The sequence below is a fragment of the Mastigoproctus giganteus genome, chromosome 5, assembly GCF_048544385.1.
Source record: "Mastigoproctus giganteus isolate SK-2022 chromosome 5, ASM4854438v1, whole genome shotgun sequence".
NCBI lineage: Eukaryota > Metazoa > Arthropoda > Arachnida > Uropygi > Thelyphonidae > Mastigoproctus > Mastigoproctus giganteus.
Window position 1 is genome coordinate 234,493,326 of NC_143579.1, and position 288,358 is coordinate 234,781,683.

Consider the following 288,358-nt stretch of genomic DNA (forward strand, 5'->3'; position numbering starts at 1 on the left):
CAAATGGGACATGAATATCAGTTTCATCAGCATTTTAGACTCCCAAATAGCAAACCCTAGCCAATCGTACCCGGAAGAATATCTGTGATAAGCCTAAGTGATCTGACAGCAATTGGTAGTAACCATGTCAGTCTAGGAAGTGCAGGAGAACACGCAGCTGGAAGAAAGTTGAGTGAGTGAGTGAGAGAGAGAGAGAGAGAGAGAGAGAGATAATCTTTATTACCCTTCACGGCCATAAAGCCAGGGGCTTACAGTTTCCCAAACTTCTGGGAAAATTGAACAATTATTTACAAAAAGGTAATTTTACAAAGAAAACATATTATAATACAAAGGAGAGAACTCCTTACGAGAGTTAAATCTGATTGAGCTGGCTTAACATCGAGATAAGAGCACCAGCTCAATCAGACAGGAACAGATGCAAGGTATACATCAGTCATTGCTGATTGCTGTACTAGAAGTAATTGGGAAGCCTGTAATGAATTTGATTAGCTATATTTCCAAACACTAAAGCTATACAGTTCACTGGGAATTTATCACAATGTTTAAATGATACTAACAATGTTTCAAGTCACACAACTTTTCTGTGGAAATCCTCAAATATCCATACAAGATAAAAATGCAACAGCTATTTTAGCCAAATGTGCAATAAACCACAAGCAAGTAAAAACAGAGTGGACTATGAATCAGACTGTCTTATCATGAGGGGATTTTAACTTTCCAGATATAGAGAAAAAAAAAAATTGTGGGTTACTCACTCACTCAGTAGTCAACACTTCTGGATTTACTAGGTGACTGTTTTCTATACTGCATGTTAGAAAGGCAACAAAAAAAATTACTCTTCATCTGATTACACTGTCTAACAAAAAAAAAGAATATACATATTTACATTTATATCATATCTAATTCGTGTGCTGAATCCAATGGTCTCAATACTTTGCCAGCAATTGAAGGTTTTATGTTTTTGTGACATCTATATGTCACAAAAATTATTACTTAAGTGGTTACCAATATTGATATATAGTCCTATTATTACAAACTTATTATCATCATCATCAGCCATTTTCAATCCACTTCAGGATGAAGGACTCTCCAGCAACTTTCCAGATCCTTCTGTTTTGTGCAATGGATACCCACGAACTCATGAATTTCATCTGTCCATCTCTGTCATTGTCTTCCAGGTTTTCTTTTAACTCCTCTTAGGTACCATTCTGTTATTTTCTTAGTCCATTTGTCATCATGTTTTTGAGCTATGTGTCCTGCCAAAGACCATTTTAGTTCTTTAGTTTTGATAAGAATGTCCTTTACTTGAGTTTGCTGCCTAATCTGTGTGTTTCTCTTCTTATACAGAAGCTGAGAACTAACAGTCTGATTTGTAATATAATTCGTTCCATTCTTTGCTGTATAGTTCTTAGCTTCTCTTCCATTCTTTTGGTGAGTGCTCAAGTTTCGTTTCCATAAGTCATGGTGGGAAGTATACATTGGTTCATTATTTTACTTTTCAGACAAATTGGGATATTGCTCCTTAGTATGTGACTTGTTCATTACTTTTGTATTAGCCATATTCACCTTTAATCCAAAATCATTACTAACTCCGCATAACTGATTAAGATTTTCTTCCAATTCTTTGGGATCATGGTTTATGATCACAATGTCACCTGCAAATTGTACTCTCCATTCATATTGACTCCTTTCTGCAACCAGTCCAATCTTCTGAAAGCTTCTTCAAGGGCAGCAGTAAACACTTCGGAGATATTGTGTCTCCTTGTCAAACTCCTTTCTCAATTGGAGGTAGCATTCTCATATATTTTCTTCAAAATCATAATATATGGGGTATCTATGCCTTGTCTTCCCAATGCCAGAAACATTGCCCTATGGAGTCAAATGCCTTTTCATACTCCACAAATGTCAGGCATAATGGTGTTTTATATTCATTTTCTTTCTTCATTAGCTGTGATATTATGGGAAGATGATCCATAGCTGAGAATCCTGTCCTAGTTTGCTCAGAGGTCTCTTTCATTACTTTTGTTTTAGCCATATTCACCTTTAATCCAAAATCCTTACTAACTCTGCATAACTGATTAAGATTTTCCTCCAATTCTTTGGGATCATAGTTTATGATCCCAAAGAATTGGAGGAAAGTTTGCCCTTTCGGTTAATTCTCATCAAATATTCTTTCTAGTCTGTTAGTAATGAATCTTGCGAACAACTTGTAGATGTGGGACAACAAGCTAATTGGTCTATAATTTCCAATTTCCGATTTATCTCCTTTGTTATGCAGCAAAACTTCATAGATTTGTTGCATAACAAAGAATTTTAACAACTATACTGTAACTTCATCTTCCCCTGGGACTTTCTGATTCTTCATTTTCTTCAACGTATGTTCTACCTCATCAGGAAGGATATCGGATATGTTGTATGCGTTACCAATTTTTGATCCATCTTCCACATTGCTGGCATCATTCCCTTGCTCCTTCTATAATTCTATATAGTACACCATCACTATTCTTCAGTTTCAGTATCATTTGTCTTTCTGTATTACTGCTCATGGCTGCTGATTTAAGTCCTTTGTTTTCCCTTAATGCTTGTTCTATTTTTCTTGTGTTAAATCTTTTTATGTCCTGTCTGAGTCTTTCTAATGGCTTTGCATAACTCAGTATACTCAATTTTATCCTTGTCAGAGTTTATTTTGCACTTCATTTGTCATTTTTGTACACCTATATACCTATATAGTTGTACACCTACAACTATATCACATGTTTGGTGATATAGTTGTACAGGTTGGCACTAATGATATTAAGAGTAGGAGACCGGCGGAATTACTTAACAAGTACAGGTCATTGTTGAAAAAAAGCCGTGAATTAGGGTTGAATTTGAAAGTGTCTGCAATTCTGCCCAGACATGATAGGAGGGAGTATATGATGAGAGCCCTGTCGATCAATTCGGCCCTGGAAAGATTGTGCAAGGCTCAAGGGGTAGAATTTTTTTCAGCTTGGTCTGTACTTGTTAACAGGAGAGACTGCTTCTACAGGGATGGGATACACTTAAATAGAAAGGGTATAAGAATGTTTGCTGATGCTATCGAGGCAGTGTTAGGTGGGTCGGAAAACTGCTAGCTTGGGGGGAGACAAAGACCAATAGATTGACAGTAGCCACTGGCAGAGGTGAAAGTGATTTTTGCACTGTTCTATTGGAATGAGCAGAAGCCTGAAAAATAAGATGCAGGATATTTCAGAGACTGCTGGGAGTCATTGCGGTTCAAGTAAACACATGAACACATGGGTTGTGTTAGGGTAGCTAAGAATAGGAACAGGTGCATGTATACTTGCGTGTACACCAATGCTAGGAGTTTGGTAAATAAATTTGAGATATTGCTCAAAACATCAAAGGCAGATATTGTTGGGATATCAGAGACGTGGTGTCACACAGATAAAATGAACGCAGAAATGGAATTTGGGGAGTACAATGTGTACAGAAAGGATAGAAACGGAGGAGGAGGGGTTATGCTATTAGTTAAGAAACTTAAAATCCAAGTAAGTGAAGCCAGTCGTCATCACTGGACAGTTCAGTGTCGAGTCAGTTTGGTGTGACATAAGCATTGGGAGATCAAAATTGAGGGTAGGAGTGTGCTATAGGCCTAATGACTCTGATGAGTATAATAAGAAACTGTACAGGGAAATAGAGTGGGCCAGTAAATCAGAGAGTCTTATAATGGGGGACTTTAATTTCCCAGATATTGACTGGAATTTGGGGGCTGGTCACTCACACACTAGCAAGGCTTTTGTGGATTTATTGGATGATTGTTTTCTACATCGGCATGTTCGGGAGGCAACTGGAGGGAGTAATACTCTTGATTTGATTATCAGTAGTGATTCTTCATGCATTAAGAATCTGCAGGTAAATGAACCACTAGGTGGCAGTGATCACAGTGTGCTGAAGTGGGATTTACTCAAAGAGGTAACTACCATTAGGGGTAAAGGGAAGGGTTATTGCTTTCTTAAAGGTGACTACGATGGACTGAGAAAGTATTTAAATTCTATACAGTGGGACCAACTGATGATGTTACCAACAGCAAATTCAAAATGGGAAGCATTCAAAGAACTTATCTTGGAAGCTACTAGGCTTTACATACCAACTAAGAAATATTGTTCAAGGTTTATGCCTAAATGGATGTCAGATGAACTAACGAGACATATGGCAGAAAAGAAAAATGCATGGGATACATACAAATTAACACATGACACAGAAGCCTATGATAGATAGAAGTTGATCTGTAACCAAGTTACAAAGGAGGTTAGGCAGGCGAAGGCAGATTACGAGAAATATTTGGCAAGGGACGCAAATAAAAATAGCAAAGAGTTGTTTACTTACGTAAACTCTAGAAGGAAGGGGATGAATCAGATTGGTCCACTTGATATCGATGGGTCAACTGTTGATGATCCTGCTCAGGTAGCTAACAAACTAAATGAATATTTTGCATCGACATTCACATATGAGGAGTTATTCAGTGAGGGGAATGCCAGAGGTGTATTCAAATCTGGCAGTAAGCTAGAGAATCTTGTAATAACTGAGAGTAAAGTGGAGGAGAAATTGTTGAAGATAAATACAAGAAAGGCACCTGGGGTGGATGGGATCTATCCAGTTATATTAACGGAGGCGGCAAAGGAAGTAAGCAAACCCTTAGCCATAATTATGAGAGCTTCCTTGGACTCAGGGGAAGTACCCATAGACTGGAGATGTGCAAATGCGACCCCAATTCACAAAGGAGGATCAAAGGGCAACACAAGTAATTATAGACCTGCTAGTTTAACTTCGGTTTCCGGAAAATTAATGGAGGCACTGGTTAATAAAGATACTGCAGGATCATCTAGACAAGACTTCAGTTATAGCTCAGACAGCATGGTTTTGTTAAGGGGAAATCTTGCCTGACCAATTTGATTGGATACTATGCTGCAGTCACAAAAGAACTGGGAATAACTTTGATATTATATACTTGGATCATAGAAAGGCTTTTGATACTGTTGCACATGGAAGACTGCTGCACAAATTGGAGCAGTGTGGCATTGCAGACAAATTTTTTTTTTTTTACTCTAATAACTGAGAGTAAAGTGGAGGAGAAATTGTTGAAGATAAATACAATAAAGGCACCTGGGGTGGATGGGATCTATCTAGTTATATCAAAGGAGGCAGCAAAGAAAATAAGCAAACCCTTAGCCATAATTATGAAAGCTTCCTTGGACTCTGGGGAGGTCCCCATGGACTGGAGATGTGCAAATGTGTCCTCAATTCACAAAGGGGGATCAAAGGATAATTACAGACAAAGAGTAATTTCAGACCTGTTAATTTGACTTCTGTTCCAGGGAAAATAATGCAATCACTGTTTAAGGAAATGATTGAGGGTCATCTAGACAAGACTGCAGTTATAGAGCACGGATTTGTTAAGGGAAAGTCTAGTCTGACAAATTTGATTGGACACTATGTTGTGGTCACAAAGGAATTGGATGCAAAGAATAATTTTGATATCATGTACTTGGATTTTAGGAAAGCTTTTGATACCATAGCACATGGAAGACTACTATACAAATTGGAGCAGCATGGCATTAAGGACACTGCTCTTCATGGACTAACGTTATTAGTGGAGTCCTCCAGGGTTCGGTGTTGGGCCCATTGTTGTTTTTGGTATTTATCAATGATATTGATGAAAGTATATCAGGGTTAATATCTACGTTTGCAGAAGACACGAAGGCTGGAAGGGTTGTTAATGACAGTACGCTACTGCAACAGGATCTGGAAAAGTTGAGCAGATGGGCTGAGAGGTGGCAACTTTAACATTGACAAATGCAAAGTACTGCATATGGGTAGCAGTAACCCCAGAGTACCATAACAAGTGGGTTGTTTGTTGTTGTTGTTGTTTTGGTTTTTAGGAGCATTAGCAACTAAGGCCATATTGCTCCGGGGATATGCAGTGGTCATTCCCTGACCTCTCCTCATCCTCGTAGTTGGTGGGAACGGGCTCGAACCCCGGTTTAATCAAGAAGCGTGTGCTACGCACTGCTGCTCCTACCCACCTCCGTGGGCAGGAGCAGCAGGAGCAGGAGCCATATCAAGTGGGTGGTACTACACTAAGGGTAGTGGAGAATGAAAAGGATCTGGGGGTAATTGTGTAGTCAGCTATGAATTTTTCTGAACAGTGCAAAAAGGCTACAAGAGTAGCTCATTGTGTTTTGTCAATGATATACAGGAATTTTGCTAGCAGGGATAAAGGGGTGATTGTCCCCTTGTATAAGGCAATGGTCAGGCCACACCTAGAGTACTGTATACAGGTCAGGAGGCCTCATTTCAAGAAGGATGTAGAGCTGCTGGAACGAGTACAGAGAAGGGCAACAAGATTAGTGAATGGAACAAAGGGGTGCTCTTACGAAGAAAGGCTTAAGTTTTGCAAATTACAGTGTCTGGAGACTAGGCACCAGCGAGGTGATCTGATAGAGGTGTATAAAGCCTTGAATGGTTTGAGCATGCTCAATGCTGATGGGATTCTTCCTCTAGCTCAGAATAATCACCTGAGAGGGCATAAATTCAAATTGAGGAAAGACAGATGTAGGATAGACGTGCGGAAATTTGCCTTTAGCCAGCGGGTGGTTGGTTGGTTGGTGGAACAGACTTCCATCCCTTGTAGTGGAGGTTGATAGCCTAAATAAGTTTAAGGCTCAGCTGGACAGGTATTTTGAACGAACAGAGGGGTGAAGTGGATGTGGTTTTTTTTTTTTTTTTGGCTGATACTGCATAAGCTTGCTTTCTTGCATCAAATGCCTCTGCTAATGCTAATGGTCGATGATGAAATCTGCACTGTGTGCTTTACAGTGATTTTGATTCGTTTCACCTATAAAAAAAATGTATATTGGCAAGTTGCCAATGGCAACCAACTACCAGATATTCACTGGAATGCAAAATGTATCACTGCCTGGTGTACAGTGAGGTCTACAGTTAATTAAACTTCAAAGTTGGAAACGATTTTGTGTTTTTATTAATTTATTATTGAAATGATTACTGGAAATAGAGGATCCATATACTATATGCAGGTCCTGTTAATAAATATATTCATTGCATTGTTCTTCACAAAATTTCATATAACTCCATTCACTATATATTTAGATTTAAATAACTGGTGGTGTCACAGTGCATATGGACGAGCTGCCCCTGGATGTAGAGCTGCTGGAACAAGTACAGAGAAGGACAACAAGATTGGTAAGTGGAACAAAAAGGTTGGTGTTACCAAGAAAGGTTTAAGTTCAGCAAATTGCAGCTTCTGGAGACTAGGCACCTGCGAGGTGATCTAATTGAGCTGAGGTGGCATAAATTCAAATTGAGGAAAGACAATTGTAGAATAGAAGTGTTTGTGCAGAAATTCGTCTTTAGCCAGCAGGTGGTTGATAGTTGGAACAAACTTCCATCTGTCGTAGTGGTGGCCAGCAACTTAAATAAGTTCAAGGCAGAAGTAGACAAACATTTGGAGTGGATGGATGGGTGAAATGGGAAGAGTGTTTTTTTTTTTTTTTTTTTTTGACTGATGAATTTTTTTGGCTATATAAGCTTGCTTTCTTGCATCATATGCCCTGCTAATGCTAATGGTTAGTGCTATTTTTGTATGGTGGATATATCAATTCTTAAAGTCTGTAGACAAAAAGCTCTAGCTTATCCCAACATTTCAATCTCTATAGATCCACACAGTGAAAACTTGCCAATTCCTATCCACTTATGGGGAAGAGTCTTCAGAATTGGATAAGTCTGTTCAAATGAAGTGCCACAATTCCCTAAGCAGCAAGAATTTAATGACTTAGTGAGAGATTAGGTTTACCAAGAAAGGCTCTGCAAACTGCAGCATATGATAACTAGGCACATGCAAATTAAATGTTTAGGCTTGAATGGATTAAGCAAGCTACACATAGGAGGGCATAAATGCAAACTGAAGAAGGAATGGTTGCAGAATAGATGTGCAGAAGTTTGCTTTCAGCCTTCTATTCAGAAAGGGACTAACTCCAATAGCCCACTGGATATAAATGGCATAACTACTGTTGATGCTATACAGTTTTCTGAAAAAAATCAAAAAAGATTTTGGATCTACATTCACACATGAAAACGTTTTTAGGAAGACATTCTAGAAGTATAGCTAATTTTAACTGGGAATTAAATGATTTTATGATAGCATTAGCATTAGTAGAGGCATTTGATGCAAGAAAGCAAGCTTATGCAGCATCAGCCAAAAAAAAAAAAAAAAAACCCACTTCCACTTCACCCCTCTGTTCGTTCAAAATACCTGTCCAGCTGAGCCTTAAACTTATTTAGGCTATCAACCTCCACCACAAGGGATGGGAGTCTGTTCCACCAACCAACCACCCGCTGGCTAAAGGCAAATTTCCACACGTCTATCCTACATCTGTCTTTCCTCAATTTGAATTTATGCCCTCTCAGGTGATTTTTCTGAGCTAGAGGAAGAATCCCATCAGCATTGAGCATGCTTAAACCATTCAAGGCTTTATACACCTCTATCAGATCACCTCGCTGGTGCCTAGTCTCCAGACACTGTAATTTGCAAAACTTAAGCCTTTCTTCGTAAGAGCAACCCTTTGTTCCATTCACTAATCTTGTTGCCCTTCTCTGTACCCGTTCCAGCAGCTCTACATCCTTCTTGAAATGAGGCCTCCAGACCTGTATACAGTACTCTAGGTGTGGCCTGACCATTGCCTTATACAATGGAATAATCACCTCCTTATCCCTGCTGGAAAAATTCCTGTATATCATTGACAATACTCCATGAGCTACTCTTGCAGCCCGTCTGCACTGCTCAGAGAACTTCATATCTGCCTGCACAACCACCCCCAAGTCCCTTTCATTCTCTACCACTGTCAGTGTAGTACCACAAAGTTGATACGTTGCTCTGGGGTTGCTGTTTCCCATGTGTAGTACTTTACATTTGTCAATGTTAAACTTCATTTGCCACCTCTCAGCCCATCTGCTCAACCTTTCCAGAACCTGTTGCAGCAGCATAGTGTCAGTAGTGTCCTTGACAACCCTGCCAACCTTTGTATCATCTGCAAACTTGGACATTAAGCTTCATATACCATCATCAATATCATTTATAAATACAGAAAACAATAATGGACCCAACACTGAGCCCTGAGGGACTCCACTAATAACATTAGTCCACGATGAGCAGTGTCCATTGATTACCACTCTCTGTCTTCTCCCCCTCAACCACCCCTTTATCCATAGCAGCAATTTGCCTCCAATGTCACACTGCTCCAATTTGTGTAGCAGTCTTCCATGTGGAACAGTATCAAAAGCCTTTCTAAGATCCAAGTATATAATATCAAAGTTATTCCCTGCATCCAGTTCTTTTGTGACTGCATCATAGTATCCAATCAAGTTGGTCAGGCAAGACTTCCCCTTAACAAAACCAGGCTGTGTCTGAGCTATAACTGAAGTCTTGTCTAAATGATCCTGCAGTGCTTCTTTAACCAGTGCCTCCATTAATTTTCCTGGAACAGAAGTTAAGCTCACAGGTCTATAATTACTTGTGTCAGCCTTTGATCCTCCTTTGTGAATTGGGGTCACATTTGCACATTTCCAGTCTATGGGTACCTCCCCTGAGTCCAAGGAAGCTCTCATAATTACGGCTAAGGGTTTGCTTACTTCCTTTGCTGCCTCCTTTAATATAACTGGATAGATCCCATCCACCCCGGGTGCCTTTCTTGTGTTTATCTTCAACAGTTTCTCCTCCACTTTACTCCCAGTTATTTCAAGATTCTGTAGCTTACTGCTAGAGTTCAATACACCTCTGACATTCCCCTTGCTGAATAACTCCTCATGTGTGAATGTCGATGCAAAATATTCATTTAGTTTGTTAGCTACCTGAGCAGGATCATCAACAGTTGACCCATCAATATCAAGTGGACCAATCTGATTCATCCCCTTCCTTCTAGAGTTTACATAAGTAAAGAACTCTTTGCTGTTTTCCTTTGCATCCCTTGCCAAAGATTTCTCGTAATCTGCCTTCGCTTGCCTAACCTACTTTGTAACTTGGTTGCATGTGAACTTGTATCTATCATAGGCTTCTGTGTGATGTGTTAATTTGTAAGTATCCCATGCATTTTTCTTCTCTGCCATATGCCTCATTAGTTCATCTGACATCCATTTTGGCCTAAACCTTGAACAATATTTCTTAGTTGGTATGTAAAGCCTAGTAGCTTCCAAGATAAGTTCTTTGAATGCTTCCCATTTTGAATTTGCTGTTGGTAACATCATCAGTTGGTCCCACTGTATAGAATTTAAATACTGTCTCAGTCCATCGTAGTCGCCTTTACTGAAGCAATAACCCTATCCTTTACCCCTAATGGTAGTTACCTCTTTGAGTAAATCCCACTTCAGCACACTGTTATCACTGCCACCTAGTGGTTCTTTTATCTGCAGATTCTTAATGCATGAAGAATCACTGCTAATAATCAAATCAAGAGTATTACTCCCTCTAGTTGCCTCCCGAACATGCTGATGTAGAAAACAAACAACCAATAAATCCACAAAAGCCCTGCTAGTGTGTGAGTAACCAGCCCCCAAATTCCAGTCAATATCTGGGAAATTAAAATCTCCCATTATAAGACTCTCTGATTTACTGGCCCACTCTATTTTCCTGTACAGTTCCTTATTATACTCATCAGAGTCATTAGGCCTATAGCACACTCCTACTCTCAATTTTGATCTCCCAATGCTTATGTCACACCAAACTGACTCAACACTGCACTGTCCAGCGATGTTGACTGGCTTCACTTCCTTGGTTTTTATTTGTTTCTTAACTAATAGCATAACCCCTCCCCCCTTCCTATCCTGTCTATCCTTTCTGTAGACGTTGTACTCCCCAAATTGCAGTTCTGCATCCCTTATATCTGTGTGACACCACGTCTCTGATATCCCAACAATATCTGCCTTTGATGTTTTGAGCAATACCTCAAATTCATCAAATTTATTTACTAAACTCCTAGCATTGGTGTACACGCAAGTATACCTGCACCTGTTTCTACTCTTAGCTACCCTAACACAACCCATGTGTTTACTTGTACCGCAATGGCTCCCAGCAGTCTCTGAAATACCATGCATCTTGTTTTTCAGGCTTCTGCTCATTCTAATAGAAGCAGTGCAAGAATCTCTTTCACCTCTGCCAGTGGCTACTGTCAATCTATTGGTCTTTGTCTCCCCCCAAGCTAGCAGTTTTCCGACCCACCTAACACTGCCTCGATAGCATCATCAAATTCTTGCACCCTTTCTATTTAATTGTATCCCATCCCTGTAGAAGCAATCTCTCCTGTTAACAAGTACAGTCCAGGCTGAAAAAAATTCTACCCCTTGAGCCTTGTACAATCTTTCCAGGGCCGAATTGATCGACAAGGCTCTCATCATATACTCCCTCCTATCGTGTCTGGGCAGAATTGCAGACACTTTCAAATTCAACCCTAATTCTCGGCTTTTGTTCAACGGTGACCTGTACTTGTTAAGTAATTCTGCCGGTCTCCTACTCTTAATATTATTAGTGCCAACGTGTACAACTATATCACCTTTTGTGCCCTTAAAAGATGATATTCGCTCTACAACATCATCAACCTTTGCCCCTGGCAGACAACTGAAAGGTTTGTTGAAGAGAACTTGTTGAAGCTAAAAGTAAACAGCACCAAGAGTTGACAGAATCTATCCAACGATATTAAAAGCAGCAGCAAAATAGTGAAGAAAACCTTTAGCTATAATTATGAAGGCATCCTAATATTCAGGGGATGTCCCCACAGACTGGAGATGTGCAAGTCTCTCTCACAAAACGGGATCTAAGGGCAAGGGAGTAATTACAATTTTGTAATTTTGACTTCTGTGCAGGGAAAATAATGGAGTCAGTGACTAAAGACATAATACAGGATCATTTTTACAGAACACAGTTAAATCACAACATGGATTTATGGGTAACCCATGTCTGGCTAATCTGAATAAGAATGGGTTTGGCACACCCAGGGTCTTGAGCTGGATATCATCATTCTTCCCTCTATTGCTGATTTCTTTCTACTGCTGACACTTGTTTTCTCTCTCTCTCTCTCTCTCAGGTTAAGTCAGAATTTTTTTTTTTTTTTTTTTTTTGGCTGGTGCGGTATAAGCCTCAGTCTTCCTTGCACCAAATTTAGCCTACGCACATTAAATTTATGGATATCCCATCTCCACCGTGAAAACAGGAACGCTGACTACAACAAGTCCAGACTGTTACAACATCTACAAGGTAAGGTCTCGCATATTGTATTTACAAACCTTATACATACCATCTGCCATCGGGCTAGCCAGACCTCGGATACCTACCGTTTACGCCAACAGCGCAAGTTCATAAACTTGAGCATAGAAACTAACTCCTTAAAGACGAACACTCGTTCAGACGACACGACTTCTTTCGTCTTGAATCTAAGTAACAAACAACTGTCCAACGAGCAGCTGAGTGTTTTATCAAATGGTATGAAATTCGCCGTTATACCATCGAAACCTCCCATCACACAGCTCGCTATGGGTATAGAAGCCAGTATTACCAACCTTCCCGAAGAAACTGTCAACGAGATCCGATTCAAGACTGCCGCAGTCCTCCGCAACACTCGAAAAACGTGCTCAAACCTCAACCACCGCCAACGTGCCGCCCTGTCATCTATAAGAAAAGACAACTCCATCGTTGTACTTCCTGCGGATAAAGGGCGCCGGACTGTTGTGCTGGACCGATCAGCCTACCGAGAGAAAGCCTTGGCCCTATTACTCGATCCTAACGTATATGAACCTCTACCTGATCCTCCCGTTAAAGTCTTGAAACGTCTGGAAGCAAATGTTAATAAACTTGTCCACGCATGGCTTAAAGATAAGAAGATCCCGACCGCGACTCACCATCTTCTGCGTGCTACTGGCTGCCAACTACCGCAATTCTACGGATTACCAAAGATCCATAAACCGGGTATTCCTCTCAGACCTATAGTGTCTTGCTGCAGTGCCCCAACGTATGAACTGTCCAAACACATCGCGAGCCTCCTCTCGCCTCTTATAGGTAATACATCTCACACCGTTAAAAACAGCAGTGAATTCATTAACACCATTAAGGACATTTCAATCCCTGATAACTCTATCATGGCATCATTTGACGTGGTTTCTTTATTCACCTCGATTCCCGTCCAACAGGCCGTGCACTGCGCCAGAAGGCTCCTTGAGAGCGACTTAAGCCTCCAATCCAGGACGTCACTATCCACTGATGACATCTGTACCGCCCTCAACCTATGCCTCTCTAGCAGCATCTTCACCTTTGAAGACTCACTCTACAAACAAGTACATGGCACTGCTATGGGTGCCCCTGTCAGTTCCGTAGTAGCTAACATCGCCATGGAAGATCTGGAGAAGCAGATACACCAGAACCCACCTACACCTATTACAACGTGGTGTAGATACGTCGACGATATTTTTACCATAATACCACGTGGTTCTGAAACGGTACTACTAGAATACCTCAACTCTCGATCCAATTTCATCAAGTTTACCGTAGAATCAGAGGTGGACGGTTCGCTCCCGTTTCTGGACGTGCTAGTGCATCGCGTAGGCCCACATCTAGAGACCTCAGTATACCGCAAACCCATGTGGTGCGGTCAATTCACCAACTACGGGTCCGGCCACGCTCCAAGCCATCTCAATAGCACTGCCCGCACCCTGTTCTCCAGGGCCTGGAGCCATTCCAGCACCGACACAATTAGACGTAACGAGATCTCCCGTGTGAAGGCGGACCTAACCAGATGCGGTTATCCATCCCATGTACTAAACAGATGCTTGTTACAGGCACAAGAACTTACTTCCAACCCAAGACCTCCGAAGCAAGTCGGCATATCATCCGCCTACATTCCGTACTATCCAGGAGTGTCAGGACGTATCTCGAAGATCCTGAGAAGTTACAACATCAAATGTGTACAATTACCAGGTAGGAACCTACGTTCACTTGTCTCCAGTGTGAAGACCCCTGTCACACCTGTCTTACGCAGCAATGTAGTGTACCGTATCACCTGTAGGGCCTGTAACAGTTGCTACGTAGGTGAGACATCGAGACGTCTCCAGGATCGCCTCACGGAACACGACAGAGCAATCCGGCTTGCCGAAACTGACCAGTCCGCGCTTGCAGAACACTTTTGGGCTACCAACCACGATCTTGACCCCAAGCGCGACTTTGAGATAGTGGACCACGCGCGACACTTTCGCCACCGCCTATGGCTAGAGTCACTAAACATAATAAACAACCCTAAGACATTAAATCGCCAGAAAGGCATGCGTATACATCCAATCCTGGAGACAACCGTTTTATTGATGGATGATCACTGGCGCAAGGCAGCACACGTCCGTGCTACAACAATGACGAATGAGTAACGTGCCACACTTTGCTTGTAATGTATTCAAAAATTCTGTCAGTTGAGAAAGGGACACGAGTTCCGAAAGCTACTGAAATTGTACTTATATTTCATTTTATGCTGGGTATACAATAAATATCTATTTGTTAAACCCTGCCAACCTTTGTATCATCTGCAAACTTCGACACTAAGCCTGATATACCTTCATCAATATCATTGATAAATATACAAAACAACAGAGGACCCAACACCAAACCCTGTGGGAATCCACTAATAACATTAGTCCACGAAGAGCAGCAACAATTTTTTTTTTTTTTTTTTTTTTTATGTGAACCCCAAACACGAGAAGTATTAGAACCTATAGTACTTAGTACCGTGCTTGGGTTGGAAGTTGAGAAGACGAAAGAAGATATTTGTTGACATTGGACTTGAACTTCTGTAGATTGTAATTTTCAGGAAATACGTATGACGGAAGGTTGTTCCAGAAAACGGCAGTTGAATGAATAAATGAGGAAGATGAAAAGTTGGTTCTGTGGGTTTGAAGTTGGACAGTAAATGGATGTTGGCTGGTGGCGGCACGTGTTCGGACTGTTTTGAAAGAGAGAGCGGGAATTATAGAAGCCAATTCAGAAGAACAGTGCCCATGGAAATATCTGTAGAAGAGGCATGCAGCAGAAACAGTACGTCTATGAGAAAGCGAGTGGAGAGACTCTGTTAGAGATGAATCATTCATTAACCTAACTGCCCTCTTCTGAATGGAATCAAGAAGCCTGAGAGAGGTTTTGGGGGCACCACCCCAAATGTGGGAACAATATTCCATGGCAGGGCGGATTTGCGATTTATACAGAGTGAGCAGCTGTTTGGAAGAAAAGTAACGCCGAGAGCGAAAGAGAAAACCAAGTTTTTTAGATGCAGAGGAAGCAATATTTGTAATGTGCTTGTGCCAAGAGAGATTAGAAGTCAGGGTAATCCCCAAAAGAGATATATCATTTTGCCTAGAAATTGGAGTGTCACTAAAGATAAGCATAGGAGCAGAAGAATCCTTTTTGCGAGATATAAGACAAGACTGAGTTTTAGAAGGGTTGAAATCAACTAAGTTGTCTTTGCCCCACTGGAGAATTACCTGAAGATCGGCATTTAAGGAATTGGTAGTAGATTTTTGAGAAGTTGAAGCTGATTGAGCAGGGCAAGGTTTCTCAAAATGGAAAGTTGAATGCAATGTGCTATCATCGGCAAAACTATGGATAGGATTTCCAGTCAATGGGAGATGTCATTGATATACAAAAGGAAAAGAGTGGGGGAAAGAACTGAACCTTGGAGGATACCGGCATTATTGGAGAAGTTAGAAGACAGAGAGCCATCTACCATCACCCTCAGTGAGCGATCAGAGAGAAAACTGGATAACCAATTACTAAAAACAGTTGGCAAACCATAAGATGGAAGCTTGTTTAGAAGACCTTTATGCCAAACACGATCGAAAGCCTTTGAGATGTCAAGAGCATCTACTTGTGTTTCACCAAACCTTTCCATTGAAGTAGTCCATAAATGTGTAACATAAGCCAGAATATCACCAGTGGATCGACACTGACGGAATCCATACTGGCGATCGTTGATCAGACGGAAGGTTTCCAGGTAGTTTAAGAGTTGGCGGTTAATTGATTTCTCCATTACTTTAGAAAGAATAGAAGTAATTGCAATGGGACGATAATTGGATGGGAGGGATTTGTCACCCTTTTTAGGAACTGGCTGGATATGAGCAAATTTCCAAGCAGAAGGAAAAACACCTTTGGAATAAGAAAGTGAAAAAAGGCAGCAAAGAATAGGAGTAAGTTCAGGAGCACAGATTTTGAGAACAAGTGGAGAAATACCATCAGGACCTGGAGCTTTCTTAGCATCAAGATTCATCAAAATCCTTCTGATATCCTTTTGACGGAAGACCACAGGAGGCATTGAATGGACCGTGTTGGGAATGGTGGGAGGTGTTTTACCAAGTTCATTAATACATGAGCTGGAAGAAAAATGGGATGCTAGCAGGTCAGCTTTATCCTTGGCTGAAGTGACAACAGAACCATCTGGTTTGGACAGAGGTGGAAGCAGAGATGGGCAAAAGTTGCGGCCAATAGTTTTGGCAAGAGACCAGAACGCTCGGCTACCATTAGGGCAAGAAGCAAGTTTTCTACTCTTAGCCTGTTCAAACTCTAGTTTGGACTGATTAATAACTGCTTTACAATTGTTGCGAGCTTTGGTGTAGGCAGAAAATGAAACTGAAGAATTAGAAACAAGCCAATTACGATATGCAACATTCTTCTCTTGAACAGCCTTAGCACATTTATTGGAAAACCAAGGTTTAGATAAAGGATGAGATTTTAAAGTGGAGTGTGGGATAAAGGATTCCATTCCTGCAAGAATAATTTCACTGACACGATCTGAGCAAACGTTGACATCAGGAGTTTTGAAACAGTAATCCGACCAAGGAAAAGAAGAAAAAAAGTCTCGCAGGTCATCCCATTTTGCATTCTTGTAATGCCAAACAACACGAGGTTGGGAATAGCCATGAGATAAAGGTTCCATTGGAGAAGAGACAATCACCAAGTTGTGATCTGAAGTGCCTAAAGGACCTCTCACTTCGACCGTGTACTTAGAAGAGTTGTTTGTGAGAAAAAGATCAAGCGTATTGGCTGTATGATTAGGATTGTCCGATATTCTTGTAGGTAAATGAACAATCTGTGCTAGGTCATTAGTAATTGCAAAAGCCTCAGCATCTCGACCTGCTGGGTCGGTGTGACCAGAAAAACGGAAGCCAGCTGGAGTTGTGAACATTAAAATCACCAAGGAAAATTACCTCACTGATAGGAAAGTTGGACTGGAGAAAGTCAAGTTGCAACGAGAGGAAGTCAAAGAGCTCCAAGTGATTAGTGGAGTTGGGAGAACGGTAGAGACAACAGATGAATTTAACACAATGTGGTAGAGAGATTTTAAGCCAGAGAAGATCAAAGAGAGGAGATTCCAAATTGCCAAGTCTCTGACAGGGAATATCAGAACGGACATATGCACAAGTACCACCTTTGAGGCGAAAGGAATCATAGCGAATAATTTGGGCATCTGAGATGAGCAGTAGCTGAATCAACCGATAACTGAGATTCTGTCAGAAAAAGTACATGGGGTTTGGCAGACTGCAAGTGGAAATGGACATCGTTGAGATTAGAAATGAGACCACGTATATTTGTGAAATGAATTAGGAAATCCTTGGGAGGTTTAGATCTTTTCGCAGATAAGCTTGTTCTATTAGTTTGACAATTCGTGGTGTATTCAATAGTAAGAAAAAGTGGGTGGGACATGCTGTATGAAGTAATGAAATTTTTGGATATGGCGTACATGTGGTAAGAATATACCCAGATCCTTGACATAACGTGGCCTCGACAATGCTCCCCGCATACACACTACTCGGACTCCCTCCAGTCACTATCTGGCAGAGTAGAGATAGCAAGATTATACACTAGCTGATCCGGAAGCCTCCTAGGGAGTTACCAATAGGTTCGGTCCGGTGTACTAACTAGCGGCCGGCCTGCGAAAACCGTTTTAGAGCTGTACCCTCGAAATGTAAGGAATATTGGATCTCGCCACGACGTTCATCATAACCTCAAAAGTCATCAATCATACTGCATGATGGAAGAGATAGGGAAGGGTTGACCGGAACTTAGATCTAGAGACTAAACATGGGTTCCACCACTTCAAGCCTCCAATAAGCAAAGTGGTGGTATTTCACCGGTTGATGAGAGTCATCTACCACCTAGTACTGCCTGGTAACATAGAGGGGCGGCATTTCTCCATGTGGTGTGGGCGCCACACCTCGACCCCTGCTTACGTTGGTTCACACCTGGGTGGTCACCCACATGTGCTTGTGCATGGAGGTTATACCCAGGATTACTAACAGTCCCACCATCGTGAAGGTGCAAGCAGAGGATTTGGCTGTCACAGACCGTCCGGACTTCGCCGAAATTGGGTCCACTTGACTTGAGTGTCACCCGAATATCAGTTCCATCAGCGTTTTAGACTCCCAGGTAGCAAGTACAGCTTGTCTGGCATATCTGAGAGAATGTCTGTGACAACCTCAAGGACCAATTACCACCCTCTGTCTTCTCCCACGGACTTCGCCGAAATTGGGTCCACTTGACTTGAGTGTCACCCGAATATCAGTTCCATCAGCGTTTTAGACTCCCAGGTAGCAAGTACAGCTTGTCTGGCATATCTGAGAGAATGTCTGTGACAACCTCAAGGACCAATTACCACCCTCTGTCTTCTCCCACTCAACTATCCTTTTATCCATTGTAGCAACTTACCCTTAATACAATTCTGCTCGAATTTGTACAGTAGTCTTCCATGCACAACAGTGTCAAAAGCTTTCCTGAAATCCAAATATATGATATCAAAATTATTTTTTGCATCCAGTTCCTTTGTAACCACATCATAATATCCTATCAAATTTGTCAGACAAGACTTTCCCTTAACAAGCCCATGCTATGTCTGAATTATTGCTGCAGTCTTGTCTAGATGATCCTACAATGCATCTTTAACCAGTGACTCCATTATTTTATCTGGAACAGAAGTTAAACTAACTGATCTGTAATTACTCGTGTCACCCTTCGATCCCCCTTTGTGAATTGGGGATACATTTGCACATCTCCAGTCCGTGGGGACTTCCCCTGAGTCCAAGGATGCTCTCATAATTATGGCTAAGGGTTTGCTTAGTTGCTTTGCCATCTCCTTTAATATAACTGGATATATCCCATCCACCCCAGGTGCCTTTTTTATGTTTAACTTCAACAATTTCTCCTCCATTTTGGTCTCAGTTATTACAAAATCATTAAGCACCCTGCTATAATTTGATAACCTTCTGCCATTTCCAAACCTTAATATCTCCTCATGTGTGAATGTAAATGCAAAATACTCATTCAGTTTGTTTGCTATCTAAGCAGGATCATCAACAGTCGAACCATCGATGTCAAGTGGACCAATCAGATTCATCCCCTTCCTTTTAGAGTTTATATAAGTAAAGAAATTCTTGCTGTTTTTGTTAGCATCTTTTGCCAAAGATTTCTCATAATTTCCCTTCGCCTGCCTAACCTCCTTTGTGACCTGATTACAGACAAGCTTATATCTGCCATAGGCTTCTGAGTCGCTTGATAATTTATATGCATCCCATGCATTTTTCTTCTCTGTCACGAGTCTCATTAGTTCATTTGATAACCATTTAGGCCTAAACCTTGACCAATATTTCTTAATAGGTATTAAACTTTTAGCAGCTTCCACGATTAATTCCCTGAATTCTTCCCACTTAGAATTTACTGTTGGTAACATCGTCAGTTGATCCCACTGTACTCACCTTTACGGAAGCAAAAAACCTTTCCTTTACCCCTGATGGTAATTATATCTTTAAGTAAATCACACATCAGTACACTGTGATCACTGCCACCTAGTGGTTCCTTTATCTGCAAATTCTTAATACATGAATGATCACTGCTGATAACCAGATCAAGAGTATTACCCTCTCTGGTTGCCTCTCGAACATGCTGCTGCAGAAAACAATCATCCAACAAATCCACAAAAGTCTGACTAGTGTGTGGATGACCAACCCACAAGTTGCAGTCAATATCTGGGAAGTTAAAATCCCCCATTATAAGATATTCTGATTTACTAGCCCACTCTATTTCTCTGTACAATTGTTCATTGTACTCATTCGAGTCATTAGGCCTATAACACACTCCTACTCTTATTTTTGCTTTCGCAGTGCTTATGTCACACCAAACTGACTCAACAGTGCACTGTTCATCTATATCCACTGGATGCACTTCTTTTGATTTTATGTTTTTCTTAATTAACAGCATAACACCTCCTCCCTTCCTTCCTATCCTTTCTGTACACATTGTACTCCCCAAATTCCAATTCTGCATTCCTAATATCAGTGTGACACCACGTCGCTGATATCCCAACAATATCCGCCTTTGATGTCTTGACCAACACCTCAAATTCCTCAAATTTATTTACTATACTTCTAGCATAGGTATACATGCAAGCATACATGCACCTATTCCTATTCCTAGTTACCCTAACACATCCCATATACCCACCTGTTTCACGATGACTGCCATCAGTCCCTGAAACTCCCAGCACTCCTCGCTCCTGGTTGCTACTTATTCTAATAGAAGTTGTGCAAGAATCACCTTCACCTCTGCCTGCAGCTACTTTTAACCTTTTAGTCTGTGAATCCCCCCAAGCTAGCAGTTTTCCGACCCACCTAACCCTGCCTCGATAGCATCAGCAAATATTCTTGCACCCTTTCTATTTAAGTGTATCCCTTCCTGTAGAAGCAGTCTCTCCTGTTAACAAGCACAGACCACGCTGAAAAAAATTTTACCCCTTGAGCCTTGCACATTTCCTCCAGGGCCGAATTGACTGACAAGGCTCTCATCATGTACTCCCTCCTATCGTGTCTGGGCAGAATTTCAGACACTTTCAAATTTAATAACTGCTATGAGGTAGTCATAAAGAAATTGTGATGCAAAAAATAATTTTAACATCATATAATCAGACTTCAGCAGATGTTCTGATTCTGTTCTACATGAATGACTGCCATACAGACTGGAGGAGTGTGACATCAGGAGAATGTCCCTACAATGGATAAAAGAATAGTTGAGTAGTAGACAGATAGTGGTTATTAATGTTACTTCTCTTCTTGAACTATAATTAGTGGGTTTTCAGTTGTGATGTTGAGCTCCTAACTGTTTTTAATATTTATTAATGATAATCATGAAGGCACACTGAGCTGAATATCAAAGTCTGTTGATGATACAAAGGTGGACAGGATGGTTAAAGGGCAGTAGTCAGGTTATGTTAATTCACCAAGACTCGGAAGATGGGCCAAACAATGGTAATTGAAGTTTAATATTGATAAATACAAGATATTGCATTTTGGTAGTAATAGTCCCAGAATCCATACCATTTAGGTGGTACCAAACTTAGGAGTAACTGTACAGTCCAAATGTTCTCAACAGTGCAGACAAGCTGCTAGGGCAGTTCATGGAGGTTCCATAAATGATACTCAGGAATTTTTCCAGCCAGTATAGGGGGGGGGGTGATTATCCTGTTCCTAAAGATGCAAGTTCATCTGCTTGAGCTGCTAGAACAGTGCAGAGAAGAAGAACAACAAGATTAACCAGAGGCACAAAAGGATGCTCTTAGCAAGAGTTCAGTAAGCCACAGTGTCCAGAACTAGCCATCTGTGAGTACATGTGATTGTGTTTAAATGTTGAGTAACCTAGATGATAATGGCATACTTATTCATTTATGGATGACATACACAAGGAGGTATAACTTAAACTAGAAAAGGATGGCTGCAGCATAGATAAGCAAAAAGAGTTTTTTTTTTTAATGGCTGATTCATTCCTTCAAAATGATGCAAGGAAACAATTTTGCATTTGATACAATATTCCCAAATATTTCTGGGGATTTCTCATCTTCAACCTCTTAGAGAGTTTAATAATGGACTCAGATTATACAAAGTAAGAATCAATATTGAAGAATTCAGGAAACTTACTTTAAATACGAATTTCAACAGTTGAGCAAGGCTCTGTACACACTATTTACATGCATTAGGCAGCTGAATGGAAGAGGCAGAGGTTATTCAAGACACTGCTGCCATGAGAGAAGATGGCAGTAATTGTAAACAGGTGAGCAGAGCCAGCCCCAAAATTTGTGGGGCCCTGTTCAATAATACCTTGTGGGGTCTTGTTTGTTATTTCCTTACCTCCAGAAGTTTTCAAGTAGACTTTCGCAAGCACTCTTGGAGTGACAATAATGTGAGTAACTAGACATTAAGACAGCAGTAGGCTCATTGATAGCAATGTGGAAAAGACACGGATGATATTATTTAGACCAGTGCTTCTCAAACTACCTGTTTGATTGGAAATAAAAGGAACTGGTGAAGAACCAGTTCCTTTTATTTCCACTTCGTCACAGACTGATACCTTTGTAAAATTCAATAAAAATGAATTACTAGAAAAATGAAAAATTACTCATTGCGGACCCGGAACAGTTCACGGAATGGCACCAGTCTGCAGACCATATTTTGAGTAGCACTGATTTAGACCATTTGAGTGCAGGGCCTTGTTCGACAGAACTGTTTGCACGTGCTTGTAGCCAGCCCTGAAGGTGAGTAGGTTACTAGCTTCACCATTTTTCTAACTAGAAGGAGCATCTAAAAACTGGGCTGAGGGATGAACTTGGAAGAAATATGTCAATTGATAGTTCATTTACAAAATAACCTAACTGGGTTAATTTGTGTTTAAAATATTTCTTTAACTAAATGAAACAGATGATGTTCTTGCTATTAATGAGCAAATTAAAAGAATTCCTTAGATTCTTGTCTTTCTGTGTATTTGTTGGCCAGCAGAATTTCAAGTGCAAATACATAAGGATTTAATACGTATCAGAATAAACTTCCCTAATTACAAGCCAACTTGGAAATTTTCGCACAAATAATCACAAAAAAGCTATTCTACTAAAGAAGGCACCACTACAACAGCCTATTTTAAGATCTAGTCTCTCATCAGGCAGCCTGCCTCAATTAGCAAATATTTGATGACGTGTGAATAATAAAGTATGTAATATAGAAATGTAAAGTGGTGGTGTTGCAATGGTTGATGAGCCATCTATCACCCAGTAATGCCTGGTGACACAGAGAGTCCCCTTTTAAACTTTGAATACTTAATAGAGCAATAGCTATATGGTCTATGAAATAAAATAATAGAACAGACTTTTGGTGATGTTATTTGTTTAAAAGTAGTTTCTCAAGGTAACTCATGCTTAAGAAGTTTGTTCTATAATGAACATTACAACCACAGCACTACTTATAGGCTGAAATTCCTTCCAAATACTTCTGGAGATATCATGGGTTAGATGGGAATGGCTATAAGAAATTCACATGAGTTCATCACTTTGTAGCCTATGACATGTATTCCAAAGTCAATCTAGTAGATATCATCATCATCATCATCAGCCATTTTCAATCCACTGCAGGATGAAGGCTTCTCCAACAACTTTCCAGTTCCTTCTGTTTTGAGCACTGGCCATCCATTTACTACCCACAAACTCATGAATTTCATCTATCCATCTCCGCCTTTGTCTTCCAGGTTTTCTTCTAGCTCCTCTTGGATACCATTCTGTTATTTTCCTAGTCCATCTGTCATCATGTCTTCGAGCTGTGTGTCCTGCCCAAGACCATTTTAGTTCTTTAGTTTTGATAAGAATGTCCTTTACTTGAGTTTGTTGCCTAATCCATGTGTTTCTCTTCTTATCTAACAGTCTGATTCCCAATATGATTCGTTCCATTCTTCGCTGTGTAGTTCTCAGCTTCTCTTCCATTCTTTTGATGAGTGCCCAAGTTTCACTTCCATAAGTCATGGTGGGGAGTATACATTGGTTCATTATTTTACGTTTCAGACAAACTGGGATATTGCTCTTCAGTATGTGATTATATTTCCTGAATGCTATCCATCCAAAATTTATTCTTCTCTTGACTTCCAGCCATTTATCATTATTACAGCTAATAACTTGTCCCAGATAAGTATATGACTCCACCTTTTCAATTACTGCTCCTTCAATCATTATTTCCCTTTCTGTGGCATACTTGTTCATCATTACTTTTGTTTTAGCTATATTCATCTTTAGTCCAAAATCCTTACTAGCTGTGCATAACTGATTAAGATTTTCCTCTAATTCTTTGGGATCATGGCTTATGACCACAATGTCATCTGCAAATCGTAAATGGTTTAGGTACTCTCCGTTAACATTGACTCCTTTCTGCGACCAGTCTAATCTTCTGAAAGCTTCCTCAAGGGCAGCAGTAAACAGCTTCGGAGATATTGTGTCTCCTTGTCGAACTCCTTTCTCAATTTTAAATTTCCTACTGTAGATAATCTAGTAGATAATCCTAGCTCAACTGACGATTCTTTTCTTTGTTCTCAATGTAAGGCAAGTACTGATCTCAAATTAAAATTTGGTGTAATTACTAGATTAAAGTGAGTCACTGACAGGAAACAGATGAATACCCTACAGAAAAATAAAACTGGGGACTTGTTAGAAACTAAATATCTGGTAACCTGCCAGATGATGAACCCCTGAACTACCTCAACATTACTGACTACTCACACAACAGCTTCTCTCTTTGCTTGTAGCTCTCCATATTTTTAAGGTGGGTCCCAGTATGAGCTGTAATGAAGAGACCCACATCCATCCTATTATAAAGTCTGCCATCTTACAATAACTGCAGGCACACTTGGTACTGCCAGATCCTGATTAGTACCTTTTAGTTATTTATTTATATATATATTTTTTGCATCATTATGCCTGATTTACTCTGTCACATGACAGCCTTGCTATTTATTCTATATTATGCCATTTACTAGCAAGTTGATAAACAGGCCCTCTACCTTCAAATCACAAAACACAGATACTTATTTATCTGTGTTTTGAGATTTTTAACTCATTTTATTCTGTATATTTTTATCACTTTTAGTATATTATTTTACATGTTCTTAATTGCTTTTAACTTATTTCTACTTATATTTTTCATATCTTGGTATATTTATTTTAGTAAAGTTCAGTAAGTTGTTGCAAGTAATTTTTACTGGTAGTATAAAACATTTTTAACCATTAAATTGCAATAAGGCATAATAATGAAGGCAACTACAATATAAATTAGCAGTAACACAATTTGGTATTTGTTTTTCTAACTGATTTTAGAACTTTTACAACTTCCTGTCTGCACTACAGCTAGATTTTGGCTATAGTGGCCAAAACAGTGTTTTAACCACTAAAACACTTTAAATTCCTGGTACTAATGAACTGAGCATTAAAAGCCAGCATGGGTTTAAGAATAAATAACCTCTTTTAAATTTCAATTAGGAATCAAGCCTCCTCCAGCCCAGTCCTCTGTATTAATGCTGTGCCACTACTGGTAAATAAACTATGGTTTCTCAAGATGACATGGTGCTCGTAATAATTATTTGAGACTATAATGATGTTCATTATAAACTCACCCATACTGCATGACGAAAGAAATGGTGGGTTATAGGAGCTTTGCTCTGCAGACTAAATATGGGTGTTACGTCAAGCCTCCAATAAGCAAAGTGATGGCATCATACTGGTTGATGAGAGTCATTTGCCACTTAGTACTGCTTGGTGACAGAGGGACAGTGTTTCCCTATGTGGTGTGGATGTCACATCTCAACCCCTGCTTATGTTGGTTCAAACCTGGACAGTCACCTCTAGTATACAAAATGCATCGTTTCTGACCCCACACATGGGGTATATCAAGGGTGCTGTTACTAACAGCCCTACCATTGTGAAGGTGCAAGCAGAGGAGTTGACTGTTGCAAAATGACTAGACTTTGCTGAAATTCAGTCCACTTGACTGTAAGTGCAACCTGAATATCAGATCCACCAGCATTTTAGACTAACAGGTAGCAAACCCTATTCTGTCATATGTGGAAGTGTGTGAATCTGTGACAAGTTTCAATGACCAAATAAGCAGCAAAGATTTCTCTCTTGTCTGCCTTTATTATCAAAGTGGTAATAATTTTCAGCTGCCCTCAAAGCCTATAAAAGAGAACACACTATGAAGAAAGGTAAAGGTTCTTACTCAATTTAATCCTGGAAGGCAATTATTACTGAAGTTTGAACAAACTGGGTGTATTACTGATAAAATATGAACAGGCTATTCCTCAATATAACTGAGACAAGCTGGAATGTCAATGAATTATTTTCAACTTCACTTTTAGGGGGGGGGGGAGAGAGAGAGAGAGAGAGAGAGAGAGAGAGAGAGAGACCATATATTTACAAATACCCAAGCCATTTGTACCCTAAACAATGGCCAAGATCTTTAAACTTCACTCTTATAATTTCAGAACAGTTCAAGAGTTGCTGTCCTCTGAACTCAGGATCCTGTCTAAATTTTGCACACCGAGTATCAATCAAATTGAATATGACCTGATCAATGATGATTAGATTGCATTTTATGGTCTGATGAAGCCTCTTTTATCTTCATGGTGCTGTTAATACATACAACTATGTTGCATTGTCCAAAGAAAACTGAAAACCAATAACTTGCTAATGATAAGATAATGAGACTGTAACAGAATGGAGCTGTTTCACAGCCATTTTCTTATTTGGACCACACTTTGCTATTGCATCAGTGAATGGTTTTATTAAAACTGAATTTAACAATTAACATTTATTAATTTTAAATATAGATTTAGAAATACCACAGGTTCTGATCCCTTTTTGTGATTCTTCCTTGGTGGACACAGAATTGAAAGAAAAACAACATAATTAACAAACAGTTCTTAATATTTCATCAGATTACAGGTTATTAAGGCTGATCACTATACAGTTTGCAATTCCATGGTATACAACCAAAGTTCTTTTAATTCTAAATCTGTTGCAGAGAACCCCAAAGAAAGGTTGAAATGAGTGGTATTTCTAAATCATTTATCTAAATCAACCAGTTTAATAAGTCATTTTAAACCAACACATCAAAATGTTTCCTTGCAAGTTATCGCCATCCCACATTAAACTATGCCTTTTAATGAACACATTATGATCAAAATATGTTGCACAACTACAGAGGGGGGGGGGACCCAAGTAGAGAAACTGGATGTCCCGAGATCAGCCCTCCTCTGCTATTAAAAATTTAATTATTTGAATCAGAGGAGCTTTACTGATTCATAGGGACAATATTCTGAGCAATATTTACAGCCATGTAAATTGAAGCCCCACAATAAAACTTGGCAATTATGTTTTTTGTATGTAAATTTACATCAAAATATTTTTACATTAATTAACTTTATGACTACCTGCACTGTCCAAGCTCTATTAAGGGAAAACTGCCTGCTGTGTCAATAGGCAGCTTTTTGTCACTTTTACCTTCAAAACATTCTCAGCTGCAGAAGCCGAGATTGTTTTGAAGGTAAAAGTGATGATTGTTTCTACATCTTTGACGTTTATTGTTCATGACAAACTTGTTAACCTTTTAAAATAGGTAATGTTATATTTGCATGGTAAATGTAACTTTTCCTACATAATGTACATGGGAAAAAACTTATAAAACATATAAAGGTAAACTGCATCCATTATCAACCCACTGCAGGATGGAAGCCTCTTCAACATTCATGTTGAGGGAATTGGACCATAATGTGCTGCGCTAGTCCAGTGGGGGTTGGCAGATTGACTGTACTTAGAAGTCAGGGACTTGAACCCCAATCTACTCAAAGAGCGTATGCAGGAAAAATTTTCCCTACAAGTTTTTATATCTTGAAAAATAATTTCAAAATAATTTTTTAAGAGGACTGCATATGATATACATAAGTAATATTCAACTATTTTTTTTTTTTTTTGGTTGTAACCCCCTTACAATTTTCGTGATGAACACTGTACCCCTGTTATATTTTTTTCTTTCTATGAAATTTATATCTCCTAAATATATTTTTGAGATAATATCTAAAATAATTTGACTGTTTATAATCAGATGCTAACTGCTGAACTAACACAAGCACATCATTAATACAAATAAATTTAACATACAGATACAGGAGTACAGTATTCTTTGTATTTTTGACAAAGCCAATTTCATATTTCAGTATACTCCCAGGGAAGTGTGGGGTACATATGTATACCAGCAGTTGGATACCACCAATTTATACTTAATATTAGATTTCTGAAACTTAATATTCCAACCTGTCAAAATGAGATGAGCTTGTTTCTGTCTTTCCTTTAATTTGACATATTGCTTCTTCAGAGCAGAAATATCCAGGGCCATCCGATCCATGTTAAAGTTAGTAGAAGAGCAGGGAGAGGGCAAGTTCTTAGCTCCATTGGTACCAAATGAGCTAAATATGGATCCAGGTGATATAGGAGAAACAGCAGCACTGCCAGCTAAACAAAAACCAAAAATAATTATTAGTAGTGAATGAAGGAGTTGAAGGGCAATCTGGCACATGCAGGTAATATTTTGGATGTAAAGTACAACACACTGCATGAAGATAATGATATGTTTATTGTAGCAGCTGCTGTTCCTGATAGGTTACGAAGTAAGTGCTGATAGCACAGCACAAAATACAATAAGCGGTAAATAACTTCTCTGATGCAGGGAACCTTAAAATGAAATTAATATAAAAAACACTACATAGAGTATTTAAAAAATAATGCTATATAATGAAAGGAGGGGGAAGGGCAAGGCAGAGGGACACTGTGTTACAGCTGAACTGTTATAGTCTTCAACAGTAGATTTACTGGTATGGAAATGAAGAAAACAAAGAGCTAGAGATGACATAATAATATGCCTCCCATCTTCAGACTCTTTGGTCTCCTCTCCAGTCATGAGAGAACCGTAGCCCTCTGATTGGGTGTAGGTAGCCTGTTGTGCAGCTCTGTATCAATGCATTGTGATTGTCTGAGTGAAGGGTTCTCAAAACAAGGAAAGCTGGAGTTGTCTGGTTAGTTGTGGCCTGACTTGTCAGACTATCTTGCATTCAGAGTAGCTCCTACATTATCTTGCATTCAGAGTAGCTCCCTAGAGTCAGTTGTTCTAAAGGGTCGAGAGGAGCTAGGGCAATGGGGTTGAGATGTGGATTTTCAAAATGGGTGCCATCAGAGGTTTAGTTTGGAAAGACGGTGAGCCAAAACTGAGGGGGGGGAGGCATATGCCTGCCTGTGTTTCGATTTATGTTAGCCTGGTATGTCTTGGATGGCCTACACCTACAGTATTTTTCTCCTAACACAACTGTTAAGTCCGAAAGTATAGCCCTCACTCACTGGCAGTTGACTTGACAGACTGAGTCCCACACCTCTTTGGGAGGGGGAAAGATATGACCCACAGCATCTGTTTCAGTTTGGTGCTGCCTGTGGGTTGGATTTTTGCATTACATTTGCATATTTTTGCACCAAATGAGATGATTAGCATTAGTAGAGGCACTTGATGCAAGAAAGCAAGCTTATGCAGCATCAGCCAAAAAAAAAAAAAAAAAAAAAACCACCACTTCCACTTCACCCCTCTGTTCGTTCAAAATACCTGTCCAGCTGAGACTTAAACTTATTTAGGCTATCAACTTCCACGACAAGGGATGGAAGTCTGTTCCACCAACCAACCACCCGCTGGCTAAAGGCAAATTTCCGCACGTCTATCCTACATCTGTTTTTCCTCAATTTGAATTTATGCCCTCTCAGGTGATTATTCTGAGTGAGAGGAGGAAAAATCCCATCAGCATTCAGCACGCACAAACCATTCAAGGCTTTATACACCTCTATCAGATCACCTCGCTGGTGCCTAGTCTCCAGACACTGTAATTTGCAAAACTTAAGCCTTTCTTCGTAAGAGCACCCCTTTGTTCCATTCACTAATCTTGTTGCCCTTCTCTGTACTCGTTCCAGCAGCTCTACATGCTTCTTGAAATGAGGCCTCCAGATCTGTATAAGGTGTGGCTTGACCATTGCCTTATACAAGGGAATAATCACCTCCTTATCCCTGCTAGAAAAATTCCTATATATCATTGACAATACACCATGAGCTACTCTTGCAGCCCATCTGCACTGCTCAGAGAACTTCATATCTGCCTGCACAACCACCCCCAGGTCCCTTTCATTCTCTACCACTGTCAGAGTAGTACAATAGAGTTGATACGTTGCTCTGGGGTTGCTGTTTCCCATGTGTAGTACTTTACATTTGTCAATATTAAACTTCATTTGCCACCTCTCAGCCTATCTGCTCAACCTTTCCAGATCCTGTTGCAGCAGCATAGTGTCAGTAGTGTCCTTGACAACCCTGCCTACCTTTGTGTCGTCTGCAAACTTCGAGATTAAGCTTGATATACTATCATCAATATCATTTATGAATACAGAAAACAATAATGGACCCAACACTGAGCCCTGAGGGACTCCACTAATAACATTAGTCCACGATGAGCAGTGTCCATTGATTACCACTCTGTCTTCTCCCCCTCAGCCACCCCTTTATCCACAGCAGCAATTTGCCTCCAATGCCACACTGCTCCAATTTGTGCAGCAGCCTTCCATGTGCAACAGTATCAAAAGCCTTTCTAAGATCCAAGTATATAATATCAAAGTTATTCCCTGCGTCCAGTTCCTTTGTGATCGCATCATAGTATCCAATCAAATTGGTCAGGCAATACTTCCCCTTAACAAAACCATGCTGTGTCCGAGCTATAACTGAAGTCTTGTCTAAATGATCCTGCAGTGCTTCTTTAACTGTGCCTCCATTAATTTTCCTGGAACAGAAGTTAAACTCACAGGTCTATAATTACTTGTGTCAGCCTTTGATCCTCCTTTGTGAATTGGGGTCACATTTGCACATCTCCAGTCTGTGGGTACCTCCCCTGAGTCCAAGGAAGCTCTCATAATTATGGCTAAGGGTTTGCTTACTTCCTCTGCTGCCTCCTTTAATATAACTGGATAGATCCCATCCACCCCGGGTGCCTTTCTTGTGTTTATCTTCAACAATTTCTCCTCCACTTTACTCTCAGTTATTACAAGATTCTCTAGCTTACTGCTAGAGTTCAATACACCTCTGGCTTTCCCCTCGCTAAATAACTCCTCATTCTCCTCATGTGTGAATGTTGATGCAAAATATTCATTTAGTTTGTTAGCTACCTGAGCAGGATCATCAACAGTTGACCCATCGATATCAAGTGGACCAATCTGATTCATCCCCCTACTTCTAGAGTTTACATAAGTAAAGAACTCTTTGCTGTTTTTCTTTGCATCCCTTGCCAAAGATTTCTCGTAATCTGCCTTCGCCTGCCTAACCTCCTTTGTAACTTGGTTACAGATCAACTTGTATCTATCATAGGCTTCTGTGTCGTGTGTTAATTTGTATGTATCACATGCATGTTTCTTCTCTGCCATATGCCTCATCAGTTCATCTGACATCCATTTAGACCTAAACCTTGAACAATATTTCTTAGTTGGTATGTAAAGCCTAGTAGCTTCCAAGATAAGTTCTTTGAATGCTTCCCATTTTGCATTTGCTGTTGGTAACGTCATCAGTTGGTCCCACTGTATAGAATTTAAATACTGTCTCAGTCCATCGTAGTCGCCTTTACGAAAGCAATAACCCTTCCCTTTACCCCTAATGGTAGTTACCTCTTTGAGTAAATCCCACTTCAGCACACTGTGATCACTGCCACCTAGTGGTTCATTTATCTGCAGATTCTTAATGAATGAAGAATCACTGCTGATAATCAAATCAAGAGTATTCCTCCCTCTAGTTTCCTCCTGAACATGATGTAGAAAACAATCATCCAATAAATCCACAAAAGCCTTGCTAGTGTGTGAGTGACCAGCCCCCAAATTCCAGTCAATATCTGGGAAATTAAAATCCCCCATTATAAGACTCTCTGATTTACTGGCCCACTATTTCCCTGTACAGTTTCTTATTATACTCATCAGAGTCATTAGGCCTATAGCACACTCCTACTCTCAATTTTGATCTCCCAATGCTTATGTCACACCAAACTGACTCGACACTGCACTGTCTAGCGATGTCCACTGGCCACTTCCTGAGATTTTATGTATTTCTTAACTAATAGCATAACCCCTCCTCCCTTCCTATCCAGTCTATCCTTTCTGTAGACGTTGTACTCCCCAAATTGCAGTTCTGCATTCCTTTTATCTGTGTGACACCACGTCTCTGATATGCCAACAATATCTGCCTTTGACGTTTTGAGCAATACCTCAAATTCATCAAATTTATTTACTAAACTCCTAGCATTGGTGTACATGCAAGTATACATGCACCTATTTCTATTCTTAGCTATCCTAACACAACCCATGTGTTTACTTGTACCGCAATGACTCCCAGCAGTCTCTGAAATATCCTGCATCTTGTTTTTCAGGCTTCTGCTCATTCCAATAGAAGCAGTGCAAGAATCTCTTTCATCTCTGCCAGTGGCTACTGTTAATCTATTCGTCTTTGTCTCCCCCCAAGCTAGCAGTTTTCCGACCCACCTAACACTGCCTCGATAGCATCAGCAAATGATATGATTTCCATCATATCATTTGGAAATCCTGAGGATGTATTTGCCTATTCCATCCCAGAGAGGCACAGAACTTATTTGACTTCTGTTAAGTATTTAGGAGTGATGTTGGATAAGAAAAGATAGTCTTAGCCATGTTAAGTTTCTAAACAAGCTGTTTTAGCTACACTGAGAAGAATTGCAAGAGCCGAATGGGGATTTTTTGGTGGACCTCTGAATTTGCTGTGTAATTGTGTTTTCATTGAAATAATAACCTGACAGCTGCTTGGGAGCACAGAGTTGGGAATGTCATTTTTAAAAGGCATGTCAGTCCAACATTTTGTCTGCTGGCAGTAACAAAGGCATACAGAACAGTATCTATTGTTGCTTTTATGTGTAATATCAGGTAAGCAACCAACAGAACATGTTGTTTAACTATGTTCTGTTGCACCATGAAGGCTTTAGAATATTATACTTAGAAGACTATTAGGAAGTAAATCATGGACGTAACATCTTATCCCAATTCAGAAGTGGAATATGGCCAACATGTGTTGAAGTTAGACTATCACCTGCAAGCTGAATTTCAGATAAAATGGCAGCAGTCATGGGACCTGTCAGAGAAGTGCAGAGTAACGTATGTTTATCATTCCTGACTAAAGAGTAGTTAAACCTTGGTTTGTTTTTAGTTTGGCAGTTTTATATTTTCTAACTGATCATGCACCTATTGCTGCAAAACTGAATCAATTTGGTTTTTCAGAAACACTTTTATGTGAATGTGGGTTAGAAGAGGATACTGATCATGTTTTATTGAATATCTATGAAGATCTTCAATTTCAATTTTTTGTTGAGCTTGAATGTGATAGAAAGGACTTTGGTGACAATTAAATGACTCAAGAAAGTATAAATTATCTACTGAATTTGCAAACAAAAAATTGTGATAAGGTAAAGGCTTGGAGGTGATAGTAGGGTCTTTCCTCCCTGAAGTTAGGGACAGGTAACTATTGGCTGAGTCAACAGGCTAAAAAACTAATCATGCCATGTTTTGTTTTAGTTTGATGTTCTTGTTTGTTATTAATATTTGTTACTTCGTAGCTTCCTATTTTGTAATTTAGTGTTGTAGAATTTGAAGTTGTGTAAGTAGATGCAGATATGATATCAGTCCTAGGAAGCATTTAATAGCAAGAAGGAGCACTGAAATGAGATGATCCCAGAATGGCAAACCCTCTGTGGCAGCCTAGTCAGCACAATACACTAGCATCACCCACTAGTTGTTAAGGAGGAGGATATTCTTCACCGAGGAGAGTTACAGGTCCAATTCCTGGGACACCACAAGTATTCAGGACTTTTGACAATCCTAGCCTTGAAACAAGGGAGTTGGGAATGACTGGATTGGAAATCCAAGAGAGTATGGGTATCAGTTGTTTTATGGAAGCCTTCTATGCAAAAGGAAGTGTCCCCCCCCCTCTACTGAACTGGGGTGAGCATTATTTTGCTTAATGGAAATAGGCCTACTCTGCAGAAAGGGCAATCAGACTTTTCTAAAAAGAAGTCTGATTTAAAAAGTGTGGGGAAGCTTGTGTTGGTTGAGAAGTCTAGGTGGGTGCCAATGTAGGTTAAGACCCAGATGGATGTTTGTAAACATCCTCTAGGTCTTAACACCTGCACTGGCTAGTGTGGATGTTGGACTCAACATTCACAATGGCTAGGAAATCATTAGGGTATGGATGGGGTCCTTAATTCTTTCAATAAGGTCAGGGAATTAAGTGATTAGAGTTGAGGGATGGCAGAAGAAAGGATGGGGGGGGGGAACTAGCTGTTTGTCAAGCACCTGGGGTGATAATGATGGGGTGGATGGGAAGGTTTAACTTATGGGCTTTAAACACTATACAGCATTATTTTAGCTAATCTTCAAGTTTGATTTTCATTCCTATAAAAATTCATAAATATTATTATAAATATTTATAAATAATATCTTATTGTATTTTGTACTGTGCTATCTATCAATTATGAATACTCACTTCATAACCTATCAGGAATAGCAGCCACTGTACAATGATAAATATACTGTCATCTTTATGCCCAGTTGTGTTGTAATTTACATATCCAATAAATCAAATCATTGCTAATTTAGATATTCCTCTACTAGAACAAAAGGAAAACCTATTCAGTCTGTTAAAAGCATTGTGTGCACGAGAGAGAGGCTTTACTACTAAATACCAATGAAACACATGGAAACAATATACAGGTGACCCCCACTTAACGCTGATAATTCGTTCTGTAAAAACAGAGCGCTAAGTGAATCAGCGCTAAACGAGCGCTGCATTCCCATAAGGTAACATATGTATTTGTGAGTTGCGGTCGTTGCCATATGATATTTCCTAATCAATAATTTCAATCAATCTGAAAAGATGCACAAATTTCGGCCAAAATATTTAATATTCAAATATTTGTACATATAAGATATTCTGCATTACATACGTATATAATTATGTGGTAACTACTTACGTATCAAAATTAAACTTACAATTCCAATTAAAATCATGAATTTAATTGATCTAAATTGATTTAATTTAATTGATGAATGTAATCATGAAAAATGTGTCGATTTTGGGTTGGACTTTGGTCCTCTTCCAAATAAACTAAAAGGGGTATTAATTTTAAATCCCCCCGCAGCGTTACCACCAACAATAAAGTCAACCGATCCTTCACCGCTTTGAAACCTGGCATGCTTTTTCTTCTTTCAATACGAAACTTCTTTTAGGCATTCGTTTCCACAAAAGTCCTGCTTCATCTATGTTAAAAACTTGTTGAGAAGTATAACACATAATACCCCTCTTCAATAATTTTAACAAGTTCTTTTTTGAAAGTTTCGGCTCCTTCTGCACTTGCAGCTTCTTCCTGGATTTTAAATCTATTCAACCAGCCCTTACTAGTTTTAAATGGTTCCACATTTTTTTTTTTTTTTAGGTGAGTTTTCTTCAGATTATTATATTGGCTAATCTCTCTCTCTCTCCTTTTTTTTAATAATATTTAACTTAACTGAATTCTGCATTGGATATTATCTTCAATAAAATTAGTTAAAGTCTTTCCATTTCAATCCTAATAGCCGGCCTAGCCTTAGTTGCTTGCAGTGGAACAACTATCTTTCCCGCTGCTAAAATTAATTCTTTATATATATATTTTTTATAATTGTTCTTATAGTTAAACTTGCAAGTCCTAAATTATGCCACACATCCGCTTGTCTTTGACCGGAATTGATTCGCTTCAAAACGTCTAGTTTAATTTTCAAATTCAGTCTTTTTCTTACAATTATAATCTTTGTACTGCGCTCAGACGTTATTGCTTTTTCATTCTTATCGGCCATTATTAACTCTTCGAAAATGTAACTGTGTTGGTTACATTAATTAGCATTAGCATTAGTAGAGGCATTTGATGCAAGAAAGCAAGCTTATGCAGCATCAGCCCAAAAAAAAAAAAAAAAAAAAAAACACACTTCCACTTCACCCCTCTATTCGTTCAAAATACCTGTCCAGCTGAGCCTTAAACTTATTTAGGCTATCAACCTCCACCACAAGGGATGGAAGTCTGTTCCACCAACCAACCACCCGCTGGCTAAAGGCAAATTTCCGCACGTCTATCCTACATCTGTCTTTCCTCAATTTGAATTTATGTCCTCTCAGGTGATTTTCCTGAGCTGATACAATGTTCAAGTAAACTGTCCGTTTTGCATGATGTCTAATACGGTACTGAGTGATGACTAGACTTCGGATAAATGCATATAACGCAAATATTACAAACTTGATCATTTTTCAAAATGTTGATCTCGGAACTACGTAACAAGTCACTGTACTGCAATTAAATTAGCGTGCGAGAAAATTTCTCAAGTCGGTGCGGGAAACGTTTTAACGCTGTTTTGCTATTAATTTTCAAGCCATTGACTCCATCAAATGAAACGATTTCATTAGATATGCCAAAAATGCAATCTGTAAAAGAGTGCTATAGTGATCTGTGACAGCGTTATAGTCAGATACGGGTTATAATATAAGAACGGCGTTATAGCGAATCAGCGTAAAGCGAACCGTGTTATAACGGGGGCCTGCTGTATACTATATATACTTTATAATATCGGTGTTTAGATACACCATAGACACTCTTAAAAAACTACAAAGTAGTTGTTGTGGGCATCATTTGCTCTTTCTCATATTGTGCTTTGCCTTCACGACGAGTTGCCATGATACTGCACTACCTCAAATAAGTAACGCTTCACTAATAGAGAAGACTACTGTTACTTATTCTCAGTGAGTACCACCACAACATGGGTGATGTGGTGGTACTCACTGAGAATAAGTAACAGTAGTCTTCTCTATTAGTGAAGCGTTACTTATTTGAGGTAGTGCAGTATCATGGCAACTCGTCGTGAAGGCAGAGCACAATATGAGAAAGAGCAAATGATGCCCACAACAACTACTTTGTAGTTTTTTAAGAGTGTCTATGGTGTATCTAAACACCGATATTATATAGATACTAAACTCTTAAAGTATTATGCCATGTGCATTTAATTATTTTAAACTATATATACTATATCAAAATAAACACTAGCTGATTACAATGAATGCATGATATTAAAGGGTTATATTAAATCATCCTTGGAGACACTGCAGAAGAGATAGCATCAAAAATACTGGTCTCTAAGATGCATGGCATCATCAGAAGTCTTATGATAGAGAAAGCAAAAAATTTAAACAAGGTGAGTACATGTTTCACATGGTGAAATGTGTAAGAGAAAAGGTTCCCAACAGCAACATTTCAGAATTCAGTTTTCTAAATTGTGATATCCATGACCTAGGACAAATGTCTAATGTGCAAATATAGAATATTTTCAAAGAACAAGAATACATATTATATTTATAATGATAAAAAAAAAAAAAAAAAAGAAATTTCTGTATAAGATCCTCAGCCCAAAAAACCATTTATAAGCTAAGTCACTGACATTGTTTTGAAATTTTTATTTCAAAACAGTGACAATTTATATCAGTGTATTAACAAATATTAATTAATACACTGATATATATATATATATATATATATCATAATTATAAACAAGATGAACTACCATTTGAATCTATGATTGGGACACACGAATGTTCAACTATAAGCTGTCCAAAGGGAAAGTGCAGAGATGCTCCATATGAACAGACACGATGTGCTATTAAATATTATTTCAAGAATAATGAAAAACAGCGCATTATATTAAATGGAAGCTGAGAATAACAAAAGTCACATTATACATGAACGTGTCTCTATATAAACGGATTAATGTGGATTTTGGCATTTTTATAGATTAAAATATGAGAAAAGTGCAATCCAATAATAAGCGGAAATTATTTTAAAATTACCATATACAGTACTCATTCCACATATAATATGTAAAGAATGGCTGTTTAATTAGACAATTTTGAAATAGTCAAGAGAGGGAGGGAGAGTGAGATAATAAAGACAACCAAGGAAAGTAACATGGTGCAATTGAAAGAGATCTTGGATAAATATTAGATTTAATCTTAATAAAAAATTTACTAAATGAACAAGCAGCAAAAGCCTGTGGCTTCCTTGCACTACATGACTAAGAGTAATGCTAAACCATAGGTTAAATAGTTACAAGCAAATTTTGTATTCAGTATTAGCATTACTATTAGTATTAGCTATATGGTGTAAGTAAGCACTGTGCTGTGGTTTTGTTTCCATCTAAGCTTTGAAATTCTCCAAGCTGTCAGAGCCTCAACCACCCACGGAAGCAACTTATTCAAATAATTAATGACTTGCTGCCTAAAATGAAACTTCCAAGTACTGATCAGCACCAAGCATTGATCAGTGCCAAGCACTGATCATTATTTACTCTACTGACATTGATATCACTGCAAATTTTGAACTTATGCCCTCTACCCCTTCCTCGTTGTGATTTAAGAAAATCAAAAACCAAAAGTACCAATCCCTGGGGAACTCCAATTTGTACATTACCCTAATCTCAAGAATAACCATTAATCACAGCCTTCTGCCCTGCAGCCATCCTGCAATCTAACTAAGGATTTCCCTTGTGATTATAACAAGTTACCTTATACAGTAAACTTTATGTGGGACTGAGTTAAATGCTTTGCTGAAATTTAAGTAAACAAAAAATTATTCCTATATCCGGCTCATGAGTGACTCTGTCTAAACAGCTAACAAGGTACTGCATATGGGTAGCAGTAATCCAAGAGAAACATACCAACTATGTGGTACTACACTCAGGGAGGTGGAGAATGAAAAAGATCTGGTGGTAATTGTGCAATCGGATATGAAGTTCTCTGATCAGTGCAGACGGACTGCCAGAGCAGGTCATGGAGTTTTGTCAATGATATATAGGAATTTTGCTAGTAGAGACAAGGAGGTGATTATACCTTTGTATAAGGCAATGGTCAGGCCACACCTTGAGTACTGTGTACAGGTCTGGAGGCCTCATTTTAGGAAGGATGTAGAGTTGCTAGAAAGAGTACAGAGAAGAGCAACAAGATTGGTAAAAGGAACAAAGGGGTTCTCTTACCAGGAGAGGCTTAAATTCTGTCAACTGCAGCATCTGGAGACTAGGCACCTGCAAGGTGATCTGATTAAGGTGTATAAGGCATTGAATGGGGTTTGAGTAAGCTGAATGCTGATGGGATACTTCCACTTGCTGAGATCAAGAAACTGAGCAGGCATAGATTCAAATTGAGGAAAGAAAGTTGTAGATAGAATAGATGTGCAGAAGTTTGCCTTTAGCTAGCAGGTAGTTGATTGTTGGAACAGACTTACATCTGTTGTTGTGGAAGTTGATAGCTTAAATTTAAGGCTGAACTAGACAAACATTTGGAGTGACTGGATGGGTGAAATGGGAAGGGGTTTTTTTTGGCTGATGCTATATAAGCTTGCTTTCTTGCATCATATGCCTCAACTAATGCTAAGGTTGGTTCATTCAACATTGTTACAAAACCACTGAACTCTTATTACCTCCATGATTTTTCCTAACCTGAAGTCAGACTGACCAGTCGGCAATTACCCACTTCACTCTTAGAGTCTACCTTTATGTATTGGCAACATATTGGCAATTCTCAAATCAAAGGGAATAACTCCTCAATCTAGTGATAACCTCATTATTAATCTCAACTCTTCAATGCTCTATCTTGTCATCTCCCTTAAAAGTTATTGGGCATATGCCATCAACTCCAGGAGCTTTACTCGCCTTTAGGCTCAAATGTTTTTCTAATAAATACAGTAAGCACTGGTTATTAGAATCAGCCGCTTTATAGAATCAAATTTCAAAGAACTGATTCAAATCAATAAAATGCATTCACTTTCACCATTTATTAGTATCACATCTTCAGTTATAAGAATCAATTTTGAATGCCTCTGTGATATTTTTCTAAAGCACATTTCTGGAGATCAAAACCATAAAACAATAAAAACAATTTGCAGTTTTTGGTTTATTGGATTTTTTTGTTTGCACAATCTGTTATAAATGGGTAGTAAACTCTTATTGCATTTGCAACAATATCAATAGCTGGAATTCTGTGTGTTTTTACTTTATTATGGTGAAATGTGTTTCCCCTTCACTGAAATCTTCAATCATATAAAAAATAAATAAATTTTCAAAATCTGCTCTTCATTTCCATATCTAAATTTCATAAACTACTCTGTAAAAAGTTGCATATGTCGTATTAGTTCCAATTTGTGTGTGCCATGTGCTTTCTTATTGATTGACGCTTATCTTTTTTTTTTTTTACTTGTTTAAATTTTACTACCGCAAAAAAAAAAAAAAAAAAAAAAAGAGTCAGCGAACGGAAAGAGCAAATTTGAATGTCTGGAATGAAGTTTCCGAAACCTGCATTAGCTACTGTTTCAAAAAATATGGATTAATTATTCATGATGGTCAACTAAGTCACGATACTGATCATACTGAAAAGCCTGAAGACATGGGTGAATAGGAGTTTAATGACTGGGTGGACATAGATGGTTTTGCCGATGATAGCACATTGCATTCCACTTTCCATTTTGAGAAATCTTGGCCCGCTCAATCAGCTTCAACTTCTCAAAAATCTGCTACCAATTCCTTAAATGCTGATCTTCAGGTAATCTCCAGAGGGGCAAAGACAACTTAGTTGATTTTAACCCTTCTAAAACTCAGTCTTGTCTTATATCTCGCAAAAAGGATTCTTCTACTCCTCTTCTTATCTTTAGTGACATTCGATTTCTAGGCAAAATGATATATCTCTTTTGGGGATTACCCCAACTTCTAATCTCTCTTGGCACAAACACATTAAAAATATTGCTTCCTCTGCATCGAAAAAACTTGGTTTTCCTCTTTCGCTCTCGGCGTTACTTTTCTTCCAAACAGCTGCTCACTCTGTATAAATCGCAAGTCCACCCTGCCATGGAATATTGTTCCCACATCTGGGGTGGTGCCCCCAAAACCTCTCTCAGGCTTCTTGATTCCATTCAGAAGAGGGCAGTTAGGTTAATTAATGATTCATCTCTAACAGAGTCTCTCCACTCACTGTCTCATAGATGTACTGTTTCTGCTGCATGCCTCTTCTACAGATACTTCCATGGGCACTGTTCTTCTTAATTGGCTTCTATAATTCCCACTCTCTCTTTCAAAATAGTCCGAAAACGTGCCGCCACCAGCCAACATCCATTTACTGTCCAACTTCAAACTCACAGAACCAACTTTTCATCTTCCTCGTTTATTCATTCAACTGACGTTTTCTGGGACAACCTTCCTTCATATGTATTTCCTGAAAATTACAGTCCACAGAAGTTCAAGTCCAATGTCAACAAATATCTTCTTTCATCTTCTCAACCTCCAACCCAAGCATGGTACTAAGTACTATAGGTTCTAATACCTCTCGTGTTTGGGGTTTGCATAAAAAAAAAAAAAAAAAAAATGGTGATCTACAAGTTACTATAGCTTTATAGTAAATAGTATAATTATAGTATAATTTTGCCAAGGAGTAAAAAAATGAGGATGAACTCACAAATTTCAGTTGTAAAACAGTAAAATCGTGACACTATAGCCATCCTGAGGAGAACGTTGGTTGGAAGAAACTGGTGAAAGTGATCGTGAATACAGACTGTTATACAATATTGAAAAATCTATAAATAGACTTTGTAGTGATAATTTAAAGTAATCTAAAATAAGTGACTACTGTATTTTAAATTATAATCATATTACAGCGTTATTAAATTAATATGTATATTAATTAAGCTGTGTAAACAAGTATAAATTTAGTTTTAATTTGCTAACCTGTAGATAACATTTATCCGATTTTCATGTATCATTTAATTGGTAATAAAGCATAATTTCACACTTTATATCTTTATTTTTATAGCCTGTGGATAATATTCGACGATTTTTGCTTATTAGAATTGCCATTTATTAGAATCAAAATTCAATTTGCAAATGTGATCACTATAATCAGTGCTTACTGTAATCTGAAATTTCAATATCACTAATTTCATGCTTTCCATGCTTCACTCACAAGTTTCTTCTTACCAGGAAGGATCTTTCTTTTATATATATCAATGCAAAGTACTTGTTCCAATTCATCTACAACATTAGCAGGGTAATCTGTAATTTTCGTGCATCCATTATACAAGAGTCTGGTCAGATTCCCTCTTTTGTTCTTAGTTTTCATGTGCGAGACAAACTCCTTGTCTCCATTCTTTGCTCTCTTAGCCAGTGATTTCTCATAACACAGTGATCACCTTTGCTGGCCTAACCTTTTTTTTGTATTGTTACAGATAAATTTGTAGTTGTTACAGGCTTCAGTACTTTTTATCACTCCATCACTTTTCCATGCCACCTTTTTCTGCTCTATGTAACTGGCTGGTTCTTTATTCATCCATCTTGGAATTCTATTTGTGCTATATTTTCTTAATGGTATATATATGCTTTCAAGCCTTATGTAGTTTAGTTTTAAAGTTATACGATAAGTGTAATGTATTTGCACTATGTGAGCTATCTCCCACAATGATAGAGGCTATGTAGCACTTTAAGTTGTCATAATCCCCTTTCCTGAAACTGAAACCCATTTCTTTGCCTTTAACAACTGCTACCTTTCTCCTCATCATCCAACTTAAACTCTGTGATCACTCCTGGCTAATGGTTCCTACACTGTGAGCTTTATGATGTCACCTGGTTCACAGGAGATAATCAGGTCTAGAATATTTTTTCCCACAGTACTTTCCCCTGGTACAAATAGTAATCATCTAGTTGATTTAAAAATCTTGTTCCTCATGGTGCCTCCCTCCTATTTGCTCCAATAAATTATGGGCAGATTGAAGTCACCCATAATAAGACATTCACACTTGCTTGTACATTCCATTTGATGTAGAGACTCACATCTATATAATCTTGAAAATATTCTGATCTGTAGATTATTCCTAATCTCATTATACCTTTTATTCCAGCTAACTCATACCACACAGGTTCCGTACTAGAATGCTTAACTTTTCAATCTGAGACATCTTTTGCCATGTTCAGGCTGCTTCTGTGTGCTTCATATCATGACCCTGCCACCCTTCCATTTTCCATATCCTTCCTACATACATTGTACATACCACAGGGAAGCTCATCATCCCCTATTTCTGGGTGGATTAACTCATTTTATTCATAACATTACTGTATACACAGTTAAGACTAAGTGTCTTGTATAGTTTACTACCTGAAACACCCCTTGAAGTTTATTTAAGCCTTTTTCTAGCATCAGCTTCCCACTCATTTGAAATGTCACTATCCTCGAAACATCTTACCAATATCAGCTGCTCTGGCAACAAACAAGATTTCTTGAGATGTGTGGAGGTGTTACCTTGACTGATTTCATCAGATAAATGCATATCTATATAACCCTCATGTCCCCAACTAGAAGTTTCCCTGAGCCCTTCAGGTATCCTCAATGAAAACTTTTGCCAGTAATTGAGTTTTCAAATGTATCCTGTCTCTACAAAATGGATCCTTCTACCTACAAATCAAGACCATGCTGATAAAAATTTCTCCCCAAAATCATTGCAGAATCCCTCACGTCATGAGTTAATCCACAAGGCTTTCAATGTACAGTCCCTCCCATCATGCCTGGACAAAACTGCAGACCCATGTACACATTCTGACATAACTTGTGGCATTTTTCATCATTGTTTTATATTTTTTTCAACAAATCATCAGTTTTTTGGTCCATAAATGAATAAAAATGGTTTATTTACATCCTTTAAAACCAATCTGTTAATGATATCATTAATTGCTGCTCCTGACTGACAACACCATAATTGTAGCCCACCTATCCTTATTACAAAAAAATTTATCCATTTCCCTGACAGGAAATCTCCCATTAGAACTAAATCCTTTTGAACCAGAGCAGTTTGCACTTAATTATTCTGTTCTGGGGTTCACTACATATTTACTAAGTAAACTTATAAATATGCAGTGAACCAACAGGATGAAACCTACCAGTGTTCCACAAAGCTAATTAGATTTCGGGTCTAATGTATGGCTTCACATGGGGTCTCCACATCAGTAGAAACCACATAGAACCCAGCAGCACGAAGGTTATGCTTATGTGGCATTGGTTACCCCCATATGGCAATACATTATAATATGGGACTGAGACAAATGCATCCAAATTTTTGCACAGATCCACTGACTTTCTTGTATGATAAAACATGCCACCATATGGCAGGTCAGGTGATGTTAAGGCCCTTTTGGCAGTGACATTGGGAAATACTATAGCAACCACCAAACTCTCTGGACATGAGTCTATATGATTTTGATTTCAACAAAAAATTGGTCCCTCTCAGACAGATAGTTATGCTGAGTAGAGGATAACCCACATGTCATCAAGCAAGCCCTTTTTGCCATTAACAATCAATGGTCTGCTGACAAGATCTGTCATTTGTAAGTGTAGAAACATACTGAAGGAATGTCAGGGGACTATACTAAGTGTATGTAATACTCTTTTATATGGTTAAGCCTCTGACCGGTAAACTGCTGTATTCTGCTACAGACCAGAAGACTGAGAAGAATATGATGAGAGTCTTTACATGCAGATGGAATGGGCAAGCAAGCATGAATGTCTTATTATGGATGACTTTAATCTGCCCCAGACTGATTGGAATAGGTGAGAGGGAAACTCATGATGGAGGGGAAACTATTTAAATAAACTAGATGATTATTACTTGTACCAACATGTTAGTATGGGTGAGAATATTCTTAACCTCATCATTACTAATGAATCAGATGACATCACAAGGCTTAAAGTACAGGAACCATTGTCAGGAAGTGATCATGCATTCAACAGCTGGAAGATGAAAAATGCCTTCTGTGCTGAGGGATGACAAATACATTTGAATTATGGAATACTTTAAAAGCAAAAATCACAGAAGCCATGAACACATACATACCTTTAAGAAAATATTGCAGGAAGAGATGCTGAAATGGATGACTGCAGATCTTGCTGGCAAATAGAGCAGAAAAAGACAACATGGGACAGTTACAGAGTGATGAAAAGTGCTGATACCTAACAACAGGTACAAGTTGATCCATAATAGTACCACAAATAAGGTCAAGGAAGCCAAGGCTGTGTATGAGAAAGCACTGGCTTAGAGAGCAAAGAATGGGGACAAAGAATTTTTCATGTATATGAATACAAGGAAGAAAAAGGCAAACCAGATTGGACCCTTGTGCACTTGGAATGGGAAAGTAGTAGTAGTGGCATGTGATGCAAGAAAGCAAGTGTATGAGCTTATGCAGCATCAGCCAAAAAAAAAAAAAAATCACACCATTCCCTTCAAATGCCTGTCCAGTTCCACCTTAAATTTATTCAACCTATCAACTTCCACAACGACAGATGGAAGTTTGTTCCAGCAATTAGCCACCCGCTGGCTAAAGGCAATTTTCCGCACATCTATTCTACATCTGTCTTTTCTTAATTTGAATTTATGCCCCCCTTAGGTTCGTAATCTGAACAAGTGGAAGGATCCCATCAGAATTCAGCGTGCTCAACCCATTGAAGCCCTTATACACCTCAATCAGATCACCGCGCAGGTGCCTAGTCTCCAGCCACTGCAATTTGCAGAACTTAAGACTCTCTTGGTAAGAGGATCCCTTCATTCCCCTCACCAATCTTGTTGCCCTTCTCTGTACACGCTCAAGCAAATCGACATCCTTCCTAAAATGAGGCCTCCAGACCTGTACGCAGTACTCAAGGCGTGGCCTGACCATTGCTTTATACAGAGGGACAATCACCTCCTTTTCCCTACTAACAAAATTCCTCTATATCATTGACAAAACCCCATGACCTGCCCTGCCAGCCGGTATGCATTGCTCAGAAAACTTCATATCTGACTGCACAATTACTCCAATGTCTTTTTCATTTTCTACCACCTTAAGTGTAGTACCACACAGTTGTTACTTTTCTCTCGGGTTACTTCCAATTTTTACAATAGTCTTCCATGCGCAACAGTGTCAAAAGTTTTCCTGAAATCCAAATGTATGATATCAAAATTATTTTTTGCATCCAGTTCCTTTGTAACCACATCATAATAACCAATCAAATTTGTCAGAAAAGACTTTCCCTTAACATGCTGTGTCTGAATTATTGCTGCAGTGTTGTCTAGATGATCCTGCAATGCATCTTTAACCAGTGATTCCATTATTTTACACGGAACAGAAGTTAAACTAACTGGTCTGTAATTACTCATGTGACCCTTCGATCCCCCTTTGTGAATTGGGGATACATTTGCACATCTCCAGTCCGTGGGAACCTCCCCTGAGTCCAAGGATGCTCTCATAATTATGGCTAAGGGTTTGCTTAGGTGCTTTGCCGTCTCCTTTAATATAACTGGATAGATCCCATCCACCCCAGGTGCTTTTCTTATGTTTAACTTCAACAATTTCTTAGTCTTAGACAAACCCAGTTGATGTTGCAAATGAATTGAACAAGTACTTTGCTAATGTTTTTGCTGACAAAAGACCCTTCATGATGAGAAGACACTGTGTGAGTGAGGCTGACCCATATGAAATTAGTGATGTTGTAATTACAGCGATTGTTTATTAGAAAAACGTAATAGCAAAATGGAGAAGAAATTATTGAAATTAAAAAAAAAAAAAAAAGGCAAAGGCACCTGGGGCAGATGAAATCTATCCAGTTATAATGAAGGAGGCAGCAAGCAAACCCTTAGGCATAATTATAAGAGCATCCTTAGAGTCAGGGGAGGTTCCCATTGACTCGAGATGTGCAAATTGTATCCCCAACTCACAAAGGGGGTTCCTCAAAGGGGAGGGGGGGAACAAATAATTATAGATCTGCTAGTTTAAATTTTGCTCCAGGAAAAATAATGGAGCCACTGGTTAAAGAGGTGATATAGGATCACCTAGACAAGATAGCAGTAATAGTTCAGACACAGCATGGGTTTGTTAAGGGGAAGTCATGTCTGACCAATTTGTTTGAATACTACAATGTGGTCACAAAGGAACTGGATGCAAAAAATAATTTTGGTATTACATACTTGGATTTCAGGAAAGCTTTTGTTACTGTTGCACATGGAAGACTGCTGTACAAATTGGAGCGGTATGGCATTAAGGGCAAGTTACTGCAATGGATAAAGGAATGGTTGAGTGTGAGATGGCAGAGATTGGTAATAAATGAACACTGCTCTATGTGGACTAATGTAATTAGCAGAGTCCCCCAGGGTTCGGTGCGGGGTCCATTGTTGTTTTGTGTATTTATCAATGAAATCAATGAAGTTATATCAAGGCTTAATGTCCAAGTTTGCAGATGATACAAAGGTTGGCAGGTTGTTAATGACAGTGATAGTATGCTACTGCAACAGGATCTAGAAAAGTCAGGCAGATTAGCTGAGAAGTTGCGACTGAAGTTTAACTTTGACAAATGCAAAGTACTCCATATGGGTAGCAGTAATCCAAGAGAAATGTACCAACTGTGTGATACTACACTCAGGGAGGTGGAGAATGAAAAAGACCTGGAGTAATTGTGTAGTCAGATATGAAGTTCTCTGAGCAGTGCAGATGGAGTGCCAGAGCAGGTCATTGAGTTTTGTCAATGATATATAGGAATTTTGCTAGCACAGACAAGGAGGTGATTATCCCTTTGTATAAGACAATGGCCAGGCCACACCTTAAGTACTGTATACAGGTCTGGAGGCCTCATTTTAAGAAGGATGTAGAGTTGCTAGAACAACTACAGAGAAGGGCAACAAAATTTGTGAGAGGAACAAAGGGCTGTTCTTATGAAGAAAGGCTTAAGTTCTGCAAGTTGCAGCGCCTGGAAACCAGGCACCTGTGGTGTGATCTGATTGAGTTGTATAAGGCCTTGAATGGTTTGAGCAGGCTCAATGCTGACAGGACACTTCCGCTTGCTCAGATTAAAAACCTGAGGGGACAGAGATTCAAATTGAGGAAAGACAGTTGTAAAACAGATGTGCGGAAGTTTGCCTTTAGACTTCCATCTGTTGTTGTGGAAGTTGATAGTTTAAATAAATTTAAGGCTGAACTGGACAAACATTTGAAGTGAGCAGATGGGTGAAATGGGAAGTTTTTTTTTTTTTTTTTTTGGCTGATGCTGTATAAGCTTGCTTTCTTGCATCATATGTCTCAAATAATGCTAATGTAATAGAGGCATGTAATGCAAGAAAGCAAGTATATGAGCATATGTAGCGGCCAAAAAAAAAAAAAAAAAAAAAAAAAAAAAGAAAAGAAAAGAATTTCACACAAGCATTCCCTCTGAATGTTTGTCCAGTTTCTCCTTGAATTTATTTAAGTTATCAACTTACACAACAACAGATGTACGTATGTTCCAACAATTAACTACTAGCTAAAGGCAAATTTTCGCACATCTATTCTACAACTGTCTTTGTCTTTCCTCGGATTACAAACCTTAGATCTGTAAACCGAGCAAATGGAAGAATCCCATCAGAATCCAGTGTGCTCAACCCATTCAAGGCCTTATACACCTCAATCAGATCTCCTCGCAGGTGCCTAGTCTCCAGCTGCTGCAATTTGCAGAACTTACGCCTCTCTTAAGATGGTACCAAGATCGTAAGAGGATCCCTTCATTCCCCTTACCAATCTTAATAAAAGAGGCCTACGTGCTCCGGATTCATAATGCGAAAAAATTTTTTATTTTGTTGCACAGAGCATTAAACTACAATACATAAATAAGCTTTCGGCTGGGTGGCAGCCTTCATCGGATTAAAATACTTGAATGGCAGTTGGAATAGATATGCACTGCCAGGATGGTGCGTGAGGCGCGTGGTTAATTGTTTGTTGATGTTTGTGGCTGTGACGTATGGTGGTGACGTGGCCAGCGTTTGTCTATAGATAGAATTACTGACTCTGTGATGGGATTAACTTGACAACCACTGTTCCTGTTTAAAGAGGTATCCGAGCATTTTATATTTAACGATTCCAACCAGGTACGCCTTAGGTAATGGTGGGACCTGTCCACAACCACGACATCGCGGTGTGGGTCGATGTCGTGGTGGGTTGTCCAGACATGCACATCTGCCAAACGGATCGCCCTTTTATGTTCTGAGAGGCGTTTCTCGAGTCAACGTCCAGTCTCTCCAAAGTAGCAGCTCGTGCAGTCACGGCAAGAGATGCGATAGACCAAACCGCTCTGTAGAAGGATGGGGACAGGTGCTTTTATGTTGGAAATGAGAGAACGCAGTTTCTTGCCTGGGAGTTGGATGCACTTTATCCCATGTGATTTTAGGATTCTACCGATCTGTTGTGACAGGTTGGGGTAGTATGGGATGAATGCCCTCGTGGATGACTCGTCACTGTTGGCGTTGCTGTTGGTCGTCACGTTGTCGCGTGCTTGTAGATCACACCTGTCAAGGACGTCGATAGGGTAGCCACACCTCGTAAGGTCTGCTTTGGCTCTGGTGACCTCTTTGCGTCTTTCATCTGCGGAGCTGGAGTGTGTCCAGGCGCGAGTTAGCAAGGTTCGGGCAGTGGAGAGGAGGTGGCCCCGTGCGTGTGCTGACCGGAAGTTGGTAAATTGGCCAGCACACATAGGCTTACGATAAACATCGTAAGGCTACCCTATCGACGTCCTTGACAGGTGTGATCTACAAGCACGCGACAACGTGACGACCAACAGCAACGCCAACAGTGACGAGTCATCCACGAGGGCATTCATCCCATACTACCCCAACCTGTCACAACAGATCGGTAGAATCCTAAAATCACATGGGATAAAGTGCATCCAACTCCCAGGCAAGAAACTGCGTTCTCTCATTTCCAACATAAAAGCACCTGTCCCCATCCTTCTACAGAGCGGTTTGGTCTATCGCATCTCTTGCCGTGACTGCACGAGCTGCTACTTTGGAGAGACTGGACGTCGACTCGAGAAACGCCTCTCAGAACATAAAAGGGCGATCCGTTTGGCAGATGTGCATGTCTGGACAACCCACCACGACATCGACCCACACCGCGATGTCGTGGTTGTGGACAGGTCCCACCATTACCTAAGGCGTACCTGGTTGGAATCGTTAAATATAAAATGCTCGGATACCTCTTTAAACAGGAACAGTGGTTGTCAAGTTAATCCCATCACAGAGTCAGTAATTCTATCCATAGACAAACGCTGGCCATGTCACCACCATACGTCACAGCCACAAACATCAGCAAACAATTAACCACACGCCTCACGCACCATCCTGGCAGTGCATCTCTATTCCAACTGCCATTCAAGTATTTTAATCCAATGAAGGCTGCCACCCAGCCGAAAGCTTATTTATGTATTGTAGTTTAATGCTCTGTGCAACAAAATAAAAAAAATTTTTCGTCTTACCAATCTTGTTACCCTTCTCTGTACATGCTAAAGCAAATCTACATCCTTCCTAAAATGAGGCCTCCGGACCTGTATGCAGTATTCAAGGCATGGCCTGACTATTGCCTTATACACAGGGATAATCATCTTTTCCCTGCTAGCAAAATTCCAGTACGGTATATCATTGACAAAATCCCATGACCTGCTCTTGCAGCCTGTCTGCATTGCTCAGAAAACTTCCTATCTGACTGCACAATTACTTCCAGGTCTTTTTCTTTTTTACCACCTTAAGTTGGTATGTTCGTTTGAGGTTACTTCTCCTCGCATGCAGTACTTGCATTTTTAAATGTTAAATTTCAAATGCCACTTCTCAGCCCATCTACCCAAATTTTCTAGATCCTATTGAAGTATCACATGCCATTACTGTTATTAACAACCCTGCCAACTTTTGTATCATCTGCAAACTTCAACACTAAGCCTGATATACCTTCATCAATATCATTGATAAATATACAAAACAGTGGGCCCAACACTGAATCCTGTCGGATTCCACTAATAACATTTAGCATTTTTAGCATTTTCGAAATACCTGTCCAGCTGAGCCTTAAATTTATTTAGGCTATCAACTTCCGCAACAAGGGATGGAAGTCTGTTCCACCAACTAGGGCTTGCAAACTGGTTTTATAAACCGGTTAAATCTGGTTTTCATATTGAGTTGTTAAAACCGAAACCGAGCTTCTAAAACCGGATTCAAATATTTTTTTAGTTAGCCCTCGAATATAGTTTTTTGTTACGCACATTTTCTTTTGTTTGTTCGTTTGTCTGGATCGTTCAACTGCTTTATGTTTTAAATATGTTTTTTTTTAAATTTTATTTTATTTTAAGGTACGAATCTCATGGGCAAGTGGTCCAAATCTAGGAGTGGTACCTTTTATCTTCCCACCTGTATCATGGCACAATGCAGGTGTACTCATTTACGAGTGAGTCGGAGCGATAGTGTAAAAGAAAATGCTCAACATTTCTTCGTTTCATCTATCTTGTTCGCCAGGCAAGTTATGGAATGCGCCTTATTGATGGTTACCCACTAGAAACAGATTCACTGAATATTGCATAAAATTTCAATTGTGGAAAGTGTTTTGCTTCTTTATTCCTATTAAATTTGCGGACAAATGTTCTCCAAAAAGCAGCTTCACCAAATTTAGCTTTTATGTAATTTTGAAAATACAATAGATTTAATTGGGGAAAAAAAATTGCAAGTAAATAAATAAAAAATTTCTTTCGTGAAAATTTTGAAACTTGCCTCATTTAGCCTCTTCATTCAGTGCTTGCGGGAGTGACGCATAGTATTGTACCTTTGTTATCTTCAATATTTTTATTTAAAATTGTCGTTGATATAAATTCCTACTAATTAATATTTATTACTCTTAATATGTCTAAGATGAAATCAAATGTATGGAATTATTTTGCTCAAAAAAGCAAAGATGAAGCACAATGTTCGAAATGTCAGAAGATAATGAAGTCGTCTGGTGGATCTACATCATCTTTGATGTTGCATTTAAAGAAAATTCATCAGATTGACATTAAACAAGATAACAGTGAACCTCCCATAAAAATGGTAAGAACATTAGAAAACTATCGTTAAAAAATCTATGGAAGAAGAGATTTCAAAATTAGCTGCTTTAGATGGATTTTTTTTTAATTCAATTGCCAAGAGTGAGTTTATACAATCAAGCCTTCACCTTCAGAGAAATAAATATGATAAATTACCACCAGTTTCAGTGAATGGAATTAAAAATATGGTTCTGAATTATTATAAAACTAAGAAAGAAGAACTCATTCAGCATTTCAAAAATTCATTGGTTTTGGGTGCACGGTATTCACTGACTCTAGACGAATATGTCTATACAAAATAGAAGGTATATGAATATAAATGCGCATTCAAAAGACAATCATTGGTCGTTAGATCTTATTGAGATTAATGGTTCACTTGATAGCAGAAGAACTGAGCAAATTGTGAATGGCCATTTGAAGGAATTTGGTTTGAACTTGGATGAGGATATTGTTGCCTGCACCACCGATGGAGCAGCAACGATGATTAAGTTTGGCAAGCAAATTATGCCTAACCATCAAACAATGTATAGCCCATTGTATACATCTGTCAGTTATACTTTATGAAAAAGCAATCAATTATGGTGCCACAGTCTCTGAGTCTCCCAAAGACAATGAAGAAAATGAAAATAATGAAGAAAGTAGTGATGATGAAGAAGTTGAAGTTGTTGTTATTTAGCTTAACGACACAAGGGCTACTGAGGCCAAATTGTGTCTGCTCATAGTTTATTTAGTCGAAATATACCGCTGTAGATGTTAAATTAAATACTCCTATATAGGCCAATACATTTTAAATAGATTACAAGTTCTTTTATGTTTGCTTAATTTCCCAGGATATGAGTTAAATCATGGGAAAGAAGTCGAAGAAAGACAGCAAGGCATGCTTTATCAAACCGACTTTACCGATGAGCTCAATTATTTCTTCAATCCAATGGTCAATATTGCACAAACTATTAACAAAGTCAGAAAAATTTGCAAGCTTTTTCGAAAATCGCCTACCAAAAATGACATACATATTGCACAATTTAATGGGAAAGAATATAAACTTATATTAGATTGCAAGACTAGATGGGATAGCACATTCTATATGATTGAGAGATTTTTGAAATTGAAAAATTGCATTCCAAATGCTCTATGTGCAGTACTGTCAACTGAAGCTGTGTCTGACGATGACTGGAAAAACTTGAATTGCTACATGAAACTTTGCGACCAGTTGAAATGATTCTGAAGACTATAACTTCAGAAGATACAGACTTACTTAAAGCAGAGTCTTCAACAGAATTTCTGCTTGCTAAGCTTGATACAGCAGAAAACCCATTTACTTTAAAGTTTCACCAAAGCCTTTTGCAGCGTTACAATGCAAGACGAAACTGCCAAACTGTGGCTTTGCTGAACTATCTACACAACCCCAAAAAGTTTAGGAAAGAAGATTCAGGTTCAAGAACTTTTGATTTTCCAAGTAAGCAAGTTTTGAAAAAGCATGCTGAAGAGATTTATCAGAGATTATTTGCAAAACATTCCGAAGGAGTCTTAGCGTTGAATGAAGAAACTGAAAATAAACGAACTGTTCTTTTAGAAGAAAACAAAGACTCGTCAAGTTCCGATGTTGGAGATACACTCATGCGAGAGTATGATAGTGAGATTAAGTAATAAAGAGATTAACTGAAGAGCCTTCAAAATATCTGAGTGAATTGGAAATCAGCAAAGAATTTAAAATTTTGGAGGCAACTAGCAGTAGAAGTGAAAAGCTGGAGAAAGTTTATAGAGTACTGCTGACCATTAAACCAACAAGTGTCCAATCTGAGAGAGTGTTTTCGATCACTGGTCTCTTTAACACAAAAATAAGGTGAAGTCTATCATGAAAAATGCTTAATATACTGTGTTTTTTAAAGGATCATTTTCAGAAAAAAGCTGAGCAATAAATAGTAATTTCCCCAAGCTGTTTTTTTTTTTTCACATTATTTTTATTTATTTATTATTTTTTTGTTTACTATACAAGAAGATAGTTTTTATTCAAAGGATTTGATTACAATTTGTGATTTTGTATAATCTCAAGCTGGTTACTTTTTTGGAGCATTTTAATTTTTTTACTATAAGAGGTGATGATTTTTGTTTAAAAGATTTGATTACAATTTGTACAATCTACCAAAGATAAAATAAATACCAGTGTTATAAGCTTTTAATTATTTTCCCTAAGTCTGAGAAAATCAGTTTTAAAACCGGTTTTAAGAGTAAACTTCGGTTAAACTCGGTTTTGAAATTTCTCGATTTTATGCAAGCCCTACCACCAACCAACTACTCGCTAGCTAAAGGCAAATTTCCACATATCTATCCTACATCTGTCTTTCCTCAATTTGAATTTATGCCCTCTCAGGTGATTATTCTGAGCAAGAGGAACAATCCCATCAGCATTGAGCATGCTCAAATCATTCAAGGCTTTATACACCTCTATCAGATCACCTCGCTGGTGCCTAGTCTCCAGACACTGTAATTTGCAAAACTTAAGACTTTCTTCATAAGAGCAACCCTTTCTTCCATTCACTAATTTTGCGGCTCTTCTCTGTACTCGTACCAGCAGCTCTACATCCTTCTTGAAATGAAGCCTCCAGACCTGTATAGAGTACTGAAGGTGTGGCCTGACCATTGCCTTATACAAGGGAATAATCATCTCCTTATCCCTGCTAGAAAAATTGCTGTATATCATTGACAAAACACCATGAGCTACTCTTGCAGCCCATCTGCACTGCTCAGAAAACTTCATATCTGCCTGCACAATTACCCCCAGGTCCTTTTCATTCTCTACCACTGTCAGTGTAGTACCACAGAGTTCATACATTGCTCTGGGATTGCTGTTTCCCATATGTATTACTTTACATATGTCAATGTTAAACTTCATTTGCCACCTCTCAGCCCATCTGCTCAACCTTTCCAGATTCTGTTGCAGCAGCATAGCATCAGTAGTGTCCTTAACAACCCTGCCAACCTTTGTATCGTCTGCAAACTTGTGCATTAAGCTTGATATGCCATCATCAATATTATTTATAAATACAGAAAACAATAATGGATCCAACACTGAACCCTTATAAGACTCCACTAATAACAATAGCCCACAATGAGCAGTGTCCATTGATTACTACTCTCTGTCTTCTCCCCCTCAAAAAGTAAAAAAAGTAAAGTGCAGCCATTATCAACCCACTGCAGGATGGAAGCCACCTCAACAATTCATGTTGAGGGAAACGGACCATAATCTGCCACGCTGGTCCAGTGCAGGTTGGCAGATCGACCGTATTCAGCAGTCAAGGGCTTGAACCCCGGTCTACTCAAAGAGCGTGTGCTACTGCACTCCCGCTCCTGACCACTTGGCTACGGAGGCCTCTGCCCTCCCCCTCAACCACCCCTTTATCCATAGCAGCAATTTGCCTCCAATGCCACGCTCCAATTTGTGTAGCAGTCTTCCATGTGCAACACTATCAAAAGCCTTTGTAAGATCCAAGTATATAATATCAAAGTTATTCCCTGCATCCAGTTCTTTTGTGACTGCATCATAGTATCCAATCAAATTGGTCAGGCAAGACTTCCCCTTAACAAAACCATGCTGTGTCCGAGCTATAAATGAAGTCTTGTCTAGATGATCCTGCAGTGCTTCTTTAACCAGTGTCTCCATTAATTTTCCTCGAACAGAAGTTAACCTCACAGGTCTATAATTACTTGTGTCAGCCTTTGATCCTCCTTTGTGAATTGGGGTCACATTTGCACATCTCCAGTCTATGGGTACCGCCCCTGAGTCCAAGGAAGCTCTCATGATTATGGCTAAGGGTTTGCTTACTTCCTTTGCTGCCTCCTTTAATATAACTGGATAGATCCCATCCACCCCAGGAGCCTTTCTTGTGTTTATCTTCAACAATTTCTCCTCCACTTTACTCTCAGTTATTACAAAATCATTAAGCACCCTGTTACAATTTGATAAACTTCTGGCTTTTCAATTCCTTAATAACTCCTCATATGTGAATGTAGATGCAAAATACTCACTCAGTTTGTTTGCTATCTGAGTAGGATCATCAACAGTCAAACCATCTATATCAAGTGGACTAATCTGATTCATCCCCTTCCTTTTAGAGTTTATATAAGTAAAGAAATCCTTGCTGTTTTTCTTAGCATCCTTTGACAAATATTTTGTGTAATTTGCCTTCGCTTGACTAATCTCCTTTGTGACTTGAATACAGACTAGAATATACATCTGCATAAAGGCAAGTAAGGCATCCAGAGTTGATGGCATACTCTGTAGTTTTGATAAAAAGTGTTAGGTATGTATTGAATCATTGAGGTTAAATATGAGGGCATCTTTTGACTCAGGGGAGATTTGTTTGGATTGCAGAAGTGCCAACGTATCACCAATACAAAAAGCAGTTCTAGGAGCAAAGTTTGTAACTACAGACCGGTTAGTCTGACTTAAGTTGTGGGAAAAATCTTAGAGGCAATGATTAAAAATGCAATCCAAGGACATTTAGATAGATATGGCATTCTGAAGGACACACAACATGACTTTAAGGGTAAATCTTGCTTGACTAACAGGCTATTTTGACACAGTTACTCATGAGCTGGATTTAGGGAACAATTTCGACACATCATTTATTTGGATTTTAGCAAAGCATTTCACTCTGTCCATCATGAGAGGTTACTGTATAATCTTCAACTGGTTGGGATTACGTAAGATTCTAAGATGGAATTCTGGGTGGCTGGAGGGCAGAGGGTTGTGATTATTGGATCTTCTTCAGATTGGTGTAACGTCAGAAGTGAGGTCCCTCCAGGTTGGTTCTTGGACCACTTTTTTCTCATTTTCAAAAATGACATTTACAAAGGAGTAGAAGGCATGATTTTAAAATTTTCGGATGTAGTAAAGATTGGCAGAGTCATTAATGATCAGTGCCAAACAGCAATCCTTCAGGGTGACTTGAACAGACTTCAAAGATGATCAGAGAAGTGGCAGCTATGTTTTAATGCTGCTAAGTGCAAGGTCTTACACTTGTTGGGGTATAGCAACGCACAAATAAATTAAACACTTGGTGGGGTTGAATTAAAAACAGTGAAAGAGGAAAGTGATCTGGGAGTTACAATACATGTAAATAAACAGGCAACCAGGAAAGTCCATGGTGTCTATCGATGATTTACTGAATAATATCATGTAGAGATAGGGAGATCATAATCTCACCATATAAGGCAATTGTAAGACCACATTTGGAATACTATGTTCAAGTGTGGAGACCTCATCTGAAAAAAGACATTGAGCTCTTTGAAAAGGTTCAAAGACAGGCAACTCTTGTTGTTTTCTGTATTTATAAATGATAGTGATGATGGTATATCAGACTTAATGTCCAAGTTTGCAGACGATATGAAGGTTGGCAGGGTTGTAAATAACACTAATGACAGTGCTCTGCTCAACAGGATCTAGAAAAGTTGAGCAGATGGGCTGAGAGGTGGCAGATGAAGTTTAACATTGACAAATGAAAAGTACTACATATGGGAAGCAGTAATCCCAGAGTAACATATCAACTCTGTGGTACCACACTGACAGTGGTAGAGAGTGAAAAGGACCTGGGGGTAATTGTGCAGGCGGATATGAAGTTTTCTGAGCAGTGCAGACGGTCTGCAAGAGTGGCTCATGGTGTCTTGTCAATGATATACAGGAATTTTTCTAGCAGAGATAAGGAGGTGATTATCCCCTTGTATAAGACAATGGTCATGCCACACTTTGAGTACTGTATACAGGTCTGGAGGTCTCATTTTATGAAGGATGTAGAGCTATTGGAATGAGTACGGAGAAGGGCAACAAGATTAGTGAATGGAACAAAGAGTTGCTCTTACGAAGAAAGGCTTAAGTTTGCAAATTACAGTGTCTGGAGACTAGGCACCTGTGAGGGCATAAATTCAAATTGAGGAAAGACAGTTGTAGGATAGATGTGCGGAAGTTTGCCTTTAGTCAGCAGGTGGTTGATTGCTGGAACAAACTTTCATCTGTCATTGTAGAAGTTGATAGCTTAAATAGATTCAAGGCAGAACTTGACAAACATTTGGAGCGAGTGGATGGGTGAAATAAGGGGTTTTTTTTGGCTGATGCTATATAAGTTTGCTTTCTTGCATCATGTGCCTTTGCTAATGCTAACTCGTTGAATGGTGATATTGGGAGGAGGACGACGACTGTATGAGGAATGACTACGATTATTTTGGCAATCAGACACCGCAGAGGTGACCTGATTGAGGTGTATAAGGTTCTGAGAGGGATTAATAAAATGAATGAAGGTGGAGTTCTGACTGTTCTAAAGAATTCCTGTACTAGGAGTCATAAATTCAAATTACAGGGCTTGTAGTTTAGATTAGATTGTAGAAAATCTTCTTTTAGCCAACAAGTCATTGACAGCTGGAACAAGTTACCCTCACAGGTAGTTGAGACTGACAGTTTGAATAAATTCAAAGGTCAACTGGATACCTACCTGTGTGAGGAGGGAAGCATATAATTTGTGTTTTCTTAGCTACTTTATTGGTTTTTTTTTTTGTCAGTGCAGCAAAAGCCTGTGGCTTCTTTACACTATATGGTGAATACTATTACTACTATTACTATTCTAATTAAAAACAAAACAAACAAACATATATTAAAAATAAAAACAAAACCTACAAACATATATTAAAAATAAAAACAAGACAAAACATTAATTAAAATATCAATTAAAAAATTATTTGGGTGAATTTTGCAATTCCTTTGGTAGAGTTTCCATCTAAAACATTGATTATTTTTTAAATTGGAAAGGCACAGCCATAAAACTTTTTTTTTTATAGCCTCATGCTGATGTAAAAATGCAATATGTACTTATATTCATTTTTTACACAGCTTTAGTTTCGTCTCTTTTAGTTCTCTGAGTAGTACTGACAGACTGCAAGGACTGCTCGTGGGGGATAAGGAGGTGATAACCAGCAGGGATAAGGAGGTGATTACCCATTTGTACAAAGCATTGGTTAGACTGCATCTTGAATACTGTGTACAGGTCTAGAGGCCTTATTTTAGGAGGGATGTAGATCTGCTGGAATGGGTGTATGTAGAGAATGGCAATGAGATTGGTGAAGGGTGGTCTTACCAAAAAGGCTTCAATTCTGTATACTGCAGCATCTGGAGACTAGGAGCCTACAAGGCAATCTGCTTGAGGTGTTTAAGGCTTTGAATGGATTTTACAAGCTCAATGCTTATGGCATTCTTCCTCTTTCCTAGACTATGATCGCAGGATAGATGTATGAAAGTTTGCTTTTAGGCAGCATGTGGTTGATTGTTGGAACAAACTTCCATCTGTTGTTGTTGTAAAAGTCTGAATAAATTCAAGGAAGGACTGCACAAATTGTTGGAGGGAAAGGACAGTTTACAAGAATAAAATATGATTTTTATTTGAGAAGTTTGTGATGTAGGAAGTTGTTACTACTAATACTAATACTTTTATGTTCCAAAATATGTGGCCATAAAGTAATCAGAAAAAATATTAAATAAAATATAAAAAAAAATATTTTTTTTTTGAATTACAACACTGCTGTTAGTAAAGATAATACTTGTTCTTCTTATCCAATACTGTGTCTGAATAAAGAATAAAATAAATTAAAGAGTGAGCCATTTTAAATAATTTTTTGTCATGTTTTGAAAAAATACCAACTGGTAGTCAGAATACAATGTGCTGATTAAAGCAATTTCTCTCTCTCATATTGTGGAGTTATAATTCATAACTGGGTTGTTACTATTGCAACACCAGGGTACCTACCCACCCACCAAAGAGAGGCCAATGAGTCTTGAAACAGTGCCATCTGGGTGGTGGGATCTGCTGAGAAAGTAACAGTAGTCTTCTCCATTGGTGAACTGTTACTTATTTGAGGTAGTGCAATATCATGGAAACTCTTGAAGGTTTTCACAATATGAGGTATAATTAAAATGATGCCAATTTATCTACTTCAGCAATTCACTAAATACAAACGTGATGCAATGGCACTAACCTAATACAATGTGTTTGTTGATGTAACAACTTTTATCTGAAAAGCATTCTAAAGGGTTAAATAAAACTGCATGATTTTCTACCATGATGCCATTTTTTTCTCAGCCATTTTATAGTGATGTGATAACTTATGGGCAACTAAGATTATGCAAGTCATAAAATATGATGAATAGAAAATGCTATTATATTTTATTCTTGTAAACTGGCCTTCATATTATACGAGCAAATTACAACAGGGTTTTAACTCGCTTGATAGGTGGAATAGGACCAGGGTATGTCTGCCAGGGGCAAAGGTTAATGACGTTGTAGAGCAGATATCATCTTTTAAGGGCACAAAAGGTGATATAGTTGTACACGTTGGCACTAATGATATTAAGAGTAAGAGACCGGCAGAATTACTTAGCAAGTACAGGTCACTGTTTTAAAAAAGCTGTGAATTAGGGTTGAATTTGAAAGTGTCTGCAATTCTGCCCAGACACGATAGGAAGGAGTATATGATGAGAGCCTTGTCGATCAATTCGGCCCTGGAGGGATTGTGCAAGGCTCAAGGGGTAGAATTTTTTTCAGCCTGGACTGTACTTGTTAACAGGAGAGATTGCTTCTACAGGGATGGGATACACTTAAATAGAAAGGGTGCAAGAATTTTTGCTGATGCTGTCGAGGCAGAGTTAGGTGGGTCGGGAAACTGCTAGTTGGGGGGGATACAAGGACTAATAGATTAACAGTAGCCACTGGCAGAGGTGGAAGTGATTCTTGCACTGCTTCTATTGAAATGAGCAGAAGCCTGAAAAACAAGATGCAGAATATTTCAGAGACTGCTGGGAGTCATTGCGGTACAAGTAAACACATGGGTTGTGTTAGGGTAGCCAAGAATAGAAACAGGTGCATGTATACCTGCGTGTACACCAATGCTAGGAGTTTGGTAAATAAATTTGATGAATTTGAGGTATTGCTCAAAACATCAAAGGCAGATATTGTTGGGATATCAGAGACGTGGTGTCACACAGATATAAGGAATGTGGAACTGGAATTTGGGGAATACAATGTATATACAAAGGATAGACAGGACAGGAGGGGAGGAGGGGTTATACTATTAGTTAAGAAACACATAAAGTCCAAGGAAGTGAAGCCAGTCGACATCGATGGACAGGGCAGTGTCGAGTCAGTTTGGTGTGACATAAGCATAGGGAAATCAAAATTGAGAGTAGGAGTGTGCTATAGGCCTAATGACTCTGATGAGTATAATAAGATACTGTACAGGGAAATAGAGTGGGCCAGTAAATCAGAGAGTCTTATAATGGGGGATTTTAATTTCCCAGATATTGACTGGAATTTGTGGGTTGGTCACTCGCACACTAGCAAGGCTTTTGTGGATTTATTGGATGATTGTTTTCTACATCAGCATGTTCGTGAGGCAACAAGAGGGAGCAATACTCTTGATCTGATTATCAGTAGTGATTCTTCATGCATTAAGAATCTGCAGATAAATGAACCACTAGGTGGCAGTGATCACAGTGTGTTGAAGTGGGATTTACTCAAGGAGGTAACTACCATCAGAGGTAAAGGGAAGGGTTTTTGTTTTCGTAAAGGCGACTATGATGGTCTGAGACAGTATTTAAATTCTATACAGTGGGACCAACTGATGATGTTACCAACAGCAAACTCAAAATGGGAAGCATTCAAGGAACTAATCTTGGAGGCTACCAGGCTTTACATAATAACTAAGAATTATTGTTCAAGGTTTAGGCCTAAATGGTTGTCAGATGAACTAATGAGACATGTGGCAGAGAAGAAAAATGCATGGGATACATACAAATTAATGGGTGACATGGAAGCCTATGATAGATATAAGTTGGTCTGTAACCAAGTCACAAAGGAGATTAGGCAGGCAAAGGCAGACTACGAAAAATCCTTGGCAAAGGATGCAAAGAAAAACAGAAAAGAGTTCTTTACCTATTTAAACTCAAGAAGGAAAGGGATGAATCAGATTGGCCCACTGGATATTGATGGTTCGACAGTTGAGGATCCTGCTCAGGTGGCTAACAATCTAAACAAGTATTTTGCATCTACATTCACGCATGAGGAGTTATTCAGGAAGGAGAATGATGTAGGTAAAGTAAACATTGGCAGTGAGCTGATTGATTTTGTAATATCTGAGAGGCAAGTGGAGGAGAGATTGTTGAGGATAAACATAAAAAAGGCACCTGGGGTGGATGGGATCTATCCAGTTATATTAAAGGAGGCAGCAAAGGAAGTGAGCAAACCCCTAGCCATAATTATGAAGGCTTCTTTGGACTCAGGGGAGGTACCCATAGACTGGAGATGTGCAAATGTAACCCCAATTCACAAAGAAGGGTCAAAGGCAGTAATTATAGACCTGTTAGTTTAACTTCTGTTCCAGGTAAATTAATGGAGGCACTGGTTAAAGAAGCACTGCAGGATCATCTAGACAAGAATTCAGTTATAGCTCAGACGCAGCATGGTTTTGTTAAGGGCAGGTCTTGCCTGACCAATTTGATTGGATACTATGATGTAGTCACAAAAGAACTGGATGCAGGGAATAACTTTGATATTATATATTTGGAGCTTAGAAAGGCTTTTGATACTGTTGCACATGGAAGACTGCTGCACAAATTGGAGCAGTGTGGCATTGGAGGCAAACTGCTGCTATGGATAAGGGGATGGTTGAGTGGCAGAAGACAGAGAGTGGTAATCAATGGACACTGCTCAACGTGGACTAATGTTATTAGTGGAGTTCCTCAGGGTTCAGTGTTGGGTCCGTTGTTGTTTTCGGTTTTTATGAATGATACTGATGATGGGATCTCAAGTTTAATGTCCAAGTTTGCAGATGATACAAAGGTTGGCAGGGTTGTTAAGGACACCACTGACCCTATGCTGCTGCAACAGGATCTGGAAAGGTTGAACAGATGGGCTGAGAGGTGGCAAATGAAGTTTAACATTGACAAATGTAAAGTACTACATATGGGAAACAGTAACCCCAGAGCAGTGGTGGAGAATGAAAAGGACCTGGGGTAATTGTGCAGGCAGATATGAAGTTCTTTGAGCAGTGCAGACGAGCTGCAAGAGTAGCTCATGGTGTCTTGTCAATGATATACAGGAATTTTTCTAGGAGGGATAAGGAGGTGATTATTCCCTTGTATAAGGCAATGGTTAGGCCACATCTTGAGTACTGTATACAGGTCTGGAGGCCTCATCTCAAGAAGGATGTAGAGCTGCTAGAACGGGTACAGAGAAGGGCAACAAGATTAGTGAATGGAACAAAGGGTTGCTCTTATGAAGAAAGGCTTAAGTTTTGCAAATTACAGAGTCTGGAGACTAGCCACCGGCGAGGTGATCTGATAGAGGTGTATAAGGCTTTGAATGGTTTGAGCATGCTCAATGCCAATGGGATTCTTCATCTTGCTCAGAATAATCAGCTCAGAGGGCATAAATTCAAATTGAGGAAGGACGGATGTCGGATAGATGTGCGGAAATTTGCCTTTGGCCAGCAGGTGGTTAGTTGGTGGAACCGACTTCCATCACTTGTTGTTGAAGTTGATAGCCTAAACAAATTTAAGGCTCAACTGGACAGGTATTTTGAGCAAACGGAGGGGTGAAATGGGAGTGGTGTGTTTTTTTTTTGGCTGATGCTGAATAAGCTTGCTTTCTTGCATCATATGCCTCTACTAATGCTAATGCTAGATTGAATAACAACTGATTTTCTAAATTTCTATACCCTAAAGACAAATGAGAATTCTACTGAATCATATTACTATTTGAATTAACTATTATTTTGCTTTATTTGATATTCGCTTAACCAGACTTTATTGCATATGGTAAATTATCCACTGAATCATACCAAACTTTAATATGTTATTAATAATTTTTTATTTATATTCAGTATAAGTAAAAAAAAATTATTTTACCTTTAGAATGGGGATGAGGTCTTGCATTTGAAATGCACCAAGCTGCAACAACCAAGTCATCTGTTTCATCTTCATTTCCTCCTGAAAATATACTGAAACCAGTTTTCTTGGATGTGAGGGATGATCTGAAAGGTTGTATGTTATAGGTATATCGATCACGGAGTTCAGTCAGCTGAGGGAAGGGAAAAGGTGCTAAAGTGTAAATTTTCTGGTAAAAAGAAAAACAGATAGATATATATTAAAAAATACTCAAGTTTTCAGTTTCCAAGTTTTGCTATCATATAAATACAAATACTATCATAATGGAATAGACAACTAACATCTTTTTATCTTTATAAAAAATATATTGAAGGAGTAAAACTGCTGCTCTAGAATTTGCTTAAATGAGTCTTTTATGGAATGAAAATTTTTTATTCTACACAGATAACCCATTTTATTTCTCTAAGGATTATCCTGTAGAAAACTATCACTATCCCTCTCGGAGATGTTTGTTTGTTTGTTGTTTGGTTTTTAGGAGCATTAGCAACTAAGGCCATATTGCTCCGGGAATATGCGGTGGTCATTCCCTGACCTTTCCGCATGGTTACGGGCTCGAACCCCGGTCTAATCAAGAAGCGTGTGCTATGCACTGTTGCTCCTTCCCACCTGGCTACGGAGGCGCCTCCCTCTTGGAGAAACCAATAAGATGATGAAAAAGGTAATAAGGCAAATTTTTAAAAATATTCTATAATACATTAACTTAACTGAACATTATACATTATTAGCATCTATGTAGCCTTCTTTGTTAATGCTAATTTTTTTTTGTTTTCTAGGCTGAATACTAATACACTAAAAAAAACAAACAAAATTCAGTGAAGATGTTAATACCAATAAGCCAGTGTTTGGGTTTGGTTTGGTTTGGTAAGATAGCCACACAAGCCAATGAATCTTTATAACAGTTTTATACTGCTCACCAAAGATCAAATGAGCTGGTGGGTCCCATGACCTTCAGATAGTTTTGATATGATGACTCTACTCTTTGATTGTAATGGGACTATTTTGAGATGCAAGGAGAACTAGGGTATTTTTTAATGTGATATTCTGCATGCATATTAAAGATGGATATGTACTTTTTTTTAAAAATATTCTGATGACTGATATCGCCTTTCCTTAAGCTTTTTTCTGAATGCCAGCAGGGCATTTGGAAAAGATTGAATTCTTCCATTTTTAAAAATCTCATGACTATTAGAAAAGCTACAGTTATTTGAATGGCTTTTCTATCAAATTTACCACATGCAATTGCACAAATGAACAATGATAATGTTGAACTGTCTTACATTTCTCATTTGTGTGATTTCCCACAAACAGAATATCTATGAGGGCTGTTCAGTTCAATAAAGAATGGTCATAATTTTTCATGAACAATTTTCCGCTTGCTATTTCTAGCTGAGCTGCAGAATTTAAGAACAAACCAAGTTGCATCACACAGCAACTATGCAGTTGTCTTGTGTATGGTGTGACCTTGGTGATCGGTCAAGTTTATGCCCATTCAGTTTTACCTACATAACACACAAGGAACAGTATGCTGCTCTCAAATTTTGTTTCAGCCATAAGAAAACATCAGCTGAAGTGTATGAAATGTTAAAAGAGGCTTATGGTGAAATCTACACTTCCATATAACACAGCTATACGGAAGTGTACATTTCACCAATAAGCTTGCACCATAAGGAGGGACGCAAATAATTTGTATTTTCTTATCTACTCATTTTTTTTTCTCGGCCAGTGCAGCAAAATCCTGTGGCTTTCTTGCACTACATGGCTATCACTATTACTAGCTCACAGGTGGTTTAGAATGTTTAAAGATGGACATGATTCAATTGCAAAAATCAGTAGTCCTGCAGCTTTAACAACAGCTGTCACCACAGAAACTGGAAACACTGCTTCTGCAATTGTGAGAGATGATTGTTGTATAACAGGCAGAGATGTTGAGAATATCAGTAGGAAGTAGGCAGCGTATTTTCCATGACCATTTGCATATGACATGCATTTCTGCAAGCTGGGTTCCAAAACTACTAACACCTGAGCAACAGCAAGTTTGCACAGAGGTCTGTCAGGTGATACAATGGATGGTTACTGAAGATGGCAAGGCTCTGCACAAGGTAATATTGATAGGTGAGACATGGCTTCATGTCAAACCAAACAGTAAGCGACAAAGTTCTGTCTGGACGTCTATGTCATCGTCATCAACAACAACAATAAAAAAAAAAAAAAAAAATTATGGCTTCTGTGGGAGAGGTGATGGTTATCTCTTTTTTGACATTCATGGAATGATTTACTAGCATGTTGTGCCCATCATGTGACTGTAATGGTACCTTACTACAGAACTGTACCACACACTTTGCAGGACCACATTTATCACAAATGACAAGAACTGCACATAGATGGGTGGATGTTGCATCATGACAATGTGAGACCTCACATTGCTTATACTGTCATCAAGTACTTAGCCAGCATTAATGTCAAATGTATTCCTCATCTGTTCTACAGCCCTGACCTTGCACCCTGTGATTTTTTTTTTATTTCCAAAGTTAAAGAAGGAGGTGCAAGGAAGCTGTTTCTGGTCCTTAGAAGTTGTAAAGCCATAGGAAGTGATTCTCGAACGTGTCAAAAATGGACTAAATGCATTTGATCAAATGGGGACTACTTTGAAAAGGACCATCAAAATATGGATGATTAATAAAGGTACGTAGTAAGCTGTGATACAGCCGAGTAGTCGTGAGCAAAAGCGCAGTGGCTTTTGCTCACAAGAGCATCAGGCGTGGCCAGCCTGCTTGTAAAAATTTGGCTGGGCGTATCATCATGGAGGATCGACAATCATTTCATCCACGTCGCTGACTCCTAACTGGGATAATTTTACTAAACAGTCCTTGTAAACAAAGTAGATGTATTGGGACAAAAGCATCTACAGCCACTCCCTGACTTACATATGGGTTGCGTTCTGCGGAACTCAACATAAGTCGAATTTTACACAAGTTGGAATTTCCCTAAATGCTTATGCAGCAATCGCAACTATGCGTGCTGAATTTGATTGAAGCAAAAAAGAAATGTTCGATGAACATGTAAATAGAATTAATTATTAAATTTTTTTATCTCATGTGCAGGAACAAATTACAAAAATTTCAAAATTATAAAATTACAAAACAAGAGAGGAGACAGGCATACCATCAGCAAGTTTTACCTTTCGAGCATCATTGCCAGGATTAACTCTCCAGCTGATAAGCACACCACTGTGGAAGTTAAGGGCTGTGGAGATTTAGAAGGGGTTTTTACCAACACATCACAAAATATCTCTGCAGCTGCAGAATTGGCACTGGCGACTTCACCGCATACTTTAATGTTTTGGAAACTAGCGCGATGCTTTTTTTTTTTTTTTTTTTTTATGAGAACCCCAAACACGAGAGGTATTATAACCTATAGTACTTAGTACCGTGCTTGGGTTGGAGGTTGAGAAGACGAAAGAAGATATTTATTGATATTGGACTTGAACTTCTCTAGATTGTAATTTTCAGGAAATACGTATGAAGGAAGGTTGTTCCAGAAAACGGCAGTTGAATGAATAAACGAGGAAGATGAAAAGTTGGTTCTGTGGGTTTGAAGTTGGACAGTAAATGGATTTTGGCTGGTGGCAGCACGTGTTCGGACTGTTTTGAAAGAGAGAGTGGGAATTATAGAAGCCAATTCAGAAGAACAGTGCCCATGGAAGTATCTGTAGAAGAGGCATGCAGCAGAAACAGTGTGTCTATGAGAAAGCGAGTGGAGAGACTCTGTTAGAGATGAATCATTAATTAACCTAACTGCCCTCTTCTGAATGGAATCAAGAAGCCTGAGAGAGGTTTTGGGGGCACCACCCCAGATGTGGGAACAATATTCCATGGCAGGGCGGATTTGCGATTTATACAGAGTGAGCAGCTGTTTGGGAGAAAAGTAACGCCGAGAGCGAAAGAGAAAACCAAGTTTTTTAGATGCAGAGGAAGCAATATTTGTAATGTGCTTGTGCCAAGAGAGATTAGAAGTCAGGGTAATCCCCAAAAGAGATATATCATTTTGCCTAGAAATCGGAGTGTCACTAAAGATAAGCATAGGAGCAGAAGAATCCTTTTTGCAAGATATAAGACAAGATTGAGTTTTAGAAGGGTTGAAATCAACTAAGTTGTCTTTGCCCCACTGGAGAATTACCTGAAGATCGGCATTTAAGGAATTGGCAGCAGAATTTCGAGAACTTGAAGCTGATTGAGCTGGACAAGGTTTCTCAAAATGGAAAGTTGAATGCAATGTGCTATCATCGGCAAAACTATGGATAGGATTTCCAGTAAATGGAAGAAGGTCATTGATATACAAGAGGAAAAGAGTGGGGGAAAGAACTGAACCTTGGGGGACACCGGCATTAGTGGAGAAGTTAGAAGACAGAGAGCCATCCACCATCACCCTCAGTGAGCGATCAGAGAGAAAACGATAACCAATTACTAAAAACAGTTGGCAAACCATAAGATGGAAGCTTGTTTAGAAGACCTTTATGCCAAACACGATCAAAAGCCTTTGAGATGTCAAGAGCAACTACTTGTGTTTCACCGAACCTTTCCATTGAATTAGTCCATAAATGGGTAACATAAGCCAGAATATCACCAGTGGATCGACACTGACGGAATCCATACTGGCGATCGTTGATCAGACGGAAGGTTTCTAGGTAGTTTAAGAGTTGGCGGTTAATTGATTAACCGCTTGAACCTATTAAACCACCCGTGCCACAAATTTGGCTTGGGGTTCACTGTACTTATCCTAAATATCTTCATAAATACTTCTTGCTTTTTCTTGGATGGTCATTGGACTCAGAGGCACTTGATTCTGAATCTGATTTTCCATCCATATTATTAATAGCTTTTCCATCTTTTGATATAGCACCTGAACACTGTTAATCTTAAATGCATTGATCCTTTAACATGTTCTTTTATATGCGCACTGTCCCTTAAAATAGTACTCACTGCCAAAGCAGCGAGACCTAATTTCCTTGCAATAGATGACAAACTTTGTCCTGCTTCATACTTCTTAATTAATAATCTTTATTTCTAAATCAATTTTGTTTTGTTTCTTAGCACTGCCAGCACTTGCATTTTCCATTGGTCCCTTTCCTAACACCATTGTAATAAGTAAATAGGAACGAACAGAAGATTCTGAAAATTTGTTTTTTATATGACTAAAGATTTCAGTGAAGGGGAACCCATTTCACCATAATACCGTAACGTAAAAACCCACACAATTCCAGTTATCGGTATTATTGCAAATGCAATAAGATCGAGTTTACTACCCATTTGCGTTAACAGAAAAGCCAAATAAACCGGAAAATGCAAACTGTTTTTATTGTTTTATGGTAGTGACCTCCAGAAATGTGTTTTAGAAAAATATCACAAAGGCATTCAAAATTGACTCCTATAACAGAACGTATGGTAACGATAAAAGTGTAGTGGAATTTACATTATAAAAATGACCTTTTAGAGAGATAAATAGCTTAGTTGCATACTGAAAATTTCAACTTCCAAGGTCTTGGAACGAATTAGTAAAAAAAAAAAAAAAAAAGAAAAAAAGCAATGTATTATCGGGTTCAGATTATGATATTTTCATGATAACTCCATTTATTCCTACAGGATGCAAAATACCTTTCCATGATTTTTTTAAGTTTGCACTGGCTGGCAAAAACTTGTGTAAAGTCGAATTTCCATAAGCCGAGTATTACATATAAGCTGGGGTTGTAATCAATAATGTTTTTAGCATGTCCTCTGTGATGGCATATAGTGAATTCATCAGGTGTCACTCATCTGAAGACGTCTGAGATTGAATCCAACAAAATGATTTTGTAAAAGGTTTCTTCAATTGGGGTTTTACAGTTAGTCAATCTCTGATGGTGAAAGAAAGAAAGAGATCTCAGTCAGTTTATTTCAGATTTTTCCGACCTCAACACAATATGCAAATTTTCTCATGAAGACACATTTGTAACAGCAGGCTGGCTGACCGACCAATTTACATTCTCAGAGAAAAAAAGTGTTTTTCAGCATCTAAGTACAGAAAAATAAATAGTAAATTCTGTATTACAACTGTAATACAGAATTTACTTTTTTTTTTACAAGGCTGCTTACAAAGAATATGGTTGATTGGTAGAACAGACTTCAATATTTTGTTGTGGAAGTTGATAGCTTAAAAATATTTAAGGTTGAGTTGGACAGGCATTTGGAACAAATGGAGGGGTGAAATGGAAGGGTTCTTCTTTTTTTTATTTGGCTGATGCTGCATAAAGCTTGCTTTCTTGTATTGTATGCCTCTACTAATGCTAAAACACACACAGAATTTCACAATGGTTTTGTGTACTTTAGAGGGGGGAGAGATTCATGATGGAATACTGAGGAAAATGTTAATATAATATATATGTCTTATTTTCACCTGTTGAGTTATTGCTATCATGAGAATACTAATCATCTAAATTTACCTTTTATGATGTAAACCTTAAAATAACTATTCAGAAGGTTAGTAAACTATGGGTATCAATGCACAACCTTGCTAATTTAAAATATGCTCACTACCCTTTATCTCAGTGATTACAAAATGATTTTGTAATAACTGAGAGCAAAGTGGAGGAGAAATTAGTAGTAGTAGAGGCACGTGATGCAAGAAAGCAAACTTATGTAGCATCAGCCAAATAAAAAAAATAAAAAAACCATTTCACACACCATTCCCTCTAAAAGTTTGTCCAGTTCCTCCTTGAATTTCTTTAAGCTATCGACTTCCACAATGACAGATGGACGTTTATTCCAGAAATCAACTACCAACTGTTTAAGGCAAATTTCCGCACATCTATTCTGCAACTGTCTTTCCTCAATTTGAATTTATGCCCTCTCAGGTTCATAATTTGAGCAAGAGGAAGAATCCCATCAGCATTGAGCCTGATCAACCCATTAAAAGCCTTATACACCTCAATCAGATCACCTCATAGGTGTCTAGTCTGCAAATGCAGCAATTTGCAAACTTAAGCCTTTCTTCATAAGAGGACCCCTTAATTTAGCATTAGCATTAGCATTAGTAGAGGCATCCGATGCAAGAAAGCAAGCTTATGAAGCATCAGCAAAAAAAAAAAAAAAAAAAAAAAAAACACTTCCACTTCACCCCTCTGTTCGTTCAAAATACCTGTCCAGCTGAGCCTTAAACTTATTTAGGCTATCAACCTCCACCACAAGGGATGGAAGTCTGTTCCACCAACCAACCACCCGCTGGCTAAAGGCAAATTTCCGCACGTCTATCCTACATCTGTCTTTCCTCAATTTGAATTTATGCCCTCTCAGGTGATTTTTCTGAGCTAGAGGAAGAATCCCATCAGCATTGAGCATGCTTAAACCATTCAAGGCGTTATACACCTCTATCAGATCACCTCGCTGGTGCCTAGTCTCCAGACACTGTAATTTGCAAAACTTAAGCCTTTCTTCGTAAGAGCACCCCTTTGTTCCATTCACTAATCTTGTTACCCTTCTCTGTACTCGTTCCAGCAGCTCTACATCCTTCTTGAAATGAGGTCTCCAGACCTGTATACAGTACTCAAGGTGTGGCCTGACCATTGCCTTATACAATGGAATAATTACCTCCTTATCCGTGCTGGAAAAATTCCTGTATATCATTGACAATATTCCATGAGCTACTCTTGCAGCCCGTCTGCACTGCTCAGAGAACTTCATATCTGCCTGCACAACCACCCCCAAGTCCCTTTCATTCTCTACCACTGTCAGTGTAGTACCACAGAGTTGATACGTTGCTCTGGGGTTGCTGTTTCCCATGTGTAGTACTTTACATTTATCAATGTTAAACTTCATTTGCCACCTCTCAGCCCATCTGCTCAACCTTTCTAGATCCTGTTGCAGCAGCATAGTGTCAGTAGTGTCCTTGACAACCCTGCCAACCTTTGTATCGTCTGCAAACTTGGACATTAAGCCCGATATACCATCATCAATATCATTTATAAATACAGAAAACAATAATGGACCCAACACTGAGCCCTGAGGGACTCCACTAATAACATCAGTCCATGATGAGCAGTGTCCATTGATTACCACTCTCTGTCTTCTCCCCCTCAACCACCCCTTTATCCATAGCAGCAATTTGCCTCCAATGTCACACTGCTCCAATTTGTGTAGCAGTCTTCCATGTGCAACAGTATCAAAAGCCTTTCTAAGATCTTGTAAGTCTTGTAAGATGCACTATTTGCTTGATGTTTGCGGAGCAGTCAAGTATGGGACATGATACTGCCATGGGGGATGTCTTTGTGTGTGTGCGATGCAAGGAGTGTAAGGAGATAAGGCGACAACTCAGCGTTGTTATGGGCCTATATGAGAGCTTGAAGGATAGGGTGGATGCCCTCGAAGGATTACAAGTGAGGGGCCCATCAAGCTCTCAGCTGCCCACACCAATGCCAGAGCTTGCACTTGGTCATCGCGGAACACAGCGGCAACCCCCAAGGCAGAATGCGCTGGTCCCAAAGGAACTAGTAGTTGTTGGTGACTCTATTGTCAGGGAAACGGGAAACATGCTTTGTAAAAAGGATAGGTGGAATAGGACCAGGGTATGTCTGCCAGGGGCAAAGGTTGATGATGTTGTAGAGCGGATATCATCTTTTAAGGGCACAAAAGGTGATATAGTTGTACACGTTGGCACTAATGACATTAAGAGTAGGAGACCGGCGGAATTACTTGACAAGTACAGGTCACTGATGAAAAAAAGCCGTGAATTAGGGTTGAAATTGAAAGTGTCTGCAATTCTGCCCAGACACGATAGGAGGGAGTATATGATGAGAGCCCTGTCAATCAATTCGGCCCTGGAAAGATTGTGCAGGGCTCAAGGGGTAGAATTTTTTTCAGCCTGGTCTGTACTTGTTAACAGGAGAGACTGCTTCTACAGGGATGGGATACACTTAAATAGAAAGGGTGCAAGAATGTTTGCTGATGCTATCGAGGCAATGTTAGGCGGGTCGGAAAACTGCTAGATTGGGGGGATACAAGGACTAATAGATTAACAGTAGCCACTGGCAGAGGTGAAAGTGATTCTTGCACTGCTTCTATTGGAATGAGCCGCAGCCTGGAAAATAAGATGCAGGATATTTCAGAGACTGCTGGGAATCATTGGGGTACAAGTAAACACATGGGTTGTGTTAGGGTAGCTAAGAAAAAGAACAGGTGCATGTATACTTGTGTGTACACCAATGCTAGGAGTTTAGTAAATAAATTTGATGAATTTGAGGTATTGCTCAAAACATCAAAGGCAGATATTGTGGGGATTTCAGAGACGTGGTGTCACACAGATATAAGAAATGCAGAACTGGAATTTGGGGAGTACAATGTCTACAGAAAGGATAGACAGGATAGGAAGGGAGGAGGGGTTATGCTATTAGTTAAAAAACACATAAAATCCAAGGAAGTGAAGCCAGTCGACATCGCTGGACAGTGCAGTGTCGAGTCAGTTTGGTGTGACATAAGCATTGGGAGATCAAAATTGAGAGTAGGAGTGTGCTATAGGCCTAATGACTCTGATGAGTATAATAAGAAACTGTTCGGAGAAATAGAGTGGGCCAGTAAATCAGAGAGTCTTATAATGGGGGATTTTAATTTCCCAGATATTGACTGGAATTTGGGGGCTGGTCACTCACACAGTAGCAAGGCTTTTGTGGATTTCTTGGATGATTGTTTTCTACATCAGCATGTTCGGGAGGCAACTAGAGGGAGTAATACTCTTGATTTGATTATCAGTAGTGATTCTTCATGCATTAAGAATCTGCAGATAAATGAACCACTTGGTGGCAGTGATCACAGTGTGCTGAAGTGGGAGTTACTGAAAGAGGTAACTACCATTAGGGGTAAAGGGAAGGGGTATTGCTTTCGTAAAGGCGACTGCAATGGACTGAGACAGTATTTAAATTCTATACAGTGGGATCAACTGATGATATTGCCAACAGCAAATTCAAAATGGGAAGCATTCAAAGAACTTATCGTGGAAGCTACTAGGCTTTACATACCAACTAAGAAATATTGTTCAAGGTTTAGGCCTAAATGGTTGTCAGATGAACTAATGAGGCATATGGCAGAGAAGAAAAATGCATGGGATACATACAAATTAACACGTGACACGGACGCCTATGATAGATACAAGTTGATCTGTAACCAAGTTACAAAGGAGGTTAGGCAGGCGAAGGCAGATTACGAGAGATCCTTGGCAAGGGATGCGAAGAAAAACAGCAAAGAGTTCTTTACTTATGTAAACTCTAGAAGGAAGGGGTTGAATCAGATTGGTCCACTTGAGATCGATGGGTCAACTGTTGATGACCCTGCTCGGGTAGCTAACAAACTAAATGAATATTTTGCATCGACATTCACACATGAGGAGTTATTCAGCGAGGGGAATGCCAGAGGTGTATTCAACTCTAGCAGTAAGCTAGAGAATCTTGTAATAACTGAGAGCAAAGTGGAGGAGAAATTGTTGAAGATAAACACAAGAAAGGCACCTGGGGTGGATGGGATCTATCCAGTTATATTAAAGGAGGCAGCAAAGGAGGTAAGCAAACCCTTAGCCATAATTATGAGAGCTTCCTTGGACTCAGGGGAGGTACCCATTGACTGGAGATGTGCAAATGTGACCCCAATTCACAAAGGGGGATCAAAGGCTGACACAAGTAATTATAGACCTGTGAGTTTAACTTCTGTTCCCGGAAAATTAATGGAGGCACTGGTGAAAGAAGCACTGCAGGATCATCTAGACAAGACTTCAGTTATAGCTAGGACACAGCATGGTTTTGTTAAGGGGAAGTCTTGCCTGACCAATTTGATTGGATACTATGATGCAGTCACAAAAGAACTGGATGCAGGGAATAACTTTGATATTATATACTTGGATCTTAGAAAGGCTTTTGATACTGTTGCACATGGAAGACTGCTGCACAAATTGGAGCAGTGTGGCATTGGAGGCAAGTTGCTGCTATGGATAAAGGGGTGGTTGAGGGGGAGAAGACAGAGAGTGGTAATCAATGGACACTGCTCATCGTGGACTAATGTTATTAGTGGAGTCCCTCAGGGTTCAGTATTGGGGCCTTTATTGTTTTCTGTATTTATAAATGATATTGATGATGGTATATCAGGCTTAATGTCCAGGTTTGCAGACGATACGAAGGTTGGCAGGGTTGTCAAGGACACTACTGACACTATGCTGCTGCAACAGGATTTGGAAAGGTTGAGCAGATGGGCTTCGAGGTGGCAAATGAAGTTTAACATTGACAAATGTAAAGTACTACATATGGGAAACAGCAACCCCAGAGCAACGTATCAACTCTGTGGTACTACACTGACAGTGGTAGAGAATGAAAGGGACCTGGGGGTGGTGGTGCAGGCAGATATGAAGTTCTCTGAGCAGTGCAGACGAGCTGCAAGAGTAGCTCATGGTGTATTGTCAATGATATATAGGAATTTTTCTAGCAGGGATAAGGAGGTGATTATTCCCTTGTATAAGGCAATGGTCAGGCCACACCTAGAGTACTGTATACAGGCCTGGAGGCCTCATTTCAGGAAGGATGTAGAGCTGCTGGAACGAGTACAGAGAAGGGCAACTAGATTGGTGAATGGGACAAAGGGGTTCTCTTACGAAGAAAGGCTTAAGTTTTGCAAATTACAGTGTCTGGAAACTAGGCACCAGCGGGGTGATCTGATAGAGGTGTACAAAGCCTTGAATTGTTTGAGCATGCTCAATGCTGATGGGATTCTTCCTCTAGCTCAGAAAAATCACCTGAGAGGGCATAAATTCAAATTGAGGAAAGACAGATGTAGGATAGATGTGCGGAAATTTGCCTTTAGCCAGCGGGTGGTTGGTGGGTGGAACAGACTTCCATCCCTTGTCGTGGAAGTTGATAGCCTAAATAAGTTTAAGGCTCAGCTGGACAGGTATTTCGAACGAACAGAGGGGTGAAGTGGAAGTGGTTATTTTTATTTATTTATGTTACTTTTTTTTTTTTTTTTTTTTTTTTGGCTGATGCTGCATAAGCTTGCTTTCTTGCATCAAATGCCTCTACTAATGCTAATGCTAAGATCCAAGTATATAATATCAAAGTTATTCCCTGCATCCAGTTCTTTTGTGACTGCATCATAGTATCCAATCAAGTTGGTCAGGCAAGACTTCCCCTTAACAAAACCATGCTGTGTCTGAGCTATAACTGAAGTCTTGTCTAAATGATCCTGCAGTGCTTCTTTAACCAGTGCCTCCATTAATTTTCCTGGAACAGAAGTTACGCTCACAGGTCTATAATTACTTGTGTCAGCCTTTGATCCTCCTTTGTGAATTGGGGTCACATTTGCACATTTCCAGTCTATGGGTACCTCCCCTGAGTCCAAGGAAGCTCTCATAATTATGGCTAAGGGTTTGCTTACTTCCTTTGCTGCCTCCTTTAATATAACTGGATAGATCCTATCCACCCCGGGTGCCTTTCTTGTGTTTATCTTCAACAGTTTCTCCTCCACTTTACTCCCAGTTATTTCAAGATTCTGTAGCTTACTGCTAGAGTTGAATACACCTCTGGCATTCCCCTCGCTGAATAACTCCTCATGTGTGAATGTCGATGCAAAATATTCATTTAGTTTGTTAGCTACCTGAGCAGGAGTATTTAGCTCAACAATCTTCTAGCCCTTCTTTGTACTTGCTCAAGGACTCTAAATCCTTTGTAAATTGAGGCCTCCAGACCTGTGCACAATACTCAAGGCATGGCCTGACCATTGCCTTATACAAAGGGATAATCACCTCTTTTTCCCTACTAGCAAAATTTCTGTATATCATTGACAACACCTCATGAACTGCTCTGGTAGCCTGTTTACACAGTTCAGAAAACTTCAAATCTGACTGCACAACTACTCTCAGGTCTTTTTCATTTTCTACTACCCTAAGCGTAATAGCACAAAGTTTGGTATGTTTCTCTGGGGTTACTTCTACCCATATGCAGTACTTTGCATTTGTCAAAGTTTTTATAGATCCTGTTGTAGTAGCACACTGCCATTAGTGTCATTAACAATCCTGCCAACCTTAGTATCATCTGCAAACTTGGACATTAATCCTGATATACCTTCATCAATATCATTGATAGATATACAAAACAACAGTGAGTCAAACACCGAACACTGGAAGACTCCAGTAATAACATTAGTCTACAAAGAGCAGCATCCATTGATTACCACTCTATCTTCTCAAACTGAACCACTTGCCCTTAATACTATACTACTCCAATTTGTAAAGTAGTCTTCCATGTGTGCAACAGTATCAAAAGCTTTCCTGAAATCCAAGTATATGATATCAGAAGTATTTTTTGCATCCAGTTTCTTTGTAACCACATCGTAGTATCCAATCATTTTTGTTAGACAAGACTTTCCCCTCACAAACTCATGCAGTGTCTGAATTATTACTGCAGCCTTGTCTAGATGATTCTGCAATGTGTGTGCCCATGGAGCAATCCCTGTGTCCATGGATGCTCTTATAATTATGGCTAAGGGTTTGCTTACTTTCTTTGTCGGCTCCTTTAATATAACTGGATAGATCCTCAACTAAAAGGTGCTTTTCTTATATTTCAAATCAACAATTTCTTTTGCAATTTGCTCTCTGTTATTACAAAATAATTTAGCTCCATTTTAGTTTAATAAGCTTCCATCCTCCACTTCCCAAAAAACAGAATCTCTGATGTGGAATGTAGTTGCAAAATACTCATTCAGTTTGTCAGCTATCTGAGCAGGATCATCAATAGTTGAATCACCAGTATCAAGTGGACCAATCTGATTCAAACCTCTTCTTTCTAGAGTATACATAAGCAAAGAGTCTGTCTGAGCAGGATCATCAATAGTTGAACCACCAGTATCAAGTGGACCAATCTGATTCAAACCTCTTCTTTCTAGAGTATACATAAGCAAAGAGTCTGTTGTTTTTCCTTGCATCCTTTGCAAAGGATTTCTCATAATCAGCATTCACTTGCCTAAACTCCTTTGTGACTTGATTACAGACTAACTTATATCTACCATAGGCTTCTCTATCGTCTGATAATTTATATGCATCTACGCATTTTTCTTCTCTGCCACAAGTCTCATTAGTTCATTTGACATCCATTTAGGCCTATAACTATGAACAGTATTTTTTGGTCGGTATGAAAAAAGCCTAGTAACTTCCACGATTCATTTCTTGAATGCTACGCATTTAGAATTTGCTGTTGGCAGCATCATCAGTTGGTCCCACTGTACAGAATTTAAAAACTGTCTGAGACCGCTGTTGTCACCTTTATGAGAGCAAAAACCCTTCCCTTTACCCTTAATGGTATTAATATCTTTAAGTAAATCCCACATCAGTACATTGTGATCACTGCCACCCAGTGGTTCCTTTATCTGCAAAATCTTATTGCATGAATAATCACTGCTGATAACCAGATCAAGAGTATTACTCCCTCTAGTTGCCTCTCGAAGTTACTGCAGAAAACAATCATCCAATAAATCCACAAAATTCTTGCTAGTGTGCAAGTGACCAACCCACAAGTTCCAAACAATATCTGGGAAGTTACAATCCCCCTGTTATAAAACATTCTGATTTACTGGCTCAATCTATTTCTCTGTACAGTTGTTCATTTTACTCATCAAGTCATTAGTTTAATAAGCTTCTGTCCTATAACACACTTCTACTCTCAATTTTGCTTTCCCAGTGCTTATGTTATATCACACAGACTCAACATTGCATTGTTTACCAATTTCAACTGGATGCATTTCTTATTACAAATATCCTCTTACACTTATCCCCTTAAAAATCCCCTTACAAATATCCTCTACACTTAAAGGAGTCCTATTACTTAACGTGTTATCCTTTTCCAAAGCCATACGTACACATCATACCCCATGTTCAATGGGAATACATGTGAACAGGGACACCACATCAAAAGATATCATAGTCTCACCTTCCTCTATGTTTTGATCCCATACGAATCTCACAAATTCCCTACTGTCCCTAATGGTGAAATTGGAACGTCCAACTATGGGTGAGATCAACTTGGCTAAAAACCTGGAAAGAGCATGCACATTGTGTCTATTGTGTCTATCTATAAAAGACACAATAGACACAATCCTTTAAGTGTAGAGGATATTTGTAAGGGAGTTGAGCTTTGTCTTTCAAGCACCACTATGGTGTTCCAGGATACAATGTACAAGCAGGTTCATGGTGCGGCAATGGGGTCTCCCATCAGTGCTATCATTGCAAATTTAGCTATGGAGGAGCTGGAAACCAGGGTTTTTGATAGATTAAATTCTCCCATGTGCACGTGGAAAAGATATGCTGATGATACGTTCACAATTATTCGGAGGGGGAGTGAAGACGAGGTTCTTAGTTTTCTAAATAGCTTCTCCCCGTTCATTCAATTCACCTCGGAGGTGGAAGCAGGGGGTACCCTCCCTTTCCTTGATGTGTTGGTTTATAGGGAAGGCCTCAGGCTAAAAACTAGAGTATATGGGAAGTCTATGTGCCGAGGCCAATATACACACTATAACATGGCCAAAACCAACCATCATAAGAACAGTGTTGTTAAGGCATTGTTGGATAGGGTTGGGTCCCATTGCAGCACCACCGAGGATAGAAATGAAGAAATCATACGTATTACAGTGGACCTCAAGAAATGTGGTTACTCCCAGATTATCTTGGACAAATTTATTAGAGGAGTGGAGTTTGAGCAAAGAGAGCCGTTCACACCTGTTGCCACTCATACATTCCTTACTATCCGGGCCTAACGGAACGTATATCACGTGTATTACGTGACTGTCAGACACGCTGTGTGCAGCTTCCGGGACGGAGGTTGCACACAGTTGTGTCTCAGGTTAAGGACCCCATACCAAGGGATGTTAGTAGTGGGGTTGTTTATGAAATTAGATGCCCAGATTGTAGGGAATGTTATGTTGGTGAAACGAGGTGGCGGTTCAAAGACAGTCTGGGGGAACACAGGAATGCTATAAAATCTGCGGATTATGGGAAGTCCGCTGTAGCGGAACATTTTTGGGAGAAGCATCATCAGATCTCCCCAGATGAAGCTGTTATCGTCGACCATGCACATAGGTTTTGGGACCGCAAGTGGCTTGAGAGCTTGCAGATTTGTTCTTCTGAGAACAATACCATTAACAGATACAGGGGAATTCGTATTCATCCTCTCTTTGAGGCAGTGATTCTCGGACGGGATGATCGGTTCTGCCTGACACGCTCCAGAGCCATTTCTGGTTCCAGTGCGCATGAAGAGAATACTGCCCATGCTCCTGTGGAACCACGTGCTGAGAGCCGTGAGCCAGCTGTTATTTAAAGATGTGTTGTACCATAAAAATCTTACTGTTGAGAAAGGGGGTGGATGCCTCTGAAAGCTTTGGGATTTTAGTGGTTTTAGTCTCATTGTTTTATCGGTATTTTATTCATTATTTTATCACTTTTATTTTTTCATAAATTCTTATATATATTCTATATTTATTGTAAATAGATTGTATATTTTTATTCTACATTAATTTAAAGAAAAGTTTTGTTATTTCATTAGTTCTATGTATATATTTTACAGTATTACAGTAAATTAAAAGTAATTTTCTCAGCAACGGTTGGTGTACATGTGTAATTTTTGTGAATATGAATTTTCCCAAACCCAGAGGCCTATTTGAAGAAGCTAGCAGTTTTCTGACCCACCTAACACTGCCTCGAGAGCATCAGCAAATATTCTTGTACCCTTTCTATTTAAGTGTATCCTAATTGTAGAAACCATTTCTCCTGTTAACAAGCATAGAGCACGAAGAAAAATTCTACTCGATGAGCATTGCACAATCTCTCAAGGGCTGAATTGATTGATAAGGCTCTCATTGTATACTCCCTCCTATCTTGTCTGGGCAAAATTTCAGATGCTTTAAAATTTAACCCTAACTCGCGACTTTTTTTTCAAAAATGACCTGTACTTGCTAAGTAAATCTGCAGATCTCTTACTCTTAATGTCATTAGTGCCAATGTGTACAACAATATCACCCTTTGTGCCATTAAAAGATGATATCTGATCTACAACATCAACTTTTGTCCCTGGCAGACATACCCTGGTCCTATTCTACCAATCCTTTTTGCACAATATATTTCTTGTCTCCCTGACAATAGTCACCAACAATACTAGCTTTTGTGAGACCAGTGCATTCTGCCCTGAAGATTGCCACATGGTTGGACAGTGCAGTGTTTGGTGTGACATAAGCACTGGGAAAGCAAAATTGAGAGAAGTGTGGTATAGGCATAATGACTTTGATGAGCACAAGAGTGAGCTTCATCATTGAGTTGTGCAGCCAAGAGCTTGATGGACTTCCCATTTTAATTCCTTCGAGGGCATCTACCCTTCTTTTCAAACTCTCATACACGTCCACCAGAATGCTGAGTTGGCAACTAAATTATTGACATTCTCTGCATCTAGCAACATACAAAGACATTCTCCTTGGCTAGATCATGTTCTGTTCCAGAAAGGTCCACAAACATTCCACAAGATGCTCATTTTTTTAGGCTGTAATTCATTGAAGAATCACCCTCTTCAGTTCTCGCCCAAGTCACAGCACACCCTCCACTTTGTTCACGTTGCTTTTCGGCTCTTAGTCTTGGTCATGATGTTTGTTTAAATACAATTGCAATTAATTAAGAATAAAAATTAATAAGGTTAATAAATTTAATTGATTAATGAGTGTACTACATTATACTTGACTATTCAATACTATACAGCTAACGTAGAGATACTGTATCATCGCTATACCACAATGATCACAATGTTAATTAGTTATATCCTTAGCTAAATACAAAAGATATGCAGATGTGCAAATGTATCACCAATTCACAAAGGGGGATCAAAAGGTGACATGAGTAATTATAGACCTGTTAGTTTAATTTCTGTTCTGGGGAAAATAGTGAAATCAATGATTCAAGAAGCATTGCAGAATCATCTAGACAAGACTGCAGTTCTGGTTCAGACACAGAAGGAGTTTGTTTGGAAGTCTTACCTGACCAATTTTATTGGATACTACAATGTGGTCATAAAGGAATTTAATGCAAAAAATAATTTTGATATCATATCCTTGGATTTCAAGAAAGCTTTTGATACTAGCATTAGTAGAGGCATACGATGCAAGAAAGCAAACTTATGCAGCATCAGCCAAAAAAAAAACCCTCCCACTTCACCCGTCCATTCGTTCCAAATTGCCTGTCCAGCTCAGCCTTAAATTTATTTAGGCTATCAACTTCCACAACAAAAGATGGAAGTCTGTTCCACCAATCAACTACCCGCTGACTGAAGCCAAATTTCTGCACATCTATTCTACAAATGTCTTTCCTCAATTTGAATCTGTGCCCCATCAGGTTCTTAATCTGAGCAAGAGGAAGAATCCCATCAGCATTCAGGTTGCTCAAGCCATTCAAGGCCTTGTCCACCTCAATCAGATCACAGGTGCTGCAATTTGCAGAATTTAAGCCTTTTTTGGTAAGAGCACCCCTTTGTTCCCCTCACCAATCTTGTTGCCCTTCTTTGTACTCGTTCTAGCAACTATACATCCTTCCTAAAATGAGGCCTCCAGACTTGTACACAGTACTCAAGGTGTGGCCTGACCACTGCCTTGTATAACGGGATAATCACCTCCCTGTCACCGCTAGCAAAATTCCTATATATCATTGACAAGACTCCATGACCTACCCTGGCAGCTCGTCTGCACTGCTCAGCGAACTTCATATTCGACTGCACAATTACTCTCAGGTCTTTTTCACTTTCCACTTCCCTGAGTGTAGTACCACATAGTTGGTACGTTTCTCTTCAGTTATTGCTACCCATATGCAGTACTTTTCATTTGTCAATGCTAAAATTCAGTTGCCACTTCTCAGCCCAACTTATCTAGATCCAGTTGGAGTAGCATAATGTCTTTACTGTCGTTAACAACCCTGCCAACCTTTGTATCATCTGCAAACTTGGACATTAAACCTGATATACCTTTATCAATATCATTAATTAATACGCAAAACAACAATGGGCCCAACACCGAACCCTGGGGAACTCCACTAATAACATTTGTCCACAAAGAGCAGCGTCCATTGATTACCATTCTCTGTCATCTCCCACTCAACCATCCCTTTATCCATTGTAGCAACTTACCCTTAATGCCATACCTCTCCAATTTGTACAGCAGTCTTCCATGTGCAACAGTATGAAAAGCTTTCTTGAAATCCAAGTATATGATATCAACATTATTTTTTGCATTCAGTTCCTTTGTGATCACATCATAGTATCCAATGAAATTGGTCAGACAAGACCTCCATTTAACAAACCCATGCTGTGTCTTAACTATTATTGTAGTCTTGTCTAGATGATCCTGCAATGCTCCTTTAACCAGTGATTCCATTATTTTCCCAGGAACACAAGTTAAACTAACAGGTCTATAGTTACTTCTTTGAGCTTTTGAACCCCCCCCCCCCCCTCTGGAATTGGTGACACATTTGCACACCTCCAGTCCATGGAGACCTCCCCTGAGTCTGGGGGGGGTCCCAATGGGAAGCTCTCATAATTATGGCTAAGGGTTTGCTTACTTCCTTTGCTGCCTCCTTTAATATAAATGAATATATCCCATCCACCCCAGGTGCCTTTTTTATGTTTAACTTCAAGAATTTCTCCTCCACTTTGCTCTCAGTTATTACAAAATAATGTAGCTCCCTGTTAGAGTTTGATAAACTTCTGGCACTCCTCTCATTGAATAACACCTCATGTGTTTACTGGTTCAATTTATCAGCTACCTGATCATGATCGTTCAGTTTATCAGCTACCTGATCATGATCATCAATAGTCAACCCATCTATGTTAAGTTGTCCAATCTGATTCATCCGTTTCCTTCTAGAGTTTACAAAGTAAAGAACTGTTTGCTGTATTTCTTTGCATCCTTTGCCAAGGATTTCTTGTAATCTGCCTTCGCCTGCCTAACCTCCTTTGTGACATGATAACAGACTAGTTTATATCTGTCATAGGCTTCTGTGTCACCTAATACTTTATATGCATCCCATATATTTTTCTTCTCTGCCACGAGCCTCATTAGTTCATCTGACATCCATTTAGGCCTAAACCTGGAACAGTATTTCTTAGTTGGAATGAAAAGCCTAGTAGCCTCCAAAATGAAGTCCCTGAAGGCTTCCCATTTAGAATTAAACTTTGGTAAGATCATCTGTTGATCCCACTGTACAGAATTTAAAAACTGTCTGAGACCCCTGTAGTCACCTTTATGAAAGCAATAGCCCCTCCCTTTAGCCTTGATGGTAGTTGCATCGTTAGGTAATTCCCACATCAGTACATTGTGATCACTGTCACCCAGTGGTTCCTTTATCTGCAAATTCCAAATGTATGAATAATCACTGCTAATAATCAGATCAAGAGTATTACTCCCTCTGGTTGCCTCTTGAACATGTTGCTGTAGAAAACAGTCATCCAATAAATCCACAAAAGTCTTGCTAGTGTGCCAGTGACTAACCCACAAGTTCCAGTCGATATCTGGAAAGTTAAAATCCCCCATTATAAGACATTCTGATTTACTGGCCCACTCTATTTCTCTGTACAATTGCTCATTATACTCGTCATATTCATTAGGCCTATAAAACACACCTATTCTCATTTTTCTTCTCCCAGTGCTTATGTCACACCAGATACTGTTGCACATGGAAGACTGCTATACAAATTGGAGCACTAGGGCATTAAATGCAAGTTGCTGCTATGGATAAAGAGATGGTTGAGTAGGAGAAGACAGAATCATAATCAACAGACACTGCTCTTCGTTGACAAATGTTATTAGTGGAGTCCCCAAGGTTTGGTGCTGAGCCCATTGTTGTTTTACATATTTATCAATGATATTGATGAAGTTATATCATGCGTAATGTCCAAGTTTGCATACAACACAAAGATTGGCAGAATTGTTAATGATAGTAGTGGCAGTGTGCTACTGCAACAGGATCTAGAAAAGTTGGGTAGGGCAAGAAGTGGCGACTGAAGCTTAACATTGACAAATGCAAAGTACTGCATATGGGTAGCAGAATCACACTGTAACGTACCATTTGTACAGTACTATACTCAGGGTAGGGAAGAATGAAAAAGACCTAGGAGTAATTGTGCAGTGAGAAGAATTTTTCTGAGCAGTGGAGGCAGGCTGCCAGAGCAGACTATGAGGTCTTGTCAATGATATACAGGAATTTTGCAAGCAAGGATTAGGAGGTGATTATCCCTTTGTATAAGGCAATGGTCAGGTCACACCCTGAGTACTTCATTCAGTTCTGGAGGCCTCATTTTAGGAAAGATGTAGAGCTGCTGGTACAAGTACAGAGAAGGGCAATGAGACTGGTGAGGGGAACAAAGGGTTACTCTTACCAAGAAAAGTTTAAGTTCTGCAAATTGCAGCATCTGGAGCCTATGCACCTGTGAGGCGATTCATTGAGGTGTATAGAGTCTTGAATGGTTTGACAAGCTCAATGCTGATGGGATTTTTCTGCTTGCTGAGATTACGCATCTAAGGAGGCATATTTTCAAATTGAGAAATGACAGCTGTAGAATGGATGTGCGGAAATTTTCCTTTTTTAGCCAGCGGGTGGTTGATTGCTGGAACAAATAAATTCAAGGAAAAACTTGACAAACATTTGGAGCAAATGAATGGGTGAAATGTTAAGTTCTTTTTTTTTTTTTGGCTGACGCTTTATTGCATCATATGTCTATGCTAATGCTAACATACATACAAACAACCCTCAATTTTAAGTGCATTAGCACCTGAAAAAAATGATGGTGTCCGATGAAATTTCAATTTATTTCATCAAATCAGTGATTTATACAACTTGGAAAATCAAATCTCACACACACACACCTGAAATTAGGATAGAAACCAAATTTCATCATTTTCTTCTTTTTAATAATTAGTGAGTTACAGAAATTTTTTTTCATAAGTTTCTTTTTATAAAAGAAAATTAATGTAACACTTGGTGCTATTCAAATACGTACAATAAGTAGAAAACACATTCAATGTATGAGAGAGAGAGAGTGTCATAATAATAAAAAGAGTGCATGTTACTTACATAGATTGCTTTTCATAAATAATACTGCTGCAGCACCTTTCCACTAGATGTATATTAGATCTTGTAACAAAATTCAAGAAAATGGTTCCAATAATAGCTGTGTCAAAAAATTCCATAAACTGGTGCCAAACTGACACTTTTGTTGTGAAGGTTTCAGTTTTGTTTTGCATGCAAAACAAAAAATTGGGTGTGCTTCGCAATGCATTGTTTTTAAAAAATAAATTATTATATATTATTTTTTCAATAGATATTACATTTACTAACAAAAGGTTCAAGGAAATTTATACATTGGCAGTTGTATTATGAATTTTTGAAAACTGATGTAAAATTAAGAGAAAACTTTCTTTGCAGCATGAATGGCAAGTGCATTATATCGACTTTAAAGGGGAATATGCTGAAAAGTAACACGTTACCAGACTCCTCAAATAAACCTTTCATACTCGGGTCATGAACTTTTCAAATGCCCCTCGTACGATAGTGATATTGTATATCAATAAATTACAGACACACATGAAAACCATTTATTCATGACTCATTAAATTATTTAATTAGAATAGAAATATACAGTAGTAGTAAATTACAAATGCACGTGTAATCAATACAATTTACCTTCAAAAGTTCATTAGCATCCATAAGCCCAAATTCAAGCATTTCTCTTGTTAGTACACCCATAATGCTGTAAAATTCATCTGCACTTTCCACTGTCATAACGCGGCTAAAATGAACCAATATAAAAGTTATTCAGTACAACAGCTCTACATTTACAATTTTTTTTATCTAGTTGTAAACATAATTCAGGCTATAATATCTGAGTTTATTTTATAAAGGTAGACTAAGAAATGAAATTTACTAGAATATTTATAATAGAGAAGTCCCATTTATATGGTTTACAAATTAATTAATATCCATCAATATCTGAATTTTAAGAACCATCAAATTTTTGTCCCCTTGTTAGGACACCTGCTAATCAGCTCAGCAGTTATGGCACATGAGGGTTACCCCTTCAGACAGTGAATTTTTTCTCTTTTTCCAGGTTCTATTTCTTTCTTCTTTTAGCTTGCTGGTATTCAGTGTTCCACCATGGTTTTGGATATCATCAAATGCTAAATGTTTCTGACATTGCCCTTTTAGCTGTTTTACAAATACTATCTGCAACACCCCTTGCTACTTTTACAGATTCTTGTTTAATTAAGGTGATCTAGTGTTGCCAGTCTACATCATGTTTTTTCAAGGTGAGGCTTGGCATGGGGCTTTTGTTGCAAGCTTCATAATTTTAGGATTGTAATCACTGTCCAATTGATTCTCATGAATAGTCCATTAAACCACTGGGTAAAGCATAGAAGAAGAGATTGCTGCTCTTTGACAAAAGGTGAAAATGTGTGTATGTCCTATCATTTAAGTTTGTTTATTGCAATGATCTATTCTGGGGTCTCCCCATAGTGAGCTGATGTCCATTTATGCCACCAAAAAAATATAGAAAGGACAATCAATTTTTCTAAATATTTCAGCAGGACTTCTTGGGAGACAGATATAATAAATAAACAGAATCTTTAATTGCAGCATGACATACATACAATTAGTCCCATCACAGCATGGTGGTGCCAGGGGTTGGTGATGGCAAAATTGAAGCCTAATGCTAGAAAAATTGCAACCATTTCCAAGGTGGTGTTTAGATGTACTACTTGGGATGGCATATATCTAATAACCAAGATTCTTGTTTAATAACAGGGTTATCTAGTGTTGCCAGTCTACATCATCTATTTTTCAAGGTAAGGCTTGGCATGGGGCTTTTGTTGCAAGCTTCAAAAAAAAGAATTCCTTCTGTTTCCATTTTTCTTGTTGTAATATTTCCTATATATGGTATAATTTTTAACCATACCTATATCTGGTGATTTTAGATATGTGTTCTGTAGGCAGAGATTCAGCATATGATATTGATCAATAGGTTTACATCTGTTGAGAAAGTATTCAGATTTGCTCATTGTTGAAGGCTGAGATTATACAGTGCACTGTGACAACCATAATGTGTTTAAACATATCTCATCCTTACTTTCACACAGTAAGTTGTTCACATGCTTGTGGCAGTTTGTTATTGTCAACTGATAATGAAAATGTTTCACATTTTACTATTTTTAAAAATGTTGGAGTGCATCAAGTAGCATATGCACTAAATTTTACTTTCAAATTTGAAAAACTGAAAGTGAAACATTTGAACTTCTTAACCCAGTGTAATGGTGGGTCAACTGATAGGTAACCCTCAAAAATAACGTTCCTGTAACCGTTGATCAATGATTAAAAATCTCAAATTTTTTCTGCCTTCCTAAATATAATCAAACTTTTACTGCAATAGTTTCTAAAGTGATTTTTTTTAAGGTTTTCATATAAAAATTGCACTTAAGAACTTCTCAGGTGAACCACCACCATCTTTGTAACTGTTTTTTTTTTTTTTTTGAAGAGTAGTGTGGCACTGACAAACACTAGCACTGTGTTTTTTTTTTTATAGTTTCAGGTTACTTGTTTTTCTTCTACTAGTTCAATAAACATTTACAGTCCTGTGCTTTTGAAAGATTTATTATTGTTTTCATATAGTAAAGATGGGAAAATGAAACCCAATATTCTCTCAAGATGATTAATACACTGTAGGAGGCAAGAGGCATAGTTTCAAATTTTGAGTGCTGTGAAACATACCAAAATTTGAGTTTTTTTCTTTTAATTTACTAATAATATTTATTGTACACAATAATAAATATATGCATGAGAACATTTGAAATTTCGCACACTTAATTTAAACTGGATGGAAAATGGATGATAGAGTGATTCTCTTATGTCTAAAATGTTTTTTTGTTTTTTGTTTTTTTTTTTTTAAATAAAAGGTGTAAAAAACCACATGTTTTAAAATTTTTAATATTTTATTAAAACTTAAAGTACATATTAAGTACTGGAGTACTTAATATGTACTTTAAGTACTGGAGTACTTAATGTGAACCTATTAGCTTGGCAGTTAGGTACACCAAACTGGCAATTTTCTAAATGGACTGGCAATCCATTAAAATATGAAATATAGGCATTGTTTAAGCAGAGAGTTAAAAAAAAAAAAAAAAACCCAAAACATTTTCCAGAAATTAAAGAGAAAGTCTGTCTGGAGACCTATCACTGCTTCTGCTACATTTTGGGTGCCACCACTGCTAGGTTAAAACAGCATGTGAGGACTCCACAATGATCCATAAGTTAATGACTGGCACTATTGTTTCAAAAACAGTATAGAGTTGGCTAAACAGTCAATTGCGTCTTAAGTGCAAACTTTGAAACAAATTAAACAGATTAAATATTCATGTGATTGCATCTCCATCAGATCATATCATTTCGTTTTAATGAAAACTATGAACATGAAGCAAGCTTCTGCAAGGTTTTTGCTGGAGGTAAAGTTTTGCAGGGGTCCGTCCCTCTTCGACAAAAAATTCGAGGATTGATTCCCCAGTTGGATTATTTTCCTCTATTTCCTTGTTTAATTTGGAGATAATTTGTTATCTTTGTCTCTGAATTAGTTTTCCTTCCTTTATGCTTTGTGTATATAAAGGGAAGGATCGAGTTTTCAAAATGTATGTAGGCCTTGTTGTGTGTATTTTCCACTAGCAGCCAACTCTGTGGAGTGAGTTTCCTTATGGAATTTTGAAAATCTATAGAAATCAAAGCTTTATAAGTACATTATTTTAAATATATAGAGTTAAATTATTATCAAAATCAAATCAGAAGTAAAAAAAAAAAAGTCTATTTCTTTTCTTTATACAGTTAATATAATCTAAGAGCTATTTACATATCACTTGGTTCTACTTCATCAACTTCTGGTATGAATTCAAATTGGACTTTTGTAAGCAGCCCAGAATGGGCAACAGAGGTTGCCCAGGTGATAGGTGTGATCTCGTTTTTCAGTTTAAAGTTTCATATTATCACATATTATAAACTATTATTGAGATAATTTATACATTAACAGGCACATTATTTGAAAATGTACTTGAAACGAACTTGAATTTAAAAAAAATAAAAAAATAAATAAAAAAAAAATATATATATATATATATATATACACACACACATATGTACTCCAGGAAGGGTTAAATATTTTTTCAGCTGCTGTTGTGGTAGAGAGGCTATGAATAATTTTCACACCTATTCTGAAATTCTCATGTAGAAATTGTAACACTTATTTGTGTTATGGTAAGTTCTGAGCCAATATATCCTGTGTCATGAGCCTTTTTACACTGATAAAATGTCTTACTTTTAATAATGATGTAGAAGATATGATTAAAGTCTGGGGACTGAACTAATATTTTGGAAATGATGAAGCTTACTGGCCATTCAAATGGATCTATTTTAAAGCAATTTTGTGCTTAGCATCATCACTGATGATGCTAAGCACAAAATTGGCAGAACATGCAGAATTTAAAAATTGTTTGTTAAAATTGATCAACATATCTCATAAGAAATAGAGGGAACAGTAATAATAGGCTGTTAGGACAGTTCAATGATAAACAGGAATTTTGCTGGAAGGGATAAGGTGATTGTTGTATAAGGAAAAGGTAAGGCCACATCTTGAGTATCACATAAAAGTCTGGAAGTCTTATTTTAGGTAGGATAGATTGGATTGCAACAAAGGGAAATGAGATTAATGAGAGGAACAAAAGGGGTACTCTTACCAAGAAAAAGACCATTTTTACAAATTGCAGAATTTGGAAATTAGGGCACCTACAAAGAGATCTGATTGAGGTGTTTAAGATTTTGAATGGACTGAGGAAGCAAAATGCTGATGGCAGCCTCATTTTCACTTAAACAACACAAACAAGGGCTCATAATTTTAAATTAAGTAAGCACAGATGCAAAATAGATGTGCAAAAATTTGCTTTCAGAGACAGAGAGTAGTTGATTGTTAGAACAAATTTCTGTCTGCTGTGTGGAAATAGGTACTTTGAATAATTTTACGGAAGAGCTTGACTAATTCATAAAGAGGATGGACAAGGGACATGTGGGTTTTTTTTTTTTTTTTTTTTTTCTGATGCTATATAAACTTCCTTTCTTGCATCATTTGCCAATACTAATAACTTAAACAAAATTGAAAAAAGCACAAGATGCTAAATCGCTGAGTCACTCCTGCATTATAATATGTTACTTTAATTTTCCATGCTATCTGTTATTGTTATTGTCTATTATTTGGTTTTTTTTTGGGAGCATCAGCAACTAAGGCCATATTGCTCCGGTATACGCGATGGTCATTCCCTGACCTATCCACTTCCTCCATATTTGGTGGTGACGAGCTCGAACCAGGGTCTATTCAAGAAGCGTGTGCTACACACTGCTACTCCTTCCCACCTGGCTACAGAGGCGTCCTATGCTATCTTAAACAATAGATTGATATAAGTGACTGACTGGACTGTAATTTTTTTTCATACCTTTAAACGATAAACCTCATTCTGTAAAATAATCCTGTTTATTAGCATTAGTAGAGGCATATCATGCAAGAAAGCAAGCTTAGCAGCATCAGCAAAAAAAAAAAAAAAAAAAACCACTCCCATTTCACCCCTCCGTTCGTTTGAAATACCTGTCTAGCTGAGACTTAAATTTATTTAGGCTATCAACTTCCACAACATGGGATGGAAGTCTGTTGCACCAACCAACTACCCGCTGGCTAAAGGCAAATTTCCACACATTTGTCCTACATCTGTCTTTCTTCAATTTGAATTTATGCCCTCTCAGGTGATTATTCTGAGCAAGAGGAAGAATCTCATTGGCAGTGAGCATGCTCAAACCATTCAAGGCGTTATACGTCTCTATCAGATCACCTCGCCGGTGCCTAGTCTCCAGACACTGTAATTTGCAAAACTTAAGCCTTTCATCGTAAAAGCAACCCTTTGTTCCATTCACTAAACTTGTTGTCGTTCAATGTGCTCGTTCCAGCAGCTCTATATCCTTCTTGAAATGAGGCCCCCAGACCTGTATACAGTGCTCAAGGTGTTGCCTGACCATTGCCTTATACAAGGGAATAATCACCTCGTTTTCCCTGCTAGAAAAATTCCTGTATATCATTGACAAAACACCATGAGCTACTCTTGCAGCATGTCTGCACTGCTCAGAGAACTTCATATCTGCCTGCACAATTACCACCAGGTCCTTTTCATTCTCTACCACTGTCAGTGTAGTACCACAGAGTTGATATGTTGCTCTGGAGATACTGTTTCCCATATGTAGTACTTTACATTTGTCAAAGTTAAACTTCATTTGTCACCTCTCAGCCCATCTGCTCAACAGCATAGCGTCAGTAGAGTCCTTAACACCCTGCCAACCTTTGTATCGTCTGCAAACTTGGACATTAATAACTTTGATATATAATATCAAAGTTATTCCCTGCATCCAGTTCTTTTGTGACCTCATCATAGTATCCAATAAAATTGGTAAGACAAGACTGTCCCTTAACAAAACCATGCTGTGTCCAAGCTATAACTGAAGTCTTGTCTCGATGATACCGCAATGCTTCTTTAACCTGGCTCCAGTAATTTTCCTGGAACAGAAGTCAACCTCACAGGTCTATAATTACTTGTGTCAACCTTTGATCCTCCTTTGTGAATTGGGGTCACATTTGCACATCTCCAGTCTATGGGTACCTCACCTGAGTCCAAAGAAGCTCTCATAATTATGGCTAAGGGTTTGCTTACTTCCTTTGCTGCCTCCTTTAATATAACTGGATAGATCCCATCCACCCCGGGTGCCTTTTTTATGTATATCCTCAACAATTTCTCCTCAACTTTCCTCTCAGTTATTACAAAATCATCTAGCTCACTGCCAGAGTTTACTTCACCTCTGGCATTCCCCTTCTTGAATAACTCCTCATGTGTGAGTGTAGATGCAAAATCCTCGTTTAGTTTGTTAGCCACCTGAGCAGGATCCTCAACCGTTGAACCATCAATATCCAGTGGACCAATCTGATTCATCCCTTTCCTTCTAGAGTTGACATATATGAAATATATGAAAAGAACTCTTTTGTTGTTTTTCTTTGCATCCTTCGCCAAGGATTTCTCATAATCTGCCTTTGCCTGCCTAATCTCCATTGTGACTTGGTTACAGATCAGCTTATATCTATCATAGGCTTCCATGTCACCCATTGATTTTTATGTATCCCATGCATTTTTCTTCTCTGCCATGTCTCATTAGCCGCCCGGGCTAGCCGGGTGGGTAACGTGCCTGCCTAGCAACCCAAAGGTCGTGTGTTTGATTCTCACATTGGGCTTGGATTAAAGTACTGCAAGAACTTTGGGAGGTGCATTATGGCCACAGAAGCCTATGCGCCAACAACTACCAAAAAAAAAAAAAAAAAATATGTCTCATTAGTTCATTTGACATCCATTTAGGCCTAAACCTTGAACAATATTTCTTAGTTGGTGTGTAAAGCCTAGTAGCTTCCAAGATAAGTTCTTTGAATGCTTCCCATTTTGAATTTGCTGTTGGTAACATCATCAGTTGGTCCCATTGTATAGAATTTAAATACTGTCTCAGACCATCGTAGTCACCTTTACAAAAGCAAAAATCCTTCCCTTTACCCCTGATGGTAGTTACTTCTTTGAGTAAATTCCACTTCAGCACACTGTGATCCCTGCCACCTAGTGGTTCCTTTATCTGCAGATTCTTAATGCATGAAGAATCACTACTGATAATCAGATCAAGAGTATTACTCCCTCTAGTTGCCTCACGAACATGCTGATGTAGAAAACAATCATCCAATAAATCCACAAAAGCCTTGCTAGTGTATGAGCGACCAACCCACAAATTCCAGTCAATATCTGGAAAATTAAAATCCTCTATTATAAGACTCTCTGATTTACAGTTTCTTATTATACTCATCAGTCATTAGGCCTATAGCACACTCCTACTCTCAATTTTGATCTCCCAGTGATTTTGATCTCGCACCAAACTGACTCGACACTGCACTGTCCAGCGATGTCGACCGGCTTCACTTCCTTGGATGTTATGTGTTTCTTAACTAATAGCATAACCCCTCCTTCTTTCCTATCCTGTCTATCCTTTCTGTACACATTGTACTCCCCAAATTCCAGTTCTGCATCCCTATATATCTAGGTGACACCACGTCTCTGATATCTCAACAATATCTGCCTTTGATGTTTTGAGCAATCCCTCAAATTCATTTACCAAACTCCTAGAATTGGTGTACACGTAAGTACACATGCACCTGTTCCTATTCTAAGCTACCCTAACGCAACCCATGTGTTTATTTGTACCACAATGACTCCCAGCAGTCTCTGAAATATCCTGTATCTTGTTTTCCAGGCTGCTGCTCATTCCAATAGAAGCAGTGCAAGAATCACTTTCACTACCAGTGGCTACTGTTAATCTATTAGTCCTTGTATCCCTCCAAGCTAGCAGTTTTCCGACCCACCTAACACTGCCTCAATAGCATCAGCAAATATTCTTGCACCATTTCTATTTAAGTGTATCCCATCCCTGTAGAAGCAGTCTCTCCTGTTAACATGTACAGCCAGGCTGGAAAAAATTCCACCACTTGAGCCTTGCACAATCTTTCCAGGGCCAAATTGATCTACAAGGCTCTCATCATATACTCCCTCCTATCGTGTATGGGCAGAATTGCAGACACTTTCAAACTCAACCCTAATTCATGGCTTTTTTTCCAACATTGAGCTGTACTTGTTAAGTAATTCTGCCAGTCTCCTACTCTTAATATCATTAGTGCCAACATGTACAACTATATTATCACCTTCTGTGCCCTTAAAAGATGATATCCGCTCTACAACGTCATCAACTTTTGCCCCTGGCAGACATACCCTGGTCCTGTTCCACCTATCCTCTTTACAAAGCATGTTCCCCGTTTCCCTAACAATAGGTCACCAACAACTACTAGTTCCTGTGGGACCAGCACATTCTGCCTTGGGGATTGCCGGTGTGTTGCGTGATGACCAAGTGCAAGCTCTGGTGTTGAAGTGGGCAGTTGAGAGCTTGATGGGGCCCCTCAATTTAGATCCTTTGAGGGCATCCATCCTGTCCTTCAAGCTCTCATATAAGCCCATAACAATGCTGAGTTGTCGCCTGATTTCCTTACACTCCTTACATCGCGCGCGCACACACGCACACAAAGACATCCCCCATGGCAATATCATGTCCCATACCCAATGAGGTTGTCACAGACATTCTCTCAGATATGCCAGACAAGCTGTTCTTGCTACCTGGGAGTCTAAACCGCTGATGGAACTGATATTCAGGTGACACTCAAGTCAAAGTGGACCCAAGTTCGGCGAAGTCCGGACGGTCTATGACAGCCAAATCCTCTGCTTGCATCTTCACGATGGTGGGACTGTTAGTAATCCTGGGTATAACCTTCATGCACGAGTACATGGAGGGTGACCACCCAGGTGTGAACCAACGTAAGCAGGGGTCGAGGTGTGGCGCCCACACCACATGGAGGAACGCCGCCCCTCTATGTTACCAGGCAGTACTAAGTGGTAGATGACTCTCATCAACCGGTGAAATACCACCACTTTGCTTATTGGAGGCTTGAAGTGGTGGAACCCATGTTTAGTCTCTAGAGCTAAGTTCCGGCCAACCCTTCCCTATCTCTTCCATCATGCAGTATGATTGATGATTTTTGAGGTTATGATGAATGTCGTGGCGAGATCCAATATTCCTTACATTTCGAGGGTACAGCTCTAAAACGGTGTTCGCAGGCCGGCCGCTAGTTAGTACACCGGACTGAACCTATTGGTAACTCTCTAGGAAGCTTCCGGATCAGCTAGTGTATAATCTTGCTACCTCTACTCTGCCAGATAGTGACTGGAGGGAGTCCGAGTAGTGTGTGTGCGGGGAGCATTGTCGAGGCCACGTTATGTCAAGGATCTGGGTATATTCTTACCACATGTACGCCATATCCAAAAATTTCATTACTTCATACAGCATGTCCCACCCACTTTTTCTTACTATTGAATACACCATGAATTGTCAAAACAATAGAGCAAGCTTATCTGCGAAAAGATCTAAACCTCCCAAGGACTTCCTAATTCATTTCACAAATATACGTGGTCTCAATTATAATCTCAACGATGTCCATTTCCACTTGCAGTCTGCCAAACTCCATGTACTTTTTCTGACTGAATCTCAGTTATCAGTTGATTCAACTACTGCTCATCTCAGATGTCCAAATTATTTGCTGTATGATTCCTTTCGCTTCAAAGGTGGTACTTGTGCATATGTCCGTTCTGATATTCCCTGTCAGAGACTTGGCAATTTGGAATCTCCTCTCTTTGATCTTCTCTGGCTTAAAATCTCTCTACCTCATTGTGTAAAATTCATCTGTTGTCTCTACCGTTCTCCCAACTTCACTAATCACTTGGAGCTCTTTGACTTCCTCTCTTTGCAACTTGACTTTCTCCAGTCCAACTTTCCTAACAGTGAGGTAATTTTCCTTGGTGATTTTAACGTTCACAACTCCAGCTGGCTTCCGTTTTCTAGTCACACCGACCCAGCAGTTCGAGATGCTGAGGCTTTTGCAATTACTAATGACCTACCACAGATTGTTCATTTACCTACAAGAATATTGGACAATCCTAATCATACAGCCAATACGTTTGATCTTTTTCTCACAAACAACCCTTCTAAGTACAAGGTTGAAGTGAGAGGTCCTTTAGGCACTTCAGATCACAACTTGGTGATTGTCTCTTCTCCAATGGAACTTTTATCTCATGCCTATTCCCAACCTCGTATTGTTTGGCATTACAAGAATGCAAAATGGGATGACCTGCAAGACTTCTTTTCTTCTTTTCCTTGGTCTGATTACTGTTTCAAAACTTCTGATGTCAACGTTTGCTCAGATCGTGTCAGTGAAATTATTCTTGCAGGAATGGAATCCTTTATCCCACACTCCACTTTAAAATCTCGTCCTTTATCTAAACCTTGGTTTTCCAATAAATGTGCTAAGGCTGTTCAAGAGAAGAACGTTGCATATCGTAATTGGCTTGTTTCTAATTCTTCAGTTTCATTTTCTGCCTACACCAAAGCTCGCAACAATTGTAAAGCAGTTATTAATCAGTCCAAAGTAGAGTTTGAACAGGCTAAGAGTAGAAAAGTTTCTTTTTGCCCTAATGGTAGCCGAGCATTCTGGTCTCTTGCCAAAGCTATTGGCCGCAACTTTTGCCCATCTCTGCTCCCAACTCTGTCCAAACCAGATGGTTCTGTTGTCACTTCAGCCAAGGATAAAGCTGACCTGCTAGCATCCCATTTTTCTTCGAGCTCATGTATTAATGATCTTGGTAAAACACCTCCCACCATTCCTAACACGCTCCATTCAATGCCTCCTGTGGTCTTACGTCAAAAAGATATCAGAAGGATTTTGATGAATCTTGATGCTAAGAAAGCTCCAGGTCCTGATGGTATTTCTCCACTTGTTCTCAAAAACCTGTGCTCCTGAACTTACTCCTATTCTTTGCCGCCTTTTTTCACTTTCTTATTCCAAAGGTGTTTTTCCTTCTGCTTGGAAATTTGCTCATATCCAGCCAGTTCCTAAAAAGGGTGACAAATCCCTCCCATCCAATTATCGTCCCATTGCAATTACTTCTACTCTTTCTAAAGTAATGGAGAAATCAATTAACTGCCAACTCTAAAACTACCTAGAAACCTTCCGTCTGATCAACGATCGCCAGTATGGATTCCGTCAGTGTCGATCCACTGGTGATATTCTGGCTTATGTTACCCATTTATGGACTAATTCAATGGAAAGGTTCGGTGAAACACAAGTAGTTGCTCTTGACATCTCAAAGGCTTTTGATCGTGTTTGGCATAAAGGTCTTCTAAACAAGCTTCCACCTTATGGTTTGCCAACTGTTTTTAGTAATTGGTTATCCAGTTTTCTCTCTGATCGCTCACTGAGGGTGATGGTAGATGGCTCTCTGTCTTCTAACTTCTCCACTAATGCCGGTGTCCCCCAAGGTTCAGTTCTTTCCCCCACTCTTTTCCTCTTCTATATCAATGACCTTCTTCCATTGACTGGAAATCCTTTCCATAGTTTTGCCGATGATAGCACATTGCATTCCACTTTCCATTTTGAGAAACCTTGTCCAGCTCAATCAGCTTGAAGTTCTCGAAAATCTGCTGCCAATTCCTTAAATGCCGATCTTCAGGTAATTCTCCAGTGGGGCAAAGACAACGTAGTTGATTTCAACCTTTCTAAAACTCAATCTTGTCTTATATCTCGCAAAAAGGATTCTTCTGCTCCTATGCTTATCTTTAGTGACACTCCGATTTCTAGGCAAAATGATATATCTCTTTTGGGGATTACCCTGACTTCTAATCTCTCTTGGCACAAGCACATTACAAATATTGCTTCCTCTGCATCTAAAAAACTTGGTTTTCTCTTTCGCTCTCGGCGTTACTTTTCTCCCAAACAGCTGCTCACTCTGTATAAATCGCAAATCCGCCCTGCCATGGAATATTGTTCCCACATCTGGGGTGGTGCCCCCAAAACCTCTCTCAGGCTTCTTGATTCCATTCAGAAGAGGGCAGTTAGGTTAATTAATGATTCATCTCTAACAGAGTCTCTCCACTCGCTTTCTCATAGACGCACTGTTTCTGCTGCATGCCTCTTCTACAGATACTTCCATGGGCACTGTTCTTCTGAATTGGCTTCTATAATTCCCGCTCTCTCTTTCAAAACAGTCCGAACACGTGCCGCCACCAGCCAACATCCATTTACTGTCCAACTTCAAACCCACAGAACCAACTTTTCATCTTCCTCATTTATTCATTCAACTGCCGTTTTCTGGAACAACCTTCCTTCATACATATTTCCTGAAAATTACAATCTACAGAAGTTCAAGTCCAATATCACCAAATATCTTCTTTCGTCTTCTCAACCTCCAACCCAAGCACGGTACTAAGTACTATAGGTTATAATACCTCTCGTGTTTGGGGTTCTCATAAAAAAAAAAAAAAAAAAAAAAAAAAAAAATTGCTCCACAAACATCAAGCAAGCAGTGCATTTTAAAAGGTTGCAATTCAGAGGGCAACTGCCCCCCCTCAGTTCTCCCCTGAGCCACAGCACTCCCATTAGCTTGAGCCTTTTGCTTTGCTACTCTGGTCTGAATCATGATTTTGATTTAATTTCAATAAAAATTCAATTTCAGTACAAAATTATAACCCTAAACTTGTATCCCAATGCAGTTATAATGCTATATATATTTTTCAGTATCGAGTATTATCTACGAGTTCCGTTTATATAACTTCCGTATCAAGTTATGTATTAATTAATTATGGTACATTTGTAATCTAAGTCGTTATATGTATTATAGTTTAGCATCCATGCTAAGAGTCCGTTATGCTGTACCTTTGTTGAAACCAATTCTTGCAAGATGCAAGGCTCAGCAACAGTAAAACAAAGAAATAGTAGTTTGACCTTATAGCTTTAACCTTTACTCACTTGCAAAATATTAATAGCCATGATGACCATGTTTGCTCTAATATATTGTGATAGATGGTAAGATGGTCGGTTTATTAGCTCTGCCCATCTGATACCTATAGCCTTGTTTCTTATTTTTGAGTTGTTAATTAAGGATCATCATTGCTCAAACCTTTTGCATTTATTTACTGATCAGTTTATCAGAAAGTTTGGTGATGCAATGATCTGGGTAACATTTGAAATGCAATGATTCCATGCCTGCTATTCCTTGTGGACTTTCAACAAAATGAGGCTCACGTGCTAGTCTGTTGTTGTTTTCTTTGGCATCATTCTAGTGTTATGTTACTGTGGTGGGATTTTCTTTCCTTTTATAGTGATATTTTACATAATTCAGCCCTTATAGTGATATTTCACATAATTCAGCCCTTATAGTGATATTTAACATAATTTAATATTACACCCTTGACATCAATGAGCTAGTGTTTGTAAACTGTACCAAGAGGCTTCTGGAGAATGACTCAAATCTGCCAAGCAGAACATCACTAACCACAGAGGACATCTGTACTGCCCTCACCCTATGCTTATCAGGCAGCGTCATCACCTCCGGGGATTCCTTATACAAGCAGGTGTACGGTACTGCCATGGGCGCTCCCGTTAGCTCCGTCATGGCCAGCATCGCCATGGAGGAATTGGAAAAACAGATATTCCTGACCCCACCAGTACCTATTACATCATGGTGCAGATATGTTGATGACATCTTCACTGTCATCCCACGTGGTTCTGAAGCAACATTACTGGAGTACCTCAATTCGTTGTCAGTGTTCATCCAGTTCACTTTAGAGTTGGAAGTTGACGGGTCCCTTCCATGTTTAGATGTCCTTGTAAAAAGTGTGGGCCCACACCTGGAAACCTCGGTATACCATACGCCAACGTGGTGCAGACAGTTTACCAAGTACAGATCGGGCCACGTCCCTAGCCATCTCAATAGCACAGGCCACATCCTATTCTCCCATGCTTGGAGCCATTCCAGCTCAGATGAGGCTAGGCGTACAGAGATTTCCAGAGTGAGAACGGACCTGGTCAATTGTGACTATCCAACTCACATATTGGACAAGTGCTTATTGCAAGTGCAGTAGCTCTCGATCCACCCGAGACTGTCATCAATGCATGACAATATACCTACTGCCTACATTCCCTACTATCCGGGCATGTTGGGCCAGATTTCAAAAATCCTCTGGAAATACCATATAAAATGTGTGCAACTACCCGGTAGAAGCTTGCGTTCTCTGGTTTCTAATGTGAAGACTCCAATCGCCCCTCTTTTGCGCAGCGGTGTAGTATACCATATACTTGCAAAGATTGTGGCAGCTGCCATATATATGGGAGAGCTCGAGACACCTTCAAGACCACCTTGCAGAGCACGACAGATAATTTGCCTTTGTGAGACTCACAAATCCGCAATCGTGGAACACTTATGGTCAACCCACCATGACCTTAATCCCAAGCATGACTACGAAGTGATTGACCAATCCCGACACTTTTGCCACCGCCTGTGGCTAGAGTCACTTAACATTAGCATTAGTAGAGGTATATGATGCAAGAAAGCAAGCTTATGCAGCATCAGCCAAAAAAGTGCTCCCATTTCACCCCTCCATTCGATCCAAATACCTGTCCAGCTCAGCCTTAAATTTTATTATTCTATCAACTTCCACAACAAAGGATGGAAGTCTGTTCCATCAACCAACTACTCGCTGGCTAAAGGCAAACTTCCACACATCTATTCTACATCTGTCTTTCCTCAATTTGAATTTATGCCCTCTCAGGTGATTATTCTGAGCAAGAGGAAAAATCTCATCAGCAGTGAGCATGTTCAAACTATTCAAGGCTTTATACACCTCAATCAGATCACCTTGCAGGTGCCTAGTCTCCAGACACTGTAATTTGTAAAACTTAAGAGCAACCCTTTGTTCCATTCACTAATCGTGTTGCCTTTCTCTGTACTCGTTCCAACAGCTCTACATGCATCTTAAAATGTGGCCTCCAGTCCTGTACATAGTACTCAAAGCATGGCCTGACCATTGCCTTATACAAGGGGATAATCACCTCCTTATCCCTACTAGAAAAATTCCCGTATATCATTGACAAGACACCATGAGCTACTCTTGCAGACCGTCTGCACTGCTCAGAAAACTTCATATCTGCCTGCACAATTACCACCAGGTCCTTTTCATTCTCTACTACTGTCAGTGTAGTACCAGTTTTGATACTTTACTCTGGGGTTACTGCTTCCCATATGTAGTACTTTGCATTTGTCAACTCTCAGCCCATCACAATTGCAATTCAAGAACTATCGCTACAAGGGCACAAGGCTACATCCTATCTCAGAGGCAATTATCTTGAAACTGGATAAATACTGGCAGCAATTCCCCACGCACCCATGCAGCAACAACAATGAGCAGCATCCTAGTAGTTGAATATTTAATCTCATGCATGCATCACTGCATGCCCAACTCTGTATCTGTTAAATGTCTTTAATGTCTTTATCACATTAGAATTTTTCTGAAGAAGGGGTCCATTTAACCCTGAAACGTACATGTCATTTATTGTTTATTATTAAAACTTTACTGGATCATACAGAATTTGTCTATTTACCATTGAAGTTTCTCTCTCCAAAACAAATTGTGAATATTAAACCTCAACTTTGACCTCTGGCATAATAAACAGAAATTTAATAGACTCCTTCCAAAAATTACATTATTGAACCTTAAGTTTAAAGAAATAAAACTGTAAAGAAAAATAAAATCATGTAATTAGTTTTCATCCAATTAATCTCCATTTCTAAAGTGCATTATTTGTGAATAAATCAGTTGTCTTTGAAAACTGTACTGACTTTAGCTGCTGTGGGGAATATATTATGCAAAAAGGATAGGTCGAACCTGAAAAAGGTTAGGGTAACTAAGAGGGTATGTCTGCCGGGAGCAAAAGTCGATGACGATGTAGGGCAGATATCATCTTTTAAGGGCACAAAAGGTGATATTGTTGGCATTAATGACCTTAAGAGTAAGAGATCTGCAGATTTACTTAACAAGTACAGGCCAATGCTGGAAAAAAGTCGCAAGTTAGGGTTAAATTTGAAAGTGTCTGCAATTCGGCCAAGGCATGATAGGAGGAAGTACATGATGAGAGAATTGTCAATCAATTCGGCCCTGGAGAGACTGTGCAAGGCTCATGGGGTAGAAGTTTTTTCAGAGTGGTCTGTGCTTGCTAACAGGCAAGACTGCTTCTACAGAGATGAGTACACTTAAACAAGAAGTGTGCAAGAATATTCACACTGCTTCTATTGTAATGAGCAACAGCCTAGAGAGCAGTTTCTGGGGACTTCAAGGGCTGCTGGGAGTCATCATGGAACAAGTAAATACATGGGTTGTGTTAGGGTAACTAAGAGTAAGAACAAGTGCATGTATACTTGCATGTACACTAATGCCAGAAGTATAGTAAATAAAATTGATGAATTTGAAGTGCTGATCAAGACATCAAAGGCAGATATTGTTGGGATATCAGAGACATGTCACACAGATATAAGCAGTACAGAATTGGAATTTGGAGAGTACAATGTGTACAGAAAGGACAGACAGGGTAGGAGGGATTATGCTGTTAGGTAAGAAACAGAAAATCTAAGGAAGTGCATCCAGTTGACACGGGTGGACAGTGCAATGTTTAGTCTGTTTGGCATGACATAAACACTGGAAAAGGGAAAATGAGAGTAGGAGTATGTTATAGGCCTAATGACTCTGATGAGTACAATGAACAGTTGTGGAGAGAAATAGAATGGGCCAGTAAATCAGAATGTCTTATAATGGGGGATTTTAACTTTCCAGATATTGACTGCAACTTGTGTGTTGGTCACTCACACGACAGCAAGAATTTTGTGAATTTACTGGAGGATTCTTTTCTTCAGCAACATGTTCAAGGGGCAACCAGTGGGAGTAATGCCCTTAATCTGATTATCAGCAGTGATTATCTAGGCATTAAGAATTTGCAGATAAAGTAACCACTAGGTGACAGTGATCATAGTGTACTGATGTGGGATTTATCTAAAGATGTAACTACCATCAAGGGTAAAGGGAAGTTTTTGTTTTCATAAAGGTGACAACAGTGGTCTCAGATAGTTTTTAAATTCTATACAGTGGGAACAACTGATGATGTTACCAATGGTGAATTCTAAATGGGAAGCCTTCAGGAACTTGATCTCGGAGGCTACTAGGCTTTTCATACCAACTAAGAAATACCGTTCAAGATTGAGGCCTAAATGGATGTCGGATAAATTAATGAGGTCATGGGAGGGAAGAAAAATGCATGGGATGCATATAAATTATCTATATAGTATCGGTGTAAATACACCATAGTTAACCCATAAACTTGAACTACCTATGTAGCGTAAAGGGCATTGTTTTAATTGTAACTCATATTGTGGTTTCCTTCACAACGAGATAGCTGCTATTGCATTACTTCAAATAAATAATGCTTCAATGGTAGAGAAGACTACTGTTATTTAAATAAATAACAGTAGTCTTCTCCACCAGAGAAGCGTTATTCATTTCAAGTAATGCAATAGCAGCTATCTCGTTGTGAAGGAAACCACAATATGAGATACAATTAAAATGATGCCCGTTACGCTACATACATAGTTCAAGTTTATGGGTTAACTATGGTGTATTTACACCGATACTATATAGTTAATTATCAAAACCCATAAGGATTATGCCCTGCGAAATTCATTTTCAAAATATAAATTATCCCACGACACAGACAGAAGCTTATGTATCTGTAATCAATTCACAAAGGAGGTTGGGCAGGTGATGGCAGATTAAGAAATTTTTGGCAAAGGATGCAAAGAAAAACAGTAAAGAGTTCTTTACTTATATAAACTCTAAGAAGGAAAGGGATGATTCAGTTTGGTACACTTAACATAGATGGGTTGACTATAGATGATCATTCTCAAATAGTTGTCAAACTAAATGAGTATTTTGCATCTACATTCAAAAGAGGAGTTATTCAAGGAGGGGAATGCCAGACGTTTATCAAATTCTAACAGCGAGTTAAACGATTTTGTAATAACTGAGAGGAAAGTGGAAGAGAAATTAAAGTTAAACATAAGAAAGGCATCTGGAGTAGATGGAATCTATCCAGTTATAATGAAGGAGGCATCAAGGGAAGTAAGCAAACCCTTAGCCGTAATTATGAGAGCATCCTTAGAGTCAGGGGAGGTCCCCATGGCCTGGAGATGTGCAAAAAAATATATCCCCAATTCACAAAAGGAGTTCAAAGAGTGACAAGAGTAATTAGAGACATGTTAGTTTAACTTCTGTTCCAGGCAAAATAATGGAGTCACTGGTTAAAGAAGCATTGCAGGATCATCCAGACAAGACTGCAGTAATAATTCAGACACAGCACGGGGTTTGTCAAGTGGAAGTCTTGTCTGACCAATTTGATTGGATACTACGATTTGGTCAGAAAGGAACTGGATGCAAAATATAATTTTGATATCATATACTTGGAACGCTTTTGATACTGTTGCACATGGAAGACTACTGTACAAATTGGAGCGGTATGGAATTAAGGGCAAGTTACTGCAATGGATGAAGGGATGGTTGAGTGGGAGATGGCAGAGAGTGGTAATAAATGGACACTGCTCTATGTGGACTAATGTTATTAGTGGAGTTCCCCAGGGTTCAGTGCTCGGCCCATTGTTGTTTTGCGTATTTATCAATGATATCGATGAAGGTATATCAGGCTTAATATCCAAGTTTCCAGATGATACAAAGGTTGGCAGGGTTGTTAATGACAGTAAAGACAGTATGGCTAAGGCAACAGGATCTAGAAAAGTTAGGCAGATGGGCTGAGAAGTGGCAACTGAAGTTTAACATTAACAAATGTAAAAAGTACTCTATATGAGTAGCAGTAACCCAAGAGAAACTTCTAACTGTATGGTGGGTGGAGAATGAAAATTCCTGGGGGTAATTGTGCAGTCAGATATGAAGTTCTCTGAGCATTTGGAGACTAGACACTTGTGAGGTGATCTGATCAAGGTGTATAAGGCCTTGAATGGTTTGAACAGGCTCAATGCTGACAGGATATTTCCACTTGCTGAGATTAAGATCCTGAGGGGGCATAGATTCAAACTGATTAAAGACAGTTGTAAAACAGATGTGTGGAAGTTTGCCTTTAGCCAGCAGGTAGTTGATTGCTGGAACAGACTTCCATCTGTTGTTGTGGAAGTTGATAGCTTAAATAAATTTAAGGCTGAACTAGACAAAAATTTGAAGCGACCAGATGGGATGAAATTGGAAGGGTTTTTTTTTTTTTTTTTTTGGCTTACGCTGTATAAGCTTGCTTTCTTGCATCATATGCCTAAAGAATATTAATATCCTAGAGGTTATAATGAATTAAGAAAATTATGGGTTGAATTGTCAAGCCAAAATAAAGTGGGGGAACTGTAAAGTAAAATTAGTATATCAAAATACTAATAAAATGCAAATAAAAATAAAATGAAAATGGTTTTTTGCCACCATATAATTCTTTATGTATTAACGGTAATGTTTAATTTTAGGCATTAGCATTAGTAGAGGCATATGATGCAAGAAAGCAAGCTTATGCAGCACCATCAAGCGGAAAAGAAAAAAAAAAAAAAAAAAACCCTCCCATTTCACCCCTCCGTTTGTTCCAAATACCTGTTCAGCTCAGCCTTAAATTTATTTAGGCTATTAACTTCCACAACAAAAGATGGAAATCTGTTCCACCAACCAACTACCCGCTGGCTAAAGGCAAACCTCCACACATCTATCCTACAACTGTTTTTCTCAATTTGAATTTATGCCCTCTCAGGTGATTATTTTGAGAAAGAGGAAGAATCCCATCAGCATTGAGCATGCTCAAACCATTCAAGGCTTTATACACCTCAATCAGATGACCTCGCAACTGCCTAGTCTTGAGACACTGTAATTTTCAAAACTTAAGCCTTTCTTTGTAAGAGCAACCCTTTGTTCCATTCACTAATCTTGTTGCCCTTCTCTGTACTCGTTCCAACAGCTCTACACCTTCTTAAAATGAGACCTCCAGAACTGTATACAGTACTCAAGGTGTGGCCTGATCATTGCCTTATACAAGGCAATGGTCAGGCCACACCTTGAGTACTGTATACAGGCCACTCCTTATCCCTGCTAGAAAAATTCCTGCATATCATTGACAAGACACCATGAGTTACTCTTGAAGACCGTCGGCACTGCTCAGAAAACTTCATATTTGCCTGCACAGTTACCCCCAGGTCTTTCTTATTCTCTACCACTGTCAATGTAGTACCATAGAGTTGTGATACATTACTCTGGGGTTAACTGCTTCCCATATATAGTACTTTACATTTGTCAATGTTAAACTTTTGTATGGCTTTATCACAGTAAAGCCATATTATTCCAACCACATTTCTTTTTCTTTCTCCAATGCTAATTATAAATTATCTCCATGCACTTGTATTCTAAATATGACTATAGAGGTCACTATTTTCCTGCTATTTTGAATTTCTTTGCAGCTTTCCATTAAGTCCACTTTGCTGCTTTAAATTGCTTTATCATGTAGACATATTGCTCATTTGATTGAAGCCTGCATACAGTCATCTACTGTACTGAATTTGTGCACTTCCTCTTCCCACCAGCTCATTTTCGCTTCACATTTCATGAAATACTCCAGGTATCGTACACTTTCACTGTTTTATCATACTTTCAGTTTCATTTTAGATTCATTTCTCGGCATGTTTCGAGACATATTTTTCCTTTCAATACAAGCATTTAGTATTAGCTCCCTTTTATACCAATGCTTACAAATGCCAGAGCTCTTACTATAAGGTTGGGCGTCACAAATCCAGCAAGCTCAGTGTTATTTAATAACTTTTTCTATGCTTTTTATCTTTCTGCTGTCTAATTCTAAAGTTCTTCCCGTTTGTTAAGCTATTAGTGTAAAAAGAGGGTGAAATGAATGTTCCTACTATCCTACTTTTATTGCTATTTTTCATCTTTATTTATTTAAAATACTCCTTTTTCCCTTCCCCATCCTTAATTTTATACCTCACCCTTATACCATTTGCTTGTTCTAAATCAATTTTTAAAATACATTGATTTCCTATCTATACAAAATTAAATCCTACACTAAATTCTACATATTTATATTAAACATATTGATATTAACCATTTTTATCCCAACTCAATACTTATTTTTACTTAAATAAATTACACTGCATTGGCACTACCTTGTTCATACTGTATCAGAAAGTGCTAATATCATTTTTGTTGCTTTTTTGGCCTTTCACTTTTCTTCTAATACTATGGACAAGTATAGAAACGCAGTTCCTGATACATGACCAGGTGTAGTCCCCTGATGAAATACCTGATCATGTATCAATATTTATTTCAGCTGACATCAGATAAAGCATTTTTACATTACCTATATTAGACCATTTACTAAAAATGTTTCCCCCCCATATTTAATGACAGCTATACCATTTTAATTTTATTTTAATTTTATATGCATTTCATTAATATTTTGATGTACTAATTTTATTTTACAGTTCCCCCACTTTATATTGGCTTGGAAATTCAGCCGTAATTTTCTTAATTCATCATAACCTCTAGGATATTAACATTCTTTGACCTTTCACAAATCTACTACACTTCTTTTTCTACTTTTAGTTACTAGCACTTTGTGTAACTTTCAGATCCATTTATGCATACTTAATTCAATATATCAATACAACTTATACAGGGTGTCTCAAAAATACACGGCATAACTTCAGGAATGAGTTCCTCATATGTAGACAATAAAAATATTTTATATCAACATAGTTCCGGAAATGCTTGGTTTCCGAGTTTTGAAGGTTTGTCTATGACACTTAACTGTTCACATCACCTTATATCGTTCAAGTAATCGTTCAAAATGTCCACCTTCTGCCTGAATACAGGCCTCACATCGATGTCTCATGGACTCGCGAATACGATGCCAAATTCCTGACATGTTTCGTATTGTCTCACAACCTGCCACAATTCGATTGCGGAGAGTTTCCACATCAGCTACAGGAGTCGAATACACCAATGACTTGAAATGGTCCCACTAGATTTCACCTGATTTAAACCCAGGTGAGCGTGGAGGCCAGGCAGTTGGTCCAGCCCTCTACTTCAGGAGTCGTAGATCTTGGTCATCCTCTGTCGGCAGCACGAGGTGTAACGGTCCCATGTTTAACAAAGGCCGCGATGAATACCTTCAAACGTTTTCCAGTCTGGACATCTTTGTTCTGGGAACCTTTCATGGTACAAACGACGAGCCTCCAGAGCATTGCCGTCTGCCAAATCGTACATAAAGTGCATATCCACTTGCTCCTGATTTGAATACATGGTCGGAATGGAAAACCACCAGATTCTGTCAGTACCTTGTGATGAAGAAAATCACCTGCAGGAGATAAGACATTCCGGTTAATAACTCGGGAACCAAGCATTTCCGGAACTATGTTGATATAAAATATTTTTATTGTCTACATATGAGGAACTCATTCCTGAAGTTATGCTGTGTATTTTTGAGACATCCTGTATATATATATATATGGATGCAATTTTTTTTTTTTTTTTGTTTTTTATGAAAACCCCAAACACGAAAGGTATCAAAACCTATAGTACTTAGTACCGTGCATGGGTTGAAGGAGAAGTATGGGGGGAGGGGGATGCCGGAAACTTTGCTCTAGAGACTAAACATGGGTTTCACCACTTCAAGCCTCCAATAAGCAAAGTGGTGGTATTTCACCGGTTGATGAAAGTCATCTACCACCTACATAATTGTAGATAAACTTTATTGTTTGTATAATTACTAATTTAAGGGCAAAAGGGATCATGACTCTCTGGTTGCCGAATGATGTGTTATTTCAGTGATGCTTTTGAATGGATTAAAACAAGGTCTCTCCGTTTCCAACCAAGTGGTGGAAGCCAGCTGATTCGCTGCTGGAGAAGTAAATGAGCTTAACCTCTGGCAATCCTGTTTTTAACTGGTAAGAGCATATTGTCCGGGCAGCAGAGTGTAGTTTACCAGTTTATCTCTCTTATATTGGTAATGGGTTCTCACAGTTTAGAATAAAAACTCCTGTTGGGTTTACCCTACTACAATTTTGTAGCAACTTAGCAGGCCAGTGTTACATGCCCAACCAAGTAAGATTTTACCTATAAGAGAAATTGGTCTCTAGAGGCACATTTGCTCTACCTGTAACAGAGGATGAGAGTGGGGAATATAGTCACTGCAGCTGCCTCCACATGGCCCTGTTGGATAGGGTGGTTGTTTCAAGTTTATGTCTTTCTAAACTGAAGTTTTACTGAAGAATTACTTTTAACTAAAATTCCCCAGGAGACTGCCTCATGGAAAAGGAGAAATATTTGCCAGGATCTTCCCAGTCCTACTGCACAGGACATGAGAAGTGCAAATTAATCCTCTACAGCAGATGCAAGTGCCTCTGCAGTGGGTAATTGTCTTCAACTGTTTACCCTTTTAGATGGATTTAACTAAGAGTTACAGAGAGATGAATACACCTGCTCCAGCTTACATGGTTTGTAGCTTTTCCTTCTATTCTTAAAAAGAAGTTGTGTGCATTAATGTACAGTTTTCACCTAAATCCCATCCAGGTAGTGCAGCTCCCCAATGTCTGTGTAGTGTGGTGACAGCAGAGTTGCCAGTTCTCCAGGTTTAAGCATGCCATATTTGGGCCCCGAGTTTCATTACAATTTCTCTTAAGTTGTAGAATCATAGAGAAAAAAAAAAAATTATTTGATTTTGAGGCAAATTACTGTATATTAATGTATATTTTATGTTTTTTTAGAATGTATGTAACTTAAGAAACTACAATATTTAATATTTGCATCATTTATTACAATGTTTTAAACCAAGTTTGACAACCTTTCAACACTATATGAGGCTACTTTGAAAATAAAAAAGGTTGCAAAACTGATTTATCACAACTTTTTATTTAAAATTTTAAATAAAATACACTAGTTATAGAATTATCATCAATTTTTTTATTATTAAAAACATGTTACATAAGTAGGTACATAAAAGTTTTAAGTAAACTTTAAAACAAAATCAGGAAGCAATGAATGAGATTTTTGTCATTGGTGTTCTCCAGAATCCCAAAAAAAATGAAATTCATATTTTCTTTGACATCTATGATTGTGTACCTCCATTCTATCTATTTTTTCTGGTCACAAATAACACATCTTTCATCCCTTTTAATACAAATTCAAAAGATTTCTGAAAGCATCCAAATGTTATTCTTTCTGTTTGATGAATGAATTTCAAGTTTATTCAAAAACTTTGGCCTCAACAAGAACAGTTTCTTAAAGTCATGTTTATTATGAATGATAGAATGCATACTTCTACTGGTAATATTCGATGTATCAATTATTTTGTGCACAAGAAGTTTAATTTCCCTCACAATAAGGTCCTTTTACACTAGCAATGCAGTCATCCACAATGGGAATGCAAGTTTATGAGGAGGTAGTACATTTGTACTCAATTCAAAGTCTTCTTTTGGCAATATATACCTTGCCATATTGTTGCTTTATTCTTTTATAGATTTCTATAGGTTTCTATAGCTTTCATTAAAAATCAAATTATAGGGAGAAATCAAAATTATAAAGAAGACTGCTCACACCATGTATAGAAAATTTTAAAATTAACTGTGAATCAATAAATTAACCATGAATAAAATACTGTTATGAGATGCTAAAATACTGTACTGAAAGGAAATAAAATAAATGTTTTGGCCAAAAATTTAAATATCAATTTTTTGAATTGGGTTTGTATCTAAAATATAATTAGATAGTATGAATCAGAGCTGTAATACTCCTCTTATTAATTTACTAAAATATAATAAAAATAATTCAAATTTTAAATTTAATAATGAATTACTTACTCTGCTAATCTGTCCCAAATAGCTAAAGCTGTTCTTAGGAGAATTTCATTCCCTTCAAGAAATATAAGATCCCAGACCCTTAAAACAGTAGGCTTAGGTAAACAATTAGAGAACAAGGTAAGAAACCATTGCATTGTGAACACATTAACAACTGGAGGCTCATAACTGGCACCTAAAATGAAAATAAACTTTGCTATTTATTAAAATTTCAAAAGGATTCCATAATTTTAAAGTTCCCAGAGTCTATTTTATTTATTTTAGGAGATTTGTCATTCAGACAATTTTTTATTATTTTTTTCAAATTCATGGAAAAATACTTTCGCAAGACATTGGCATAAGTATTAATTTTAATATTATTAACTTAAAAATTTTGTTTAATTGACTGCTTTTTTTTTTTTTTGGTCAATGGAAAAGTTGATCTTATCATCACTTCTATTTAAAAACATCACTCGTGTGCCTGTAAAACAAACAAACCGATTTTTCTAATGTTCATTAAAAACAAACAAAAGAACATTAAAATAAAAGCCTGTCTAGTAAGTAGAAGGTAGGAATCTATTTTGTACAGGTGGAATATATTTGAAAGGTGAATCAAGAGTCTTTACTAATATCATTGAGGAGGCATAAGGGATCTGGAAAACTATTTTGGGGGTATTGGGGTAATACATAGGTATTTATCTGATAGAATATATCATAGGCCTGACGTAGCCGAGTGGTCAGGAGCGAAGTGCATAGCACGCGTTCTTTGAGTGGACCAGGGTTCAAGCCTGTGACTACTAAATATGATAAATATTTGTATTGACGATTTATTGTAAACTGTACTGACTTGGTTGTTGTGCCAGAGTATAAACAGAAACTTTATTTTATCATATAGTATTTATCTGATGGCATAAGTCAAAGTAATGATTGCACATATCTTAAGAGTTGTTTGTGGCCACAAAAACTGATATTATCAAGATATGCCATGGATAAAATGTGTCAAATGAACAGGATTCTAATGCTGGAAGCTTAAATAAATTTAAGGGGTGTTTCAGGGAATTAAACTATACAAGAACACTTTGTCTTAACTGTGTTTGCAGTAATGTCAGTTTTTTCAACAAGCTTAATGGAAATTGTGGTTTCACTCAGAAATAGTGATGATGAATTTCATTATGGTATATATAAAAGTACTTTGCCGTAACAGCATTTGTATTGTTGTTCGCTTGGTAAACAGACGGTGGGTGTTATCAATCTGGAGTAGAAGTTGAATCCCATGGGAGCTTGAAACCCTCCCGAAGTGGAGGGGGGAATACCTGACCTTTTTTCTTTAGAATCACTAATTGAATTAACTAATTGAATCACGAACAGAGTATATTGGAAGTTCTGGTGTTGTAAAAAATGTTAATAACGTAGTTTCACCGGTAAACTTTTTCGAAGTTTTCCGTGCTTCCTGTGTGGGTTTCCTTTGCCTTTTTTTTTTTTTCTTAATAAACAATTTATCCACTAGTCCACCAGTGATTCTAAAGAAAAAAGGTCAGGTTACCCCTTCCACTTCGGGAGGGTTTCAATCTCCCACGGGATTCAATTTCTACTCAATTCCAGACCGATAACACCCACCGTATGTTTACTGTGCGAGCAACAATACAAATGCCATTACAGCAAAGTACTTTTACCAGTAAATTTCATCAAACTTTTGCGTGCTTCTCGTGCAGGCTTTCTTTACCTTCACTGAATATTCTTATCCCTACTAAAATAGTAGGGATAAGTGCTAATATAATATGCCTCTAATGTGCTAATATAAGTAATCATTTAGATAATTTAAAAATTTTGAATTGCTCCAATCACAGTAAGGGTCAAATTTAAAATCATTCATTATAAAATATTCACACTTGTTTGCCCATTCTTCAAATCAGTCTGGAGGAATAGGAAAGTTATGAATCATACTAACTGCAGTTGAATAAACAACCATATATGAGCAAAACTTTATTAAAATAAAATAAAACAGGATAAAATACACTGGCAAGTTAAAAGTGATAAAAATTAAGATAAAAGTAAAATATACACAAAATATTACAAATTAAAAGTGAAAATAACACAATAGCTTTCAAAGCTATTTCTGCCTCCTTTATCAACAGCAGAACTTGACTGTCATGGCACATACTTAAATAACATCGGCAGGATCACGTCTCGTGGCATGTAGAAGCATGGGAATTATCCTCCACACGTGCACAGAGACTGGAAATGGCCTTGAAATCTACCAGGCAGACCCATTCATCCAATGCAAGGTCTCAAAGGGGGAGTAAATATGGACTCCCTCATCTCTATTGATGGTTGTGAAGAACAAATCTGCAAGCTCTCGAGTCATTTCCACTGCCAATACCTGCAAACAATCAATGATAGCACCATTGCCTGGAGAAATTTTATGTTCTCCTCCCAGAGGTCCTCCAAATTTTCCATAGTCTGCAGTCTCTATTTCTCTTGTATGTTCCCCCATACAATCTTTAAACCTATATGCCGTATCCCCAACACAACGGTCCCTGCAATCTGGACATTGATCTCATATACAATTCCACTTGTACCCTCAATAGGTACACGATATTTTACCTTTAACACAACTGTATGCTGTCTCTGCCCATAGGCAAAGACAGCATAGCGTTAGCCCACAGGTATCTGCAAATAGTGTCTGACAAGCCCATATTATTCTGGAGATCTCTTCTGTTAAGCATGGATAGTAGCAAATGTATGCGGTAGCAGAGGGTGAGAAAAGCTCTCGTTGCTATGTTCAACTTCTCGAATATGTTTATTTTACTAATAGAGATAAGGAAGTAATTATCCCTTTGTATAAGGCAATGGTCAGGCCACACCTCAAGTACTGCTTACAGGTCAGCTGGCCTCATTTTAGGAACAGCTGTTGGAACAAGTACAGAGAAGGGCAATGAGATTGGCGAGGGGAATAAAGGTGTGCTCTTACCAAGAAAGGCTTAAGTTAGACTACAAATTGCAGCATCAGGACACTAGGCACCTGCTAAGTGATCTGATTGAAGTGTATAAGGCTTTGAATGGTTTAAGCAAGCTCAATGCTGATGGGATTCTTCCTCTTGCTCAGATTACACACTTCAGGGAGCATAAATTGAAATTGAGGAAAGAAAGTTAGCATTAGCATTAGTAGAGGCATTTGATGCAAGAAAGCAAGCTTATGCAGCATCAGCCAAAAAAAAAAAAAAAAAACCACTCCCACTTCACCCCTCTGTTCGTTCAAAATACCTGTCCAGCTGAGCCTTAAACTTATTTAGGCTATCAACTTCCACGACAAGGGATGGAAGTCTGTTCCACCAACCAACCACTCGCTGGCTAAAGGCAAATTTCTGCACGTCTATTCTACATCTGTCTTTCCTCAATTTGAATTCATGCCCTCTCAGGTGATTATTCTTAGCGAGAGGAAGAATCCCATCAGCATTGAGCATGCTCAAACCATTCAATGCTTTATACACCTCTATCAGATCACCTCGCTGGTGCCTAGTCTCCAGACACTGTAATTTGCAAATCTTAAGCCTTTCTTCGTAAGAGCACCCCTTTGTTCCATTCACTAATCTTGTTGCCCTTCTCTGTACTCGTTCCAGCAGCTCTACATCCTTCTTGAAATGAGGCCTCCAGGCCTATAAACAGTACTCTAGGTGTGGCCTGACCATTGCCTTATACAAGGGAATAATCACCTCCTTATCCCTGCTAGAAAAATTCCTATATATCATTGACAATACACCATGAGCTACTCTTGCAGCCCATCTGCACTGCTCAGAGAACTTCATATCTGCCTGCACAACCACCCCCAGGTCCCTTTCATTCTCTACCACTGTCAGTGTAATACCACAGAGTTGATACGTTGCTCTGGGGTTGCTGTTTCCCATGTGTAGTACTTTACATTTGTCAATGTTAAACTTGACAACCCTGCCTACCTTTGTATCGTCTGCAAACTTCGCCATTAAGCTTGATATACCATCATCAATATCATTTATGAATACAGAAAACAATAATGGACCCAACACTGAACCCTGAGGGACTCCACTAATAACATTAGTCCACGACGAGCAGTGTCCATTGATTACCACTCTCTGTCTTCTCCCCCTCAGCCACCCCTTTACCCACAGCAGCAATTTGCCTCCAATGTTACACTGCTCCAATTTGTGCAGCAGTCTTCCATGTGCAACAGTATCAAAAGCCTTTCTAAGATCCAAGTATATAATATCAAAGTTATTCCCTGCATCCAGTTCATTTGTGACTGCATCATAGTATCCAATCAAATTGGTCAGGCAAGACTTCCCCTTAACAAAACCATGCTGTGTCCGAGCTATAACTGAAGTCTTGTCTAAATGATCCTGCAGTGCTTCTTTAACTAGTGCCTCCATTAATTTTCCTGGAACAGAAGTTAAACTCACAGGTCTATAATTGCTTGTGTCAGCTTTTGATCCTCCTTTGTGAATTGGGGTCACATTTGCACATCTCCAGTCTATGGGTACCTCCCCTGAGTCCAAGGAAGCTCTCATAATTATGGCTAAGGGTTTGCTTACTTCCTTTGCTGCCTCCTTTAATATAACTGGATAGATCCCATCCACCCCAGGTGCCTTTCTTGTGTTTATCTTCAACAATTTCTTCTCCACTTTACTCTCAGTTATTACAAGATTCTCTAGCTTACTGCTAGAGTTGAATACACCTCTGGCATTCCCCTCGATAAATAACTCCTCATGTGTGAATGTCGATGCAAAATATTCATTCAGTTTGTTAGCTACCTGAGCAGGATCATCAACAGTTGACCCATCGATATCAAGTGGACCAATCTGATTCATCCCCTTCCTTCTAGAGTTTACATAAGTAAAGAACTCTTTGCTGTTTTTCTTTGCATCCCTTGCCAAAGATTTCTCGTAATCTGCCTTCGCCTGCCTAACCTCCTTTGTAACTTGGTTACAGATCAACTTGTATCTATCATAGGCTTCTGTGTCATGTGTTAATTTGTATGTATCCCATGCATGTTTCTTCTCTGCGCAGAAATTTGTCTTTAGCCAACAAGTGGTTGATCGCTGGAACAAACTTTCATTGTCATTGTGGAAGTTGATAGCTTAAATAAATTCAAGGAAGAACTGGAAAAACTTTTGGAGAGAATAGATAGGTTAAATGGGAAGGTTTTTTTTTTTTCCCCCCCTTGCATTGTAACGCTAAACTACTAATGCTAAACTAACAGAGCTGTAATTACTAGTGTCATCTTTTGATGCCCCTTTATGAATTGGGGATATATTCTCATATCTCCTAACCTTATTATGTTAAACTTCAACAATTTCTCTTTGACTTTCCTCTCAGTTATTACAAAATCATTCAGCTCTCTTAGAGTTTGCTAAATTTCTGGCATCCCTTTCCCCAAAAAATTCCTCTCATGTGAATGCAGATGCAACATATTCATTAAGTTTGTCAGAAACCTGAGCAGGATCATCAACAGTCAAGCCACTGATATCAAGTGGACCAATCTGATTCATTGCTGAGAATCAGATTGCAATCTGATTCAAGGCTGAGCCATATGAAATTAGTGATGTTGTAATTACACATGATTGTTTATTAGAAAAATGTTTGAGTATAAAGGCAAGTAAGGCTCCCAGAGTTGATAGCATATACCCTTAGTTTTGAGGGAGAGCAGGAGAGAGTGTATTGAACTAATGAAGTTAATTATGAAGGCATCTATGAACTCAGGGGAGACTCCTTTGGATTCGAGAAGTGGCAATGTATCGCCAGTACATAAAAGCAGTTCTAAGAGTGAAGTTGGTAACTACAGACCAGTTAGTATGACTTCAGTGGAAGGAAAAACCTTAGAGACAATGATTAAGAGTGCAATCCAGGGACATTTAGATAGATATGGCATTCTGAAGGACACAACATGGCTTTGTTAAGGGTACATCATGCTTAACTAACTTAGTAGGCTATTTTGACATGGTGTCATATCAATGATTTATTGAATGCTATCCTGTAGAGATAGGTAGAGGTCCTAATCCCACTGTATAATGCAATTGTAAGGCCACATTTAGAATACTGGGTTCAAGTATGGAGACCTTATCTAAAAAAAAACATTCAGCTTCTTGAAAGAATCTACACACAGGTAACTAGAATGGTGAGATCAGCAGGTATGAGGAAAGACTACAATTATGTGGGCTACAGAGCATGGTAACCAGGCACCTCTGAGGTGACCTGACTGAGGGTTACAAGGTTCTGAGAAGGATTAGTAAAATGAATGTTTGTTTGTTATTTGGTTTTTAGGAGCATTAGCAACTAAGGCCATATTGCTCCGGGATATGCGGTGGTCATTCCCTGACCTTTCCGCATCCTCCGTATTTGGTGGTGACAGGCTCGAACCCTGGGCTAATCAAGAAGCGTGTGCTACGCACTGCTGCTCCAGTAAAATGAATGAAGGTGGAATTCTCAGTGTTCTAAACAAATGGATCTGGGCTCGGTGGAAAGCCTAGCTTTGCAGATGATTTGATTCTCCTTATAAAAGAAACGCAAGAGTGGCTGTAGAGCAAAGATCAAATGCTGCCCTCATGCAAATTCAGGAGTGGGCACAAATGCAAATGCTCAGGATATCACCTGAAAAAACTAAATCCATACTTTTAAAAGAAAACCTAAGGAGACTCCCGTCAAATTAAAATTAATGGAAAAACCATAAAAATAGTATCAGAAATAAAATACCTAGGGATTGTTTTTGACTCAAAATTAACTTTTTATCCCCATTTGGCATACTTGGTAAAAAAAGTGAGAAGCTCTGCAGGCATGATTGTAAGGATCAGTTGGGCTGACTGAGGGCTCAAAAGAAGGACCCTGTAATCATATACTGAGACGTGTTCTTGCGTGTCATCACTATGGAGCCGGTGTGTGGTTTACCCACACACCGGCTCCATAGCGATGCCATAGTCAGAAACAGGAACAAATTAGAGACAATTCAGAGAACAATACTTCTATCACCAGAGCATGTTGCATTGTGAGCACACCAGCCCTGCAGGTGCTCTCCCACTTTACTTGGAAATAGCCAAAAGAGGCTTATAGTACAGATTTGAGAAGGGCATACCTTGACACAGCCAACACCAAGGCTGAAAGAAAGAAAATAGCCACAAAGCTCCGTGAGCTATGGCAAACAAATTGGGAGCAGGAAACAAGGTCTTTTTCCCAAAAGGTTTCTGCCACGGGTGGCAATGGTTAGCCCAAAGCCACCAAAGTGGTTCACCCCCAGACTTTTCACAACATTTATACTAACAGGTCATGTCTTCCTAAAGGAGAAATTAACCTCCTCTTGGCTGACGGATGATCCAAACTGTACCTGTGGCAAAAGTTAAGACTGGCCACTCATTCACTATGAATATATAATTTATGATATGCAATTGTGCTATGCATATCACGTGTCTACGAGGGGTGAAAGACACACACAAAACATATTTTCTAAACAAAAATAACATCAGAATTTATATTACATAAGATATCTGGGAAATTTAAAAAGGAATTTCCAATTAAATTAAATTAATAAATTTAATTAGTTAGCAGAGACATATGAAGCAAAAAAGAAAGCTTATACAGCATCAGCCAAAAAAAAAAAAAAAAAAAACCTTCCCATTTCATTGATCCATCGTTACAAATATGTTTGTTTAGATCTGCCTTGAATTTATTTAAACTATCAACTTCCACAACAAAAGATGGAAGTTTGTTCCAGCAACCAACTACCCGATGGCAAAAGGCAAATTTCCACACATCTATCCTACATCTGCCTTTCCTCAATCAGAATTAATGCCGACTCAGGTGATTATTCTGAGCAAGAGGAGGAAAAATCCCATCAGCATTCAGCACGCACAAACCATTCAAGGCTTTATACACCTCTATCAGATCACCTCGCCGGTGCCTAGTCTCTAGACACTAATTTGCAAAACTTAAGCCTTTCTTCGTACGATCAACCATTTGTTCCATTCCCTAATCTTGTTGCCCTTCTCTGTACTCGTTCCAGCAGCTCAACATCCTTCTTGAAATAAGGCCTCCAGACCTGTATACAGTACTCAAGGTGTGGCCTGACCACTGCCTTATACAAGGGAATAATCACCTCCTTATCCCTGCTAGAAAAATTCCTATATATCATTGACAAGACACCATGAGCTACTCTTGCCGCCCATCTGCACTGCTCAGAGAACTTCATATCTGCCTGCACAATTACCCCCAGGTCCTTTTCATACTCTGCCACTGTCAGTGTAGTACCACAGAGTTGATATGGTGCTCTGGGGTTGCTGTTTCCCATATGTAGTACTTTACATTTGTCAATGTTAAACTTCATTTGCCACCTCTCAGCCCATCTGCTCAACCTTTCCAGATGCTGTTGCAGCAGCATAGCATCAGTAGTGTCCTTAACGACTCTGCCAACGTTTGTATCGTCTGCAAACTTGGACATTAAGCTTGATATACCATCATCAATATGATTTATAAATACAGAAAACAATAATGGACCCAACAATGAACCCTGAGGGACTCCACTAATAACATTAGTCCACGATGAGCAGTGTCCATTGATTACCACTCTGTCTTCTCCCCCTCAACCACCCCTTTATCCATAGCAGCAATTTGCCTCCAATTTCACACTTCTCTAATTTGTGCAACAGTCTTCCATGTGCAACAGTATCAAAAGCCTTTCTAAAATCCAAGTATATAATATCAAAGTTATTCCCTGCATCCAGTTCTTTTGTGACTGCATCATAGTATCCAATCAAATTGGTCAGGCAAGACTTCCCCTTAACAAAACCATGCTGTGTCTAAGCTGAAGTCTTGTCTAGATGATCCTGCAGTTCTTCTTTAACCAGTGCCTCCATTAATTTTCCTCGGACAGAAGTTAAACTCACAGGTCTATAATTACTTGTGTCAGCCTTTCATCCTCCTTTGTGAATTGGGGTCACATTTGCACATCTCCAGTCTATGGGTAACTCCATAAGCTCTCATAATTATGGCTAAGGGTTTGCTTACTTCCTTTGCTGCCTCCTATACTATAAGTGGATAGATCCCATCCACCCCAGGTGCCTTTCTTTTGTTTATCTTCAACAATTTCTCCTCCACTTTACTCTCAGTTATTACAAGATTATCTAGCTTACTGCCAGAGTTGAATACACCTCTGGCATTCCCCTCGCTGAATAACTCCTCATGTGTGAATGTCGATGCAAAATATTCATTTAGTTTGTTAGCTACCAGAGCAGGATCATCAACAGTTGAACCATCGATAGCAAGTGGACCAATCTCATTCATCCCCTTCCTTCTAGAGTTTACATAAGTAAAGAACTCTTTGCTGTTTTTCTTTGCATTCCTTGCCAAAGATTTCTCGTAATCTGCCTTCACCTGCCTAACCTCCTCTGTAACTTGGTTACAGATCAACTTGTATCTATCATAGGCATCTGTGTCACATGTTAATTTATAAGTATCCCATGCATTTTTCTTCTCTGCCATATGTCTCATTAGTTCATTTGACATCCATTTAGGCCTAAACCTTGAACAGTATTTCATAGTTGGTATGTAAAGCCTAGTAGGTTCCAAGATAAGTTCTTTGAATGCTTCCCATTTTGAATTTGCTGTTGGTAACATCATCAGTTGGTCCCACTGTATAGAATTTAAATACTGTCTCAGACCATCATAGTCGCCTTTACGAAAGCAAAAACCCTTCCCTTTACCCCTGATGGTAGTTACCTCTTTGAGTAAATCCCATTTCAGCAAACTGTGATCACTGCCACCTAGTGGTTCCTTTATCTGCAGATTCTTATTGCATGAAGAATCACTACTGATAATCAAATCAAGAGTATTACTCCCTCTAGTTACCTCCCGAACATGCTGATGTAGAAAACAATCATCCAATAAATCCGCAAAAGCTTTGCTAGTGTGTGAGTGACCAACTCAAAAATTCCTGTCAATATCTGGGAAATTAAATTCCCCCATTATAAGACTCTCTGATTTACTGGCCCACTCTATTTCGCTGTACAGTTTCATATTATACTCATCAGAGTCATTAGGCCTATAGCACACTCCTACTCTCAATTTTGATCTTCCAATGCTTATGTCACACCAAACTGACTTGATGCTGCACTGTCCAGCGATGTCAACTGGTTTCACTTCCTTGGATTTTATGTGTTTCTTAACTAATAGCATAACCCCTTCTCCCTTCCTATCCTGTCTATCCTTTCTGTACACATTGTACTCACCAAATTCCAGTTCTGCATTTCTTATATCTGTGTGACACCACGTCTCTGATATCCCAACAATATCTGCCTTTGATGTTTTGCGAAATATCTGAAATTCATCAAATTTATTTACCAAACTCCTAGCATTGGTGTACACGCAAGTATACATGCACCTTTTTCTAGTCTTAGCTACCCTAACACAACCCATGTGTTTACTTGTACCGCAATAACTCCCAGCAATCTCTGAAATATCCTGCATCTTGTTTTTCAGGCTTCTGCTCATTCCAATAGAAGCAGTGCAAGAATCACTTTTACCTCTGCCAGCGGCTACTGCTAATCTATTAGTCCTTGTATCCCCCCAAGCTACCAGTTTTCCGACCCACCTAACACTGCCTCGATAGCATCAGCAAATATTCTTGCACCCTTTCTATTTAAGTGTATCCCATCCCTGTAGAAGCAGTCTCTCCTGTTAACAAGTACAGACCAGGCTGAAAAAAATTCTACTCCTTGAGCCTTGCACAATCTTTCCAGGGCCAAATTGATCGAAAAGATTCTCATCATATACTCCCTCCTATTGTTATTGGGGAAAATTGCAGACACTTTCAAACAACCCTAATTCACGACTTTTTTTCAGCAGTGACCTGTACTTGTTAAGTAATTCTGCCGGTCTCCTACTCTGAATATCATTAGTGGCAACATAGTTGGCACTAATGATATTAAGGAACTGGACAAATGCCTGTCCAGTTCCTCCTTAAATTTATTCAACCTATCAACTTCCACAACGACAGATGGAAGTTTGTTCCAGCAGTTAACCACCTGCTGGCTAAAGGAAAATTCCCGCACATCTATTCTACATCTGTCCTTTCTTAATTTGAATTTATGCCCCCTTAGGTTCGTAATCTGAACAAGTGGAAGGATCCCATCAGAATTCAGCATGCTCAACCCATTCAAGGCCTTAGGCGACAACGCTGAGTTGTCGCCTGATTTTGTTGCACTCCTTGCATCGTGCACACACAAAGACATCCCCCATGGCAATATCATGTCCCGTACTCGATTGCTTTACAAACATCATGCAAGCAGTGCATTTTAAATGGGTGTGATTCAGAGGACAACTGCTTCCCTCAGTTCTCCTCTGAGCCACAGCACTCCTATTAGCTTGAGCCTTTTGCTTTGCTGCTCTGAGTCATGATTTTGATTTAATTTCAATAAAATTTCAATTTCAGTATAAAATTACAAAGGGTACTAGGAAAGTTTTGCAATATGACGCAACAATGAATCACAGGAAGCTGCTTGTTGCTGCATGTTGAGACATGTTCATACGTGCATAGTAGCCGCCGCACCAAGTCGATGAGCTCAGTTATTCATTAGTAGTGAGAGTGTAAAGTGCTTGCGATGGCATCGTGGTCACGAAACAAGATAAGGACAGTTTTGCGGTATAATTTCGTGCGTGGTTTAACCATAGACCAGTGCTTAGAAGAAATGACTCTTGCACTAGATGATGATTGTCCACTCGTACAACGATATTCAGGTGGTATAGAGAATTCCAAAGGGGAAATTTCACTCTGGAGGATTTTGAGAGGCCGGGAAGGCCACGAACGTCAGTTACGGAGGAAAACGTTACTGCTGTGAGGAAAATGCTTGACGAAAATAGGCGAGTGACCTATCAACAGATAGAGGATACTTTGGGCCTAAATGCACCAGCAATTCGTTCGATTCTGCAAGATCATTTGCACGTGAAGAAACTTTGTTCTCTCTGGGTGCCGCATCAACTGACTGAAGAGCAGATGACACGACGTGTGACTTGGTGCCGGGAGATGTTAAAAAAGTTTGATAAGGGACAATCTCGGTATGTGAACAACATCGTGACAGGTGACGAGACTTGGTTGTACTATTACGATCTGCCGACCAAGGCTCAAAACAAAGTTTGGGTCTTTGATGATGACGACACACCCGTAATTGTCAGAAAATCCCGATCTGTAAAGAAGAAAATGATAGCTGTATTTTTCAAATCGAGTGGAATTGTGGAACGTGTCGTTTTGGACACGCAGAAGACAGTCACAGCTAAGTGGTATACTGAACAATGCCTGCCTAAAGTCATTGGATCTATGAAGAACCTGCGGCCAAAGTCAAGAATGGACACCGGGTACCTCCATCACGATAATGCTCGAGCTCACTGCGCCAAAGCCTGCACCGAATATTTGACCACGACAGGACTGAAACTTCTCGAGCACCCTCTCTACGGTCCAGACCTTGCTCCCTGTGACTTTGCACTGTTCCCGCATGTGAAAATGAAGCTAAAAGGGAGGCGGTTTTCCAGTGATGAGGACCTTCTATGGGCTTGGGACAACGAGTGTGCTTTACTCCCTAGTGAAACTTGGCAGAACTGGTTTAAAGATTGGTTTCGGAGGATGGAGAGGTGTATTGAATGTAGAGGAAATTACTTTGAAAAAATTAAATAAACAAAGCTGTATTGCAAAACTTTCCTAGTACCCTTTGTATAACCCTAAACTGTATCACAACACAGTTATAACGCTATATATATTTTTCAGTATTGAGTATTATCTACGAGTTCCGTTTATATAACTTCCGTATCAAGTTATGTATTAATTAATTATGTTACTGTTGTTGTTGTTGTTATTTGGTTTTTAGGAGCATTAGCATCTAAGGCCATATTGCTCCGGGGATATGCGGTGGTCATTTCCTGACCTTTCCACATTATCCGTATTTGGTGGTCACAGGCTCGAACCCCAGTCTGATCAAGAAGCGTGTGCTACGCACTGCTGCTCCTGCTCACCTGGCTACGGAGGCGTCTAATTATGTTACGTTTGTAATCTAAGTTGTTACAAGTATTTAGCTAAAAGTACAATTTAATTTACAACGAAGTTTAACAAAATTAATAGATTTTACTGATTAATTGACAATATTATATTATACTATATACTAAAGCTATATAGTTCGGGATATAACGTATCATATAACAATGGTAGCAAGTTACGAACGGTAAATCTACGGATATTTACGTATTAATTAACTTCCAAATCTCGCTGTCTCAATTCAGAATAAACTAACGATCCTGACTAGGTCTATAATCTACTTATAGAAAATAATTTGATGTAACATTTGGTCAATAAAGCGACTAAATATGGCTAAAAAACTTCTCGTTCAGCGGAGCTGCAACTTGTAACACGTGGATTTGATAATCTTACTGATACTTTTATGCAATTACAAGGCCAAGTAAAGAATAAATACACCAGATTAATCAGAAAATCACAAAATAATGCTATACTACTAAATTTAAATCAAAAGTTTTAGAAAAACAATAATTTCAAATCAATAAATAACAAAATCCACTTAGCGGCTTTGAACACGTCTGGCTCCACTAGCCCCGTCAGCAGATCACCTAGACAAGACTTCAGTTATAGCTCGGACACAGCATGGTTTTGTTGAGGGAAAGTCTTGCCTGAGCAATTTGATTGGATACTATGATGTGGTCACAAAGGACCTGGATGCAGGGAATAACTTTGATATCATATATTTGGATCTTAGAAAGGCTTTTGATACTGTTGCACATGGAAGACTGCTGCACAAATTGGAGCAGTGTGGCATTGGAGGCAATTTGCTGCTATGGATAAAGGGATGGTTCAGTGGGAGAAGACAGAGTGGTACTCAATGGACATTGCTCATCGTGGACTAATGTTATTAGTGGAGTCCCTCAGGGTTCAGTATTGGGTCCATTGTTGTTTTCTGTATTTATAAATGATATTGATGATGGTATATCAAGCTTAATGTTCAAGTTTGCAGACAATACGAAGGTTGGCAGGGTTGTCAAGGTCACTACTGACGCTATGCTGCTACAACAGGATCTGGAAAGGTTGAGCAGATAGGCTGAGAGTTGGCAAATGAAGTTTAACATTGACAAATTTAAAGTACTACATATGGGGAATAGCAATCCCACAGTGACGTATCAACTCTCTGGTACTACACTGACAGTGGAGTAGAATGAAAAGGACCTGGGGATAATTGTGCAGGCAGATATGAAGTTTTCTGAGCATGCAGATGGTCTGGAAGGGTAGCTCATATTGTCTTGTCAATGACATACAGGAATTTTTCTAGCAGGGATAAGGAGGGATTATCCCCTTATATAAGGCAATGGCCAGGTCAGGCCACACCTTGAGTACTGTATACAGGTCTGGAGGCCTCATTTTAAGAAGGATGTAGAGCTGTTGGAACGAGTACAGAGAAGGGCAATAAGATTAGTGAATGGAACAAAGGGTTGCTCTTACAAAGAAAGGCTTAAATTTTGTAAATTATAGTGTCTGGAGACTTGGCACCTGCGAGGTGATCTGATTGAAGTGTATAAAGCCTTGAATGGTTTGAGCATGCTCAATGCTGATGGAATTCTTCCTCTTGCTCAGAATAATCACATGAGAGGGCATAAATTCAAATTGAGGAAGGACAGATGGAGGATAGATGTGTGGAAGTTTGCCTTTAGCCAGCGGGTAGTCGGTTGGTGGAACAGACTTGCATCTTTTGTTGTGGAAATTGATAGCCTAAATAAACTTAAGGCTGAGCTGGACAGCCTTCTCCAGTGGGAAAGACTTATTACCTATTCTTGGAAACTCCAGACATCATCAGGCTCCCCCTGGTGATCGTTTCAGGGCTATTTGGCCCTTCTTCGGTGGATGGGTAGGTACCCTAGTGACGTAATGATGGCAAAACAATTATGAAGTATAACTCCACAATATGAGAGATGGTGTATAAGATGAATTAAGACTAAGATGCATTAAGGGGCTTATGCCTCAAGCTGCAAGAGAATTAGACTACGTCCAAGTTAATGCAAATGCATCATATTAGTACACAGCTAAACTCTGAAGTAGCAAATTTTTTGCAAGGGTAGCATCATTTAAGTTATATCTCATATTGTGAATACCTTCACAACGAGTTGCCATGATATTGCACTACTTTGAATAAGTAATGCTTCACCAAAGGAGAAGACTAACCCAAGCACGGTACTAAGTACTATAGGTTATAATACCTCTCGTGTTTGGGGTTCTCATAAAAAAAAAAAAAAAAAAAAAAAGACTATTGTTACTTATTCTCAGCAGATACCACCACTCAGATGGCACCATTTCAGGGCTATTTGGCCCTTCTTCAGTGGGTAGGTAGGTACCCTAGTGATGTAATGAGTCTTCTCCTTTGGTGAAGCATTACTTATTCAAAATAGTACGATATCATGGCAACTCATGAAGGTATTCACAATATGAGATATAACTTAAATGATGCTGCCTTTGCAGCCTTTGCTAAACTGAATTAGCAAAAAAAATTTGCTAATTCAGTTTAGCTGTGTACTAATATGATGCATTTGCACTAACTTGTACATAGTCTAATTCTCTTGCAGCCTGAGGTATAAGCCCTTAATGCATCTTAGTCATTATGTATTTGTGTTAAAAATTTGGAAAAAAAAAATTGGCTAAATTTTATTTTCAGCTATAACACACGCCTTACATATACCATGAGTATTAAAGTTGTCCCCCCCCTCTTGACACTCACACTGAATCAAGATTACAGTATAATTTATGATACTCATAGTTGAGCCCTAAACAGAATATTTTATATTTGTTTTTCTGCCTGATCACAGATACTATAGCCAATTCTTACATTAAAATACCATAATCATAAAGATAAGTTATTTATTACAATTTTGTAATTATTCTCCCATGCTTACACTTCTCTTAATCAAGAATATGGCCAAGAAAAGTGCAGTCACAAAAATAATAACAAACTAAAAGTACAGAATTTTTCCATGATCAGCCATTCCACCATTTTGCATCTAGTGGTATGCACAAGGAAGGAAAACCTACGTTCATTACAACCATGAATGAGGCCTAGCAACTACTGCTCCTTCCACCATCTATCATTCCTGGAACACCCTAACTACAGCACTCTGTGAAAAGCATTCATAGTTTTCACAATATTGCTACCCTTCAACCGGTACCCAATGATCATCCCTTTTTTGAAGTCCCTTGTCCATATGTGGAATGCAAGCCACAAACCTGCAGTTCACATTTATTGGTTCTCACCACAACATGTGCTACCAGGTGAGGAGGAACAGCTGATTGATAAAACACAGGAGTGGTCATATTGTTTTGACTGGACAGTGTGTGCATGTCTGTATTAACTTCAGATAAGAGGTAATGAGAAATTTCTGAGTTTCTGCATTTTTCAATTTCTTAGAAGCAAAACGATGCTTCTAAGAAATTGCCCATGTTACCTTTTGATTCCCCTTTGTGAATAGGAAACACATTTGCACACCTCCAATCCATAGGACCCTTCCCTGAATCCAAGGATATGCTTATAATTATGGCCAACTATTTCCTTATTTTGCTGCTTCTTTTAATATAACAGGGTATAATTAAAATACCCCATAAAATGCCTTCTTTTAAGATAATAGGGTATAAAATTAAAACTAATTAAATTATTTTGAATTTTAGCAATTTCTCTTTCCCTTTCTTCTAGTTACAAAAAAATAATTTTTTTGGTGCACTTTTGGTGTTCCCATCCCTCAAAACTTCTTCAAGCATGAATGCAGATGCAAAATATTTATTTAGTTTGTCAGCATTCTAAACAGGATCATCAATAGTTATGCCATTTATATCTAGTGGGTCAATGTTGTTCATCTATTTCCTTCTAGTGTTAAAATAAGCTGCTTCATTTGTGTCTTGATTGCAAACTACTTTATATCTACTGTAGGCTTCTGTATCACCTGATAATTTATTTGTGAACAAAAAAAAAAAAAAAAAAGAATAAATCATATCGGACCCTTGCATAATAAGTATGGGAAAATCTTGGATAACCCAACTCATGTTGGCAGATTAATTGAACAGATGCTTTGCATCAATATTTATTGACAAAGGACCCTTTCACAGTGAGGAGAAACTGTGAGATTGAAACTGGGCAGGATGAAATTACTGATATTAACACAGAAGACTGTTTGTTAAAAAAAAAAAACTTAGTCTAAAGGTGAGTAAGGCTCCTAGAGTTGATGGAATATACCCAATAACAGTAATTCTGAGAAAGTAGGCAAGAGAATGTGTTGAACCATTAAGATTAATTACGAGGACATCACTGGGACTGGGAGAGATTCCATGAAGTGCCAATTTATCACTAATGCATAAGTGCAGTTCTAAGAGTGAAATGGGTAACTAATAACCAATCAGTCTGATTTCATTAGTAGAGAAAATCATGGAGGCAGTGATCAAGAGTGTAATACAGTGACATTTTTTATATAGAAATGAAATGATGAAGGACACACAACACATGTTTGTTAACGGATAATAATGTTTAATTAACATGCTTGTCTATTTTGACAGGAGTTGCTCATGGGCTGTATGTAGGAAATAAGTTTGATATTGCTTATTTGGATTTCAGCAACCATTTTATCCAGTCAAGCATGAGAGGTTACTGTATAAGCTGGAACACGTTAGAATCACAAGATCCTCAAATTCATCAAAATATGGCTGCAGGGCAGATGGCAAAGGGTAGTGATTAATGGTTATTTTTTAGTTTAGGCTAATGCAAGAAGTGAAGTCCCAACAATCATTACTGGAACTAACTGTTCTTTCTGATTTTCTTAAATGACATCAACAAAGGGATATTGGGCATGATTATACTTGGTGGAACTGAATTAAAAAAAAAAAAAAAGTAGAAATAAGGGATTTGTAAGTTACAATATGGGCAGACAGGAAGTTATCTGTACAGTGCAAACAGGCAGCAAGGATGGCCCATGGTGTCCTACTGATTTAACGAACACTGCTTGTAGTGTTCGTTAAATCAGTAGGACAGCAAGTCTGAAGACCACCAAGCAAGTATGAAGCAAGCAAGTATGAAGACCACCTAAAAAAAAAGGCAATGAGCTTCTTGAAAGAGTAAAAATGGCAAAGTTCCTGGTGAGATCTGCAAAAGGGTGCATATATGAGGAAAGAATTTGAGTGTTAACTTAGAAACTACACACCTTAGAGAGATCTGATTAAGGTTCATTCTTTCTCCATAACGAAAAAAGAAATTTATAAAAAAAAAAAGTGAGAAGATGGAATTAAATAAAGAATGAAAACAGACTTATCACTATTAATTACTGGGGCAAGTTGCCTCCATGTGTGGGTGGTTAATGCTGACAGCTTGGGAAAATTCAAATGTCAGCTGGATTGGTACTTACACTAATGAGCCAAAACATAATGACCACCTACCTAATATGATGTTGGTCCTCCACATGCAACTAAAACAGCTTGTACCCGGAGAGGCATGGATGCTACAAGATATCTATGTGTGTCTTGTGGTATTTGGTACCAACACGCAATCGGCAGATCCTTTAATTCCCGTAAGGTCTGTGGCTGAGACGCTGCAGATCGGAGTTGCTGTTTCAACACAAAGCACAGATGCTCGATAGGATTGATGTTTGGGGAAATTGGAGGCCAGGGCAATAAAAGGAAGTCTTCCTCATGTTCCGCGAACCAGTCTCGAACAATCCGGGCGGTATGGCATGACACATTATCCTGCTGAAAGGTGGCACCGCCAGAGGAGAAGACCATTGCCATGAAAGGATGTACCTGGTTAGCAATGGTGTTTAGGTAGATGGTAGACATCAGAGTCCCTGGCACATGGATGACTAGACCCAGGGTATCCCCACAGAACATCGCCAAAAGTATGACACTGCCGCCACCGGCTTGTTTTTGTCCCATAGTGCATCCAGGCGCCATCACTCCCAGAGGTAAACGATGCACATGTACCCCAGCCGTCCACATGGTGTAACAGGAAACGTGATTCATTGGACCAGACGACCTTCTTCCAATCACTCAAGGTTCAGTTTCAATGCTCGCATGCCCATTGTAGGCACTGTTGCCGGTGAACCATGGTTAGTATGGGCACTCGGAGCGGCCTGCGGCTACACAGCCCCATTTTCAGCAGGGTTTGACGTACTGTGTGTTATGACACATTACTCCTGTCACCAGCATTCCAATTACCAACAAGTTGCGCCACAGTCACCCTTCTGTTGCCAGGTATCATCCGGGAAAGCCTTCGTTCACTTCAAGCATCAATGAGCTGTGGTTGTCCAATGCCTTGCCGGCAGTTTGTGGGTTTTCCATCCTTGGACCACCATGGCTGACCGTGAGCACCCCACCAGCCGTGCCGTTTCAGATATGCTCTGATCCAGTTGTCTGGCCATTACAATTTGGCCTTTGTCAAACTCATTTAAGTCTGCTGCCTTTCCCATCTGAAGAACAAGAGTAACACTGATTAACTGAGCTGAGTATCAGGTGTTTTTTATACCGTGTCCCGATCCGCACATGCACTGTAGTTCAACCACAGTCGCTTTGATTTGCATAAGACTTGCTAGTCATAATGTTTTGGCTCATCAGTGTATGTGTGTGTGACAAAGGAATCATATAGAAAGTTCATTTAAGTTTTTATTTTACATACACACATCTATTATTTTCTAGCTGGTGCAGCAAAAGCCTATGGCCCCCTTGCACCATATCACTAATACTAATATTAAAATTAAATTATTTGTATTCTTTTTGATTTGAATTCTATTCAATTTTATTTTGAACATACATATTTTCTTAAAATTTATTTTATTTTTGTCATATTTGTGTCATAATAATAGCATCTATTTAAATGAACACATCCGGCTCATTTGTGTATAAATTTGCTTGTTTTGTATGAAATACAACATGAAAATATTTACATATCATTATATTCTATAATTCAGACTACTGATTTTCGCTATTATCCAATTCACTGAGATTTTACAATACGTGAAATAGGTAAAAATTAAGGTACCACAATAACAATAATATGGAATTTATAAACTATTCTTTCCATTTTTTTGAACACACACTACATGCATTTATAAATAGCATAACACACTTGTATCTTTAGCATCTGCCTGTAGACTATCCAGGTGCCTAGATAAGCTTCCCAGCCTCATTCTGAGCAGATCTCGAAACACAGCCATGTCAACTGATAAGCCATGAAGGTGATTAGCAAAATAACTTTCTGGAAGGATACCTTCTATTAGTAAAATCATCACCTAGAAAATTTAAAAAAAAATTTTGCTGCTTTTTTTTTTTTTTGTAAAATGTATAAACTTAAAAATCATCTTAACAGTAAACTTGAAACAGATATACTATTACACCTTTTAATAGAAACAAACTATATGTTTACTGTTAAAGGGACTTTTGGGGGAGGATCATAAAACCAAGGATAAAGTCAAGAGGATATTTCTTTTGATCTACTGAATGAGAATCACATTTTAAGACTGCAAAACTTAATGCAATCCTTTAGTCCTAATACAACTGCTCAAAAAAAAAAAAAAAAATAATAATAATACTAGAAAAGAATAGCGAAAGCTTAAAAAGCGGTACTCACCTTGAAATTAATCTGCGATGGTTTACTTAGGTAGCGTGGTTAATGTTTAAGTTGAATTGTTAAATTGAAAAATTAAAAGGGAGGGAAGTAGGTAAAAGTTGACTGAGTTAAATAGGTGCAAGGAAATAGAAGTGTACACATCCAATCCTTGGTTGTCATCGAAATAAAAGAAAAGGAAAGAATAGTTAAAAACTGTAAGTGAATCCGGTGAAGCCAATAGTGTTTACGAGGACTTTCATTAGTTAAAGAACATCTTCAGTTGGCAATGTGTGGGGGGAGAACGCGCATGGTATTTTAAGAATAAAAAATTATACTCTCGTGATGCCTTTTTTGACATGTGGGAACTTTAATCTCGAGAGGTTCCAAATTGGGGAAAGATTGGAGGGGAGTTTAGAATTTAGAATTTTGAGGTTAGAGTGGTGCTTGTACCATTCAATAACTAGGGCTTCATATTGAAGTATTCTGTAGCTGGATTTTAGTTTAATGATGGAAATGGCAGAGTCGATGAGCGGGTTGTGGTTGTGAGTCTGGGCATGAGTTGTAAGTTCTGTGACAGATTGGTTAGACATGAGACTATGGAAATGGTAGTAGGCACGGGTGTTGGATGTTTTTGATGAGCCAAATTTAGTAGTGGTACTTCCGATATAACATGTTGCAGTTTTGTTGACAATTAATGAGGTATATAATATTATTAAGGTCGTTTGTAGGATATTTGTATGTGTCTTTATAGGTGCTGAAGAAGGATCCTAATTTGTTGTAGGTGGAAAAAACAAGGGAGATATCAGTGTTGTTAAATAGGCGTCGGAACTGTCCTGCTAGTTCATTGTGGTAAGGGAGGACTATGCGGATGTTTGTTTTATTTTTGTCTTTAGTTTGGGTGTTAGATTTAATTTTATTTTTAGCGTTAAGGATTGTATTTAAAATAAGTTGGTGGGGATAACCTCTGGATATAAATTTGTCAGTAATATACTGTATTTCATTGTGAAGGTCAGTGGGTAAGGAACTATACTTTAGTGCATTGTGAATTTGGTTATATAAAACTGCCTTTTTAGTGTTTAGAGGGTGATGAGAAGCAAAATGTAAGTATTTGCCGGTGTTTGTATTTTTCCTGAAAATTTTCGTATTTAATTTTGTGCCAGTTATATAGATAGTAAGATTAAGGAAATTTATCTGATTATTTTGTCCAATTTCAAGGGTGAATTTATGTCTATCGTGTACAGAGTTAAGTTTTACGAAGAGGTTATCAATAATGGATCTGTTGCCTATTACAAGAATGTCGTCGGCATAGCGCATGTATAGTTTTAGTTCAGGGGGAAAGGGGTGTAGAATTTGGCCTTCAATGGTGGCTAGGTAGATTTCAGATAATGGGGCCGAAATCCCCAGTCCCATTGGTAAGCCAAATATTTGTTGGAAGATTTTTCCGTTGAATCTAAAAAATCTTGCTTCTAATAGAAGGGTGGTGAGTTCAAGGATATGGTCTATAGAAAGGGAGGTACGTTTTGTTAAGGTATCGTCTGTTTCTAAGAGTTTGCGTAAGGCTTGTAAAGTAAATGGAATATGGACATTTGTTGTTGTTGTTGTTATTTGGTTTTTAGGGGCATTAGCAACCAAGGCCATATTGCTCCATGAATATGCAGTGGTCATTTCCTGATCTTTCCGCATCCTCCGTATTTGGTGGTGACGGGCTCGAACCCCGGTCTAATCAAGAAGCGTGTGCTGCGCACTGCTGCTCCTTCCCACCTGGCTACGGAGGCGCCATGGACATTTGTGTAAAGAGAAGTAACGTCATAGGAAGCTAGGATGTCTGTATCGGATATTATGATATTATTAATTTTTTGAAATGCTTGATTGGTGTTATTGATCTTGAATGTGGAAAATTTAGTAAGGGGGGTTATAATTTTGACCAGGAAGGAAGATAAATTAACAAAAGCTGAATTGCTGTATGATACAATTGGTCTTAAAGGGTGGTCAGCTTTGTGTAACTTGATAATCCCAAACATGTGGGGGAGGATGTTATTGCGAATTCCAATTTGCTGTAGTGTGGAAAGGTTGATTTCCCTATTTTGCCTGAGTTTCCTGAGAATTATGTCGAGTTTATTTTTGAGTCTTACGATGTTATGGTTATTAACATTTATGTATGTGTTTGGGTCTGCTAAGATGGATTCTAATTTTTCGGTGGGTGTCTTTATCTATTATAACGATCGTATCATCTTTATCAGCTTTTTGAATAATAACGTTAGAAGTTTTACTGAGTTTGTGTAAATCCATAAGCTGTTGTTTTTTTATATTAGAGCAGGAAGAAAGTTTGGTATTAATAATACTATTTGTTTGGTGCATTAGGCGCCATTTATCGGGATGATGTTCGAGTCTGGACTGGAGTTCAACGATGCAGTCTTTTATAGGGTAATGTTGATTTTTGATGGCAAAATTAAAGCCATATTTCAGGCCAGAAAGTTCAGCGGGTGTAAAAGATTTGGAAGAGAGGTTAACGGTGGTGATTTTTGCGGGGGAACGAGTCGTAAGGGAATTCCATTTTTTATTGTGTCTTTGTATTATTTCTTGGTTGGTAGCATTAATACGCGTATTGGTTTTGTTGGTGAACTCGATCCAGGAATGAGGGGTCATTTCTTTTTTAAGGTAAAATCTGAGTTGGTGTATACTATTTAAAAGGCTATATTTTTTGTTATATCTCTTCCTGATTTCTTCACGGATGATCATAATAGAAGTGCGGTGTACGATATGTGGATATTTTTTGCAATTATTTTTAGGAAAAAGGCGGGAAAATTTGGGGATGATATTGTGGTGGAGACATTTTTGTAAAAAGGCAATGTGTAACTTATTGGAAAAATATTTGATGAGTATACTAGTTAGTTGAGTTTTTTTATGATTATTAGACATGTCTAAAGGCATCAGAGAGAATAAGGAATGTGAAAAAAAAAAATAATAATAATTAAAATTAAAAATCGGAGGGGCGGTGCAGTTAAGATGTCGGTTATTACCGTTATAAATATCTTATTAAATTTGACAATACGAAATTTTTAGAAATCTTCAAGTACCGTGTTAATAGACTAGAAAAGAATAGCGAAAGCTTAAAAAGCGGTACTCATCTTGAAATTAATCTGCGATGGTTTACTTAGGTAGCGTGGTTAATGTTTAAGTTGAATTGTTAAATTGAAAAATTAAAAGGGAGGGAAGTAGGTAAAAGTTGACTGAGTTAAATAGGCGCAAGGAAATAGAAGTGTACACATCCAATCCTTGGTTGTCATCGAAATAAAAGAAAAGGAAAGAATAGTTAAAAACTGTAAGTGAATCCGGTGAAGCCAATAGTCTTTACGAGGACTTTCGTTAGTTAAAGAACGTCTTCAGTTGGCAATGTGTGGGGAGAGAACGCACATGGTATTTTAAGAATAAAAAATTATACTCTCGTGATGCCTTTTTTGACATGTGGGAACTTTAATCTCGAGAGGTTCCAAATTGGGAAAAGATTGGAGGGGAGTTTAGAATTTAGAATTTTGAGGTTAGTGTGGTGCTTGTACCATTCAATAACTAGGGCTTCATATTGAAGTATTCTGTAGCTGGATTTTAGTTTAATGATGGAAATGGCAGAGTCGATGAGCGGGTTGTGGTTGTGAATCTGGGCATGAGTTGTAAGTTCTGTGACAGATTGGTTAGACATGAGACTATGGAAATGGTAGTAGGCACGGGTGTTGGATGTTTTTGATGAGTCAAATTTAGTAGTCGTACTTCCGATATAACATGTGTTGCAGTTTTGTTGACAATTAATGAGGTATATAATATTATTAAGGTCGTTTGTTTCAAGGTGAGTACCGCTTTTTAAGCTTTCGCTATTCTTTTCTAGTCTATTAACACGGTACTTGAAGATTTCTAAAAATTTCGTACTGTCAAATTTAATAATAATACACGATAATTTAATTTTAAAGAATTACTATTAATTTTTATTACATATTGTTTTATTTATTTATTACACTTTGTTTCTATTTGTCTTTGTTACTGCTGTAAATGATTATAGTAAAAATGTTCAATTTTAATGGCTAATGGGATCAGTCATACGAAACTCAAAAGTGTCATGAAACTAAATAATTATAGGGGGATGTAAATCTTGTGTTTCAGTCAGGAAAATTCTTCTATGGTTATTAAAATTCTATGCTGAACTCATTTTTTACTCCATAACAAATTTATTGAATGGCCTTCTATCTGTATTCCACCACCCACAGATAAATCTCTTATCTCCTCTTAATGTTTTCAACATAGCACTAATTGGTACGAAAGCTTACTCTTAGCTCCGATCTGTTGTTTGTCACGGGTGACTTCAATTTCAAATATGTTGATGTTATTAAATATCAATTAACATAGTAACATTAGTACATTTATAATTAATACATTAACGTATAGTTATACTCTAAACAATGCAACCTTATACCTTAAACCACAGCTTTCCACAGTAAGCGTCACAGCAGTGGTTTTCAACCGGGGTGCCATGTAATTTGGGTTTAAGTTATTTAAACTTTTTTTTTTTTTAAATTTATATATTTATTTCATTATAAAAAGGTGTATCCATCATACCGGTATCCATCGTACCGCATCCTTTTAATTTTGTAGTGATCTATAATTGATGATGTTTATTTAGTACCTCTACATAAAGAATAAAATTATTATATAAGTATGTATAATTTGTATTGTGAATTGCAATTTTGTTTATAATTATATTATTATAAATAATTATTGTATAACAGATATTTTTTAATTTTATATATATACACAGATAGAATCGGATTATCAAAAGGTTGAAAACCACTATGTTAGGTATTTCTTTTGGCCTAGGGATGCCATGAAAAAATTACTGGGACGCTAAGGGCACCACGAACCGAGAAAGTTTGGGAACCTCTGCCCTAAAGTGTTGCATCATTTCCCAAAAGGTACTACCAAATGTTGCTATATCAGTTGATTTCATTCTGATTTCCTTTCACTACATTTATTGACGTCAAATTTTTTTTTTTTTTTTTTTATGAAAACCCCAAACATGAGATGTATTAGAACCTATAGTACTTAGTACCGTGCTTGAGTTGGAGGTTGAGAAGACAGAAGATATTTGTTGACATTAGACTTCTGTAGACGGTAATTTTCTAAACTTCTGTGGACTCTAATTTTCAGGAAATACGTATGAAGGAAGGTTGTTCCAGAAAACGTCCGTTGAATGAATAAACGAGGAAGATGAAAAGTTGGTTCTGTGAGTTTGAAGTTGGACAGTAAATGGATGTTGGCTGGTAGCGGCACGTGTTCGGACTGTTTCGAAAGAGAGAGCGGGAATTATAGAAGCCAATTCAGAAGAGAGTGCCCATGAAAGTATCTGTAAAAAAGAGGCATGCAGCAGAAACAGTACGTCTATGAGACAGTGAGTGCAGAGATTCTATTAGAGATGACTCATTAATTAACCTAACTGCTTCTTCTGAATGGAATCTAGAAGCCTGAAAGAGGTTTTGGGAGCACCGCCAAAGATGTGGGAACAGTATTCCATGGTAGGGTGGGTTTGCAATTTCTACAGAGTGAAGAGCTGTTTGGAAGAAAAGTAATGCTGAGAGTGAAGGAGAAAACCAAGTTTTTTTAGATGCAGAGGAAGCAATATTTATGTGTTTGTGCCAAGAGACATTAGAAGTCAGAGTAATCCCCAAAAGAGATATATCATTTTGCTTAAAAATCAGAGTGTCACCAAAGATAAGCATAGGAGCAGAAGAATCCTTTTTGTGAGATATAAGACAAGACTGAGTTTTAGAAGGATTGAAATTAACTAAGTTGTCTTTGCCCCACTGGAGATTGGCATTTCAGGAATTGGTAGCGGATATTTGAGAAGTTGAAGCTGATTGAGCAGGACAAGGTTTCTCAAAATGGAAAGTGGAATGCAATGTGCTATCATTGGCAAAACTATGGTTAAGATCTCCAGTTAATGGAAGAAGGTCATTAATATACAAGAGGAAAAGAGTGGGGAAAAGAACTGAATCTTGGGGGGCATCCCAAGGACAAATTGATTAATATATACAATTATTGAATAATAAATTTAAAAAATATGTTTATCCTTTACACATTTCATATTTGGTGGTTAATGAGTTCTGGGGGCGCCTCCGTAGCCAGGTGGGAAGGAGCAGCAGTGCGTAGCATACGCTTTTTGATTAGACCGGGGTTCGAGCCCATCCCCACCAAATACGAGGATGCGGAAAGGTCAAGGAATGACCACGGCTTATTCCCGGAGCAATATGGCCTTAGTTGCTAATGCTCCTAAAACCCAAACATAACAAACAACAATGAGTTCTGGACATGTCCTTTTCTTTGAAAGCTAAAGAGGTGGTCAAAAAGTTCTGAGAACAGAGTATAAAAGACACAGGGTAACAAAATTCTGTTTTTCATTTTTAAATTAGTCACTCTAATTTTATTTAATCTTTCAAAAAAAAAATTCTTCAGGTTGGGCATCAAACTAGGCTTCTACAGCTGCTTTTAGCTCATCTTTAAAATGATTTTTACAAGTTTTACAACTGCTGTAAATTTGAGAGGAGTTTCTAAATAAATAACTGTCACTATTGTTTGCTTGTTATTTGGTTTTTAGCAGCATTAGCAATTAAGGCCATATTGCTCCAGGGGTGATATTTAGTGGTCATTCCCTGACCTTTCCACATCCTCCATATTTGGTGGTCACGGGTTCAAACCCCAGTCTAATCAAGAAGTGTGTGCTACGCACTGCTGTTTTGCCCACCTGGCTATGGAGGCGCCAACAGTCACTAAGGGCTAGATATAGCTGTATGGGGAGGGATTAATTGTTCAAATAGCCATGTTCATGAATTTTAACTGTGCAATGACTTTGTAAATAGGTGCATTGAGTTCCTAACAAAGGAACTGGATGCAAAAAATAATTTTGATATCATATACAGTGGATTCCGGTTATTTGGGCCACTGGTTAATCAGGGCAGCCATTTATTTAGGGCAAATCTTAAAACACAGAAACCAAGCGAGAAAATAGCCAGGGTTTACTTCGCTTAATTGGGACAAAATGCTGTTTAATCGGTGCAAGTCTGGAAATTACTCTACAATTGTCTCCGACGGTACCACGTGGTTCGGTCGAAATTCTGGAGGTCACAACCATAAAACAATAAAAACAATTAGCAGTCACCTGTTTATTGGGCTTTTCTGTTAGTGAAATCTATCATAAACGGACAGTAAACTCGATCTTACTGAATTTGCGATAATACCGACAGCTGGAATTCTGTGGGTTATTATGGTGAAATGAGTTTACACTTCCATGAAATCTTCAATCATATAAAAAAATTAATTTTCAGATCTTCTCTTCATTCCTATTTTTAAAGCTTTGTAACTTGTTACTCCATTCCCACTTGCGCATATTGTGTTACTTGCAATTTGTGTGTGCCGTGTTTTTTGTTATTGATTTTTTTTTTTACTGTTTTAAATTTTAACTCCCATCCACAAATGTCAGTGAACAGAAATGTCAACTAGTTCGTATGTACATATTACAGTACGTATTAATTATTCCGATTATCATATATAGGGGCGCCTCCATAGCCAGGTGGGAAGGAGCAGCAGTGCGTAGCACATGCTTCTTGATTAGACCGGGGTTCGAGCCCATCACCACCAAATACGGAGGATGCGGAAAGGTCAGGGAATGACCACCGCATATCCCGGAGCACTATGGCCTTAGTTGCTAATGCTCCTAAAAACCAACAACAACAACAATATCATGTATATTCTTCTGATTTTCACGTATCATTTAATTTTTTTAATTGGTAAGGTAATAAATTTGTAAAAGTAAATTGGTAAAGGTAAATTTGTGCTTAATATATCTTTACTTTTATAGCCTGTGGATAATATTCCTCCTATTTTCCCTAATTATAATCGTTGTTTAATAGAATTAAAATTCAATTCACGAACGTGATCATAATGACCGGCGCTTCGTATAGTGAATGGTACTTTACTATGGCGAGTTCGTCGTAACGTGATTTGATTGTACAGTAAATCAATTGTAATGGGAAGGGTTACATTGTATTTTTAACTATTTACGTGAAACTTCAGATAATTGGGGCAACTGCTTAATCGGGCCAAAATGCACTAGTCTCGATGTGTCCCAAATAACCGGAATGGACTGTACTTGGATTTTAGGAATGATTTTGATACAGTTGCACATAAAAGACTACTGCTGTACAAACTGGAGCAGTGTGGCATTAAGGGCAAGTTATGGCTCTGAATAAAGGGATGGTTGAGGGGCAGGGCCGTACTTATGAACAGGCATATGAGGGGCTCGCTTCCAGCCTCACCATAGGGGGGGGGCCCTTGATTGGCCTCTGTAATCTCACATTTTTAAAGCGATTTCTTTTTTTTAATGCCCTGACCTAAACTAGGGACCACTTGTATCCACTTGTCTCTGTTTACATGGTGGACCATGTGAACAGAGACAGGTGACATTTACTGAAAGTGTGGATGACTCAACATCTGCAAAATAACAGATTAATTTCCAGAATAAAGGAAAATCATTCTCTCCTAATTCTCTAATAGAGTGTAACAGTAGAACACAGGTTGACCATGGCATATTATCCATGTCAGGAATATGCCTTATTAATCTTTTCACTAACTACAAACACAATAAAGCTGTTGACCAGCACGACTTCTCAGTACAGTATGCGGGAGTCTGTTGTAAATGTTTCACAGACACCACTAAATTGTGGAATGTCCCTTTATTTCTTAATTCATGCATTCTACAGCAGGCAGCTCTATTGCCTAAAAGAGGTGCAAACAGTGTGTACCCAGGTTTCTCAAAATCCACTAATTATATGGAAATTTTATTTGTTCTACGGAAACTATTTTAATTGGACCACCCATAAATTTCAGAATCTATATAAGCTAGATCTGAAACTGCAAAGTTTAGTTTAATTTAGAAGTTAATAATGCAGCATAAATATGAATGTGGAGCATCTAAACAAAAGGAGCAACGAGAAAAAGGTCAAATTCAAAAACAAAACAGATCAGTAAAAATAATTATTTTTTTCTGATTATATTTATATATGCAAGCTTTTTTTTTTTTTTTTTTTTTTTTGTACTCTGGTATCTTAAAGGGGGGCCCCCACAAGAACTTAGCACCTCGGGCCCCAAGAAGTGTAAGAATGGTCCTGTTGAGGGGATGAAGACAGAGAGTAATTACATACGAGCTCCAGCAAATGGAGTTTTGGAAGAATTTATTGACTTAAATTGGAATATTAATTTATTTTTTAGAGTTGCTTTATATTCCTAGTAACAATACTTTAGTTTAATTTGAATTTAGATAGAGATTTTGTAGGTTATTATTTAGTATCAGTAAGGGTATCAAATCCACGTGTTGAACAGCTTTTGCAGCTCCTGTGAATGCAAAGTTTTTAATTAAACTTAGCCACTTTATTGACTTAATTGTTAGATTAAATTTTTTTCTATAAGTAGCTTATTGACCTAGTCAAGCTCCGTGGTTTATACTGAATTTAGATAGCGCGATTTGGAAAGTAAATACCTCGTTAATCTAGTGATCCATAGATTAACCGTTTGTAACTTCCCACTATTGTTATATGATACAACATGTGCACCGAACAAGATAGCGTAAGGTCTAACGGAAAACTAGATAGCGAGTATATTAGTATCATTTAATCAGTAGCCGACCGGGCTAGCCGAGTAGGTAAAGTGCCTGCCTGGCAAGGCAAAGGTCGTGGGTTTGATTCCTGCCTCAGGCTGGATATCACGATGGTGCTGAACCAACCGGTTGGTTGGATATCCCAGCCACGATACACAAAGGAAGCAAGAAAAAACTGGTTCCTTCGTGTATTGATCACATCATACGAAATATATAAATTAATCTGTAAAATTTATAATCTTATTAAATTTCATTGTCAATTGAATTGTACTTTAACAAAATAAATATAGCGACCTAATTTTTACAAATGTAACATCATAAATGAATACATATAAGTTGACAGGGGATAAGAAAGTCATATAACATAACTCGGAGATAACATTCAATACCGAAATACATCCGGCATATATATAGTGTTATAACTGCATTGGGATATAAGTTTAGGGTTATATTTTGTATTGGAATTTTATTGAATTTGAATAGAAATCATGACTCAAACCAGAGCAGAAAAGCAAAAGGCTCAAACTAATGGAAGTGCTGTGGCTCAGGAGAGAACTGAGGGAGGGCAGTTGTCCTCTGAATCACAGTCTACTGAAATACACTGCTTGTTTGATGTTTGAGGTGCAATCAGGAACGAGACATGATATTGCCAAGGGGAATGTCTTTGTGCATGCGTGATGTAAGGAGTGCGAGGAAATCAGGTGCCAACTCAGCATTGTTATGGGCTTATATGAGAGCTTGAAGGACAGGATGGATGCCCTCGAAGGATTTAAATTGAGGGGCCCATCAAGCTCTCAGCTCCCACAACAATGCCAGAGCTTGCACTTGAACATCAAGCAACACAGTGGCAAACACCAAGGCAGAATGCACTGGTCCCAAAGGAACTAGTTGTTGTAGGCGACTATTGTCAGGGAAATGGGGAACATATTGTGCGAAAAGGATATATGGAACAGGACCAGGGTATGTCTGTCAGAAGCAAAGGTTGTTGATGTTGCACTTGAACATCAAGCAACACAGCGGCAAACGCCAAGGCAGAATGCACTGGTCCCAAAGGAACTAGTTGTTGTAGGTGACTATTGTCAAGGAGACGGGGAACATATTGTGCAAAAAGGATAGATGGAACAGGACCAGGGTATGTCTGCCAGGGGCAAAGGTTGTTGACGTTGTAGAGCAGATATCATCTTTTAAAGGCACAAAGGGTGATATTGTTGTATACATTGGCACTAATGATATTAAGAGTAGGAGACTGGCGGAATTACTTATCAAGTACAAGTCAATACTGAAAAAAAGTCATGAGTTAGAGTTGAATTTTAAAGTGTCTGCAATTCTGCCCAGACACAATAGAGGGGGAGTATATGATGAGAGCCTTGTCGATCAATTTGGCCCTGGAGAGATTGTGCAAGGCTCAAGGGGTAGAATTTTTCTCAGCTTGGTCTGTGCTTGTTAACAGGAGAGACTACTTCTACAGGGATGGGATACACTTAAATAGAAAGGGTGCAACAATATTTGCTGATGCTATCGAGGCAGAGTTAGGTGGGTCGAAAAACTGTTATCTTGGGGGGATACACGGACTAATAGATTAGCAGTAGCCACTGGCAGAGGTAAAGGTGATTCTTGCACTACGTCTATTCAAATGCAATTGAGCAGCAGCCTGGAAAGCAAGGCAATAGATATTTCCAGAGCTGCTGGGAGTCATAGTGGAATAAGTAAATACATGGGCTGTGATAGGGTAACTAAGAGTAGAAACAGGTACATGTATACTTGCATGAACACCAATGCTAGGAGTATAGTTAATAAATTCGATGAGCTTGAAGTGCTAGTGAAGACATCAAAGGCAGATATTGTTGGGATATCAGAGACATGGTGTCACACAGACATAAGCAGTGAAGAACTGGAATTTGGGGAGTACAATGTGTGTAGAAAGGATAGACAGGACAGAAAAGGAGGAGGGGTTATGCTGTTAGTTAAGAAACACATAAAATCTAAAGAAATGCATGCAATTGATGTTGGTGAACAATGCAAGATTGAGTGTTTGGTGTGACATAAGCACTGGGAAAGGAAAAATGAGAGTAGGTGTATGTTATAGGCCAAATGAATTTGATGAGTATAATTGAGCAATTGTGCAGAGAAACAGATCTTATAATGGGGGATTCTAATTTCCCAGAGATTGACTGGAATTTGTGAGTTGGTCACTCACACACTAGCAATGCTTTTGTGGATTTATTGGATGACTGCTTTCTACAGCAGCATGTTCGGGAGGCAACTAGAGGGAGTAATACTCTTAGTCTGATTATCAGTAGTGATTCTTCATGCGTCAAAAATTTGCAGATAAAGTTACCACTAGATGGCAGTGATCACAGTGTGCTGAAGTGGGATTTACTCAAAGAGGTAAATACCATCAAGGGTGGGGGGAAGGGTTTTTGCTTTCATAAAGGTGACTACGGTGGTCTGAGACAGTATTTAAATTCTATAAGGTGGAACCAACTGATGATGTTACCAACAGCAAATTCAAAATAGGAAGCATTCAAAGAATTAAACTTCGAAGCTACTAGGGCTTTTCATACCAACAAAGAAATATTGTTCAAGATTTAGGCCTAAATGGATGTCAGATGAACTAATTAGACATGTGACAGAGAAGAAAAATGCACAGGATATATATAAATTAACATGTGACACAGAAGCCTATGATAGATATAAGCTGGTCTGTAACCAAGTTACAAAGGAGGTTAGGCAGGCGAAGGCAGATTACGAGAACTCTTTGGCAAAGAGTTCTTTACTTATGTAAACTCTAGAAGGAAGCAGATGAATCAGATTGGGTCACTTGATATCGATGGTTTAACTGTTGATGATGCTGCTCACATAGCTAACAAACTAAATGAATATTTTGCATCTACATTTACACATGAGGAGTTATTCAGGGAGGGGAATGCCAGAGGTGTATTCAACTCTGGCAGTAAGCTAGATAATCTTGTAATAACTGAAAGTAAAGTGGAGGAGAAATTGTTGAAGAAAGGCACCTGGGGGGGATGGAATCTATCCAGTTATATTAAAGGAGGCAGCAAAGGAAGAAAGCAAACCCTTAACCATTATGAGAGCTTCCCTGGACTCAGGGTAGGCACCCATGGACTGGAGATGTGCAAATTTGACCCCAATCCACAAAGGAGGATCAAAAGGAGACACAGGTAATTACAGACCAGTCAGTATTAGTAGTAGTGGCATGTGATGCAAGAAAGCAAGTGTATCAGCTTATGCAGCATCAGCCAAAAAAAAAAAAAAAAAAAAAATTCACACCATTCCCTCCAAATGCCTGTCCAGTTCCTCCTTAAATTTATTCAACCTATCAACTTCCACAACGACAGATGAAAGTTTGTTCCAGCAATTAACCACCCGTATTCTACTGCATTAAGGGCTTATGCCATGACAATATGAGAGATGGAATCTCTCATATTGTGGAGATATACTTCACAATGTTTTGTCATCATTACATCACTTGGGTACCCACCCACCAACAGAAGAAGGACCAAATAGCCTAAAACGGTGCCGTCTGGGTGGTAGGATCCACCTAGAATAAGTAACAAGAGTCTTCTCCTTCAGGTGAAGTGTTACTTATTCGAAGTAGTGCAATGTCGTGGCAACTCGTGGTGAAGGTATTCACAATATGAGATGTAACTTAAACAATGCCGCTATTGCAAATTTGCTAATCTATAATTGGCTGTGTATAAATGATGCAAGTGCACTAAGATATACATAGACCTGTTAGTTTAACTTCTGTTCCAGGGAAATTAGTGGGGGCACTGGTTAAAGAAGCTTTGCAGGATCATCTAGAGAAGACTTCAGTTATAGCTCGGACACAGCATGGGTTTGTTAAGAGGAAGCCTTGTCTGACTAATTTGATTGGATACTATGATGTAGTCACAAAGGATTTGGATGCAAAGAATAACTTTGATATTATATATTTGGATCTTAGAAAGGCCTTTGATACTGTTCCACATGGAAGACTGCTGCACAAATTGGAGCAGTATGGCATTGGAGGCAAATTGCTGCGATGGATACAGGGATGGTGAGTGGGAGAAGACAGAGTGTGGTAATCAATGGACACTGCTCTTCGTGGAATAATAGTAATAGTAGTAGTAGTAGTGGCATGTGATGCAAGAAAGCAAATGTATGAGCTTATGCAGCATCAGCCAAAAAAAAAAAAAAAATCACACCATTCCCTCCAAATGCCTGTCCAGTTCCTCCTTAAATTTATTCAACCTATCAACTTCCACAACGACAGATGGAAATTTGTTCCAACAATTAACCACCCGCTGGCTAAAGGCAAATTTCCGCACATCTATTCTACATCTGTCCTTTCTTAATTTGAATTTATGCCCCCTTAGGTTCGTAATCTGAACAAGTGGAAGGATCCCATCAGAATTCAGCGTGCTGAACCCATTCAAGGCCTTATACACCTCAATCAGATCACCACGCAGGTGCCTAGTCTCCAGCCACTGCAATTTGCAGAACTTAATAAGAGGCCTCTCTTGCAGCCTCTCTAGATAAGAGGATCCCTTCATTCCCGTCACCAATCTTGTTGCCCTTCTCTGTAGACGCTCAAGTAAATCTACATCCTTCCTAAAATGAGGCCTCCAGACCTGTACGCAGTACTCAAGGCGTGGCGTGACCATTGCCTTATACAGAGGGATAATCACCTCCTCTTTCCTGCTGGCAAATTCCTATATATCATTGACAAAACCCCATGACCTGCCCTGGCAGCCTGTCTGCTTTGCTCAAAAACTTCATATCTTCCTGCACAATTACTCCCAGGTCTTTTTCATTTTCTACCACCTTAAGTGTATTACCACACAGTTGGTACGTTTCTCTGGGGTTACTTCTACCCATATGCTGCATTTGTCAAGGTTAAACTTCAGTTGCCACTTCTTAGCCCATCTGCCCAAATTATCTAGATCCCGTTGCAGTAGCACACTGCCATTACTGTCATTAACAACCTTGCCAACCTTTGTATCATCTGCAAACTTCAACACTAAGCCTGATATACCTTCATCAATATCATTGATAAATATACAAAACAACAGTGGACCCAACACCGAATCCTGTGGGACTCCACTAATAACATTAGTCCAAGAAGAGCAGCACCCATTGATTACCACCCTCTGTCTTCTCGCACTTAACCATCCTTTTATCCATTGTAGCAACTTACCCTTAATACCATTCTGCTCCAATTTGTACAAAAGTCTTCCATGCGCAACAGTGTCAAAAGCTTTCATGAAATCCAAATATATGATATCAAAATTATTTTTTGCATCCAGTTCCTTTGTAACCACATCATAATATCCTATCAAATTTGTCAGACAAGACTTTCCCTTAACAAACCCATGCTCTGTCTGAATAATTGCTGCAGTCTTGTCTAGATGATCCTGCAATGCATCTTTAACCAGCGACTCCATTAATTTACCCGGAACAGAAGTTAAACTAACTGGTCTGTAATTGCTTGTGTCACCCTTCGATCCCCCCTTTGTGAATTGGGGATACATTTGCACATCTCCAGTCCGTGGGAACCTCCCCTGAGTCCAAGGATGCCCTCATAATTATTGCTGAGGGTTTGCTTAGTTGCTTTGCCGCCTCCTTTAATATAACTGGATAGATCCCATCCACCCCAGGTGCTTTTCTTACGTTTAACTTCAATAGTTTCTCTTCCACTTTGCCCTCAGTGATTACAAAATCATTAAGTATCCTGCTACAATCTGATAACCTTCTGCCATTTTCAAACCTTAATAATTCCTCACGTGTGAATGTAGATGCAAAAAACTCATTCAGTTTGTTTGCTATCTGAGCAGGATCATCAACAGTCGAACCATCGATGTCAAGTGGACCAATCAGATTCATCCCCTTCCTTTTAGAGTTTATATAAGTAAAGAAATCCTTGATGTTTTTCTTAGCATCTTTTGCCAAGGATTTCTCGTAATCTGCCTTCGCCTGCCGAACCTCCTTTGTGACCTCATTACAGATTAACTTATATCTGCCATAGGCTTCTGAGTCGCTTGATAATTTATATGCATTTTTCTTCTCTGTTACGAGTCTCATTAGTTCATTTGACAACCATTTAGGCCTAAACCTTGAACAATATTTCTTAATAGGTATGAACCTTTTAGTAGCTTCCACGATTAATTCCTTGAATGCTTCCCACTTAGAATTTACTGTTGGTAACATCGTCAGTTGATCCCACTACAGAATTTAAAAACGGTCGGAGACCATTCAGTACAGTGGTACTGCCGAGTACCACTGTATTCGCCTTTACGGAAGCAAAAACCCTTTCCTTTACCCCTGATGGTAATTAAATCTTTAAGTAAATCCCACGTCAGTACACTGTGATCACTGCCACCTAGTGGTTCCTTTATCTGCAAATTCTTAATACATGAATGATCACTGCTGATAACCAGATCAAGAGTATTACTTTCTCTGGTTGCCTCTTGAACATGCTGCTGCTGCAGAAAACAATCATCCAATAAATCCACAAAAGTCTGACTAGTGTTTGAGTGCCCAACCCACAAGTTCCAGTCAATATCTGGGAAGTTAAAATCCCCCATTATAAGACATTCCGATTTACTAGCCCACTATTTCTCTGTACATTGTACTCATTCGAGTCATTAGGCCTTTAACACACTGCTACTCTTATTTTTGCTTTCGCAGTTCTTATGTCACACCAAACTGACTCAACAGTGCACTCTTCATCTATATCAACTGGATGCACTTCTTTTGATTTTATGTTTTTCTCCACTAATGTTATTAGTGGAGTCCCTCAGGATTCAGTGTTGGGTCCATTGTTGTTTTTTGTATTTATAAATGATATTGATGATGGTATATCAGGCTTAATGTCCAAGTTTGCAGACGAAACGATCTAGAAAAGTTGAGCAGATGGGCTGAGAGGTGGCAAATGAAATTTAACATTGACAAATGTAAAGTACTACATATAGGAAGCAGTAATCCCAGAGTAACGTATCAACTCTGTGGTAACACAGTGACAGTGGTAGAGAATGAAAAGGACCTGGGGGTAATTGTGCAGGAAGATATGAAGTTTTCTGAGCAGTGCAGACGGTCTGCAAGAATAGCTCATGGTGTCTTGTCAATGATATACAGGAATTTTTTAGCAGGGATAAGGAGGTCATTATCACCTTGTATAAGGAAATGGTCAGGCCACACCTTGAGCACTGTATACAGGTCTGGAGGCCTCATTTTAAGAAGGATGTAGAGCTGTTGGAAAGAGTACAGAGAAGGGCAACAAGATTAGTGAATGGAATAAAGAGTTGCTCTTATGAAGAAAGGCTTAAGTTTTGCAAATTACAGTATCTGGAGACTAGGCACCTAAGAGGTGATCTGATTGAGGTGTTGTTGTTATTTGGTTTTTAGGAGCATTAGCAACTAAGGCCATATTGCTCCGGGAATATGCGGTGGTCATTCCCTGACCTTTCCGCATCCTCCGTATTTGGTGGTCACGGACTCGAACCCCATTCTAATCAAGAAGCATGTGCTACGCACTGCTGCTCCAGCCCACCTGGCTACGGAGGCTCCACGATTGAGGTGTATAAAGCCTTGAATAGTTTGTGCAAAGAATCGCATCAGCAATCCTAATGCTGATGGGATTCTTTCTCTTGCTCAGAATAATCACCTGAGAAGGCATAAATTCAAATTGAGGAAAGGCAGTTGTAGGATAGATGTGTGGAAGTTTGCTTTTAGCCAGCAGGTAGTTAATTGGTGGAACAGACTTCCATCTTTTGTTGTGGAAGTTGATAGCCTAAATAAATTTAGGGCTGAGCTGGACAAGTATTTGGAACAAACGGAGGGGTGAAATCGAAGTGTTTTTTTTTTTTTTTTTTTTTTTTTATTAGCTAATGCTGCATAAGCTTGCTTTAACCAGTGACTCCATTATTTTCCCCGGAACAGAAGTTAATCTAAGAGGTCTAAAATTATTTGTGTCAACCTTTGAATCCCCTTTGTGAATTGGGGATACATTTGCACACATGCAGTTCATGGTGACCTCTCCCGACTCTAAGGATGCTCTCATAATTATGGCTAATGGTTTGCTTACTTCCCATACTGCCTCTTTCATTATAATTGGATAGATTCCATCTGCCCCAGGTGACTTTTTTATGTTTAACTTCAACAAGTTCTCCTCCACTTTGCTCTCAATTATTAAAAATCACTTAGCTACCTGTTAGAGTTTGATAAACCTCTGGCATTCCCCTCTTTGAATAACTCCTCATGTGTAAATGTAGATGCAAAATACTCATTCAGTTTATCAGCTACTTCAGCAGGATCAACAATAGTCAAAACATCTATGTTAAGTGGGCCAATCTGATTCATCCCCTTCCTTCTAGAGTTTACACAAGCAAAGAACTCTTTGCTGGTTTTCTTGGCGTCCTTTGCCAAAGATTTCTAGTAATCTGCCTTCGCCTGCCCAACCTCCTTTATGATTTGATTACAGACTAGCTTTCATCTGCCATAAGCTTCTGTGTTGCCTGATAATTTATATGCATCCCATTCATTTTTCTTCTCTGCCACGAATCTCATTAATTCATCCGACATCCATTTAGGCAACAGTATTTCTTAGTTGGTATGAAAAGCCTAGTAGCCTCCAAGATTAAATCCCTAAAGGCTTCACATTTAGAATTCACCGCTGGTAACATCATCAAACGATCCCACTCTATAGAATTTAAAAACTGTCTGAGTCCACTAGTCAACTTTACGAAAACAAAAATCCTTCCCTTTACCCTTGATGGTAGTTACATCTTTAAGTAAATTCCACATCAGTACACTGTGATCACAGTCACCTAGTAGTTCCTTTATCTGCAAATTCTTAATGCATGAATAATCACTGCTGATAATGAGATTAAGGGTATTACTCCCACTGGTTGCCCTTGAACATGTTGCTGAAGAAAAGAATCCTCCAGTAAATTCACAAAATTCTTGCTAGCGTGTGAGTGACCAACACACAAGTTGCAGTCAATATCTGGAAAGTTAAAATCCCCCATTATAAGACATTCTGATTTACTGGCCCATTCTATTTCTCTCCACAACTGTTCATTGTACTCATCAGAGTCATTAGGCCTATAACATACTCTTACTCTCATTTTTTCTTTCCCAGTGTTTGTCATACCAAACAGACTCAACATTGCACTGTCCACCCATGCCAATTAGATTCACTTCCTTAGATTTTATGTGTTTCTTATCTAACACAGCATATCCCCTCCTCCCTTCCTGTCTGTCTTTTCCGTACACATTGTACTCCCCAAATTCCAATTCTGCACTGCTTATATCTGTGTGACACCATGTCTCTGATATTGCAACAATATCTGCCTTTGATGTCTTGATCAGCACTTCAAAGCCATCAATTTTATTTACTGTACTTCTAGCATTAGCGTACATGCAAGTATACATGCACTTAGTCTTACTCTTATTTACCCTAACACAACTCATGTATTTACTTGTTCAATGTTGACTCTCAGCAAGCTCTTGATGCCCCCAGCAACTTGCTCTCTAGACTCCTGCTCATTACAATAGAAGCAGTGCAAGGATCACTTTTGCCTCCTCTTCCTGCAGCTATCTTTAATTTTTTAGTCTGTGAATCCCCCCCATCATGGTAGACTCAAGACACCACAGAATAGGAGTACTTAATCATGTTGATATCTTGCCCGAACAATTACTGCACATTCAGAGTTGGAATGCCCTCAATGCTGACCCATCCTTCTTGCAGACACTCAAAAACTTATTACCATACACAAAAACTACAGTCTTATAATAGCCATTTCCAATTTTAAGTCTTCACCAATGTCACAGACCAGTCCATCCCTATCTGTTACACAAGGGGATGTTACTAATGCAAAGTCTTCCAGGCTTTGCATTAGCAAATAATAACTGTAAATAATAAAATTATTATTTATTTCCACATAAATTTCCATTACCACAGAACAGTGAAATAATTCAATCTCCTATAGTCATATCAACATTTCATAAATCATTTTGTTAATTTTTGAAATATCAACTCAGTTTACTTGACAATATTGAAAACGAAATAAATAATACAGAGTAAACTTTTTAACAATTGTCATATATCTTACTTTTAGGGCACCATCTTGCTTCCATTCCATTACTTCAAGAATTATAGCTGCAAGCATATTGAAACCTTGACAGTACCCAACATTTTTATTCCATCGAGCATATGCAAGCAGCACCTGTTTTAAGAGTGCTTGATTTTTCTCAGCATTATCACCACTAAACATGCTGCATCCTGTTCTGTGGAGATCCTTAAAAAAGTTTTGTTATATTTTTTTAACAATACTTTTTCATTATCAATTTATGCTGAAATCAGATTAAAAGGAATAAATTATACTTAATCAAACATCTGGTCACTAATTCTTGCATCATAGGCCTCTACTAATGCTAATAACAAAAGATTATTAACATTACAGGAAGATTATTGATGCCCTTTCTAAAATGCAACAATTCCTATTAAAATAAATATTTTAAGAGTATATGAATACAAAGCTCTAGTTTTAGTTAGTTGATTTCATTGTGGTGTTTATTTACACTGTTTCATTCAGATTAATGGCAGTACATTCTGATTACAGATCAAACTAAATAACATGATATTTATTTTTGGTCACATATATTTTCCAAATATTCGACACTGTTCCTGTTCCATTTCTGAATTATAATTGGTGGTTGTCATTTTATGTTAATCAAGCTAAACTGTTTAACAGGGTTAGTTGTATGTAGAAGCAAAATCATTCTGGTCTAACCTACACTTCAGTATATCACTGGACATCATCCTCACGAATCCTTGGGTTGATCAAATACAGACATTATAAAATAGGCATTGTGCCTAGGGCCTACAAAAAAATTTTAACAATTTTTCGTCTTGATATGATAACTATAGTAAAATCCCCTCAATGAAAATTTAACTAAAATGCATTAGGGCTTATGCCTCAAGCTGCATGAAATTTAGACTATGTACAAATTAGAGCAAAAGTATCATGTTAGTATACAGCTAATCCTAAATTAGCAAATAATTTGCAAGAGCGGCATTGTTTAAGTCATATCTCATATTGTGAATACCGTCACGATGAGTTGCCATGACATTGCACTACTTCGAATAAGTAACGCTTCACCCGAAGGAGAAGACTATTGTTACTTATTCTCAGTGGATACCACCACCCAGAAGGCACCATTTCATGCAGCTTGAGGCATAAGCCCTAATGCATTTTAGTCCTAATTCATCTTATACACCATCAAGCATCTCTCATATTGTGGAGTTATTACTTCACAACTGTTTTTGCCATCAGTGCATCACTTGGGTATCTACCCGCCCACCGAAGAAGGGCGAAATAACCCTGAAATGGTACCGTCTGGGTGGTGGTGGTATCCACTGAGAATAAGTAAAAAGTCTTCTCCTTTGGGCGAAGTGTTACTTATTCGAAGTAATGCAATGTCATGGCAACGCATCGTGAAGGTATTCACAATATGAGATATGACTTAACGATGCCGCTCTTGCAAATTATTTGCTAACTTAGGATTAGCTGTGTACTAACATGATGCTTTTGCACTAATTTGTACATAGTCTAAATTTCACGCAGCTTCAGGCATAAGCCTTAATGCATTTTAGTCCTAATTCGTCTTATACGCCATCAGGCATCTCTCATATTGTGGAGTTATTACTTCACAATTGTTTTTTCCAACATTGCATCACTTGGGTACCTACCCACCCACTGAAGAAGGGCCAAATAGCTCTGAAACGGCACTGGGGAGGAGTCTGATGATATCCAGAGTTTCCAAGAATAGGTAACAACAGTTCTCCACTGGGGAAGCATTGCCTATTCGAGGAGTTTATATGAGTTTTTGAGTGGTGTGAGTTGAAGGAGTTACTGTCCCTTTCATTCTTCTACACCGTTTCTTTTCCTCTTCCACTCCGACTATTACTTTCCCTCGACCTTTTTGCTTTTCTAAGTCTAATAGGGACAAGTGGATAGTCGAGTTATTATCCCACACACATACAAAATAGTCCTGAAATGGTGCCATCTGAGTGGTGGTATCCACTGAGAATAAGTAACGAAGTAGTGCAATGTCATGGCAACTCGTCATGACGGTATTCACAATATGAGATATGACTTAAACGATGCTGCTCTTGCAAATTATTTGCTAATTTAGGATTAGTTGTGTACTAACATGATACTTTTGCACTAATTTGTACATAGTGAAAAATTAACATAAAAGATGAACTCTGAGATATTTTCATTACAAAATCAGCAATGAAAAGAAAAAACCTTCAAATGATGTTTTTTCAGACAATCTCATTCTCAATAGAGATTAGTGCAAGGGAACACAAGCAGTATTCCTCATGGTGATAAGAGAGCTTTTTATCTGCTTTAGAAAAGGGATGCTCCTCTTTGCAATTTATTTCCAAGATGATAAGATATATCCTTAAAGCTCTACATCCTTAATTTGTAACAATAAAGGAAACGAACATTACAATCAACATAGAAATTACATCAACTGTTAAGGCCAGTTACACACCGGTTTGCTAGCTGAAAAAAAAATATTCAAGATAATTTATCTTCTATGAAAATGCATTCACCAAAGGGCCTATGAACACCAACTCAGAGCCTACAAGGAGCTTAACTTAGCAGGGGAATCAAAGGATAGCCTAAAGATAAGAGACAGAGGAGACAATGAACATTCCATCAGAAATTTTGAAGGCAGCTGTGGAGAACACAATGCCCTGTGTTGATTAATTATTTGAAAATGGCGGCCACTTGTAGATTTTAGTATTAGTATTACTGGTGGCAAATTATGTATGAAAGCAACCTTATACAATATAAGCAAAATAAATTAAAAAAAAAAAAAAAAATCTCATTTGACCTACATATCCCTCCAATAGGTTGTCTAGTTCTTCCTTGAATTTATTCAAGCTATCCAGTTCCATAACATCAGATGAAAGTTTGTTGCTACAATCAACCACCTGCTGACTAAAGTCACACTTCTGCCAATCTATTCTGCAACCATCCTTCCTCAGTTTGACTTTATGCCCCTTTGTGTGCATAGTCTGAGCAAGAGGAAGAATTACATCAGCATGGAGCTTGCTCAATCCATTCAAAGCCTTAAGCACTTTAATCAGATCACCTCGCAGGTGCCGAGTCTTCATAAGTTACAATTATCCATTTATTTAACCAATGACTCCATTATTTTCTATGGAACAGATGTTAAGCTAACAAATCTGTAATTGCTCATGTCACCTTTTGATCACCCTTTGTAAATTTGAGATACATTCACACATCAACAGTCCACAGGGCATCCACTGAATCCAAAGATGCTCTCATAATTATGGCTAAGGGTTTGCTTTCCTCCTTTGCTGCTTCCCTCAATATGATTGAATAGATCCCATCCACTCCAAATGCCTTTCTTATTTTTAACTTCAACACTCTCGTTTCAGTTAATACAAAATCATTTAGCTCCCCATTAAAGTTTGATAAATTTCTGGAATCCCATTCCCTAAAGAATTCCTCATATGTGAATGTAGATGCAAAATACTTATTCAGCATCAAGAGGACCAATGTTATTCAACCCCTTCCTTCTACTGTTAATATAAGTAAAGAAGTCTTTGCTGCTTACATTGGCTTTCTTTGTCAGAGATTTCTTGTAATGTAAGTAGAAATGTTGACACCTTTCGCAAGACACTGGTGCTGCAATTATTATAAGTGCATACTACCACCTAATGCAAATTATATATGGATCAAATTCCCAAATTTGATCATTAATAATGATTTATCTTTGTTTTTTTTTTTCCGTAAATTAATCAATTTGTGCATACCTCTTATCAAATACCTCTTAACCAATATTAAAGTTGGTTAATTAAAATATCAAATACCTCTGAAATAATATTATTTGAACTTACCCATCACCTCTGGTGGGTAAGTTTTGAACTTTTTTTATTGGTTAAAATAATCCACATACCAATTGCACAAATTAATATTAGTAGTGGCAAATGATGCAAGAAAGCAAGCTTATAGAACATTAACCAAAATTAACACAAAATTTGCACCCATTTCACCTATCCATCACTTCCAACAGTTTGTCTAGTCGTTCCTTGAACTTATTCAAGCTGTCCACCTCCACAACATTAGATGGAAGTTTGTTACAGAAATCAACCACCCATTAGCTAAAGGAAAAAATTTCCACAGATCTATTCTGCAACCATCCTTCCTCAATTTAAATTTATGCCCCATTGTGTTCATAGTAGTAGTAGTGGCATGTGATGCAAGAAAGCAAGAGTATGAGCCTCAAATTTATTTAACCTATCAACTTCCACAACAACAGATGGAAGTTTGTTCCGGCAATTAACCACTCGGTGGCTAAAGGCAAATTTCTGCACATCTATTCTACATCTGTCTTTTCTTAATTTGAATTTATGCCCCCTAGGTTCGTAATCTGAACAAGTGGAAGGATCCCATCAGAATTCAGCGTGCTGAACCCATTCAAGGCCTTATACACCTCAATCAGATCACCGCGCAGGTGCCTAGTCTCCAGCCACTGCAATTTGCAGAACTTAAGCCTCTCTTGATAAGAGGATCCCTTCATTCCCCTCACAAATCTTGTTGCCCTTCTCTGTACACACTCAAGCAAATCTACATCCTTCCTAAAATGAGGGCTCCAGACCTGTACGCAGTACTCAAGGCATGGCCTGACCATTGCCTTATACAGAGGGACAAATCACCTCCTTTTCCCTGCTAACAAAATTCCTATATATCATTGACAAAATCCCATGACCTGCCCTGGCAGCCTGTCTGCATTGCTCAGAAAACTTCATATCTGACTGCACAATTACTCGCAGGTCTTTTTCGTTTTCTGCCACCTTAAGTGTAGTACCACACAGTTGGTACATTCCTATGGTGTTACTTCTGCCCATATGCAGCACTTTGCATTTGTCAAGGTTAAACTTCAGTTGCCACTTCTCAGCCGATTTTCCCAACTTGTCTATATCCAGTTGCAGTAGCACACTGCCATTACTGTCATTAACAACCCTGCCAACCTTTGTATCATCTGCAAACTTCGACACTAAGCCTGATATACCTTCATCAATATCATTGATAAATATACAAAACAACAGTGGACCTAACACCGAACCCTGTGGGACTCTACTAAATTGAAGCCTTTCTTGGTAAGACAGCACTCCTTTGTTCTCCTCACTAATCTCTCATTGCCCTTCCCTGTACCATTCCAGCAACTCTACATCCTTTCTTAAAATGAATCCTCCAGACCTGTATACAGTACTCAAGGTTTCTGGGATCCCATTCTCTAAAGAATTCCTCATGTGTGAATGTAGATGCAAAATACCTGATGATTGCCTTATACAAAGGAATAATCGCCTCCTCATCCCTGCTAGCAAAATTCCTGTATATCATTGACAAAAAACCATGAGCTTTCCTGGCAGCCAGTGAGAACTTCATATCTGACTGCACAATTACCTCTAAGTTTTTTTCATTTTCCACTACCCTGAGTACAGTACCACATAGTTCGTACATTAATCTGGGATTACTGCTACCCATATGCCGTATTTTGCATTTTTCAATGTTAAACCTCAATTGCCATTTCTCAGCCCAAATTACCCAATTTTTCTAGATCCTGTTGCAGTAGCATACCATCATTACCCATTCTGCCAACCTTCATTTCAGATGCAAACTTAGACATTATAATGCTGTTATATGAGAGGGTTTCAAAAACAATTTGTATTCACCCAGAAGTAGCTGTGATAAAAAGATGAAATTTTTTTAGGTAAAAACATCTTTGGTGGCACCTACTAATTTTTTGGACTGAAGTAAAACTGTTTCGTGAAGAAAATGCAACACGGAAATGACACAAATATGCTAATGAAAATTGAAAAAAATTAAATTGTTGACAAATATTTGTACTGTTGCAGTAATATGACAAATACTTGTATTGTTGCAATCATACTATTCAACAAATGGCTACAATCGAAAGGGTAATTAGGCTATTGGCTTGGATTTCGCTAACCTCTTCCAAGACAAGGATGTTTTCCCATAAAACATCTTTCATGCATATATGGTACCTACACAGTTTTTTTTTTTTTTAATACCTTGAAATCTCTACAGCATTATCATCATCATCAGCTATTTTCAATCCACTGCAGGATGAAGGCCTCTCCAGCAACTTTCCAGTTCCTTCTGTTTTGAGCACTGGCCATCCATTTACTACCCACAAACTCATGAATTTCATCTATCCATCTCCGCCTTTGTCTTCCAGGTTTTCTTCTAGCTCCTCTTGGGTACCATTCTGTTATTTTCTTAGTCCATCTGTCATCATGTCTTCGAGCTATGTGTCCTGCCCAAGACCATTTTAGTTCTTTAGTTTTGATAAGAATGTCCTTTACTTGAGTTTGTTGCCTAATCCATGTGTTTCTCTTCTTACCTAACAGTCTGATTCCAATTATGATTCATTCTATTATTTGCTGTGTAGTTCTCAGCTTCTCTTCCATTCTTTTGGTGAGTGCCCAAGTTTCACTTCCATAAGTCATGGTGGGGAGTATACATTGGTTCATTATTTTCCGTTTCAGACAAACTGGGATATTCCTCTTCAGTATGTGACTATATTTCCTGAATGCTATCCATCCGAAATTTATTCTTCTCTTGACTTCCAGCCATTTATCATTATTACAGCTAATAACTTGTCCCAGATAAGTATATGACTCCACCTTTTCAATTACTGCTCCTTCAATCATTATTTCCCTTTCTGTGGCATACTTGTTCATCATTACTTTTGTTTTAGCCATATTCATCTTTAGTCCAAAATCCTTACTAGCTGTGCATAACTGATTAAGATTTTCCTCTAATTCTTTGGGATCGTGGCATATGACCACAATGTCATCTGCAAATCGTAAATGGCTTAGATACTATCCGTTCACATTGACTCCTTTCTGTGACCAGTCTAATCTTCTGAAAGCTTCCTCAAGAGCAGCAGTAAACAGCTTCGGAGATATTGTGTCTCCTTGTCGAACTCCTTTCTCAATTTTAAATTTCCTACTGTCTTTGTCTAGTCTAATAAAGGAGGTAGCACTCTCATATATTTTCTTCAAAATCATAATATATGGAGTATCAATGCCTTGTCTTTCCAGTGTCCGAAACATTGCCTTATGCTGTATGGAATCAAATGCCTTTTCATAATCCACAAATGCCAGGAATAATGGTGTTTTATATTCATTTGCTTTCTCCATTAGCTGTGATATTACGTGAAGGTGATCCATAGTTGAGAATCCTGTCCTAAAGCCAGCTTGCTCTTTTGGTTGATTCTCATCAAGTATTCTTTCTAATCTGTTAGTAATGACCCTTGTGAACAACTTGTAGATGTGGGATAACAAGCTAATTGGTCTATAATTTCCAATTTCTGATTTATCTCCTTTCTTATGCAGCAAAACTATGATTGCATTATTCCACTGCTTAGGCGTCACACCTTTTCTAATGCACTTTGTGAAGAGCCTTGCCAGTTTTTGTGTTATGTCTCTTCCTCCCAATTTTAACAACTCTGCAGTAACTTCATCTTCCCCCGGGGCTTTCTGATTCTTCATTTTCTTCAATGCATGTTCTACCAGGCATTTTGAGGGAATGGTGTGATTTTTTTTTTTTTTTTTTTTTTTGGCTGATGCTGCATAAGCTCATACACTTGCTTTCTTGCATCAAATGCCACTGCTACTACTACTACTACCACCACCTCATCAGGAAGAATATTGGGTATGTCGTATGTGTTGCTACTTTGCAATCCATCTTCCCCACTGCTGGCATCATTCCCCTGCTCCTTGTATAATTCTCTATAGTAGTCTTCTGCTATTTAAATTATACCTTCTCTGCTGTTTATAAGTACACCATCGCTATTCTTCAGTTTCAGTATCATTTGTCTTTCTGTATTACTGCTCATGGGTGCTGATTTAAATCCTTTGTGTTCCCTTAATGCCTGTTCTACTTTTCTTGCGTTAAATCTTCTTATGTCCTCTCTGAGTCTCTTTCTAATGGCTTTGCATAACTCAGTATAATCAATTTTCTCCCTGTCAGTGTTTTTCTTGCTTTTCATTTGTCGTCTTCGGTTCATCATGACAAGTGTTTCTTGACTAATTTTTTCTTCTTTGGATTTCTTTTTCCCTATAGGTTTCTTCGGCTTTATCACTTTCAAAAAGTTGTAATATTCCTCGTCGATATCTTGGTCCTCAGCAGTCTGCAGAAGCTTGTTCTTAAGTTCCAGTACATACTGCTTTTTCTCCTCTTCTGTTATCTCAAAGACCTTTGTATTATTTACTCGAGTCAGTTTTTTCTTTTTCTTTCCTACATCTATATCAAGTGTACATCTTACCATTCTGTGATCACTTCCAACATTTACCTTATTCAGGACGGTAACATCATTCACAATATATCTTCTGTTAGTGAGGATGAAGTCGATTTCATTAGTATTTGGACTCTTCCATGTCCACTTTCTGTTCACCCTTTTCTTGAAAAAAGTGTTTATTACTGACAGTCCTTGAGATTCTGCAAATTCCACAACTCTTTCACCTCTTTCATTTCTTTCACCAATTCCAAAATTTCCTATAGTTCCCCTTTCTGCGCTGTTTTGTCTTTTTCCAACCTTAGCATTGAAGTCCCCCATAATAATAGTGTAGTGGGTTTCCTGCTCATCTAGAAGACTCAATTTCTGTGTACATTTCTTCAACCTCTTCATCATCATGGCTCGATGTTGGTACATAAATCATTATAATCTTTAGCTTGTACCTCTTAGAAATCTTGAGTATTAGTCTTGACACTCTTAGTGATAATGTACTTTTGAATTCCAAAATGTTGTTTTTAAAATCTTTATGGACCAGGAACCCAACTCCACCTTCACTCCTTTCGCTGTTTCCATTGGTGTACAGCAGATTTCCACTTGATAAACTTATAAGTGATTCATTTCTTCTTCTTGTTTCAGCCAAACCGATGATATTCCAATTCACATTTTCTAATTCCTTTTCCAGCTCTAATATCCTGTCTTCACCGATGAGTGATCTTACGTTATAACAGGCCAAGTTCAGTTTCCGTGCATGGCAGCCTGGTCGTACCCAGAGATTCTTAGCACCCTCTGCTTCCACTCTGATCCTCTTGCTGCCGTAAGAGGGAGAGCGAAAGCTGCTGGGGACTGAGGGCCATTTGTTCGCTAACCTCTTCCAAGCCAAGGATATTTTCACATAAAACATCTTTCATGCATATATAGTACCTACACAGTTTTTTTTTTTTTTTTTTTTTTTTTTAATACCTTGAAATCTCTACAGCAACCAACACAAATTTTGGTTTCAATCTCGCAATTCAATTTTTTCTTTGCAGTGCTGAATGAAGTGAAGCGTGACAATGGATAAAGTGGAATACAGATCAATGATCTAGTTCCTCTTTCTGCAAAGGAAAACACCAAAACCAATCCATGAAGAAATGGTCACTGTTTAGGGACAAGACTGTCCAGGTTACAGTGTTGTTGCACATTGGTATAAACAATTCAAATGTGGAAGAACCTCAGTGCACAAGGAAATCCCAGGATGCCCAGCACCTGCTGTAACAGAAGAGAGTGATGTAAAAATTGTAGCATTAATCCTGGAAGATTGGCACATTAGCATCAAAGAACTGGCTGCAGAGGTCCAAATTACTGTAGAGTCTGTGAAAAACATTATCCATTAGTGCACATGAGTAAAGTGTCTGCTAGATGGATTCCCAGACTGCTGACCTTTTACCAGAAGAAGGAAAGGGCACAATGTGTACATGAAATGTTGCTGATGTACCAGGAAAAGCAAGAGTTGTTTCCATGGCTAATCACCATGGATTAAACTTGGATCCATCAGTATAATCCCAAAACTAAATTAGCATTAGCATTAGTAGAGGCATTTGATGCAAGAAAGCAAGCTTATGCAGCATCAGCCAAAAAAAAAAAAAAAAAAACACTTCCACTTCACCCTCTGTTCGTTCAAAATACCTGTCCAGCTGAGCCTTAAACTTATTTAGGCTATCAACCTCCACCACAAGGGATGGGAGTTTGTTCCACCAACCAACCACCCGCTGGCTAAAGGCAAATTTCCTCACGTCTATCCTACATCTGTCCTTCCTCAATTTGAATTTATGCCCTCTCAGGTGATTATTCTGAGCAAGAGGAAGAATCCCATCAGCATTGAGCATGCTCAAACCATTCCAGGCTTTATACACCTCTATCAGATCACCTCGCTGGTGCCTAGTCTCCAGACACTGTAATTTGCAAAACTTAAGCATTTCTTCGTAAGAGTACCTACCCCCTTTGTTCCATTCACTAATCTTGTTGCCCTTCTCTGCACTCGTTCCAGCATCTCTACATCCTTCTTGAAATGATGCCTCCAGACTTGTATACAGTACTCTACGTGTGGCCTGACCATTGCCTTATACAAGGGAATAATCACCTCCTTATCCCTGCTGGAAAAATCCTATATATCATTGACAATACACCATGAGCTACTCTTGCAGCCCGTCTGCACTGCTCAGAAAACTTCATATCTGCCTGCACAACCACCCCCAGGTCCCTTTCATTCTCTACCACTGTCAGTGTAGTACCACAGAGTTTATACGTTACTCTGGGGTTGCTGTTTCCCATATGTAGTACTTTACATTTGTCAATGTTAAACTTCATTTGCCACCTCTCAGCCCATCTGCTCAACCTTTCCAGATCCTGTTGCAGTAGCATAGTGTCAGTAGTGTCCTTGACAACCCTGCCAACCTTCGTATCGTCTGCAAACTTGGACATTAAGCTTGATATATCATCATCAATATCATTTATAAATACAGAAAACAATAATGGAACCAATACTGAACCCTGAGGGACTCCACTAATAACATTAGTCCATGATGAGCAGTGTCCATTGATTACCACTCTCTGTCTTCTCCCCCTCAACTACCCCTTCGTCCATAGCAGTAATTTGCCTCCAATGCCACACTGCTCCAATTTGTGCAGCAGTCTTCCATGTGCAACAGTATCAAAAGCCTTTCTAAGATCCAAGTATATAATATCAAAGTTATTCCCTGCATCCAGTTCTTTTGTGACTGCATCATAGTATCCAATCAAATTGGTCAGGCAAGACTTCCCCTTAACAAAACCATGCTGTGTCTGAGCTATAACTGAAGTCTTGTCTAGATGATCCTGCAGTGCTTCTTTAACCAGTGCCTCCATTAATTTTCCGGGAACAGAAGTTAAACTAAGTCTATAATTACTTGTCTCGCCCTTTGATCCTCCTTTGTGAATTGGGGTCACATTTGCATATCTCCAGTCCATGGGTACTTCCCCTGAGTCCAAGGAAGCTCTCATAATTATGGCTAAGGGTTTGCTTACTTCCTTTGCTGCCTCCTTTAATATAACTGGATAGATCCCATCCACCCCAGGTCCCTTTCTTGTATTTATCTTCAACAATTTCTCCTCCACTTTACTCTCAGTTATTACAAGATTCTCTAGCTTACTGCAAGAGTTGAATACACCTCTGGCATTCCCCTCGCTGAATAACTCCTCATGTGTGAATGTTGATGCAAAATATTCATTTAGTTTGTTAGCTACCTGAGCAGGATCATCAACAGTTGACCCATCGATATCAAGTGGACCAATCTGATTCATCCCCTTCCTTCTAGAGTTTACATAAGTAAACAACTCTTTGCAGTTTTTTCTTTGCATCCCTTGCCAAAGATTTCTCGTAATCTGCCTTCGCCTGCCTAACCTTCTTTGTAACTTGGTTACAGATCAACTTGTATCTATCATAGGCTTCTGTGTCACGTGTTAATTTGTATGTATCCCATGCATTTTTCTTCTCTGCCATATGTCTCATTAGTTCATCTGACATCCACTTAGGCCTAAACCTTGAACAATATTTCTTAGTTGGTATGTAAAGCCTAGTAGCTTCCAAGATAAGTTCTTTGAATACTTCCCATTTTGAATTTGCTGGTGGTAACATCATCAGTTGGTCCCACTGTATAGAATTTAAATACTGTCTCAGTCCATCGTAATCGCCTTTACGAGAGCAATAACCCTTCCCTTTACCCCTAATGGTAGTGTTACCTCTTTGAGTAAATCCCACTTCAGCACACTGTGATCACTGCCACCTAGTGGCAGTGACCACAGTGTGAAAGAAGATCACAGAGTTGAAAGAAGATATGTAAGCTTTCAAGAGTGAGTTCCCCGGATGTGTTTGGATAATGAGTTTCCTAACAATGATTGGATAGAGGAGTGAGGCTGTTCGTGGAATTTTGAAAATTTGCAAAAACGAAAACTTTGTATTTAAATGTTTTAAATATTAATTTGTTTTTATTTTGACTTGATTTCTCAACATTTCCTGGCAGACTGTGCAACTGCTTCCTCCAAGCTATTGACATATACTTGTGTTAAAGGGTGGAAACAACCTTCATGCTTGTAATAACTGTGTAGTTAATTTTGCTGGCAAATCAGTAATGAAATATGCTGTGTAACTCACTCATGTACTGTTCCAAATAAAGTTTTTAATTTTTAGTTAGTAGTTAATGTGTTATTCTTTTACAAGTTGTTACACACCTACATTATGTCTACAAGTCTGTTTCTAGGGTTAATGTATGTAAATTTAAAAATGTGCCCTTTGAAATAATAAATAAAAATAAAACTTAAATTTTTTTTTCAAATACCTTTGAACATGCAATAAAATATGGAAAACACAAAACATGCCATTTTACATAAAATTTGAAAACTACAAAATAATTATTGTAAGTATAATCTAGCAAGTTAATTTTTTTCCCCTTATTGCAAATTCTTTACGTCATAGATATCAATGCACTCCAAGATACTGCTCTCTGTTGCCAATATTGCAAAGCCTTTCCAGAAGCATTGTAATTTCAAAAAATGACCTTTCTCTGGATGGAACAGAAACAGATGGAGTAAAAAAATATATATATCACAATGCAACTGCAATATTTGGTACTGTTTATTAAATTATGTTCACAAAATGTTAATTTTAACAGTGCCTATTTAAATTGAAGGAGGGAAATTTCTTTTTAAAAAGAATTTCAAAAAATAATTACTTCGTCGACTGATATAAAAGCAACAGGAAAATATATACTTTCATAATTTGAGATCCAAGGTCATCCTCATCATCATCCTCCTCTTCATCATCATCCTCCTCATCATCCTGCCATTCCACAAAACACTGCTGCTGTATTTTTCTCCAGTCAATATTTTTTGACTGAAGGTAACGATCAGCCAAAGTCAACCACAACTAGAAAAATAAAGTTTAAAAATTAATGTAAAAAAATAAACTAATATTATACGGAAAATATTAAATGCAGTCACAGGAACAAAATATTCATATGCATTGACATGTGGGTGAAGAAATTGATTTGGCACCACAGATACTTTCTCATAAATCCATTAAATACACTTCTGATTTCATTGGCATCAATTCATACAAAGGCCAGACAGATTTATTTTAACTTCTTTGGAGACAAATTATTCCTAGTATACAAGACAAAAAAAAATTTTTTTTTTACTGTAACATAATTATCTCTTTGGATCGAGAAAATAAATTAAATATATGATTTTGAGTTTGATTTTATAAAGACATACAAATTAACTACAATCTTTATATCACCTTTATTGGAGCCATGATTTCTTGCAAACTGGATTAAAGCTCTGAAAATAAATACAGTATATAAATTCCCAAAAGAGACCTATGATGTATAAGAATAGCCTCAAACCCAGTGATCAACTTTCTTAACTGTTTTCTACACTGTTTTCCCTACCGTTCTCCCAACTCCACTAATCACTTGGAGCTCTTTGACTTCCTCTCTTTGCAGCTTGACTTTCTCCAGTCCAACTTTCCTAACAGTGAGGTAATTTTCCTTGGTGATTTTAATGTTCACAACTCCAGCTGGCTTCCGTTTTCTAGTCACACCGACCCAGCAAGTTGAGATGCTGAGGCTTTTGCAATTACTAATGACCTAGCACAGATTGTTCATTTACCTACAAGAATACCGGACAATCCTAATTATACAGCCAATACGCTTGATCTTTTTCTCACAAACAACCCTTCTAAGTACACGGTCGAAGTGAGAGGTCCTTTAGGCACTTCAGATCACAACTTGGTGATTGTCTCTTCTCCAATGGAACCTTTATCTCATGGCTATTCCCAACCTCGTGTTGTTTGGCATTACAAGAATGCAAAATGGGATGACCTGCGAGACTTCTTTTCTTCTTTTCCATGGTCGGATTACTGTTTCAAAACTTCTGATGTCAACGTTTGCTCAGATCGTGTCAGTGAAATTATTCTTGCAGGAATGGAATCCTTTATCCCACACTCCACTTTAAAATCTTGTCCTTTATCTAAACCTTGGTTTTCCAATAAATGTACTAAGACTGTTCAAGAGAAGAATGTTACATATCGTAATTGGCTTGTTTCTAATTCTTCAGTTTCATTTTCTGCCTACACCAAAGCTCGCAACAATTGTAAAGCAGTTATTAATCAGTCCAAAGTAGAGTTTGAACAGGCTAAGAGTAGAAAACTTGCTTCTTGCCCTAATGGTAGCCGAGCATTCTGGTCTCTTGCCAAAGCTATTGGCCGCAACTTTTGCCCATCTCTGCTCCCACCTCTGTCCAAACCAGATGGTTCTGTTGTCACTTCAGCCAAGGATAAAGCTGACCTGCTAGCAACCCATTTTTCTTCCAGTTCATGTATTAATGATCTTGGTAAAACACCTCCCACCATTCTCAACACACTCCATTCAATGCCTCCTGTGGTCATCCGTCAAAAGGATATCAGAAGGATTTTGATGAATCTCGATGCTAAGAAAGCTCCAGGTCCTGATGGTATTTCTCAAAACCTGTGCTCCTGAACTTACTCCTATTCTTTGCCATCATCTAACCTTTTTGTTGAATAATCTATTATATAGATCTGAAATATCTTTACCAAAGTTTAAGAAAACAATGCCACACTGTATTACTGCTTCACCTTCAGAAGTTTTTCTTCTGAACACCACTTGGCTGCTCATTTAGATTCAATACATTTATTCACCACTTGATACAAAGTGTTGCTAACTGAGGCTACCCATTGTCTGATGAATGACCCAAATATGTCCATAATCAGTCACAACAGATCTTTGGAGTTTTTAATGAATAACAGCCTTATTGAATTTGATTAAAAATTATATGACTTGAATTTTCTAATAAAAAATGTTTCTTTGATTATCCTTTTTGCAAAATAATTTTCCTTCCTAATATCTTAGAATCATTTTAAAGATATTCAGATTTGCACTCAATACCATGTACCACAAATTCTGATTCTCTCCTTCCCCACCTATATGGAATTTGAATGTTCACCTATACATTTCATCTATGTATATTGTTCCACATTCACCACTATTCTGGTAAATATTATAAGATTACAAGGATACAAGATTCTCCATCTTGTATGGGTTAAAAAATTATTTCTCCTCATATTTTATGAACGCTCTTTGTTTTTCTTGGTAAGAGCAACCCTCCGTTCTCCTCACTAATCTCATTGCCCTTCTCTGTACTTGTTCCAGCAGCTCTGCATCCATCCTAAACTGAAGCCTCCATATCTGTATGCAGTACTCAAGGTGTGGCCTGACCACTGCATTATACAAAGGGATAATCACCTCCTTGTCTCTGATAGAAATATTCCTCTATATCATTGACAAAACTCCATGACTTGCTCTGGCAGCCAATCTGCACTGCTCAGCGAACTTTATATCTGACTGCACAATTATCCCTGGGTCTTTTTCATTCTCCACTTCCCTGAGTGTAGTACCACACAGTTGGTACATTTCTCTTGGGTTACTGCTACCCACATGGAGTACTTTGCATTTGTCAATGTTAAACTTCAGTTGCCATTTCTCAGCCCATTTGCCCGCCTTTTCTAGATTCTGTTGCAGCCACATTCATTGTTACTGTAATTAACAACTTTGCTAACCTTTTATTCATCTCCAAACTTGAACATTAAGCCTGTTATACCTTCATCAATATCATTGATAAATATAGAAAACGACAACGGTCCGAACACCGAACCCTGGGGGAATCCACTAATAATATTAGTCCACGACAAGCGCCGTCCATTGATTACCACTCTCTGTATCCCCCCCCCCAATCAACCATCCTTTTACCCATAGCAGCAACTATCCCTTAATGCCATAGTGCTTCAATTTGTACAGCAGCCTTCTATGTGCAACAGTATTAAGAGCTTACCTGAAATCCATGTATCTTCTTCTTTTCTCCTTCTAGTTTGCCCTCAGACAGGTTCTGAGCTCCACTGATGCCACGCTTCTCTATCTTGCGCTTTTCTTTTAATTCCTGCATATTTTCCTCTCCCCATCCAATCCATTATTCCAATTCTCCTTCTCCCAACAGCTCTTTTCCCACACATCTTCCCCTCAATCACTTTCCCAGCATGTTTTCTCTTCTCAATACATGTCTTATAAAGTTCTCTTGTCTTCTTCTTAGTTCTTTTACTAACGTTCTCTCTTCACCTACTTTCCTCAAAACTTCCTCATTACTCACCCTGTCTATCCATTTCATCCTTCTCCACACCCACATCTCAAATGCTTCTAGCCATCTCATCTCCTCTCTTCCCGGAGCCGAAGTCTCTGAGCCATATAGTACAACAGTCCATATTAATGTTTTCAGCATTTGCTTCCTTAATTCCTTCTTGAAATTTCTTCTCAATAGTTCTTTTCTATTACTAAACGCCTCTTTTTTCCATTTTCTGTCATTATGCTTCCCAAATATCTGTATCAGTCCACCTGTTCCAATATTATTCCATCTAATGTTACACTGATTCTTCTTCCTGGCCACTTTGAAATTAACATTATCTTGGTTTTCTTGCTGTTAATCTTTATATTGTAGTCCTTTGCTTTGCTGTTCATGATATCCAAGGAGCTATGTAATTCTTCTTCATTTATTAGCAATCAATACTCGGTTGTGTGCAAATGTTGTCTTTATCTTCTCCCCTCCTACTTTTAAACCTCCTTTCTGCTTTTTTTTGTACTCTTTCATCAATGCTTCTGCATATAAATTAACTAGTAAAGGGGACATGGAACATCCTTGCCTTACACCTCTACCAATGTCTCCTTCTTCTGATTCCTCTCCATCAATACGAATCACAGCTGTCCCACGTAAAGTTCCCAGAAGATAAAGATCTTTTCCTATTTCCATACTTCTTTCTGCTAGTGTTCTTAATATTCCTATTGCCTCTCTGGTGCCACAATCTTTTCCGAATCTGAACTGATCTTCTATGAAGTCACGATCCCACACTTTTGCTTTAATTCATTCTGAGAGAATTTTTAGTAATATTTTTGAGGAGTGGGAAATTAAACTGATTGTCCTATAGTCGGCACAATTTGTTGCATCCTTCTTCTTTTCTAATGGGATAATTATGGATTTTAGAAAGTCTTTGGGCCAGTTTCCACATTTATAAGATTTTCCCTCAAATCCTGAACAATTCTTTCTTTGCCTCTTCAAGTCCTTTTATAATTTTTGCCAGTCCAGTCCAGCTGCATTCCCTCTTTTTAATGAAGCCTTTTCACACTGCCTTCTCAAATTCTTCTCTGGTTAGTTTTGGTCCTAAGGTCTCTTCTTCATTTTCTATTGTCACAGACCAGATTTCAGGTTTATTTGTTTTATCACATAGCTTTTCTATATATTCCTTTCATCTTCTCCTTATGTATTCTTTGTCATACAGAATTTTTCTGTTCTTGTCTTTTATCTTTCCACTAGTCTTATTCTTCCTATTCACCAAGTTTTTTACTTTTTCATACATTAAGTCACTTCTTCTTCTCCTTGCCATGTCCTCTAGTTCTGTGCACTGTTCTTCCCACCATTTTTCTCTTACTTCATCTGTTGCACTTTTAAGTTCATTATTTAAACTCCTATGCAAAATCCAAGTACAGTAAACCCTCGATTTAATGGACCCCGATATAAAGGATTTCGGATTTAACGGAACGGACAAATAATAATACAGTAATGTACATATTAATCTTGACCATATTATTTTTTATAGGTTATACAAAACTTTGGTGTTATTATTAATTAAAAATTAATAATAACACCTAAATAGGTAATTATTATTAAAAGTTAATAACAATTACCTATTTCCATTATTGTTTTGATAATTATCTACGTTTATTTTATTAATCAAATTCAGGAAATTGTTTTTTATTCTTTCTGAAGACATGTTCAAATAGCTGTTTTCCCAGATTACAGATAACAGATAAGAGCAGGCAGTGACTCAGACACTCAGGTCTACTGACTTGCTTTGTTTCGGTCTCAGTCTGCCTCAAGCTATCGTGCAGTCAGGTTGTATACAGAGTGTTTCTGTGATTTCTGAACTGTGACTTTATTTATTAAATAATTTTGCAATCCTTACAATTTAAAATGGCATCAAGTGATAGAGGAGTTAAAAGAAAGCATGTAAACTTAAATGTGGCACAGAAATTAGAGCTAGTTGAGAAATTAGAACAAGGCATCTCAGTAACATGTGTTTGTGAAATTTATGGCGTAAAAAAACAAACTGTTTCTGATATCCATAAATCAAAGGCCAAATTGCAACACAATTTGGTTATATTCCCCCCCCCCCCAGGTTACATTCGATTTAACAGACTTTCGGCATTAACAGACACCCCTTTTCCCCTATTAGTCCGTTAAATCGAGGGTTTACTGTATATGATATCAAAATTATTTTTTTTGCATCCAGTTGCTTTGTGACCACATCGTAGTATCTAATCAAAGTTGTCAGGCAAGACTTTCCCTTAAACCCATGCTGTGTCTAAACTATAACTGCAGTCTTGTCTAGATGATTCTGCATTGCTTATTTAACCAATGACTCCATTACTTTCTCCGGCTAATCTGTGAGGGAAAAAACAATAAACATTATATCTTGAAAAACTTGATTAACATCAAGTTTTCCTCAGTTGTCAAATTGAAGGCAGAGATGAATTTAGGCACATGCCAAATAAATCATGGCTTTTGGCTCTGCTATACAAGGTGGGGGTGTTTATTTTTGTGAAGATATAAAAATGTATAATTACATATTTTTGGGCAAGCTTCATATGCTTTGGCTTAATGCCTTATCATATCTAAATCAGGCCCTGGCTTTGAGTTTGTGCGCCAGAAGACTGTCTTTTGTAATGTCTCAAAATTATCATACATATATACCATGGCCTCAGTAGCTGAGTGGTCAGGAGCGGGAGTGCAGTAGCACACACTCTGAGTAGACTGGGGTTCAAGCCCCTGACTGCTAAATACGGTCGATCTGCCAACCCGTACTGGATTAGCGTGGCAGATTATGGTCCATTTCTCTCACCATGAATTGTTGAGGAGGCTTCCATCCTGCAGTGGGTTAATAATAGCTGCAGTTTACCTTTAGTTTTACCATTAAAGTTTTACTAATGGGCAGGATAGAAAAAGAATGTGGGACTGAATAAAAAAATTCCACATAATGAAGTCAAATTAATGGGACAGATCATTTCTACAGGGATGGAATATACTTAAATAGAACGAATTTACTTAAATTTAGGTCCTTGAGGCTGTCGCAGACATCCTCTCAGATATGCTGTACTTGCTACCGCTACCTGTGAGTCTAAACACTGATGTAACTGATATTCAGGGTGACACTCAAGTCAGGTGGACCCAATTTCGGCGAAGTTCAGATGGTGGGACTGTTAGTAATCCTGGGTATAACCCCCATGTGCAAGCACACTGTGGGTTACCACTCAGGTGTGAACCAACGTAAGCAGGGGTTGAGGTGTGGCACAGACACCACACGGAGGAATGATACCCCTCTGTTACCAGGCAATACTAGGTGGTAGATGACTTTCATCAACCGGTGCAATACCACAACTTTGCTTATTGGAGGCTTGAAGTGGTGAAACCCATGTTTAGTCTCCAGAGCTAAGTTCCGGTGAACCCTACTCCATCTCTTCCATTTTGCAGTATGATTGATGTCTTTAAAGTTATGATTAACAACATGTCAAGATCCAACTTTCTTACATTTTGAGGTTACAGCTCAAACTGTGTTCGCAGGCCGGTTGCTGGTTAGTACACAGGATCAAACCTATTGGTAACACTTTAGGAGGCTTCCGGATCAGCTAGTGTATAATCTTGCTACCTTTAATCTGCCAGATAGCGACTGGAGGAAGTCAAAGTAATGTATATGCGAGGGGCATTGTCAAGGCACGTTATGTAAAGGATCTCGGTATATTCTTACATGTACGCCATATCCAAAAATTTCATTACTTCATAGAGCATGTCCCCCCCCCACCCAACTTTTTCTTATTGCTGAACACACCTTGAATTGTCAAACTAATAGATCTGCAAAAAAGATATAAACCTCTCAAACACTTCCTAGTTCATTTCACAAATATACGTGGTCTCACTTCTAATCTCAAGATGTCCATTTCCACTTACAGTCTGCCAAACCCCACATACTTTTTCTGACAGAATCTCAGTTATCGGCTGATTCAACTACTGCTCATCTCAGTTGCCCAAATTATTCGCTGTATGATTCCTTTTGCCTCACAGGTGGTACTTGTGCATATGTCCATTCCAATATTCCCTGTCAGAGACTTGGTAATTTGGAATCTCCTCTTTTCGATCTTCTATGGCTTAAAATCTCTCTGCCTCATTCTGTCAAATTCATCTGTTGCCTCTACCGTTCTCCCAACTCCACTAATCACTCAGAGCTCTTTGCAACATGATTTTCTCCAGACCAACTTTCCTAACAGTGGACAGATTGTTCATTCACCTACAGATTGTTGCACAGATTGTTCATTCACCTACCAGACTACCGGACAATCCCAACCATGCAGCCAACACGCTTGATCTTTTTCTCACAAACAACCCTTCCAAGTATGGCAGATATAAGCTAGTCTGTAATCAAGTCACAAAGGAGATTAGGCAAGCAAAGGCAGATTTTGAGAAAACTTTGTCAAAGGATGCTAAGATAAACAGTGAGGATTTCTTTACTTATATAAACTCTAAAAGAAAGGGAATGAATCAGATTGGTCGACTTGATATCAATGGTTCGACTGTTGATGATCCTGCTCAAATAGCAAACAAACTGAATGAGTATTTTGAATCTACAGTGAATACATGAGGAGTTATTCAGGAAGGAAAATGCCAGGTTATCAAATTGTAGCAGGGTTCCTAATGATTTTGTAATAATTGAGAGCAAATTGGAGGAGAAACTGTTGAAGTTATACATAAGAAAGGCATCTGGGGTAGACGGTATCTATCCAGTTATATTAAAGGAGGTAGCAAAGGAACTAAGCATACTCTTAGCCATAATTATGAGAGCATCCTTGGACTCAGGGGAGGTCCCCAATTCACAAAGGAGGATTGAAGAGTGACACGACTAATTATAGACAAGTTTGTTTAATTTCTGTTCTGGGGAAAATAATGGAGTCACTGGTTAAGATGCACTGCAGGATCATCTAGACAAGACTGCAGCAATAATTCAGACACAGCAGGGTTTGTTAAGGGAAAGCCTTGTCTGACAAATTTGATTGGATACTATGAAGTGGTAACAAAGGAATTGGAGGCAAAAAATAATTTCGATATCATATACTTGGATTTCAGGAAAGATTTTGACACTGATGCGCATGGAAGACTACTGTACAAATTGGAGCAGAATGGTATTCAGGATAAGTTGCTACAATGGATAAAAGGGTGGTTGAATGGGATTAGACAGAGGGTTGTAATTAATGGGCACTGCTCTTCGTGAATTAATGTTATTAGCGAAGTTCCACAGGGTTCGGTGTTAGGCCCATTGTTGTTTTGTATATTTATCAATGATATTTGTGAAGGTATATCAGGCTTAGTGTCAAAGTTTGCAGATGATACAAAGATTGGCAGGGTTGTTAATGAAAGTAATGGCAGTGTGCTACTGCAGCAGGATCTCAAAAATTTGGACAAATGGCTGAGAAGTGGCAACTGAAGTTGAAGATTGACAAATGCAAAGTACCGCATATGGGTAGAAGTAACCTCAGAAGAATGTACCAACTGTGTGGTACTACACTTAGGGTGGTAGAAAATGAAAAAGACATGGGAGTAATTGTGCAGTCAGATATGAAGTTTTCTGAGCAATGCAGACAGGCTGCAAGAGCAGGTCATGGGAGTTTGTCAATGATGTACAGGAATTTTGCTAGCAGAGTAAAGGAGGTGATTATCTATTTGTATAAGGCAATGGTCAAGCCACACCTTGAGTACCACATACAGGTCTGGAGGCCTCATTTTAGGAAGGATGTAGATTTGCTTGAGTGTGTAGAGAGAAGGGCAACAAGATTGGTGGGGGGAATGAAGGGATCCTCTTTTTTTATTATTATTATTATTAGCCACATGGTACAAGGAAGCCTGAGGCTTATGCTGCACCAGCCAAAAAAAAAAAAAAAAAAAAAAATTCCAAGTTACCCCGGTGTGTGTGTGTGTGTGTGTGTGTGTGTGTGTGTGTGTGTTGTGTGTGTGTGTGTGTGTGAGAGAGAGAGAGAGAGAGAGAGAGAGAGAGAGAGAGAGAGAGAGAGAGAGAGAGAGAGAGAGAGAGAGAGAGAGAGAGAGAGAGAGAGAGAAGTAGAAAGGCATCACCAAGAAAGAGAAGAATGATGTTATCCAGCTGAGGACCCTGGGTTTGCCAAGCCCATACTCACCAGATGTGAGCCCCTGGAGAGGCTCAAGTTCTGCAAATTGCAGTGGCTGAGACTAGGCACCTGAGATGCCTAGTCTCCAGGTGATCTAATTGAGGTGTATAAGGCCTTGAATGGGTTGAGCATGCTGAATTCTGATGGGATTCTTCTACTTGTTCAGATTAAGAACCTAAATGATTGAGGAAAGACAGCTGTACAGTAGATGTGCGGAAATTTGCCTTTAGTCAGCGGGCAGTTAATTGCTGGAACAAACTTCCATCTGTCATTGTGGAAGTTGATAGCTTAAATAAATTCAAGGAGGAACTGGACAAACATTTAGAGGGAATGGCTGTGTGAAATTTTTTTTTTTGGCTGATGCTCATACACTTACTTTCTTGCATCACATGCCTCTATTACTATTACTAACTAAGTAGATGGTCGAAGTGAGTGGTCCTTTAGGCAACTCAGATCACAACTTGGTGACTGTCTCTTTTCCAATGGAGCCTTTATCTCATGGGTATTCCCAATGTCGTATTGTTTGGCGTTACAAGAAGGCAAAATGGGATAACCTGTAACATTTCTTTTCTTCTTTTCCTTGGTTGGATTATCATTTCAAAACTTCTGATGTCAAAGTTTGCTTAGATCGTATCAGTGAAATTATTCTTGTAGGAATGGAATCCTTTATTCCAGATTCCACTTTAAAATCTCGTCCTTTATCTAAACCTTGGTTTTCCAATAAATGAGAGAAGAATGATGCATTATCGTAATTGGCTTGTTTCCAAATCTTCAGTTTCATTTTCTGCCTATACCAGAGCTCGCAACAATTGTAAAGCAGTTATTAATCAGTCCAAACTAGATTTTGAACAGACCAAGAGTAGAAAAGTTGCTTCTTGCCCTAATGGTAGCTGAGCATTCTGGTCTCTTGCCAAATCTATTGGCCCACAACTTTTGCCCATTTCTGCTCCCACCTCTGTCAAAACCAGATGGTTCTATTGTCACTTCAGCTAAGGATAAAGCTGACCTAATAGCATCCCATATTTCTTCCAACTCATGTATTAATGATCTTGGTAAAACACCTCTAACCATTTCCAGCATGACCATTCAATGCCTCCTGTGGTCTTCCGTCAAAAGGATGTCAGAAGGATTTTGACGAATCTTGATGCTAAGAAAACTCCAAGTCCTGATGGTATTTCCCCACTTGTTTTCAAAACCTGCACTCCTGAACTTACTCCTGTTCTTTGCTACCTTTTTACACTTTCTTATTCCAAAAGGTGTTTTTCCTTCTGCTTGGAAATTTGCTCATATCCAGACAGTTCCTAAAAAGGGTGACAAATCCCTCCCATCCAATTATTATCCCATTGCAATTACTTTTACTCTTTCTAAAGTAATGGAGAAATCAATTAACTACCAACTCTTAAACTATCTAGAAACCTACTGTCTGATCAACGATCACCAGTATGGATCCCTTCAGTGTCGATCCACTGTGATATTCTGGCTTATGTTACACATTTATGGATAAATTCAATGAAAAAGTTCGGTGAAACATAAGCAGTTACTCTTGACATCTCAAAGGCTTTCGATCGTGTTTGGCATAAAAATCTTCAAAACAAGCTTACATCTTATAGTTTGCCAACTGTTTTTTGTAATTGATTATCCAGTTTTCTCTCTGACCGCTCACTGAAGGTGATGGTAGGTGGCTCTCTCTCTCTTCTAACCTCTCCACTAATGCTGGTGCCCCACTCTTTTCCTCTTGTATATTAATGACCTTCTTCCATTGACTGGAAATCCTATCCATAGTTTTTCTGATGATAGCGCATCAATTCTCAAGTGTGGCAAAATCAACTTAATTTATTTCAATCCTTCTAAAACTCAGTCCTGTCTTGCATCTTCGTAAAATTTGTCTGTTCCTATGCTTATCTTGGTGACACTCCAATTTCTAGGCAAGATGATATATCTCTTTTAGGGATTACCCTGACTTCTAATCTTTCTTGGCACAAGCACATTACAAATATTGCTTCCTCTGCATCTAAAAAATTGGTTTTCTCTTTCGCTCCCAGGGTTACTTTCTTCCAAACAGCTGTTCTCTGTAGAAATCATAAATCCACCCTACCAAGGAATACTGTTCCCACATCTTTGGCGGTGTCCCCAAAACCTGTCTCTGGCTTCTAGATTACATTGAGAAGAAAGCAGTTAATTAATGAGTCGTGTCTAATAGAGTCTCTCCACTCTCTGTCTCATGGACGTACTGTTTCTCCTGAATGCCTTTTTTACAGATACTTCCATGAGCACTGTTCTTCTGAATTGGCTTCTATAACTCCCGCTCGCTCGCTCGCTCGCTCTCTCTCTCTCTCTCTCTCTCTCTCTCTCTCTCTTTCAAAGAAGTCCAAACACGTGCAGCCACCAACCAACATCTATTTACTGTCCAACTTCAGCCTCACAGAACCACCTTTTCATCTTTCTCATTTATTTATTCAACTGCCGTTTTTTGGAACAACATTCCTTCATATGTATTTCCTGAAAATTACAGTCTACAGAAGTTTAAGTCTAATGTCAACAAATATCTTCTTTCATCTTCTCAACCTCCAACCCATGCACGGTACTAAATACTATAGGTTCTAATACCTCTCGTGTTTGGGGTTTTCATAAAAAAAAAAAAAAAGAAAAAAGAAGAAAAAAAAAAGAATGCAAGAATACTTGCAGATGCCATCTAGGCAGTATTAATTGGGTTGGAAAACTGTTAGCCTGCGGGGGGGGGGGAATATCCATGAGCATTGTTAATTTGTTGTTTCACCATCAAACTAGCTTTTGAGTCCGCTACTTTTTCTTTAAAACTACTACATTAATCAGAAGTTTTCAGTAGTTGTTATGGAATGTGGTTATTTTAGTGGCTTGTTGGCACTTGAGGTGCTCTATTATCTGCTGTTTAAAATCTTAGTTTATTTTTATCTCAAACCTGTTCCAGTTCATTGTTTTGAGTGACTATCTTGTCATAAATTCATTGCTATTTCCACTACTGCATTCAATGCTATGAGTATGGTTTTATGGTTGCTGATTATCTATTCCTCTTTAACTTCCCATCTTTGGATGAATCTAAACATGGAAGATGACATTATGGTTAGATTGATATTTGTTCTCCCCACCCCCATACATCGTACTAAAGGCTTTGGAGGAGTTAGACTTGTTTAGTATTTGTAGTCTGTTCGCTGTTGTGAATTTAATTCTACCTTTGGCAAAATAATAGCATTATACCAGAGAGCAGGCTTGGAATCTGCATCAATAATAATACTTATGTTTGTACTTAGTCTCCCCAAGTTTGTGTGATTCTATATCATCATCAGGTGGGCAGTAGACCAAGACGAGCTAAAAGGTTCCCAGAGGGCTATCAACATAGAACATGTTCAGCAAGCTCATTACATAATGTTTTTGAGCCCATCCAGACAACAACATATTATTATTATTATTATTACCCATATGGCACAAGGAAGCCTGAGGCTTTTGCTGCACTAGCCAAAGAAAATAAAAATTTCTCTGAGTTGCCGAGAGAGAGAGAGAGAGAGAGAGAGCGAGAGAGAGAGAGAGAGAGAGAGAGAGAGAAAGAGAGAACAATAGTCAGAAGTAGAACGGATTCACCAAGAAAAAGAAGATGTTTGTTGTTTATTTAGTTTTTAGGAGCATTAGCAACTAAGGCCATATTGCTCCGGGATATGCGGTGGTCATACCCTGACCTTTCCGCATCCTCCGTATTTGGTGGTGATGGGCTTGAACCCCGGTCTAATCAAGAAGTATGTGCTACGTACTGCTGCTCCTTCCCACCTGGCTACGGAGGCGCCCAGAAAAAGAAGAATGATGATACCCAGCTCATGACCCTGGGTGTGCCAAGCCCATACTCACGAGATCCTGCTGAAGACAGAGAAGTAGCCATTTCATAACCATTTGAAATGCAATTGAAATGTACAGAAAATTGTTGTGCAGTTCAACAATGAAGAATTAACCATATCACTTAGATTTGTTTCAAACTGATTTGTGAAGAATTAACCATATCACATTGTGTCAAAACTTGTATCACTTAGATTTATGAAGAATTAACCATATCACATTCTGTCAAAACCAAGAAAGGTAATCTGCAATCACATACTTTTTTAATGGATGTTTTATTGCTAAAGCTTTCCATTAAATGGTTGAATATGACTTTTCAGTAATACACAGCTCTCTACTTATAAGCTATGAGACATAATTGATAATGTTACCAACAGCAAACTCAAAATGGTAAGCATTCAAAGAACTTATTGTGGAAGCTACTAGGCTTTACATACCAACTAAATAATATTGTTCAAGATTTAGGCCTAAATGGATGTTAGATAAACTGATGAGACACATGGCAGAGAAGAAAAATGCACGGCATACATATAAATTAACACGTGACACTGAAGCCTATGATAGATATAAGTTGATCTGTAGCCAAGTTACAAGGGAGGTTAGGCAGGCGAAGGCAGATTACGAGAAATCTTTGGCAAGGGATGCAAAGAAAAACAGCAAAGAGTTCTTCACTTATGTAAACTCTAGAAGAAAGGGGATGAATCAGATTGATCCTGCTCAGGTAGCTAACAAACTAAATGAACATTTTGCATCGACATTCACACATGAGGAGTTATTCAGCGAGCGGAATGCCAGAGGTGTATTCAACTCTGGCAGTAAGCTAGATAATCTTGTAATAACTGAGAGTAAAGTGGAGGAGAAATTGTCGAAGATAAACACAAGAAAGGCACCTGGGGTGGATGGTATTTATCCAGTTACATTAAAGGAGCCAGCAAAGGAAGTAAGCAAACCCTTAGCCATAATTATGGGAGCTTCCTTGGACTCAGGGGAGGTACCCATAGACTAGAGATGTGCAAATGTGACCCCAATTCACAAAGGAGGTTCAAAGGCTGACACAAGTAAATATAGACCTGTGAGTTTAACTTCTGTTCCAGGAAAATTATTGGAAGCACAGGTTAAAGAAGCACTGCAGGATCATTAGCATTAGTAGAGGCATTTGATGCAAGAAAGCAAGCTTATGCAGCATCAGCCAAAAAAAAAAAAAAAAAAAAAATCCACTTCCACTTCACCCCTCTGTTTGTTCAAAATACCTGTCCAGCTGAGCCTTAAACTTATTTAGGCTATCAACTTCCATGACAAGGGATGGAAGTCTGTTCCACCAACCAACCACCCGCTGGCTAAAGGCAAATTTCCGCACGTCTATCCTACATCTGTCTTTCCTCAATTTGAATTTATGCCCTCTCAGGTGATTATTTTGAGCGAGAGGAAGAATCCCATCAGCATTGAGCATGCTCAAACCATTCAAGGCTTCATACACCTCTATCAGATCACCTCGCTGGTGCCTAGTCTCCAGACACTAATTTGCAAAACTTAAGTCTTTCTTCATAAGAGGCTTAAGTTTCTAAGAGGCTAATCATCTAGACAAGACTTCAGTTATAGGTCGGACACAGCATGGTTTAGTTAAGGGGAAGTCCTGCCTGACCAATCTGATTGGATACTATGATGCAGTCACAAAAGAACTGGATGCAGGGAATAACTTTGATATTATATACTTGGATCTTAGATAGGCTTTTGATACTGTTGCACATGGAAGACTGCTGCACAAATTGGAGCAGTGTGGCATTGGAGTCAAATTGCTGCTATGAATAAAGGGGGGTTGAGGGGGAGAAGAGAGAGTGGTAATCAATGGACACTGCTCATCGTGGACTAATGTTATTAGAGGAGTCCCTCAGGGTTCAGTGTTGAGTCCATTATTGTTTTCTGTATTTATAAATAATATTGATGATGGTATATCAAGCTGAATGTTCAAGTTTGCAGATGATACAAAGGTTGGTAGGGTTGTTAAGGACACTAATGACAGTACAATGCAGCAACAGGATCTGGAAAGGTTGAGCAGATGGGCTGAGAGGTGGCAAATGAAGTTTAACATTGACAAATGTAAAGTACTACACATGGGAAACAGCAACCCCAGAGCAACGTATCAACTCTGTGGTACTACACTGACAGTGGTAGAGAATGAAAAGGACCTGGGGGTAATTGTGCAGGCATATATGAAGTTCTCTGAGCAGTGCAGACGGGCTGCAAGAGTAGCTCATGGTGTCTTATCAAATGATATACAGGAATTTTTCTAGCAGGGATAAGGAGGTGATTATTCCCTTGTATAAGGCAATGGTCAGGCCACACCTTGAGTACTGTATACAGGTCTGGAGGCCTCATTTCAAGAAGGATGTAGAGCTGCAGGAATGAGTACAGAGAAGGGCAACAAGATTAGTGGATGGAATAAAGGGTTGCTCTTAAGAAGAAAGGCTTAAGTTTTGCAAATTACAGTGTCTGGAGACTAGGCAACGGCGAGGTGATCTGATAGAGGTGTATAAAGCCTTGAATGGTTTGAGAATGCTCAATGCCAATGGGATTCTTCATCTTGCTCAGAATAATCACCTGAGAGGGCATAAATTCAAATTGAGGAAAGACAGACATAGGATAGATGTGCGGAAATTCGCCTTTAGTCAGCGGGTAGTTCGTTGGTGGAACAGACTTTCATCCCTTGTTGTGGAAGTTGATAGCCTAAATAAAGTTAAGGCTCAGCTGGACAGGTATTTCGAAAGAAAGGAGGGGGGTGAAGTGAAATTTTTTTTTTTTTTTTTGGCTGATGCTGCATAAGCTTGCTTTCTTGCATCATATGCCTCTACTAATGCTAATGATTGAGATTTCAGGGTCTTGTTGAATTACAGTCTCTATAGTGTTCTCAATAACATCACATGAGATAGAATGGTTTTTACAATTTCAAGGTGTTTTAGCATAGTAAGTGTAGTAGTAGAGACATGTAATGCAAGAAAGCAAGCTTAGGTAGCAGCAGCCAAAAAAAAAAAAAAAAAAACAATTTCACACATCCATTCCCTCTAAACGTTTGTCCAGTTCCTCCTTGAATTTATTTAAGCTATCAACTTCCACAATGACAGATGCAAGTCTGTTCCACCAACCAACTATCCGTGCTAAATGCAAATTTCCACACATCTATTCTACAACTGTCTTTCCTCAATTTGAATTTATGTCCCCTCAGGTTCATAATCTGAGCAAGAAGAAGAAGAATCCCATAAGAATTGAGCTGCTCAACCCATTCAAGGCCTTATACACCTCAATCAGATAACCTCACAGGTGCCTAGTTTCCAGCTGCTGCAATTTGCAAAAATTAAACCTTTCTTGGTAAGAGGATCCCTTCGTTCCCCTCACCAATCTTGTTGCCCTTCTCTGTACTCATTCAAGCAACTCTACATCCTCCCTAAAATGAGCCTCCAGTCCTGGATGAAGTACTCAAGGCCTCACCATTGCTTTATACAAAGAGATAATGACCTCCTTTTCCCTATGAGAAAAATTCCTGTATATCATTGACAATACCCCAGGACCTGTCTGGCAGCCTGTCTACACTGATCAGAAAACTTTATATCTGACTAAACAATTACTCCTAGGTGTTTTTCACTTCCTACCATCCTAACTGTAGTACCACACAGTTAGGTACATTTTCTGGGGTAACTTCTACACATATGCAGTACTCAGCATTTGTCAATGTTAAACTTCAGTCGCCACTTCTCAGTTACTCTTTAATTATGTTGTAGAGCAGATATCATCTTTTAAGGGCACAAAAGGTGATATAGTTGTACACGTTGGCACTAATGATATTAAGAGTAGAAGACCGGCAGAATTACTTAACAAGTACATGCCACTTGAAAAGAAGCCAGTGAATTAGGGTTGAATTTGAAAGTGTCTGCAATTCTGCTCAGACCCGATAGGAGGGAGTATATGATGAGAGCCTTGTCAATTAATTCGGCCTTGGAAAGATTGTGCAAGGCTCAAGGGGTAGAATTTTTTTCAGCCTGATCTGTACTTGTTAACAGGAGAGACTGCTTCTACAGGGATGGGATACACTCAAATTGAAAAGGCGCAAGAATATTTGCTGATGCTATAAGGCAGAGTTAGGTGGGTCAGAAAACTGCTAGCTTGGGGGGGGGGATACAAGGACTAATAGATTAACAATAGCTATTGGCAGAGGTGAAAGTGATTCTTGCACTGCTTCTATTGGAATGAGCAGCAGCCTGGAAAACAAGATGCAGGATATTTTAGAGACTGCTGGGAGTCATTGCGGTACAAGTAAACACGTGGGTTATGTTATGGTAGCTAAGAATAGGAACAGGTGCATGTATACTTGCATGTACGCCAATGCTAGGAGTTTAGTAAATAAATTTGATGAATTTGAGGTATTGCTCAAAACATCAAAGGCAGATATTGCTGGGATATCAGAGACGTGGTGTCACACAGATATAAGAAATGCAGAACTGGAATTTGGAGAGTACAATGTGTACAGAAAGGATAGACAGGATAGGAAGGGAGGAGGGGTTATGCTATTATTTAAGAAACAAATAAAATCCAAGGAAGTGAAGCCAGTCGACATCGCTGGACAGTGCAGTGTCGAGTTAGTTTGGTGTGACATAAGCATGAGATCAAATTGAGAGTAGGTGCGTGCTATAGGCCTAATGACTCTGATGAGTATAATAAGAAACTGTACAGGGAAATACAGTGGGCCAGTACATCAGAGAGTCTTATAATGAGGGATTTTAATTTCCCAGATATTGACTGGAATTTGTGGGGTGGTCACTCACACACCAGCAAAGCTTTTGTGGATTTATCGGATGATTGTTTTCTACTTCAGCATGTTCATGAGGCAACTAGAGGGAGTAATACTCTTGAGCTGATTATCAGTAGTGATTCTTCATGCATTAAGAATCTGCAGATAAAGGAACCACTAGGTGGCAGTGATCACAGTGTGCTGAAGTGGGATTTACTCAAAGAGGTAACTACCATCGGGGGTAAAGGGAAGGGTTTTTGCTTTCGTAAAGGCGACTATGATGGTCTGAGACAGTATTTAAATTCTATACAGTGGGACCAACTGATGATGTTACCAACAGCAAATTCAAAATGGGAAGCATTCAAAGAACTTATCTTGGAACCTACTAGGCTTTACATACCAACTAAGAAATACTGTTCAAGGTTTAGGCCTAAATGGATGTCACATGAACTAATGAGACATGGCAGAGAAGAAAAATGCATGGGATACATATAAATTAATGGTTAACATCGAAGCCTATGATAGATATAAGATAGTCTGTAACCAAGCCACAAAGGAGATTAGGCAGCCAAAGGCAAATTATGAGAAAACCTTGGCAAAGGATGCAAAAAAAAACAGTAAAGAGGTATTTACCTATGTAAACTCTAGAAGGAAAGGGATGAATCAGATTGGTCCAGTGGATATTGATGGTTCAACAGTTGAGGATCCTGCTCAGGTGGCTAACAAACTAAACGAGTATTTTGCATCTATATTCACACATGAGGAGTTATTCACAAAGGGGAATGCCAGAGGTGAAGTAAACTCTGGCAGTGAGCTAGATGATTTTGTAAAAACTGAGAGAAAAATGGAGGTGAAATTGTTGAGAATACAGTAATACCCCGACTTACGCTACCCCGACTTACGCGAACTCGGAGTTATGCGGTTCTTGATTTTTTTCGTTTGGCAACGCTGCCGCCCACTATCTTCAAGGTCGTTTTTCATATGTTATCGATATACGGTGCGACGGCGGAGAATGGGAGCGAAAGATGAACAAAATTCAACTTTGCTGCTTTTATGTTTTTTATATCAGTGAAGGGGAAACACATTTCACCATAATAACGTAAAAACCAACACAATTCCAGCTATCGGTATAATCGCAAATGCAATTAGATCGACTTTACTACCAGTTTATAACAGATTTCACTAGCAGAAACGCAACTGGATTTTTATTGTTTTATGGTAGTAACCCCTAGAAATGTGAGGTGTTAATAGTGTATCTCTGCCTTTATGGTGTTGTTTATTCAGTTGCTACATGCCCGCAGCTTTGTTTATGCGTATCAAGCGTGCCTCCTCGTTTTGTAATTGCGCTTTATTCCCTAAAAATGAGTAAAATACTTAAATTAAAAGGTGTGAAAAGGAAGCGTCCTGGTGAAGACACTGCAGATTCAGAGAGAAAAAGAAAAGCAATTATCGATAAACAGAGGCGGACTGAGTCAAAAATTCTTACCCGGGAAAATTTATAGTGGCCTCATACTATGGTTTATGGCCAAAATCACACTGGCCCACCGGGGTTACACTGGCCCCGGTAAGGCTTATGGCCAGTCCGCCTCTGTCGATAGAGAAAAAATATGAAATTGTGAAACGCTTTGAGCGAAATGAAAGACCACGTGATATTGCACGTGCTACAGGCCTAAATGAAGCAACGGCGAATGCACATGACAACTGCAAACTTGACAGGTTGAAAATTGAAAAGGGCTCAATTGTAAAGGGCTTAAAAATTTTAGAAAACATAGACTCCAACGTAGAACGCGTTATAGCTACAAAGCAAGGAATAAAAAAATTATTAGCCTGCTACGAAGAAATTCTGCGTGAAAAAAAGAACGCGCTGTGTCGTCAGACGAATTTGTTAGATTTTATGAAGCCATCGACATCGAAATAACTTTTTAACGTAAGTCATTTGTTTTTTTAATACATATTTTGTATTAATATGTATAAAGAACTGCAATTTTATTAATATTTTTCTTCTAAACTAGTGTTTTTGTTAGTCCTTGGTCCCAATTAAGCAAAATTTATATGTATTTATATGCAAAGTTGTACCCCGACTTACGCGAATTCGACTTACGCGATTTTCGTCGGACCCACCTATCGCGTAACTTTGGGGTATTACTGTAAACATAAAAAGGGCAACCGGGGTGGATGGGATCTATCCAGTTATACAGTCTGTCCTCGTATAGCACGATAGTTGCGTTCCTAGAAATCCTCGTGCAATGCAAAATCGTGTAATATAAACAACAGGCCCTATGGGAAAAGTAGGGTTAGGTGCCGACCACCCAAGATTGAACACACATTTGGAACCAAAACATTACCAAACACAATAAATAATCGGGTAATTTTAATCGTTATAAAATACTTACGTATTTTATAACGATTAAAATACGTAATAAAAATAATATTATATTATAATAAAGTATTTTTAGTATTTTTTAATACTAAAAAAGTATTTTTTACGAATAAAATACGTATTTTATTCGTAAAAAATTTATTATATTAAATAAAATAGTCGTAATAAAATATTTACGTATTTTATAATACGTAAGTACTGTATAAATTATAATACGTAAATCGTAATAAAATATTGCTAATGCTTTTGCTTCTATCGTAAGCAAACTTGCTTTTTGTTTGATTTTCTGTCCAAAGAGATGACAGCCGTTCCATCTCTTCCAATTCTTGTGTCTTAATCTAATGGATTTTAATTACACTTTGAGTTGTTCCCACTATGAAAGTTGTTTTTATTTTCTCCGCATTCTTTGTAATTCTCGGCGTTGCCTCATTTAGGTCTGTAGCACGTGCAATATCACATGGTCTTTCATTTCGCTCAAAGCGTTTCACAATTTCATATTTTTCTCTATCGACAGAAGCGGACTGGCCATAAGCCTTACGGGGGAAATCCCGGTGGGCCGGAGGCCGGTGTGATTTTGGCCATAAACCGTAGTATGAGGCCACTATAAATTTTCCCGGGTAAGAATTTTTGATCCAGTCCGCCTCTGTTTATCGATATTGCTTCTTTTTTTTTTCCTCTGAATCTTCAGTGTCTTAGCCAGGATGCTTCCTTTTCACACCTTTTAAGTATTTTACTAATTTTTAGGGAATAAAGCACAATTACAAAACGAGGAGGCACGCTTGATACACATAAACAAAGCTGCGCGCGTGTAGCAACTGAATAAATAACACCGTAAAGGCCGAGATACACTATCAATTAACACCTCGCATTTTACTAAAGCACATTTTTGAAGGTTACTACCATAAAACAATAAAAACAATTTCCAGTTGCGTTTCTGCTAGTGGAATCTGTTATAAACTGGTAGTAAACTCCATCTAATTGCATTTGCGATTATATCGATAGGTTTTTACGTTATTATGGTGAAATGTGTTTCCCCTTCACTGATATAAAACACATAAATACATTTTCAGAATCTTCTTCATTCCTATCATGTTGCGTTCGGTTGGGGTGATTCCGCGTTCGACTGCCATTTCTTGTAAACACAAAGGCGAATCGTGTATAAGCGAATTCGGTTCGTGTTATGTAAGATATTGTTCCCTTATTTATAAATCGTGTATGATCGAATTCGTGTAATGCAAACACGTGTTATACGAGAACCGACTGTATTAAAGGAAGCAGCAAAGGAAGTAAGAAAACCCTCAGTCATAATTATGAGAGCTTCCTTGGACTCAGGGGAGGTACCCATAGACTGGAGATGTGCAAATGTGAACCCAATTCACAAAGGCGGTTCAAAGGCTGACACAAGTAATTATAGACCTGTGAGTTTAACTTCTGTTCCAGGAAAATTAATGGAGGCACTGGTTAAAGCACTGCAAGATCTTCTAGACAAGACTTCAGTTATAGCTCGGATACAGCATGGTTTTGTTAAGGGAAAGTCTTGCCTGACCAATTTGATTGGATACTATGATGCAGTCACAAAAGAACTGGATGCTGGGAATAACTTTGATATTATATATTTGGAACTTAGAAAGGCTTTTGATACTGCTGCACATGGAAGACTGCAGCACAAACTGGAGCAGTGTGGCATTGGAGGCAAATTGCTGCTATGGATAAAGGGGTGGTTGAGGGGGAGAAGACAGAGAATGGTAATCAATGGACACTGCTCATCGTGGACTAATGTTATTAGTGGAGTCCCTCAGGGTTCAGTGTTGGGTCCATTGTTTTCTATATTTATAAATGATATTGATGATGGTATATCAAGCTTAATGTCCAAGTTTGCAGACGATATAAAGATTTGCATGGTTGTTACGGACACTACTGACGCTATGCTGCTGCAACAGGATCTGGAAAGGTTGAGCAGATGGGCTGAGAGGTGGTAAATGAAGTTTAACATTGACAAATGTAAAGTACTACATATGGGAAACAGTAACCTCAGAGCAACGTATCAATTCTGTGGTACTACACTGACAGTGTAGAGAATGAAAAGGATCTGGGGGGTAATTGTGCAGGCAGATATGAAGTTCTCTGAGCAGTGGAAACGGGCTGCAAGAGTAGCTCATGGTGTCTTGTCAATGATAAACAAAAATTTTTCTAGCAGGGATAAGGTGATTATTCCCTTGTATAAGGCAATGGTCAGACCACACCTTGAGTACTGTATACAGGTCTGGAGGCCTCATTTCAAGAAGGATGTAAAGCTGCTGGAACAAGTACAGAGAAGCCTTGAATGGTTTGAGCATGCTCAATGCTGATGGGATTCTTCCTCTTGCTCAGAATAATCACCATCAGATTCATCAGACCTATAACACACATCTACTCTCATTTTTCTTTTCCCAGTGCTTATGTCACACCAAACAGACTCAACATTACATTGTCCACCAACATCAATTGGATGCACTTCCTTAGATTTTATGTGTTTCTTAACTAACAGCATAATCCCCTACTACCCTGTCTGTCCTTTCTGTACACATTGTACTCCCCAAATTCCAGTTCTGCACTGCTTATGTCTGTGTGACACCATGTCTCTGATATCCCAACAATATCTGCCTTTGATGTCTTCACTAGCACTTCAAGCTCATCGAATTTATTAACTATACTCCTAGCATTTGTGTACATGCAAATATAGATGCACCCGTTTCTACTCTTAGTTACCCTAACACAGCCCATGTATTTACTTGTTCCACTATGACTCCCAGCAGCTCTGGAAATATCTATTGCCTTGCTTTCCAGGCTGCTGCTCAATTGCATTTGAATAGACGTAGTGCAAGAATCACTTTTACCTCTGCCAGTCGCTACTGCTAATCTATTAGTCCGTGTATCCCCCAAGCTAACAGTTTTTCGACCCACCTAACTCTGCCTCGATAGCACCAGCAAATATTCTTTTACCCTTTCTATTTAAGTGTATCCCATCCCTGTAGATGAGGGGGGTCATATTCTGATTGCATGCATTTTGAGACCCTACTCTACTACTGCAGGCATATTCTCCACACATGCCAACAATATTAACAAAAACATCAAGCTATAAAAAGTGGAAATTCATGATAATAGGGTAAAATGAAAATTCGGTTATATTAAAATGTATTGACATAATTATGGAGCAGAGTAACTAGACTAAAAATAAGTTCAACAATTTTGAAGTGAAAACATAGGGTTAAAGTTACTGACCCGTTTTCGAAAATCAGGTGGAATACCACCTTCAAGGCGTGCTACCATCTTCATAGCATCCTGCCACTGACTAAAAATTGCATCTCCACCAACAGGCCCCATACCAAGTGGAAAATCGGCTGCATTGCCTAAAAGAATTTATAAATCTATTAGATTTAACAGACAATTTATTAAGATTGATATATAAAAAGGAAAGGCTAAAATTTGTAGCCCCCCAAAAAACAATATATTAAATTCATTTTATACTCTTAGAAATCTATGTAAGTAAAGATGCTTACATCAGTGATTTTTCAAGTGCATATTGTTTGCACAGCTATATCAAGGTGGCATATGACAACCATCAATTTAGTAGATATGAGTAAAAAATAGAGATGTACCACCGCATGTCTCAAAAATTGACATTCCAAAAAAAAAAAAAAAAAAAAGACATTCAGTAGTTATTACACTGCAAATTTTTATTATTATTATTGTTTCCATTACCTGTTCTTCTATAAAATAACAATCAAAGTTTTCCAATCAGTTTTTTGATCCCTGGAACCATAAAATTTTAAAAAGAACATAAATCGGCTCTCCTAATCCTACACTGTAGACCAGGGTTTCATTTCCCAATGGGATCAATTATCTTGAAAGAGGGGTCAATACATGCCAAGGGGTTGAATGGGGGTCGATGGAAAATTATATAATAATAAATATAAAGAATATAATAATATATGATTTAAAAATATAACTATGAACATTGGTCTTGTTAATTTTCAGCTTTAGCAATCTGCTATGTGAATTTTACCACTAGGCGGCAGAACCGTAATCCAGCAAACAGCATTTCTCACGATACACTTGCATCGTGCTACTAGTAATGACAATTAATGGTAGTTCTGTTGCAGTGTTACCATGTGAACAGTTTATGCATGGGTACATTACATTATCAAAACTAAAATTACTGTAACACAGAGCAAAAACAGATACAAAAATAGATTGTGACAAGTTTAATAATAGGAAATATACATATATTAGATTAGATACATACAAACAAAAATTCAAATGAACATCAAATGCTCCAATACCTCAGTCAACAGGAACAGTGGATGTCAAGTCCACCCTATCATCGAAACAGCAATCCTGACTATTGACAAACGCTGGCAACATCCGCATGCATCACAGCCACAGGCTTCAACATCCAACAATTAATCACGCACTTCACGTACAAGATTGACAGTACACGCCCTCATGCTCCATTCTTAACTGTCAGTTTAACTGAGGAAGGTTGACAAAACAACCAAAAGCTTTTTGTTTGTATGTATCTAATCTAATATATGTATATTTCCTATTATTAAACTTGTCACAATCTATTTTTGTATCTGTTTTCGCTCTGTGTTACAGTAATTTTAGTTTTGATAATAATGAATCCAGAGCACACAAGACCTTTTTAATCATAGGTACATTACATATTTAAACACTACTGTAAGTTATTTCAAATAATAACACATATTACAATTTTGATAATATGTGGTTTTTGAGAAGATCTTTATACCATATCACTTTAAAAAAAAAAGTGTCATTTATATTTACAAGATTATTTAACATTGGGATTTATTTCTTTCTTTGGCTGGCAATGAATCAATACCACTTATGTGAGAAAACCTTTTAGAACAATGCTATGAAACCATCAAAGATGAAAGACCACTTGGAAAAAATACACCCTAGGGCAAAGACACAGATTTTGAATATTTCAAATGTCTTAAAGGTAAGTTTATAAAACGTCCCACAATGGGCTTAAAATAATTTTTGAAACCATCAGTTTCTATAAATACTGAAGGAGGACTGGAAGGTTCTTATGATGTATCACTCTTAATTGTAAAAGCAAGGTATCTCCAACACAGTTGGGGGGGGGGGCAACCAATACTATCATCGGTATGAGAAATTATAAGCTATGTCATGAAAATGGATCCAGACCCAGTATTAAAAACCATTCCGCTAACAATATATTTCAACATTGTATTGATGAAACAGCTGAAGATATAATACAAAAAACTGTGTGGCTTCTGCATTGGAAACAACTAAATTTGCTGTACAATTGGATTAGGGAACATTTGGAACTTTGAGCATCCTTATGGCCTATGTACATTATTACAGCCCAAGAAAAAAAGGCAATACTAGGAGAATTTCTTTATGCTGCAAATTAAAGACATATATAATGGAAGAAATGTTTTTTTTGCTTTGAAAAATACTTACAGGAAAACAATATTCCTATTACTAATATATTGTGGCAGCTGCTTCTGATGGAGCACCAGAAATGGTCAGCAAATACAAAGCGTTTTCAGCATCTTTGAAGAAAAGGATTCCTGAAGTTAGAACTGCAAATTCTGTTCTGCACAAGCAGAATTTGGTTGCAAAAAATATAAGGTAAAAAAACTCCATGATATTCTGTGTGTATTAAATAAAGGTGAAATTCTTGAATGATCATCTGTTTGGTCAATTATATGATCAAAATGATAAAATCTACAACCAGATGCTTTTACATACAGAGGTATATTGGCTATCAAAAGGAAATTGTTTATAGCATTTGATTGAACTTTTTGATTCTGTAATATAGAATTTCTTTTGAAATAAAGAAACCATTAGCAAAAAAATTCACTGAATCAAAAAATGTGTTTTCTTGGCCGATATATATATATTCAAAATTAAATGATATTAGCATTAGTAGAGGCATATGATGCAAGAAAGCAAGCTTATGCAGCATCAACCAGGATAAACATAAAAAGGCACCCGGGGTGGATGGGATCTATCCAGTTATATTAAAGGAAGCAGCAAAAGAAGTAAGAAAACCCTCAGTCATAATTATGAGAGCTTCTTTGGACTCGGGAGAGGTACCCATAGACTGGAGATGTGCAAATGTGACCCCAATTCACAAAGGCGGCTCAAAGGCTGACACAAGTAATTATAGACCTGTGAGTTCAACTTCTGTTCCAGGAAAATTAAAAAAAAAACAGAACGCTCCTGTTTCACCTCTCCATTCGTTCAAAATACCTGTCCAGCTCAGCCATTTAGGCTATCAACTTCCACAACAAAGGATGGAAGTCTGCTCCACCAACCAACTATCTGCTGGCTAAAGGCAAACTTCCGCACATCTATCCTACATCTGTCTTTCCTCAATTTGAAAGACAGACAAACAAGACACTATAAGGATAGATATGAATATAATTCAAGTTTGGACAATTACTTTCAAGTTTCAATCCAAAATGAATCTATTCATATCCACTTTTTAATTGAGGAGATTTTTGCTACTTTACTAACTTGTTACACCTGTCAATTATGGAAAAAGATACAATTTCAGGATGATTTGTTTTTACTTAAAGTGATTTGCTTAAAGATAAATTAATAAATCATTCCACAATGGGCTTAAAATCATTTTTGAAACCATCAGTTTCTAGAATCACTAAAGGAGGATGGAAGAGTCTTATAATATACCACTCTTAATTGTAAAAGCAAGGTATCTTCACACAGTTGGGGGTAATCAATACTGCCATCAGCATGGGAAATTATAAGCTCTGTCATGAAAATAGATCCGGATCCAATATTAAAAACCATTCCGCTAACAATACATTTAATTGATGAAATGCTTAAAGATAAAATATAATAAGATATAATAAAAAAGATAAATCTTTAAAGATAAATTTATAAAACATTCCACAATGTTTTATAAATTTATTAATCTTTCTAAATTTTTTTATAAATATATTAATAAATTTAAAATCATTTTTAAAACCATCAGGTTCTAGAAATGCTGAAGGAGAATTGGAAGACTTATAATATATCACTTAAAACATTCTATTTAAAGATCTTCATGATACGATTGTACCAGAATGGATTCTACAACCATTTGAATGTGATGCGTCTCAAGTCGAATTTATATTACAAGAGTTAATTGACAGACGATTTGGAGGCCTAATCTGTATTCCAAACTAAAGGGTACGCCTCCTACTGCAATAATCAAGACACACAAAATAAATATCCTAAATTACACTATGGCAGAACTGCTTTTAATTTTCCCCAGTTCTTATCCAGCAGAAGCTGGATTCAGCCAGAGTAACGTGTACCAACTGTGTGGTACTACACTCAGGGTAGTGGAGAATGAAAAAGATCGGGGGGGGGGGATTGTGCAGTCAGATATGAAGTTTTGGCGAAGGTAAAGAAAGCCAACACGAGAACGATGAGAAACGTCAGATAACTTACGTGAAAAATTAGTTTCCCGATACGGCACTCTCACGCTGCTCACTCGGTAAACAGACAGTAAGTATTATCGGTCTGGAGCAAAGTCGAGAACAATATACTGATTGACAGATAGGTGTGGCAGATGATGTGCTGATTGGTGCACGAACACAACACCCAATAACATCGGTTTAGTATCATTCAGAAGCACTAATGGTAACTTGCCCTAATGAACGCTCTCCATAATGGTTAAAAAAGGGTCAGGTTACCTCCACTTGAATCCCATGGGAGCTTGAACCCCTCCCAAAATGGAGGTAACCTAACCTTTTTTCTTTAGAATCATGGGTGGACTAGAGCATAAATTGTTTATAAACAAAATATTAATTTTTTATTACTATACTTTTATTTTTAAAGATACTCGTGCAGATACACACGTATCATAACGTCAATCAACACCTCAATAGCTATTCACTATATATATATAAAGAATCTTTCCTTTCTTTCTTTTCCTATTATTTCCTAACTTAATGTTTAAGGTTAGGTCATGAAATATAAAGAAACCTTTACTATTATTTCCTAACTTACCATTTAAGGTCAGATTACGAAATATAACGAAAAATAAAGAAACCTTTTCCTTTTTTTGTAACCAAACCTAAATCAACAATATAGTAAAAACACTCATGAACTCCAAAAATCTGTTTTTAATAATGAGAAAAAAACATAATGAAGAATATAAAAATGAACAGAACGAAGCTTTCATTAATTTAGTTTTCATAAAAAAATCAACCAACATTTTATTTTCCTCACAAATTTCTTCCATCTTTAAAGATTCATTGCTACTATTACCTGTTTACCGTTCATCACAAAACTAGTATGCATAATTCTTTACTCATAAATACACATTATAATGCCAACCAATGACTACACAGTAGCTTGTCATCTCTCGCAACCACCACCAATCATTTCATTGTTCGCCACGCCTACCTGTCAATCAATATATTCTTCTCGATTTTGGCTCCAGGCCAATAACACCTACCGTCTGTTTACAGAGAGAGTAGCGCTTGAGTCCGGTGTTTGGAAACTAATTTTCCACGTAAGTTATGTGAAGTTTCTCGTCATTCTCGTGTTGGCTTTCTTTACCTTAGACGAAGTTTTCTGAACAGTGCAAACAAGCTTCCAGAGCTGTATAAGCTTGCTTTCTAGCATCATATACCTCTGCTAATGCTAATATTAATAATTTACTTAGAAAAACAAATAAAAAGCTGAACATATCAGAACATGGAGATCTAAGGATCAAATTAAGTTATTTTAGACAGGATACCAGATACCACACAGCTTACTGCTAACCAGCCACAATTGTCTCATTAACAATTAATGCTGATGATTATGTAGGTGCCTCCGTAGCCAGGTGGGAAGGAGCAGCAGTGCGTAGCACACACTTCTTGATTAGACCAGGGTTCGAGCCCGTCACCACCAAATACCGAAGATGTGGAAAGGTCAGGGAATGACCACCGCATTTCCCGGAGCAATATGGCCTTAGTTGCTAATGCTCCTAAAAACCAAACAAAACAAAACAATGATTATGTAACTGGTCTGGTTTTTAAGAAACTAAAATGGCAAATAATAATTTTTAATGCTTTTTGTTACTAAAGTAAGTGGTAAGTAATCAAGAACTGATTGTTACTTATCTATGTATTTTAATTATATTATATTTTTAATAAATAACTAGTGAGCTCCGCCCTATGCTTGCTTCGCTTGTCAACCCGCATTTTGTATATTTGATATTCCCAATACAGGAATATCAAATATACAAAAAAATGTCTTAACCTGCTCGGCATCATTACTGAAGCTGCTTTGGAAAGATTTTCCTTCACATGATCAACCGACTTGCTTACATATGCGGCTTGAGTGCTTCTTGAAAAGTCTCGTACACTACTCTGTTCACAGTTTTCACGTCTTCAAAACACCTAGGACATTTTGCTTTGTATAACAATAATTTCAAATGAAACCTCTTGACATCTTGCATTGCGATGCTATTAAACCAAGCGACCACTTTACACATAATTTTACATTGAAACCATTTATTTCTTGTTTTGCCCTACGTAAAATGTAGAGGTATGATGGAGTAAGTCAAATCGTCTACACCCCTCTCCTAATTATACTAATATAATAACGCACTGATTGAAATCTAATCAGAAAATCATCTATGTAATTATTTACCTGTGCATTTGTAGTGACATAATTGCCCCACCCACTTGTACCACATCACACGAATTCCTCTTCTCCCATTGGCTTGAATTATTATTAATTATTTGCATAATTATTATTTGTTATTGTTATTTGGTTTTTTTTTTAGGAGCATTAGCAACTAAGGCCATATTGCTTAGTTGCGGTGGTCATTCCCTGACCTTTCCGCATCCTCCGTATTTGGTGGTGACGGGCTTGAACCCCGGTCTAATCAAGAAGCATGTGCTACGCACTGCTGCTCCTTCCCACCTGGCTACGGACGCGCCTACCTCAGCAATGAAAATATGTGATTCTGGAGGAAATAAACATACTGATTCCGAAAATCACCATAAAAAGTCTATTAGCATTAGCAGAGGCATTTGATGCAAGAAAGCAAGCTTACGCAGCATCAGCCAAAAAAAAAAAAAAAAAAAAAACAAAAAACCCACTTCCACTTCACCCCTCTGTTCGTTCAAAATACCTGTCCAGCTGAGCCTTAAACTTATTTAGGCTATCAACCTCCACTACAAGGGATGGAAGTCTGTTCCACCAACCAACCACCCGCTGGCTAAAGGCAAATTTCCGCACGTCTATCCTACATCTGTCTTTCCTCAATTTGAATTTATGCCCTCTCAGGTGATTATTCTGAGCTAGAGGAAGAATCCCATCAGCATTGAGCATGCTCAAACCATTCAAGGCTTTATACACCTCTATCAGATCACCTCGCTGGTGCCTAGTCTCCAGACACTGTAATTTGCAAAACTTAAGCCTTTCTTCGTAAGAGCACCCCTTTGTTCCATTCACTAATCTTGTTGCCCTTCTCTGTACTCGTTCCAGCAGCTCTACATCCTTCTTGAAATGAGGCCTCCAGACCTGTATACAGTACTCTAGGTGTGGCCTGACCATTGCCTTATACAAGGAATAATCACTTCCTTATCCCTGCTGGAAAAATTCCTGTATATCATTGACAATATTCCATGAGCTACTCTTGCAGCCCGTCTGCACTGCTCAGACAACTTCATATCTGCCTACACAACCACCCCCAAGTCCCTTTTATTCTCTACCACTGTCAGTGTAGTACCACAGAGTTGATACCTTGCTCTGGGGTTGCTGTTTCCCATGTGTAGTACTTTACATTTGTCAATATTAAACTTCATTTGCCACCTCTCAGCCCATCTGCTCAACCTTTCCAGATCCTGTTGCAGCAGCATAGTGTCAGTAGTGTCCTTGACAACCCTGCCAACCTTTGTATCGTCTGCAAACTTGGACATTAAGCTTGATATACTATCATCAATATCATTTATAAATACAGAAAACAATAATGGACCCAACACTGAGCCCTGAGGGACTCCACTAATATCATTAGTCCACGATGAGCAGTGTCCATTGATTACCACTCTCTGTCTTCTCCCCCTCAACCACCCCTTTATCCATAGCAGCAATTTGCCTCTAATGTCACACTGCTCCAATTTGTGTAGCAGTCTTCCATGTGCAACAGTATCAAACGCCTTTCTAAGATCCAAGTATATAATATCAAAGCTATTCCCTGCATCCAGTTCTTTTGTGACTGCATCATAGTATCCAATCAAATTGGTCAGGCAAGACTTCCCCTTAACAAAACCATGCTGTGTCCGAGCTATAACTGAAGTCTTGTCTAAATGATCCTGCAGTCTATCACATCTACATCAAAAGATGTACCGTTTAATGTTAAAATAAAGGGATATATATGTATAATTCAAGTTTGTAATTTAAACATAAAAAATATTATATGTTCTCTATATCTCATTTAACTTTAAAAAAATATATCATAAATCATAGTGAAATACAGTCAGTTCTCGTACAGCACGATAGTTGTGTTCCTAGAAACCCTTGTGCAATGCAAAATCGTGCAATATAAATAACAGGCTCCATTTGAAAAATAGAGTTAGGTGCCGACCACCCAAGATTGAACCCACATTTGTAACCAAAACATTACCAAACACAATAAATAATTGTAATAAAATACTTACGTATTTTATTACAATTTTATTACGTATTTTATTACAATTTTATTACGTAATAAAATACTTACGTATTTTATTACGTAATAAAATATTGCTAATGCTTTTGCTTCTATCGTAAGCAAACTTGTTTTCTGTTCAATTTTCTATCCAAACAGATGACAGCCATTCCATCTCTTCCAATTCTCTGTGTCTTGATCTAATGGATTTTATTACATTTTGATTTGTTCCTGCTATGAAAGTTGTTTTTATTTTCTCTGCATTCTTTCTAATTCTCGGTGTTGCCTCATTTAGGCCTGCAGCACATGCAATATTACATGTTCTTCAATTTTGCTCAAAGCATTTCGGAATTTCATATTTTTTTCTCTATGGACAGAGGTGGACTGGCCACAAGCCTTACCGGGGAAACTCCGGTGGGCCACGGGCCAGAAGACGATAGAGGCCGGTGTGATTTTCGCCATAAACGCTACAGTAGTATGAGGCCGCTACGAATTTTCCTGGTAAGAATTTTTGACCCAGTCCACCTCTATCTATCCATATTGCTTTTCTTTTTCTCTCTGAATCTGTAGTGTCTTCACCAGGATGCTTCCTTTTCATACCTTTCAAGTATTTTACTCATTTTTAGGGAATAAAGCACAATTACAAAATGAAGAGGCACGTTTGATACACATAAACAAAGCTGGCGCATGTAGCAACTGAATAAACAGCACTATTAACACCTCACTAGCTCACATTTTACTAAAGCACCTTTCTGGAGATCACTACCATAAAACAATAATGCCAGTTGTGTTTCTGCTAATGGAATCTGTTATAAACTGGTAGTAAATACCTAATGACAGTACACTGCTGCAACAGGATCTAGAAAAGTTGAGCAGATGGGCTGAGAGGTGGCAAATGAAGTTCAACATTGACAAATGTAAAGTACTACATATGGGAAGCAGTAATCCCAGAGTAACGTATCAACTCTGTGATGCCACACTGACAGTGGTAGAGAATGAAAAGGACCTGAGAGTAATTGTGCAGACAGATATGAAGTTTTCTGAGCAGTGCAGATGATCTGCAAGAGTAGCTCATGGTGTCTTGTCAATGATATACAGAAATTTTTCTAGCAGGAATAAGGTGATTATTCCCTTGTATAAGGCAATGGTCAGGCCCCACCTGGATGTAGAGCTGTTGGAACGAGTACAGAGAAGGGCAACAAGATTAGTGAATGGAACAAAGGGTTGCTCTTATGAAGAAAGGCTTACGTTTTGCAAATTACAGTGTCTGGAGACTAGGCACCTGTGAGGTGATCTGATTGAGGTATATAAAGCCTTGAATGGTTTGAGCATGCTCAATGCAGATGGGATTCTTCCTCTTGCTCAGAATAATCGCCTGAGAGGGCATAAATTCAAATTGAGGAAAGATGTGATGTGATGTGAAACTATCATGGTGATTTTTGAAATCTAAGTTCTTGGAGGTAAAAATCATGTTGGCTAATGTTATTAACAGATTTTTCTTATAATCTATCCATCAAAATTAAATTGAATGTATTTTTTGAACGAGGGGATTGAGGAGGAAAAAATGCAATTTTTAAAGGGGCCGGCAGGTGAAAAAGGTTGGGAACCCCCTGCTGTAGATACCAACTCCATCCAAATGATGCAATCAAGCTTGTTGGCATTACATCTGAACTAGATTATCTCCATTTTTCTTAGATACTTGGAAAAAAGTATCCACAGTCTTTCCACAGTCTTGATCTTACCACAGTCAATATCTAAATCGAATAGTGAATGATGGATCGGCCGCGGTGGTCCCATTCATTGGCCACCAAGGTCTCCAGACCTCACTCCGTTAGATTTTTATTTGTGGGAATGGATGCAAAGTGCAGTATACAAAGAAAAGGTGAACACAAGAGACAAATCGCTCGCTTGCATTATGGATACTGCTGCCTTCATAAAGGAACGCCAAGATGACCTTAGAAGAACAACAAGTCAAATTACCACATGTTTATATGAACTTTTTTACTTAGAATAATCAATACTATAACCTCCCAAAATGTTTATTGTTCCTCCTGAATCACCCTGTATATGTGAATGCACTTAAAAATGCTGCCATCAGCAATTAGACTACCTAACTCGTTTTTTGCTTTGTACACTTTGTTTGTTCACAATGCTGATACCTAGTTTCCAAAGATTGTAATTAACAGAACCATAGTCTTTCTTGGTAAAAATATCATTTGGGCTGCACCAAAAAAATTGGTCTTTTCTGTACCCTTTTCAACAGATCCAAGTTTTTCCTCAAATTGGTGCCTCCAAACTTACACAAAGTATTCTGGATGCGTAACATGACCTTCTAAAACATAAAACATGTTAATAACTTCTTTCTCATTGCTAGACAAATTCTCATATATCATTAATAAAATCCAAAGATTGTTTTGGCAGCCTGTTTGCACTGCTCAAGAGAATTTCATGTCGGATTAACAATTATCCCCAGATCTTCATTTTTTTTTTTTTTTTTTTTAAATATAAACCCCAAACACGAGAGGTATTAGAACCTATAGTACTTAGTACGGTGCTTGGGTTGGAGATTGAGAAGACGAAAGAAGATATTTGCTGACATAGGACTTGAACTTCTGTAGACTGTAATTTTTAGGAAATACGTATGAAGGAAGGTTGTTCCAGAAAACGGCAGTTGAATGAATAAACGAGGAAGATGAAAAGTTGGTTCTGTGAGTTTAAAGCTGGACAGTAAATGGATGTTGGCGGCACGTGTTCAGACTGTTTTGAAAGAGAGAGCAGGAATTATAGAAGCCAATTCAGAAGAACAGTGCCCATGGAAGTATCTGTAGAAGAGGCATGCAGCGGAAACAGCACATCTATGAGACAGAGAGTGGAGAGACTCTGTTAGAGATGAATCATTAATTAACCTAAATGCCCTCTTCTGAATGGAATCAAGAAGCCTGAGAGAGGTTTTGGGGGCAACAGCCCAGATGTGGGAACAATATTCCATGGCTGGGCAGATTTGCGATTTATACAGAGTGAGCAGCTGTTTGGAAGAAAAGTAATTCTGAGAGCGAAAGAGAAAAACCAAGTTTTTTAGATGCAGAGGAAGCAATATTTGTAATGTGCTGTGCCAAGAGAGATTAGAAGTCAGGGTAATCCCCAAAAGTGATATATCATTTTGCCTACAAATCGGAGTGTCACTAAAGATAAGCATAGAAGCAGAAGAATCCTTTTTGCGATATATAAGACAAGACTGAGCTTTAGAAGGGTTGAAATCAACTAAGTTGTCTTTGCCCCACTGGAGAATTACCTGAAGATTGGCATTTAAGGAATTAGTAGTAGATTTTCGAGAAGTTGAAGCTGATTGAGCAGGACAAGGTTTCTCAAAATGGAAAGTGGAATGCAACGTTCGGCAAAACTATGGATAGGATTTCCAGTCAATGGAAGGTAATTAATATACAAGAGGAAAAGAGTGGGAGAAAGAACCTTGGGGGACACCGGCATTAGTGGAGAAGTTAGAAGACAGAGAGCCATCTACCATCACCCTCAGTGAGCGATCAGAGAGAAAACTGGATAACCAATTACTAAAAACAGTTGGCAAACCATAAGATGTAAGCTTGTTTAGAAGACCTTTATGCCAAACACGATCAAAAGCCTTTGAGATGTCAAGAGCAACTACTCATGTTTCACCGAACCTTTCCATTGAATTAGTCCATAAATGGGTAACATAAGCCAGAATATAACAAGTGGATCGACACTGACGGAATCCATACTGGCGATCGTTGATCAGACGGAAGGTTTCTAGGTAGTTTAAGAGTTGGCGGTTAATTGATTTCTCCATTACTTTAGGAAGAGTAGAAGTAATTGCAATGGGACGATAATTGGATGGGAGGGATTTGTAACCCTTTTTAGGAACTTGCTGGATATGAGCAAATTTCCAAGCAGAAGGAAAAACACCTTTGGAATAAGAAAGTGAAAAAAGGCGGCAAAGAATAGGAGTAAGTTCAGGAGCACAGGTTTTGAGAACAAGTGGAGAAATACCATCAGGACCTGGAGCTTTCTTAGCATCAAGATTCATCAAAATCCTTCTGATATCTTTTTGACGGAAGATCACAGGAGGCACTGAATGGAGCGTGTTGGGAATGGTGGGAGGTGTTTTACCAAGATCATTAATACATGAGCTGGAAGAAAAATGGGATGCTAGCAGGTCAGCTTTATCCTTGGCCGAAATGACAACAGAACCATCTGGTTTGGACAGAGGTGGGAGCAGAGATGGGCAAAAGTTGCGGCCAATAGCTTTGGCAAGAGACCAGAATGCTCGGCTACCATTAGGGCAAGAAGCAAGTTTTCTACTCTTAGCCTGTTCAAACTCTAGTTTGGACTGATTAATAACTGCTTTACAATTGTTGCGAGCTTTGGTGTAGGCAGAAAATGATACTGAAGAATTAGAAACAAGCCAATTACGATATGCAACATTCTTCTCTTGAACAGCCTTAGCACATTTATTGGAAAACCAAGGTTTAGATAAAGGAAAAGATTTTAAAGTGGAGTGTGGGATAAAGGATTCCATTCCTGCGAGAATAATTTCACTGACACGATCTGAACAAACGTTGACATCAGAAGTTTTGAAACAGTAATCCAACCAAGGAAGAGACAATTAAATAAGTCTCGCAGGTCATCCCATTTTGCATTCTTGTAATGCCAAACAACACGAGGTTGGGAATAGCCATGAGATAAAGGTTCCATTGGAGAAGAGACAATCACCAAGTTGTGATCTGAAGTGCCTAAAGGACCTCTCACTTCGACCATGTACATAGAAGGGTTGTTTGTGAGAAAAAGATCAAGCGTATTGGCTGTATGATTAGGAATGTCCGGAATTCTTGTAGGTAAATGAACAATCTGTGCTAGGTCATTAGTAATTGCAAAAGCCTCAGCATCTCGACCTGCTGGGTCGGTGTGACTAGAAAACGGAAGCCAGCTGGAGTTGTGAACATTAAAATCACCAAGGAAAATTACCTCACTGTTAGGAAAGTTGGACTGGAGAAAGTCAAGTTGCAAAGAGAGGAAGTCAAAGAGCTCCAAGTGATTAGTGGAGTTGGGAGAACAGTAGAGACAACAGATGGATTTGACACAATGAGGTAGAGAGATTTTAAGCCAGAGAAGATCAAAGAGAGGAGATTCCAAATTTTTAAGTCTCTGACAGGGAATATCAGAACGGACATATGCACAAGTACCACCTTTGAGGTGAAAGGAATTACACAGCAAATAATTTGGGCATCTGAGATGAGCAGTAGTTGAATCAACGGATAAGTAAGATTCTGTCAGAAAAAGTACATGGGGTTTGGCAGACTGCAAGTGGAAATGGACATTGTTGAGATTAGAATTGAGACCACGTATATTTGTGAAATGAATTAGGAAGTCCTTGAGAGGTTTAGATCTTTTCGCAGATAAGCTTGCTCTATTATTTTGACAATTCATGGTGTATTCAATAGTAAGAAAAAGTGTGGGACATGCTGTATGAAGTAATGAAATTTTTGGATATGGCATACACGTGGTAAGATTATACCCAGATCCTTGACATAACGTGGCCTCGACAATGCTCCCCGCATACACACTACTCAGACTCCCTCCAGTCACTATCTGGCAGAGTATCGAATTAATATTGATCGAGATCAGTGAGCAGTACCATACAGTACAGCGAGAATCGCTTAAATTTTAGCTGGGCGGTCAGTTAAATTCACCAGGCAGTGTGCCTATTCGATAGATCCTGGGGAGAACACTGATATAATATGAAAATTATTTTTTGCTTTCAATATTCTTGTTATTGTATCATAGTATCCAATGAAATTGGTCAGACAAAATTGTTGTTTAACAAATCCATGCTGTAACTGAAGTATAACTGCATTCCTCTCTACATTTTCCAGCCAATCTGCTCAGTTTACCTAGATCCTTTGAAGTAGCATGTCTTGATTATTGTCATTAAGAACTGTGTACACCTTTGTGTCATCAGTAAACTTAAATATCAAACCTGAAATACCTACATCAATATCACTGATGTAAGGTACCCAAAATCAACCCACGCAGAACCCTACTTATCAAAATTATTTGTCAATGAAGAGCAATGGGCATGTTATAAGCACTCTTGTCTCCAACCACTTGACCATCCCTTTGTCCATAACAGACTCTTTTTCCTATTGCCACATTGCTCCAATTTATACAGCAATTATATACATGTAGTAGTATCAATGGCTTTACTGAAATAGTATTAGAATTAATGATACAGCTCAAAAACAGTGTTCGCAGGCTGGCCATTAGATAGCCCACCTCATTGCCACTACTCTGCTAGGCAGTGAATGAAGGGAGTCGAAGTAGTGTGGATGTGGGGGGAGGCATTATCAAGGCCACATTACATCAAGGAGCTGGGGAGATTCTTACAATGTATACGCCATATCCAAAAATTTCATTCCTTCATACAGCATGTCACCCCCCACCTTTCCCTAATACTGAACATACCATGAATTGTCAAACTAATAGAACTAACTTCCCTGTGAAAGATCTAAACCTCCCAAACACTTCCTCGTTCATTTCACAAATATATGTGATCTCAATTCTAATCTCAATGATGTCCATTTCCACTTTCAGTCTGCCAAACTCTCATGTACTTTTTCTGACAGAATCCCAGTTATCAGTTGATTCAACCACTGCTCATCTCCGTTGTCCAAATTATTTGCTGTATGATTCCTTTCGCTTCAAAGGTGACACTTGTGCATATGATATTCCATTCTGATATTCCCTATCAGAGACTTAGTAATTTGGAACCTCATCTTTTTGATCTTCTCTGGCTTAAAATCTCTCGCCTACATTCTGTCAAATTCTTCTGTTGCCTCCATTGTTCTCACAACTCTGCTAGTCACTTGGAACTTTTTGAATTGCTCTCTTTGAAACTTGATTTTCTTCAGTCTAACTTTCTTAACAATGAGATAATTTTCCTTGGTGATTTTAATGTTAACAAATCCAGGTGGCTTCCATTTTCTAGTCACACAAACCCAGCTGGTCAATGTGTTGAGGCTTCTGCAATTACTGATAACCTCGCACAGATTGTTGATTTACCTACCAGAATACCAGACAATCCTAACCATGCAGCCAACATGCTTGATCTTTTACTCACAAACACTTCTATGTACATGGTCGAGGTGAGAGGTCCTCCAGGCACCTCACATTACAACTTAATGATGCTCTCTTCTCCAATAGAGCCTTTCTCTCATGGCCATTCTGAACCTAGTGTTGTTTGACATTACAAAAATGAAAAATGGGATGATCTGTAAGATTCCTTTTCTTCTTTTCCTTGGTCGGATTCCTGTTTCAAATCTTCTGATGTCAGAATTTGCTCAGATCATTTTAGTGAAATTAATCTTGTAGGGATGGATGGAATCCTTTATTCAACACTTCAACTTAAAATCTCGTCCTTTATCTAAACCTTTGTTTTCCAATAAATGTGCCAAGCTCTTCAAGAGAAGAATGTTGCATCAGTCCAAACTAGATTTCGAACAGGCTAAAAGTCAAAAACTTGTTTCTTGTCCAAATGGTAGCCGAGCATTCTGGTCAAAGATAAATCTTATTTTTCTGGTCAAAGATGAATCTTATTTTTCTTCCAAATCGTGTATTAATTATCTTGTTAAACCACCTCCCAACATTCCCAGTACACTCCATTCAATTTTCATTGGTCGGATTACTGTTTCAAATCTTCTGATGTCAACGTTTGCTCAGATCATGTCATTAAAATTATTCTTGTAGGAATGAAATCCCTTTATTCCACACTTCACCTTAAAACCTCATCCTTTATATAAACCATGGTTTTCCAATAAATATGATAATGCTGTTCAAGATAAGAATGTTGCATATCACAATTGGCTTGCATCCAAATATCCAGGTTCATTTCTTGCCTACACAAAAATCGTGCAATAATTGCAAAGCAGTTATTAATCAGTCTAATGTATATCGATCAGGCTAAGAGTACAAAACTTTTTTCTTGTCCAAATAGTAGTCAAGCATTCTGGTCTCTTGCCAAAACTAATGGCCACAAATTTTTTCCATCTCTATTCCCACCTCTGTCAAAATCAAATGGTTCTATTGAACCCCGGGGGCTAACATCTGGTGAGTATGGGCTTGGCACACCCAGGGTCCTGAGCTGGATATCGTCATTTTTCTCTTTCTTGGTGATTCCCTTCTACTTTTGACTCTCTCTCTCTCTCTCTCTCTCTCTCTCTCTCTCTCTCTCAGAGTTACTTGGGAACTTTTTTTTTTTTTCCTGGTGCAGCATAAGCCTCAGGCTTCCTTGCATCATATGGATATTAACAATAAAAATAATAATAATTATAATAATGATCATAACATTGTTAACAGGAGAGACTGCTTCTACAGGGATGGGATACACTTAAATAGAAATGGTGCAAGAATATTTGCTGATGCTATCAAAGCAGTGTCAGGTGGGTCAGAAAACTGATAGTTTAGACTAATCAATACACAGACTAATCAATTAACAGTAGCCACTGGTAGAGGTGAAAGTGATTCTTCCACAGCTTCTACTGCAATGAGTAGCAGCCTGGAAAACAAGGTGCTAGGGATTTCAAGGACTGGTGGGGGTCATCATGAAACAAGTAAATACATGGGCTGTGTTAAGGTAGCTAAGAATAAGAACAGGTGCATGTATACTTGCATATACACCAATGCTCGCAGTTTATTAAATAAATTTGATGAATTTGAGGTGCTGGTCAAAACATCAAAGGCAGACATTGTTGAGATATCAGACACGTGGTGTCACAGAGATGTAAGGAATGCAGAAAAAGGATAGACAGGATAGGAAGGGGAGAGGGTTCTGCTGTTGGTTAAGAAAAACATAAAATCTAAAGAAGTGCATCCAGTTGACATGATGAACAGTGCAATGCTGAGTCAGTTTGGTGTGACATAAGCACTGGGAAAGCAAAGTTGAGAGTAGGAGTGTGTTATAGGCCTAATGACTGATGAGTATACTGAACAGTTCTGCAGAGAAATAGAGTAGGCCAATAAATCAGATTGTCGTGTAATGGGAGATTTTATCTTCTCAGATATTGACTGGAACTTATGGATTGGTCATTCGCACTAGCAAGGCTTTTGTGGGTGGATTTACTGGATGATTGTTTCCTACAGCACCATGTTCGAGAGGCAACCAGAGGGAGTAACACTCTTGATCTGATTATCAGCAGTGATTATTCATGCATTAAGAATTTACTGATAAAGGAACCACTACGTGGCAGTGATCACAGTGTACTGATGTGGGATTTACTTAAAGATGTAACTACCATCAAGTGTAAAGGGAAGGGTTTTTGCTTTCGTAAAGGTGACTACAGTGGTCTCAGAGATTTTTTAAGTTCTATACAGTGGGACCAACTGATGATGTTACCAACAGCAAATTCTAAATGGGAAGTATTCAAGGAATTAATCTTGGAAGCTACTAGGCTTTTCATACCAACTAAGAAATATTGCTCAAGGTTTAGGCCTATATAGAGGTCAGATGAACTAATGAGACTCATGGCAGAAGAAAAATGAATGCAATGCATATAAATTATCAGGTGACACAGAAGCCTACGATAGATACAATTATTAGTCTGTAATCAGGTCACAAAGCAGATTAGGCAGCTGAAGACAGATTATGAGAAACCTTTGGCAAAGGATGTAAAGAAAAACATCAAAGAGTTCTTTACTTATGTAAACCCTAGAAGGAAGGGAATGAATCTGATTGGCCAACTTTAGCATTAGCATTAGTAGAGGCATATGATGCAAGAAAGCAAGCTTATTCAGCATCAGCCAAAAAACTTGATATTGATGGTTTGACTATTGCTCATGTAGCTGACAAGCTGAATGAGTATTTTGCATCTACATTCACACGTGAGAAGCTATTCAAACTCTTGTAGGGATCTAAATGATTTTGTAATAACTTGGAGAAAAGTGGAGGAGAAATTGTTGAAGGTATCAAAAATTAATTTTGATATCATATACTTGGATTTTAGGATAAGAAAGGCAAGTAGGGTGGATGGTATGTATCCAGTTATATTAAAGGAGACAGCAAAGGAAGCAAGCAAACCAAGCCATAATTATGAGTTTCCTTGGATGTGGGGTATACCACTTGTCTGTCTTCCTTATGGCCTGGTTGGAGTGCTGCTGTGTTTCTGGAAGTAATCCTTCAGGCTAGCAATTGCTGTTTCTCAATGAGGTCTATCAGGTCCCTTCCTCCTCCTTTCCGAGCAATTGTCTTATTATTATTAGCCATATGATGCAAGGAAGCCTTGAGGCTTATGCTGCACCAGCCAAAAAAAAATTTTCTGAATTACCCGAAGAGAGAGAGAGAGAGAAGGGAATCACCAAGAAAAAGAAGAATGATGATATCCAGCTCAGGACCCTGGGTGTGCCAAGCCCATACTCACCAGATGTGATCTCCTGGGGTAAAATTATTATTAGCTATATGGTGCAATGAAGCCTGAGGCTTATGCTGCACCAGCAAAAAAAAAAAAAAAAAAAATTCTGAATTACCCTGAGAAAGAGAGAACAAGAGTCAGAAGTAGAAGGGAATCACCAAGAAAGAGAAGAATGATGATATCCAGCTCAGGAACCTGGGTGCACTAAGCCCATACTCACCACATATGAGCCCATAAGTAAAAAATCCTTTGCTGATTTTCTTTCATTGTTTGCAAGAGACTTTTTGTAATCTGCCTTAGCTTGCCTAACCTACTTTGTGACTTGATTGTAGACTAATTTATATCTACTGTATGCATTTGTTTCACATGATAATTTATATGCATCCCATGCATTTTAGGTCTAAGCCATGAACAGTATCTGTTAGTTGGTATAAAAAGGCTTCTAGCTTCTACAGTTGCATCCCATTTATAATTTTATGTTGACAGCTTCATCAGTTGGTCCCACTGCATAGAATTTAAATTAAAATCAAAAGCTTCCCTTTGCCTTTGACAGTAGTTACATCTTTTAAGTAAATCCCACATTAGTACACTGTGATTCTTAATGCATGAAGGATCACCGCTGATAATAAGACCAAGAGTACTGCTTTCTCTTGTTGCCTCTCTAACATGCTGGAGTGGAAAACACGCATCCAATAAATGCACAAAAGTCTTGTTGCTGTGTGAGCAACCAACACACAGGGTTCAGTCAATATCTGGAAAGTTAAAAGTCCACCATCATAACACATTATGACATACTGGCCCACTATAATGTTTGTACTCACTTGTTATAATCACAATCATTAGGCCTATAACACACTCTTTCTGTTAATTTGTACGGCAGATATCATCTTTTAAGGGCACAAAAGGTGATATTGTTGTAAACATTAGCACTAATAACCTTAAGAGTAAGAGATCTACAGATTTACTTAACAAGTCAATGCTGAAAAAAATTCATGAATTAGGGTTAAACTTGAAAGTGTCTGCAATTCTGCCCAGACACAATAGGAGGTAGTATAAGATGACAGCCTTGTCAATCAATTCGAAACTGGAGAGATTGTGCAAGGCAAATGGGGTAGAATTTTTTTCGGCATGGTCTGTGCTTACTAACAGAGAGAGAGACTGCTTCTACAGGTATGGGATGCATTTAAATAGAAAGGGGGTGCAAGAATATTTGCTGATGCTATCAAGACAATGTTAGGTGGGTCGGAAAACTGCTAGTTTGAGGGGGATTCACAGACTAAAAGATTAACAGTAGCCACAGGCAGAAGCGAAAGTGATTCTTGCACTCCTTCTATTGTAATGAGCAGCAGCCTAGAGAGCAGGTTGTTGGGGATTTCAAGGGCTGCTGGGAGTCATCATGGAATAAGTAAATACATGTACTGTGTTAGGGTAACTAAGAATAAAAACAAGTGCATGTATACTTGAATGTACACTAATGCTAGAAGTAAAGTAAATAAAGTTGATAAATTTTAAGTGCTGATCAAGACATCAAAGGCAGATATTGTTGTTGTTGTTGTTTGTTATTTGGTTTTTAGGAGCATTAGCAACCAAGGCCATATTGCTCCGGGAATATGTGGTGGTCAATCACTGACCTTTCCGCATCCTCCATATTTGGTGGTGATGGGCTCGAAACCCGGTCTAATCAAGAAGCATGTACTACGCACTGCTGCTCCTTCCCACCTGGCTATGGAGGCGCCTTGTTTGTTTGTTATTTGGTTTTTAGAAGCATTAGCAACTAAGGCCATATTACTCCGGGGATATGCAGTGGTCATTCCGTGACCTTTCCACATCCTCTGTATTTGGTGGTCATAGGATCAAACCCCAGTCTAATCAAGAAGCATGTACTACACACTGCTGCTCCTGCCCACCTGGCTACGGAGGCACCAAAGGGCAGATATTGTTGGGATATAAGAGATATGGCGTCACACAGATATAAGCAGTGCAGAATTGGAATTTAGGGAGTACTGATGTGGGTAGGAAGGACTGACAGGGTAGGAAGGAAGAGGGGTTATGCTGTTAGTTAAGAAACACAAAATCTAAGGAAGTTCATCCAGTTGACACGGGTGGACAGTGCAATGTTGAGTCTATTTGGTGTGACATAAACACTGAGAAAGAGAAAATGAGAGGAGTATTTTATAGGCCTAGTGACGCTGATGAGTACAATGAACAGTTTTGCAGAGAAATAGAATGGGCCAGTAAATCCGAATGTATTGTAATGGGGGATTTTAACATTCCAGGTGTTGATTGGAAATTGTGGGTTTGTAATTCGTACGCTAGCAAGATTTTGTGGATTTATCGAAGGGCTGTTTTCTACAGCAACATGTTCAAGGGGCAACCAGAGGGAGTAATACCCTTTATCTGATTATCAGCAGTGATTATTCATGCATTAAGAATTTGCAGATAAAGGAACCACTAGGTGACAGTGATAACAGTGTACTGATGTGGAATTTACTTAAAAAATGTAACTACCATCAAGGGTAAAAGGAAGGGTTTTTGTTTTCGTAAAGGTGACTACAGAGGTCTCAAGACAGTTTTTAAATTCTATAGTGTGTGATCAACTGATGATGTTACCAACTGTGAATTCTAAATGTGAAGCCTTCAGGGACTTAATCTTGGAGGATACTACGCTTTTCAAACCAACTAAGAAATACTGTCCAAGGTTCGGGCCTAAATGGATGTGGGATAAATTAATGAGGCTCGTGGCAGAGAAGAAAACTGCATGGGATGCATATAAATTATCAGGCGACACAGAAGTCTACGACAGATATAAGCTAGTCTGTAATCAAATCACAAAGGAGGTAGTAGTAGTAGTAGTGGCATGTGATGCAAGAAAGCAAGTGTAGGAGCTTATGCAGCATCAGCCAAAAAAAAAAATAAATAAAAAAATAACACCATTCCCTCCAAATGCCTGTCCAGTTCCTCCTTAAATTTATTTAACCTATCAACTTCCACAACGACAGATGGAAGTTTGTTCCAGCAATTAACCACCCGCTGGCTAAAGGCAAATTTTCGCACATCTATTCTACATCTGTCTTTTCTTAATTTGAATTTATTCCCCCCTTAGGTTTGTAATCTGAACAAGTGGAAGGATCCCATCAGAATTCAGCATGCTCAACCCAATCAAGGCCTTTGAAGGTTAGGCAGGCAAAGGTAGATTATGAGAAATCTTTGGCAAAGGATGCAAACAAAAACAGTAAAGAGTTCTTTACTTATGTAAACTCTAGAAGGAAGGAGATGAATCAGATTGGTCCACTTAACATAGATGGTTCGACTATTGATGATCCTGCTGAAGTAGCTGTTAAACTGAATGAGTATTTTGCATCTACATTCTCTACATTCACAAATGGAATTATTCAAGGAGGAGAATGCCAGAAGTTTATCAAACTCTAACAGGGAACTAAGTGATTTTGTGATAACTGAGAGCAAAGTGGAGGAGAAATTGTTGAAGTTAAACATAAAAAAGGCAGTAGTTCAGAAACAGCATGGGTTTGTTAAGTGGAAATCTTGTCTGACCAATTTGATTGGATACTATGATGTGGTTACAAAGGAACTGGATGCAAAAAATAATTTTATATCATATACTTGGATTTTAGGAAAGCTTTTGATACTGTTGCACATGGAAGGCTGCTATACAAATTGGAGCAGTATGGCATTGAGGACAAGTTACTGCAGTGGATAAAGGGATGGTTAAGTGGGAGATGGCAGAGTGGTAATAAACGAACACTGCTCTACGTGGACTAATGTTATTAGCAGAGTCCCCCAGGGTTCGGTGCTGGACCTATTGTTGTTTTGTGTATTTATCAATGATATCGATGAAAGTATACCAGGCTTAATGTCCAAGTTTTCAGATGATACAAAGGTTGGCAGGGTTGTTAATGATACTAAAGACAGTATGCTACTGCCACAGGATCTAGAAAAGTTAGGCAGATGAGCTAAGAAGTGGCAACTGAAGTTTAATGTTGACAAATGCAAAGTACTGCATATGGGTAGCAGTAACCCCCAGAGAAACATACCAACTGTGTGGTACTACACTCAGGGAGGTGGAGAATGAAAAAGACCTGGGGGTAATTGTGCAGTCAGATATGAAGTTCTCTGAGCAGTGCCGATGGGCAGCCAGAGCAGGTCGTGGAGTTTTGTCAATGATATAAAGGAATTTTGCTAGCAGAGACAAGGAGGTGATTATCCCTTTGTATAAAGCAATGGTGAGGCCACACTTTGAGTACTGTATACAGGTCTGGAGGCCTCATTTTAGGAAGGATGTAGAGTCGGTAGAATGAGTACAAGGAAGGGCAACAAGATAGGTGAGAGGAACAAAGGGGTGCACTTATGAAGAAAGGCTTAAGTTCTGGAAGTTGCAGCATCTAGAGACTAGGCACCTGCAAGGTGATCTGATTGCCCTTCTTTGTACTCATTCCAGCGACTCTTAAATGGTTTGAGCAGGATCAATGCTGACAGGATACTTCCGCTTGCTCAGACTAAGAACCTGAGGGGGCATAGATTCAAAATGAAGAATTCAATTTCCGCACATCTGTTCTAAAACAGATGTTATAGAACAGATGTGCGGAAATTGCCTTTAGCCAACGGGTAGTTGATTGCTGGAACAGACTTCCATTTGTTGTTGTGGAAGTTGATAGCTTAAATAAATTTAAGGCTGAATTAGACAAACATTTGGAGTCACCAAATGGGTGAAATGGAAGGGTGTTTTTTTTTTTTTTTTTTGGCTGATGCTGTATAAGCTTGCTTTCTTGCATCATATGCCATAAATAATGCTAATGCTTATTCACAGTATCCATCCAGAAATAAACTATTCACACACTTTGAATACCACAATAAATAATTTTAATAAATGTGAATTATTTCTAACTGTTGCCATCAAGCTGAAGTCACTGCAGATGTCAAGCTAATATTTATGAAAAACACCTTGAAATTAGCACATTTCAAAGAAAAAATAAATAAATAAATATTAATGCTGCCTGTGTATCTAACAAATACTGTAAATGGAATAGTAACATTAAATCATTCATATCCTTTTTTTAGTATTAGTAATGGCAAATGGCAAATAATGCAAGAAAACAAGTTTATAAAGCATCAACCAACAAAAAAAAAAAAAAAAAAAAAAACCACTTAAACACTTCATCCATCCATACCCTTCAAGAGTTTGACTAGTTCTTCCTTGAATTTAACCCCAGGGGCTCACATCTGGTGGGTGTGGGCTTGGCACACTCACAGTCCTGAGCTGGACATGATGATTCTTCTCTTTCTTGGTGATTCATTCTCATTCTCTCTCTCTCTCTCTCAGGGTAACCGAGAATTTATTTGGCTGGTGCAGCATAAGTCTCAGGCCTCCTTGCACCATATGGCTAATAATAATAATAACTACCCACTTCCACAACAACAACAGATGGAAGTTTGTTCTAACAATCAACCATCTGCTGGAGGCAAACTTCTGCACATCTATCCTGCAATCATCCTTCCTCAATTTGAATTTATGCCCCTTCATGTGTAGTCTAGCAAGAGGAGGAATACCAAATTATCAAGGTTCTTTTAATTGCGTGAAAATTCCTATTCCTATTACTGTTTTCATGGCCACAAACGCTACTGGAATTTCTCTTATTTTTCCATGAATACCCACAAAGTTGAGTGGTGAACTTTGTGAATCTTATAGATAGTCAAAAACACCCCCACATGGATAATAGTAATAGTATTCACCAAATAGTGAAAGGAAGCCATAGGCTTTTTCTGCACTGGTATAAAAAAAAAAAAAAAAAAAAAGAAGTAGATAGGAAAATACAAATTATATGCTTCCCTCCCCACACTGGTAACTATCCAGTTAACCTTTGAATTTATTCAAACTGTCAGCCTCAACTACATGTGAAGGTAACTTGTTCAAGCAATCAACAACTCATTGGCTAAAAAAATGAAAACTGGCTAAATGAAAACTTCCTAATCTAAATCTAAACCTCGACCACTATAATTTGAATTTGAGGCCCCGGGTTCTGGAATTCTTTATAACAGTGAGAATTCCACCTTCATTCATTTTACTAACTAATCCCTCCTAGAACCTTATAAACCTCGATCAGGTCACCTCTCAGATCCCTGGTTGCCAAGCCCTGTAGCCCACATAATCTAAGTCCTTCCTCATACAGACATCCTACTGCGATCTCACCATTCGAGTTGCCCATCTTTGGACCCATTCAAGAAGCTCAATGTCTTTTTCAGATGGAGGCCTCATCTAAAAAAAGACACAGTATTCCAAATATGGTCTTGTTTTGTTGTTGTTTGTTATTTGGTTTTTAGGAGCATTAGCAACTAAGGCCATATTGCTCCGGGAATATGCGGTGATCATTCCCTTGACCTTTCCACATCTTCTGTATTTGGTGGTGACGGGCTTGAACCCCGGTCTAATTAAGAAGCGTGTGCTACGCACTGCTGCTCCTTCCCACCTGGCTATGGAGGTGCTAAATATGGTCTTACAATTCCTTATACAGTGGGATTGTGACCTCTCTATCTCTACAGGATAACATTTGATAAATCATTGACAGGACACAACCGGCTTTCTGGCTACCTGTTTGCACTCTTCAGAAAACTTCATATCTGCCCATATTGTAACAGATCCCTTTCCTCCTACATTGTTTGTAATTCAACAACACCAAGTGTATAATTTATTTGTGGGTTGCTATTCCCCAAGTGTAAGAACATGCATTTAGCAGCAGTAAAACACTTCTTTGACCTTAGAAGTCTGTTCAAGTCATCTTGAAGTAGCACTGTTTGGCACTGATCATTAACAACTCTGCCAATCTTTATATCATCTCCAAATTTTGACATCACAACTTTTATCCCTTCAATGTCATTTATGAAATTGAGAAACAACAGTGGTCCAAGAACCGATCCTTGAGAGACCTCACTCCTGACGTTACACCAATCTGAAGAATATCCATTAATCACAACAACAATCTACCTTCTGCCTGCAGCCAGCCAGAACTTCATCTTAGAATTTTCCCAGTAATCCCAAAATGTTCTCACTTATACAGTAATATCATGAGGGACAGAATCAAATGCTTTGCTAAAATACAAATAAACTACGTCAAAGTTGTTCCCTAAATCCAGCTCATGAGTAGCTGTGTCAAAATAGCCCACTAAATTAGTTAAAACATGATTTTCCCCTCAACAAAGCTATGTTGTGTATGTCCTTCAGAATGCCATATATATGTAAATGTCCCTGGACTGCAATCTTAATCACTGCCTCTGGGATTTTTCCTATCACTGCAGTCAGACAAACCGGTCTGTACTTACCAACTTCACTCAGGACCATATTTATATATTGATGATACATTGGCACTTCTCCAATCCAAAGGAATCTCTCCTGAGTTCAAAGATGCCCTCATAATTAACCTCAATGGTTCAATACACTCCTGTGCAATCTCCCTCAAAAGTACATGGTATATGCCATCAACTAAAGGAGCCTTACCTGCCTTTTTAATCAATAGTTTTTGTAATAAACAATCATCTGTAATAACGAAATCACTTATTTCATGTGACTCAACCTCACTCACACAGCCTCTTCTTAGCACAAAGGATCTTTCTTCGATAAAGAATAATTTTTGAGTCAGATATGAAATTTTCAGAGCAGGTCATGGGGTATTGCCAATGATATACAGGAATTTTGCTACTAGGGAAAAGGAAGTGATTATCTCTTTGTATAAGGCTATGGTCAGGCCACACCTTGAGTACTGCATACAGGTTTGGAGGCCTAATTTTAGGAAGGATATAGAGTTGCTTGAGTGAGCACAGAGAATGGCAACAAGATTGGTGAGAGGGATGAAGAGGTCCTCTTACCAAGAAATGCTTAAGTTCAGCAAATTGTAGAGTCTGGAGCCGAGGCACCTGCGAGGTGATCTGATTGAGGTGTATAAGGCCTTGAATGGGTTAAGTGGGCTCAATGTAATCTGAGCAAGAGGATGAGATTACAAACCTGAGGGGGCATAAATCCATATCAAGGAAAGACAGTTGTAGTAGTCCGGAAATTTGCCTTTAGCCAGCAGGTAGTGATTGCTGGAACAAACTTCCATCTGTTGTTGTGGACGTTGATAGCTTAAATAAATTCAAGGAGGAACTGAAAAAATTTTAGAGGGAATGGCTGCGTGAAATGTTTTTTTTTTTTTTTTTTGCTGATGCTACATAAGCTTGCTTTCTTGTATTGCATGCCTCCTCAATTTTTTTTTTTTTTAAGCCCCGAACATGAGAGGTATAAGAACCTACAGTACTTAGTATCGTGGATGGGTTGGAGGTTGAGAAGACCAAAAAAGATATTTGCTAACATTAGACTTGAACTTCTGTAGACTGTAATTTTCAGGAAATACGTATGAAGTAGGTCGTTCCAGAAAACGGCAGTCGAATGAATAAATCAGGAAAATGAAAAGTTGGTTCTGTTAGTTTGAAGACGGATAATAAATGGATGTTTGCGGCATGTGCTGGGACTGTTTTGAAAGAGAAAGCAGGAATTATAGAACCCAATTCAGATGAACAGTGCCCATGGAAGTATCTGTAGAAAAGGTATGCAGCAGAAACAATACATCTATGAGACAGAGATTGGAGAGACTCTGTTAGAGATGAGTCATTAATTAACATAACTGCCCTCTTCTAAATGGAATCTAGAAGCCTGAGAGAGGTTTTGGGAGCACTGCCCCAGATGTGGAAACAATATTCCATGGTAGGGCAGATTTGCAATTTGTACAGAGTGAACAGCTGTTTGGAAGAAACGTAACACTGAGAGCAAAAGAGAAAACCAAGTTTTTTAGATGCAGAGGAAGCAATATTTGTAATGTGCTTGTGCCAAGAGAGATTAGAAGTCAGGGTAATCCCCAGAAAAGATATTTCATCTTGCCTAGAAACTGGAGTGTCACCAAAGATAAGCATAGGAGCAGAAGAATCCTTTTTTGTGAGATACAAGACAAGACTGAGTTTTAGAAAGACTGAAATCAACTAAGTTGTTGTTGCCCCATTGGAGAATTACCTGGAGATCGGCATTAAAGGAATTGGTAGCGTATATTCGAGGAGTTGAAGCTGATTGAGCAGGGCAAGATTTCTCAAAATGGAAAATGGAATGCAATGTGCTATCATGGACAAAACTATGGATAGGATTTCCAGTCATTGGAAGAAGGTCATTAATATAAAAGAGGAAGAGTGGGGGAGAGAACTGAACCTTGGGGGACACCAGCATTAGTGAAATTAGAAGACAGAGTGCCATCTATCATCACCTTCAGTGAGCGATCAGAGAGAAAACTGGATAACCAATTTAAAAAAAACATTTGCAAACCATAAGATGGAAGCTTCTTTACGCCAAACACGATCGAAAACCTTTGAGATGTCAAGAGCAACTGCTTGTGTTTCACTGAACTTTTCCATTGAATATGTCCATAAATGGGTCAAGTAAGCCAGAATATCACCAGTGGATCGACACTAACGGAATCCATACTGGCGATCGTTGATCACACAGAACGTTTCTAGATAGTTTAAGAGTTAGCGGTTAATTGATTTCGCCATTACTTTAGAAACAGTAGAAGTGATTTCAATGGAAGGATAATGGGATGGGAGGGATTTGTCACCCTTTTTAGGAATTGACTGAATATGAGCAAATTTCTAAGCAGAAGGAAAAACATCTTTAGAATAAGAAAGTGAAAAAAGGTGGCAAAGAACAGGAGTAATTTCAAGAGAGCAGGTCTTGAGAACAAGTGGAGAAATACCATCAGCTTTCTTAGCATCAAGATTTGTCAAAATCCTTCTGACATCCTTTTGATGGAAGGACCACAAGAAGCATTGAATGGAGCATGCAGGGAACAGTGGCAGGTGTTTTAACAAGATCATTAATACATGAGTTGGAAGAAAAATGGGATGCTAGCAGGTCAGCTTTATCCTTGGCTGAAGTGACAATAGAACCATCGGGTTTTGACAGAGGTGGGAGCAGAGACAGACAATAGTTGCAGCCAATAGACCAGATTAGACCAATTTGGCAAGAGACTAGAATGTTCGGCAATCGTTAGGGCAAGAAGCAACTTTTCTACTCTTAGCCTGTTCCAAATCTATTTTGGACTGATTAATAACTGCTTTACAATTGTTGTAAGCTCTGGTGTAGCAGAAAATGAAACTGAAGAATTGGAAACAAGCCAATTATGATATGCAACATTCTTCTCTTGAACAGCCTTAGCACATTTATTGGAAAACCAAGGTTTAGATAAATAATTCCTATAATTCCCTTCCTATGGATAATTTCACTGATATGATCTGAGCAAATGATGACATCAGAAGTTTTGAAACAGTAATTCAACTAAGGAAAAGAAGAAAAGAAATATTTCTGGTCATCGCATTTTGCATTCTTGTAATGCCAACCAACACGCGGTTGGGAATAGCCATGAGATAAAGGCTCCACTGGAGAAGAGACCATCATCAGGTTGTAATGTGAGGTGCCTAGAGGACCACTCACCTCGACAGTGTACATAGAAGTGCTTGTGAGAAAAAAATCAAGCATGTTGGCTGCATGGTTAAGATTGTCCAGTATTCTGGTAGATAAATGAACATTCTGTGCAAGATCATTAGTAATTGCAAAAGCATCTCGACAAGCTGGGTCTGTGCAACTAGAAAACAGAAGCCAGCTGGAGTTGTGAACATTAAAATCACCAAGGAAAATTCCCTCACTATTAGGAAATTTGGACTGGAGAAAGTCAAGTTGCAAAGAGAAGTCAAAGAGTTCCAAGTGATTAGTGGAGTTGGGAGAATGGTAGAGACAACAGATGAATTTGACAGAATGAGATAGAGAGATTTTAAGCCAGAGAAGATCAAAGAGGAGATTCCAAATTACCAAGTCTCTGACAGGGAATATCGGAATGGACATATTCTCAAGTAAACTAATACTACTACATAAAAATTCCTTGTCCCTATTCTTTGTCTTTTAGTCAATGCTTCCTCATACACAGCTCAAGGAAGCCAAAGCTGTGTATGCTTCCTCATTCACAGCTTTGGCTTTGCTGCCTTTATTAGTGGTACGATTACAGTTCAACTTGCCCTGACGTACGATTCATTATTTTTCATTGCTCTGTAACTCCCACGCTATCGTTTTCTGCTTATTTGGCCAGCCAGCCCCACAATAATCCATTTCGGCATACTTTTCCTGCAATATTTTTTTTACAGGTGTGTGTGTGTGTGTGTGTGTGTGTGTGTGTGTGTGTGTGTGTGTGTGTGTGTGTGTGTGTGTGTGTGTGTGTGTGTGTGTTCATGGCTTCTGTGATTTTTTCTTTAAAAGTATTCCATATTTCAAATTTGCAAAATGCAACCAACATATTTGATCTGTTTCTCACAAACAACTCTTCTAAGTATATGGTGAAGGTGAGTGATCCTCTAGGCACCACAAACCACAACTTGGTTCTGTTAATGGAGCCTTTCTCTCGTGGCCATTCTCAACCTCATGTTGTTTAGCAGAACAAGAATGCAAAATGGAATGATATGTGAGATTTTTCTTCTTCTTTTCATTGGTCGGATTACTGTTTCAAATCTTCTGATGTCAACGTTTTCTCAGATTGTGTCAGTGAAATTATTCTTGTAGGGATGGATGAAACCTTTATTCCATACTCCAATTTAAAATCTCATCCTTTATGCAAACCTTGGTTTTCCAATAAATGTGCTAAGGTTGTTCAAGAGAAGAATGTTGCATATCTTAATTTGGCTCTTAACCCAAACTACAGGTTCATTTTCTGCCTTCACCAAAGCTCACAAACATTGTAAAGAATTTATTAATCAGTCCGAACTAGACTTCTAACAGGCTAAGAGTAGAAAACTTGCTTCTTGTCCAAATAGTAATCGAGAATTCTGGTTTCTTGCCAAAAATATCGGCCGCAAATTTTGCCCAATTCTGTCAAAACTAGACAGTTCTATTGACACTTCACCAAAGATAAAGTTGAACTGCCAGCATCCTACTTTTCTTCCAAATCACATATTGATGATCTTGTTAAATCACATCCCAACATTCCCAGTCTGCTCCATTGAATACCTCCTGTGGTCCACAATCAAAAGGATGTCAGAACGAGTTTGAACAATCACTGGCCTAAGAAAGCACCAGGTTCTGATGGTATTTCTCCACATTTTCCCAAGACCTGAGCTCCAGAACTTTCTCATATTCTGTGTCACCTTTTTTTCACTTTCTTATTCCAAAGGTGGTTTCCTTCCTGCTTGGAAATTTGCCCATGACAAATCCTTCTCATCCAATTATAGTACTATTGCAATTACTTCTACTCCTTCTAAAGTAATGGAGAAATCAATTAACTGCCAACTCAAACTATCTAGAAAACTTCCATCTGATCAACAATCGCCATTGTGGATTCCATCAGTGTTGATCCACTAGCAATGTTCTGGTGTATGTTAATCATCTATGGGCAAATTCAATGGAAAAATTCGGTGAAATACAAGCAGTTGCTCTTGACATCTTGACGTGTTTGGCATAAAGGTCTTCTAAACAAGTTTCCATCTTATGGTTTGCCAACTGTTTTTTGTAACTGGTTATCCACTGCAGGTGATAGCTCCTGTCTTCTAACTGCTCCATTAATGCTGGTGTTCCCCAAGGTTCATTTCTTTCCCCCACTCTTTTCCTCTTGTATATTAATGACCTTCTTCCACTGACTGGAAATCCTATCCATAGTTTTGCTGATGATAGCACATTGCATACCAACTTCCAGTTTGAGAAACCTTGCCCGGCCCCAACAGCTTCAACTTCTCAAATATTCACTATCAATTCCTTAAATACTGATCTCCAGGTAATGTTCCAGTGGAACAAAGGTAACTTAGTTGATTTCAATCCTTGTAAAGCTCAGTCCTGTCTAATATCTCACAAAAAAAATTCTTCTACTCCTATGCTTATCTTCGATGACACTGATTTCTAGGCAAGGTTGGGGATTACCCTGATTTCTAATCTCTCTTGGCATAAGCACACTAAAAAAATTGGTTTTCTCTTTTGCTCTGAGCGCAACTTTTCTTCAAAACAGCTGTTTACATCACAAATTCAAGAGAATTTGTGATTCGAGATTCACATGACGCTTCGAGATTCGATCCAAAAGAGGGCAGTTAGGTTAATTAATGACTCATCTCTAACAGAGTCTCTCCACTCTGTCTCACAGACATTCTGTTTCTGCTGCATTCCTTTTCTATAGTTATTTCCGGGGCCCTAATAAAGAATTACTTTAAACTCTCTCACTCTCTCTCAGAGCAGTTCAAACACGTGCTGCAACCAGTCAACATCCTTTTACTGCCCAACTTCAAACTCACAGAACCAAATTTTCTTCTTCCTCATCTATTTATTTATTCAATTCAACTTCCAGGAACAGCCTTCCTTCATATGTATTTCCTGAAATTACAATCCACAGTAGTTCAAGTCTAATGTTAACAAGTGTTAATGTTAATGTTCACAAGGAAGTATCTTCCTTCATCTTCTCAATCTTCAACCCATGCAAGGTATTAAGTACTATAGGTTCTAATACCACTCATGTTTGTGGTTTACATAAAAAAAAAAATGTATTTGCTATTCCTTGGCAATCCACCCAATTCACAGATGTCATATAGTGCCTTTAACTGTCAAAATGCCCTCTTCTGAAATTAAAACCCATGCCTTAACCTTTAACTACAGCAACATCTTTTTTCATCTTGCAACTGACGATTGCATGATCACTTCCTAACAATGGTTCCTGCAATTTAAGCCAGTCATGTCATCTGATTCGTTAGTAATAATGAGGTCAAGAATATTCTCGCCCCTAGTACTTTCTCTGACATGCTGGTATAAATAATAATCATCTAGTTTATTTTAAAAAGTTTTTCTCCATTGTGAGTTTCCCTCCCACTTTTTCCAATCAATCTGGAACAGATTAAAGTCATCTATAATAAGACATTCACGCTTGCTTGTCCATTCCATCTGCATATAAAGACTGTCGTGAGATTCTTCACAATCTGTTGGTCTGTAGATTACTCCCACTCTCACCATTCCTTTGCTTCCAACTAACTTGCACCACAGATTCTATGTTGGCAGATATAACTTCAGACTGAGCAAAAGCTTTTTTTGCACTCGGGCTGCTTTTGATAAGAAGCATGACTCACTCCACCCCTTCTGTCTTCTCTATCATTCCGAAACACATTATACATACCATAGTGGAACTCATCATCATCACCAATTTCCAGGTAGCACCCTGTGTCTGTTACCCTTATTATATCAACATTAGTTGTCCTAACCAAGAGTTCAAATTCAACCATTTTATTGACAACACTCTTGATATTACTGTAGACACAGTTGAGACTAAGAAAGCCAGGGTAGTAAACTAAGTATAGTTTACAGGGTATAGTAAACTAAGTATAGTTTACAGGGTATAGTAAACTAAGTATAGTTTACTACCCTGGCATATCTGTTGAAGTTATTTAGGTTTGTATCCCAAGCTTTATCTTCCCCCTCATTTGAAACATTGATACCTTCAGAACATCTTATCAACATATAAATTATCATATCTGATAATTTATATGCATGGGATGCATATAAATTATCAGATATGATACACAAGCCTATGGCAGATATAAGCTAGTCTATAATCAAGTCACAAAGGAGGTGGCAAAGGAAGTAAGCAAACCCTTAGCCATAATTATGAGAGCATCCTTGGACTCAGGGGAGGTCCCAACGGACTGGAGATCTGCAAATGTATCCCCAATTCACAAAGGGGGATCGAAGGGTGACACGAGTAATTACAGACCAGTTAGTTTAACTTCTGTTCCGGATAAAATAATGGAGTCACTGGTTAAAGATGCATTGCAAGATCATTTAGACAAGATTGCAGCAATAATTCAGACACAGCATGGGTTTGTTAAGGGAAAGTCTTATCTGACAAATTTGATTGGTTATTATGATGTGGTTACAAAGGAACTGGATGCAAAAAAATAATTTTAATATCATATATTTGGATTTCAGGAAAGCTTTTGACACTGTTGCACATGGAAGACTACTGTACAAATTGGAGCAGAATGGTATTAGGGGTAAGTTGCTACAATGGATAAAAGGATGGTTGAGTGGGAGAAGACAGAGGGTGATAATCAATGGGCGCTGCTCTTCGTGGACTAATGTTATTAGTGGAGTCCCACAGGGTTCGGTGTTGGGTCCACTATTTGTTGTTTGGTTTTTAGCAGCATTAGCAACTAAGGCCATATTGCTCCAGGGATATGTGGTGGTCATTCCCTGACCTTTCCGCATCTACCGTATTTGGTGGTCACAGTCTAATCAAAAAAGCATGTGCTACGCACTGATGCTCCTGCCCACCTGGCTACGGAGGCGTCTGTTAGATCCACTGTTGTTTTGTATATTTATCAATGACATTGATGAAGCTTAGTGTCAAAAGTTTGAAGATGATACAAAGGTTAGCAGGATTGTTAATGACAGTAATGGCAGTGTGCTTCTGCAACAGGATCTAGAAAATTTGGGAGGATGGGCTGAGAAGTGGCAAATGAAGTTTAACATTGACAAATGCAAAGTACTGCATATGGGCAGAAGTAACCCGAGAGGAACGTACCATCTGTGTGGTACTACACTTATGTTGGTAGAAAATGAAAAAGAACTGGGAGTAATTGTGCAGTCAGATACGAAGTTTTCTGAACAATGCAGACAGGCTGCAAGAGCAGGTCGTGGTTTTGTCAATGATATAAAGGAATTTTGCTAGCAGGAAAAGGAGGTGACTATCCCTCTGTATAAGGTAATGGTCAGGCGATGCCTTGAGTACTGCATACAGGTCTGGAGGCCTCATTTTAGGAAGGATGTAGATTTGCTTGAGCATGTAGAGAACAACAAGATTGGTGAGGGGAATGAAGGGATCCTCTTACCAAGAGAGGCTTAAGTTCTGCAAATTGCAGCGGCTGGAGACTAGGCACCTGAGGTGCCTAGTCTCCAGGTGATCTGATTGAGGTGTATAAGGCCTTGAATGGGTTGAGCATGCTGAATTCTGATGGGATTCTTCCACTTGTTTAGATTACGAACCAAGGGGGCATAAATTCAGATTGAGGAAAGACAGCTGTAGAATAGATGTGTGGAAATTTGCCTTTAGCCAGTGGGTGGTTAATTGCTGGAGCAAACTTCCATCTGTCATTGTGGAAGTTCATAGGTTAAATAAATTTAAGGAGGAACTGGACAAACATTTAGAGGGAATAGTTGTATGAATTTTTTTTTTTTTTTTTTTTTGTGGCTGATGCTACATAAGCTCATACGCTTGCTTCCTTGCATCACATGCCACAATTACTATTAGTATTAAAATCAGCTGTCGTGCCAACAAACAAGAATATGATATGAGTGCAAAAGTTACTTTGACTCACATCATCAGATAAATGCAGAACTAAATTATTATTATTATTATTATTTTATAAATAAAATTGTATTGTATTGTATTGTATTATTATTATCTATATGGTGCAAGGAAGCCTGAGGCTTATGCTGTACCAGCTAAAAAAAAAAATTCCCGATCGAGAGAGAGAGAAGTAGAAGGGAATCACCAAGAAAGAGAAGAATGATGATATCCAGCTCAGGACCCTGGGTTTGCCAAGCACATACTCACCAGGTGTGAGACTCTATTACTCTTCTCTCCCCCTAACTAGCAGTTTCCCTGAACCCTTAGAGTATCTTTAATGGTACTGGCAAAAATCTTTTGTTCAAATGAATACTATCTCTAAAAAATGAGATTCCTTCTACCTATAAATGAGGGCCATACTGATAAAAATTTCCCCCCCCTAGAGCCTTGCAGATTCCCCTTAAGTCTTGAGTTAATCCACAAGGCTTTCAGCATATAATCCCTCCTATCGTGTCTGGGCTGAATTGCAGACACAGACATTCTGACATAACTCACTGCATTTTTTTTAGCATAGTCCTATATTTATCAACAGATGGTCAGGTTGTGTACGTCTAATATCATTAGTCCTCACATGAATAATAATTCTGTCTTTACCTCCCTTAAAATCTGACACTGTTGGTAACATCATCAATTGTTGCTCCTGGCAAACACACGCTGGTTCTGGACTGCCTATCTTTATTACAAAAAAGAATGTTACCCATTTCCCTGACAATAGACTCTCCCAATAAAACTAGATCACCTTCAACCAGAGCAGTGTGCACTTGACTTTTTTTCTGGGATGTGAATTTGGGGGGGGGGGGAATCACTTGGCAGGTCAGGAGAATTTTGAGTCCCTGATGAGCTCCCAGTTACGTTTGTTTCTGGGTCTGCAAGAGTTTTCTGATGCATCACTACGATGATTCTTACAATGTGGCAATTTCACAAGTATATCATATAAATAATTGACTTGTAAATGCAGTTCAGCCACAGTATTTTTGACAATTGTTACTATCACCTCTGAGAGTGGCATGATATGGGTGCACACCTAACAAACAATTATTTAAATTGGAAGATGAGGTAACATATATTCGGAACTTTTAATTGAAAGGAAAGGGGATTTGAAAAATGTCGGCCTTATCTCAAAATGCAATACATTTTAATTAAAATATTTTACACGTATGTTTTATAAACTGGCAAAGGAAGGACAATATCATTATACTGTGACATTCATTTCTCAGATATTATGATACTATATTTCTTAGTACTGCACTGTACTAATTTTCACACAATGAGTCATTTAGTTCTAATCTGGCTGTTTTCACTAATCAAAACCTGTTCACTGCCTATTGTAGCTATACATGAGGCAGCTTATTACAAATGAAAGTTTACATTTGTAATTTGAAATATATGGCAAGTTTACTTACAAAACTAACACAAGTGCAATGTAAACAAGTCACATGATAAAAGGCATCAATTACACAGTAAAAAATAGTGGCTTGTCTGATACAGCTCACGCAAGGGTAACAGGAGTAAATTCACTCTAAGCGAAAAAACTTAACAGTGATTAAAAAAAAATTGTCTCACGTGTAATATTGTATATATTTCATGATAAATAGAAAAAATATACAATGATAAATAAACTTTCAACTGAAGTTACTAAAAACAGAAAATTGAATTCTCTTAATAATTTAACAAAACATGTTGGCTGTGTTATGAAAATTAATACATTAATGTTGACACTGACATTTTCTGAAAATTCAGCAATAACAAGTTTGGTAAAATTTGGCTTAAATTTACAAGATAAATGGATATAAGTGCTAACTATAAAAAATACAAAAAGAAACCAGTTGTGAGAAAGCAGTATCTAAATCAATTCTGTAGTGGTAGTAGTATTAAGTCATAATATAAGAATAAATCTACATAGATTTGTTAAACTGTAAGTATTGAATTGAATAATTCAGTAATATTATATATATATATTACTGAATTAAAATAAACAAACTAGTATGGATTATAGAAAGCTGGAAACACCATTTTTGGGAGACTGGCCAAAAATTCTTGCATTTAGAAGTTGAAGGCAAGTCATAGAAAAAATTGCTAAATCTGACAAAGCTTGTGGAAGGTTGACATTCATCAATGTTTTGAAATATCAAAATACCTAGGCATAAAAAATAACTTAGCATGGAAAACTGCAGCTCGAAATTTGATTTGTTGAACATGGCTTGTACAAGGTTTTGTTACTTCATGATAAACAATACCAACTAGACTGTTAGGAGAAAATTGATGGTCCATTGGTAGATTGCCAAAATTAATCCATATCCAATAACAACATCCATATCAAAAACTTCTTAGCAAATTTTGCTAAGCGATTCTATCTGAACCATCCTAAATCATCATAAAATGATGATTTAGGATGAATCAATATAAAACAACAACGTTTCACTCTCTTATAGTAACAACAAATGTTCAGATAACGTCAACTGATAACTTTGCATTTCGCTGAAGATACAGTTAAACGATTATTGTAATACTTTATGCCATTCAAAACGAAACATTTAAAATACTGACATACACTGTTGTAGCATGAATTCCATGTAATACTTACCTCTACTAGAAGTACCTGTGTTACCATTATTTGACGTCCTAATTCCTAAATTTTTCAGTGCCGAATTTAAAAATTTACTCATACTTCATGATGTATCAAGCTATTAATATATTTCACGGCTGGCGGTCCATCCTTCCAACTTCATCCTTTTACTCCTTGCTTTAATCTTGTAGGGTGTTTCAACATATTTTATTTTACTTACTGATAAAGAATAACTACATAAGCTTTATACGACATAGTTCAGTGTAAACGTAATATAATGAATGAAATTTGCAGACGATAGTTTCTGCCTCGGTTACAGTCGCTACCGGAAGATACTAATCAAATAACAAAATAAAAACACTTGTACTGTAAAATTTTTTACATGGATAAGTTAAAAATTTTGCTTTTCGTCAAATTTGTGAAATTAATAAAATATGAATAAGAATTATTATTATTGTGGTTTAAATTACGCGGTTGCATATACTAAATTTAACAGTAATACACTAAGTAGCCATGTTATTGGGAACCAATTTATGATATAAAGGAAGAATGATATAAAGGAAATAAGTTACGAAAAGTTTATGATAAACAATAAGTTTTAAGGTATCAAAATGACATTTGATCACAAATTAGATAAACTCAAGTAAAATCATGGGAACAATATTTCTTTAAATAAAAGTTCAGTATTATATACATAATACAGAAAACAATTTATATTGAATTAGATTACATAAGAATTTTCAATTTTTGTTAAGCTTTACATATCGTTATAGTTAGGTTTTAGGACCATTAGCGACTAAGGCCATATTACTCCATGTATATATTGTCTGTAAATTGCATGTGTTCTGCGGTCGATTTTCTGTTTGCTGGACGAAAAGCCTAGACTTTCTGGAAGAAAAAACCATGCTGCCCGTTACCGACTAACTTAGCCATGTTGTGAAAAAAGGCCCATAAAATTCCTCGTCATTGGTGGGAGACTCTAACTGAGGTCTTTTCCACAGGATGTAGCGAGAACGACGATTCTACCAACCGTGCTACCCACGAGGGCTACTTTGCATGTAATTCGTGTGGTATGTCTAGATCGTGTGGCTAATCTATACGTAGTAACGTATGAATCACCTATTTATCTGCAGTGACTCTGAATTTTATTCAAAACGTGCTTTGAATAAAAGGCGTTTTATATGTATCGTAGCATTTTAAAATGCGTAATTCTACTGAGCATACAATTGGCACACAATTTTGTTTCAAATTATGGAAAAGTGAGACAGAAACCGCTAAATGTTAAAACAACTTTTAGACAAAATGCTATGCATCGTTCGAAGATTTTTTAACGGTTAAAAAAGTATAAATATGGCAGCTTGTCCGTCAAAGTTAACCCTCGCTTCAACTTCGAAAACCAATAATTGCATCGGTTTTGTTCATGATCTGATCAGGAGCGATCAATGTTTAAATATCTGTGAAGTTGCTAGTGAAATTGATACTTCTAATAGGACATGCCAATCAATTTTAATACAAAATTAGGAATGCGATGCGCATTTTATCCAAGTATCTCCATCGCATCCTCGATCCGCCGAGGTTGCGATAGACAAAGAGATCATGAACACGACCGATTGAACGATCATTGTTTTTTAGAAGTAGAAAGGCAGTCGGGACGAGGGTTATCTTCGACGAAAGCGGCCATATTTAAACTTTGCGAACGGCTGGAATGTCTTTAGCATTAGTAGTGGCAAATGGTGCAAGAAAGCAAGCTTATACAGCATTAGCCAAAAACAAAACCCTTTTTTCAAAGCGCGTTAACTCAGACTGCCTGTAGATAAATAGGTGATTCATCATTTACTGTGTACACATAAGTCACTAAACATGCCGCGACAAGTCGCAACTCCTTACGATCCCGCAATTTCAAGATACAAGTCAGTCACCGAATTTTTGGACATATCTCATAATCAGGGGCATTCCGTGGGTGTTTAGTGCCCGGGTGCCAATTGAAATTTGGCGCTCCCTTTTAGATTTTTCTTCATATGTGTATGTAAGTTTTAGGTTTTCAGGCGGCCCTTGAACGTTTGCGCCTGGGTGCAGTGCACTCCTTGTACCCTCGAGACGGCCTACCTCCTGCTCATAATGCAGTTAAAATTGAGTTTTTTCATCCATTCTGTGAGACAGTGACCTGTAGATGGACAGTTGTTATTAAATAAAAAATAAATATCTCATTTTATGTTACCCAACAGTGCACACTCATCTACCCATATCTATTATATTCGTAAATTGCATGTGTCTTGTGGTGAGTCTGCCTGTTTTGCCTGACGAAAAAGCCTGGTACTCCGGAGGGGGAACTTTCTATCCTCGCCTGAGGCGGACTAACTCAGCCAAGGTGTGAAAAAGTACCATAAAAGATCTTTTATGGTACTTTTATGGTACCATAAAAGTACCATAAAAGATCCTCGTTGACAGAATTCGAACCTAAGCCTTTCCACAAGGCATGAGAAGGGTGGTGATTGTAACCGCTATGCAACCCATGAGGAGGGACAATATTTGTTAATTTTGTTGTTTAAAACCGTGCTATCTGTATTGCATTATACTGTAGAAAGTTATGCAAAAGAATTTGTGTTTCAGTTATGAAATACGATATCATCTACCAGGCCACAGAATGAATACAAAAGTTTTTATTTATTTTTATAAATTTTTTAAAGATTGATTTTTATGATATATAAATGCACCAGATTATAGACAACGCTCCAAAAATAATCCAGACACGCGTTGGTTACATATTGACGTCACTGCCACTCACTTTAATAGCATGTTGATTCCCGTTTAGCCGTTATCATATGCTGCACCCTTCTAGGTAGACTTTCCACCGAAGACCAAAGCGTGTATAGTCCTTCATTTCTCCTGAGGATCAGTGAACAGTTGAGCTACAGATGTGGGACGTCATGGTCTACCACTCACTCGACGTTCCAGTTCACCCCTATGCTTGTTCCATAGGATTAAAATCAGGCTTTGGCCGGTTTTTTTTTTTTTTTTTTTAACTTTCGTGACTATTTCAACTTTATTTATGAATCGTTCTTGAACAGCACCAGCAGTATGTTATCGGATTTTAACTATTAACACAGAAATGGTTCTATACCAAAGAACTGCCACATCTAAGGGAGCATGGAACTGCTTACAATGTAAAGGTAGTACTCGTTGATGGTGATTAAAGATTAAATCAATCTTTAAAACGTGTGTAAAAGGTCTGGGTTCGAATCTCTTCAATGAAGTCATGAGTTTCATGGACCCTTTTACACACCTTAACTGAATAAGTCGGTATCGGACGAGGTTTACAAGGTTTTCCCGTTCTGCAAAACAGCGTGTGTTCTCTGGTTGGTTTTGCTGGGCAAAACCGATCAGTGGATATACGCAAATATGGACATGATACACATGGATTGATGAATTTGTTTCCTTTGGGTAACACTAATATGAAATATATATACCGTATATATATTTATAACGTTAAGGTAAACTCTCTGTGGCACCTTAGTCTGCAATACATTATCGTCTGCCACTCATTTAGAGATGTGCGAGTTCGAATCCCGTCAACGATTGGAGGAATTTCTAAAGTTCTCTTCATTCGAGGTTGCCGTTAGCTGATCCCAAGCAGAGAGAGTGAGGGTTTCCCACGTGAGTTATGCCAGTTTTTGCAGCCCGCACAACGTATAAATCGGCCGGTGAACGAACGCATACTTCTAGAGACATAATATTTGTACACTTACAGTTGCCAGCACACGCTTGGGTACCTTTAATACCGATATTTATTTATAATTATTATGCATCTTTTATAATGTTCAGACATTATCACTGTTCTTGTTTCCAAATTAACATGGAAACAAAGTTCTAAGCCATGTGCGAGAAACAGCCCAAATCATAACCCACCTCCTTCGAACACCGTTGTTAATATGCACACCCAGCTATCTGATCGGGATAATATTGTTAGTGTTAGTATTAATAGTAGCAAATGATGCAAGACAAAAAAAGGAAAAAGAAAAAAGCACCTCGTCTGTATATCCCTCCTAATAATTTATTTAATCTTCCTTAAATTTATTAAAAATACCACTTCTACAATACGACATGGAAATTTATTCCAACAATTAATTACTCTCCGGCTGAATGCAAATTTTCTACTTCTATCCTGTAACCATCCTTTCTCAATTTAAATTTATTTTCCTTTGTATTTGTAGTCGAAGAAAAAGTAAAAATGTCATTAGCATTTAGTTTACTCAATCCATTTAAAGGCTTAAACATTTCGCTCCGTTTCAAGGCGCTACAATTTGTAGAACTGAAGTCGTTTTTGGTAAGAATAACCTTTTCGCTCTTCACTGCACTCATTCCAACAGTTACACTTTCTTTTTTTTTTTTTTTTTTTTTTCCTAAAATGAGGCTTCTGGGCCTCTACGCAATAATTAGATGCGACATGAGGGATGTCTGACGTGATTTTCGTATTACCCCATTCGAGTGCTCACTGGCCACGTGGAGAATAAACTTCTGTAGTCTTCCTGTATACTGTATTTTTGATCGGTGGCGGTCGTAAAGGTTCAATTCCATGATAATATCTCCAATGGCCGACTTCGAATGGTGTAGATTTCCAGTAATTTCATGAATCGACAAGGCAGCAGCATGTCCCTCTCGAAATATGTCAGCCCGGTTCTATTTGCCATAACTATAACAACTAACTTGTGTTGTGATACGCTTTCCTTTGTACCTTTACAGTAACGATATTTGTTTATGTACTAGTTGGCGTAACTTGTTCGTTCATCTGAGAAGGTTCAGTGGTCTATGAAAAGAGGGATGTGAATACTTTTTGGAAGACAGTGTACTTCCACAGGTGATCTAGAATGGTTACTTTAATACAATTTCTTGTGGTGGAACCCTTTTGCCGTTTCTATGAGTGTGTGCTGGTCATAAAATAAATTTAATTAATAATTTGATCATTAATTAATTAAATCAAACCAAAAAATTTTAATAATTAAATATTTCATTTAATTAGAAAAATAAAAAGTCAAAGTAAAATTTCATAATAAACTTTAAATGAATCAACCACGTTAATTTATATTCCTGTAATAAAAAGCGAATTGAAAACGGAAGATGATTAAAAACAATTATCATTAAATTACTTCAAAATTGATTATTAAATAACTTAGAGTTTTAATTTAATTTATTTTTTATTTAATTTTTTACATTTTTTTATATTATTTTTATATGTAACATGTTTTGGCATGTTATATCTAAAATTTTTGGTATGTTTTATTTAATTTTATCTAATTTTTATTTAATATTATTTTAAAAATCGTTTTAAAATTTTAACCAGTGGTGTATTCGAGCTGGAATGCGCCAGCTCGAAATAGAAAATCATTAAATTTAAACATCTAATATTATGATAGATGCTAGATAATATTTATACATCTAATATTATCATATAATAGAAAATCATTAAATTTATACATCTAATATTATGAAACAATGGCATAATCAAAGGGGAGGGAGAAATATCTATTTTACCCATTGCTACTTAAAATATATATTAATTGTAATCTTTAAAATTAATAGATTTCTTTAAAAATTTATTTAAGAACAAAAATATTAATTCTCAATGAAACTTGAACATTTCTTATTAAAGTACAATGTGTTAGATAAAGAGATGGAACGAATGAGATTTACTGTGATGCGTGCGAACGCTGCATTTTGATTCGCCATGAGCTGAACGCTAGAACTGGTTGTTCAATGAACCTTGAGTCTGAAGTCTGATTCAGTTACTGTACAGTAGATGTGGCGTTATCATATAGTCTTCTGGAGAACGAGCGTTCCGGTGCTATTTTTTTTAGCAGTACACCTCTGATTTTAACATGTTTTATTTAACGTTTATATTTTTATTTATTTTTTCTCTTTTGTAAATATTTGTCAAAATAATCGGATGTTATCTGGAATCAGTTAGACCTTACTATGCTGATTACATTTCGATACAGAATATCCAGGAAATATAAAAATAATTCGTGATAATAAAATACAAGGCCATATGAGCCAAAGACCAAAAAAAATGGTAAAGAGGAATTTTTTTAGAAACACCAGTCAAGTAACTTAGAGGTTCGAACGGACCAAGATTATACCTTTCTGTATGAGATGATTGTATCTCAGATTATATCTTCTTGAAAGCAGAAAAAACACAGATAAAATTAAAGACGACAAAGAAAAGAAAATATATGAGATTCTATACAGAACTAAATTTCATGTTTGGTATAATGAAGCGAATTAAGCTAATTATGCTAACGTGTAGTGTCCCAGTTTAGTTTGTGTGCTGTGGCATGATTCATATGGTAACCGGTAAAAATATCTCCCGGAAAATATATCCCCAGTAAAAATGGATTGATTGTACAGTCTAATTTTTGTGTCGTCGAGGGGAAGGGGGGTCTTGCTGAGGAAGGGTGTTTTCTCCCTATCCAGCTGTTTTAAAATCGGTAAACCTGATTTAAAAACATCGTCAAGTGGAGAGAAACACCCTAGGCATATCAATGTAAGAGGACAGTGAGCAGAGAAAGCAGTGAGTGGCACCTGTCAATCACTGATCTTGATTTTGCCTACTTAAATAATATTATAATAATAAGAAAATTTTGTGATTCAGTGACGGCGAGAGCGTTTTCTTTCTGATTGATTTGTGTCCTCGAGGGGGGAAGTCTTAGCTAAGGTAGGGTGTTTTCCCCCTATCCAGCTGTTTTAAAATCGGTAAACGAGTTCGTGATTTAAAAACATCGTCAAGTGGATATATTTTTACAATTTAAATATATTTAAAATTTGCAAAAAATCATACAAATTATAATGAAACGTTTACGTATCTTGCACAAGAAAATGGGATATTTTTACCGGGATTCGATTCATATTTAAGTAATTCTGAATTTATGTTATGTACATAACATGAGAAATAGTGGCTTCATCGCTGTAGTGTATGCTATTATTAAATAAATAAATTTACAGTAAAGAGTGAATCAGGCCTACGAGAGCTGAAAAATTTAGCTGATTACGCTATTAGGACGTTAAGAGGTCTGGATATAATACGAAACTGTAAAAGTAGCTTCTCTGGAGTCTATAGAGTTCTGTTGGAAAGCATCCTCTCCCGATCATTATGAAAAAATAAATTAATAAATAAGTGGGTATATAGAACTAAATATTTAAATATCACTTAAACTTCTGAAATTTATGAAAGATGAAAAATAAATGCTGATGTCGAGAGAGAGAGAGAGAGCATGGATGGTAGCAGGATAAATGTACAAAAGTTTGCTTTCAGCTAGAGTAGTTGATTGTTCGAACAAACTTCCATCTAGTGTTGTCGAAGTGAATAGTCTGAATAAATTTAACCTTCCACTGCTAGTGTAGCCGCCGTAGCGATGGGGTCATGCGCGAGGGCCATAAATACACGTGACTTGAGTAACTGAGGTTCAAGCCTATCTTTCTTCTATGTAATTCCCATTCCCACGTGGTATCTGTGAGACGCCAGCGACGGGTGTCTAATCTTGCCGTAGATCTTCGGGTTTTGTCAGCTGTTCGGCTAAACACGAAAAGCTGACAAAAATTCAAACATTCACGTTGCGTCAGCCAGACGCCAATCGATCATGTGTGTTTCAGTTCGAGGGATGAGTGAACTAGAAAATTCTAAAAACAAAACGATAAAAAAAAATTATGATTATTAGTTTCTTTCGTTTATCAAATCATTATTAATAGGTCACTGTTTTCAATTCAGTCAAAAAAGCTAAAAATTATTTTTTCTCTCTATACATTAAAAAAGTTATCCTCTTAATGATATTTATTCGAACCAATGGGAGAAGAGAGCGAGGCAATTACGTCACTACAAATGCAATTAATTATTGACAACTGCCTCCATAATCTTCACCACCTCGTGCACATGCTTCACTGTCTAACTGGCATCAAACGTTCCATTGTAACGTTTTTTGTACATTAATGAATATTGCATATTTGTAAATAGTATTTTGTAAATATTTTAAATACTGTATTTGTATAGTTTGTAAACATGGCAGTTAAACATTTTAGTACTGCTCTTTCGGATGCAACAATATTTCTCATGCATTATGGAACTCGAAGCAAAAGGCCTATTCTAAAGTGACCTATGTAAATGCAGGTAAATAATAACTAGGTAAATAAGGTATATGGTATAAATAATAAGGTAAATAATTACATAGTGATATTTACTTGACCTTGAGAATGCCGCGCACTACAAATGCACAGGTAAATAATTACGTAGGTCATTTCCTGATTAGATATCAATCATAGTAGTAGTACTACTACTACTACTATAGTGACAGTGTTTTTTGTCAGGCGGCATCGGGGGTCTTCCCCAACTCCGCGTTTTTACTCTGTGCAGAATACAATACGCTGTAAGGCCAGAGTGTGTGTTTTTTAGTATTAGCATTAGTATAGGCATATGATGCAAGAAAGCAAGCTTATGCAGCATCAGCCAACAAAAAAAAAAAAAAACGCTCCCATTTCACCCCTCCGTTCGTTCCAAATACCTGTCCAGATCAGCCTTAAATTTATTTAGGCTATCAACTTCCACAACAGAGGATGGAAGTCTGTTCCATCAACCAACTACCCGCTGGCTAAAGGCAAACTTCTGTACATCTATCCTATATCTGTCTTTCCTAAATTTGAATGTACGTCCTCTCAGGTGTTATTCTGAGCAATAGGAAGAATCCCATCAGCATTGAGCATGCTCAAACCATTCAAGGGTTTATACACCTCAATTAGATCACCTCGCAGGTGACTAGTCACCAGACACTGTAATTTGCAAAACTTAAGCCTTTCTTCGTAAGAGCAACCCTTTGTTCCATTCACTAATCTTGTTGCTCTTCTCTGTACTCGTTCAAACAGCTCTACATCCTTCTTAAAATGCGGCCTCCAGACCTGTATACAGTACTCAAGGTGTGGCCTGACCATTGCCTTATACAAGGGGATAATCACATCCTTATCCCTGCTAGAAAAATTCCTGTATATCATTGACAAGACATGGTTTTCTTGTTCCTCTGGCCACTTAGCCAGCCTGGGGGCTTTTGGAGAGCCACTAACACCCCCAGTTTCCGTCATCGCCCCGGTGAGGCGGGCCAGGACACACACTAGGAGAGAAGAAAACTCTGGCGGGGCGATCCCTAGGGTGGCCCAGGTATTCAAGGAGAGCCCCAAAAAAATTTTTTTTTTGGCTGAATTCCAGTACACCGATGAAAGTTAGGAAAGACGGCGGTGATTGACGAGTGAAGACACCTCCCACTCAGTGCTGTGATTGTAATCACTCAGTGGGCGTTGTCGTAGAACGGAGTGATTATACGGTCGAGTTCTGTGATTGGGTGATTATTGTGGAAGCGATTTCTTTCTAATTGTTTTGTGTCGTCGAGGAGGGGGTGTTTAGCTTAAGTAGGGTGTTTACCCCCATCCTGCTGTTTTTGAATCGGAAATGAGTTTGCGATCTAAAAACAGCAGCAAGTGGGAAAGAAAACACCCTAGGCATATCAACTTAGGAGGGCAGTGGGTGGAGTCACAATTTGTCAATCACTGTTTTGCTGGAGTGTTACCAAATTTTTTATTGGAAAGGAGATAATGGGGAGATAGGAAGAGGGTGGAATAAAAGGGGTAGAGACCAGAAGGGACAGTAGTTGAGGCACCCACCTGATTTGAAAGGGGAGACAGTAAAGGTACCTCTGGTGCAGGATGCCATCCTGGTCCAGAGGGTGGGAGTTGAAAATGGGTGGTGGGGTGAGTCACCAGGCAAAAGGGGACACCCAGGGTGGGGGAAGGGTATTTATCGGAAGGAGACTCAACCACCCCAGGTGGTCGGAATAAAAGAACATAGGGAAAGAGATCCCTATGGTGGAGCGTGCTTTTTGCAGCTCTGTCCCACACTGACCTCGGGTTAACCAAATGGCCAGTGTCAGCATCCCACACCATGCCAGCTAGGAAAAGCTACTACAGCTTGGATAACCATGAGGTCCCTGAGGGCTGCATAGCCATCAGTCTGTGAAGTGAATAGGCTAAGATAGAACATGCAGTTCATAATAACTTTCATTCACTCAACATTCACACAATTTTACTCTTTATAGTGTTTTTTTACACTTCCTATTTTCTTTTATATATTAGATTAGATATCGATCAGTGTGTTTCGACAGGTGTGTCTTTTGTGTAGAAAACATTTGACTTACTCTGTCATACCTATAAATATTACGTAGAAAAGCATGCACGGGGGTTGGCGAGCAAAGTGAGCAGGGGGTGGAGCCCCTAGTTATAATTAAAACAAAAGGAGGTGCCTCACAGATGTCATATGAGCGTGTTTGTTAAATTGAGGGCTCGAGTGACAGAAGGTTAAGAAAGAATTGGATAAATTATTGGGGGTAAGGGATGAACAGATGAGGTGGGTAATTGCGGTTTTTTTTTTGTTTGTTTGTTGCTTACTTACCATTTCTGCCGGTACTAGTAGTCAGTTGAGTTGTGTAAGTACGAGATTATTTTATTTTATTATTACTCTCTTGTTTTTATTATTACCTATGCAATGGGGTTCTACTGGTACTGCTGAGTTCTGCGCAGTTGCGCAGTAGTTATGATCAACGTTCTTCCGACACCGGGTGGAAAAAGCCCAGGTTCGAATCCCGTCAATGACGTGAGGAACTTTTAGGGCCTTTATTTTAGTCCGTGGTTGAGTTAGTCTGTCTGAATCGTGGATAGCAAGGTTCCTCTTCGCTCCCAACAAATCATTCAGGGAACACACATTTTATGGAAACGTTATACATGGGCAGATGAGTTCATTCTATAACCAATCAATTGCTTGGTTGCGTTCTTGCAGTTTTTTTTTTTTTTCTTCTTTCGTGGCTATTTGCGTGGATAGTCCAGTGATTATAATCACCGTTCTTTCCTCATTGGATGAAAAAGGTCCATATTCAAATTCGTCTCGTCTTCAGTGGGAACTTTTATGGACTTTTTTCCACTCCATGGCAGAGTGTTTCGCGCTCGGCCGTAGATTGCAAGGTTCCCCCCCCCCCCCAACTCGGATTGTTTTTCCAGCAAATCATAAGTTTTGCAAATTACAGTGTCTGGAGACTAGGCACCAGCGAGGTGATCTGATAGAGGTGTATAAAGCCTTGAATGGTTTGAGCATGCTCAATGCTGATGGGATTCTTCCTCTCGCTCAGAATAATCACCTGAGAGGGCATAAATTCAAATTGAGGAAAGACAGATGTAGGATAGACGTGCGGAAATTTGCCTTTAGCCAGAGGGTGGTTGGTTGGTGGAACAGACTTCCATCCCTTGTCGTGGAAGTTGATAGCCTAAATAAGTTTAAGGCTCAGTTGGACAGGTATTTTGAACGAACAGAGGGGTGAAGTGGAAGTGGGTTTTTTTTTTTTTTTTTTTTTGGCTGATGCTGCATAAGCTTGCTTTCTTGCATCAAATGCCTCTACTAATGCTAATGCTAAAACAGGCAAATCGACCAGAGAACACACGAAATTTATGGGCATATAAATCAGTTTCTGGGTGGTCTTAATATGGCAGTTTATCCTTTCATAAGGTAGAACCTAGCACCTTGAGGCAAGATTGATGGTACTTCGTGATCGGATCCCTCGAGTACAGAATAGCTGGCATTCAGAGACCTGATACACCATTATAGCCGTGATTCAGATTGAAAAATACCTGCATGAAACAGTAAAATTGTGAACAATAATTTCAAAATAACACAATTCTATTTGAATAGACTTTGATTGCAATTGTTTTTCTGTATACCAAATACAGTACTGCAGATTTGTTCTCTGATTAAAGACTTGATAAGATTATCTACAAAACTTATTCTTATTTAAAAAAAAAAAAAAAAATGGGTCAGTCTTTATAATCTGATCATTGTAATCGCTTGATCATTGTAAGTAGCAATGAGTGACATGCTTAGTCCACTACGGTTAATCGTAGGGTGTTTATCCCCCAGTCCTTGCTGCTGCTGTTTTAAAATCGGAAAACGTGTTCCCGAATTTAAAATAGCGAAATGGGGGGATAAACATCCTAACTAAAACTAACCATAGCGGGCTAGGCATGTCAATTACTGTTACAGTACTTGCAACCATCAATCGGAAAGGGTACCAGATTGTAAAGACTAACCATAAGTTGATCAATATCATTATTCGGTTATTTGTGAAGTATAAGAAATTTCTAAGTTAACAGAACGTTAATTACCATTTATTAGTTTGAATTTAAATTTTATTTGAAAAGACTTGAAAAATGGCGAAATAAATTTTCAGCAGATTATACACAATTGCAGAGCAGGTGGTAGATGACTCATCGACCGGTGCAATACCACCACTTTGCTTATTGGAGGCTTGAAGTGGTGAAACCCATGTTTAGTCTCTAGAGCAAAGTTTCCGGCAAACCCCTTTCCCCCCCCCCATACTTCTCTTTCAACCCATGTACGGTACTAAGTACTATAGGCTTTGATACCTTTCGTGTTTAGGGTTTTCATTAAAAAAAAAAATATATATATATATATAAATATATATAAAGAATTTTTGTTTTTTAACAGTTGGTTAACTAACAGCTTAGGTCCTATCACGTCATAGGCTTGTTACATCAACCAAATTGTATGTATAACCACATTCATTTCGTTAATACAATAAAAACATTTAAATAAATATAAATTGTAGAATATATTGTAAAAAAATTTAGAATATAAACTGTATTGCTAAAAAGAAAACTTACCCTTTCGGAATAATGCAAAACCAGGTGATCAAATACCGTTCGAATATTCAACCACCCCCTGAATTACACTGTATAAGCTTTCTTTCTAGCATCATTTGCCACTACCACTATTACACATGAGAGTGTGTGGTAGTGGCATCAAATTGACAAAGGAGGCGCTGCCTCCTTTGTCAATTTGAATTTGTCAGGCAATACAAAGTCGACTTTGTAGCCGAGTGGTCAGAAGGGACAGTGCAGCAGCACACGCTCTTTGAGTGGATTGTGGTTCAAGACGGCAACTACAGGCAGCCTGTAGAAGATCTCATTACTTTTTACGGAAAACTGGGGTGCACCATGTCATTGAAGATGCATTTCTTGCGAACATGGTGAGCGCTGCCATCAAGACATCGCAGCGATGGAACAAAGATACAAAAGCAAATGGAGTGCCGCCATGTTAGCCGATTATTGTTGGACCATCCAAAAGCTAAAGAAAAGAGCTGAAACAGTATTCAGCTCCTGAAGCTGAATACTGTACAAGCAAAAGGCGAAAAGGTCCCGTGTTTGATACCGGTATGTTGGTAGCTACATCTTACTGCCATATAAATTAAAAAAAATAAAAAAATAAAAAATACCTTGTTTAAATATAAAAAAACTACTTTTTTGCGAATCTAACATTTTAACACTATTTCCATGTTTAGTACCCCAAAATCTATAAAATAAATTTATTTTCATGCCCGCAACAAGATATGACCCAAAATTTGTTGTTCAGTGTGGCATGGAAATAATTGGTAAGAGGAAATTGCAAATGCACTTTTAATCATCTAACTTTAAAGAACAAATGACAAAACTGGGATACATATTATGGGAGCAACAACCACTAGAAAAAAAAAAAACCCTTCACAGAAATTCATTCTGTGATCATGATCTTACAGCTGTTCGTAAATGGAAGCTGCTTCTGGCAATGCATATCACCACGAGTCCTGGTGCAGAGAATGAAATTCTACTGCTGCATTAGAGATTGCAGCATTAGCATAACGTGATGTGTTGAATGTGAAGAATGATGTAACAAAACCTAGACATTGAGCCACGGATGCACCTATATATTGTGACATTCTGAACATTTCCATATAACCTGCGCAATGGCAATTATTTGAAGGTGCCATGTTTGTATCAGCATTCCAAATCTGGAGTCAGATCAGAGCGCAGATCTAATTCCAACTAAACACTTGGCAATGTTTTGAGACAATAATTCGGAATCAGAACAAGACCTTCTAGTTTAAGAAGAGAACATTCCATGGTCTTATAGTCAATGACTAGAGGAGTTTTTAAAGACCTTTTCAACCGTGGCTGTATCAATTCACAGGTCGATATTAGGCGGGGAGTAGGATTTGAGCCGTGCGCGTTGCAGATTTTTAAGCCTGTACAACATGGAAATCGCCCAGTGAACACATGCGTACCTCCAGACATAATACGCAATAGCATGATGCAGTCTAAGTTGCTCATGACCCAAAAACTACCACTGTAATCACCAACAATAGCCTTATCAGAGGAGAAAGAGAAGTAGAGCAGCCGGAGAGTTGCTTAGGTCATTAAAGACCTTTGCGGCCATACTCGATATTAAATATTTGTCTTCTTTTAATTTAGTATCCCAGTTTTTCTTGGATGGTAGAGTATTTTTTCCTTGGTCAATGCGATTCGGTAATACTAACGCCGAATGCTAATGTCAGTATAAGCATCATTTCCTCACCTCTTGGAAAAGCCCTGGTTCGAATCCCGTCAACGACGCGAGGAATTTTTATGGACTTCTTTCCTCAAAACGGCTGAGTTGAGGCTGATGGCTGAAACGAGGGTTGAACTTTTCCTTCACCCGGAAACTTGAGTTTTTCGTCCAGTAAATTGACCACAGAAAACGCGCGATTTACAGACATTACATACTGTTATAATGTATATAAATAACTCTTCAGCCATTGTCAATTAACTGCAGAATGGAGGCCTCCTCGACAAGCCATGTGAGGGATTGGACCATAATCATCCAAGATCTTCAGTGCGGCTGGCAGATTGACCATGTTTAGCAGTTAGGGGCTTGAATCCCGGTCCACTCAATGAGCGTGTGCTATACACTCCTGCTTCTGGCCACTCGGCTATGGAGGCCCATACTGTATAGACGGGAGGAAAATATAGGTGGCTGATGCTCCTAAAACCCAACAACAACGTTATGTCAATAAAAGAATTACTGTGTGTTAAGCGCAAAAACAACATCGACTTTCCTAAAGGGAAATAACATTAAATCATTTCCTGAAATCGGCAAACCCAGCTTCTTAGTGAAAAAATACCATAAAATTCTCTTGCTATTTGCGGAATTCAAAGTCAAGCTTTTTCCACCGGGTGTGTAAGGACAGTAGTTATAACTACTGCACTACTTATGAGGGCAACAATTACTGTAATTGTTTGCAATACTGCACTTAATAAATAGTGTTTTGTTGTGAATTCCTATTTCTCTATAATATCTATTTCCAAATAGCAAACCTCGCACATAATATGCTTCTTATAATGTCGGTTGTCCTGGGGTAACATACTTGGACATGAGTACGCAGACGTCGCAGTTGCACAGCGGATTTAATCACTTTTCTCTCCATGCTGGGTAGAAAACCGACTATACAGGTCTGGAGGCCTCATTTCAAGAAGGATGTAGAGCTGCTGGAACGGGTACAGAGAAGGGCAACAAGATTAGTGAATGGAACAAAGGGTTGCTCTTACGAAGAAAGGCTTAAGTTTTGCAAATTACAGAGTCTGGAGACTAGGCACCGGCGAGGTGATCTGATAGAGGTGTATAAGGCTTTGAATGGTTTGAGCATGCTCAATGCCAATGGGATTCTTCATCTTGCTCAGAATAATCACCTCAGAGGGCATAAATTCAAATTGAGGAAGGACGGATGTCGGATAGATGTGCGGAAATTTGCCTTTGGCCAGCGGGTGGTTGGTTGGTGGAACCGACTTCCATCACTTGTTGTTGAAGTTGATAGCCCAAACAAATTTAAGGCTCAACTGGACAGGTATTTCGAACGAACGGAGGGGTGAAATGGGAGTGGTGTGTTTTTTTTTTGTTTTTTTTTGGCTGATGCTGAATAAGCTTGCTTTCTTGCATCATATGCCTCTACTAATGCTAATGCTAATGCTAAAAGGTCTCAGTACGAATGCCGTCGTCAATGACGCCAGAAATTCACGCCGGCTTTTTCACATAGTAGCTTAGTTAGTCGAGCTCAGACGAGAGTTGCATAGTTTTAACTCCCGAGAGTGGAACTCGGGTTATCGTCCAGCAGACAAGCAAACCGACTATAGAATACACGTAATTTACAGACAAAATATACTGACGCCTTATAGCTTAATTCACAGCTCATTTGGCGCCTAACACACTCCCTGACCCAAGAGTATGCACATTTCAAGGCCGATCCGGCACGATTCCATAAAAAATGAACGGCTCATTATTAAGTATGTCAATTGGAGATGTTATATCAGTCATATTGTTGTTGTTGCACTGGTATGTGTGTTAAGTGTCTAACGGCACCAGGGGTTTTCCCCATCTCCGCGTTGCTTTCATTGTGAGTGTACCAGCTCACTGGGAAGACCAGAGATTTAAAAGTGTGTGGATCATGTGTTGCACTTGTATATGAGTTGAAGAAATGTTGAAAGCTCTTGGCTTTTTTTTTGCTTCCTTGTAGATGGGGGACGAGAGCCAGATGAGCTCTGGGACAACGCTGAGTTTGCCTTTCTCCTCCAGTTCCTCTTTTCTATTGTCTGTAGATCTAACTTGACTCTTTTCTCTAACTCTTGTTTATAAACAGGTAGCTGGCTTGTCTTTCCCCCTCCCAACTCAAACCACCTGTGTCGAATGGAGGAAGACACGCCTGTGTAGACTCTACCAGCTATGTAATAACAGCAGGTGGCCCAATGCTTTTGTTACATTTGATCACGTCCTGTTATTATAGAACAAACTCTTTTTTTTTTTTAAACAAACCTGAATTATTATTATAGAATAAACTTTTTTTTTTTTAAACAAACCTGTTTAAAAAAAAAAAAAGAAGGTTAATGCTCTTTGTTCTGTCCTAAACCGATTTAATGACGATTGTCAAGTAATGATAAGATCCCGTTTTTTTTTTAAATTTATGACAACGGTAGATAATAGTAAACAATAATAATATATAATATATAAAATGTTATTACAATTAACTATATCGATACGCGTAAGGCTTCCTCAAATTATATCTGTTCTGCTCTCCACTAATAAGCATCAAAAGTTTGCTATGCTTGCGCCATCTCCTGGAAAAGGAAGAATTTTTGTGATCAGACTTTACATAATCTTGTCTCATCGGTATTCCATCTACAGAGTGTGACATCGTGGTCGCAGGCATTGACGTGTTATGCAGCAACTGTTTTTTTATGTCATTGTTTTTTTCATCTTTTGAACTTTTAATAAACTTATATACTGCTAAACCCAGACATCTAAGGAGAAATCTTACATTAAGTATTTTTATATTTTTCTTGGTTCAATAATTTTTTTTTTCCATCTCTGATAAGTTTAAATGAACCAATAATATTTAGAATGAAAAATGTTCAGATTTTGGTTTTTATTTTCAAAGAGATCAATTTTTGTTAATTTTTTATTTATTTATTATGAATTATATTTTCAAGGAATTGTATACTTGCATATATATAAATTTCACTTGTGATTTTGTAGGCGAAATATCATCTTGTGATTATATTAATTAAACTTTTATAACCATTATTCTTTAAAATATTATTCATTAAAATAAATAAAATGAATATTTTATTTATTTTATTTTTTCATTTGTTTTGCAGTGGGTATCATCCCTTTTTCAGAAACCGTTATTAGATTTTATGTTAATACCTTTAATATGTCTCAGATTTAGATGTAAAAGTCACAGTAAGATCTAATTATTAATTAATTTCTTAATTCTTTAAAAAAATTTTGTTCAATATTTCTTTATTACTCCATTCTGTCAATACAATCCAAGCACATTTGAACTGTTCAGACACTCTAGTTCCCTAAACGTCCATTTAATAATAATATAAATAAAGAACCACCATGTGTATATATTTATGCATTATATGTGTAAATATATACACATATATTAACTCATATTATATGAGTGCAGATATTTATACAGCAATATCCCCACTTACTTGTTTCAAACGCATCAAAGTAGAGTTAATTTGAATTCAGTTACCTTGTATTGATGTTTCTTATTCTCTTTTGGCATTTATTTATTTATTTTTTTTTTTTGTATGGCTAAACTGTTCCTATCTCATGAATAATTTATCAATAGTTTTGGCTACCTGGTCTCATATTCCACAGCTCATTCTTTCGATGCTGTAGTTTGCATAATATTCAGTGATGTTTAGTTATTATTGTTCTATTTTAGACAAACATTTTTAGTATATTTAAATATTGTGTATTTCAAAATGGAAGAATATTCAATTGAAATGAGGTGGCTGTGCACATTTTCACGTTTTTCAAAAAATGGAGTGCCTTGTGAAAATTTAAAACAGATAGTGATGTATGTATTATGTTACAAGGAATTAATGGCCACAATGTAATCTCTTTTTTATAGAGTAAATAAAAGTTGGATGACCAAAATGATGCAGTTGAAGTGTAAATTTCAAAAAGCTATAACTTGCTGCTTTTTTTTGGAAGCATCCTAATTATATATTTACAAAAGCAGGACATCGTATTATAATGTGGCTGTGTTATAACCAGAGGAGAGTTTGCAGCCTACAAAATAATAATAAAAAAATGTTTGCCACTAATGGGCATAGTGCAAGGTACACCAAAGCTGGACTGTGGGTCAGCAGAAATCAGTCCTTTAGCAGTGACTCTCACTACAAGCTCCTCCAGCTTGAAGCTAGTCTAATCTTCCCATGTGATGGATGTGTTTGGAAGATGAGCATGGATTCATCCACGAGGTTGCTGGGGGGGTTCTTCTAGAATATTTTGTTTTTCATTATGTAATTAAATAATACCATTGCAACCAATGCTCATAAAAGTTAACAGTGCAGATTGTATATATCCCCCCCCTCTTCAAACAAAATTTTTGGCTGTGCATGCCACTGAAATGGAGGATGCTTGGAGAATGTTTACTATCTGGGTATATTGCCTAACTGTGAATTTGGGGGAGGGAGGGGGGGGGGTCATACAATGGGAGAATTTGTTTTTTGTGTAAGGACTAGGTTCACTGATTGCAGTGCATGGAATCATGAATGCTTTTTTATTTATAAAAAAAATATATTAATATTTTTATTTATAAAAAAGTATTAAAAAAAACATTTATTTATAATTTTTATTTTCAATTACATTTCGAAAAACTAAAGTTTCCATAATTAATAAATATTGATTTATTGCTGATCATCTCGCACACCCGATGAATCATCTCGTGCACCCTTAGGGGTGTACACATCCCACTTTAGAGACCACTGTTCTAGATAATTCTGTATGTCTTGTGTTGTAGCAGTTTTATGGAAGCAACCCTTAAACTTTCCAGCACAACAACACCATAAAGCAAGGATTATGAACAGGTAGTTAGAAGAGAATAACGATGGAACATTGCAGTATGGCAACATAAAGCTCAAACCTGTTCAATTTCTTTGGGGTGAATTGCCATGCAGAATTAGGGAAATGCTAAGTGGCCCTCTTCATTAGTGGAGCACAGTACTGACAGCTTTCTGTGACAGAGAGCTAATGGGATTGACTGTTTCCATCCATGTTTTCCCATGCATCGAAGCAGTTGAAGGTAGGCAAATATACTGTTCCTCTCTCTCTTTGAACAAATACATGTTTTATTCATAACTATGCATCCCATGACTTATGGTATAATAGCTTATATATTGGCACAGTAATACAACTTTTTCCCTATTGACACATTCTGGTTTATAGGCACATTCTGGCTCCCATATGAGATTTTTGAATCCTACTCCACCACACATTTTTCTTATTGATTCACTATACCTTTGCATCTGTGGAGCAAAGGTATAGTGAAACACTAAGAAAAGGTTTTAGTCCAATTATACAAGTTGGTGGTTGAACATTATTTCATCGCAATACAACTCCAAAGATGGTGATTACAGAACTTGGACTAAGCATTTCAGTGGGGGGTGGATATGATTGAAGTGTTTAGAGGTGGGATAGGAACAAAATGAACACTAAGGGGATTTTCACATTAAAAAGGGAACACACAAACCAAAGTCACATCCAACTGGATATCATCATTCTTCTCTTCCTTGGTGATTCCCTTCTACTTCTGACTCTCTCTCTCTCTGGGTAATTCAGAAATTTTTTTTTTTTTTTTTTTTTTTGGCAAATATAGGCTTCCTTGTACCATATAGCTAATAATAATAAATACAAAATATTTGGCAAAAGTTGTTGATTGGTTATCCAGAGGAAGTGTATGTTTGGAAGTGTTGAGGACAACTGGAATAAACTGTCTCCCTCTCTGACAAAATTTAAAGGACAGTTGGATTGGTATCTTTTATTGTTGAGAAAGTATGATATGAGTGGTTATAGGGTGTATAGACAAACTTTATTTATTTATTTTTGATTGACGCAACATAAACTTAGGTTCTTTATATCTTTTGGCCTTTATTAATACTGTTCTTTAATAGGTGTCATATCATTTTATAGCCATTGGGAACTCCCTCACCCCCCAATGATGCTGATGAGTATAATGAACAGCTATAGAAAGAAATAGTTGGCCAGTCAATCAGAATGTCTTATACTGGGAGATTTCAACTTCCAAGATATTGATTGTAATTTGTGGGTTGGTCACTCACACAACTAGCAAGACTTTTGTGGATTTACTGGACAATTGTTTCTACAGTAGCACATTCGAGAGACAACAAGAGGGAGTAATACTCTTGATCTTTAATGCATGAATAATCACTAGTGATTATTCATGCATTAAGAATTTGCAGATAAAGGAACCACTAGTTAGCAGTGATCACAGTGTACAGATGTGGGATTTACTTGAAAGATGTAACTGCCATCATAGGTAAAGGGAAGGGTTCTTGCTTTCATAAAGTTACTACAGTAGTCTCAGACAGTTTTTAAATTCTATTTTTTTTTTTTTTTTTTTGGTAGTTGTTGGCACATCGGCTTCTGTGGCCATAGTGCACCTCCCAAGGTTTTTTGCAGTACTTTGATCCAAGCCCGAGGCGGGATTCGAACCCGTGACCTTTGGGTTGCCAGGCAGGCAGGCAGGCACTTTACCCACCCGGCTAACCCGTTCGCCTTTTAAATTCTATACAGTGGGACCAACTGATGATGTTACCAACAGCAAATTCTAAATGGGAAGCATTCAAGAAATTAATCTTGGAAGCTACTAGGCTTTTCATACCAACTAAGAAATACTGTTAAAGGTTTTGGCCTAAATGGATGTCAGATGAACTAATGAGACTTGTGGCAGAGAGCAAAAATGCTGGGATGCATATAAATCATTATGCAACACAAAAGCCTATGGTAGATATAAGCTATTCTAAGCTAGTTTGTAATCAAGAAACAAAGGAGGTTAGGCAAGCAAAGGCAGATTACGAGAAATCTTTGGCAAATTATGCAAAGAAAAACAGCAAAGACTTTTTTACTTATAAACTCTAGAAGGAAGGGGATGAATCAGATTGGTCCACTTAATATTCATGGTTTGACTGTTGATAATCCTGCTCAGATAGCTGACAAAGTGAATGTGTATTTAGCATCTACATTCACACATGAGGAATTCTATACGAAAATGGAGAACAGAAGCTAATTAAACTCTAACAGGGGGGCTAAATAATTTTGTAATATCTGAGAGCAAAGTGGAAAAGAAATTGAGGATGAACATAAAAAAGGCACCTCGGGCAGATGAAATCTATCCAATTATATTAAGGGAGACAGCAATGGAGGTAATTTGCTTCCTCCCTTAATATAATTGGATATAAATTAATATAAATGTGTGTTCCAGAGAAAATAATGAAATCACTGGTTAAAGCAGTAATGCAAGACCATTAGCATTAGTAGAGGCATACAATGCAAGAAAGCAAGCTTATGCAGCATCAGCCAAAAAGAAAACAAAAAAAAACCTGCTCCCATTTCACCCATCCGTTCGTTCCAAATACCTGTTCAGCTCAGCCTTAAATTTATTTAGGCTATCAACTTCCACAACAAAAGATGGAAGGCTGTTCTACCAATCAACTACTCGCTGGCTAAAGGCAAACTTCCGCACATCTATCTTACAACTGTCTTTCCTCAATTTGAATTTATGCCTTCTCAGGTGATTATTCTGAGCATGAGGAAGAATCCCATCAGCATTGAGCATGCTCAAACCATTCAAGGCTTTATACACAATTTTAAATTACAATTTGGTGCACTGATGGAACAATTTGAGTCCCTGAAAAAACGAGTGCTTGCCCTCGAAAATAATGCATCTGGGAGCTCGTCAGGGACTCAAAACTCCAGCAATCTACCAAGTGATGCACACCCGATTCGAGCCTCAAAACAGAAAAACCAAGTGCAAACTACTCTGGTTAAAAAGGACATTGTTTTATTAGGAGACTCCATTGTCAGGGAAACGGGGAATATTTTTTGTAATAAAGATAGGTGGAGGAGAACCAGGGTATGTCTGCCGGGAGCAACTATTGATGATGTCACCAACAGACTGTCAGATTTTAAAGGGAGTAAAGAAAATATTATTATTCATGTGGGGACAAATGACATTAAACGTACACGATCTGACGATTTGTTGGAAAAATACAGGACCATGCTGAGGAAATGTCGCGAGCTAGGCCATAATGTCTATGTGTCTGCAATTCTACCCAGACACGATAGGAGGGATTATATGTTAAGAGCCTTGTGGATTAACTCAAGACTTGAAGGAATCTGCAAGGCTTTAGGGGGTAAATTTCTATCAGCATGGCCCACACTTGTAGGTAGAAGGAATTTGTTTTGTAGAGACGGGATACACTTAAACAAAGGTGGTGCAAAAGTTTTTGCCAGTATTATTGAGGATACCTTAAAGGTTCAGGGAAACTGCTAGTTAGGGGGGATGTGGGTAATACTGACACGCATTTATCTGATAATATTGGTCAATGTAACTTTTGCACATACCTTAAGAGTTCTTATCTGTTACCCCAACTGGACGTATTATCTAGATGTTCTGGGGGAAAAGACGTTTCACGTGCGCGGGTAGCTAATATCAGGGACGAGAGCCTAAAAAACTTCAAGGGTTGTGTTAGGGTTGTTAAATATACAAGAACAGTAAATCTTAATTGTTTATACAGTAACGTTAGAAGTGTCGTCAATAAAATGAGCGAATTCGAACTGCTGGTTAAAACAAGTAACGCGGACATAATAGGGCTTACAGAGACGTGGTGCCACCCGGAAATTGGGGATGATGAGTTTCAGTACGGCTTGTATAATGTATTTAGGAAGGATAGGTTAGATAGAAGGGGTGGTGGGGTAATGCTTCTTATCAGAAGCAGCCTGAGTGCGACGATAGCTTTCCCAGATTCAGACGTTTCACATGCTAGTATAGAGTCTGTATGGTGTGAGATAGTTGGAAACAAAGGTATAATGCGAGTAGGAGTAATCTACAGACCAGGTGATTGTGAAGATTATGACAAAAGCCTCTACATGCAAATGGAATGGGCAAGTAAGCGTCAATGCCTTATTATGGGTGATTTCAATTTGCCTCTAATTGATTGGAGTAAATGGGAAGGAAACTCGACATGGGGAACAAAATTTTTAAATCAACTAGATGACTGTTATTTGTATCAACATGTCAGGGAAAGTACTAGAGAAAAGAATATCCTAGACCTCATCATCACACATGAATCAGATGACATAACAGGGCTGACAGTAGAGGAACCAGTAGCAGGAAGTGATCACGGAGTTCTACGGTGGATGATGACGAGAGAGGTAGCAGAAGTAAAAGGCAAAGGAATGGGTTTTAATTTCAGAAAAGGAAATTACGATGCCTTAAGGTACTACATGGCCTCTATTAACTGGGGAGATATCGCGCAGTGAGCGAATACAATTGAACTGTGGTACGCTTTTAAAACATTAATCACAGATGCCTTGAATGCGTATATACCATTAAAAAAATACTCCACGAGGAGGGTTCCAAGTTGGATGACTAGTGAAGTTGCCGCATTACTTGAGCAGAAAAAGGTGGCATGGAAAGGTTACAGAACAATAAAAAGTACTGAAGCCTATAACAGCTACAAGGTGATGTGTAATAGAGCCACAGAAAAGGTTCGACAGGCAAAGGCAGTTTATGAGAAATCACTAGCAAACCGAGCAAAGAGGGGGGATAAAGAATTCTTCGCATATATAAATGCCAAGAAGAGCAGGACAAACCAGATCGGACCTTTACGTAAGGGAAAGGGGATAGTAATAAATACACCAGCTGCCGTTGCAGATGAACTCAACAGTTATTTTGCATCGATATTTACAAATGAAAAGCCTTTTGTGGCAAAGGGAAATTGTGGGAGCGAAGTTAAAAAATATGTAATTAATGATATTGAAATTTCGCAAGATTATTTAATGAAAAAACTTTCGAGCCTACAGACCAGTAAAGCTCCTGGAGTTGATGGAATATACCCTATAATCTTAAGAGAGGCGGCAAGCGAGTGCATTGAACCATTGAGGCTAATTATGCGAGCATCATTAGACTCTGGGGAGATTCCCTTGGATTGGAAAAGTGCAAATGTATCTCCCATACATAAGGGTGGCTCTAAAAGTGAAGTTGGAAATTATCGACCTGTCAGTCTGACTTCAGTAGTAGGGAAAATCATGGAGGCAATGATCAAGGGTGAATTCAGGATCATTTGGATCGAATTGAAATTCTCAATGATACTCAGCATGGTTTTGTAAAGGGAAAATCATGTTTAACAAATCTGGTTCGCTATTTCGAAAGGGTCACTCACGAGCTGGATTTAGGGAATAATTTCGACATTGTTTATTTAGATTTCAGCAAAGCTTTTGACTCAGTCCCACATGAGCGGTTGCTTTATAAGCTGGAACAGGTTGGAATCACTGGGAAAATCCTTAGATGGATAGAAGGATGGCTTCAGGGCAGGAGGCAGAGGGTTGTGATAAATGGCTATTCCTCAGATTGGGTTGATGTAAGAAGTGGGGTTCCCCAAGGATCAGTATTAGGACCACTGTTGTTTTTAATTTTCATAAACGACATTGATGAAGGGATAGAGGGCGTGATGTCTAAATTTGCAGATGATGTTAAAATTGGGAGAGTAGTTAATGATCACTGTCAAGCTGAGCTTCTTCAGAGAGACCTAGATAGACTTCAGGAATGGTCAGAAAAATGGCAGCTGTGCTTTAATCCAACAAAGTGTAAGGTATTACACCTGGGAAACAGTAATCCCAAAAAAACTTATTCACTTGGTGGAGTTCAACTAAACCCAGTACTGGAGGAAAGGGACTTGGGTGTTACGATACGGTCAGACATGAAATTCTCTGAGCATTGTAAACAGGTTGCAAGGAAGGCCCATGGTGTCCTATCGATGATCTATCGAACTTTTGCAAGTAGAGATAGGGACGTGATAATCCCATTATATAAGGCTTATGTTAGACCACACTTGGAATACTGTGTTCAAGTATGGAGACCGCACCTGAAGAAAGACATCGAGCTTCTTGAAAGGGTGCAAAGAAGGGTAACTCGTCTGGTGAGATCGGCAAAGGGGCGTCCTTATGAAGAAAGACTTCGAATATGTGGGTTGCAGAGTTTGGAAACTAGACACCTTAGAGGAGATTTGATTGAGGTGTTTAAGGCTCTGAGAGGCATCAGTAAAATGAATGAGGACAAAATTTTCAAGATTATAAATGATGCTAGAACTAGGGGACATAAATTCAAGTTATGGGGGGAAATGTTTAGATTGGACTGTAGGAAGTTCTATTTTAGCCAGCGAGTTATAAATTACTGGAATAAGTTGCCTTCATGGGTGGTAGAGGCCGACAGTTTGGGGAAATTCAAAGGTCATCTGGATAGTACTTTCGGGTAAGGGAAGCACATAGGATGATAGGTTTAATTTCCTTTTTATTTATTTTTTATTTTATTTTTTTTATTTATTAATTATTATTATTTAGTTATTTATTTATTTTTTGTTTTTATCATTGTTTTGTTCGGATTTTTTTTTTTTTTTTTTTTTGGCTGGTGCAGCATAAGCCATAGGCTTTCTTGCACCATGCGGCCGTTACTAATACTAATACTAATACACCTCAATCAGTTCACCTCGCAGGTGCCTAGCCTCCAGACACTGTAATCTTCAAAACGTAAGGTAAGAGCAACCCTTCATTCCATTCACTAATTTTGTTGCCCTTTTCTGTACTCGTTCCAACAGCTCTACATCCTTCTTAAAATGCGGCCTCCAGACCTGTATACAGTACTCAAGGTGTGGCCTGACCATTGCCTTATACAAGGGGATAATCACCTTATCCCTGCTAGAAAAATTCCTGTATATCATTGACAAGACACCACGAGCTACTCTTGCAGACCGTCTGCACTACTCAGAAAACTTCATATCTGCCTGCACAATTACCCCCAGGTCATTTTCATTCTCTACCACTGTCAATGTAGTACCACAGAGTTGATACGTTACTCTGGGGTTACTGCTTCCCATATGTAGTACTTTACATTTGTCAATGTTAAACTCTTCATTTGCCATCTTTCAGCCCATCTGCTCAAAGTTTCTAGATCCTGTTGCAGCAGTGTACTGTCATAAGTGTCATTAACAACTAGGGCTTACAATACCGGGATCCCGGTAATTTTTTCCTGGTATTGATACAAAAAATACCAGTTTTTTGGTACTAATTTTAAAAAAATAATTGTTTATAATTTAATCACATATAGGTTATAAAATCACCTTTATGTGATCATGATGCCATTATATCTACTAGCAAATGTTCGATAAATCATCGATAGGACACCATGCATCATTGCAACCTGTCCACAATTCTCAAAAAACTTCGTGTCTGACTGTATCGTAACTCCCAGTCCCGTTCCTCCACTACTGACTTTAGTTCAACTCCACGAAGTTTATAAGTTATTTTGGGGTTGCTGTTCCCCAGGTGTAAGAAGTTGCATTTTGCTGAATTTAAGCATAGCTGCCACTTTCCTGACCATTCCGGAAATCTATCTAGGTCACTCTGAAGAAGCTCCGCTTGGTGGCAGTCATTAACCTCATACTCTCCATCACTTCATAGATGTCATTTAAGATAATAAAAAACAACAGTGGTCCCAATTCCGATCCTTGGGGAACCTCACTTCTTACATTAACCCAATGTGAGGAATAACTATTTATCACAACCCTCTGCCTCCTGCCCTGAAGCCATCCTTCTATCCATCTAAGGATTTTCCCAGTGATTCCAGCTTGCTCCAACTTATAAAGGAACCACTCATGTGGAACTGAGTCAAATGCTTTTCCGAAGTCCAAATAAACAATGTTGAAATTATTCCTTAAATCCAGCTCACTGTCAAAATGCCTAACCAGATTTGTTAAACATGATTTTCCCTTGACAAAACCATACTGTGTATCCTACAGAATTCCATTTCCATCTAAATAATCCTGAATTCCACCCTTAATCATTGCCTCCATGATTTCCCCTACTATTGAAGTTAGACTGGCCGATCGGTAATTTCCCGTTACACTCCTAGAACCGCCTTTATGTTCCAATTTACACCAATCCAACGGAATCTCTCCTGTGTCTTGATTAGACTGGGGTTTGAGCCCGTCACCACCAAATACGGAGGATGCGGAAAGGTCAGGGAATGAACACCACATATCCCGGAGCAATATGGCCTTAGTTGCTAATGTTCCTAAAAATCAAACAACAAACAAACTCTCCTGAGTCCAGTGATGCTCTCATAACTAGCCTTAATGGTTAAGTGCACTCACTTGCCACCTCCTTTAAGATTATAGGGTATATGCCATCAACCTTGAGGTTGTCCTTGAGGTTTTCACAGACATTCTCTCAAATATGCCAGACAAGTTGTACTTGCTACCTGGGAGTCTAAAACGCTGATGAAACTGATATTCGGGTGACACTCAAGTCAGGTTGACTCAATTCCGGCGAATTCCAGATGGTCTGTGACAGCCAAATCCTCTACTTGCACCTTCATGATGGTGGGACTGTTAGTAATCCTGGGTATAACCTCCATGCACAAGCACACTGTGGTTGACCACCCAGGTATGAACCAACGTAAGCAGGGGTTGAGGTGTGGCGGCCACACCACATGGAGGAATGCCGCCCCTCTGTGTTACCAGGCAGTACTAGGTGGTAGATGACTCTCATCAACTGGTGCAATACCACCACCACTGTGCTTATTAGAGGCTTGAAGTGGTGGAACCCATGTTTAGTCTCCAGAGCTAAGTTCCGGTCAACCCTTCCCCATCTCTTCCACCATGCAGTATGACTGATGACCTTTGAGGTTATGATGACTATCGTGGCGAGATCCAACCTTCCTTACATTTTGAGGTACAGCTCTAAAACGGCGATCGCAGGCCGGCCGCTGGTTTGTACACCGGACCGAATCTATTGGTAACTCTCAAGGAGGCTTCCGGATTAGGTACACTATAATCTTGCTACCTCTACTCGCCAGATAGTGATTGGAGGGATTCCGAGTAGTGTGTATGCGTGGATCATTGTCGAGGCCACATTATGTCAAGGATCTGGGTATGTTGTTACCATATGTATGCCATATCCAAAAATTTCATTACTTTATACAGCGTGTCCCATTCAATTTTTCTGATTATTGAATACACCATGAATTGTCAAACTAATAGAGTAAGCTTATCTGCAAAAAGATCTAAACCTCCCAAACACTTCCTAGTTTATTTCACAAATATACATAGTCTCAATTCTAATCTCAACGATGTCCATTTCCACTTACAATCTGTCAAACTGTATGTACTTTTTCTGACAGAATCTAAGTTATCAGTTGATTCAACTACTGCTCATCTCAGTTGCCCAAACTATTCGCTGTATGATTCCTTTCATACAGCGAATAGTTTGGTGAATAGTTGTGAATATGTCTGTTCCGATATTCCCTATCAGAGACTTTGTAATTTGGAATCTCCTCTTTTCGATCTTCTCTGGCTTAAAATCTCTCTACCTCATTGTGTCAAATTCATCTGTTGTCTCTACCGTTCTCGCAACTCCACTAATCACTTGGATCTCTTTAACTTTCTCTATTCCAACTTTCTAATGGTGAGGTAATTTTCCTTTGTGATTTTAATGCTCACACCTCCAGTTGGCTGTTTTCTAGTCAAACTGACCCAGCTGGTCGAGATGCTGAGGCTTTTGCAATTACTAATGACCTTGCAGAGATTGTTCACTTCTACAAGAATACCAGACAATCCTAACCATAAAGCCAACACGCTTGATCTTTTTCTCACAAACTCCTCCTAAGTACACGGTCGAAGTGAGTGGTCCTTTAGGCACCTCAGATCACAACTTGGTGATTGTCTCTTCTCCGACGGAGCCTTTATATCATGGCTATTCCCAACCTCATATTGTTTGGCATTACAAGAATACAAAATAGAATGACCTGTGAGATTTCTTTTCTTTTTCTTGGTTGGATTACTGTTTCAAAACTTCTGATGTCAACGTTTGCTCAGATCATGTCAAAGAAATTATTCTTGTAGGATTGGAATCCTTTATCCCACACTCCACTTTAAAATCTCGTCCTTTATGTAAACTTAGGTTTTTCAATAAATGTGTCAAGGCTGTTCAAGAGAACATAGCATATCGTAATTGGCTTGTTTCTAATTTTTCAGTTTCATTTTCTGCCTACACCAAAGCTCGCAACAATTGTAAAGCAGTTATTAATCAGTCCAAACTAGAGTTTGAACAGGCTAAGAGTAGAAAACTTGCTTCTTGCTCTAATGGTAGCTGAGCATTCTGGTTTCTTGCCAAAGCTATTGGCCGCAACTTTTGCCCATCTCTGCTCCCACCTCTGTCAAAACCAGATGGTTCTGTTGTCACTTCGGCCAAGGATCAAGCTGACCTACTAGCATCCCATTTTTCTTCCAACTCATGTATTATGATCTTGGTAAAACACCTCCCACTATTCCCAACACGCTCCATTTAATGCCTCCTTTGGTCTTCTGTCAAAAGGATGTCAGAAGGGTTTTGACGAGATCTTGATGCTAAGAAAGCTCCAGATCCCGATGGTATTTCTCCACTTGTTCTCAAAACCTGTGCTCCTGAACTTACTCCTGTTCTTTTTCACCTATTTTCACTTTCTTATTTCAAAGGTGTTTTTCCTTCTGCTTGGAAATTTGCTCATATCCAGTGAGTTCTTAAAAAAGGGTGACAAATCCCTCCCATCCAATTATCATCCCATTGCAATTACTTCTACCCTTTTTAAAGTAATGGAGAAATCACTTAACCGCCAACTCTTAAACTACCTAGAAACCTTCTGTCTGATCAACGATCGCCAGTATGGATTCTGTCAATGTTGATCCAATGGTGATATACTTGCTTATATTACCCATTTATGGACAAATTCAGTGGAAAAGTATGGTGAAACACAAGCAGTTGCTCTTGACATCTCAAAGGCCTTCAATTGTGTTAGTCATAAAGGTCTTCTAACCAATCTATCTTATGGTTTGCCAACTGTTTTTAGTAATTGGTTATCCAGTTTTCTCTCTGATCGCTCACTGAGGTTGATGGTAGATGGCTCTCTATCTTCTAACTTCTCCACTAATGCCGGTGTCCCCCAAGGTTTAGTTATTTCCCCCACTCTTTTCCTCTGGTATATTAGTGACCTTCTTCCATTGACTGAAAATCCTATCCATAATTCTGCTGATGATAGCACATTGCATTCCACTTACCATTTTGAGAAACCTTGCCCTGCTCAATCAGCTTTAACGTCTTGAATATCTGCTACCAATTCCTTAAATGCCGATCTGCAGGTAATTCTCCAGTGGGGCAAAGACAACTTAGTTGATTTCAATCCTTCTAAAACTCAGTCTTATCTTATATCTCGCAAAAAGGATTCTTCTGCTTCTATGCTTATCTTTGGTGACACTCCGATTTCTAGGCAAAATGATGTATTTCTTTTGGGGATTACCCTGACTTCTAATCTCTCTTGGCACAAGCACATTACAAATATTGCTTCCTCTGCATCTAAAAAACTTGGTTTTTCTCTTTCGCTCTCGGTGTTAGTTTTCTTCCAAACAGCTGTTCACTCTGTACAAATCGCAAATCCTCCCTACCATGGAATATTGTTCGCACGTCTGGGGTGGTGCCCCCAAAACCTCTCTCAGGCTTCTAGATTCCATTCAGAAGACGGTAGTTATGTTAATTAATGATTCGTCTCCAACAGATTCGCTCCATTCGCTGTCTCATAGACGTACTGTTTTTGCTGCATGCCTTTCTACAGATACTTCCATGGGCACTGTTGTGAATTGGCTTCTATAATTCCTGCTCTCTCTTTCAAAACAGTTTGAACATGTGCCGCCAGCAGCCAACATCCATATACTGTCCAACTTCAAATTCACAGAACCAACTTTTCATCTTCCTCGTTTATTCATTAAACTGCCATTTTCTGGAACAATCTTCCTTCATACGTTGCCCCACCTTCACACGTTCCTTTTCAACATTGCCCCACCTTCGCCCCATTGAGGCAGACCAGGAACCCAGTAGTTTTAATTTCACTCTGGCAGTTCCTGCCACCTAATTTCCTGAGATTTCAGTGGCTAGGACCTAAAAAAAAACGTGCGTGCTCTTTTATATGCACATATGTACAGACAGATCCATATATATGCGATACATATATCCATCATTGTCGGTTTTGATGATCGTTATGTGAGGGGGATAACGCTTGCATAATAGAGTCCGAAAAAATTGGCAAACGGTAATTTTGACATAATTAAGTTTTTGTGTGTGGGGCATTCGCTGGCATAAAGATAGTGGGTGTGAGACTGAAGGCTGGGGGGGGTTAAGGTAGAAATATGGGGATGATAGTGTAGGCAACCCCAAAGGTCAGTGAGGCAGGCCCATGCTTCACCAGGAGAAAGTAGGGGGTGCCGGGGGGGGGACCATCCCACCACTGGTGCAGGGGTGGAAAGGCACCAGGCAAGGGAGCGCGGTGCGATTGCCAACAGGCATCTGCAGGAAAGCTATACAGTGACCCTGCTGGTCGTGTTCAATCTGGTGTCATGTCTGAGTTGTCATCTGTGGGACCGGGGTCCCATCCATGTTAGTCCTTTACCTTAGAGTGGTTTATTTCCTAAGCCTTCCAGTTCTCAGGAATGTATCTTGCTCACATAGATCCAGCTGGTGGGGTGTCTAAGTTTGGGAGTCATCTCCATTTGTCATTCATGGAACATGGGTCCTGTCCATGTTAGTCTACTTTGGTATAGTTTGTTTCCTGAGTTTTCTAATTCTTGGTGGTCAGTCATTTCTGGTGTCCCAGTCCAAGAGAGCTGAAGAACAGATGTTCATTGGTTATAATGGTAGTGGGCTGCGGTGATTTGGTTTCTCCTCCTCGCGAACAGGGACTGTGCATAATCCGAGAAGGCTTGATACTCCTCCTTTGTGTCTAGGAGATGATGTACTTGTCCCTGTGGTAAGTAGGTGCCTCCGTAGCCAGGTAAGGAGTAGCAGTGCGTAGCACACGCTTCTTGATTAGACCGGGGTTCGAGCCCATGATTACCAAATACGGAGGATGCGGAAAGGTCAGGGAATGACCACCGCATATTCCCGGAGCAATATGGTCTTAGTTGCTAATGCTCCTAAAAACCAAATAACAACAACAACAACTGTGGTAAGTAGTTGATCCTGGTGAATAAAACACCATGTAGGTCTTCATAGAGCCGGCAGTCATACATGAGGTGCTGCCAGCTCTCCAGCCCCCCCCGCAAGTGCAAGTTGGATCATTCTGGATCCCAAGTAGAGGCAGTTTGGCATTAATCGCTCAGTGTCCAGTTAAGAGGTAAGTTACCTGTAGACCTGAAGAGAACCAGTTTGGTGAGGTTGGGTAGTTTTGTGCAATATTGGGTAGAAACTTTTTTGTGATCTTTCCCTTTTGAGAGTTGCTCCACCTTTCCTGCCATGCTTGCTGCAGGTGAGTTTGTATCTTCTTCTTTTCCACATTTCTGTTGCTGGTTAGGTCAATAGTGAACCCTAAAAAAGTCTTTGGAGTACCTTTGTCTAGGTAGTAGAGTAGGCCGCGACGTATGATTTCAAAGTCCAGCAGGAGAGTACCACTGGACTTAGAATTTTTTTTAATTTATGAAACTGGGATACTGGTATCGGTATCCTGGTTTCATAAATTAAAAATACTGAAATACCGGTATTAAGATTTTGACCGGTATTGTAAGCCCCATTTTAACAACCCTGCCAAACTTCCTATTGTGTGCAAACTTGGACATTAAGCCTGATATACCATCATCAATATCATTTATAAATACAGAAAACAACAATGGACCCAACACTGAACCCTGAGGGACTCCACTAATGGAGACACCATTAGTGGAGATGTGCAAATGTATCCCCAATTCACAAAGGGGGATCGAAGGGTGACACGAGTAATTACAGACCAGTTAGTTTAACTTCTGTTCCGGGTAAAATAATGGAGTCACTGGTTAAAGATGCATTGCAGGATCATCTAGACAAGACTGCAGCAATAATTCATTGTTGTTTTATATATTTATCAACGATATTGATGAAGGTATATCAGGCTTATTGTCGAAGTTTGCAGATGATACAAAGGTTGGCAGGGTTGTTAATGACAGTAAGGCAGTGCGCTACTGCAACAGGATCTGGATAATTTGGGCAGATGGGCTAAGAAGTGGCAACTGAAGTTTAACCTTGACAAATGCAAAGTACTGCATATGGGTAGAAGTAACCACAGAGAAACGTACCAACTGTGTGGTACTACACTTAAGGTGGTAGAAAATGAAAAAGACCTGGGAGTAATTGTGCAGGCAGATATGAAGTTTTTGAGCAATGCAGACAGGCTGCCAGGGCAGGTCATGGGGTTTTGTCAATGATATATAGGAATTTTGCTAGCAGGAAAAAGGAGGTGATTATCAATCTGTATAAGGCAATGGGCAGGCCACGCCTTGAGTACTGCGTACAGGTCTGGAGGCCTCATTTTAGGAAGGATGTAGATTTACTTGAGCGTGTACAGAGAAGGGCAACAAGATTGGTGAGGGGAATGAAGGGATCCTCTTATCAAGAGAGGCTTAAGTTCTGCAAATTGCAGTGGCTGGAGACTAGGCACCTGTGCGGTGATCTGATTGAGGTGTATAAGGCCTTGAATGGGTTCAGCACGCTGAATTCTGATGGGATCCTTCCACTTGTTCAGATTACGAACCTAAGGGGGCATAAATTCAAATTAAGAAAAGACAGATGTAGAATAGATGTGCGGAAATTTGCCTTTAGCCAGCGGGTGGTTAATTGCTGGAACAAATTTCCATCTGTCGTGGAAGTTGATAGGTTGAATAAATTTAAGGAGGAACTGGACAGGCATTTGGAGTAAATGGTGTGTGTGTTTTTTTTTTTTTTTGGCTGATGCTGCATAAGCTCATACATTTGCTTTCTTGCATCACATGCCACTACTACTACTACTACTATTAGTCCACGAAGAGCAGTGTCCATTGATTACCACTCTGTCTTCTCCCACTCAACTATCCCTTTATCCATAGCAGCAATTTGCCTCTAATGCTGCACTGCTGTAATTTGTGCAGCAGTCTTCCATGTGCAACAGTATCAAAACCCTTTCTAAGATCCAAATATATGATATCAGAGTTATTCCCTGCATCCAGTTCCTTTGTGACCACATCATAGTATTCAATCAAATTGGTCAGACAAGACTTTTCCCCTTAACAAAACTATGCTGTGTGCGAGCTATAACTGAAGTGTTGTGTAGATGATCCTGCAGTGCTTCTTTAACCAGTGCCTCCATTAATTTCCCTGGAACAGAAGTTAAACTAACAGGTCTATAATTACTTGTCTCTCTCTTATCCTCCTTTGTGAATTGGGGTCACATTTGCACATCTCCAGTCCATGGGTAACTGCCCTGAGTCCAAGGAAGCTCTCATAATTATGTCTAAGTGTTTGTTTATTCTTTTGCTGCCTCCTTTAATATAACTGGATAGATCGCATCCACCCTGGGTGTCTTTTTTGTTTATCTTCAACAATTTAACCTCTACTTTCCTCTCAGTTATTACAAAATCATCTAGCTCACTGCCAGAGTTTAATACATTTTTGGCAATTCCCTACCTGAATAACTCCTTGTGTGTGAATGTAGATACAAAATACTCATTTAGTTTGTTAGCCACCTGAGCAGGATCATCAACAGTTGAACCATCAATATCCAGTGGACCAATCTGATTCACCCCGTTCCTTCTAGAGTTTACATAGGTAAAGAACTCTTTGCTGTTTTTCTTTGTATCCTTTGCCAAAGATTTCTCATAATATGCCTTTGCCTGCCTAATCTCCTTTGTGACTTGGTTACAGACCAGCTTATATCTATTGTAGGCTTCTATGTCACCCATTAATTTATATGTATCCCACGCATTTTTCTTCTCTGCCACATGTCTCTTTAGTTCATCTGACATCCGCTTAGGCCTAAACCTTGAACAATATTTCTTAGTTGGTATGTAAAGCCTAGTAGCTTCCAAGATAAGTTCTTTGAATGCCTCCCACTTTGAATTTACTGTTGGTAACATCATCAGTTGGTCCCACCGTATAGAATTTAAATACTGTATCAGACCATCGTAGTCTCCTTTACGAAAGCAAAAACCCTTCCCTTTACCCCTGATGGTAGTTACCTTTTTGAGTAAATCCCACTTCAGCACACTGTGATCACTGCCACCTAGTGGTTCCTTTATCTGCAGATTCTTAATGCATGAAGAATCACTACTGATAATCAGATCAATAATATTACTCCCTCTAGTTGCCTCCTGAACATGGTGATGTAGAAAACAATCATCCAATAAATACACAAAAGCCTTGCTAGTGTGTGAATGACCAACCCACAAATTCCAGTTAATATATGGAAATTAAAATCCCCCATTATAAGACACTCTGGTTTACTATCCCACTCTGTTTTCCTGTGCAGTTTTTTATTATACTCATCAGAGTCATTAGACCTATAACACACTCCTCCTTTCAATTTTGATCCCCCAGTGCCTATGTCACACCAAACTGACTCGACACTGTACTGTCCAGTGATAACGATTGGCTGCACTTCCTAAGATTTTGTGTTTCTCAACTAATAGCATAACCCCTCCTCCCTTCCTATCCTGTGTATTCTTCTTGTACACATTGTACTCCTCCAAATTCTAGTTCTGTATTCCTTTTATCTGTGTGACACCATGTCTCTGATATCCCAACAATATATGCCTTTGATGTTTGTTTCATCAGATTCATCAAATTTATTTACCAAACTCCTAGCATTGGTGTACATGCAAGTATACATGCACCTGTTTCTATTCTTACCTACCCTAACACAACCCATGTGTTAAATTGTTCTGCAATGACTCCGAGCAATTCCTGAAACCCCCAGCACCCCTCGCTCCAGGTCGCTGCTTATTCTGATAGAAGTAGTGCAAGAATTACCTCTGCCTGTGGCTACTTTTAACCTTTTAGTCTGTGAATCCCCCCCAATCTAGCTGTTTTCCGACCCACCTAACACTGCCTCAACAGCATCAGCAAATATTCTTGTACCCTTTCTATTTAAGTGTATCCCATCCCTGTAGAAGCAGTCTCTCCTGTTAACAAGCACAGACCAGGCTGAGAAAAATTCTACCCCTTGAGCCTTGCACAATCTCTCCAGGGGCGAACTGGTCGACAAGGCTCTCATCATATACTCCCCCCCCCCATCGTGTCTGGGTAGAATTTCAGACACTTTCAAATTCAGCCCTAATTCACAGCTTTTGGACAGGCTTGTAATTATAATCCAAATACAGTTAAGGGGCAGCCTTGACTAACCAATCTGATAGGTTACTATGATGCATTGACCAAGGAACTGGATGCAAAAAATAATTTTGATATCATATATTTGGATTTCAGGAAAACATTTGATACTGTTGCACATTGAAGACTATTGTACAAACTGGAACAATGTTGGCATTAAAGGCAAGTTACTGCTATGGAACAAGGGATAGTTAAGTGGAAGGAGAGAGAGTGTATATTAATAGGCACTGCTCTTCTTCGACTAATGTTATTAGTGGAGTTTCTCAAAGTTCAATGCTGGGTCCATTGTTTTTCAATATTTATCAGTGATATTGATGAAGGTATATCAGGTTAATGTCTAAGTTTGTAGATATTACAAAGGTTGGCAGGATGGTTAACGACAGTCATCAGGGTGAGCTACTGTAATACGATCCAGAAAAATTGGGTTGATGGGCTGAGAAATGGCAGTTGTAGTTTGACATGACAAATGTGAGGTACTGTACATCGGTAGCTCTAACCCTATACTAACTTATCAACTGTGTGCTACTACACTCAGGGTAGTGGAGAATGGAAAAGACCTGGGGGTAATTGTCTAGTCAGATGTGAAATTCTGTGAGCAGACAGGCAGCCAGTATAGCTAATTGGGGTTTTGTCAATGATATACAGAAAGTTTGCTAGCAGGGATAAGGAGGAGATTATCCATGGTTGGGCCTCACCTTGAGTACTGTATATGGGTCTGTAGGCCTCACTTTAGAAAGGATGTAGATCTGCTGGAATGGGTGCAGAGAAAGGCAACCAGATTGGTGAATGGATTGAAAGCAGTGCTCTTACCTAGAAAGGTTTTATGTCTCTAAATCTTATGTGCATAGTCTGAGCAAGAGGAAGAATCCCATCAGTGTTGAGTTTGCTCAAGCCATTCAAAGCCTTAAACACCTCAATCAGATTACCTCGCAGGTGCCTCATCCCCAAATGCTGCAATTTGCAGAATGAAAGTATTTCTTGGTAAGAGTAACCCTTTGTTCCCCTCACCAATCTCATTTCCCTTCCCTGTATTCATTCCAGCACCACCTCATTCTTTCTAAAATGAGGCTTCCAGACCTGTGTACAATACTCAAGATGTGGCCTGACCATTGTCTTATACAATGGAATAATCACCTCTTTATCCCTGCTAGCAAAGTTTCTGTATATCACTGAGAAAACCCCATGAGCTCTCCTGGCAGCCTGTCTGCACGGCTCAGGGAACTTCATATCTAACTGCACAATTACCCTCAGGTCTTTTACGTTTTACACTATTTTTCAACCATTTTTTGGCTGATGCTGTATAAGCTTGCTTGAATAATGGATGAATTGGTGGACATGTAACCTTTTATTTACATGTAATAGTATGCTGTTTTTTTTATATAGGAACAGAAGTTTCTTTGCAGAAGTGGGCGGGATGTTTGTTCTCTGTTTCCTTCATGGATGAGTGTCCACTTCTGCTCCTGCCGATGCAGTTGGCAAGAAACCCTAGTTGTTGTTTTACTTGGATTTGATCCTACAATAACATCTTTTTCCAGCTTTGTTAATATAAGTAACTTCTGTTGAGCTCTCTGACTGCTGGTGGATTACTGTTCTTTGAACTTTTGGAGATTACCGGTGATGATCAGTCTCTAGGATGTGATGCTCATCTGTAGACAGTCTCTCTTCATCAGTTTGTTGTAGCTTGTTTGTCCAGCTCATTGTGCTGTAGCAAAGTTTGGGATGACCATTGTACAGCATAGTCGGTTCATCATGTGCTAATTTAATTAATTGATATGTACATTGTTTCGTGTATATAAGAATATTGTTAATACAGTATTTGTATATTTTACCATGTCTATATGTATAGCAGATTTTCCAGATATATTTTGACTTGGCCTCTATACTCCATAAATGAAAAAAAAATAATAATGAATGTATAAACTTGCTTTCTTGCATCATATGCCTCCAATAATGCTATGCTGAGTGTATACCACACATTTTGTATGGTAATCTGTGCGGGATTACTGCTACTCTTCATCTGTCAATGTTAAACTTCAACTGCCATTTCTCAGTCCTATCCACCTAACTTTTCTAGATCCTGTTGCAGTAGCATACTGTTGTTCCTCCCATTAACTACCCTGCCAACCTTTGTATCATCTGCAAACTTAGACATTAAGTGTGATATACCATATCAGTATCATTAATAAATATAGAAAACAACAATGGGGCCACTGCTGAAACCTTAGGGGGGACTCAGCTAATAACACTAGTCCATGAAGAGCATTGTCCGTTAGTAATCACTCCCTGGTTTCTCTCACTCAACCAACCCTCTATCCATAGCAGTACCATGCACTTAATGCCACATTGCTCCAGCAGTGTTTTATGTGGAACAGTATCAGAGGCCTTTCTGACTTAACCATTATTTTCTCTTGAACAGATGTTAAGCTAACAGAGTCTGTAATTAACCATATTATCTTTTGATTCCCCTCTGTGAATTGTGGGATACATTCACACGTCTCTAGTCTATACAGACCTCCCCTGAATCCAAGGATGCTTTCATAATTATGGCTAAAGGTTTTCTTACCTCCTTTCTGCCTCCCTTAATATAATTGGATAGATCCCATCTACCCCAGGTACCTTTTTTATGTTTACCTTCAACAATTTCTCTTTCACTTTCCTTTTAGTTATCCCAAAATCATTTAGCTCCCCATTAGAGTTTGATAAACTTCTGGCATCTCCTTCACTAAAGAATTCCTCATGTGAATGTAGATGCAAAATACCAAATCAGTTTGTCAGCAACCTGAGCAAGATCATCAACAGTTAAACTTTTAAACAGTTAAATTTTGATATCAAAAGTTTGATATCATATATTTGGATCTTAGAAAGGCTTTTGAAACTGTTGCAAATGGAAGACTGCTGCACAACTTGGAGTAGTGTGGCGTTGGAGGTAAATTGCTGCTATGGATAAAGGGATGGTAGAGTGTGAGAAGACAGAGTGATAATCAATGGACACTGCTCTTCGTGGACTGATGTTATTAGTGGAGTCTCTCAGGGTTCAGTATTGGGTCCATTGTTGTTTTCTGTATTTATAAATGATATTGATGATGGTATATCAGGCTTAATGTCCAAGTTTGCAGACGATACGAAGGTTGGCAGGGTTCTTAAGGACACTAATGACAGTACGCTGCTGCAACAGGATCTAGAAAAGTTGAGCAGATAGGCTGAGAGGTGGCAAATGAAGTTCAACATTGAGAAATGTAAAGTATTACATATGGGAAGCAGTAACCCTAGAGTAACGTATCAACTGTGTGGTAATACACTGACAGTGGTAGAGAATGAAAAGGACCTGGGGGTAATTGTGCAGGCAGATATAAAGTTTTCTGAGCAGTGCAGACGGTCTGCAAGAGTAGCTCATGGTGTCTTGTCAATGATATACAGGAATTTTTCTAGCAGGGATAAGGTGATTAACCCCTTGTATAAGGCAATGGTCAGGCCACACTCTGAGTACTGTATACAGGTCTGGAGGCCTCAATTTAAGAAGGATGTAGAGCTGTTGGAACGAGTGCAGAGAAGGATAACAAGATTAGTGAATGGAACGAAGGGTTGCTCTTACATTATGCTTTGCAGATTACAGTGTCTGGAGACTAGGCACCTGCGAGGTGATCTGATTGAGGTGTATAAGGCCTTGTATAAGGCTCTTGCTCAGAATAATCACCTGAGAGGGCATAAATTCAAATTGAGGAAGGACAGTTGTAGAATAGATGTGTGGAAGTTTGCCTTTAGCCAGCGGGTAGTTGATTGGTAGAACAGACTTCCATCTTTTGTTGTTAACTATATAACATCAGTGTAGAAACACCATAGTTTACCCATAAATTTGAACTATGTATTTAGTGTCAAAGGCATTGTTATTGTATCTCATATTGTGGGTGCCTTCACAACAAGATAGCTGGTATTGCACTACTTCAAATAAATAACGATTCTCTAGTAGAGAAGACTACTGCTATCTATTTTCAGTGTATACCACCACCCAGACGTTTGTTTCGAAGCTAGTTGGCTTCATCATTAATGAGTGGGCAGGTACCCTGGTAATGCAATATCCCATCATCACAGTTACGAAGTTATTTCCACAATATGAGAGATGCCAAATGGTGTATAAATAATAATGTATTAGAAGATGAAATGCACAAGGCATAATTTCTTATGGGTTTAGGTAATTAACTATATAATATCGGTGTAAAAACACCATAGTTTACCCATAAATTTGAACTATGTATGTAGTGTCAGAGGCATCGTTTTAATTGTATCTCATATTTACATTTCATGTTCTAATCTTTTGTTGTGGAAGTTGATAGACTAAATAAATTTAAGGCTGAGCTGGACAGGTATTTGGAACGAATGGAGGGGTGAAATGGAAGCGGTTTTTTTTTGGCTGATGCTGCATAAGCTTGCTTTCTTGCATCGTATGCCTCTACTAATGTTAAACCATTCATATCAAATTTCTCAATGTGATTCCCCTCCTTCCTTCTACTGTTAATATAAACAGGGAAATCTTTGTTCTTTGAATTCTTTGCCAGAGACTTCTCGTAATCTGCCCTAGGTTCGTTAGCCTTATTTGTGAGACTATTTTAGAGATTATTTTATATCTTCCATAGGCTTCTGTATCACCTGATAATTTATATGCATCCCACACAATTTTTCTTCTCTGCCAGAAGTCTATTAATTCATCTGACATCTATTTAGGTCTAAGGCTGGAACAGTATATCTTAGTTGTTATGAAAAGCCTAGTAGTTTCTATGATTATTTATCTGAATGTTTCACCTTTAGGATTTGCTGTTTGTAACAGCAGTTGGTACCACTGCATAGAATTTAAAAACTGTCCAAGACCATTGTAGTCACTCTTTTGAAAGCAAAAATCTTTCCCTTTTTCATTGACAGTGGTTATGTCTTTAAGCACATTTCACTTAAGTACACAATGATTGCTGCCACCTGGGGGTTTTTTACCTGCAGACCTTTAATGCATGAAGAATATCTACTGATAACCAGATTGAGTACTGCTTCCTCTTATTGCTTTTCTAACATGCTGCTGTAGAAAATACTAAATCAGCCCACTTGTTCTGTGACAACCCACAGCAGAGCTTCCCGAGCCACTGCATGTTCCAATAGATGCAGTGCAAGAAGCAGTTTTGCCTCCTCCTGTGGCTCTAGTTAATTATTACTTTGCATTCCCCACCGAAGCTAGCAGTTTTCCAACCTGCCTATCAATGCCTTAATAGCATGAGCAAATAGTTTTTCACCCTTCTGTTTAAGTGTATCCCATCACTGTGAAAAATGTTTTCTGTTAACAAGCAGAGAAGCTGAGAAAAATTTTCCTCACGAGCCTTGCATAATCTCTGTAGGATCAAATTGATTGACCGGGCTTTCAATGTTTACTCCATTCCATCGTGTCTTCACAGAATTGGAGACACTTTCAAATTCTGTTCTAACTTGCGGCTTTTTCCTAACATTGCCCTGTACTTGCTACTGTTAGTATCATTAGTGCTAACATGTACAACATTTTCATTATTTGTGCCCTTAAAAGATATCTGCTCTACAACGTAATCAACTTTTGCCGCTGTCAGACATATCCTGGTTCTTTTCTTTTTATCCTTTTTGCACAGTATATTTCCTGTTTCTCTGACAATAGTCACTGACAATAATTGCCTACTGTGAGACCAGTGCCTTCTGCCTTGGGGATTTCCACTGTCTTACCTGATGCACAAGTGTGAGCTCTGGCATTGAGTTGGACAGCTGAGAGCCTCATGGGGCTCCCAAATGTCTAATCTACTTCCCAAGCTCAGAATAATCATTTTAGAGGGCATAAATTCAAATTGAGTAAAGACAGATGTAGGATAGATGTGTGGAAGTTTGCCTTTAGCCAGTGGCTGGTTTATTGGTGGAACAGACTTCCATCCTTTGTTGTGGAAGTTGATAGCCTAAATAAATTTAAGGCTGAGCTGGACAGGTACTTGGAATGAACGGAGGGGTGAAATGGGAGCGTGGTTTTTTTTTTTTTTTTTTTTTTTTTTGGCTGATGCTGCATGAGCTTGCTTTCTTGCATCATATGCCTCTACTAATGCTAATGCTAAGCTCTCACGAATGCCCCTCAGAGTGCTGAGTTGGTGCCAAATTTCTTTACACCCTCTGCACTAAACACACACAAAGGCATCTCCCCCCCCCCCAGTTGAGTATTTCCAGGTCCACAAGTGCCAGTTGTGCTCAGAAAGGTCCAGAGTACCACTTGTATGTCCTTTTTGTTCCAGAAAGGTTACACAAGTAGCATATTTCGTTAGGCCATGATTCATTGGAGAATTGCCCCTTTAGTTCTCAAAGGTTGTTCAGACTTTGAACAACCTTTGTGAATATGAATACGTTTGAACATTTACAATCTGTTGACTTCCCTTAAATCGAAGAATTATTATGACTAAAGATTTAACCATTTCTTTTGCATCTTTTTTTAATATAATGGATAGGTTCCATCAGCCCAAGGTGCTTTGTTAACTTTTATCTGCAGAAATTTCTCTTCCACCTTCTGTTCTGTCATTATTAAATCATTTAACTCCCAATCAGTATTAGGCAGATATTTCTGATAACTCCACCTCTAGAAAGTTCTTAATGTTTGAATATATATATATACAAAATATTTATTCAGTTTATCAGAAAACAGATTTCTGATAAACTGAAAATAAACAAGGTGAAGTGCCTCTTCTTAACTTAAATAATATACGACAACAAATCCTTATATCATACAGAGGCATAGCCATGTGCATGTGTTAACAACGAAGTGTGAATCGTGTGTAGTGAAAGGAAGGGGGGGGAGAGAGAGAGAGAGAGAGAAGCATTAACCATTAGACTTTGTGAAATGGTGCAGTGCATGCTGGACCAGTTGTTAACTCACCATTTCTCATCATGACATAGAATAATGGCCTCCATAATAAGATGTGTGCCAATTATTTGCTAACACGCCTGAAATGTAATGCAATGCATATTGCATTACATTTCAGGCAGTTAACTAACTTCTTTTGTATTTCTGTTTATAGGTGAACTAGTGAAAGGCACTGTAATGTATGTGCTATTCTAAATAAATAAATAAACATGATGAATTATTGATGATCAGATAAAAGAATGTTGCCTTCTCTTGCTGCCTCTCTATTATGTGTTGGTATAGAAAGCAGAAATGTAAATATCTTGAAACAGGCCTATGGGGCTGGGAATTTCCATACTATAATAATTAATGATAAACACCAGCCAGGAATTAAACTAAAAATTTACTATACAATGCAATAATATACAATGAAATGTGATGCAAATAAAATAAAAACACTGATTAAATTATAGTTAAAATATAGTTAAAAACAATAAAATTAATTAAAATAAACTAGGTTAAAAGCGATAAAACAATGAAACCTGGAGCTTTCGGAGAACTGCCGTCTCCTTCTTCAACAGCATACTACTAGTGCTAAGACACATCCTTAAGTAGCCGGTCCATGGCACTCATGCACGTGATCATCAGACACATGATCTACATTCTCCATGCGCGTATCGGAAATGGAAGTGGCTCGGGAGCGTGTCAAACAGAAACGGTCATCCCTTCTGAGGACAACTGCCTCAAACAGGGGGTGTAAACGGATCCCCCTGTCCCTATTAATAGTATTGTGACTGGATGAACTGATTCGCAAGCTCTCGAGCCACTTGCGTTCCCAAAATCCATGGGCGCGGTCGGTAATGACCGCGTCTTCAGGGGAGATCCGATGCTGCTTTTCCCAGAAATGCTCTGCCACAGCAGACCTCGCATAGTTAGCAGTCTTGATAGCGGTCTTGTGTTCCCCCAGACGGTCCTTTAAACGTCGGCCCGTTTCCCCCACATAACACTCCTCACAATCCGGGCACTTAATCTCGTAGACCACATTGCTAGTATGGTCCTGGGCTACGGGATCTTTAACTTGGGATATCACTGTGTGCAACCTCCGACCCGGAAGTTGCACACAGCGAGTCTGGCACTCCCGCAATGCCCGAACAATACGTTCTGAAAGGACCGGATAGTAAGGAATGTATGCAGTAGCCACAGGGGCAGGCCACTCCCTACGATTGGACTCAACCCTATGAATATATTTGTCCAAGACCCTCTGGGGGTATCCACATTTACATTAGAAATGTAAATCCAGAAATGTTTTGCTACTGGGTAGGCTCACCCAGTAGCAAAACATTTTATGATTATAATTTGCTGGTCTACTCTATTATTCTGTATTTTTGTTTCTATGTACAGTAATTCCTCATTTTATAAAAGGGATGCATTCCTTGAAAGTTTTTCATTAAGCAAAAACAAATTCCCATTAATTTAATGATAGTATCAGGGGTATGGGAATTCTTACATATATAACTAATAGGGAAAGAAAGCAAATGTATCTATTTGTTGGTTGGTCAATTGCACACAAACAAGAGTTTTGTGGAATTTATTGGAGGATTGTTTTATATACAGCACATTTGAAGGGCAACCAGAGGGGGATAATCTGATTATCAGCAGTGATTATTCATTCATTAAGAATTTGCAGATAAAGGAACAACTAGGTGACAGTGTACTGATGTGGGATTTACTTAAAGATGTAACTGCCATCAAGGGTAAAGGGAAAGGTTTTTGCTTTCGTAAAGGTGACTACAGTGGTCTCAGACAGTTTTTAAATTCTATACAGTGGGATCAACTGATGATGTTACCAACAGAGAATTCTAAATGGGAAGCCTTCAGGGACTTAATCTTGGAGGCTACTAGGCTTTTCATACCAACTAAGAAATACTGTTTTAAGGTTCAGGCCTAAATTGATGTCGGATGAATTAATGAGGCTTGTGGCAGAGAAGAAGAATGCATGGGATGCATATAAATTATAAGGCAACACAGAAGCCTATGGCAGGTATAAACTAGTCTGTAATCAAGTTACAAAGGAGGTAAGGCAGATTACAAGAAATCTTTGGCAAAGGAGGCAAAGAAAAACAGCAAAGAGTTCTTTACTTATGTAAACTCTAGAAGGAAGGGGATGAATCAGATTGGTCCACTTAACGTAGATGGTTCGACTATTGATAATCCTGCTCAAGTAGCTAATAAACTGAATGAGTATTTTGCATCTACATGCACACATGAGCTTAGCTCCCTGTTAGAGTTTATCAAACTCTAACAGGGAGCTAAGTGATTTTGTAATAACTGAGAGCAAAGTGGAGGAGAAATTGTTGAAGTTAAACATAAAAAAGGCACCTGGGCTGGATGGAATCTATTCAATTATATTGAAGAAGGCGGGGAGGGAAGTTAGCAAACCCTTAGCCATAATTATGAGAGCATCCTTAGATTCAGGGGAGATCCCCATGGACTGGAGATGTGTAAATGTATCCCCAATTCACAGAGGGGGGTTTCAAAGGGTGACACAAATAATTATAGACCTGTTAGTTTAACTACTGTTCTGGGGAAAATAATGGAGACACTGGGTAAAGAGGTGATACAGGATCACCTAGACAAGACTGCAATAATAATTCAGACACAGCATGGGTTTGTTAAGAAGTCTTGTCTGACCAATTTTATTGGATGCTGATGTGGTTACAAAGGAACTGGATGCAAAAAATAAATTTGTTATCATATACTTGGATTTTAGGAAAGCTTTTGATACTGTTGCACATGGAAGACTGGTGTATGAATTGGAGCTGTTATTTTTTGTTATTTTGTTTTTTTGGGGCATTAGCAACTAAGGCCATATTGCTTCGGGAATATGCGGTGGTCATTCCCTGACCTTTCCACATCCTCCGTATTTGGTGGTGACGGGCTCGAACCCTGGTCTAATCAAGAGCGTGTGCTATGCACTGCTGCTCCTTCCCACCTGGCTGCGGAGGCGCCTCTATGAATTGGAGCGGTATGGCATTAAGGACAAGTTTCTGCAATGGACAAAGGCATAGTTGAGTGGGAGACGGGAGAGAGTGGAAATAAATGGATGCTGATGTACGTGGACTAATGTTATTAGCGGCAGCCATCAGGATTCGCTGCTGGGCACATTATTGTTTTGTGTATTTATCAATGATATTAATGAAGGTATATCAGGCTTAATGTCCAAGTTTGCAGATGATACCAAGGTTGGCAGAGTTGTTAATGACACTAAAGACAGTATGCTACTGCAACAGGATCTAGAAAATATAGGTAGATGGGCTGAGAAGTGGCAATTGAAGTTTAACATTGACAAATCCCAAGTACTGCATATGGGTAAAAGTAACCCAAGAGAAACGTGTGGTACCACACTTAGGGAATGAGAAAAAGACCAAGGGGTCATTGTGCAGTCAGATATGAAGTTCTCTGAGAAGTGCAGATGGGATGTCAGAGCAGGCCGTGGAGTTTTGTCAATGATATATAGGAATTTTGCTAGCAGAGACAAAGCATTAGCATTAGTACAAGCATTTGATGCAAGAAAGCAAGCTTATGCAGCATCAGCCAAAAAAAAAAAATAAATAAATAAAAAATAACCACTTCCACTTCACCCCTCTGTTCATTCGAAATACCTGTCCAGCTGAGCCATAAACTTATTTAGGCTATCAACTTCCACGACAAGGGAAGGAAGTCTGTTCCACCAACCAACCACCCCCTGACTAAAGGCAAATTTCCTCACGTCTATCCTACATCCGTCTTTCCTCAATTTGAATTTATGCCCTCTCAGGTGATTATTCTGAGCAAGAGGAAGAATCCCATCAGCATTGAGCATGCTCAAACCATTCAAGGCTTTATACACCTCTATCAGATCACCTCGCTGGTGCCTAGTCTCCAGACACTGTAATTTGCAAACTTAAGCCTTTCTTCGTAAGAGCATCCCTTTGTTCCATTCACTAATCTTGTTGCCCTTCTCTGTACTCGTTCCAGCATCTCTACATCCTTCTTGAAATGAGGCCTCCAGACCTGTATACAGTACTCTAGGTGTGGCCTGACCATTGCCTTATACAAGGGAATAATCACCTCTTTATCCCTGCTAGAAAAATTCCTATATATCATCGACAATACACCATGAGCTACTATTGCAGCCCGTCTGCACTGCTCAGAAAACTTCATATCTGCCTGCACATCCACCCCCAGGTCCCTTTCATTCTCTACCACTGTCAGTGTAGTACCACAGAGTTGGTACGTTGCTCTTGGGTTGCTGTTTCCCATATGTGGTACTTTACATTTGTCAATGTTAAACTTCATTTGCCACCTCTCAGCCCATCTGCTCAACCTTTCCAGATCCTGTTGCAGTAGCATAGTGTCAGTAGTGTCCTTGATAACCCTGCCAACCTTCGTATCGTCTGCAAACTTGGACATTAAGCTTGATATACCATCATCAATATCATTTATAAATACAGAAGGGGTGATTATTGCTTTGTATAAGGCAATGGTCAGGCCATACCTTGAATACTGCATACAGGTCTGGAGGCCTTATTTTAGGAAGGACGTTAGAGTTGCTAGAATGAGTACAGAGAAGGGCAACAAGATTGGTGAGAGGAACAAAGGGATGTGCTTACGAAGAAAGGCTTAAGTTCTGGAAGTTGCAGCATCTGCAGACTAGACACCTGCGAGGTGATTTTATTGAGGTGTATAAGGTTTTGAATGGTTTGAGCAGGCTCAATGCTGATGGGATACTTTTGCTTGCTCAGACTAAGAACCTGAGGGGGGGAGCATAGATTCAAATTTAGGAAAGACAGTTGTAGAATAGATGTGTGGAAGTTTGCCTTTAGCCAGTGGGTAGTTGATTACTGGAACAGACTTTCATCTGCTATTGTGGAAGTTGATAGGTTAAGTAAATTTAAGGCTGAACTAGACAAATGTTTGTTGTGACCAAATGGATGAAATGGGTAGGTTTTTTTTATTTATTTTTTTTAAATTTTGGCTGATGCTGTATATGTTTACCCATATGCATCAACTAATGCTAATGCTAGTACATAGCTGTGCATATACTAAGTGTGTGTGTGTGTTCATTTTATAATGTATTAGAGCAGTGTTTCTCAACCAGTGGTCCTTGATTTGGCTGTAGGTGCTCTGTGGAAGGTAAATTTTATTGTAAGTAGACCCAAATATAAACGAACTTTGTAAAAGAAAGCAGGCATAACCATCGCATTAAAATTTTTAAATCCTTTTTTTAATTCAGTTTTTCAATAAAAAATATGACAACATATAAATTTTTATAATTTCCCTTACCATTTGTACGTTTTTACCACCAATTCATTACCTAGCAGAGCTGATAATAAAAGAAAAATGTAAATTTGTGAGAAAATTCATAATGCAAGGAAATCCTACCTGGTGGTCCAGTAAGTAAAGAATGCGTGAAGTGGTCCGCGAATGATAAAAGGTTGTGAAGCATTGTATTAGAGAAAGGGTGCAGTTTTCAAGACATACCAAGCCTAGAAGATGCTAGAAAAGTAAGAAGGATAAAAAGAAAGGAGGGAAATAAAAGAGTACAGAATAAGAAAATTATTTCTAATACAAAAATTAAAATTAAATTGCAGAAATCATGTATAAATTAATAGTCAGACATGTATTAATGTACAAGGAGAGTTAAGATTTAAGTAAGAAGCCCAAAAATATGAAAATAATAAATTTCCAAGGTTTGAGGATGGGAATGGTCATTCCAGAGTATAAACAGAACATATATTTTATTTGTTTAAGAGAAAGAATTGTACCATTAAATATGAGTCTATAAGATAAAATAGAAAAGTGATGGCTATGAAATCTGATCACACTTCTCGTTATGATCCCTTTTTTGTGAAATGTTCCCCATTTCAAAAAGGGGATCAAAGTTGGGATCAAAATGTAAAATGAGTTATTACAGAACTCTAGCTTTACTTGTCTTCCACAGAAAATAATGGAGTCACTGGTTAAAGAATTAATGCAAGACCATTTAGACAGGAATGCAATTATATGGCAGTCATAGTGTGGATTTTTTAAGGTGATCTTGTGTAAACAGTCAGACTGTATACTATATATTATAGTAGTAAAGCAATTGGATGCAAAAAATCATTTTGACATTGCATACTTTGGGGCTTAGAGAGGAACAGGTATCCTGTGTGTTATCAGACATTCAGCCTAAAACACTGATGGATCCAATATCTCTCTATTACAGAAGATTTAGGAGAAGTCCGGTTGGCCTGCCTCCCTAAAATCCACTCATGCACACCTTCTCGATGGTAAGCCCTGTTATGTCACTTAGGTGGCAACGAACGTGTAGAGTGTTTCTCTTCAAGACGCCTGGTCAGCGTGAAGAGGAAAAGACCAAACCCTCCAGCATGAGAGCACAACAATACAAATGGCCCTCAGTCCCCAGCAGCTTTCACTCTTCCTCTTACGGCAGCGAGAGGACCAGAGTGGAAGCAGAGGGTGCTAAGAATCTCTGGGTACGACCAGGCTGCCATGCACGGAAACTGAACTTGGCCTGTTATAACGTACGATCACTCATCGGTGAAGACAGGATATTAGAGCTGGAAAAGGAATTAGAAAATGTGAATTGGAATATCATCGGTTTGGCTGAAACAAGAAGAAGAAATGAATCACTTATAAGTTTATCAAGTGGAAATCTGCTGTACACCAATAGAAACAGTGAAAGGAGTGAAGGTGGAGTTGGGTTTCTGGTCCATAAAGATTTTAAAAACAACATTTTGGAATTCAAAAGTACATCACCAAGGGTGTCAAGGCTAATACTCAAGATTTCTAAGAGGTACAAGCTAAAGATTATAATGATTTATGCACCAACATCGAGCCATGATGATGAAGAGGTTGAAGAAATGTACACCGAAATTGAGAGTCTTCTAGATGAGCAGAAAAACCCACTACACTATTATTATGGGGGACGTCAATGCTAAGGTTGGAAAAAGGCAAAACAGCGCAGAAAGAGGAACTATAGGAAATTTTGGAATTGGTGAAAGAAATAAAAGAGGTGAAAGACTTGTGGAATTTGCAGAATCTCAAGGACTGTCAGTAATGAACACTTTTTTCAAGAAAAGGGTGAACAGAAAGTGGACATGGAAGAGTCCAAATGGATTAACAACTAATGAAATCGACTTCATCCTCACTAACAGAAGATATATTGTGAATGATGTTACCGTCCTGAATAAGGTAAATGTTGGAAGTGATCACAGACTGGTAAGATGTACACTTGATGTAGATGTAGGAAAGGAAAAAACTGACTCGAGTAAATAATACAAAGGTCTTTGAGATAACAGAGGAGGAGAAAAAGCAGTATGTACTGGAACTTAAAAACAAGTTTGAGCTTCTGCAGACTGCTGAGGACCAAGATATCGACGAGGAATATTACAACTTTTTGAAAGTGATAAAGCCGAAGAAACCTATAGGGAAAAAGAAATCCAAAGAAGAAAAAATTAGTCAAGAAACACTTGTCATGATGAACCGAAGACGACAAATGAAGAGCAAGAAAAACACTGACAGGGAGAAAATTGAGTATACTGAGTTATGCAAAGCCATTAGAAAGAGACTCAGAGAGGACATAAGAAGATTTAACACAAGAAAAGTAGAACAAGCATTAAGGGAAAACAAAGGATTTAAATCAGCAGCCATGAGCAGTAATACAGAAAGACAAATGATACTGAAACTGAAGAATAGCGATGGTGTACTTATAAACAGCAGAGAAGGCATAATTCAAATAGCAGAAGACTACTATAGAGAATTATACAAGGACCGAGGGAATGATACCAGCAGTGGGGAAGATGGATTGCAAAGTAGCAACACATACGACATACCCGATATTCTTCCTGATGAGGTAGAACATGCATTGAAGAAAATGAGGAATCGGAAAGCCCCGGGGGAAGATGAAGTTACTGTAGAGTTGTTAAAATTGGGAGGAAGAGACATAACACAAAAACTGGCAAGGCTCTTCACAAAGTGCATTAGAAAAGGTGTGACGCCTAAGCAGTGGAATAATGCAATCATAGTTTTGCTGCATAAGAAAGGAGATAAATCAGAAATTGGAAATTATAGACCAATTAGCTTGTTATCCCACATCTACAAGTTGTTCACAAGGGTCATTACTAACAGATTAGAAAGAATACTTGATGAGAATCAACCAAAAGAGCAAGCTGGCTTTAGGACAGGATTCTCAACTATGGATCACCTTCACGTAATATCACCGCTAATGGAGAAAGCAAATGAATATAAAACACCATTATGCCTGGCATTTGTGGATTATGAAAAGGCATTTGACTCCATACAGCATAAGGCAATGTTTCGGGCACTGGAAAGACAAGGCATAGATACCCCATATATTATGATTTTGAAGAAAATATATGAGAGTGCTACCTCCTTTATTAGACTAGACAAAGACAGTAGCAAATTTAAAATTGAGAAAGGATTTCGACAAGGAGACACAATATTTCCGAAGCTGTTTACTGCTGCCCTTGAGGAAGCTTTCAGAAGATTAGACTGGTCGCAGAAAGGAGTCAATGTGAACGGAGAGTACCTAAACCATTTACGATTTGCAGATGACATTGTGGTCATAAGCCACGATCCCAAAGAATTAGAGGAAAATCTTAATCAGTTATGCACAGTTAGTAAGGATTTTGGACTAAAGATGAATATGGCTAAAACAAAAGTAATGATGAACAAGTATGCCACGGAAAGGGAAATAATGATTGAAGGAGCAGTAATTGAAAAGATGGAGTCATATACTTATCTGGGACAAGTTATTAGCTGTAATAATGATAAATGGCTGGAAGTCAAGGAAGAATAAATTTTGGATGGATAGCATTCAGGAAATATAGTCACATACTGAAGAGCAATATCCCAGTTTGTCTGAAACGTAAAATAATGAACCAATGTATACTTCCCACCATGACTTATGGAAGTGAAACTTGGGCACTCACCAAAAGAATGGAAGAGAAGCTGAGAACTACACAGCGAAGAATGGAACGAATTATATTGGGAATCAGACTGTTAGATAAGAAGAGAAACACATGGATTAGGCAGCAAACTCAAGTAAAGGACATTCTTATCAAAACTAAAGAACTAAAATGGTCTTGGGCAGGACACATAGCTCGAAGACATGATGACAGATGGACTAAGAAAATAACAGAATGGTACCCAAGAGGAGCTAGAAGAAAACCTGGAAGACAAAGGCGGAGATGGATAGATGAAATTCATGAGTTTTTGGGTAGTAAATGGATGGCCAGTGCTCAAAACAGAAGGAACTGGAAAGTTGCTGGAGAGGCCTTCATCCTGCAGTGGATTGAAAATGGTTGATGATGATGATGACTTAGTTTTCAGTTCATGTTTAAGTTAATTTATGGCCCCTTATATATGTTGTGTGAGAAAGAGTAAGAGTGCCATCAGCATCCAGTTTGTTTGCTAATGATTTGAAATTCATCAGGTGATTCACTCATTGTCCAATGCTTGATTTATACAGGTCTTCTTTAGAAAGTATTTTGACTTGGCTTCAAGAGAATAAAATAACATTGAATTCAAATAATGCTTATCCAGATTCCGTCCTGAGTTTCATTGTAATCACACTTATTATTTGGTTATTTAGTTTCAGGGGAATCTGTTGACCAATTTAAAGACCTGAGCATTACATTCCATAATGATTTTCATCCTTTTTCCAATATTAGTCACCCTTTCCTGAGCATTCACATCACTCGGTTTAATCAAATACCCATAATCTTCCTTTAGATGAATTCTGATTTTTCATGCTATACAAGAAACTTATTCTTTGTGTATTGGATTATTGTTGCATCGTTTGAACTCCTTACCAACAATATCTGTTTAATAATGTTGAGTGTATTTAAATAAAATTTCTTCAATATTTGTGTTATAGGAATCAAGTAACATTTCATTGCAGAAATTATGTGTCTTTGCAAACAGTACAATTTGCATTCTGTCTTCATGTCCATATCTCTGTTCTGTCTGTCTGCATGTAACAACTTAACTCCCAGTGGATTAATTATTTTACAATTTTTTTTTTAATTTAGTCTTTTAAAAAGATTTGTAAAGAAATTCCAAATTTCATTAAAATCAGACTACTTGAAATCAGGCAGTTATTTACTTTTTCCATACAATTTTATTGGAAAAAAGAAATTAATAGAATTAAATGTGCTTTTAATGTAGTATTTTTAGCTTTAGACAGTGTGCATGCTTTGCATGTATTGTTCCTTGAGGCTGTCACAGACATTCTCTCAGGTATGTCAAGCTGATGTTGTTGTTGTTTGGTTTTTAGGAGCATTAGCAACTAAGGCCATATTGCTCCGGAATATGCGGTGGTCATTCCCTGACCTTTCCGCATCCTCCGTATTTGGTGGTGACGGGCTCGAACCCCGGTCTAATCAAGAAGCGTGTGGTATGCACTGCTGCTCCTTCCCACCTGGCTACGGAGGCGCCATGCCAAGCTGAACTTGCTACCTGGAAGTGTAAATCGGTGATGGAACTGATATTCAGGTGACACTCAGTCAAGTAGACCTAATTTCGGTGAAGTCCGGTCTGTTTGTGACAGCCAAATCTTCTGCTTGAATCTTTACAATGGTAGGATTGCTAGTAACCCTGGGTATAACCCCATATGCAAGTCCTAAAATATGGCACCTAGTATACCAGACTAGTGTGAACCAACTGGCCCCCTCTGTCTTATCAGGCAATACCAAGTGGTGGATGACTGTCATCATACCACCATTTTTCTTATTGAAGTGGTGGAAACTGCCATGTCTAGTCTCCAGAGCAATATGAGTCTTCTATCATGCAGTATGATTGATATCTTTTGTTGTTTTGATGGCTATCATGGGGAGATCCAATGTTCCTTACATTTGAAGGTACAGATCTAAAATGGTGTTCACAAACCAGCCATTAGATAGTCCAGTGGACCGAATCTATTGGTAACAATCTAGGAGGCTTCTGGATCAGATAATGTATAATCTCGCTGCCTCTACTCTGCCAGATAGTGACTGAAGGGAGTCTGAGTAGTGTATATGTAGGGGGCATTGTTGAGGCCACGTTATGTTAAGGAGCTGGGTACATTCTTGCCATGTGCACTCAGTATCCAAAAACTTCATTACTACATACAGTATGTCATCCCACCTTTTCTTACTACTGAATACACCATGAATTGTCAAACTAAAGAACAAACTTATCTGCGAAAAGATCTAAACTTCCCAAACACTTCCTCTTTCATTTCACAAATATACATGGTCTCAATTTCAATATCAATGATGTCCATTTACACTTGCAGTCTGCCAGACCCCGTGTACTTTTTCTGACAAAATCTCAGCTTGATTCAACCCCTGCTCATCTCAGTTGTCCAAATTATTTGTCCTACGATTCCTTTTGCTTCAAAGATTGTACTTGTGCTTATGTCCACTCTGATATTCCTTTTCAGAGGCTTAGTAATTTGGAATCTCCTCTTTTTGATCTTTTCTGGCTTGAAATCTCTCTGCCACATTCTCTCAAATTTATCTGTAACCTCTACCTTTCTCCACACTCTATTTATTTATTATTTATTATTATTATTATTATTATTATTATTAGCTATATGGCACAAGGAAGCCTGAGGCTTATGCTGCACCAGCCAAAAAAAAAAAAAAAAAAAAAAAAAATTTCTGAATTACCCAGAGAGAGAGAGTCAGAAGTAGAAGGGAATCACCAAGGAAGAGAAGAATGATGATATCCGGTTGGATGTGACTTTGGTTTGTGTGTTCCCTTTTTAATGTGAAAATTCCCTTAGTGTTCATTTTGTTCCTATCCCACCTCTAAACACTTCAATCATATCCACCCCCCACTGAAATGCTTAGTCCAAGTTCTGTAATCACCATCTTTGGAGTTGTATTGCGATGAAATAATGTTCAACCACCAACTTGTATAATTGGACTAAAACCTTTTCTTAGTGTTTCACTATACCTTTGCTCCACAGATGCAAAGGTATAGTGAATCAATAAGAAAAATGTGTGGTGGAGTAGGATTCAAAAATCTCATATGGGAGCCAGAATGTGCCTATAAACCAGAATGTGTCAATAGGGAAAAAGTTGTATTACTGTGCCAATATATAAGCTATTATACCATAAGTCATGGGATGTAGTTATGAATAAAACATGTATTTGTTCAAAGAGAGAGAGCAACAGTATATTTGCCTACCTTCAACTGCTTCGATGCATGGGAAAACATGGATGGAAACAGTCAATCCCATTAGCTCTCTGTCACAGAAAGCTGTCAGTACTGTGCTCCACTAATGATTAGGGCCACTTAGCATTTCCCTAATTCTGCATGGCAATTCACCCCAAAGAAATTGAACAGGTTTGAGCTTTATGTTGCCGTACTGCATTGTTCCATTGTTATTCTCTTCTAACTACCTGTTCATAATGCTTCCTTTATGGTGTTGTTGTTGTGCTGGAAGGTTTAAGGGTTGCTTCCATAAAACTGCTACAACACAAGACATACAGAATTATCTAGAACAGTGGTCTCTAAAGTGGGGTGTGTGCACCCCTAAGGGTGCGCGAGATGATTCATCGGGTGTGCGAGATGATCAGCAATAAATCAATATTTATTATTTATGGGAACTTTAGTTTTTCGAAACGTAATTGAAAATAAAAATTATAAATAAATGTTTTTTAAAATACTTTTTTATAAATAAAAATATTAATATATTTTTTTTATAAATAAAAAAGCATTCATGATTCCATGCACTGCAATCAGTGAACCTAGTCCTTACACAAAAAACAAATTCTCCCATAGTATGACCCCCCCTCCCTCCCCCAAATTCACAGTTAGGCAATATACCCAGATAGTAAGCATTCTCCAAGCATCCTCCATTTCAGTGGCACACATAGCCAAAAATTTTGTTCGAGGAGGGGAGGGGGGATATATACAATCTGCACTGTTAACTTTTATGAGCATCGGTTGCAATGGTATTATTTAATTACCTAATGAAAAACAAATTCTTGAAGCACCCCCAGCAACCCCATGGACGAATCCATGCTCATCTTCCAAACACATCCATCACATGGGAAGATTAGACTAGCTTCAAGTTGGAGGAGCTTGTAGTGAGAGTCACTGCTAAAGGACTGATTTCTGCTGACCCACAGTCCAGCTTTGGTGTGCCTTGCACTGTGCCCATTAGTGGCAAACATTTTTTTATTATTATTTTGTAGGCTGCAACTCTCCTCTGGTTATAACACAGCCACATTATAATACGATGTCCTGCTTTTGTAAATATATAATTAGGATGCTTCCAAAAAAAAGCAGCTAGTTATAGCTTTTTGAAATTTTTGGAACTCTTCGAAACTTTACTTTCTTCAGTCCAACTTTCCTAACAGTATGCTAATTATCCCTATTAATTTTAATGTTCACAACTCCAGATGGGGCCCGTTTTCTAGTCACACGGACCCAGTGGTCAAGATTTTGAGGCTTTTACAAGTACTGATGACCTTGCACAGATTGTTCATTTACCTACCAGAATACCAGACGATCCTAACTATACATGTGGACATGGACATGTGTTTTTGTAATGAGCGGCACCTAGAATGTCAGTTCATCTCTGCCTCGTATCTCTGTGAAGAACAGTACCACTGTAGAAGGGCCAGAAATAAGTAGTGTATGTTTGTGTGTTCTGTTGTTGTGTCTGACCGCTTGGCTACCCAGAATCATCAGTCACCTGGACAGATGATTCTGGGTACTCGTCCAGACCATGGGAAGGTGGGCCAGTCTCAATGGAGCTTGCACTGTCTCAATTCGAGACTCTGACCCACCTGATGTTGGCAAAAGATGAGCCAGATTCCTCTGGGGGCCCACTCCAGAGGAGAAGAAAAAAAAAAAAAAAAAAAAAGGAATTTCCCCGTGGTGTTTAAAAAAAATAAATAAAAAAAAAAAATAATAATAAAAAAATAAATAAATAAAAAAAATAATAATAAAAATAAATAAATAATAATAAATAAAATAAATAAATAATAATAATAAATAAAATAAAATAATATAAAAAAAAATTTTAGGGAATGTTGCTCCCTATTGAGTAGCTCCACCAGACAAAGGTGTAGAATTATTCGTAACCATATAACTAATTCTTCTTCTTGTGAAAACAGATGTAAACTGCTGAAGAGCAACATAAGAATTCTTGTCTCCCACCAGCAAAGTTTCATGCCCATGAAAGAGTGTAGAAACTGATGAACGAAGAACATCTCTAAAGTCATTATACAGCGGACATTCAAATAAAATGTGGCTCCAATTTTCATTTTCCCCACATTGACAAGCTTCCATTCTAGAATGACCAAAATGACAGTTTTTCGTTAAGAGATCCATGTCCCGTTAAGAGGAAGGATGTATATAAGTCTAAAGAGAACCAAACAGGTTTCTGCTTTACACAAAAGGTCACCTCAGGGAAAAAATACCAGACAATCCTAACTATACAGAAAACACTCTTGATTTTCTCACAAAAATGCTTTCAAGTACATGGTTGAACTGAGTGGTCTTCCAGGCACCTCAGATCACTACATGCTGATGGTCTCTTCTCCAATGCAGCCTTTCTCTCATGGCCAATCTCTCAACCTCATGTCGTTTGGCATTACAAGAATGCAAAATGGGATGATCTGCAAGATTTCTTTTCATTGGTTGGATTATTGTGTCAAATCTTCTGCTGTCAACATCTGCTCAGATCATGTCAGTGAAATTATTCTTGTTGGGATGAAATCCCTTCTTCCACACTCCACCTTAAAATCTCATCCTTTATCTAAACCTTGGTTTTCCAATAAGTCATCCCCCTGATTTGTGCAGGGATTACGTTCCGGAAAACACCTCTCAGTCCAAATCAGCACAGTGTGGAACGTCGTTTATGACATAATGAGTGTTCTGTACCTGTACACACAAAAAAAAAAAGTGCAAAAAAAAAATTATCTTCATTCGAAAAGAAAAAAATAGAAACATTCTCATAAAATTAATCTTGCTAATACTTACCTCTAGATTTTTAATCTATATTCATTGCAGTTTTCCTGTGATAAACTTGCAACAGTATCCAGCACTTTTTTGAAAAAAATTAGTTAAAATTGTTTGCTTAGAAGCACCTGTTTTTCTCTATAAATTTCTTCATAAGGAACTAAAGCTAATGATAAAGTTCTGTGAAAATTTAAACTGCTCTCCAAATTAGGATCCATATGTAGAGCTTCTTTGCTAAGCTGATTTGCAAGTCTTAAAAACTCAGCTAGTCTCCTTGCGGTCAAATTTTTGTCTGATTCTTCTTCTTCTTCTTCTTCTTCTTCGTTTTTATCATTTTGTCGTCTTCACATTGTGAAAAAATATTGTCCCACTGATAATTGTTCTATATGAGATTGAAGGACTTCTGTGATATCTGCTGGTTCCAGTTCTTCAAATCCCTCTCTGCTAATCATTTTGTCAATTCTCACAACCTCAATATTTCTGACATTTCGACCATGGCTTCTTTAGTGCAGCTTTTTCCACACTGCATTCATTGTTGAGTTCTTAACTTCGCCCCATGCAAATTCAATATTTTTTACATCAAGAATATTATAATTCTGCCAATAATCTCGAACTGAAAGACTGCCTATTTCATCAGTAGCTTCTATCAATTGTAAAAAAGATCTTAGGTAATAAAGTTTAAAGGAAGCTATAACACCTTGGTCCATCGATGTTATAGCTTCCTTTAAAAAAGAAAGGTAACTCGCATTTGGGTGCAGATCAGATAAATGTGCAAGATGACTGGGCGCATTGTCAAGAATGAGCAAGATTTTGAATGCTGTGTTGTTCTTCAGGCAATATCTTTTTGTTTTGACGCAAAAGCAATTTAAAAACCGATCCTCGAAGATTTTAGCTGTCATCCAGGCTTTTTTGCTCGATTTCCAGTGAACTGGTAAAGCAGCGGTTTACACTTAATGTCACCCTCTGCATTGCCACATAACAAAAGTGTTAACCTATTTTTTGCAGCTTTGAAACCTGGGGCGGTTTTCTCTTCTTTTTAAATGTTCAACTAGGCATACATTTCCAAAATAATCTGGTCTTGTCAGCATTAAACACTTGACTTGCCAGATAGCCCTCAGTCGCAATAACATCCTTGAAAGTTTTTGGATACAAAGAAGCAGCTTCCATATCTGCACTGGCTGCTTCACCTGTTAATTTTAGATTGTGAGGACTTTGATGTTTTTTTCAAACCAATCCTTACTGGCCTGAAAGACATCTGCATTGGATGGACTGGCTTCTTCTTGTAAGCGATTAAAAATTTGCAGAGCTTTGGCATGAATAATACCTGAACTAAGAGGCATTCTCTTTTGATTAAGATCTTTTAACATTAGTAGAGGCATATGATGCAAGAAAGCAAGCTTATGCAGCATTAGCCAAAAAAAAAAAAAGAAAAAAACCACTCCCATTTCACCCCTCCGTTCATTTGAAATATCTGTCTCGCTGAGCCTTAAATTTATTTAGGCTATCAACTTCCACAACAAGGGATGGAAGTCTGTTCCACCAAGAAACAACCCACTGGCTAAAGGCAAATTTCCGCACATTTGTCTTTCCTCAACTTGAATTTATGCCCTCTCAGGTGATTATTCTGAGCAAGAGGAAGAATCCCATCGGCATTGAGCATACTAAAACCATTCAAGACTTTATACACCTATCAGATTCCCTTGCCGGTGCCTAGTCTCCAGACACTAATTTGCAAAATTTAATCCTTTTTTCATAAGAGCAACCCTTTGTTCCATTCACTAATCTTGTTGCCCTTCTCTGTACTCAGCTCTACATCCTTCTTGAAATGAGGCCTCCAGACCTGTATACAGTACTCAAGGTGTGGCCTGACCATTGCGTTATACAAGGGAATAATCACCTTATCCCCGCTAGAAAAATTCCTGTATATCATTGACAGACACCATGAGCTACTCTTGCAGCTCGTCTGCATTGCTCAGAAAACTTCATATCTGCCTGCACAATTACCCCCAGGTCCTTTTCATTCTCTAATACTGTCAGTATAGTACCACAGAGTTGATACGTTGCTCTGGGGTTACTGTTTCCCACATGTAGTACCTTACATTTGTCAATGTTAAACTTCATTTGCCACCTCTCAGCCCATGTGCTCAATCTTTCCAGATCCTGTGCAGCAGCATAGTGTCAGTAGTGTCCTTAAGAACCCTGCCAACCTTTGTATTGTCTTTGTATCCAGAAAGAAAGTAATTTTTCGGTTTTCTCTATTAACAGATTTCTCACTTTTGTAGTGCTTTTTGCAGCCAATGATGTGAAACAGATAACTGAACTTTTAATTTTCTCAACATTTTCCCTAATTCGTCGAATGCTAGATTCATGATGCATATTTCTTGGCCAGTGTCACTACCTTTTCGTCATTTTCTGACTCCTTATCGATTTTTAATTTTTCCTCTAAATTAAAAATTTTTTTGTTGTATGTTCTTCATTTTAGGCACTAATTAAACACACACTTTATATAGACAAGAAATATTAAATCAGCAAAAGCAACGTTTACCAATTAAAACACTTTACATTGCATGAACCATAAAATATTCTGTCTAAATGGCTAATGTAGGATAACTGATGAAGAGGGTTCCCAAATGAAGAAGTTGTTTCAAAAATAACCGGACAAACACACCACAGTTTATTGCTATGTTTGGTTATGAGAATCAGTTTTGAATGCCTTTGTGATATTTGGCTAGGGGTAAAGAAAGCCAACACGAGAACGACGAGAAACGTCGGATAACTTACGCGGAAAATTAGTTTCCCGACACCGGACTGTAACTCTGCTTGCTCAGTAAACAGACTGTAGGTGTCATCGGTCTGAATCCGAAATTAAGAAGGCTATATTGATTGACAGGTGGGCGTGGCGAACGATGAAATGATTGGTGGTGGGCATGACAGATGACAAGCTACTGTGTAGTCATTGGTTGGCATTATAATTTGTATTTAT

General features: G+C 38.4%; 1 protein-coding gene across 1 annotated transcript; it reads right to left on the minus strand.

Annotated features, from left to right (window-relative positions):
• Nucleotides 1-26,600: 26,600 nt before the first annotated feature.
• Nucleotides 26,601-226,994, minus strand: LOC150086293 (TBC1 domain family member 30-like). Its single transcript, XM_090374853.1, has 10 exons — nt 226,766-226,994; nt 188,873-189,000; nt 165,014-165,169; nt 151,971-152,156; nt 131,685-131,847; nt 111,562-111,733; nt 86,720-86,825; nt 63,929-64,136; nt 28,227-28,424; nt 26,601-26,704 (listed from the first exon to the last, which is right to left on the minus strand). Exons 1-10 carry the CDS (start codon nt 226,845-226,847, stop codon nt 26,601-26,603), a joined length of 1,503 nt encoding a protein of 500 aa, XP_090230979.1. The 5' UTR covers nt 226,848-226,994.
• Nucleotides 226,995-288,358: the final 61,364 nt, after the last annotated feature.

Coding starts and splice junctions, on each gene's coding strand:
- LOC150086293 (XM_090374853.1), bottom strand. CDS start 226,847: ATGAGTAAATTTTTAAATTCGGCACTGAAAAATTTAGGAATTAGGACG. Junction 111,734..131,684: donor GGCAGATGCTAAAGATACAA/GTGTGTTATGCT, acceptor TTTTCATTTTAG/GTGCCAGTTATGAGCCTCCA. Junction 86,826..111,561: donor ATTTGGGACAGATTAGCAGA/GTAAGTAATTCA, acceptor GGTTCATTTTAG/CCGCGTTATGACAGTGGAAA.